The 252,007-nt window shown below is 42.7% G+C and overlaps 2 protein-coding genes across 4 annotated transcripts; one reads left to right on the forward strand and one right to left on the reverse strand.

The window, feature by feature from the left end:
• The first annotated feature begins 6,926 nt into the window (after positions 1–6,926).
• On the forward strand, positions 6,927–160,925 carry CLCC1 (chloride channel CLIC like 1). The gene is made up of 10 exons (XM_063428068.1): positions 6,927–7,049; positions 17,077–17,091; positions 23,536–23,646; positions 51,956–52,177; positions 53,826–53,966; positions 90,000–90,090; positions 125,556–125,638; positions 148,226–148,372; positions 149,502–149,648; positions 160,716–160,925. The coding sequence occupies exons 1-10, from the start codon at positions 6,930–6,932 to the stop codon at positions 160,923–160,925; spliced, it is 1,287 nt and encodes a 428-aa protein (XP_063284138.1). The 5' UTR covers positions 6,927–6,929.
• Positions 160,926–165,807: 4,882 nt separating this feature from the next.
• GPSM2 (G protein signaling modulator 2) lies at positions 165,808–233,447 on the reverse strand. 3 transcript variants are annotated; one of them, XM_063426120.1, is made up of 16 exons: positions 233,256–233,447; positions 223,112–223,174; positions 211,466–211,775; positions 205,233–205,454; positions 204,033–204,168; positions 203,510–203,652; positions 201,677–201,800; positions 200,256–200,371; positions 192,645–192,800; positions 191,141–191,249; positions 179,304–179,433; positions 177,122–177,192; positions 173,500–173,682; positions 170,126–170,288; positions 168,236–168,453; positions 165,808–166,221 (listed from the first exon to the last, which is right to left on the reverse strand). In XM_063426120.1, the coding sequence occupies exons 3-16, from the start codon at positions 211,525–211,527 to the stop codon at positions 166,054–166,056; spliced, it is 2,001 nt and encodes a 666-aa protein (XP_063282190.1). In that variant the 5' UTR covers positions 211,528–211,775; positions 223,112–223,174; positions 233,256–233,447; the 3' UTR covers positions 165,808–166,053. The 3 variants fall into 3 exon arrangements, with proteins under 3 accessions (XP_063282190.1, XP_063282192.1, XP_063282191.1); XM_063426122.1 differs by lacking the exon at positions 211,466–211,775 and having other exon boundaries at positions 233,256–233,446; XM_063426121.1 differs by lacking the exons at positions 211,466–211,775; positions 223,112–223,174; positions 233,256–233,447 and adding an exon at positions 206,672–206,757.
• Positions 233,448–252,007: the final 18,560 nt, after the last annotated feature.

Consider the following 252,007-nt stretch of genomic DNA (forward strand, 5'->3'; position numbering starts at 1 on the left):
GAATAGGGGACTCTGGGAGACTAGAGACACTGGGAGACTAGAGACACTGGGAGACATGGGGACACTGAGAGACTACGGGCCACTGGGAGACATGGGGCCACTGTGTCCCTAGTGTCTCAGGGTCCCCATGTTCCCCAGTGTCCCTATCTCTCCCAGTATCCCAATGTCTCAGCATCCCCAAGTCTCTCACTGTCCCCATGTCTCGCAATGCTGTCTAGACTCTCTGTGCAGAGCTGCTCCCTGCGGATCAGTAAGTAGAGAGAGGCAGGCAGGGAGATGCTGTAACTTCTCATCCCTGCCTCTCTCCAAACAAACAGCGACCCTACTGGCCAGGGATGGTATTGCAGAATAATCTCTGTTTATACTGAGACAGACTTTTGTATTGCCGGTATTACTGCAATATCGGCACCGGCTAGGCAGCTTCAAATACCTAAGAAATACTTCTGAGAAATACCTGGCAACCATAAGAAATACATGAGAAATACTTGCCAACCCTAAGAATAGTGCGTGTAAAAATAAAAAAAATACTTTTTTTTTTTTTTTAATTAATGGGTCTATTCCATGGGCCTGGGCCTGGAGCTGCAGCTCCATCAGTCCCTATGTTAATATGGCCCTGAGTAAAATAAGTAACTTTTGCTAGCCTAGAATGATGCAAATCTCTCCATTATGGCTTTGTCAGGATCGGGACAGGGATCCAACACGCAGAATACAAACAGGAGCTAGGTACGTATACCGGACCTTAGAATGGCCGGACTAACGTAAGGAGAAAGCAAGGAATGGTCAGAGACAAGCCGAGGTCGAGGGAACGAGAGAACAGGTAAGCGAGAGACGAGCCGAGGTCAAAGGACACGAGAGGTAAGCAGGAACGAAAATACAAGCCAAGTCAGAACCAAAAAGACAAACAGTAATAAGAGCACTGAGTGACCAGACAAGCTAGAACCACGACAGGGCAATGAACCATTACACACATCCCTATTTTATACCTTGGCTCTTTAATTGATGACTCCGCCCCTGCCGAGCCCTGATTCGTTGTTCGGAACTAGATTGACAGGTCGGGACGTGATTGCCGTCATGACGTCGGCTCCTGAGTGCGCGTCATAAAAGGAGGCGGGGTTATCGTGGCCGGCGTGTAAACGGCTATGAGAGCTGTGAGGATTGGGTGAGTCAGCCCCCCTGAGAGGACGGCCGTCTGAAAGTCTAACCTCCTCCGAGGTAGAGACTTCAGGTACCCTGACAGTACCCCCCCTCTCAGAAACGCCCACTGGGCGGAAGGAACCGGGGCGAGACGGAAAACGAGCATGAAATGCCTTGAGGAGACGAGGGGCATGCACATCTTCCCGGACCACCCAAGACCTTTCCTCAGGACCATAACCTTTCCAGTCAACAAGATATTGCACCCTCCCCCGAGAAACCCGAGAATCGAGAATGGACTTGACTTCATACTCCTCCTGACCCTCTACCTGGACAGAACAAGGGGAGGACAGAGCGGAGGAAAACCTGTTACAAACCAAAGGTTTCAATAAGGAAACATGAAAGGAGTTCGGGATGCGCAGGGCAGGCGGAAGAGCCAGACGATACGCAACCGGGTTTATACGAGACAGAACCCTGTAAGGACCTATGTAACGAGGAGCAAATTTCATGGAAGGAACCTTCAAGCGGATGTTTCTGGTACTCAGCCATACCCTATCACCCGGGGAAAAAAACGGAGCCACCCGTCTGCGTTTGTCAGCGTGTCGCTTGGACACCGTGGAATTATGAAGAAGAATTCGTCGAGTCTGATCCCACAACTTCCTCAGATTGGCAACATGAACATCAACCAACGGTATCCCTTGGGAAGGGGAAACCGACGGAAGAACTGAAGGGTAGAAAGCCATAATTCATGAAAAAGGGGCTAGAACGAGTAGAATCGCAAACGAGATTGTTGTGCGCAAACTCCGCCCAAGAAATCAGACCGACCCAATCGTCAGAAACAAAACAACGCAAAAATTGTTCAACCTTTTGGTTGGTGCGTTCGGCAGCTCCGTTGGACTGGGGATGATAGGCAGAAGAAAAATTCAATTTGATGCCAAATTGAGAACAGAAGGACCTCCAAAACCGGGAAACAAATTGGGACCCTCTATCAGAAACAATTTCAGAAGGAATACCATGTAAACGAAAAATCTCCCTTGCGAAAATCTCAGCCAATTCGGGAGAAGAGGGCAATTTAGGCAGGGGTACAAAATGAGCCATTTTAGTAAACCTGTCAATCACCGTGAGGATAACAGTATGTTTTTTTAGAAGCAGGCAAATCGACAATGAAGTCCATAGCCAAACAAGACGATGGTTTCTCGGGAATTTCTAGGGGGTGCAAAAGCCCACATGGAAGCATATGAGGTTGTTTAGTCCTCATACAGACATCACATGCCACGACGAAGTCTTTAACATCCTTACGTAACGAAGGCCACCAGAAATCTTTAGAAATCAGAGAACATGACTTGCGTATGCCAGGGTGTCCGGCAAATTTACTGTTATGAAAACACTGCATCAGTTCCAGTTGGAGTTCAGGAGGAACGAAGTATCGATCCCCAGGAACAAGTCTGGGGGCCAGATGCTGTACTTTCTTGATCTCAGCAAGCAACGGGGAGTGAATCTTGATGCTCTTGTTGGCAACAATATTACACTTGGGAACTACAGAAGAAAAAAAACATATCAGACATAGTAGAAGGTTCATGTTGGCGGGACAATGCATCAGCCTTAGAGTTCTTAGAACCAGGTCTATAAGTGAGCACGTAGTTGAAATGAGTAAGGAACAAAGACCAACGAGCCTGCCTGGCGGACAAGCGCTTGGCTTCCCCTATATAGGACAAATTCTTGTGATCCGTCAAAATAGTAACCGGGTGTAAAGTCCCTTCCAACAAATGTCTCCACTCCTTTAAAGCCATAATAGTTCCCTGTCACCAATATCATATCTGCTTTCAGGCCCAGACAATTTCTCAGAAAAAAAAACACATGGGTGCAGCGGTTTATTCAAACCTAGCCTTTGGGACAAGATAGCGCCTATACCTGTCTCTGAGGCGTCTACCTCGAGTAAAAAAGGCAAAGAGGTGTCAGGATGAACTAATATCGGTGCTGAGGCAAACTGTTCCTTGAGTGTTCTGAAAGCAACAAGCGCCTCAGGAGACCAGGTCTTGGTATCAGCACCCTGTCTAGTCATATTGGTAATAGGAGCAATAATAGAAGAGTACCCCTTAATGAAGCGCCTATAATAATTGGAGAATCCGATAAACCTCTGAATGGCCTTGAGTCCCCTGGGTAATGGCCAATCTAAAATTGATTGGAGTTTAACCGGGTCCATCCTAAACCCGTCTCCAGAAATAACGTAACCAAGAAAGTTTATCTGAGATTGGTCAAAGCTACACTTCTCCAATTTGCAGTACAAACCATGTTGTAGAAGCTTGCGTAATACCCTTCTGACTTGTTTGTGGTGAGTCTCAGGCTCTCTAGAGTGTATTAGTATATCATCCAAATAAACTATAACACATTCATGTTGAAATTCCCTAAGAACCTCACTAATTAGGTCCTGGAATACAGCAGGAGCATTGCAAAGCCCGAAGGGCATTACCGTATACTCATAGTGGCCATACCGGGTATTGAAAGCCGTTTTCCATTTGTCTCCCTGCTGAATTCTCACCAAGTTATAAGCTCCCCTCAGATCTAACTTGGTAAAAATATTGGAGCCTTTCAGACGATCAAATAGCTCAGTAATCAAGGGAATAGGATAAGCATTTCTGATCGTTATCTTATTCAAGCCCCGATAATCAATGCAAGGCCGTAGAGTGCCGTCTTTCTTATCTACAAAAAAGAAACCGGCCCCGGCTGGAGAAGAGGATCTCCTAATAAATCCCTTGTCTAGGTTCTCCCGTATGTACTCCTCTAAGACTAAGTTCTCCTTAGTGGATAGAGGATATACTGTACCCCTCGGAGGCATAGTACCAGGCAGGAGTCTAATCTTACAGTCAAAGGACCTGTGTGGGGGTAAAGTATCAGCTCTCTTTTTATCAAAGACTGCCTTTAAATCCAGGTACTGAGATGGTATCCATAAATCTGTGGACTGGTTAGAGTTACTTGGTGCGTCAACTACTCAAACCGGTGAGACTTTCTGTAAACAACCTCTCTGGCAACCCTGACCCCAGGAGACTATCTCACCTTGTTCCCAATCAATAATAGGGTTATGCTTCTTAAGCCAGGGGTACCCCAAGACTATTGGAACTGAAGGAGATGAGATAAGCATGAGGGATATTCCCTCCTCGTGTAAAATACCAATGGTTAACTTAACTGGTATAGTCTCACGAAAAATAACAGGGTCTGATAATGGTCTACCATCTATGGCCTCAACGGCCAAGGGTGTATCCCTTAGCTGAGATGGGATAGAGTGGTTTGTGACAAAGGCTTGGTCAATAAAGCTTTCAGCTGCTCCGGAATCTATCAATGCCATAGCATTAAGTACTCCCTTTTCCCAAGCTAAAGAAACAGGTAACAGAAGACTATGATCCTTGTAATCATATATAGAGGACAAGATAGAAACACCCAAGGCCTGTCCTCTTGAGAAACTTAGGTGCGAGCGTTTCCCGGACAGTTAGGGCAATTTAGGCGTAGGTGACCTCTTACTCCACAATACATACACAGACCCTCCCTTCTCCTGTATTGTCTTTCACTTTCTGAGAGACGAGTGTTACCTATTTGCATAGGTTCTGGGAGAGCTAGAGTTGTAGATTCAGAATTCTGAAATGCGGGAGCTAGTCTTAAGGAAGGTCTATGAGTTCTATCTCGAGTGTTCTGCCTCTGTCTCATGCGTTCATCTATTCGAGAAATAAATGAAATTAATTCTTCCAAATTTTCAGGAAGATCTCTTGTGGCAACCTCATCTAGGATCTCATCTGATAATCCGATCAGAAATACGTCCATATAGGCCTGTTCATTCCACTTGACCTCTGCTGCCAAGGATCTGAACTCTAACGCATAATCCACAAGGGTTTGGCTATGCTGTCTAAGACATAATAGTAGTCTAGCTGCATTGGCCTTTCTTCCTGGAGGGTCAAAAGTCCTCCTAAAAGTAGCGACAAATGCATTATAATTATAGACTAACGGATTATCATTTTCCCACAGAGGGTTAGCCCATCTAAGAGCTTTGTCAATGAGTAACGAGATTATGAATCCAACCTTCGCCCTGTCTGTAGGGTAGGCGCGGGGTTGTAATTCAAAATGAATCCCTATCTGGTTTAGGAAACCTCGACAGGTATCCGGAGAACCGCCATATCGTAAAGGGGAAGTAACACGGGAAGAGGCTCCCACTGTGGCTACCTCTAGACCTGTATTAACAAGAGAGATGGATGGTGTACGCATCTCCTCTGATTGATTACTAGGATGGGATAGCAATGCTTGCAGCGCCAGAGCCATCTGGTCCATTCTATGGTCCATGGCCTCAAATCTCGAGTCAGGAGAACCAATTTGAGCGTTTGTACCTGCAGGATCCATTGGCCCTGTCGTAATGTCAGGATCGGGACAGGGATCCAACACGCAGAATACAAACAGGAGCTAGGTACGTATACCGGTCCTTAGAATGGCCGGACTAACGTAAGGAGAAAGCAAAGAATGGTCAGAGACAAGCCGAGGTCGAGGGAACGAGAGAACAGGTAAGCGAGAGACGAGCCGAGGTCAAAGGACACGAGAGGTAAGCAGGAACGAAAATACAAGCCAAGTCAGAACCAAAAAGACAAACAGTAATAAGAGCACTGAGTGACCAGACAAGCTAGAACCACGACAGGGCAATGAACCATTACACACATCCCTATTTTATACCTTGGCTCTTTAATTGATGACTCCGCCCCTGCCGAGCCCTGATTCGTTGTTCGGAACTAGATTGACAGGTCGGGACGTGATTGCCGTCATGACGTCGGCTCCTGAGCGCGCGTCATAAAAGGAGGCGGGGTTATCGTGGCCGGCGTGTAAACGGCTATGAGAGCTGTGAGGATTGGGTGAGTCAGCCCCCCTGAGAGGACGGCCGTCTGAAAGTCTAACCTCCTCCGAGGTAGAGACTTCAGGTACCCTGACAGGCTTCAAGTAAGTGTGAAATTTACAAGTTGAGTAAAAAGAAATAGGTTTGTCTTGGAAACTTGTCTCTCTTTGAAGTGTATACCTGGGGGAAAAACATTTAGGAACCACTGCTCTAGAAGAGTAGTTACCAAAATTTTGACTGTGGTCTAAAGCTGATGTCTTGTAGCTTAATAGATTGAAATAAAACTGAGTTGCATAAATTATAGAAGCAATGTTATGCATTTGTCCGGCACCAAAGAAAGATGGATCAATAATTTTACAGATTAAAGGCAGTCTGAGAGTTGAACCTGGGATATCCAGCACACTAGCAAGCAGATTACAAAGAGAAAGTGTGGAAATGAATTAGAGAAATTTAAACAAAATAACTGTAGTGAGATAATGATTTTAAAGTCTGTCTAGAATAGAAACCAATACCACACGTGCCAATAGTCCTGATTTTTAAAGGGTCAGTGCTGCATTTTATGGTATTGCCCAGGCAAAATGGGTCCTGGAGACCGGTACTCCACATTTGCAAATCTGTTCGCAGTTCAGTGTGTGTGGCAAATTTTATGATAAAGGAGTGGACAGGGCACTAGGAACTTGCACAGAGCACTTTAGCTGAGCCTGTGTTGTAGGTGGAGACACCTCTTTTATAGCCAGATCCACCACCATGCACGGTCTGCCGCCTTGCCTGCTCACCTCTGGTACATGCCACCATGTCAAATGGACGCTCGAGAAAGTGAAAATTTCCTCTTTTACATTCTTGAATTCATGCATCATTTCCCTTTTAATTAATCCAAATATTTCCAATTTAAGGGAAACTAAGGGCACACAGTGTTTTGCTGTTAGTCTGAAAAATGGAAGTGGTCCTACTAGTCTTCATGGTCCTGATCGCACTTTGCCGGACTTTCCAAGATGATGATGAGTGGATTGATCCAACAGACATGCTTAACTATGATGCCGCCTCAGGAAAAATGGTGAATCAGGTATTGAATTCAGGATTCTAATTTTTATTTTGAATTTATAATTTCAGGATTGCCGGTGTGGAACTGAATGCCCATTCAACACCGCTTGCCAGTTATGAACATGCAAAATTTGCCTATTGGGCAATTCCACCACAGCTGAGCTGGTACAGTTACACAAATCCACTGGTCTAGGCTTATTTATGCTTGGCCAATTGCATTTTGAGGCAAAGGAACTCAAGATACTTAGTATGGTAATAATTCTGTAGACTTTTACTATGACTAAAACTTTGCAGTCCTAAACTGCTAGCCCGGCCTTATAAGTTACTCACCATTACATACCCACCAAGGGTGAATTACTACTCTCCTAGGCTACCTTTTCACTAGTTGCGAGTGGAACTTTTGAGCCCTGATTTTATTATGCTATTACCTTTAAACTCCTGTTTACTCTCTGACATTACTGTATGTTGTCCTCAAAAAGAAGCAACAGGAGGGTGACTTAAAAAAATTAGCTTTTTGCATGTTTGTCCGATTGTGAGTCTGTGTATCTATCTATGTCTGTGCATGTGTGTCTGCATGTGTATCTCTGTGTCCACATGTGTGTCTGTATGTGTATATGTGTGTCTGTATATGTGTGTGTGTGTGTCAGTTTTTGCATCTGTATGAGTGTCATTCTGTATATCTGAATGTTGTTTTTTTGTTGTTGCTATGTATCTTCATGTGAACATTGGTGTCTGTATGTTTATCTGCATGTCTGCATATGTGTCTGTATGTAAACATGTGTATCTGTGTCTGCAGTGTCCGTATGTCTGCATGTGTGCCTGTATGTCTGTTTTTCTGAATGTGTCTGTGTATCCTTCTGTCTGTGTATCCGTATGTATATCTGTGTCTGTTTATCTTTTTGTCTGTATGTTTATATATGTGTGTGTCTATGTGCGTATCTTTGTGTTTGCATGTGTGTCTGTATGTTTATCTATGTTCCTGTGTGTGTATTTGTGTGTGTCTGAGTATCTGTGTCTGTGTATCTGCATGTGTCTGTATGTGTGTCTGTGTATTTTCATGTATGTGTGTCTGTGTATGTGTATCTGCATGTGTCTGTGTCTCTATCTGTCTATGTGTGTATCTGTAAGTATGTATGTGTGTCTGTGTATCTATTTGTTTGTATATGTGTATCTGTGCATCTGTTTGTTTATTTGTATGTGTGCATGTGTGTATCTATATGTGAGTCTGCATGTGTGCCATTTTGTGATCCTCTGTGTGTGTCAGTTTTTCCATCTGTATGAGTGTCATGCTATGTCGTGGTATATCTGAATGTTGTTTTTCTTGTTACTTGTTTTTTTTTGGGAGGGGGTGGGGTGGAGAGTTACATGCCAGGGAGAGGGGTGAGGCAGGGTTCTGATCGGCCATGCAACATGCTTGCCCAGGGTCCCATCAATGTTAAAGACTGCCCTGAATAGAAAGTGCACAAGAGGCACGTGAATTCCATATTAAACATGTAAAATGACACAAGTGCAACCATGCAGTGCCACATTCTTCCCTAGAAAGCATTTCATTTACCACCAGCAAACCAAACAAACTGCAGTACATGGCAATCCAGCAGACATTTCATTTTATAAAGAGCAGTAATACATATAAAACTTTAAATAAAATGTGCGAAACATAGCACATATCTCCAAACGAATCTGTTGAGTCTGTAAAACACTCTAGAGCGGATATGCAGTCCCATAATCAAACGTTATAATGCCATCAATAAATGGGTGGTGGGAGTAATAATTAACAATGTATGTGTTCTGGCAACAACTGGATACTAAGAAAATATATGTGATAAAATAGGGTAAAAAGTATAATCATTTTATTAAAATTTAATTAATCCCTTCACTTCAAAGCACTTTGTAAAATTATTAGCATAACATCTAAAGGGAAACTATAGTGCCAAGTGCCAGGAAAACAAACTCGTACATGCACGGCAATGGCCGTGCTCCTATTAGGATTTTCCCATAGGAAAGTATTATTCAGTGCTTTTCTATGGGAATTCCAGGTGACTTTGGAAGACCTCATGCATAGCATGACGATGTCCAGCGTTGTTTAGGCTACCAAAATTTGCCTATCCACCGGGAAGTCCCTCTAGTTGCTGTCTGGTAGGGGACAGGCACTAGAGGAGGAATTAACCCTAGCCGTTTTTTACATGCTCAGGGTTAAGGGTTATGGGAGTTTGCACCCAGACCACTTCAATGAGCTTAAGTGGTCTGGGTGCCTATGGGATGCATAGAGAGCACAAAATATATGTTCAAATATAAACGTTATAGATAGACTGCTGTTTAGAAAGCCTAAAGAATAAAATTGTGTACATTTACACAATTTGTATTTTTCGTTTTTTGTTCATCCTTTATAGAAATAAGAACTGACATTTTTAAAACTGTATACAGTGGCATAAATCAGTGTATAATTGCAGGTCAGGTAGGATGGTTTAGACCGCTTAGACACCTAGTTGCATATTCATAGGAGGTCTTGGCCAAAAAGTGTGCACTCTATATCCACCAACCTCTTCACTCCAGGGACTGCATGTCATTGCTTCATCTCTGCCAGGTGGGCCATATAGCAACAGTAAAGGAAGTATGGTAAGCCCAAACATTATATTTATGAGTGAACAAAAAAATGGATATTGTGTCTTTAAACATACCAGATACAATTTTGGTCCATGATTATTATTATTATTGCCATTTATATAGCGCCAACAGATTCCGTAGCACTTTACAATATTATGAGAGGGGGGTTTAACTATAAATAGGACAATTACAAGAAAACTTACAGGAACAATAGGTTGAAGAGGACCCTGCTCAAACGAGCTTACAGTCTATAGGAGGTGGGGTATAAAACAAATTAGGACAGGAAATAGCAATCAAATAAGGTGGGAGTGAAGCAGAGCTGGAGGAGAGTGTAAAGTGCTGCCCTTTAGGAGAAATCAAGAGACAGGTATATGAGGTTACTCTGGGAGGCCTTAAGCTTTCCTAAAGAGATGGGTTTTAAGGCACTTCTTAAACGATTGAAGACTAGGTGTGAGTCTGATGGTGCCAGGCAGGCTATTTCATAGGAAGGGAGCCACCCGTGAGAAGTCCTGCAAGCGTGAGTTGGCCATATGGGTGTGAGCAGCGGACAGGAAAAGGTCACGGACAGAGCAGAGAGACTGAGAAGGGGCATACCTATGGATCTGTGAAGCGATATAAGAGGGGCTAGAATTGGTCAATGCTTTGTAGGTATGGGTTAGCACTTTGAATTGACTCCTTTAGGATACAGAAAGCCAATGTAAGTACTGACAGAGGGGTGAGGTGTGAGAGGACCGACTAGAGAGGAAAATAAGTCTCATTACAGACTGTAGCGGGACGATGCGACTTTTGGGAAGACCAATTAGGAGAGGGTTACAATAATCCATGCGGGAAATTACTAGAGTATGGACAAGCTCCTTGGTAGCATCTTTTGTGAGAAAGGGGCGGATGTGGGCTATGTTTTTAAGTTGGAATCTACAGGATTTGGCAACAAACTGGATGTGAGGCTCAAAGCTTAGGCCAGAGTCAAGTATTACGCCAAGACATTGTGCTTGCAAGGATGGACTTACAGGTGATACTCAAAAAATTAGAATATCGTGCAAAAGTTCATTTATTTCAGTAATACAACGTAAAAGGGGAAACTAATATGAGATAGACGCATAACATGCAAAGCAAGATAGTTCAGGCCGTGATTTGTCATAAGTGCGATGATTATGGCTTACAGCTCATGAAAACCCCAAATCCACAATCTCCGTAAATTAGAATATTACATGCAATCAATAAAACAAGGAGTGTACATAGAACAATATCGGACCTCTGAAAAGTATAAGCATGCATATGGACTCAGTACTTGGTTTGGGCCCCTTTTGCAGCAATTACTTGGTGTTATGGAAGACCAGGATGCTTCAATAGTGGTCTTCAGCTCTTCTGCATTGTTCGGTCTCATGTCTCTCATCCAGGGCTGGCCTTAGGTGTTCAGGTGCCTTGTGCGAGCTAATCTTGTGACATTTATGGATAAGGTTTGAGATTAAAATGATATCAGCAGCCTCATTCTACATAGCTTTGCTCACAATATTAACTTGGTACAATATCTCATACCAAACACACAATGACACAATACATTTGAACTCCACAATCTGCTGAGATAGTGTGTTAGCCTCATGACAAATGTTTGGTTCAGTGTGGGTTTCATCAGACAAAACAATCAGTGCTTTTTGTATTTCACCGAGATTATGTCTTAGCGGTTTAAGACAATTTATATGGCATTCCCACCGCGTGGTGCACAAAGGCTTTGAAGTGAGGCCAGAAACATGGTCAGACAACATTTTCCATCTCTTTACGGATCCTGAGAATAGAACATAAAGGCGCTGAATGATCCCAAATAGTTGCATCGATTCCTTGCAAGAGCGTACTGCATCTCCAATGACAAGATTAAGACAATGACAGCCACACGGTACAAATACTGCTCTTGGGTTTATGTTTAAAATTTTGGACTGAACTCCGTTGTTTTTTCCTGCCATATTGGCTCCATTGTCATAACCTTGCCCACGAGAATTATCAATGTCCAAATTTTTTCCTGAAAGAAATTCAAGGAGGAAATCACTTAATCCTTTTCCAGTTGTATCCTCTACTTTATTGAGACCAAGGAAATGTTCCTTTACTTGAAAATTTCCAGAAATGTCTTCCAAAAATCGAATTGTAAAAGACATCTGCTCCTTATGGCTAATATCTGGAGTGCAATCAAGGATAATTGAGAAATATTTTGCATTTCTTTTGATACCACCCTGCGTAAGTGTTCTGCCATCACACTGTCATATTTTCCTAATAGTTCCACGAGACCTAATAAATTTCCATTATTGGTTGTAAAAAATCGATCTGAAGAGCCTCTGAAGACCAGATTACGCTCTGCTAAAAACTGGACAATATTTAACAGCCTCTCCATCACAGATCTCCAGTGTTGCCTTTCATGGCTCATGAGATTTTGATAGTTTTGGTCAATCGCGTGTTTTGATTTCCATTTCAGTTGTGTTTCAGTCCACATCTGCTGGGTTGTAAAATGACCACTGGAGGTTTCATGCGATTTCAAAATATTTGACATATATGTCCAGTCATCTGATCCTCCGGGGGCAAGCGATGTTTTGGGATTCTTATCAAATAATTTACAAGAGAAACAGAATACTTTATTGGCAGATGAGGAGTATACCAACCATTGCCGTGTTTGTTCTTCACCACTGTCTAATTTTCTTTTGTAGAAAGCTAAAGAAAAGTGCTGATTATAAGCATATTTTTTAAAATCAACATCTTGTACCTCTACAGGATCTAAAATACTATCAATATTCTTAGAAATCAATTTTGGCCACAAAGCGGGATCTGTGAAGCTTGAGTTTTCACATGTGCTTATTGTTTCATCAAAAGCCACCGAGCCAGAAGGTGTATTAGAATCCTCTTCCAAAGATGTTTTAGATGTTGAAGGCTTAAGATGCACATCACTTTGGCTACTGCAGCTTTCTTCATCTTTTTCTTCTGTGGTTTGTAAACCACTAGGTGTTGGTGTTCCAAAATATTTTTTTATTACTCCAGCACTCTTCTGGTCCTCCAAATCCATAAGGGCCCTTTGTTTTCGATTCTGAGCACCTGACAGTTTTTTGGGACCCATAATGCTGCTACACGATACAATAAAAAAATATATATATTTAAAAGAGAGGTCCTTTTAAGTATAGATACAAAATAAATGCAAGATTTGCAGCAGCAGTGTACAGATAATATGAATTTCCTAAATGTAGTACGCCAACATTTGCGCCTAATAAAGCATAGATAAACAAAATACCAAATAACATAGCGCTGCACTAGATACCACCTAGCGATCAACTGAATAATACATAAAACCCTGTACTGCAGGTATAGATCAACTGAATAACCAGTAACACAACCAGTATAGCAGATGTAGATCAAATGCATTATTCATACAAATCCTTTAGTTCAGGTATAGATCAAATAGACAACCATGTAACAAAGCATTGCAGGTATTCATCAAATGAAAAAGACATCCAAACCTTGTATTTCCAGGTATAGATTAAATAACACATGGAAACATAACATTACATCTGTAGAACAACTGAACAACATAAAAATCACATGCTAACACAGTAGTGAAGGTATAGATCAACTATAGATCAGCTTCAATGTCACTGTTGGGGGTCTTTGCGAATTTGGCAAATTCCCAGACAGTGACAGTGACACTTTAATAGTATAATCCACAAAGTCAGTTTATGTATTGTAGAAACAAGAGCAATGTTGTCAGTAAACTATATTTAACCATTTTACAACACTAAGCATGTATAGCCTCTCCCTCATTTCTTCAACCCACGTCTTTGTTTGGCCCCCTCTAGACAATTTCAGGCACACAATATGCTGCCTTCACCCCCTTCACCAAAACCCTTGACCACCCCTTCAATAAAACCCTTGCCCCCTTCATCAGACCCTAGCCCCCCTTCATCAGATACTGCCTCTATTCATCAGACCCTGCCTCCTTCATCAATCCCCAGGCTGCACCCCTTCATCAACCCTTTGCACCCCTAATCAGACCCTGCCCCCCTTAATCAGACCCCTGCCCCCTTAATCATACCCTGTCACCCATACCCAGTCTCCTGCCCCGCTTAATCATACCCTGTCACCCTTACCCAGTCCCCTGCTACCCTTAATTAGACCCTGCCCCCTTAATCATACCCAGTGTCCCCCATAGCCAGTCCCCTGCCCCCCTTAATCATACCCTGTCACCCCTATCCAGTCCCCTGACCTTCTTAATCATACCCAGTGTCACCCTTACCCAGTCCCCTGCCCCCCTTAATTAGACCCTGCCCCCTTAATCATACCCAGTGTCACCCATAGCCAGTCCCCTGTCCCCCTTAATCATATCCTGTCACCCATACCCAGTCCCCTGTCGCCCTTAATCATACCCAGTGTCACCCATAGCCAGTACCCTGTCCCCCTTAATCATACCCTGTCACCTTTACACAGTCCCCTGCCCCCTTAATCTTACCCAGTATCACCCATAGCCAGTCCCCTGCCCCCCTTAATCATACCCTGTCACCTTTACCCAGTCCCCTCCTCCCTTAATCAAACCCTGTCACCTTTACCCAGTCCCCTGCCCCCCTTAATCATACCCAGTGTCTGTCACCCATAGCCAGTCCCCTGCCCCCCTTAATCATACCCTGTCACCCTTACCAAGTCCCCTGCCCCCCTTAATTAGACCCTGCCCCCATTTAATTAAATTAAAGATATTTGGTTTAAAAAAAACAAAAAAACAACAACAATAAGAACAGGTACTCACTCTTTGAAGGCTGCTGCTCCCTCCCTGTCTGCAGAGCACCGGCCGCCGCCCTCACACATTGAGCGGATCCTTCCGCGGCTCTCTGTGAAGGCGCAGCACTTGGACGCTGTGCCTGCGCCCCTAAGCTCCTCCTCCACGCTCCGGACCTGACCTGGCAGCTGCATACAGGATTGCTGCAGCGGCTCAGCTCACCTCACACAATCTCGGGCCGACCTGCTGTGAGTGACCGACTGCGAGCTGTGTCAGCCTCCTGGTGCCCCTGTTGCCATGGTGCCCCACACACCTCAAAGGCCAGCCCTGCTCTCATCTTTCTCTTGGCAATGCCCCATAGATTTTCTATGGGGTTCAGGTTAGGCGAGTTTGCTGGCCAATCAAGCACAGTAACCCAACGGTCATTGAACCAGGCCAATGATGCTTTTGGTGCTTTTGGCAGTGTGGGCAGGTGCCAAGTCCTCCTGGAAAATAAAGTCAGCATCCCCATAAAGCTTGTCTGCGGAAGGAAGCATGAAGTGCTCCAAAATCTCCTGGTAGATGGCTGTGTTGACCCTGGACTTAATGAAGCACAGTGGGCCAACAGCAGCAGATGACATGGCTCCCCAAATCAACACAGACTGTGGAAACTTCACACTGGACTTCAAGCATCTTGCAGTGTGTGCCTCTCCATTCTTCCTCCAGACTCTGGGTCCTTGGTTTCCAAATGAGATGCAAAAGTTGCTCTCATCAGAAAAGAGGACTTTGGACCACTGAGCAACAGACCAGGTCTGTTTTTCTTTAGCCCAGGTAAGACGCTTCTGACATTGTTTGTTGTTCAGGAGCGGCTTGACAAGAGGAATACGACATCTGAAGCCCATGTCCAGGATCCGTCTGTGTGTGGTGGCTCTTGTCCACTCCTTGTGAAAGTCCCCAACACTTTTAAATGGCCTTTTCCTGACAATCTTCTCCAGGCTGCGGTCATCCCTGCTGCTTGTGTACCTTTTTCTTCCACACTTTTCCCTTCCACATAACTTTCTATTAATGTGCTTTGATACAGCACTTTGGGAGCATCCAGCTTCCTTTGCAATTACCTTTTGAGGCTTTCCCTCCTTATGGAGGGTGTCAATGATGGTTTTCTGCACAACTGTCAGGTCAGCAGTCTTCCCCATGATTGTGATTCCTACTGAACCAGACTGAGAGACCATTTAAAGGCTCAGAAACCCTTTGCAGGTGTTATGGCTTACTTAACTGATTAGAGTGGGATAATGTGAGCCTAGAATATTATAGCTTTTCACAATATTCTAATTTACTGAGATTGTGGATTTGGGGTTTTCATGAGCTGTAAGCCATAATCATCGCACTTGTGACAAATTACAGCTTGAACTATCTTGCTTTGCATGTAATGCGTCTATCTCATATATTAGTTTCCCCTTTTACATTGCATTACTGAAATAAATGAACTTTTGCACGATATTCTAATTTTTCGAGTATTACCTGTATGTGGATACCACTGACTTGAAGGTAGAGCGAGAGAGGAGGATCAGTATCAGGAGGAGGAAAGACAAGGAATTCAGTTTTAGAGAGATTGAGTTTCAGAAAGCAGGAGGACATCCAGTCAGAGATGCAAGAAAGGCAAGCAGTTACACGTTGCAGGATGGCAGGGGAGAGGTCTGGGGAGGAGAGGTATATTTTGGGTGTCATCAGCGTACAGGTGGTAGTGGAATCCAAAAGAGGCAGTAAGTTTGCCAAGAGAGGTAGTATAAAGAGAAAATAGGAGGGGACCAAGGTCAGAGCCTTGGGGAACTCCAACCAAGACAGGATGAGAGGAGGAGGTATCCTTGGGAGAGATAAGTGGAAAACCATGAGAGGACAGGGTCACAGAGACCGAGCGATTGAAGAGTTTGAAGGAGGAGAGCATGATCAACGGTGTCAAAGGCAGCAGAGAGGTCAAGAAGAATTAATATGGAGTAGTGGCCTTTGGATTTATCTGTGATTAGGTCATTAGTAACTTTGATAAGAGCAGTCTCAGCAGAGTGGAGAGGGCGGAAGCCAGACTGAAGAGGGTCAAGAAGAGCATTTGAATTGAGGAAGCGAGACACACTGGAAAAGACATGTCTTTCCAGCAGCTTTGAGAGAAAAGAGAGCAGGGATATGGGACGATAGTTAGAAGGGGAGGATGGGTCAAGAGATGTTTTTTTCAGGATAGGTACTACAGTGGCATGTTTAACCCCTTAAGGACCAAACTTCTGGAATAAAAGGGAATCATGACATGTCACACATGTCATGTGTCCTTAAGGGGTTAAGGTCAGCAGGGACAATGCCAGAAGAGAGAAAGCATTTGAAGATGTGTGTTAAGGAAGGCACAAGACAAGGGGAGAGAGATTTGATGAGGTGAGACAGGACAGGATCGAGCGAGCAAGTGGTGGGGCGAGACGAAAGAAGAAGTGCAGCCACTTCTTGTTCAGTAGCTGGGGAGAAAGTCTGAAGGGTAGGAAAGGCATGATCTACTTGTGGTTGAGAAAGAGAATGGCATGGAGGGGAGAATTATTTCCTTAGTTGTTCAATCTTGTTGGTAAAGTAGCATGCAAAGCTATCGTCTGTAAGGTTAGTTTGGGGGGTGCCACAGCAGGGCAAAGAAGAGAATTAAAGGTGTCAAAGAGATGCCTGGGATTGCGTGAGCATGAACTAATGAGAGAGGAAAAATATGATTGTTTGGCGAGGGCGAGGGCAAGGGCTGCGCTGTATGAACACCATATGAATCTATAATGAAAATAGTCTGCCTGGGTCCGGGACTTCCTCCAAGAGCGTTCAGCACAACAGGAGCAACTCTGCAGATAGCGTGTTGATTTAGTATGCCAAGGTTGGGGACTTGTCCTCCTCGAGGTGTATGTTTGGAGCAGAGCTGCAGCGTTCAAGGCTGAGGTGAGGGTAGTGTTATATGTGGAGATGGCCAGTGAGGGAGAGGGAAGGGACAGATAGGAGTTGTGAATCAATTTCAGCTGACAGCTGCTGGAGGTCAAAAGAATTAATGTTCCTCCTGAGTTGAGGGGGATTAGGCTGAGGTTGTTGGGTAAGGGGGTACTCGAGAACAAGCGATAAGAGGTGGTGATCAAAGAGAGGAAATGGAGTGTTGCGGATATTAGATACTGTACATGCATAAGAGAAAATAAGGTTGAGGGTATTGCCAGCTACATGGGTGGGAGAATTAGCCCACTGCAATAGCCCGAGGGACGAACTAATTGAAAGTAGTTTAGAGACTGCTGAGGTCAAAGGTGGGTTAATGGGAATATTAAAGTCTCCAAGAATTAGGGATGGAATATTAGAAGAGAGGAAGTAGGTTAGCCCGGCAGTAAAGTGGTCAAGGAAGAGGAGAGGGGAACCAGGAAGATGATAGATAATAGCTATGTTAGCAGAGAAGGGTTTGAAAAGGCGAATTGAATGAATTTCAAATGATGGGAAAGAGAGGGAAGGGGGGGGGGCAGAGTTTCAAAGGAGCAGTGGGGTGAAAGGAGAAAACCTAAACCACCACCTTTACTCTCCGCTTGTCTTGGATTGTGGGTAAAGTGAAGACCACCAAAGGATAGTGAGGCATGGGTAGCAGTATCAGAGGAAGTGCAAGTAGGTTTAGGGAGTGTGAGACATATAGGTCATGGATGGAAGTTGATTTAAAGGGTGCTGCACACAGAGAGTGCATTCCTGAGAGCAGCTTTAAAGAAGGAATTATAGCGAGAGTTACATGGAATGGGTATTAGGTTGTTGTGGTTTCAGGTGTTAGTACCAGGTGGCTTAGTAGCGGAGGGACCAGGGTTTGGAGGGACATCACCAGCTGCTAGGAGCAGTAGGATGGAATGGAAGAGAAGGTGGGAGTAAGATTTCAATGTTGGGGACGAGAGTTTGTGTTTAGGGGATTTAGGAGGGGTGTGTGAAGAAAGACTGGATAAATATGAGTAAAGTGCATGTGATGAATACTGAGATGAGGGAAGCAGAGAGGAAGCAATGAAGATGGTGTCAGCAGGAACAGGTAAGTAAAAGGATAGAGAGATTTTAATAATGAGGGAAGTGAGAGAGAAAGTGAAAAATAGAAGTGAGAACATTAGTAGGAGAATAGGTGCTGTGTTTTTAAGAGCTGTGAGAATTGTAGGTATGGTTCGGAGGGTTAAAAAGGTATTGTGTGAGTTTAGCTATTTTAGGTGTGGAGGGCTTGGTGGACATAATTGGTTTGTCAGGAAAGCTAGGTAATTTGAACTATCTAGATATGTAATGAGTGCCATGGGGAGGGTGGGAAATGATCATCCAAAAATGCTACCTCTGCTTAGGGCAAGTCCTCCAGGGTTTGGTGCTGTGAGTCCTCATTGTAGCTGTTTCAATATTGTATGGGGCCCAGGCTCTGCTTAGGGCAAGTACTTTATTACACCTTGGTTAAAGGGACATTATAGTCACCAAAACAACAAAGAAATTAAGCAGTTTTGCTGTGTAGATCGTGCCCCTGCTGTCTTACTGCTCAATTCTCTGCCATTTAGGAGTTAAATCACTTTGTTTATGAAGCTCAAGGCACACCTCCCTGCACATGACATGCAGAGATAATGTAAAGAAACATGTAATGTTTACACTTCCTTTATTGCAAATTCTGTTTTAGTTCCTGCTTAGTTAATAGATTGCTAGACCCTACAGGAGTCCTGTCCTGCATGTAATTAAAGCTTAATTTTACAGATCAGGAGATAAACAAATTGAAAGTGAGTAACATCTGTTTGAAAATGAAACCAATTCGTTTTTATACAGGCTGTGTCAGTCACAGCCAGGGAGGTGTGGCTAGGGCTGCACACACAGAAATAAGTGATTTAACTCCTGAATGGCAGTGAATTGAGCAGTGATAATTCAGAGGCATAAGCTATACACAAAAACTGCTTAATTAAGCTAAGTTGTTTTGGTGACTACAGTGTCCCTTTTAGTGTAGAGATCATGTCAGGAATTTTATTCATGTATTACTGGCCCTTTAAGGCAGCATGGAAGTACACACCTCTTTGGCTATTTAAACTCCAATCTCCAACACCTCGGTGCACAATTAATGTGTTAATCTGACTGATTGCATCAACTTGCTTGCTGATCATTTGGATCACTCCTAGAGAGACCGTGTGTTCCATCACCGGATCCCTTCTGAATCTCCTCTACATACAACTATAACTTTGATTTCCTGGTTAACTAATTCGGACTGGCCTTAACTCTGCTTTTGGAATTTCCTTTAATGCTGCTTGATCTCCTATTAAACCGAACCCAGACTGGATAAAGGACATTGCTTCTGGACTAACCCTGTATACATCACCTCAACTTCTATTTTCAAGGACTGTCAGTATATCTCTCTGCTTTGCTGCCACATCAGCTTGCCGTGCTGAAACTGCCTCAAAATAAAAAGTGAGTGGTTCTTATTTTTTATGTTTGGCATTTGTTAAAGAAAAAACATGACAGATCATGCCTCTAAAGTTTCACTGCCATTTAGAAGTTAAACCACTTTTGTTTCTGTTTATGCAGCCATTTTTGGGGGGTGGTTGAGGGGACCTCTTGTTATCACAGCCTTGAGCAATAACAGAGCAATAACAGAATTAGACAGAGTTCTGATCAAAAGGCTGAAGAAACCAACCGATACACCATTCAAATCCCTTAGCATGATGGTAGCAGTTACTAGAACTGCGGTACTGAAGGACGGCAGCCCAACATGGATTCACGCTGGCAGAACAAAGTACACCCCAGCAGAGGGGCACTGTGGCCCATCAACAGAAACAACCACATAGATCAGAGAAACAAGGTATTTCCTGGAGGGTGTTTCCTGCAGTATTTGTTTGTTCTTTCATGTTATTTATAAATGGCAATAATAAATAAATAAATAAATAACATGAAAGAACAAACAAATACTGCAGGAAACACCCTCCAGGAAATACCTTGTTTCTCTGATCTATGTGGTTGTTTCTGTTGATGGGCCACAGTGCCCCTCTGCTGGGGTGTACTTTGTTCTGCCAGCGTGAATCCATGTTGGGCTGCCGTCCTTCAGTACCGCAGTTCTAGTAACTGCTACCATCATGCTAAGGGATTTGAATGGTGTATCGGTTGGTTTCTTCAGCCTTTTGATCAGAACTCTGTCTAATGGCTTGAATGGGTGGGTTGGTTCTTCACCTGGAAGTGGAAGAGACAGTGACACATCACTTTAAAAGCCATTCAATCTATTTACCATATTAGCAACATAACCCTGTGGTCCTTTGCTTGCCCATGGGGTTGGAAGAGGCCTACCCATCAGTATCTCAAAAAGTGATAGACCAGTAGTTTTATTAGGGGTCATTCGTATTTCAGCTAATAAAGCAGGAAGGTGGTCCGGCCATTTGTGCCCTTTCTCAGTTTGCATTTTATGGTTCTTTGGGTTCTATCTAGAAGATTGAGGGTGGTAGGGGATGAGGAATTTTCAGTCAATGCATAAGATTTTACTAATGTGTTGTGTTAGCTGCGAGGTAATGGGGATTCCCCTGTCGCTGTTTATCTGAATCGGGCATCCAAACCTAGGTATGATGTCCTTGCATAGGGCCTGAACAACAACTTTGCAGTTTTCTTTTTAAAAAGAAAGGCCTCAAGCCATTTGCTAAATTGATCAACAATAACCAGTAAGTATTGATACCCGCAAAATATTAAAAAGTTTCACCTTGAAAAAGTGCAATAGTGCAGCCTAAATGACAGAACCACCTCCAATAGTTACAGACAAATGTGAAATAAACCAAAACATTGTCTTTGGGGCAGATAAAGTGCACTGTGCAAATTCACAATTATGTGCAGAAAATGTGAAAAAAAACCATTACCTTTTAAAAGGCTTTAAGATTCTGTTCAGGGCACTCTCAAAATTTGTATATAGTGGATCATATAACGAGAAAAACATGGAGATAGCAATATCATAGTGTATTATTTAAAATTACAAAAAAAGTGTCCCTGTGATAACCCTTTTTTGTGGAATTCCCTTGCATTTCCCTTTCTTTATTCTGTACCATTCATATATGCCTTAATAAAATAAAGATTGACCAAAAAAAAAAAAAAAAGTGTCAACCTACCAAATGTCCAAAAGCAATTGTGCTATATACACATTGCCCACCAAGGGGCCACTTCTCTGGCATAGATATACTGTCCCCAGGATCTTGTGCAGCTAAAGTCCCAAAAGCGGGTGAAACGCGCCGAACGAAACCAAACAGACGAACGCACTTCAGTGACTCTGGTGAATTAAATTTCTGGTAAATTCAAAACATTGATACTTAACTAGAGGATTTAATGCCCTTAAATCTTGTGTAAATCTATACTCTGATTTGCCATTTTTCGGGACTGGATTAATGGGCGAGTTCTATGGGGAATGGGTGGGGGAGATTATACTCTTACTCATCAGCTCCCAAATGACCGGGGCCATACCCCAGTCCTTTTCTTATTTTCTTTTCTTTTTTTTTAAATTCTTTATTTTTTGTGATGCAATTATTTAACACATACTCTTGCAATGCCACCACATCAGTAACAAGGACAGTAACAGGTACATGGTATATATAATTACTGCACACTTTTTTGTTTTTTTTTTACGTTAGGTAGCAGAGTCACAGGCTTATCCAACATGTCTAAATTATGTGGAAATGTGTAGTGAGTTGTCATCGTTTACTACCCAGATATATTGATGATCATGCAAAAATAAGTTATATAACAGGCTTTTAAGTCAGGAGTATGAAAGAGTGATGTCAACGAGGGGTTAATATGTTAAAACATGCTCATATCAGTAGCCTAGAACATTATGCTATACTGCACAATTTAAACTGCAAGACAACGTGATATGTGGGTCTACTAAAGTAGAGAAAGCTTGAGCAAACATGATTTTGCCCATTCTTTTTCTTGTGATAGAGGATACGGTTTAATGTAAACCAGACGTGCCTCAGGTTTAAGTATGGCCCGATAGTGTGTGCAGTCATTGTAACCTGGATCTGTAGAGGAGGTGCCCAGAGTGAGGGAGAAGTGTATCAAGGGGAGGAGGAATGGGTGATGCAATGAGGAAAAAAGAGGAATAGGGTCCAACAAGGGGAAGTCCATGGTCCCCTCCATTCAGTGCACCAAGTCACTTCCAATTTTGCATGCTAAACCATAAGGATACAATTTGAAATGTAACTAATTCTAATTTTTTCCCAAAGCTATTAATTCCGTGGTAACTTTTTTTTCTTGCTTGTTTGTTTAATCCTTTGGTTTGGATTGTTCAATGGCAAAAGTAAGGTTGCATTCAAGTATTATGTGATTCCGTAAAAAGCTAGTTTGAAACTCACCAGTAGTTAAAACAGCTACGTGATAAACAGAATCTCGGTTGATTTGGCACAACGCTTCAAAAGTCTAAATTTGTTCAAACTTCAAGTTTACACTTAAAACTTAGATATGTTTTTTTCCCAGGGCTCTACAGAGCAGACTTCTGTAAAAAGTGTCTATTTGAGAAATGTCCAGACTGCCTGCCAATCCCAAGTGAAGGAATTTGTGGAAAGATTGGAAAATCTGAAAGTTCAGGTAAGCCTTGACTGGTATGTAGTCAAAGAATTTACATGTTTTTTTATTATCTTTTACATTACAGAAATTATTAAAACAAAGAACCTTTATTGTACTATGTGGACAATCCTTCGGTCCCTTTCAATGGTGTGATTCCAATAAACTGCTAGTTCATGTTTTCGCTCATCCATTGATGCATCATCTTTGTGTTCTTGCTTGTGTTTACTAGCCTTGTATACAATTAATTCTGCTGATGTTTATTTTAAACTGTTATGTAGGAAAACCTGCCAAAGATGCAATATTACACAACATGTTCATTCTATTAAGGACCCTAATTTGGATAAGTTAGCTAGACTTTATACAATCAATTCTCCTCCTATTTATTATAAACCAGGAATAGCAAAATTGCTGGTAGGTACTTAAATCGAGGAGAGGATGGCAAATCAGCCCTGTATAAGTGTTTATGCAAGCACACCCCATGTCTGATACTCTTTATATGCGTTTATGTACCATAAGATGACACAAGAAAAATTCAATTTTGAGGATAAAGGATCGTACTACTTGATGACTAGCTTGTCGACAACTTGAGTATGAGAAATGTTTCCTAACAAAATGTGTCCTATAGATGGAGGAATACAAAAAGAAAGCTCAAGAAGAAGGTTCTCAGTGCTGTAGTAACCCTATTTTCAGACGATTCCTGCTAAAGATTTTGGGTGAGGTTCGGCGGTTGGGTTTGGTAAGTTCATAATGCATGTTTTCATTATTGCTTAAGGCAGGTAGTGTTAGTTAAACAGTGAATTTTGAGTGAAGCACCTATTGTGCTAAAACTTGCAGTTTATCTATCAACTCACCACACATTATTGTCTACTTACAGGTACACTCCAGTGCCCAAATACCAAATAAATAAAAAACTATGTTTAGTAGATATACCTCACATGAAAACGTGAATGCATTTTATTATGCATTTTAAATTGGGGTACATATAAAACCTGTTTGCAAAAGCTTCTGATCTCTTGTCTGCCGCGTTTGCAAGCCATCCCCTTCTTCCCCAGCCCAGACGTTTTCTGGTTCTCCAATCACTGATTTCCCAATGCTTTGGGCTATTATCTGCCTCTTTTGAGGAGCTCCATTGTAACCGGCACTTTTTGTAAAATGGAAAAAATGAGGAATACTCTCTTCACACATAAAACTTTTCAGCAAACCAAAATGCTTTAGAAACCAGGAGTGTCTTATTAAACATGTAAAATATTCTATGTTTAGGATATATCTACTTACTATGGGAAATCACAATTAAATTGGCACTGTCCTCAGAGAGTGCAATTTACCATCATTGACATCTTCTCTAGTATTTTTCTGTTTCATACGGTCTTGTTGGATCTTCCATAGACATTAATGTTTTACTCTTGCACATACCCAAAAATAAAAAAAAACTTAAAAAATTCAAAACAGGAACAGCACACACCTGTACAAAAATCTACAGTATGGTGCCACATGAACTAAGGAGACGACCAATCCCTTGAAATATGCCAAATGTAGAAAAAGAAAATGTCTAACAATCGGATCTTACTGGAGTGAAATGGCAACTTTTCAACTAGCAAAAGAGACTTTTTTTTTTTTTAGAAATGTTCTTGTGTGAGCTGAAACATTGCCATTTCACTTCAAGAAAGTCTGTATGTTAGACGCCTTACATGTTCCTGGACAAAAGTACAACACTGACTAACGCTCCTGGTATATGATGCACCAGGAGCTGAAGATTGCATATGTCTGCAGCTCTGGGGAATAGCATCAGGTTGTGGCTTGGTTAATGAAACAATTACCATTTGAAGGGTAATGAAAAGCTAAGAGTGATGAGGGCGGTTTAGCCCATCACTCTCAACCTATCATTGCCATTTAACGTTTTCACTCTACAATCGGTATATACTATTTCCTGGCTAATCCTGGTAGCATCGCTTATGGATAACTCTGCCCTCAGGACCAGAACAGGACAGGAAATATAATTGAAGGGTCCCTCCTCCCTTCACACCAGTCTTCCTATTTTTAAATGTTTTTATTTTTTGTCTACCTTCCTATATGCACAACGGGTCTTTGTAAGTGCATATCTATCCCCCAGCCATGAGTATCTGCTTATTATCCTTTTTTTTTTTTATATTTAGTAGATAATCTATTTTTTTTAAAAAAATGTTTGTCAATCTTTGTTTTATTGAAATGATGGCGTAATACAGTCATAGAAGAAAATGGTACCAAGTTATAATAGTATGTTGAGCACGAATAATACACAGTGCAAGACTCAAGTAAACCTGGGTGATAGATACATTTTAAGATATTACGTGAGTACTCGCTAAACTGACATCAAAACTAGCATTGGCATGGGTGAATTTAGATAGTACTAGCATAAGTAGGTATAAACCCATATACCATACATTAGTAACGGGTGAGAGTTATATCCTCTATAAGAGGCCCAGTATGCCAATAGTGAGTAGGTAAAGAGCAACAGAGCCATAGCAATACAAACAGGAGGGTAAGGTCACTCAGTAGAACATAAGTAAAACAGGAAGCTTAAACCATAAAACTTGGAACTTAAAGTGGGTAGTGGTGCTCGGATAAAAACACTGCTCTGTATGCTTAAGCAAAGGGCCCTATGATGGGGGGGTTCAGCCTATGCCCACTATTCCGAGCAGCCTGCACAGTGGTAATAAAATATAATGGGTCCCCCCGGAGCTACCCCACCAGCCCCAGTCTTTAACACAGTCCAGCATTCCTCACTGACCCAATCCCTTCCAGTGGTATGGACGTGGTCTTGGGATCTCACATGTGGCTGTCTTCGTTGCTAAATAGATATCACCCGAGGATGTGAGCTGTGCCTTGGGAGAATTCTCCTTGTGGACTGATGCCTAGGTGAGTGCTGGCAGATCCTAGAGCAGCTACTGTGGGGTTGTGGTTCTTTTTGCCACCTCATCCACCATTTCGCTCGTAGCACAGCGGCGTTGCGGATTAAAGTTTGTCTCGTGGTGGGCTCTGGATGTAGGGTCATTGCCTTGTGCCTTAGCACCCGTTTGATTGCGTGAGCCCTGAGCTGGGTCCATAGTTGTGTGAAGGCTCACTCAATACGTTCCTCAAGGTGAGCCCAGAGCTTGGTGGCTGTGACAGCGGCCATCTTAACTTGTAGGCCACGAGTATTCAGCCCTGCAGAAACCTGCTGCTTGAATGGTCCAAGACACCGGTTCCATGGTCTGCTACGCCTCAATATACATTGGATTGGCCTGCCGAGAGCCCAAATGGTGGACGAATAACTATAGCAGGCAGGTGAAGAGCTCTCATGAAGTGCGTTCAGCCACCTTGAAGCTCAAGAGCCACCCCATGCTTATTATACTTCTGAGTCCCTTTATTCGTGTTTTTTCTACCGAATGCAATGTGTTCTTACCTGTATTCTGTGCTCACTCCATATTTGACCTCATAGTACTTTCGGCTCTTCTTGTGGGTTTTTATAAGCCGTTCGTTCATTTTGGCATGAATGTGGCGGCGTCCTGCTTATGTGAATGCACATGCGTTTGGTTATTTATATTCATGTATTTCAATTCATCTTTCTAGTCATTTCACTAGCTGATAAGTGCTCCATTTGTTTCTTTTCATGCCTGTTCGGGGCAATTTGGTTCTGTTCTACCTCAATTCATTAAGAATAGGAAGCATTTATCCTGTGGCTGCCTAGATAAGATTTAATATTAATCCAGGTTTGCATCCAATATTTCTTATATTTCCTTCCTCTCCTTTCCGGTGGATATATTTTAAACTAAAATTTGAATTATCTTTATTTTACAATGGTATTTCCTTCTACTTCTAGACACTCAATATCCAGAAACCCAAGGTGAGTCAATATACTATAAGTATTCTGGAGATCAAAAGAGTGCACTTGGGTCCAAATATAAAGCAATAAAGAAAATAGTCTAGTATCCCCTGGGTGAGGATATCACAACAAGGGTGGTCAGTACAAGTGGCACCCTATCACTCTGGGCATGAACCCTGGAAACATTAATATTAAAAGAAAAGTGAGGAAATCCTTATCAAGGAAATTCATCTAGGGTACTGATGTATGAGAGGCTGACGTAAATAGGTGCAATAGTTAAAACATAACGAGAAAAGTATCTATCATGTAAATCAAGGCACAGAATTTCATTAAAGTGGATAAACTAATAGGCTTTATTATAATTGCCAAAAATGTATTAGCCACAAATTATCCTAACTATATAAATAAGAAGTGCAAGCTGATATAGCAGAGGCAGATAGAAACCCTCTCAATTCCAAAAAAGTGGATACAAAAAGGTCTAAAGAGATGACTCTCTAAATAGATACATTGTGGCAAATAATATGCCTTAACTTTCACAGACATCATCATGTTTCACAGATATCATACTTGGCCTTTTATTCTTGTCAAAGCCCAAGCAGAAGCCGGGACTGATGTTCCATGAAATATAAGGAGAAGAATAATCTGTGTGCGGGCTGTAACCAAATTACACCAGAAGGCAAGAATCTTTGTATCAAATGCCTTGCTCAGGTTGCAGGTTGCTCAAGAAAATACAAAATAAAAATCCTATCGAGGATCTTGAGACCTGGACTTCCCAAGCAATTGCAGAAGGCCTCAAGCAAAAAGCATGAGGCAGACCAAGCACTCTAAAATACGTCACGTTCACGTTCAGAGTCAAGAATATAGGACAGAATTCCTCCCCTAAAAAGAGGAGGACGAAACATATAATTGAAATATAGAATCCAAGATGGTGGAAAAGCTGATTCTCCTTATTAGAGATACCTTAAAAATTCAGGAGGAAAAATCTGAATTTCTAGAATCAGACAGATATTTTGAGGGCCTGAAACCTACAAGGTATACATTTCATGTCCATAATTCTATTAAGAATATAATACTGGAAGAATGGAAAAACAAACAAAAAAAAAACAGAAAAGAAGATTACCTTAAAAAATAAGGCTTCTAGAAAGTATCCAGTCTCTTCTGAAGATTCTATGTGCTGTAATTCAGTACCAAAAATAGATGCAGCCGTTATCCGTATGGCTAAACGTACTACTCTCTGTGACAAACCCCCCTTCCCACGTGAGTTTGCCACGAGCCCCTGGAGGAGCCTGCTTGCCAACCTCCTGCCCACCGACTATGGGCCCTGTAATATGCCCTGTAAAAGTCTCCATTTGTGTATTTGGACTATATGGTTCAGGGAACCGAACAGCCGCATGAACCGGAAATCACCGGGCAGCTTGTTAAGCCTAATTGCTACTTTGTAGCAATTTCCCCCGCAGTGTTCTAAGTGTTCGTCTGGGTGACCACATTTCCTATGGACGACCACGAGGTGGCGGCCATCTTGTTCGCACGAACATAGGCAATGGTGTTTGGGAATTGAGTTTATGGAACTGAAAATGAACACAGAAACTCCCGAACACCGCTGGACTTCCAGCATCGCCTGCGTTCGGTTCTACACCACTTAGAAGGCCACTGTTTGGTGAAAACATTCCCACTAGAAATGTCCCGAACAGTTCGCTGGCGAATAGTTCCTGGCGAACATAGCTTGTTCGCCACGGCGGGCGAACATATGCGATGTTCGGTCCGCCCCCTATTCGTCATCATTGAGTAAACTTTGACCCTGTACCTCACAGTCAGCAGACACATTCCAGCCAATCAGCAACAGACCCTCCCACCTCCTGGACAGCATCCATTTTAGATTCATTCGGAAGCTACATTCTTAGTGAGAGTAGGGACAGTGTAGCTGCTGCTGATTTAATAGGGAAATCGATAGTTAGGCTAGTGTATTCAGTGTCCACTACAGTCCTGAAGGACTCATCTGATCTCTGCTGTAAGGACAGCACCCCAAAAAGCCCTTTTTAGGGCTAGAACATCAGTCTGCTTTTTTTTTTTCCTGTGTAATCTAATTGCAGTTGCCTGCCTGCCAGCGTGTGTGTCAGACTCACAGCGTATACTGTGCCCACTTGCCCAGTGCCACCACTCATATCTGGTGTCACAATAGCTTGCATTTAAAAAAAAACAAATTTTTTTTGACTGTGAAATAATAGCAGTCAGTTTCCTTCACACGTGTGCGTTTCAGGGCCTGCCAGGGCACAGTGTCACACCAGTGCAACTCATATCTGGTGTAACAGTAGTGTACATTAAATAAAAAACTAGAAATTTGACTGTGAAATAATAGCAGTCAGTTTCCTTCACGCGTGTGCGTTTCAGGTCCTGCCAGGGCACAGTGTCACACAAGTGCAGCTCATATCTGGTGTAACAGTAGTGTACATTAAAAAACAACAACATTTTTTTGACTGTGAAATAATAGCAGTCAGTTTCCTTCACGCGTGTGCGTTTCAGGGCCTGCCAGGGCACAGTGTCACACCAGTGCAACTTATATCTGGTGTAACAGTAGTGTACATTTGAAAAAAACTAGAAATTTGACTGTGAAATAATAGCAGTCAGTTTCCTTTACACGTGTGCGTTTCAGGGCCTGCCAGGGCACAGTGTCACACCAGTGAAACTCATATCTGGTGTAACAGTAGTGTACATAAAAAAAAAAACTAGAAATTTGACTGTAAAATAATAGCAGTCAGTTTCCTTCACACGTGTGCGTTTCAGGGCCTGCCAGGGCACAGTGTCTCACCAGTGCAACTCATATCTGGTGTAACAGTAGTGTACATTAAATAAAAAAACTAGAAATTTGACTGTGAAATAAAAGCAGTCAGTTTCCTTCACACGTGTGCGTTTCAGGGCCTGCCAGGGCACAGTGTCACACCAGTGCAACTCATATCTGGTGTAACAGTAGTGTACATTTAAAAAAAACTAGAAATTTGACTGTGAAATAATAGCAGTCAGTTTACTTCACGCGTGTGCGTTTCAGGGCCTGCCAGGGCACAGTGTCACACCAGTGCAACTCAAATCTGGTGTAACAGTAGTGTACATTTAAAAAAATTTTTTTTTGACTGTAATAGATTGAATAGCAGTTAGTTGTCTGCAAGCGTGTGTATCAGGCCTACAGCGTCTACTCTGCCAACTTCTGACAGTGCACAGTGCCACTCATATCTGTTGTCACAGTAGCTTGCACGCATAGTACCACTAATCGAAAAAAAAAATGACAGGCAGAGGCAGGCCACCCCGCAGGGGCCGTCGTGGTCGTGGTGCTGTGATTTCCTTTGGCCCTAGAATAATGCCCAGTGTTCAGAGGCCACGTACCCTGAACTCGAAAAGTTCTGAGGACATAGTTGACTGTCTAACACAGGACACCCAGTCTGCTACAGCTTCCGCTCGGAACCTTGACGCACCATCCTCCTCCAGCTTAGCTTAGGGCACCTCTCAAGTTGCCACTCGCCCGCCTGCCGCCACCACTAACACTAGCACCACAGCCGCTTCACTTGGTATGTCAGAGGAGTTATTTACACATCAGTTGGTAGAAATGAGTGATGCGCAACCATTATTGCTAGAGGATGTAGATAACAGGGATATGTCTCAGTCAGGCAGCATTACACACATGGACGTACGGTGTGATGATGATGATGTTGTACCCGCTGCTGCTTCCTTTGCTGAGTTGTCAGATACAAGTGAAGCGGTTGATGATGATGACGATGCGTCCGTGGATGTCACGTGGGTGCCCGCTAGAAGAGAAGAAGAACAGGGGGAAAGTTTAGATGGGGAGACAGAGAGGAGGAGGAGACGAGTTGGAAGCAGGGGGAGGTCGTCGAAAGGAGCTAGTGGCACAGTCAGATGGCATGCATCGGCACCCGGGGTCAGCCAGACAGCACGCCAATCAACGCATGCTGTTGCCACCACCAGAATGCCGTCATTGCAGAGCTCAGCAGTGTGGCATTTTTTTTGTGTGTCTGCCTCTGACAACAGCGATGCCATTTGCAACCTGTGCCAAAAGAAACTGAGTCGTGGGAAGTCCAACACCCACCTAGGTACAACTGCTTTGAGAAGGCACATGATCGCACATCACAAACGCCTATGGGATCAACACATGAGTACAAGCAGCACACAAACTCAAAGCCGCCATCCTCCTCCTGGTCCAGCATCTTCAGCCACGCCCATGGGTGTAGGAACCCAAAAAATTCTGGGGGGATAGCATTTTTACTCGCCAGGTATATTCTTATTCCGTAAACTAGGAGTTGTTTATCCCATTGTACAGCGCTATGGAATTTGCAGTCGCTATATAAATGATTAAATAATAACATTAAAGGGTCACTACAGGGAAGGGGTTTTACTTACCCGGATACAGCGCCGGGATCCTCCTGATTAGAACCACCCCTACCCTTCCCATGAATATTAGAACCACCCCTACCCCTTCCCTGCACAAAAGAACCCCACCTACCCCTTCCACGCATATTAACCCCCTTACCCCTTCCATGCATATTAGTACCCCCCTAACCCCTTCCATGCATATTAGTACCCCCTAACCCCTTCCATGCATATTAGAACCCACCCTACCCCTTCCATTCATATTAGTACTCCCCTAAACCCTTCCAATTATTTTTCTACCTACCCCTCTCCCCCTATCCTTATTAGTAGCCCCCCTAACCCTTTCCAATTATTTTTCTGCCATGTTAACTAACGCCAGTGCTGGAGTGCCGCCGTGTTTACATTAAAAAGCCTGCAGGGACAGGCTATAGACACCAGAACCACTACATTAAGCTGCAGTGGTTCTGGGGACTATAGTGTTTCATTAATGTGAGGTAAATTAGAGATTAGTGCCACGGATAATATGCTAGATTGCCTACTTACAACCAGATGAGGATGATTATGGGCTCTAGCTGCAGTCTGGATCCACTGGTCTGGTGTAGAACAGGCTCTCTGGAGGCTGTTTGTAACTGTGCTCACAAAAATCAATGTTCTGGGAGAATGGGAAGCAGCTCCATTTTTTGGGGGCCCACAGCTCAAGGTCTGGGTCCCAGGGTCCACCTTCATGTTCCACCAATGAGTTTGTTCACAGGGGGTGGAGTGTGATGGGGATGTCCTGATATGTGTGTAAGGAATGCATTGTGTGAATCTGTGTTTGTATGTGTAAGGACTGCAAGATGTTTATGTGTATGTACAGGATGCAGTGTGTGCGTCTGTAAGGGGTGCATTGAGTGTGTGTAAGGAATGCATTGTGTGTTTCTGTGTGTGTAAGGGTTGCATGATTGTGTGATTGTGTGTGTGTGTGTGTGTGTGTGTGATGGATGTCAATCTCTCTCCCTCCCTTGTCACTCTCTTTCTCCCCCTCCCTCCCTCCCTTGTCACTCTCTTTCTCCCCCTCCCTCCCTCCCTTGTCACTCTCTTTCTCCCCCTCCCTCCCTCCCTTGTCACTTTCTTTCTCCCCCTCCCTCCCTTGTCACTTTCTTTCTCCCCCTCCCTCCCTCCCTTGTCACTTTCTTTCTCCCCCTCCCTCCCTTGTCACTCTTTCTCCCCTCCCTCCCTTGTCACTCTTTCTCCCCCTCCCTCCCTCCCTTGTCACTTTCTTTCTCCCCCTCCCTTGTCACTTTCTTTCTCCCCCTCCCTCCCTTGTCACTTTCTTTCTCCCCCTCCCTCCCTCCCTTGTCACTTTCTTTCTCCCCCTCCCTCCCTTGTCACTTTCTTTCTCCCCCTCCCTCCCTTGTCACTCTCTTTCTCCCCCTCCGTCCCCCCCTTGTCACTCTCTTTCTCCCCTCCCTCCCTTTTCACTCTCTTTCTCCCCCTCCCTCCCTTGTCACTCTTTCTCCCTCCCTTGTCACTCTTTCTCCCTCCCTTGTCACTCTTTCTCCCTCCCCACTCTCTTTCTCCCCCTCCCTTGTCACTTTCTTTCTCCCCCTCCCTCCCTTGTCACTCTTTTTTCTCCCCCTCCCTCCCTCGTCACTCTTTTTTCTCCCCCTCCCTCCCTCGTCACTCTCTTTTTTTCTCCCCCTCCCTCCCTCGTCACTCTTTCTCCCCCTCCCTCCCTCCCTCCCTCCCTCCCTTGTCACTCTCTTTCTTTCTCCCCCTCCCTCTCTTGTCACTCTTTTTTTCTCCCCCACCCTCCCTTGTCACTCTCTTTTTTTTCTCCCCCTCCCTCCCTCCCTAGTCACTTTCTATCTCCCCCTCCCTCCCTTGTCACTCTCTTTCTCCCCCTCCCTTGTCACTCTTTCTCCCCCTCCCTTGTCACTCTTTCTCCCCCTCCCTTGTCACTCTTTCTCCCCCTCCCTTGTCACTCTTTCTCCCCCTCCCTTGTCACTCTTTCTCCCCCTCCCTCCCTCCCCTGTCACTCTTTCTCCCCCTCCCTCCCTCCCTCCCCTGTCACTCTTTCTCCCCCTCCCTCCCCTGTCACTTTCTCCCCCTCCCTCCCTTGTCACTTTCTTTCTCCCCCTCCCTTGTCACTCTCTTTCTCCCTCCCTTGTCACTCTCTTTCTCCCTCCCTTGTCACTCTCTTTCTCCCTCCCTTGTCACTCTCTTTCTCCCTCCCTTGTCACTCTTTCTCCCCCTCCCTCCCTCCCTCCCCACTCTCTTTCTCCCCCTCCCTCGTCACTCTCTTTCTCCCCCTCCCCCTCCCTTGTCACTCTTTCTCCCCCTGCCTCCCTCCCCACTCTCTTTCTCCCCCTCCCTCCCCACTTTCTTTCTCCCCCTCTCTCCCTCCCTTGTCACTCTTTTTTCTCCCCCTCCCTCCCTTGTCACTCTTTTTTCTCCCCCTCCCTCCCTTGTCACTCTTTTTTTTCTCCCCTCCCTCCCTTGTCACTCTCTTTTTTTTCTCCCCCTCCCTCCCTTGTCACTCTCTTTTTTTCTCCCCCCCTTGTCACTCTCTTTTTTTTCTCCCCCTCCCTCCCTTGTCACTCCCTTCTTTCTCCCCCTCCCTCCCTCGTCACTCTCTTTCTCCCCCTCCCTTGTCACTCTTTCTCCCCCTCCCTCCCTCCCCTGTCACTCTTTCTCCCCCTCCCTCCCCGTCACTCTTTCTCCCCCTCCCTCCCTTGTCACTTTCTTTCTCCCCTTCCCTCCCTTGTCACTCTCTTTCTCCCTCCCTTGTCACTCTCTTTCTCCCTCCCTTGTCACTCTCTTTCTCCCTCCCTTGTCACTCTTTCTCCCCCTCCCTCCCTCCCCACTCTCTTTCTCCCCCTCCCTCCCTCGTCACTCTCTTTCTCCCCCTCCCTTGTCACTCTTTCTCCCTCGCCTCCCTCCCCACTCTCTTTCTCCCCCTCCCTCCCTCGCCTCCCTCCCCACTCTCTTTCTCCCCCTCCCTCCCTCCCTCCCTCCCTCCCTCCCCACTCTCTTTCTCCCCCTCCCTCCATCCCTCCCTTGTCACTCTTTTTTCTCCCCCTCCCTCCCTTGTCACTCTCTTTTTTCTCCCCCTCCCTCCCTCCCTTGTCACTCTTTCTCCCCCTCCCTCCCTTGTCACTCTCTTTTTTTCTCCCCCTCCCTCCCTTGTCACTCTTTTTTTTTCTCCCCCCCTTGTCACTCTCTTTTTTTCTCCCCCTCCCTCCCTTGTCACTCCCTTTTTTTCTCCCCCTCCCTCCCTTGTCACTCTTCCCCCCCCCTTGTCACTCTTTTTTTTCTCCCCCACCCTCCCTTGTCACTCTTTTTTTTCTCCCCCACCCTCCCTTGTCACTCTCTTTTTTTTCTCCCCCCCTCCCTCCCTTGTCACTCTCTTTTTTCTCTCCCCTCCCTCCCTCCCTACTCTCTTCCTCCCCCCTCCCCTACCTCTGTGGCTGAGCCCTGTATGGTCCGCGGGTACAGGGAGCTTTTGTTTCCTGTACCCGGCCGGACTAAAAGGAAGTGCACACTCAGTGTTCACTTCCTGTTAGTCCGGCCGGGTACAGGAGACAGATGCTCCCTGTACCCGCGGACCATACAGGGCTCGGCCACGCTACAGTGAGGGAGTGACAGGAGGGAGTGCTGAGCGCTTACCTCCTGTCAGCCGCTCTCCTCATGCTGCGCCCGGGCGGTGCGCCCTCATGGACGCACCAGCCCGGGCAAAGCTGCAGCCGCCTGAGGCTCTCTACAGAGCGCTCGGGCGGCTGCAGCATGAAGGGGGCCGGCGGAGCTGGGGGAGATTTCCCCATAACCTGTCCCCCCACATGATTTGCGATGCGTCCCCCCTCATCCCCCCCGGTTCCTACGCCCATGGCCACGTCAACCACTGCTGAGTGTGTGTAAGGAATGCATTGTGTGTTTCTGTGTGTGTAAGGGTTGCATGATTGTGTGATTGTGTGTGTGTGTGTGTGATGGATGTCAATCTCTCTCCCTCCCTTGTCACTCTCTTTCTCCCCCTCCATCCCTCCCTTGTCACTCTCTTTCTCCCCCTCCATCCCTCCCTTGTCACTTTCTTTCTCCCCCTCCCTCCCTCCCTCCCTTGTCACTCTTTCTCCCTCTCCCTCCCTCCCTTGTCACTCTTTCTCCCCCTCCCTACCTCCCTTGTCACTCTCTTTCTCCCTCTCCCTCCCTCCCTTGTCACTCTCTTTCTCCCTCTCCCTCCCTCCCTTGTCACTCTTTCTCCCTCTCCCTCCCTCCCTTGTCACTCTTTCTCCCTCTCCCTCCCTCCCTTGTCACTCTTTCTCCCTCTCCCTCCCTCCCTTGTCACTCTTTCTCCCCCTCCCTACCTCCCTTGTCACTCTTTCTCCCCCTCCCTCCCTTGTCACTTTCTTTCTCCCCCTCCCTCCCTTGTCACTCTCTCTCCCCTCCGTCCCCCCTTGTCACTCTCTTTCTCCCCCTCCCTCCCTCCCTTGTCACTCTCTCTCTCTCTCCCTCCCTCCCCACTCTCTTTCTCCCCCTCCCTCCCTCCCTTGTCACTCTTTCTCCCCCTCCCTCCCTTGTCACTTTCTTTCTCCCCCTCCCTCCCTCCCTTGTCACTTTCTTTCTCCCCCTCCCTCCCTTGTCACTTTCTTTCTCCCCCTCCCTCCCTCCCTCCCTTGTCACTTTCTTTCTCCCCCTCCCTCCCTTGTCACTCTCTTTCTCCCTCTCCCTCCCTCCCTTGTCACTCTTTCTCCCCCTCCCTCCCTCCCTTGTCACTCTTTCTCCCCCTCCCTCCCTTGTCACTCTTTCCCCCCCTCCCTTGTCACTCTTTCCCCCCCTCCCTTGTCACTCTTTCTCCCTCCCTTGTCACTCTTTCTCACACCCTTGTCACTCTTTCTCCCCCTCCCTTGTCACTCTTTCTCCCCCTCCCTTGTCACTCTTTCTCCCCCTCCCTTGTCACTCTTTCTCCCCCTCCCTTGTCACTCTTTCTCCCCCTCCCTTGTCACTCTTTCTCCCCCTCCCTTGTCACTCTTTCTCCCCCTCCCTTGTCACTCTTTCTCCCCCTCCCTTGTCACTCTTTCTCCCCCTCCCTTGTCACTCTTTCTCCCCCTCCCTTGTCACTCTTTCTCCCCCTCCCTTGTCACTCTTTCTCCCCCTCCCTACCTCCCTTGTCACTCTTTCTCCCCTTCCCTCCCTTGTCACTTTCTTTCTCCCCCTCCCTCCCTTGTCACTCTCTCTCCCCCTCCGTCCCCCCCTTGTCACTCTCTTTCTCCCCCTCCCTCCCTTGTCACTCTCTTTCTCCCCCTCCCTCCCTTGTCACTCTCTCCCTCCCTCCCCACTCTCTTTCTCCCCCTCCCTCCCTTGTCACTCTTTCTCCCTCCCCCTCCCTCCCTTGTCACTCTTTCTCCCCCTCCCTCCCTCCCTTGTCACTTTCTTTCTCCCCCTCCCTCCCTCCCTTGTCACTTTCTTTCTCCCCCTCCCTCCCTCCCTTGTCACTTTCTTTCTCCCCCTCCCTCCCTCCCTTGTCACTTTCTTTCTCCCCCTCCCTCCCTCCCTTGTCACTTTCTTTCTCCCCCTCCCTCCCTTCTCACTTTCTTTCTCCCCCTCCCTCCCTTCTCACTTTCTTTCTCCCCCTCCCTCCCTTCTCACTCTCTTTCTCCCCCTCCCTCCCTTCTCACTCTCTTTCTCCCCCTCCCTTGTCACTCTCTTTCTCCCCCTCCCTTGTCACTCTCTTTCTCCCCCTCCCGTGTCACTCTTTCTCCCCCTGCCTCCCTCCCTTGTCACTCTCTTTCTCTCCCTCCCTTGTCACTCATTCTCCCCCTCCCTCCCTCCCTTGTCACTATTTCTCCCCCTCCCTCCCTTTTCACTCTTTCTCCCCCTCCCTCCCTCCCTTGTCACTCTCTTTCTCCCCTCCCTCCCTCCCTTGTCACTTTCTTTCTCCCCCTCCCTCCCTTGTCACTTTCTTTCTCCCCCTCCCTCCCTTGTCACTCTCTTTTTTCTCCCCCTCCCTCCCTCCCTCCCTCCCTCGTCACTTTCTTTTTTTCTTCCCCCTCCCTCCCTTGTCACTCTCTTTTTTTTTCTTCCCCGTCACTCTCTTTTCCTCCCTCCCTTGTCACTCTTTTTTTCTCCCCCTCCCTCCCTTGTCACTTTCTTTCTCCCCCTCCGTCCCCCTTGTCACTCTTTCTCCCCCTCCGTCCCCCTTGTCACTCTTTCTCCCCCTCCCTCCCTTGTCACTCTCTTTCTCCCCCTCCCTCCCTTGTCACTCTCTTTCTCCCTCCCTTGTCACTCTCTTTCTCCCTCCCTTGTCACTCTCTTTCTCCCTCCCTTGTCACTCTCTTTCTCCCCCTCCCTTCCTCCCCAATCTCTTTCTCCCCCTCCCTCCCTTGTCACTCTCTTTCTCCCCCTCCCTCCCTTGTCACTCTCTTTCTCCCCCTCCCTTGTCACTCTCTTTCTCCCCCTCCCTTGTCACTCTTTCTCCCTCTCCCTCCCTCCCTTGTCACTATTTCTCCCTCTCCCTCCCTCCCTTGTCACTCTCTTTTTTTTTCTCCCCCTCCCTCCCTTGTCACTCTCTTTTTTTTTCTCCCCCTCCCTCCCTTGTCACTCTCTTTTTTTTTTCTCCCCCTCCCTCCCTCCCTTGTCACTCTTTCTCCCCCTCCCTCCCTTGTCATTCTTTCTCCCCCTCCCTCCCTTGTCACTCTCTTTTTTTCCCCCCCTTGTCACTCTCTTTTTTTCTCCCCCTCCCTCCCTTGTCACTCTCTTTTTTTCTCCCCCTCCCTCCCTCCCTTGTCACTCTTTCTCCCCCTCCCTCCCTTGTCATTCTTTCTCCCCCTCCCTCCCTTGTCACTCTCTTTTTTTTTTCCCCTTGTCACTCTCTTTTTTTCTCCCCCCTCCCTCCCTTGTCACTCTCTTTTTTTCTCCCCCCTCCCTCCCTTGTCACTCTCTTTTTTTCTCCCCCCCCTCCCTCCCTCCCTCCCCTCTTCCTCCCCCCTCCCCTACCTCTGTTGTAGCGTGGCCGAGCCCTGAATGGTCCGCGGGTACAGGGAGCTTTTGTTTCCTGTACCCGGCCGGACTAAAAGGAAGTGCACACTCAGTGTTCACTTCCTGTTAGTCCGGCCGGGTACAGGAGACAGATGCTCCCTGTACCCGCGGACCATACAGGGCTCGGCCACGCTACAGTGAGGGAGTGACAGGAGGGAGCGCTGAGCGCTTACCTCCTGTCAGCCCCTCTCCTCATGCTGCACCCGGGCGGTGCGCCCTCATGGACGCACCAGCCCGGGCAAAGCTGCAGCCGCCTGAGACTCTGTACAGAGCGCTCGGGCGGCTGCAGCATGAAGGGGGCCGGCGGAGCTGGGGGGGATTTCCCCATAACCTGTCCCCCTGCATGATTTGCTGGGGGGGATGCGTCCCCCCTCATCCCCCCGGTTCCTACGCCCATGACCACATCAACCACTGCTGTCCTCCTTGCCCCCTCTCAACCATCCGCCACTCCGTCTCTCGCCTTGAGCAGTTCCTGCTCATCTGCCCACAGTCAGGTGTCTGTCAAGGACATGTTTGAGCGTAAGAAGCCAATGTTACAAAGTCACCCCCTTGCCCGGCATCTGACAGCTGGCTTGTCTGTACTCTTAGCCCGCCAGCTTTTACCATACAAGCTGGTGGAGTCTGAGGCGTTCAAAAAATTTGTAGCTATTGGGACACCGCAGTGGAAGGTACCCGGCCGAAATTTCTTTGCACAAAAGGCAATCCCCAACCTGTACTCGATTGTGCAAAAGGAAGTAATGGCATGTCTGGCACACAGTGTTGGGGCAAGGGTCCATCTGACCACTGATTCCTGGTCTGCAAAGCATGGTCAGGGCAGGTATATCACCTACACTGCGCATTGGGTAAACCTGCTGACGGCTACCAAGCATGGAATGCGTGACTCTGCAGAGGAGTTGGTGACACCGCCACGACTTGCAGGCAGGCCTGCTGCCACCTCCTCTACTCCTCCTACTCCATCCTCTTCCATAACCTCCTCGACTGAGTCCTCTTCTGCTGCTGCGTCTTGCTCCACATGAACGGCACACCCCCAGCTCCCCAGGTACTATTCCACATCCCGGATACGGCAGTGTCACGCCGTCTTGGGGTTGACTTGCCTGAAAGCAGAGAGTCACACCGGACCAGCACTCCTGTGCGCCCTGAACGCACAGGTGGATCAGTGGCTGACTCCGCACCAACTGGAGATGGGCAAAGTGGTTTTTGACAACGGAAGAAATTTGTTGTCGGCATTGAATTTGGGCAAGTTGACACATGTGCCGTGCATGGCACATGTGTGTAATCTGATCGTACAACGCTTTGTGCATAAGTACCCAGGCTTACAGGACGTCCTGAAGCAGGCCAGGAAGGTGTGTGGCCATTTCAGGCATTCCTACACGGCCATGGCGCACTTTTCAGATATCCAGCGGCGAACCAACATGCCAGTGAGGCGCTTGATTTGCGACAGCCCGACACGTTGGATTTCAACACTCCTAATGTTTGACCGCCTGCTCCAACAAGAAAAAGCCATTAACGACTATTTGTATGACCGGGGTGCTGGGACAGCCTCTGCGGAGCTGGGAATTTTTTTGCCACGTTACTGGACGCTCATGTGCAATGCCTGTAGGCTCATGCGTCCTTTTGAGGAGGTGACAAACCTAGTCAGTCGCACCGAAGGCACCATCAGCGACATCATACCATTTGTTTTCTTCCTGGAGTGTGCCCTGCGAAGAGTGCTGGATCAGGCCGTAGATGAGCGTGAAGAGGAAGAAGAAGAGTTGTGGTCACCATCACCACCAGAAACAGCCTTATCAGCATCGCTTGCTGGACCTGCGGCAACGCTGGAAGAGGATTGTGAGGAAGAGGAGTCAGAGGAGGAATGTGGCTTTGAGGAGGAGGAGGAAGACCAACCACAACAGGCATCCCAGGGTGCTCGTTGTCACCTATCTGGTACCCGTGGTGTTGTATGTGGCTGGGGGGGAAGAACATACCTTCAGTGAGATCACTGAGGACGAGGAACGGGACATGAGTAGCTCGGCATCCAACCTTGTGCAAATGGGGTCTTTCATGCTGTCATGCCTGTTGAGGGACCCTCGTATAAAAAGGCTGAAGGAGAACGACCTGTACTGGGTGTCCACGCTACTAGACCCCCGGTATAAGCAGAAAGTGCCTGAAATGTTACCGAATTACCGCAAGTCGGAAAGGATGCAGCAGTTCCAAAATAAATTAAAAAGTATGCTTTACACAGCATATAAGGGTGATGTCACAGCACAAGGGGAATCTAACAGGGGAAGAGGTGAAAGTAATCCTCCTCCTCCCACGACCACGCCGGCAAGGACAGGACGCTTTACAGACGTGTTGTTGATGGAGGACATGCAGAGCTTTTTAAGTCCTACGCATCGCCACAGCCCTTCGGGGTCCACCCTCAGAGAACGACTCGACCGAAAGGTAGCAGACTACCTCGCCTTAACTGCAGATATCAACACTCTGAGGAGCGATGAACCCCTTGACTACTGGGTGTGCAGGCTTGACCTGTGGCCTGAGCTATCCCAATTTGCGATAGAACTTCTGGCCTGCCCCGCTTCAAGTGTCCTGTCAGAAAGGACCTTCAGTGCAGCAGGAGGTATTGTCACTGAGAAGAGAAGTCGCCTAGGTCAAAAAAGTCTAGATTACCTCACCTTTATTAAGATGAATGAGGGATGGATCCCGAAGGGACTGACAGTGGGCGATACATTCGACTAAAAAAGACCTGATGAGGGGGACGTAACAGGGTGTCGCGGCTGCCGGCCCGCCGCGTGGCACGGCTGTGCCCGACCGGCACAGCCTCGCCGACAGCACAAGCTTACCTGCTTACCGGCACAGCCTCGCCGACAGTCGCTTCCTCGCATCCTCCGGCCGTTGCGCCTGGATCCAAAATGGCGCTGACCGCGTGGTCGCGCCTAAACATAGCTCCGCCCCCGAAGTTTATACTGACGTGCGCACGCACGTTTTTGGGTCAGAGGTCGCCCTCTGGTTTTCTGTTCCTGGTTTCCTGAGAGTGCTTTATCATTGTGAATCTGATTTCCTGGTATCCTGAGCTTGGCTTTTCCCTGGTTATTCTGAATTCTGGTTTCCCTGACTTGGCTTGTGTAAACAGTATTGTGTATTTTCTGGCTTCCTTGACCTTGGCTTTCCCTTTGACCATTCTCTGTCTCTAGCGTATTAGTCTGGCCATTCTAAGGTCCGGTTTACGCTCTGTCCTTTTATTTTCCTTTTCTTGCCTATGTATATGTTTACATAGTTTCTGCGTGCTGGACCACACTAGTAGTCGTGACATTGGGATTAAACTGATAAGAATAGTACTACTTAACACACCACTCCTATCTGGTGGCACATTAGATTGCACGCGCAGTGCCCCAAATTTGAAGTAGGAGGACCGACCAAGCATCTTTTTCCATCTCCCGCTTCCTAAAATCGATGCCATATACACGTCCCCTGATAGGGGACGTAACAGGGATTAAACTGATAGGAATAGTACTACTTAACACACCTTATAATAACGCAGAGAGAGGCAACGCAGAGAGAGGAGTCTGAAGAAGAGGAGTCAGAGGAGGAAGGTGGCTTTGAGGAGGTGGAAGACCAAACACAGCAGGCGTCCCACGGGGCTTGTTGTCACCTTTCGGGACTCTTGGTGTTGTATGTGGCTGGGTGGAGGAAGAGACCTTCAATGACATCAGTGAGGAGAAGGAACGGGACATGGCTAGCTTGGTATCCAACCTTGTGCAAATGGGGAGTTTGCGGTTGTGCAAATGGACTGTTTGCGGTTGTTTGCGGTGTGTTAAACGGGGAGTTTGGTCTGTCACTGTGAAGCGGGCGTAACCCTTACACTACTTGATCGATACAACATCATACCTGATGTTTTAAAGCACGTTATTCCAAAAATTTAGGAATGTTAGGTGATTTATTCCCTTTATGGATTAAAACCAGAATCTGCATCAACTATGTAATTTTCCATGGGAGTTTTGCCATGGATCCCCCTCCGGCATGCCACAGTCCAGGTGTTAGTCCCCTTGAAACAACTTTTCCATCACTATTGTGGCCAGAAAGAGTCCCTGTGGGTTTTAAAATTCGCCTGCCTATTGAAGTCTATGGCGGTTCGCCCGTTCACGAACATTTGCGGAAATTCGCGTAAGCCGTTCGCGAACGGAAAATTTTATGTTCGCGACATCTCTAGTTCCCACGAACAAGGTGAACAAGCTCCAGGGTAAGACTATTGACTATATTCGGTAGTTTGTTAGTTTTTAAACTACCGAACTAAACTGACCACTAGCCATTAATTCATGGAACTGTTTTGGGCATAGTACCATGTGCACGATCGGTCAAAATGATGACTCCCAGGGAAATTACGAACCCCTGAACCGATCTGGGTGATTTTTGGATATGTTGGTCACCCAAATCGGTGCTATCAGGGGATGTAACGTTTGTGGGATTTTCATGTGTTTTAAATGTTGTTTGGGGGTTTTGTAATATTGTATGCTTTTCTGTGTCTGGAGATAGTTGAGTTAGTTCAGTTCCTGACTCAATTATTTCTCAGGCACAGAGGAGGAGTTTGTAACTTGTAACTAGTCCCATCTCAGGTCCAGGAGAGGGATTATCCTCTTTGTGTGGGAGTGTCAGGGGCGTGCTTAACTGTGTCTGAAATTGTATAAAAGGATTAAAACATTCCAGCTTGTACTCCCAAAACTATGTGTCGTCCGGTTACTGAAAGGGGAAAGGGCTAATTACTATTCCAGTGTGGAAGATTCAACGGGGAAAGTCCTTGTAAGGACTAGAGCTCCCAGGACTGAGTGTCGTCCAGTGCCTGGGAGTATATAGAGTGAGTTCCCCATTCAGTTGCAAGACGAAGTGGTTCCAGGACCCCAGTCAAGCCATGGCGACTGTGGGCAGAAGTGCTGCAGTTTGTCCCCTGTTCTAGCTAGGAAGTGGTCCTTGGCGGAGGTACGCAGCCATACACCCCTGAGGAAGTCCAGAAGAGGACGAAACACGTTGGAGTTGTCTTTTTTGTTCATATGAACTTTTATTTTACCTTTGTTGTTTTCGCTGTGATTTTATTGGCTGATACACGTGGATGCCACCTTGGTGTGGAGACATGCTGTCTTTGCTTTGAGACATTGTAAGTGCAATATATATAATAAATTGTTATATTTTTATACAATCTGCACTATCCACCTTTTATTTGAGTGGGCAAGAAGATTTACTATATATCCAGAATTGCATCGCTGGAGGTTCTTCATACTACATTAGTTCCCTAATACCAAGGGAGATACGCCTGAATTCACCTAAATCTTGTGAGTTTTCTACCACCCCCACCCTATATATGTGTTAATTGTATTACACTATTTTTCTTTTCTTTTTTTTTTATTCTTTATTTTTGTTGTGCATGAAAGAACAATCGCATATCAACAATGCCACAGCAGCATTTACAATCAAGTTTAAAAACACATGTTTGTCGACTGCTATACAGCATTCAGGTTAAACGCACAACATTTTTAAGTTAACAATACACGCTAAGTACAAGCTGAGTAACTCCACCTGTCATAGTGAATTAAATTGTCGAGTAGTAACAGTAGTTTATAATTAATATTAAGTATCATCGCTTCAATGTCTAGACGTTTAGATTACTGTGATTCTGCTTAACTGCTTAAGTGAGGGGCATGCATTTTGTATAGTAACAGCAGGTCTCGTTAGTCATAACATGCAAAACATATATTGGTTCCAACATTATTAATAACAATTACATGCTATTCAGATAATACAAACAAAGATGGGAAAACTGGTGTAACTGTGAGTTATGCTATTTATAATGCATATGCTAAACGGACTGACTCTCCCTGAGTAACTATGCAGTGATGCTGGTCTGGTTTTCTGAGACAATTCTAACATAGCATTGCAGTCCTGTAAATTAATAATAGCAGTCCTTCATGGGGCAACGCAGGTGATGCATATATCATTTGAACGAGAGGTGGGGAACAAGAGAAATCGAAAACAAGCAGAGTAAGCATGTAGGGCTTTTTGCACTGGTCGCTGTTCCCAATTTTGGCGGGTCACAGCAAGACAGGGTACCAGGGAGGTCAGAAACACAGGGCTATCCGGAGTGCAGTTAACTGTGCCACGAGAGTCCACCTTTTGTAAGCCAAGCTGGGAGTGGACCGGTGTTGATCAGGCAGTCCTCTTTAGCCAATTCCCACTCTGTTAGGGGGCCACTGGGTTTTCAGAGAAAGCGTCCACAGGGGTGGGTAGGGGTGCTGTGGGAGCTGCAATGGGAGTCTTGCCGGATATGGGTCGGGCACACAGGTCACCCAGGTCTGGGTCGGATCGATGACCGACATCGTGAGGCTGCATGCTCGGGCCCCCTGTCTTGAGGCTAAGTCTCTGTGAGGTACTTGACAGCCGGAGCTCCTGTTGCGACGTCACTGCCTCTGTTGGGCAGGTATCTTGGGGGCTGCGGCCTTGCCTGGAGTGGAGCGTCTCTTCCCTCCATGCACGGCTCGATACTGGCGCTCCGTCCGCCGGTGCAGTGGTACTTTCCCCACGTTCACATGGGGACGACTCGGCTTGCCTTTTTTTGTACTGGTGTGCTGTGCCGGGTGTGCGTGCAGCTTTTCGTACAAGTTGTGCCAGAATCGGGCAAACGCAGCTTCCACACGCTGCATTATGTCGCTGTGAGTCGCCCTTGCAGGTACACTGTTTAGTTCACCTAATGTAGATGCCGACGCCATTTTGGTTGCACCGTGTGCTCGGCTGCCCGTGTGCTGCGGTGTGCCAAGCTGTGGTGTCAGCCCGCGACTGCCCCTCATGTTGCTTGGTGCGGACCGAGATGACGCCCATCGGTCCGGGGGGGGGGTAGGAGATGTCAGCCTCGAGGAACCAGTGTCCAGGTCAGTCAGCCTGGGGAGCGTCCGCCTCCCCGATGCTCAATCTCCGGCAGGCCTCAGGGCTTGTTGTTGGGTCCCCGGGGGGTTACAGACTTGTTTTTTGTGCCAGGTGAGTCCCCTGGGTGTCCCCTTCATGATGGCTTCCTTCCAGTGGGCGATTGTGTTGTTTTTGTCGGGGTTTTACCCCTAGAAACAGTAGATTAGAGCGGGAGCTGAGGTTCAGCACAACCGCTCAGTCTGGATGCCAGGCTCCGCCCCCCATTACATTATTTTCATATCTCTCCCTATAGATATGTATCTAAGGTAGAGCATATCAACACTATACAGTTTGTATTTTTCATTATTATCACTTTGTGGTGAATTACACAGTCCTGCCCTTTGTTTTTTTTTCCTTTTTACTACAGGGAGCTCAGCTTCATGCTCCCTATAGACTCCGTAGTCTATCTTAGTTAGCCAATGGAGAAAAGAATGGATGTGGATCTAATCATAGCCTATTTAGTTTTAGGATGAGCTCTTCACCCTTCTTTTGCTTTAACAACTTTATCCAGATCTCTCAAGGTCTGGATAGACAATATTGAAGATGATATTTCCAGTGGGATAAGAAGGGAACTTAAAGGAACACTATCGGGGCAGGAACACAAACATGTATTCCTGCGTTCAAACCACAACCTAGCCCAACCTACCCTCCATAAATATAGCAAAATCTTACCTTTATTTCAGTCTTCTGCTAATCTGCCTTATTGTCTGACATCATCAGAAGTGGTTTTCTGTGGTTCACATAGGACATTGGATTGGCTGAGACTGTCAAGGACGCAGATCAGGGGCAGAGTCAGCACAAGTCAAACACATCCCTGACTAATCAGCATCTCCTCATAGAAATGTATTGAATCAATGCATCTCTATAAGAAAAGTTGAATCTCCATGCAGAGGGTGGAGACACCGAATGTCAGTGCTGCACACTGTGCACCTCTAGTAGTTATCTAAAAAGAGGCCACTGGAGGTATCCCTATGCTGTAAAGTTAACAATGCCTTTTTCTCTGAAAAGACCGTATTTACTGCAAAAAGCCTGAAGGACCTGATTATACTAACCAGAACAAATACAATAAGCGGTAGTTGTTCTGGTGACTATAGTGTCTCTTTAAAGATTTCAGACTTGCTGCAGATTTTCTTTCCAAAGCTTCCCTAGATATCACAAAAATGATATCAAGAAGCATGGGCACCTTGGCTCCATGCATTGGGAAGGAGCGGATTATACTACTAAGTCCTACAGACCTAGGAGGGAATATAATAGATATTCCAGTTGGGGGAGCTACCAATCCACATCCTCCTTTACAGCTAAATCTTCTAGAGGAAGAGGATTGCGCGCATCATCTAAGAATTTATGAAGGTACGCAGGTCCAATAAGGGGTCATTGGAGGAAGACCCCAAAGACTACAATTTGTTTCTTTTACCCCACCTGGAGCAGAAATATTACAGACACTTTGGCTTTAAAGATCATAAATGAAGGTTACAAGCTTGAATTTACAATATGTCCGACCTCAAACATATTCAAGGCATCAAAGATATCAAATCCTACAAAACAAGAAGCAATGCTTCAGATTCTCTCAAAGCTCTTAGACCAAAGGGTTATATAAGAAGTTCCTTCAAGAGTATTCCTGGCTCCAAAATCTAAGAACAAATGGAGATAATAATAGACCGGAAGGACATAAATCTAGAGCTAAAGAATTTATCTTTCAAAATAGAATCAATATCTTCCATTATCCCTTCGATAAAACAAGAAGATTGGATCACCTCGATAGATTTCAGGGATGTCTATTATCGAATTCCAGTTCATCCACACCAATTCACATTCCTGATATTAATCATCTTTGGCAAACATTACCAGTTCAGAAGTCTTCTCTTCGGTCTAAGTTTAGCTCCCAAAACTTTTTCAAAAGTTCTGATTGCCTACTTAAGGACCCGAGGTGTGAGAATTTATCACTATCTAGACAACATACTTATAATAGCAGCCCCCTTCAACATGGCGGTTCTACACACAAATTTTGCACTTCAATGTCTCCAAGACCACGGATGGATTGTAAATATGGAAAAGAGTTCACTGTACCCATCTCACCAGATCATTTATCTGGAAGCAGTGATAGACACCATAAAAGCCTTGGTCCAAATTTCGCCAAACAGAAGTTCTCATATTCAAGAGAAGATTCTGAAGAACATATCAACATCAGCAAGAGATTATATGAGTCTCATAGGATCTCTCACTTCCACCATAGGTCTGGTGAGACAGGCTTAGTGGAATTTGAAACCTATTCAAATGAACTCCCTCTTCAAGAAACGTCAGAAAAATTGTTACCAAGAAATTTTGATTCTTCGTCATGTAAAGAACCATCTAAAGTGGTGGTTATCTCTTCACAATCTCCAGAAAGGGTTTCCTTTAGAAGAACCAAATTGGCACATTATTACAACAGATGCCAGCCTCAATGGTTTGGGAGCCCATTTCAACTTCACCAGGGCTCAAAGGACCTCGTCTCAATGGGAGAGGAAACTACATTCCAACATAGGAGAATTAATAACTTCACAAAGTACTTAAGATTTTGTATCCATCACTACATCAAAAATGGTCAGTTGCATCCTATGTCAATCATCAGGGGAACACCAAAAGCAAAAATCTTCTTTCAGCTATGAATTCCTTAATGGTACTTGCTCAGACACACCTGTTGGTTCTAAAGGCCTGTACCTTCCAGGTGTAAGCAACACCATAGCAGACTATCTGAGCAGGGAAACCATTCAACCAAAAGAATTGAGTCTACACCCAGAGGTATTAAGGATAATTACAACAAGGTGGGGCATACCCCAAATCGACCTCATGGCGAACTGGAAGAATGCTCAAGTGCAGGATTTTATTCTCTAAGGAAAAAGATAATTGCCATAATCACTATATGGAAAAGATGACCCTGGTTCAAGATGGGCATATCCCATCCTTGGAAACTACCTCTCAGAACAAACCTACTAATCCAAGGCCCGGTACTTCATCCAGATCCATCTCAATGGAATCTGGGAGCATGGATTTTGAACGGGCAACTTTACGAAGGCAGAATCTAACTCTCAGAATCTGAGAAACCTTTAAAAACAAGGGCTTGTTCAAAATCGTTTGACCTTAGTAATCTATCTCACATTCAAATTCTGAAATTTTTACAGTCCGGTCTAGCTAAAGGACTGAGTTTAAGTACTCTTAAAGACCAATTGTCTGCTTTATCTGCTCTCTACGATACATTTTTTTCTACACACCCTTTTGCTTCAAGATTTTTGAAAGCAACTATTAAAATGAATCATCCCTCAAGAAATACCTCTTCACCTTGGGATCTTACTTTAGTTCTATAATTTTTGACAGATCTCTCAGATTTCTACTGAACATCTTACATACAAAACAGCATTTCTGGTTTCAATTACAACTGCTAAACGCATTACCAAACTTCAAGCTTTTTAATGCCAAGACTCCCATACTTTGATTTCTCACGACAGAGCAGTTCTCAAGCCTGTTCAAACCTTCCTTCCTTCCTAAAGTGGTTTCTAATTTCCATATAGGTCAAGAAGTAGTTTTACCTTCTTTAAATCCTGATCCTCAAACACCTGAAGAATTAAAACTACATGAATTGGATATTCGGGAGTAATTGATTCAATACTTGTAAACTACAATTTTTTTTTAGCAAGACAGAAAAACTATTTGTCCTACCAACAGGCTGCAAGAAAGGAGAATCAGCCTCTTTTTTAACTCTTAGATGTTGGATTACTCCGTTATAGCAGATGCATACCAGAAGAAAAACAAATCTCCACCATCCAAGATCAGAGCTCACTCTACAACAAGCATGTCAAACTCGCGGCCCACAATGAATATTGTTGTGGCTCGGCGAGTCTCGAGTTTGCCATACTTACTAAAGCAGGGTAAGCACCTGCTCTCCCTACATTTCAGGTGCCTACTCTGCTAAAATTACGCATCCGGGAGGAGACAAACCTGGCGGCAGCGAGGGAGCTCAGTCTTCCTGCTCCTAACTGCTCCCTCGCGCACGCCCTCTGTACTGTTGCCAGGTACCGGAATATGATGTCATTCTGGCACTCAGCATCACCAAACTGCACACGTAAGGAGCAGGAAGACTGAGCTCCTGAGAGAAGATGAGGGAGAGGCCCCACACCAGCTCCCAAAGGTAGGGAGCAATAAATAAAATGATGTGAGTGTGTGCAAGAATGTGTGTGTGTCAGTGTGTCTGTCAGTGTGTGTGTGTGTGTGTGTGTGTGGGTCTGTCTGTGTGGGTCTGTCTGTCTGTGTGGGTCTGTCTGTCTGTGTGGGTCTCTGTCTGTCTGTGTGGGTCTGTCTGTCTTTGTGGGTTTGTCTGTCAGTTTGTGTGGGTCTGTCAGAGCGTGTGTGTGTGTCTGTCAGGGAGTGCTTGTCTCTCAGTCTGTGTTGGTCAGTGTTGCGACAGCCACGGCTGGACACTGGAGGACCTGGTGGTGCACGGAGGCACACAACGCCATGTCACATTCCGACGTGACGTCAATGTGCTCCACCTTCACATGCTTTCAAGAAGTAATGGTAGGATCCACTTGGCACAGAATGCAGACGGTGCCATACCAGAGGCTGGACTCCGGCGTCGCATACTGGCAGCGGCAATGTTAGTGGAGTCTGCTTGTTTGCTAATATTTTTTTTTTCTTTAACAAGTGCTGGGGTTTAGTAGAGGGGGGTGCTGAAATTTAGTATTGGGGGAGGTGAATTAATACGGGGGGGGGGGATTTAGTACTGAGAGGGGACTGGGGTTTAGTAGAGGGGGATGCTGTTTTTTTTTATACTGTACTTTTCAAAACAAACTTATGTTTCTATGAAAATTTAAGGTTTTGTTTTTTTTGCTGCACACATAAACTTAAACCTTGTTTATGTGGCCTGTGCTAGTCTTTGAGTTTGACATAAGTAAAGAATAGTTGGCCGAAAAACAGTCCAAAAGGACAGACCAGGGGTCGACCCTAATGAAATTAATAGCAAAAGATTAAAAGAGGAGGATCTGTCCTACAGAGTATAAATTAATATACATAGATTTTGAGAAAGAGCAGTTAAAAATATATACTTTATTAAACAAAAAAAGATGAAACTTACATATAAGGTAAAAATCACCTAAAAAGGTGAGTACTTTACACAATGATTGCCGATGCGACAATATGTCAAGGGTGTATCTGAGACTCTATGATGTAACTATTTGTTTGTTACACGAGATTCAGATAATCATTTGCAACGGTGGATCAAAGGTGCATAAAAGAAATGCAACAATATGATCAAAACATCAGATTAACCCCTTAAGGACCAAACTTCTGGAATAAAAGGGAATCATGACATGTCACACACGTCATGTGTCCTTAAGGGGTTCAACGATTTGCCTCAACATAATCCACCACATAGTAAAACTCTGAGACTAAAATACTGATAGTTAAGAGACTTGATAGTCACTTTATCCTATTGTCAGTACTAAAACTTAAAGTAAGAGCTGGCAGGGCTTCCTAATTGTTATAGGATTAATAGTAGATAGAAGATCATTCAGCTGCAAGCTCGCTCAAACAAATAATGATGTACATGAAATCTATGCAGCGATAAAGTGAGATCCTGCGATCACAGCAGTGTATCTTAAGGTGATCAGCCACAGGATTAATCTTTAGGAATCACCTGAGGATTGCCAGAAAAATCAGTGTATACCACACAACTACTATCTAAACTCAAACTCAAAATACGAACAAGCCGATCTGGCTGTTAATGTTAGGGTTAATGATACGTGGAAATACACGAAAAATAGGCTACCCGTTAGCTCATCTAATTACGTTTAATGCCGGCAACTAAACATTACAATACCCATAACCCATAAGTATAATCAATAGCAATAACGCTATTGGAGCTAGAGACAAAGAAAAAAATAGGTAGAATGGTGCCTTCGTGGGCACCTGGTAAAGATAATCCAGGCAAAACGCACGTTGGGTTTGACACTTAACCGATTTTTTCGGTCATTCCTGTTCCTCAGGCATCATCCCTCTCCGTCCCTTTTCTGATTATCATATTCTCCGCTGGCGTTATCATACTGCCCGTTTGGGACCTTTAGAATTCAGACGGCTGACAACCACCTCAGCTGAACTGGAACTCTGATACCGATGAGGTACTTTACTCATCACGATTTAAACTTGCAGGACTCTTATACTACAAATATACTTTACATACAGTTACTTTATCTAGACCTTTCCTGTATATTTCTTTACTATACCAGGTGCCCACGAAGGCACCATTCTACCTATTTTTTTCTCCACCACTTGGGCAAATTGGGCAGAGGTGCCTTCTGATGATATCTGCAAGGCAGCCACTTGGTCTTCCCCAGTAACATTTATTAAGCACTACAATCTGGACATGGCCTCCTCTGCTACTACTTTTGGAAGAGGTGTTTATCTTCTGTTTACAGTTCATGATAAATTATTATTTTATTTTGTGTGTGTTGAAATCTCCATTATTTTTATTTCTCACCCTTCTTTACTTTAGCTTGCTTATTACCCATAAGTGATACTGTCATGATTAGCCAGGAATAAGGAAAATGTAAACCATACTTACTGTCATTTTCTTTTCTTGGCTATTACGTCAGCATCATTTTCCCTCCCTATTCTTAATTTTATAATTGACTGGTGTGTGGGGAGCATGTACCCTTTATACACTTGGTCTCATTTGAATTCTATTTCCTGTGCTGTTCTGGTCCTAAGGGGCGGAGCTACCCATAAGTGATGCTGCCATGATGAATAGCCAGGAAAAGAATAGCCATGATAAATAGCCAGAAAAAGAAAATTACGGTAAGTATGGTTTATATTTTCTTACTCTTTGCATTATTATTTACCTTGTTTAACTTACTTATTTTTATCTCAGCCAGATGAGTCCAACTCAGAGGTCCATTATGATGCAGAAGTGCGCTTAACAAGGCATATGTTCGCAGAGATTGAGAAGTTCCTTAATGACACTGACTGGAGCGTTGGGGCTTTGGATGAAGCATTGAGTAGGACCCTGGTTAAATTCAAGCCTCACAATGAGGAAGAATGGAGGTGGGAATTTGAGGATTACGTTGGTGTGGACGCATTCACTCTTTTCATGGTATGCTTCTTTCTGCAGAATTTTTGATTTACAAAGACATACTGTCTTGAAAATGATTATCATGAAAAAAAAATAGAAGGTGGATGCAACTAGTGCTTTCCTGTACATTTTATGTCACCTGTATCAACATGTTGAAGAGAGAAACACTAATAATAAACACCTTTAAAAAAGGGAGGAATTATAGTACCTTGCTACCTTACCCAAGTAAAGGCTAATGCAAAACTTAGTGGATCGAATAAAGTAGCAAAGGTTGGTGAAAGTACTTATCTCTGCAAAGCTTCTCTGACATCTACAGAGAAATTCTGTATCCGTGTTTTTCTCCATCAGTCAGTGATGTACACGGACATTTGCCATGCGAATATCACTGCACAGGTTAACTAATTCATGCCAACAATGCTAATTTTAAATAAAAAGAAATCTATGCCACATTTATTTTTAAAACAATTAGCGCAACCAATATGTAACTTTTAGTTTGCCATTTGGTTGTGCTAAAACTTGAAAGTGACACTTCCTCTTTACAAATCATAACTACAGTTTTGGTGAGGCTTACTGATAGTCTTACAAGGTTATTCACTCACGTCCCAATGGCCCCATATCGAATGGGCAAAAAACATCTAACTGTGTATGGAGCCATTCGGACTGCAAAATCCATACATTATTCACAGTATTTAACAATGACCAGATTTTGCAAAACAGGCTCCTAACAAGCCTAAATCAGGTTTGGATTTCAGCGGGTCCGTACACTGCAGGACAGCCAACATCCAGACCGCTTGGAATATTCTCATGGCAAGACTCTAGAGAAGAGAAACTTGCCTGTCTGGTGCTTACAAGCCAACCAATCAGAGCTTTCTAATAAGAGTTTAAAACGTGGGAAAGCATTTATAAAGGCTTTTCTAGCCTTGAAGCTCATACTGTGCAGAGTTCTCACTTTGTGCAGGACAACATGGGTCTATTTTTCTGTCACAACGGGTTAAAAAAAAAAATTCCCATAAGGTTTTTGCGAATCAGGATTTGATTTTAGCCTTTTCTGGGGCTGAAGGAAAGATAATTTAGAAGAAAGAAGACCTCCCTCTAAAAGTATATTTTTTATTTTATTTTACAGGTATTGACTTTATTAGTCCCTTCACAATTTAGTTTATTTTAATGGATGGGTAGGGACTTGGGGTGCATATCACTGTCTGCCCCTCTCCCCATGTATTTGTTAGAAGACCCTACCCACTGTGCATGCGTGGGGCTGGGGGAGGACACAATGTCTCCCTCCATTGAAAATTTGGCTTTGTCCAAATGTGAATTACCCCGTTGATAGAATACCCGGTTTAGTAATGAGAGGTTAGCTTACAACAATCCCCTCATTTAAAACATTAATACATTCTGTAATGATAGATATATTGTGTAAAGGTATTGTTTGAAAGACTGGAGCAATTCATTCCAATAGTTTTGTCTTTGCACACAAGCTTACTGACTGAAGATAAATTAAAATAATGAGACAAATGGTGAATTTAAGGCTATGAGGTTAACTTGTACCTTTTAGAGAGAACAGGAGAAACTCTTTGGCTATACATTAGATAAAGGACAGAGTGTTGGGTAGTGTTCTTCTTGCCTCAGCAAACTATAGACATTACACTGATAACATATTCTTCTTCTGCAGATTCTTCTGTGTTTGCTGTGTGTAGTTTTAATGATAGCCACGGAGATTTGGACACACATAGGATGGTATACACAGATCAAGCGAATCATTATTCTAAGCATTATAATCAGCTTTGGATGGAACTGGCTGTACTTACATAAGGTTAGTCCAAAATGGAAATATTCCCATCAGTGCAGTGCATACTTATCAAGGTGGCAATAAACTAGATAAAGTGACTGTAACTGTGACTAGATAAAGGGGTACTAGGGCTAATGCATGGTCGCATTTTTAACATATTACTCTGGTCAAAATCCATAATAAAAAGACCTATCTAAAATAAATCTATACAAATAAAATTCTTTAAAGGATCACTATAGGGTCAGGAACACAAACATGTATTCCTGACCCTATAGTGAAAACCCACCATTTAGGTGTTTCCCCCCCCCCCCCCCCCACCCCCTCCTCTCCTTAGCCCCCTCAGAATGGGTTAAAACTCACCTTATTTTCAGCTCTCTGCTGGCATTGGCCCCGCCCCCTTGGTGATATCATCAAAATTGCTGATTTTTAGCCAATCCAATGCTTTCCCATCTAAGGAGTGGCCACTTGGAGGTGTCCCTAGGGGCAATGTAAACACTGCCTTTTCTCTGAAAATGCCTGAAGGGAGCTATTATACTCACCAGAACAACTACATTAAGCTGTAGTTGTTCTGGTGACAATAGTGTCCCTTTACGGCATGTTCACTACCTCTATTCATAGTTTATGGTGCATGGAGCTTCCTGTTTCTATCTCTTTTTATTTCGTTCATTATATCTGTAGCAATTTGCAAGAATAAGTGCAGCTATTGTTACTCCCAACAATGGAGGTAGGTAGTTCATCTCCAAGTTCTTGCACGCTATGTGCGCAAATACTCCCTCCATACAATCTATTGAAATGGTTCTCATAGTGCATTATGAGAACCTGTACACCAAAACAACTTTAACTTAATGCAGTAGTTTTGGCGTATAGATCATACCTCTGATGTCTCACTGCTCAATGCTTTGCCATTTAGGAGTTAAATCGCTTTGTTTATACAGCTCTAGTCAAACCTTCCCTGACTGTCATGCACACAACCTCCTTTTATACATTGTAAAAAAGAGCCCATTTTTATTTATTTATTTATATATACCGTATATACTCGAGTATAAGCCGACCCGAATATAAGCCGAGGCCCCTAATTTTACCCCAAAAAACTGGGAAAACTTATTGACTCGAGTATAAGACTAGGGTGAGAAATGCAGCAGCTACTGGTAAATTTCTAAATAAAATTAGATCCTAAAAAAAATATATTAATTGAATATTTATTTACAGTGTGTGTATAATGAATGCAGTGTGTGTATAATGAATGCAGTGTGTGTGTGTATGAATGCAGTGTGTGTGTGTATGAGTGCAGTGTGTGTGTGTATGAGTGCATTGTGTGTGTATGAGTGCATTGTGTGTGTATGAGTGCATTGTGTGTGTATGAGTGCATTGTGTGTATGAGTGCAGTGTGTGTGTGTGTGTGTGTGTGTGTTGCAGAGCCTTGGTGGGGGGTTGGCAATGCTTTTTTAATTTTTTTTATTATTTTAATTTTTTTTCATTATTATTTTTTTATTTAATTTAATTATTATTATTTTAGTATTATTATTTATTATTTTTTATTTAATTTAATTATTATTTTAGTATTATTATTTATTTAATTATTATTATTTTTTTTTATTATTATTATTTTTTTTTTTTCGTCCCCCCTCCCTGCTTGATACATAGCAGGGAGGGGGGCTCCTTCCCTGGTGGTCCAGCATTGGCAGTTCAGTGGGGGGGAGAGGGGGGGGCTGGCAGAGCTGTACTTACCTCTCCTGCAGCTCCTGTCAGCTCTTTCCTCCTCCGCGCCGTCCGTGCAGCTCCCTCTGTCAGCAACCAGTGTAAGTCTCGCGAGAGCCGCGGCTCTCGCGAGACTTACACTGGGAGCTGACCGAGGTGCTGAACGGACGGCGCGGAGGAGGAGAGAGCTGACAGGAGCTGCAGGAGAGGTAAGTACAGCTCTGCCAGCCCCCCTCTCCCCCAGTCTGTATTATGGCAATGCAAATTGCCATAATACAGACTATTGACTCGAGTATAAGCCGAGTTGGGGTTTTTTAGCACAAAAAATGTGCTAAAAAACTCGGCTTATACTCGAGTATATACGGTAGTTTATATATAATTTTTGGTTTACAAATCCTTTAATTCCTCACTTACCGACCGATTTGTTCTATGACCAGGTGTGTATTATTTTTCTAATAATTCAACGGCCTGGAGTCAATTATTCCGCTTTTCCTGGCTAATCATGGCAGCATCACTTATGGGTAGCTCCTCCCTTAGCAGTCTCAGGACAGGAATTAATTAGATTAATTAATTAGACCTATGGTATAAAGAGTCCCTCCTCCCCTTACACCACAGTCTTTTTTCCTGTCCTTAGCAAGTTCTACAGGACTTTTTACTTTTTATTTTATGGCCACCTTCCTGCGTTTGTCGTGGGTTCGTTCCAAATGAAGTTCATTATTGGATAAGTTAATAATTTTATTTTCCGATCTGTCCACACTTTTGGTTCTCTGGTAGGCCCTTTTCAAAGTTCTATTTGGGTAGCCCAGTGATTTGAATCTTATTCTGAGCTCTCTTGCCTCCTTCTCAAAGTCCTCCTGGTTCGAGCAGTTTCTCTTGGCTCTTAGATATTGGCCATATGGTATATTGGCCTTAAGATGATGTGGGTGATAACTCTGCCAGTGCAGCAGGCTATTTGTTGCCGTGGATTTTCTAAATAACGAGGTACTCACATCTCTATTCTCATGTATATTGATGTTCAAGTCCAGGAAGACTTGAGTGAGTTGAAGGTTGATTTCATTATTGGATAAGTTAATAATTTTATTTTTCTCCATAGTGATATCTATTGGTAACTGGATTTGTGCATCTTGTATCCCCATTTTTTCCTGTCCCTTAGTCTTTCCCTTTCATTCCAACCCCTTCGAATAATATGTTTAATTGGGCTAAAGATGTGAATCTATTTGGACGTAAACTGGCTCTTTATGCCTACCATGAGAAGAGAAACCTTAAGACCCTTAAAGAATTAGGCCTATCTCCAGAAGATGGGGACATTTTCCAACTCCTGACAGATTTAACCTCTGAACAGGAACTTGGTGACTCCCTTACTGATTTGAAACCACTCTCTTGGTTTACCCCTAATCTCAAAGAATTCCCATGTATTGACCTATTTGTTCAGATCTGTACCAATGAGTTAGAGAACCAAACTATCCACCAACCACCCATATCCAATTTGAATTATGAGGAAAGACTGGCTTTACAGGAGTTAAAACAACAAGATAATATCATTATAAAACCCTCTGATAAAGGGGGCAATATTGTCCTCATGCAAAGTGAACAATATTTGGAGAGAGATGTGCATGGTACATCTATCTGATACATCTGCTTATCAAACACTCAAAGAAGATCCGACTAAAACCTTTTTCAAGGAATTACAACAGCTTGCACAGACAGCTTTAACAGACAAAATAAATCACCCAAAATGAATTTAAATACATTGTCTTACAATCGAATATAACTATAGCAACCTTTTACTGTCTCCCCAAGGTGCACAAGGATATGCATAAACCCCCGGGGAGACCGATCATATCAGGAAACCATAGCCTGACTGAACGAGCAAGCAAATTCCTTGATAAAGTATTGAAACCACTGGTACAGAAACTTAGCTCTTATATACGGGATACCAAACAGACCCTTCTGGTCCTAGAGAATCTAACGGTACCCCCATATACGTCCATAGCCAGTCTTGACGTGGTGGCGTTCTATAATAACATCCCACATGAGAAGGGTCTAGCTGGAGTAGCCTATTTTTTGAATAAATCTGGGACTTTCAGTGAACAGGAACAAACCTTCATTTTGACTCTACTTCGCACAATTATTTCACCTTTAATGGGAAATACTACCTACAGACAAGGGGCACAGCCATGGGTTCATCTTGTGCACCCAGCTATGCAAATTTGTTTTTGGGATGGTGGGAGGAAACTATAGTGTTCAATGTGTCGAACCTCAATTTTTCTTCATCTATATACAAATGGTATCGTTATATAGATGATATTTTGATCTTCTGGTCAGGCTCCTTCTCACTTTTTGAAAAACTGGTAGAAAAACTCAACCATAATGAAATCAACCTTCAACTCACTCATGTTATCAATGAGAAACATCTGGTCTTCCTGGACTTGAACATCAATATACATGAGAATGGAGATGTGAGTACCTCGTTATTTAGAAAATCCACGGCAACAAATAGCCTGCTGCACTGGCAGAGTTATAACCCACATCATCTTAAGGCCAATATACCATATGGCCAATATCTAAGAGCCAAGAGAAACTGCTCGAACCAGGAGGACTTTGAGAAGGAGGCAAGAGAGCTCAGAATAAGATTCAAATCACTGGGCTACCCAAATAGAACTTTGAAAAGGGCCTACCAGAGAACCAAAAGTGTGGACAGATCAGAAAGTCTACACAGACCACCTAGGGAACCCTGCACAACTCCCAGTGTGACTAGATTTATCGGCACATATGATAAACACTGGAACACGGCACAACAGATACTCAACAGAAATTGGCCGGTATTACAATATGAAACCAGCCTGAGGAACACCATCACCAAACAAACCTCTATGACATATAGACGAGCGAGTAATCTTGGGGACATCCTAACGCATAGTCACTTCAAGCCTATTTCCAATACACCATCTACATCCACTTGGCTCCAGACAACCAACGGTCTTTACAAATGTGGCCCCTGTAAAGCCTGTAATTTCATTCTACCCACTAAATCAGTCCTGAACAAAAGAACATCTAAAGAGATAGCCATTAATGCCTTTGTCAACTGCAGTTCCACCAATGTTATTTATATTATAACTTGTGATTGTGGATTACAGTATATTGGAAAAACGTATCAGCAACTACGTAGACGAATTTTACAGCACGTTAATTCCATCACTAATGTACACATTGAAACTACAATTTCGAAGCATGTAAGAATTAATCATGCTTCCAAACCTGAAGTTTTAAAATTTCAGGTGCTACAAAAACTTGTACTTAATCACCGGAAAAGAGATATTAATATAGCCCTTCTAAAGGCAGAATCTCGTTGGATCTACCTGTTTCAGACCCTCTACCCTAAAGGACTCAATGAAGAATTTAATTTCACCCCATTCATTCATTCCTAATGCAAATACACTTGTTTCTCTATCTAGGAGAGTCTAACTGTGAATGTTAATTTGATTTTAGGGTGAATGAAGAATAAAATAAATCATCTGTTACAATACCATAACAACAATGTGATTATCCGTTCCCCCCCCCCCCTTTTTTTCCCAGGGTGCTCTTTACATCTGTAGCACTTATGTTTCTATAATCACCATCTAAAAAATGGGGGCCCCAGATGTAGGGTTAATAACAAAATTAATATTTTTATTATCTTTTTGAACATTTCCCTTTATGACATTTTTGTCTGTTAACAAACAAACAAGATACATTCCAATTTCTGTAGAATTAATGAGTTCAGGAATGGTTTTTGTGTTACACATGTACACAATATTTATAACTATCCTTTTTGACCTTTTTTCATTATTTCCAAGACCTGACAACGTTAGTTTATAATTAGTTACTGAACATTATGTTTCTAATTTAGGCTACACTGTTATTTGCTTTTGGAGACGTTTCCTTTTTGATTCAAAATTACAATGAATCTCCTTCAGTGTCTTTGAAATCCAATACTAACTGTAACATTATGTCTGATAAGATCTCACCATTACATTTATTTCGTCTATTTGCCTAAATGGTTTACAACAATCAAGCATTTTACTTTATGTGCCGATTGATACCCGGCCACAAAGGGTTAACTTTGCCTTCTCTTTGTCCCTCCCCTCTCAGTAACGGTGGTTGGTAACATCAACCAATTGAAACTGAGAGCGGGATATTTAAACGATCATCGTTCACTTACCCGGTTCCCCTGGACGAGCCATGTATCGGCGAAACGCGCGTCGGGACGTTCATTTATTTATTTAATAGCTAGTTATGGAGTTTGAGACAAGGGACCGATAGAAAGACTTTGCTACATTATTCTCCAGATTACTTTTCTAGCTTAGTTAATGTGATTGATTTTTAGCCGCTCCGTTTTCCAGCCGCAGGGACGCTCAGCGAGTAGTATCGTTCAGTTACATTAGGCACTTGGAGTTTAGACAGCGTTTACACTTTTCCTCTCCAATGTTATTTACTGAGCTTATTTAAGTTAACTCAACGATCTTTAGTAGACAACTGTTTGAGGTCCTTTAGCCGCTGGGACGCTATCTGCAACTATTAAGGGGGTTTGTTTAGTTTTTTTACTTAACTATCTCCGGGGTGGTGTAAAGATTTGGGTTTTGAGGATTCCCCTTCTGGGATTATAGACATAACGTTTATTTATTATATTTTTTGTATGGATGTGTTTCCACTACTCAATACCGTTTTTGATTTGGCTTTTTACTCCTCTACCAAAACCACTCATGTTGCTATCAGACTAAGGTAATTTAGCCTCTCTATAACAATTTAGACGGTCTGCTAATTGCAGCTCCTATTCTATTATTTACACTTTTGATACTTTTTAATGTTTTTTCATTAAAGGTTATATTTTAATTCACTATTACTATACGTGTGTATTTGTGGGTTGCTTATACTATACTAGGTCCATGTTAGAGAGTTGAGAATGGTATACCCCTTCTGGTAATTCTCCTCCTTATCTTTGGACTATTAGTATTTTTCGTTTCTTTCTTTGTTACTTGAACTAAAAATCCATGCCTAAAGTACAATGTGAGAGAAAAATAACACAAAAAAAAACGACTATCCAAAAGTTTGACAAAGGCTGGTGGTAGAATTAGTGCATGGAAACGGTTAAAATACCACCATTTGAAATACCCTAGGGTGTCTACTTTTCAAAAATATATGGTTTGATGGGGGTAAATGATATTGTCCGGCTTCAAAAATGTCCCAAATGGGACATGGGTGCATGATGACTGATTGTGAAAATTCCAAGTTGGAAAACTGGAATGCCCACCCTCCAAATAAGGTCTTTTAGCCCCCAGAGAACCCGACACACCTATACATGGGTGGTATCGCTGTACTCAGGAGATGTTGCTGAACACATATTGGCAGTAACACCTAATAGGAGCTGAAATTCCATGCCTAAAGTAGAAGGTGTGTGAAAAATACCAAACAAATTACTAACCAAACGTTTGACAGAGACTGGTGGTTGAATTAGTGCATGGAAAGTGTTAAAATACCACCATTTGGGGTGGAGGGGGGGGATCCCAAAATATCGGAGACTACATGCAGGGAGGCCTCCCACGCATGGCGCCCAAGATGGTGGACCAACAAGCAGAGATCTCGTCGTCCGAGTTAGAACCCTCTCTGGACGCATTAGATGAGATCCCCCTAGCCGGTGGCCTGCATATTGAATCCTCAGATGAGGAGAACAATACCCCAGCCACAAAGGGAGATATTAAAACATTACCCCGTGACATCCGCAAGATGTTCCAGGCGGACCTAGCGATACTACGAGAAGATAAGCACTCGCTTACTGGGAGAATTAAGGCCACAGAGGAGACATCCACCCACCTCAAAGCTGAGCAGGCCTCACTTGCCACAGAACAGAAAAGGCTAACAGACTCCCAAGCCACCATGACACACAAAATGGCTGAATATGAAGACCGCAGTTGCAGCAAAAATATCAAGATCAGAGGCATCCCTACCACGGTGGAGAGGACAGAACTGCCACAATACATGAGACGCCTGCTTCAGCATATACTTACCCAGAACGGGCAGAAATCAGGGCACAATCGAGGACAAAATAGCTTGAGAACTTACCAGGGAGCATCACCCACGTCGGGGGTGCTCTCCTGAATCCAGCGATTCCTCTTTAACCCCAGTCGGGGCCAGAAAAGCGGGTCACTAAGTGCTGCCTGAGGGAGTTAGAGTCGTGAAGAGACGGCTGCTCTATCCGACACTGGACCCCCTAGGGGACACAGCTGGTCTCCAATCCCCCCCCCCCTTTTGAACCAGTGGGGGTTATCCAGGACATGCAGACCGAAACTGCTGATGGGTTTCCTGGCCGCATCGCCTGCAGAGTCACCGACAACCCGAGGCAAACGTAAGATGGCCACTCAGCAAGGGCCAGAGGCAATGGTAACAAGCACTCAACCATACACTCACCCCCTGGAAACTTTTGATTCGCTATGCATTAACCTCTGGTCCATACTTCGCCACTGTGGAATGTCTCACAGCCGAGCAGCTAAAACGATCGCCTCGTGGATCCACCCTACGAACCGCCGGCGCCATTACAGGTACCCACTCCAGGCCTCCACTGTGACCACGCGGCCTGGCCGGCGCCAAAAAAACGCCATGGAGGGAAGCGACATACTATCCAAGCGCACACGCTCACCCCAATACACGCTGGAGATGGGCCAACGAACACCCCCCACAGCCACACCACTCACTTAGACGCAGAATTCCGGACCAGAGAGGCACAGGTCTACGCCCCGAAGGTATGGCAGACCGCCGCGATGCTAAACAGAGGGGAGCTTGCCGCACGAATACAGGAGCTGGATCCCAGCCCAGAGGCTCCACCGGCAAGATTTATATCAAGGGGAAACAAGACATTCCTGTAAGAGGCATAGGCTAATGCACCCATCACATCGCTTCGTAGCCGACAGGCCCTGCTCTGAACTGTAGGAACGGGACTCTGGCTGCTGATATGCAGGCCCAATAAACCAGGGCACCATACTCATGAATTCCCTACGGAGCTGCTGTTTTCTATATTGCATAACCTGGACTAACAGTGGACACTGCTGCGGTTTAGAATTTAGTTGCCATAATTTGTATGTACTTCACACACGCTATGCTTCAGTGCATGACACCAGTACACCTCACATAGGCGGGCCCACACGAAACAAAGGCTAACAGGCAGCTCACACGGTTACCTAGGTAGATGATTTTTGGGCTCAGCAGCAGTTCATATATTATATTTTATTTGTTTTACAACATATTTGACTCTTTATATTCACATGTTTAACCCCTTAACGCCGTTACGACGTACCATGCCGTCACGCATTAAATGGGCTTTAAAGCCGTTGCGACGGCATGGTACGCCGTAACGGCTTAAGCCCCCAAGAAGAGAGGTGTACTTACCTCAGCCGCGATCCTCTTCTGGGGGGCTGCCTGAGAGCCCAGGCAGCCCCCTTCCGGCAAATGAGGCCCCCGGGGGCCATGTGATCGCTCTCAAAGAGCGATCACATGGCCCCCTATAGCTGGCTATGGATCTGCCAGCAGGGGGACTGTTTGAAATATCAGACAGTCCCCCTGCTGGTAGGAGGTGTAAAAAAAATAAATAAACATGTTTACAAATAAATTTAATATATTTTTATATATATATAATATGTATATATATTATATATATATAATATATATACATATTATATATATGTAACGTCATACAAAGTGTATTTTAATATTAATATAAGTACATATATAATATTAAAATACACTTAGAATGACGTTACATATATATATAATATGTATATATATATAATGTACATTCTATATATATCTATCTATACATAAAATACAAATAACCGCAAATATATATAGATAAATACATATAATTACATAAAATATTACATTAGTATACACGTAGAATTTAAATACCTATAAATGCAAATATATTAAAATTCTACGTGTATATTTAAATAATCTTTTAACGTAATTATGTGATTTGATTAATTAAAATTTGATTGACATGCCTGACAACACAGGGAGAAAGTGCAGAGAATTTAATTCGCAAGCACTATATTTGACCCTGTAACTCTCCAAGACACCATAAAACCTGTACAACGCTATGCCATTATGGGGGTAATGCTCATTCCTGGGCTACCACACCGTCTCAAAGGTAACATTACTAATCTGGAAAATTTCAATTTGAAAATGGAATGTTCTATATTTGACCCTGTAACTTTCCAAAACAACATAAAACCTGTTAATGGGGGGTACTGTTGTACTCGTGAGACATCGCTGATTACAAATATGTGCATTTTTTTTGCAGTAAAAACTAACAGTGTTATGACATTCACAGTTAAAATGTCAGACGGAAATGCAAATTTAAAAAAAAAATCTTATTTTCTCACATTTTTTTTAATTTTATTCATAATAAATTATGTTCCATATATGAATAGTTAATGATAGATTAAAGCCCTGTTTCTCCTGAACAAAATTATATATAATAAGTGTGGGTGCATATAATTTGAAAGAGGGGAACTACGGGTGAACAGACATATAGCGCAAAGTCCAGTTTTTGTTTACGTTTTGTTTTGATCAGAACGTGCACTATTGACTCCGTCCTGAAGGGGTTAAGCTCAGTGTTGATATCACGTGTTCCCTGTGGTTTCACGCCTAGTTAAAACTAGAGTCAGCACAACTATTTTAATGTCTAGTTGGTACAGCAAGGATAGGCGAAGCAAAACAAGGCCTAGACATGACCAAATAGCGAGTAAACAGCATGGGTCGCAGAGATAACCAACTTGTACACGCTAAGATCCACAGGCTGTATATGCAACCTTGTCTTTCCAAATAACTACAAAATGTACACTGTTCTTCGTGCCACATAACTACTATGCAATGTTTAATGAAGCGAAGGTACCTGCTGTTGTGGCAGTGCATTCCTGCTTGTCTAAGTTATGTACGAATAAAATAAAGAAAAAAAAAATTAAAATAAATAATGGGGTCATTAAAAAATAAACCTGTATTGGTAGAGAGGTTCAAGGACTTACTGATATTCCCAGATTTATCATTTCACACAAGAACATGGCGGAGTGGTTTTAGCCAGGAGTTGTCCACTTTAAGAGCAAAAGAAGTGAAATACATATGGGGATTTCCCAAATGCCTTAGGATCTTTTGGCAAGAGAAGACGGAAAAAGTATTTGGACTCTCTGAGAAAGTGGATGGAAGAAAAACAAATGTTTGGAGCAGCGTAACAATAGAAGATAGAAGATGTTGTGAAGGAGGGTGGACGGAAGAGGACAGTTTTTTTTGTTTTTTTTTCCCAAACAAGAAATAACTGTTGGTAAATAGGAAATATTTTTAAGATGACCATCAGAATTATAAGGAGAACATTATAGTGGTAATTAAGAACTAGAATGAGATCCTATTGGATTAGCCCCTCCAAAATATGGAATTAAATTATTATTTTTTTAAATGGTTGATGTTTATAGTAAAAATATCATATAGGGAAAATAATTTAACATTAAATGAGAAAGCATTATTAGGTTCACTAGTATTATAAACAGAGAATGTAAAAGATAAAGAATAAGGAAGGAGAAAGAGTGCACAAAAGAAACAAGAGGGGTAATGTTTATTTTAAACACGAAGCAAGAGTGTGTTCACTTTCATATAGTAAATCACGATTATAAAGATAATAATAGTATAAACATACAAAAGAGCTGAGAGGTTTAAGAACCTTTAATTTTTTAGGTGAGGAAGGAACTAAAGTTAGTAGGTCAAATATAAATGGTGCAGAATGTTTAAGTAAAATTTAAAAAGTGTTAATACACACGTTCACATAAGTGAAGCAATTTGGGGGAAGTATAATAGGTAATAAAAAAAAACATGTAAGAAACAATTAATTTTCACTGATATACAGTTGCAAGAAAAAGTATGTGAACCCTTTGGAATGAAATGGATTTCTGCACACATTGGTCATAAAATGTGATCTGATTATCATCTAAGTCACAACAATAGACAATCACAGTCTGCTTAAACTAATAACACACAAATAATTAAATGTTGCCATGTTTTTATTGAACACACCATGTAAACATTCACAGTGCAGGTGGAAAAAGTATGTGAACCCTTGGATTTAATAACGGGTTGAACCTCCTTTGGCAGCAATAACTTCAACCAAACGTTTCCTGTAGTTGCAGATCAGACGTGCACAACGGTCAGGAGTAATTCTTGACCATTCCTCTTTACAGAACTGTTTCAGTTCAGCAATATTCTTGGGATGTCTGGTGTGAATCGCTTTCTTGAGGTCATGCCACAGCATCTCAATTGGGTTGAGGTCAGGACTCTGACTGGGCCACTTCAGAAGGCATATTTTCTTCTGTTTAAGCCATTCTGTTGTTGATTTACTTCTATGCTTTGGGTCATTGTCCTGATGCAACACCCATCTTCTGTTGAGCTTCATCTGGTAGACAGATGACCTTAAGTTCTCCTGCAAAATGTCTTGATAAACTTGGGAATTCATTTTTTCTTCGATGATAGCAATCCGTCCAGGCCCTGATGCAGCAAAGCAGCCCCAAACCATGATGCCCCCACCACCATACTTCACAGTTGGGATGAGGTTTTGATGTTGGTGTGCTGTGCCTCTTTTTCGCCACACATAGTGTTGTGTGTTTCTTCCAAACAACTCAACTTTGGTTTCATCTGTCCACAGAATATTTTGCCAGTACTGCTGTGGAACAGCCAGGTGCTCTTGTGCAAACTGTAAACGTGCAGCAATGTTTTGTTTGGACAGCAGTGGCTTCCTCTGTGGTATCCTCCCATGAAATCCATTCTTGTTTAGTGTTTTAAGTATTGTAGATTCGCTAACAGGGATGTTAGCATTTGCCAGTGACTTTTGTAAGTCTTTAGCTCACACTCTAGGATTCTTCTTCACCTCATTGAGCAGTCTGCGCTGTGCTCTTGCAGTCATCTTTGCAGGACGGCCACTCCAAGGGAGAGTAGCAGCAGTGCTGAACTTTCTCCATTTATAGACAATTTGTCTTACCGTGGACTGATGAACAGCAAGGCTTTTGGAGATACTTTTATAACCCTTTCCAGCTTTATGCAAGTCAACAATTCTTAATCGTAGGTCTTCTGAGAGCTCTTTTGTGCGATTGCATCATTCACATCAGGCAATGCTTCTTGTGAAAAGCAAACCCAGAACTGGTGTGTGTTTTTTATAGGGCAAGGCAGCTGTAACCAACACCTCCAATCTCATCTCATTGATTGGACTCCAGTTGGCTGACATCTCACTCCAATTAGCTCTTAGAGATGGCATTAGTCTAGGGGTTCACATACTTTTTCCACCTGCACTGTGAATGTTTACATGGTGTGTTCAATAAAAACATGGCAACATTTAATTCTTTGTGCGTTATTAGTTTAAGCAGACTGTGAGTGTCTATTGTTGTGACTTAGATGATGATCAGATCACATTTTATGACCAATTTGTGCAGAAATCCATATCATTCCAAAGGGTTCACATACTTTTTCTTGCAACTGTATTTACAAGAATTGGCAACATAAGATAATAATGTAAGATAATATACACTCAGATTTATAGATGGTGTTACGCACTTGAAAGATGATATACATAAGTAAGATATAACTCAGCCATTTAAAGTTATTCAAGGATATATTTTTTTTCCCCACGTTTTTCTCTCTTCCATCCCTTTTTTTTTTTTCCTTCTCCTCCTCTTTATTTTTTTTGGGGGGAAGAAGGGAAGGGGATGGTAAAACAAATGGATCATGGCCATCTTGACGGCTATATTGCCCCACCAAGTGTCAATATTTTGACATAAATACCGAGATATGGTCGCCAATGCTACCATATTACAAAGACAGAACTGGTTCCTGGGGGGCGAGGTGAGAGGCAACCTCCCAGGAGTCAGGTCATGTCGGGCCAGACTGGGATTTCTTCCCATAAGGCCATTTTTGGTCCATGTGATGTGGTGTATGTGTGTTTTATGTAAAGCATTGCAATTTTCTTGAGGACAGTTGCATAATCACCCTATGAATTATAATGGTGAAAATGATTTTGGTTAATGTCCAAGGTTTAAACTCTCCTAACAAAAAATCTTTAATTTATAATTATATGTTATCAAATAAAGTGGAAGTGGGTTTCTTCCAAGAAACACACTGGATGGATATAGACCATCATGGTTGGGGTGGTTCAAGATTTCCTATAGTGATTCATGCTTCACTAAGTTATAAAAAAAAAAAAAAGAGGGGTAGCAATAGCTTTTTCTCATACATTAAAAGTGGAAATTACGCATCAAGTTAAAGATCCGGAGGGTAGATATGTTATGGTTTGGTGTAAATTAAATGAGATACCCTATACGCTGATAAATATATATCTCCCTAATGACTTTCCAGTGCCAACCCTAAAAAAAATCTTAGACTCAGTGGAATCCAATAAAACAGGAATATGTTTAATAGCTGGGGATTTTAATAGTGTGTTGGATCCAAAACTAGATAAAAAGTTTGCCTCAACACTATCACATCATAAAAGAATAGACAAATTAGCGAAATCTATTAAGAGAAATATGATTAATTATGATTATTTTGATTTATGGAGAACGCTTAACCCTGATTCACTGGAGCACACGTTCTTTTCGAGAGTGCATTTGTCTTACTCTCGAATCGACATGGTTTGGGGAAGTGCAATGGCCCTAACAAATATTAATTACTTTAAGATCCTTGATAACACCTGGTCAGATCATAGCATTAATATGTGGGAGATGAAAAACCAATGGACAAGGACCAATCGTGAAACTTGGCGTATTGATGATAATCTTTTAAAGTATAAAATCAATTTAGAACTATTTGATAAACAAATTTGTGATTTTTTTCTTGTCAATGACCCGAACGATACCTCATACATAAATAATTGGTGTACCTTCAAATCTACCATGAGAGGCAATATAATTAGTATACAAGCACGATATAAAGCAGAAAATAACAAAGCCTTCCTGGCGTTGCCAGCAGAATTAAATAAAGCCTCAATTAAGAACAAGCAGTCCCCTTCTGGGGAACACGCAGATGCCCTGAAAATTGCTCAAAATAAAATTAACAATTTTCTCCTAGAAAAAAAACGCAAAGATTTTGAATAAACTTAAGTCTAACTTTTATTATAAGGGGAACCGAGCGGATAGGATAATGACAAAAAGTTAAGAGATAAAATTGGATTCAGTAAGATAGTGAAGATAGCAGATGATGAAGGTGAATACTTGGACCCCAAAAAGATAGGAGAGAGATTCAACAAGTATTATGAGGCTCTGTATAACCTTCCTCCCTCGTTCGCAATAGAGGAGGATTATTTGTATAAAGTTGTCACACTGTCACGGTAGTTTACCCCAACACGCAAGATTTAGTCCAACAATTGACAATATAAAGCAGATACGTCTTACCAGACCTTAGAATGGCCGGACTCGATGTAGAACAGAGAAGTGAAAGAGTCAGGAACGAGCCGAGGTCAAGGGAACAAAGAGACAGCGAAAACAAGAACTAGCCAAGGTCTGGTACACAGGAATCAGTTAGCCGGCAAACAAGACAAAACAGGGATAAAGAGAAAAACTGAGTCAAATACAAAGCCAAGGTCAAGTACGAAAAATCACAACTGAACAATACAAGCGCTAAAGGGAACTGAAACCACGATAGGGCAGGGAGTTAAGGGAGAGGTAAGTATATATACCCTAGTACAGAGGTAGGCAACCTACGGCACTAGTGCCATGCACGGCACTCGAGGTGTCTTTGCACGGCACTCTAGGCTGCTAGAGACAAACAGGCTCTGGCCTATCAGGAGTCCCAGTAAAACTTCAGATATCTGCTAATCCGAAAAGGTGGTGAAGGACAATCCTCAATTTATGCATTGCAGCACGTAGAGGAAGTGATCTCAGATCTCTTCCTCCCAGCACTTGTGAATAGGAATCCACACTGTAGTAGAGCAGCTCGCAGTTGCTGTTGCAGCTCCTGTCCTTGACATGTACCTGGCCGGTCTGGTCCCCACTGGAACCCAGGGAAGCCACCCAGACTGCTAGATATACACAGGAATGCAGCATCCTGCATTCCTGTGTAATCCCTCATACAAATAGTACGGACAGCCCACACACAAACATACACATAATCTGCACAAACGCAACACCACTAACAATCCACATACATGCACACAACCCCACATGCAGTCTCTCACATGCAATACCTCAAACAGCCCCCACACGTACTACCAAACACCAAATGTGGCATATCCATTCACACAATTCCACAAGCAGCCCCCATACACAACTCACATTCATATGTATCATACACAATACCATAAACTACTCATGAACATATCCAATATAATAGCTAATATACGCAGGGCCGTCTTTAACGTGGGTCAAACTGGGCAGCTGCACCGTGAGCCCCACTGGCCTCAACTATTTCTAACCCCCGGCCGGTAATCCGCACACTAAGGAGGCCCACCGGGTGGCCCGTGCACAAAGGGCCACCCGATGGGCTTCTGTCAGCAGGGTCCCGGTGGCGCACTGAGGCGCTTTAACAGCGCGAGCGGGCCCCTTGCTTTTTGGCAACAGGCTGGGAGGAAGTGACGGCCGTGCATCACTTCCTCCCACAAAGAGAGGAGCATGCGGGAAAGAAGAGTAGGCAGAGTGGAGGGGGGGCTGGCTGAGAGAGCCAGACCCCAACTCCCAACACCTTCAGCCACCAGCAGGAAAGGTAGGAAACTGGAGGGTGGGTTTAAAAGTGTAATTTTTGTGTGTGTCAGTATATCTGTATGTGTGTATGTCTGTGTCAGTATGTCTGTCAGTGTGTGTGTTGGTATGTCTGTGTGTCAGTATGTGTGTGTCGGTATATCTGTGTGTGTCAGTATGTCAGTGTGTGTGTGTGTCAGCATGTCTGTGTCAGTATGTCTGTCTGTGTGTCAGTGTTATCTGTGTCAGTATATCTGTGTATGTGTCAGTATGTTTGTGTGTCAGTATATCTGTGTGTGTGTGTCAGCATGTCTGTGTGTGTGTGTTAGTATGTCTGTGTGTGTGTGTCAGTAAATCTGTGTCAGTATGTCTGTGTGTGTGTATGTCAGTATGTCTGTATGTGTGTTTCAGTGTGTATATATCTCTGTGTGCGTGTATATGTGCATACATCTCAGCATTCACACACGAACACTACACACAAATACACCCCTACATTAAAATGTCAACACTAATTACAAACACATGTCTGTGTTACACACCAAAATTATATGTAAATACACCCCTGCATTCAAAAACCAACACTACACAAATACATGCTTGCAGTCACGCCAACACCACATACAAACATATTCCATACAAAAACCTGTTTACATTCAAACACACAAAAACCGCTTAGTGCTAAGACCTGGAAACATGGGTAAATGGTAGAGCCCCAGCTGTCAATGCATTACTGGAGTTGCACGACAGATGTGGATCTACCTTTTAATCACTCGTGCAACAGGGAGGCCCAAAAAAATTCTTGCACCTCTCTACTTTAGATCCGCCACTGCGTTGAGGTGGAGGACGTGATTGCACGCCTGGGGATGGGGGACAGTTTCCAGGGGGCCCCAAACAAATGCTTTGCCCAGGGTCCAATCAATATTGAAGACGGCCCTGCATATACGCACAAATACGATACAAAGCAATTACAGTAAAAATAACACAAGCAGGATACGGCAGCATACAGACCTCATTTTAAAAGTAAATAGGACCGGCACGCTACGGGACATTACAATCCTATATCGGCACAGTGCTGCTAAAAGGTTGCCTACCCCTGCCCTAGTATTTAATTTGATTGGCCCCTGTCATATCCACGCCCCCAAAACGTGAGTGTATGGGGAATGTGGGATGACAGGGGCCAATGGGAGACCGTTTTACATTTCGGCTCCCACTGTCCCTTTAAGAGCGGGCCCGAGACGTGCGGCGCGCTATTAGAGCTAGGCGGAACACGTGACTGCATCTCGCAGTCACTGCCCGCCTTCATCTGAACAGTGAACGAGCCGCGCGTGGCGGGAATAGAGGACCTCGGCCGGCCCCCGGATAAGGTAAGTACCGCTACAGTACACCCCTGAAGATACGCCCAGCGGGTGGGGAGGACCAGGCCTGGCAGGAAAACGAGAATGGAAGGAGCGTATAAGGCGAGGAGCGTGAACAGCGTCAGCGGAAATCCAACTGCGTTCCTCAGGCCCATATCCCTTCCAATGCACCAGGTACTGGAGGCGACCCCTGAGAAAACGAGAGTCAAGCACAGCAGCCACCTCGAATTCCTCATGACCCTCCACAGAAACAGGAGGAGGAGGAGGAGGAGGAACATGTCAGGTAAAACGGTTACACAGGAGAGGCTTCAACAAGGAGGTGTGAAAGACGTTAGGATTACGTAGGTTCCTAGGAAGATCTAAGGCATATGAAACAGGATTAATTTTACGCAAGACACAAAAAGGACCAATAAAACGGGGGGGCCAACTTCATAGAAGGCACACGAAGGCGGATATTGCGAGTGGAAAGCCACACTCTGTCACCCACAACATAGGATGGAGCCGCCCTGCGATGCTTGTCAGCTTGGACCTTTTGGCGAGCAGCAGAGTCCACCAAAGAACGCTGAACCTGCTCCCAGGTAGAACGTAAACCAGTCAGATGTTCATCCAGAACAGGCATGCCCTGTAAGGAGAATGCAGCCGGAAGAACAACAGGATGCTGGCCATAAACAACGTAGAAAGGGCTATTACCAGAAGATTCATGAGCAGCGTTATAACGAGCAAATTCAGCCCAAGGAAGCAGATCAGCCCAATTGTTCTGATGGTGGGATACGAAACAACGAAGATACTGCTCTAGGGATTGGTTCGCACGTTCAGCAGCTCCATTAGATTGAGGGTGGTAAGCAGAGGAAAACGAAAGAGAAATGCCCATTTCCGAACAAAAGGCTTTCCAGAACCTGGAAATAAACTGGCTACCCCTATCGGATACAATTGATTCTGGAATACCGTGTAACCGAAACACCTCCCTGGTGAAGATAGAAGCAAGTTCCTTGGATGAGGGCAATTTGACGAGACACAAAATGAACCATCTTAGAAAATCGATCCACTATCATCAGGTTGATTGTTTTACTATTCGAAGGAGGCAATTCAACAATAAAATCCATGGACAGATTGGACCAAGGCCTCTCGGGTATGGGCAACGGGTGCAACTGTCACGTTCTGCTCTGTTCTGTAGATATGTCTGGCAATGGCTTCTGGTATCCAGTACTCTTGTTACAATTCTTGTTTGTTTTTTCTTGGTTTTTGGTTTTCTATGCTATGTCTGTTTTTTTATGCTGGGATTTCTGGGTTCATTACTATAGTCCGTCCCTGGATTTCCCAGTCTCTTGGATTCATTTAAATGTTTGTTCTATGTTGCCACACCCGTTTGTTTTCCATCATTCCCTCTGTTTCAGAGTTCCTGCAGGCAGCTCCTCAAGGCTTCTGCCCTTTCTTGCAGGTAAGTGCTATATATGCCTTTGGTTGTTTTAGCATACATTAGGCAGTGTAGGACCTGCCAGATATGGGGTATATTGGCGTTGTTGGCAGGCTTATGCAATGTATGATCATATAGTGTGACTAAATCCCCATGATTTTCATATGTAGTACTTAGTTATTTCTCCTCTTGTTTTGCCTATGTAATCTTGTCTTGTTTTAGTTTGTATACCCAGTCCATGTACAGTCCTGTCCAGTCATGCCCATGTTATGTTCATGTTTTCCTCATGTCTTGTGTATAGGTTCTGGGTTTAGCTTACTATCCTTCTCTGGTTCAGGGTTCTCCTAGTTCTGCCTTGTTTTCATGTTTGGTGCCTATCTCTAGTCTTGCCTTGTTTCTAGTACTGGATACAATCCTGCTGCAGAGCCTCCCTATTCAGCTCCTGGGAGGTCTGCTTAATTTCCAAGCTCCTAGTTCCTGGTATCCGCTGAAGCTGATTCAGGGTCTTGGTATGTGGCTGCACAAATGCTGGTGCTCAACACCAGGGGGCGTGCAGTTACCCTGCACCAGACCCTGCTAATCCACCTCCACACTGTGACTCCTACTCTGAACATCAGGCATACTGGGTCCCGGTCCTGCACCGCCGCCCGGACACTGTCTGGGTCCCGGGCACCGGACCGCCACCCTGACAGCAACAACCCACAAGGAACTCTATGAGAAGACTTCATACTGGCACAAGTAATACATGCCTGTACGTAATCGGTGACGTCCTTGCGTAAGGAAGCCCACCAAAAATATCTAGAAACTGCTGTTAAGGTTTTAGTAATACCAGGATGTCCAGCAGTTTTGGTGTCATGATATAGTGACATAATGTCTTGTCTTTCAGGAACATCAACAAACAGTTTATCAGCAGGTCTCTCTCTAGGTGCCATGTTTTGTTTAGCCTGTATAACTTGCAAGAGTGAGGAAGAAATATACAGAACCGTAGTAGCTATTATTCTGTCCGGGGGAATGACAGGGGTATCATCAAACTCTTGTTTGTCGGTAGTTTTGAATTGTCTGGACAGAGCGTCGGCTTTAGTATTACGATCACCTGGTCTCTAGGTGATGATATAATTGAAATGAGATAAAAACAGTGACCACCTGGCCTGCCTAGAAGACAATCTTTTGGCCTTACTAAGGTAGGAAAGGTTTTTGTGATCCGTAAGAATTAGGATGGGATCCTTAGTACCCTCCAAAAGATGTCTCCACTCCTTAAGTGCTAAAACAATAGCAAGGAGTTCTCGATTGCCTATGTCATAATTCTTTTCGGCCTTGGACATCTGCTTGGAAAAGAAACCACAAGGATGTAATGGCTATTCAGGTGATTCTCTTTGAGATAAGACAGCACCCACCTCAATATTTGAAGCATCAACTTCAAGAATAAAAGGCAAAGAAGGGACAGGATGCTGTAAAATAGGAGCAGAGGCGAACGCAGTCTTAAGAAATTCAAAAGCCTCAAGCGCCTCTGGGGACCAGGTACGAGTATTACCATCCTTTTTAGTCATACGGGTTATAGGTGCTACAATAGAAGAAAAACCTTTAACAAAACGTCTATAATAGTTATAAAAACCAAGAAAATTCTGAATGGCTTTCAGACCCTGAGGTAGAGGCTATTCTATGATAGCAGAAAGCTTCTGGGGATCCATACGAAAACCCTTAGCAGAAATTAGATACCCCAAAAACTGGACTTCGGATTGATCAAATAAACATTTTATAGTTTACAATAGAGACCATTAACAAGAAGGGTTTTCAAAACCCTTCAAGCCCCTTTCAAAACTGCTGGGGCGTTACAAAGACCAAAGGGCATCGCAGTGTACTCGTAATGACCACTCCTAGTATTGAATGCAGTTTTCCATTCATGGACCAATCTTATACGTATGAGATTGTATGCACCTCTAAGGTCCAGTTTAGTAAACACAGTAGCTTGTTTAAGCCTGTCAAATAATTCCATGATTAAAGGGATAGGGTAAGCATTTTTTATGGTGATTTTATTTAGACCCCTATAATCGATACAAGGTCTTAAATCATCACCCTCCTTCTTCAACACAAAGAAGAACCCAGCCCCTGCCGAAACCCCTTTTGTAAAGATTCTCTGATATATTCTTCCATGACAAGGTTTTCTTGAGGAGACAAAGGATACACCCTCCCTTTGGGAGGTATAGCGCCAGGTAACAAATCAATAGCACAATCGTAGGGTCTGTGAGGCGGTCAATTTTCAGCCTCCCTTTTATCGAAGACAGACGTAAGAGACATGTACTGAGGAGGTATAACAGTAGACAAAGGAGAAGTAGTAGGGACATTAATAGAATTTAAAGGGGTGATTTTAACGATGCAAGACTCTTGACAGGCATCATTCCAAGATACTATTTGTCCTGACTCCCAGTCAAAAATGGGATTGTGAGAACGTAACCATGGGTACCCTAACATGATGTGAGAGGAAGGAGAGGTGATGATCTGAAACCAAATGGTTTCTGAATGTAACAACCCTGTATACATATACAACGGTTCAGTTTCATGTGTGATAACTGGGGAGCATAATGGTCTACCATCTATGGCCTCAACGGCCAAGGGTGTCTTCTTCTCTCTAATGGGTATGTTGTTTTTTTTAACAAAGCCAGAATCTATGAAGTTTTCGGCTGCACCGGAATCAACCAGGGCTAGTATGTTCCCTGCTATGCTATTCTTTTCAAAATGCAGAGAAACAGGGAGAAGTAATCGATTAAGAGGCAATTGTGGGGACTCAAGGCCACACCCAAGGCCAGATGTCACACCCAAGGCCAGTCCCCTATACGGTCTTAGGTGCGATAGTTTTCCGGAAGCACGGGACATTCTTGTCGCATATGGCCCTTCCTACCACAGTACAGGCAAAGTCCCTTCTTTCTCCTATACAATTTTTCAGCATCAGAGAGCTTAGCAACCCCTAATTGCATGGGTTCTTCCTCTGATACCTTGCAACTCTCAGGAGTATTAAACTCCTATTCTTGGTATAGAGTCTGTCATGAATCCTATTGTCTATATCAATGAGATAGTCGATGAGATCTTCTAATGGTATAGGAAGATCCCTGGCCGCTACCTCATCCAATATAGTTTCAGATAGACCTTCCATGAATGCAGTAGTTAGCCCATTGTTGGTCCAATCTACCTGTGAAGCAAGGGTACGGAACTGAATAGCATAATCGGCAACAGACCTAGATCCCTGTTTAATTCTTATTAATGCCCTGGCGGCATTCTTCGACCTTTTAGTTGTGTCAAAGGTTCTACGAAAAGCCGTAAGGAAGCTATTGAAATCATGCACCATAGGTCCATTAGCTTCCCAAATAGGATTTGCCCACTCAAGTGCTTTATCTGTAAGTTGGTGCATAAGGAAACCAACTTTAGACCTATCAGTGGGAAATGAACGTGGATACATTTCAAAGTGGAATTCCACTTGATTAATGAATCCCCTGCACGTCTTAGCATCCCCTCCATACCTGGGTGGTATGTGCAGAAGCATTAGGCATGGTAGATGTAGCTGGAACAAGGGGTGCAGAAGGAGCTGGTACGGTTACCGGAGTAGTTCTAGATAAGAGTGTCTGGATGGCCTGAGCCATCTGATCCATAAGATGATCCTGCTCTACAAATCTAGCCTCATGAGAAGCCATTTGCTGACCTAAATCTGCGGGGTCCATGGCCCTATCGTAATGTCACGGTAGTTTACCCCAACACGCAAGATTTAGTCCAACAATTGACAATATAAAGCAGATTCGTCTTACCGGACCTTAGAATGGCCGGACTCGACGTAGAACAGAGTAGTGACAGAGTCAGGAACAAGCCGAGGTCAAGGGAACAAAGAGACAGCGAAAACAAGAACTAGCCAAGATCTGGTACACAGGAATCAGTAAGCTGGCAAACAAGACAAAACAGGTATGAAGAGAAAAATGGAGTCAAATACAAAGCCAAGGTCAAGTACGAAAAATCACAACTGAACAATACAAGCGCTAAAGGGAACTGAAACAGAAACCACGATAGGGCAGGGAGTTAAGGGAGAGGTAAGTATATATACCCTAGTATTTAATTTGATTGGCCCCTGTCATATCCACGCCCCCAAAACGTGAGTGTATGGGGAATGTGGGATGACAGGGGCCAATGGGAGACCGTTTTACATTTCGGCTCCCACTGTCCCTTTAAGAGCGTGCCCGAGACGTGCGGCGCGCTCTTAGAGCTAGGTGAAACACGTGACCGCATCTCGCGGTCAGTGCCTGCCTTCGTCTGAACAGTGAACGAGCCGTGCGCGGCGGGAATGGAGAACCTCAGCCAGCCCCCGGATAAGGTAAGTACCGCTAGACACACCCAGTATTTCGTTAGAACAAAGAAATTATTTAAATACTCCCATTACAGTTCAAGAAGTGGAGGAGGTAATAGGCAATTTAAAATCTGATAAGACCCCAGGCCCAGATGGCTTCTCAAATCTATTTTATAAATCTTTCAAAAACTGTATAGTCTTGCACTTAACTAATATGTTTAATGAAATATGTCAGTAGGTAAATTCCCTACCGAAATGTTGAGAGCAAATATCCTCCCAATCCTTAAGCCAAATAAAGACCCCTTAAAGGTGGAGAATTACAGACCCATTTCGTTAATCAACACAGATGTTAAGATTTTTTCATCAGTTCTGGCTCACAGATTAAAGGGAATCATGGTTAAAATCATAAAAAATGATCAAATTGGGTTTGTATCGGGAGGGATTCGGTAGATAACTCCAGAAGGCTGTTAGATTTAATAGACGCTGCTCGAAGAAGTAAAACCCCTTATTTCTATTGGCAGTTGATGCTGAGAAGGCTTTCGACAGGGTCGGTTGGGGTTTTCTAAGAAAAACCTTGGAAAAATTCGGTATATGGGGATGGATGCTTAATGCAATTCTCACGTTATATGCGGGTCCAATGGCAAGAACAGTCGCTCCGAACATATGTGCAGAATGATTTACATTAACTAACGGAACGCGGCTGTCCTCTGTCGCCTATTCTGTACATTATGACAATGGAGATCCTCGCTATTAATATTAGAAATAATTCCCGAATAAAAGGTTTTAGGTATAAAGACAAAGAATTTAAACTTAACTTATATGCTGATGATTTAATTATGACCCTAACTGACCCTGTCGAATCTTTGGTTGCCCTAACGGAAGAAGTGAACAAATACAGTTCAATATCAAATTATAAAATCAACGTAACTAAATCAACCTTCTTAGCTATCAACATCTCAAGGGCATGTAGACTCCATATAAAGGAATGTTATAACTTTAATTGGGATTAAAAATCAATTGGCATACTTGGGAATAATACTTACTGATGATTTAACTGATACGATGCCAAAAAACTTTTAAAAAACATTTAGATTAACCCACGAGTCTTTAAGGAAATGGAGACAGGTCGAATTATTTTGGTGGGGAAGAATTAACTTGATCAATTCGTATTTACTCCCTAAATGCAGGGCCGGATTAACATAGGGGCTGATGGAGCTGCAGCTCCATGCCCAGGCCCATGGAATAGGCCCATTGAAAAAAAAAAAAAAAAATTTTTTTTTTTTTTTTTTTTTTTTTTTTTTTTTACACACACACACTACTCTTATGTTTGCCACCTGACTGGTATTTTACTGGCACAGCCGGTATTTGAGACTGCCTGGCCGTGCCGGTATTGCAGTAATACTGGCAATACAAATGCAGGTATTTTTCTCAGAATAAGTGGAGATTACTCTGCAATACCAGCACCGGCCAGTAGGGGTCACTGTGTTTGGAGAGAGGCAGGGATAGGAAGTTACAGCATATCCCCATAGACATATAATATCTAGACGCCGCATTGACCTCGGGGGGCCATGAAATGCGGGCGCCATTTTGGGCCGGTCACCAGGTGTGGCATTATATGTCTATATATTAGGACTTCTGTCCCTAATTTTTTATTAATTTACTTTGCCTTAGTGACAAATCTCACTTTAGTAAATAGTGATGTGATTGTTTGTTCTCCTATTCTCTTTATGCTATCTCCATGCGGACTTCAAAGTGCAAAAGACAGAGCTCACAATAATACAGAGTTGTAAATATCTACATTTTATTTTGCACAGTTCCAAAATCCATATTGGTTAAAAATAGGTGAAAAGTAAATACATTACAAATCAGGCAAAGATCCAGTCCCACTTTAAAACATGTATATTAAGATGATAGATTGTGGGGTTTGTTCACTAAACTTATAATTTTAGCAAACCTAAATCCAAATGCAACGCATAGTTTCAGTCTGGAAATTCAAATAATTTCAATGTATTGAGTAAACTTAGTCGATAACATAAATAACCACAGAGGTCTTAAAGCAGCAAATGTCAGTTAATTTTATCTAATATCCCAGGATTAAACATCATGCTACTGGATCTATACACCCTCCAGGTGGATTTTAAGACTAACCATGTTTACTTTGAGGACCTTGCTCTGCAGATAGTAGACATATATATTCTATATATGTCTATGCTGCAGATCACACTGTGACCGATCCAAGATGGCGTCCCCACGGCTCATCAGCGCCAATAGGAAGTAGCAGTCAATGCGGCGTCTAGTATTTTATGTCTATGCATATCCCTGCCTCTCTGTACTACTCACTGATCCGTGGGGACCGGCAACACAGCACAGAGTCCAGACAGCAGCTCTACAGCTCAGATAAGTGAGGGATGGGGGGGAAAGGCAGCAGGGACACATGGGGACACTGAGACACTAGGGGACACATGTGGACACTGAGACACTAGGGGACACTGAGACACTAGGGAACATATGGGGACACTGAGGCACTAGGAGACACATGGGGACACAGACACTGGGAGACCTGGGAACACTGAGACACTTGGGGACATTGAGACACATGGGGATGCTGAGACACATGGGGACGCTGTTTCTCCCAGTGTCCCCCATCCAGTGTCGCTAGTGTCTCAGTGTCCCCGTGTCTCTGTGTGCCTAGTGTCACCATGTCTATGTCCACAACTGTCCCCATGTCTCCCAGTGTCCCCAAGTGTCTGTCTCCCAGCCAGTGTCCCCTAGTCTCCCAGTGTCCCCTAGTCTCCCAGTGTCCCATAGTCTCCCAGTGTCCCATAGTCTCCCAGTGTCTGTGTTCCCATGTATCTGTGTCCCTAGTGTCTTAGTGTCCCCAAATGTTTCAATGTCCCCATGTCTCCCAGTGTCTGTGTCCCTAGTGTCTGTGTCCCCATTTCTTCCAGTTTCCCTAAATGTCTGTGTCCCCATGTCTACCAGTGTCCCCGGGTCTCTCAGTGTCCCCATGTCTCTCAGTGTCCTAGTGACATGGGGAGACACTGGGAGAAATGGGGACACTGAGACACTGGGAGACTAGGGGACTGGGCGACATGGGGACACTGACACTGTGATACATAGGGACACTGAGAGACTGGGTGACTTGCGAGACTGAGACACTGGGAGCAATCCATCTATACAGCAGATTAAAACTGTGAGTAGTTTGTTGGTGATTTTACAGAATTTTCTCTGATGTCACTCCTTGTGATTATACAAAGGATTAAGGCTGATATTTTGTTCCAAGAAAGGTGGCAACCTTAACTACTCTTCACATACTCTTGCTTAAAGTAGCACTATAGGGTCAGGAACACAATCATGTATTTCTGACCCTATTATGTTAAAACCACCACCCTGCCCCCTTCTTGCCTCCCTAAGTATAGTAAAATATAACTTGTATTCAAGTCTGAGCTGCTGGCTCTGCCTCTGAACTGACTGTCTCCTGACATCATCAGAAGTGGTGGTCTGAGCAAATTACAATACTTCCCCATAGGATTGTCTGAGACTGTCAACTAGGCAGATCAGGGGCAGAGCCAGCACAAGTCATAGCCCTGGCCAATCAGCATCTCCACATAAAGATAAATTGAATCAATGCATCTCTATGAGGAAAGTTCAGTGTCTGCATGCCGAGGGTGGAGACACTGAATGGCAGTGCTGCACACTAGGCAGTACTGCCCCAGGAAGCACCTCTAGCAGCCATCTAAGGAGTGACCAGTGGAGTTATTTTCTCTGAAAAGACAGTGTTTACTGCAAAAGGCCTGCATGGAATGATTCTACTAACCAGAACAAATACAATAAGCTGTAGTTGTTCTGGTGACTATAGTGTCCCTTTAAGTTTGGAAGTTTAAGAGGGATGTATGGGAACAAAACTTGTGTGGACTGGCTGACAATAAAATTAGTTTAGGTAATGCAGACGTTGGTCTCTCTAACACTGTGGCATGTCCCCATTCATCTACACTCACTACATACACCTTTTATCTGTCTCCGACTATATACCAGGAACTTCTGCCTGCTAGTAAGAAGGTAAGGAGACAAGTGGACCAGCGAGTGCTAGGGGACAGTCCTTAGAAAGCATTGAGTGAGCGCATCATTAGGCGCATTTATGTCAAGCTCAGGGTGTTGCCTGCATAGTATACCCTTAGTTGGACAGCCTGCATGATTGGTGGGCAACCTGACATGCATTCATGCCAGGCTGTCCTTCAAATTCTTTGGACAGACATGCCCCCTTTTTGGGCATGTTCTCCCCTTTTGGCAGGTCTGGTCACGTGATTCGCACCAGTGGCCACCCTTTTACCCTGCCCATTGACTGCCTGCTTCACTGGACACTGCTGTTAAGGGTTATGGATTTAATTGAAAGATGAAAGATAGAAATTAGAGAGAGATTAGCATAGAGTATGTGTTTTCTTATAGCTGCATCCTATGAATTACCCTCCAGCACCATCTCCATCAGATACATGGCGCTTGGGAGGTATGATTGTTTTAATGTTTTTGGTCGATAAGATTCCGTAATTAGGCCCATCATAATTGTCAGCACCAGGCCCAGTGTGCTCTTAATCCGGCCCTGCCTAAATGGTCATACCTCTTTCACATGATTCCTTTAAGAATGCCCCAACCATGGTTAGCTATGATACAACGAGATATAAATAATTTCATATGGAAAGAAAAAAGGCCAAGAATGAATAAAAAACTTCTGATGCAGAAGAGTAGGAATGGAGGCAAAAATTTTCCAAATGTGAACCTTACCTATTTAACTAATAGGATGTTCCATATATATAAGACGCAACTTACAAGTTCTGAGGAAGAGGGCTGGTATCAATTAGAAATGGAGATGTCCGAAATGGATAAATTACATCAACTGATATTGATGACTAATCGAGATGAGAGAATTAAGAAAGTCTGTTCTTTAACCCCTTAAGGACCAAACTTCTGGAATAAAAGGGAATCATGACATGTCACACATGTCATGTGTCCTTAAGAGGTTAAATAATTGTTTGAAATCAATCTTGTTGGAATGGGAAAGGTTGAGGATTAGCAGCGGAATCAGGGCCGTCTTTAATATTGATTGGACCCTGGGCAAAGCATTTGCTTGGGCCCCCTGGTACCCTCTCCCCAGGTGTGCAATCCCGTCCACCCCAACGCAGTGGCAGTCCTAATGTAGAGAGGTGCACAAATTTTTTTGAGCCTCCCTATCGCACGGGTGATTAAAAGGTAGTTCCCCATCTGTCGTGCAACTCCAGCAATGCATTGACAGCTGGGGCTCTACCATTTACCCATGTTTGAAGGTTTGTATTTAGCACTAAGCTGTTTTTATGTGTTTGAATGTAAACAGGTTTTTGTATGGAATGTATGTGGTGTTGGCGTACTTGCATGCATGTATTTTTATGTGTAGTGTTGGTTTTTGAATGCAGGGGTGTGTTTACATATAATTTTGGTGTGTGTTTGTACGTAGTGTTGGAGTTTGAATGCAGGGGTGTATTTGTATGTAGTGTTTGTATATGTGCATACATCTCCACATTCACACACTCACACACATAGATATTTATACACACACACACACTGAAAAACATTCAGACACACCGATATACACACTGGCACACATGTAGATATACAGACACATATACACACATGCAGATACACAGACACACACACACAGATACACCGAAACACACAAAGACAGCATACAGATACACACTGATACACATACAGACACACAGATATACAGACACATATAGACAGACAAACACATACACTGACAGACATGCTGACACACACACAGACACATACTGAGACATACTGACATACATTCACAGACACACACACAGACCTACTGACAGACACACAGACATACACACAGACAGACATAGTGGCACACACACACAGACATACTAATACCCAGGCAGACATACTGGCACACTGACACACACACAGACAGACCTACTGACAGACACACACACACAGACCTACTGACAGGCACACAGACAAACTGACACACATACACATACCTACTGACACACACACAGACCTATTGACAGACACAAACACAGACCTAGTGACAGACACAAACACAGACCTAGTGACAGACACACACACAGACCTAGTGACAGACACACACACAGACCTAGTGACAGACACACACACAGACCTAGTGACAGACAGAAACACAGACCTAGTGACAGACAGAAACACAGACCTAGTGACAGACAGAAACACACACCTAGTGACAGACAAAAACACACACCTAGTAACAGACAAAAACACACACCTAGTGACAGACAAGACACACACACACACACACCTATTGACAGACACAAACACAGACCTAGTGACAGACACAAACACAGACCTGGTGACAGACAGACTGACACACACACACACAGTCCTACTGACAGACATAAACACACACATACTGATGGGCAAACTGTAAATACACATGGGCAAACTGTAAAGCCCCCCTCCAGTTTCCTACCTTCCCTGGGGTTCAGTGTGCTGCCTTGGGTGGTTGGGAGTTGGGGACTGGCTCTCTTTGCTCAGTCCCCCTCCTCGCTGCCTCCTGGCTCAGCCTCCCTCCCGCGCGGGTCATCATCTCTGAGGGAGGAAGTGACTCCCGGACGTCACTTCCTCCCAGGCTGCCGTAAAGCAGGAGGCCCGGTCGTGCTGTTAAACGGCCACAGCATCCGACCGGGCCCGTGCTAAAAAGTGCTCACCGGGTGGCCCTAAGTGTATTGGCCACCCGGTGAGCACCCTTAGAGTATGGGCCCCGGTGCAGCCGCAATACAAGCACCGCGGGCCCATGTGTAGGGAGGGAATTTTTTTTATGCAGGCTATGGGCGGCGGGGCCACGGGGCAGCTGCTTTGGGCCCCCCAGGAGTAACTGGGCCCGGGGCAGCTGCCCCGTTTGCCCCGCGTTAAAGACGGCCCTGAGCGGAATAGGCAATAAAATACTGGGAAATTGTAATATTGGTGTTATACAAGTACGGGTGAAGGATATAAATACGAATGAGTGGACAAGGAAAGGTATAAATTGTATTAATCAAATTATACTAGGAGATAAGATCAAGTCGTTTGAGAGGCTGATACAAGAATTCTCGCTACCTAGGAAAGAGTGGTATAATTACTTAAAGGACCACTCTAGGCACCCAGACCACTTCAGCTTAATGAAGTGGTCTGGGTGCCAGGTCCTTCTAGGGTTAACCCATTTTTTCATAAACATAGCAGTTTCAGAGAAACTGCTATGTTTATGAATGGGTTAAGCCTTCCCCCTATGTCCTCTAGTGGCTGTCTCATTGACAGCCACTAGAGGCGCTTGCGTGCTTCTCACTGTGATTTTCACAGTGAGAGCACGCCAGCGTCCATAGGAAAGCATTATGAATGCTTTCCTATGTGACCGGCTGAATGCGCGCGCAGCTCTTGCCGCGCGTGCGCATTCAGCCGACGGGGAGGAGAAGAGGAGGATCGGAGGAGGAGAGCAGGAGGAGATCTCTCCGCCCAGCGCTGGAAAAAGGTAAGTTTTTACCCCTTTCCCCTTTCCAGAGCCGGGCGGGAGGGGGTCCCTGAGGGTGGGGGCACCCTCAGGGCACTCTAGTGCCAGGAAAACGAGTATGCTTTCCTGGCACTAGAGTGGTCCTTTAAGGATCAGAGGTTTCACCAAACAATTTTTTTTGGCCAGACCTATAGCGGGTTTAGAAAAATGGACTTAAATAATGAGAAAGTATCTCACATAGCCTCAAAAGCAAGAAGCGCTCTTCTTCAGATTGAAGCACCAATAACGAATGTAAACATGCAGAAGTGGGGTAAAGAGCTAATATACAGATTTTTAAGACTGAATGGGATCAGGTGTTAATACAAACTAGTAAAGCTATCCACTGTCTGAGTATTTTGGAGGTACTATTTAAATTGATGAATCGCTGGTATTTAGTTCCCACCAGATTGACTAAAATGTATACCTCCAACTCTCCAATGTTTTGGAGATGCAGAGAGTCGGAAGGGACTTTTGGCCATATCTGGTGGGAATGTGGTAACGTGAAAAGGTTGTGGTACATGGCCTTTGAGGCACTGGAATAGATAACAGAGAGAAATATTCCTAGAGGTCCATAATGGCCATAATGGCTTGTTCCATCTAAATCTACAATCACTTCATTTTAAAGATAGATTAATATATGTCCACTTTGTGGCGGCAGTAAAAATAATAATAGCTAGGAGTTGGAAGAGCATTGAGAATTTTACACAGGCCCAACTGTACTCACAAGTTCAGTGTCAATTAACTATGGAGGCCTTACGATATCAGTCAAACAAACTTAGAGATATCAGTAATTTCTGGAGAAAAAGAATGGAGAGTTTAGACACATACACCCCTGGATGGAAAGTTTAGATTATTTCTATTGGTTTAATAAACTAAGAAGTAATATTATAGAGGGTCCACTGTAATCCCCTAAAGAAGAATATGCAAGGCAAGGTGAGTTATGTCTTGTGTAGTAGTAAAGGTATATGATGCCAAGTTAGTTAATTTTAAAATGTTTCAGGTGTAAGTAAGATACAGGGTTGTCTACACAGAATAGTGCATATTGCACCTGGATTTAGGAGGGTGGTGATTTGTTAAGTAAAATTTCAGCTTGCTTGGCAGATGATGTTATTATGTTACATAGGATAAGTCTTTGTGATAACATTTCTGTTTAAAAGTGAAATGAGTTGGAATATTTATTATTGAGAATTTTGTAGTACAGTATCTATATATGTTATGTATTAGGAAGAAATGGTGACTTTCACTGTAGACAGAAATTATTTTTTAAAAATAAAGAAACAGAGAGATGGGGTGTAGGGGAAAAGCCAACACCTCAAACTCTGATGAAGGTTACTAAGAGGTATATAGGGGGCATTACCCCAGGAATAAATGTAGAACAAGAAAAAAGAATGAGCTAGAGAACCACCATACATACAAGTACGAGGTGGAAGGCTGCTCATTCAATGGTATATACCCCTTCAGTAAATGTACTTTCATAGAGAGGGGGAGGGGAGAGAAAATAATAAATAGTAAATAAAAACAGAACCAAAAACCATAAATAAAAAATGAACAAAGACAGGGGGGAGAGAGGACGTGGGTATGTGTACCTTTAATAGAACAAAAAATACATAAATAGTAAAAAAAATTAATTAATTAATTAATTAAAGTTGACCCTATACCTGGCCAGGGTGGAAAAAAGTATCCCTTGCAAAAAAGTACAGACTGGCTAGAACCAACACCGTTGAAAAGTACTGGAGACCAAAATCGGTCACAAGAAGTTATAAATAGCCAATGAAGTGTTGGTCTTAGCAAGTAGATAAAAAATAAAAAATACTACCAGAAATCAGGTCTTGGCAAATAAGTCCTGCCAGAGATCTGGTATAAGGGCTGGGGGGTATATTGAATAGAAATAGGCATATAAAGTGAGCCTTAGTAGTAGTGGTGTCCCTGGAGAGAACAGAGAGTTTACTAGTGCAGGCTATCAGGTAGATGTATGCAGAGTGGACAGAAGATCCAGCTGGTAAATATCAACATGGGGGAGTATACATGAAAAGTGAAATTAGTTACCAAAAAGAACCTCCAAACAAAGTCCTGTCTGCAAACTAGGTAGCCCTGTATTTAACTGACTGTCTCCCATATACACAGGGTGACCAAATTAACTACCTGCTGCTTCAAGGCAGCCTCAAGGCTATCCCTAACTCTTAACCCCCACACTGCCCAATAGGACCCTCAGCGGAGTTACATCAAACACAAAAATAAAAATAAATAAATAGAAAAAAGGAGGGTAAAGAAAAATACATCAAAGAGAATGCATCGGCATTCTGTAATGCTCTAAGGGCAGGGGGTATATTGAATAGAGATAGGAATATAAAGTGAGCCTTAGTAGTAGTGGTGTCCCTGGAGAGAACAGACAGTTTACTAGTCTGAAATTAGAAATTATTAAACTAGAAATTATTTTTTATATGTGTTGAATTATAATAAAATAAATTATTACAAAAAAGAAAAGAAAAGCTCACTGACACAAACAAGCTCACTACAGACAAACGCTCACTACAGACAAGCTTACTGCCACACACAAGTTCACTGACAAACATTCACTCAAGCACACTACAGACAAGCTCTCACACAACCACTCTGACCCACACAAACTCACTAATGACAAACACAGAAGTGATATCCCACACAAGCTCTCTTACCCACACAAGCTTACTACAGACCAGCACACCAACACACACAAGCTCCCTGCCCCATACACAAGCTCGCAACAGACAAGCTTACTGACACACACAAGCACACTACAAGCTCACTGATATAAACAAGCACACTACATGCTCACTGACGCAAACAAGCTCACTGACAAACACAAGCACACTACTAGCTCACTGACACACACAAGCACACTACTAGCTCACTGACAAACACAAGCACACTACTAGCTCACTGACACACACAGGCACACTACAAGCTATCTGATGCAGACAAGCTTACTACAAGCTCACTGGTACACACAAGCACACTATAAGCTCACTGACACAAGCTCACAACAGACAAGCTTACTGACACATACACACAAGCTTATTACAGGCAAGCTCACTGATACACACAAGCACACTAGAAGCTCACTGATTTACACAAGCACACTACATGCTCACTGATGCAAACAAGCACACTACTAGCTCACTGACACACACAAGCACACTACTAGCTCACTAATGCAAACAAGCACACTGCTAGCTCACTGATGCACACAAACACACTACAAGCTAACTGATACACACAAGCTTACTACAAGCTCACTGACAAATACACAAGCACACAACAAGATCACTGATACACAAGCACACTACAAGCTCACTGATACACACAAGCACACACACTACAAGCTCACTGACAAACACAACCACACTACAGACAATTTCTCTCTCTCTCTCTCTCTCTCTCTCTCTCTCTCTGTCTCGGCTGCCACCTCTCTGTGTACCAGCCTCTAGCAGCTACCTAGGTAATTGTCTGCCCAGCACCCAAACAAAAACTCAAAGGAGGAAAAAATAAATGTGTCAAGTACTGCACTGCTGGGCCCAAGTCCACTGGCTTACCGGGAAATTCCCCGGTATCCAAGTAAGCCAGTCCGGCCCTGGTCCATGTATTTGCTAAACTACATATTCCATAAAGTTCTGCTGAGCATATAGAAACATAGAATGTAATGACCGATAAGAGCCATTATGCCCATCTAGTCTGCCCAATTTTCTAAATACTTTCATTTGTCTCTTATATGTAGGATAGCCTTATGCCTATCCCACGCATGCTTAAACTTCCTCACCGTGTTAACCTCTACCACTTCAGCTGGAAAGCTATTTCATGCATCCACTACACTCCCAGTAAAGTAATACTTCCTGAAATTATGTTTTGGTAGTTTTTCTTTACTGTGTTGATTCCCTTTATGTATTTAAATGTTTGTATCATATCCCCCCTGTCTCGTCTTTCCTCCATGCTATACATGTTAAGTTCCTTTAACCTTTCCTTGTAATTTTTATCCTGCAATCCATGAACCAGTTTAGTACCCCTTTTCTGAACTCTCTCTAAAGTATCAATATCCTTCTGGAGATACGATCTCCAGCATTACGCACAATACTCCAAGTGAGGTTTCACCAGTGTTCTGTACAATGGCATGAGCACTTCCCTCTTTCTACTGCTAATACTATCCCTATTACTATCTCCCTATACAACTAAGCATTCTGCTAGCATTTCCTGCTTCGAATATACTCCATTGAATACAACCCTCTGTTACCCATTCAACAATATTGGAATCCAAGCTTAAAGATTGCAGTTTATTGATAAGCCTTCTATGTGCAACAGTGTCAAAAGCCTTACTGAGATCTAGGTAAGCAATGTCTACTGCAACACCCTGATCTATTATTTTAGTTACCCAATCAAAAAAATCAATAAGATTAGTTTGGCATGATCTCCCTTAAGTATATGGGTTTTGTCTCTGATCTTGAAATCCATGGGATTTTAGATATTCAACCCTGACTGTAACTATGTGGGTGTTACAATAGTTTAGCACTCACCTGCAGTCCCACCTGCACTGTGAAAGAATTGACCATGCTTGGGAGATACTTCATCAAGCAAGACAACCCTCCCCTATAACACTAGGTGTACTGCCAACACATCGGCATCTGAACAGAGTGACTTCAGTCTTCCTTTCAGCTCTGACTCTTGAGTATGCACAACACATGTGCTGGAGAGAGTCTGTATGAGAGTTGACAGTTGGCTTATTAATCTATGTCAACTCTGTGCTTTTGGTTGATAGATTATTTTCTTCCTGTCTATAAATTTGCTTGTAGTTGTGCAAGAACAATATTTGTACTGTAATGAAGTATAAACGTAAAACAAAAGAACAGGGGGCTTTATACCCATAGTAAAGAGGAGGGACTCTGTAATATAATTATTGTCACTACTTTAACTTGATGTTTTGTGACTAAGCTTATAATATGCACAACTCTTAGGTCGCGTTTGCTGAATGGCAGGCTAAAATAGCAAAGATGAAAACGCATGACAGTTGTGGAGAGAAGACCAGCTGTACTAAAGGCCCGTTTGGTAAGATCCAGTTATAGCACACTGAACTCGTTGTGTCAGACTGCCTGTTGATAAATGTTACATAGAGGAATCATTAACATAAATACAAAGTGTTCCAATGACAATGACAATGACCTGCTTAAATGTTTATTGCATATCCTTTGGCCAGGAAGCAGTAGTAACATTGATCTATAAGGGTTGATGAAAATCCTACTGACTTGTTTAAAACCCCTTAAGGACACATGACATGTGTGACATGTCATGATTCCCTTTTATTCCAGAAGTTTGGTCCTTAAGGGGTTAAAGCCATAGTCTCAGAACAAATGTAATAAATCCTAGTAAATCAATATCCTAATCTGATCAATATGATTTTATGGCAAGACAGGAGGCTTCATATTTGCGTTAACCTACTTTACTGAACCTCCCAGCAACAAAGAAATAGTTAAACATATAGAGAAAAAAATCAACCAATCAGGACACATATTAGAACATAACAGTCTGTCAGGCTCCTCCCAAATCCTCTTTCTTTGCTGCTTGCCTCCCAGGTGAGTCTATTCCAATTATAGCTCTCTAATATACATTATTGACCTGTAGTGATGTCGCGAACATGACATTTTCCGTTCGCGAACTTCCGCAAATGTTCGCGAACGGGCGAACCGCCATAGACTTCAATAGGCAGGCGAATTTTAAAACCCACAAGGACTCTTTCTGGCCACAATAGTGATGGAAAAGTTGTTTCAAGGGGACTAACACCTAAAAAAAGGGGGAGGACCTATTGTCCTCCCCACCGGCCCCCACCCCTGAGCGGTGGGTGGGGGCCCTAAACAAGAATAAGGGGGGGGGACCTAATGTCCTCCCCCTGGCCCCCACCCCTGAGCGGTGGGTGGGGGCCCTAAATACAAAATGGGGGGGGACCTAATGTCCTCCCCCCTGGCCCCCACCCCTGAGAGGTGGGTGGGGGCCCTAAACAAAAGTAAGGGTGGGAGGACCTAATGTCCTCCCCCCGGCCCCCACCCCTGAGCGGTGGGTGGGGGCCCTAAACACAAATTGGGGGGGGACCTAATGTCCTTCCCCCTGGCCCCCACCCCTGAGCGGTGGGTGGGGGCCCTAAACAAAAATAAGGGGGAGGGGACCTAATGTCCTCCCCCCGGGCCCTGACCCCTGAGCGGCGGGTGGGGGCCCTAAATACATATTTAACCCCCCTCCCCCAGGTGACTAGGGGTCCCCAAACCCCTAGTCACCCCATCCCCCCAAAAAATAAACTCCTACCTACCCCCCTCACCCTAAAAATAATGAGGGGGGACCATTTAACTAAGTACCTTTAAAAATAAAAATACACTTACCATTCAATGTTTTCTTTCTTCTAAAATCTTCTTTTTTCAGCCCCAAAAAAGGGCAAATAAAAATCCATAATAACAGACGCAATAAAAAAAATGTAAAAAAAAAAACGAGCGCAAGAAAAAAATCCATCTTCACCCGGCGAGGGCTCAGCGCAGACTGAGCTCTGCAGAGCGGGGGAAGGCTTATAAAGCCTTGCCCCACCCTGCAATTAGGCTCAGAGCACTCGGATTGGTGGGTTAAAGCCATCCAATCAGAATGCTCTGACAGGTAAATGAAGAGACTGACAGGTAAGTCTCTACATTTACCTGTCACAGCACTCTGATTGGTTGGTTTGAAATCCACCAATCAGAGTGCTCTGTGTCATTTTACACAGCGTGGGAAAGTTCTTTGGAATTTTCCCACGCTGTGTAATTTGACTCATAACACTCTGATTGGTGGATTAAGTAACCAATCAGAGAGTTATGAGTCAAATTACACAGCGTGGGAAAATTCCAAGAACTTTCCCACGCTGTGTAGAATGACACAGAGCACTCTGATTGGTGGATTTCAAACCAACCAATCAGAGTGCTGTAACAGGTAAATGTAGAGACTTACCTGTCAGTTTCTTCATTTACCTGTCAGAGCATTCTGATTGGATGGCTTAAACCCACCAATCAGAGTGCTCTGAGCCTAATTGCAGGGCGGGGCAAGGCTTTATAAGCCTTTCCCCGCCCTGCAGAGCTCAGTCTGCGCGGAGCCCTCGCCGGGTGAAGATGGATTTTTTTTTTATTGCGTTGGTTATTATGGATTTTTATTTGGCCTTTTTTGGGGCTGAAAAAAGAAGATTTTAGAAGAAAGAAAACATCGAATGGTAAGTGTATTTTTATTTTTAAAGGTACTTAGTTAAATGGTCCTCCCTCATTATTTTTAGGGTGAGGGGGGTAGGTAGGAGTTTATTTTTTGGGGGTTTGGGGACCCCAAGTCACCTGGGGGGAAGGGGGTTAAATTTTCATTTAGGGCCCCCACCCACCGCTCAGGGGTGGGGGCCAGGGGGAGGACATTAGGTGTCCCCCCCTTATTTTTGTTTAGTGCCCCCACCCACCGCTCAGGGGTGGGGGCCAGGGGGGAGGATAATAGGTCCCCCCCTTATTCTTGTTTAGGCCCCCACCCACCGCTCAGGGGTGGGGGCCAGGGGGGAGGACATTAGGTCCCCCCCTTATTCTTGTTTAGGGCCCCCACCCACCGCTCAGGGGTGGGGGCCAGGGGGAGGACAATAGGTCCCCCCATTTCTATTTAGGGCCCCCACCCGCCGCTCAAGGGTGGGGGCCAGGGGGGGAGGACATTAGGTCCCCCCCCATTTGTATTTAGGGCCCCCACCCGCCGCTCAGGGGTGGGGGCCAAGGGGGGAGGACAATAGGTCCCTCCCCCTTATTTTTGTTTAGTGTCCCCACCCACCGGTCAGGGGTGGGGGCCAGGGGGGAGGACAAAAGGTCCCCCCCTTATTCTTGTTTAGGCCCCCACCCACCGCTCAGGGGTGGGGGCCAGGGGGGAGGACATTAGGTCCCCCCTTATTCTTGTTTAGGGCCTCCACTTACCGCTCAGGGGTGGGGGCCAGGGGGGAGGACATTAGGTGTTGTCCCCCCCCCTTATTCTTGTTAAGGGCCCCCACCCACCGCTCAGGGGTGGGGGCCAGGGGGGAGGACATTAGGTCCCCCCCCCCCCAATTTTTATTTAGGGCCCCCACCGCCGCTCAGGGGTGGGGGCCGGTGGGGAGGACAATAGGTCCTCCCCCCTTTTTTTACTTTAGGGCCCCCACCCGCTCAGGGAGGGGGGACCCTTTTTTATTTTTTTTTTATTTATTTTTTTAACAGTGAGCAGCCACAGGCTGCTCACTGTTTAATAGACATGCCCCTACTCGCGGTATTGCGAGTAGGGGCACAATTTACTAATACTAAGTAATTTTTACTTAGTATTAGTAAATTTGGCTGAAAGACCAATTTAGGTCTTTCAGCCTTTTGGTAGATAACTCCATAATACCGTGGGAATTAGGGAGTTATCTACCAAGCGGCTGCAACAAAAGTCCCGAAAAGTCCAGAAATGCGGGAGGTATAATGTATAATAAACACAGGTTACTGGCTATGGGGGGGATAAATGTATAATAAACACAGGTTACTGGCTATGGGGGGATAATGTATAATAAACACAGGTTACTGGCTATGGGGGGATAATGTATAATAAACACAGGTTACTGGCTATGGGGGGATAATGTATAATAAACACAGGTTACTGGCTATGGGGGATAATGTATAATAAACACAGGTTACTGGCTATGGAGGATAAATGGGAAGGCGGAGCCTGGAGTTGTGGGAGGGGTTGCAACCGGCCTATTTAAACCCACTACTTACCTCCATACCTTGCTGACAGCGCTTGGTCACTTCCGGTTGCCCCACCCACCACTCCACAAAGGAAATCTATTAACTGGTTGGCCCTCTTTATTTACATGCCAACCCGTACGTCGGTTTCAAAGGACGTAAGCGCCCTTGGAAGGGTGACAGTGCTTCTGCTGGCAAAGGCAAAGCCCCAGCAAAGACAGCTAGATTGTCTCATGCCAAACCCACTTTGACTACAGAATCTGACTTCTTAAAGGGTTCAACCTCTGGCTATCACCTACGAGTGATGGACGAATACAATGCATATCCAGATGAGGATCTCCCAGGTGACCCTTCCTCTTCTGAATTTGTTACGGAGACTTTTCTCCTACCCCAAAACCAGTCCTTTCAGGACACTGATCCTATGTCCAATACTAATTTTGATAATACTAAGGACAATATCCTACTGGATACCAATGGTTGTCCTCTGTCAAAGATCCCCGCAAAGGAATTGAAATTGGCTTAAAAGCCACCCAAGATAAGCTGATGGATATAGCAGGCCCGCTTAGCCAGATTTTTATAATTGCTGACGAGACGCTAGCAGGTGTCAATTTTGACGCACACATGGTGCGTGAATGGGCACAAAGTGCATTATGCCTGTTGGGCAAAGCCAATGTAGCTATTTCGTTATTTAAAATTGATGCCAAACTGGCAGAACTGGGCACCAAAGAACTTGGTCCAGAGGCTAACGGACTGTTATTTGGGGCAGGTTCATACGGGACCTGAATAAACACGTATCCGTGTTTACCTCCTTCAATAAGGCACAATGGAACCTTCGCAGGGTGTTCAAAGCCCAGCGTTTTTCCGGGAGAGCTGGTCGCTACAGGGGCCGAACAACTGGCAGAGCTGCCTTCACAGGCTACAGGCCTCGACCATCAGACTCATGGAAATCAGTTCTTTCCCTCTAGAGGATCCATCACAGGACGTCTGCTTCCCTCCGGGGCCGCACTGCTACAGGTAATCGACTTTCCTTATTCTCAAGTTCCTATTGCAGGCCGGTTAACCCTTTTTTTTTTAACAGTGGTCTCTATTAACTCAGGATCCATGGATCCTTCAAACTGTATCTGGTTTCCATATATATTTTGCAAATGACCCTCTACAGAGGTCTCCCCCCTCCACCTCTGCACATGTCTCAAGAAGACAATGCGACCTTGAAGGCCGTGCTAAACGACCTTGTCACCAAGGGCGCTATAGAACGTTCTCTGACCTCTCACAGATTCATAAGCAACATGTTTCGGGTCCGGAAACAATCAGGAGACTTTCGACCACTTATCAACCTGAAAGACCTAAACAATTTTATTGTTTACCAACATTTCAAAATGGAGGGTATCCACCTCCTTCAAGACCTACTCTGCGAGGGAGACTGGTTCTCCCGTTTGGACTTGAAAGATGTGTACCTCACGGTTCCTATAACACCGGCCCATCGCTGTTTCCTACAGTTCAGGTGGCATCAAGACTTATGGCAGTTCACATGCCTCCCCTTCGGACTCTGTTCCGCACCAAGCTGATGAAACCGGTCATGACCGCGACTTAATCGGACTACTCTCCGCCTCTATACAGGTGATCTTCCCAGCTCCTTTACATTACCGAGTAATGCAACGTCTGAAGACTCGCTCTTTATGTCACTCTGCATCTTACGTTCAACAGATCTCACTGACAGACGAAGTCCAAATCAAACTGAACTGGTGGCTACCCCATATTGATGCATGAAACAGGAGAGCCATCTTTGGCTCGCAACCAGATTCCATCCTAGAGTCAGATGCCAGCCTTCTGGGCTGCGATGTGTCATGCGCACATCTCTCTACTGGAGGTCATTGGTCCCCATCAGAATGGGCATTGCACATCAATTGCCTCGAGTTGATTGCCGGTTCCTTTGCGATTCGCAGTTTTGCAAAGGACTCTTACAATTGTTCCCTAGTGCTGAGGATGGACACCATCTCAGCTGTTCAATACGTGAATCACTTAGGGGGATCCTGTTCCAAAATGCTCTCAGACCTTACAAAAGAATTATTCCAATTTTGTCTGGACAGGAACATCTCCCTTCGAGCGCAGTATCTACCTGGTTCCGACAACTTAGTCGCAGATTGGTTCTCTCAACACTGGAGAGATTCCAGCGACTTGCAACTGGGCCCACACGTTTTTTACCGTCTCCATCTTCTTCGGGGTCCATTCAACCTCGACCTATTTGCGTCTCGCCTGAATCGTCAGACGGACGATTTTTTCAGTTGGTTGCCGGATCCGACCTCTCTGGCAGTAGACGCTTTCCTTCAATCTTGGCCAATGTCCGTAGCTTATGCCTTCCCTCTGTTCTCCATGATCCTTTGCACTCTCCATCATCTCAGGACTCTGGGGACCACAATAACACTGCTGACTCCATTGTGGCATACCCAACCATGGTTCCCCAATCTCTTGGAGATGTTGGTGGATTATCCACTACTGCTACCTGCCACGCACGATCTTCTCAAGGATCCTGCAGGCAACCTTCACCCTGTCGTGTTGCAGGGTCATCTCCAGTTAGTGACCTGGACTGTTTCAGGGGATTCTGGAATGTTGCAGGACTTTCGGAGACTGCTAGAAAACTCTTATGGGACTCATGGGCCCCCGGGACTAGACGCTCTTACCTCTCGGCCTGGCGAGTTTGGCATCGCTGGTGTTTGGAAAGGGGTATTGATCCCATTTCAGCTTCTTTGATTAACGTTATGAATTTTCTGTCCTCTCTTTTTGATCAAGGTAAATCCTACAGATCCATTAATGTATTTCATTCAGCAATTTCGGCAGCTCATGGCCCAATTGACAATACAGCAATAGGTAAACACCCCTCCATCTGTAGACTGTTACGTGGCATTTGACTTGCTCGACCTCCTGTCCCAAAATATTCGCATTTTTGGGATGTTGCTCTTGTTTTGTCCTTCCTGGAGGCTTTGCCACCCAACGAAGCACTCTCTCTTCGACAACTGTCAGCCAAGTTAGCTCTTCTTCTCTGCTTAGTTTCTTTTAGAAGAGTGTCTGATATTCAAGCGTTTGACTTTCACGCTATTGATTTCATTCCCCAAGGTGTACGTTTCAACATTTCTCGCCGCACTAAAACTAATTCCTTAATGATTACTTACCCTTACTTTTCTGACAACCCGTCTCTCTGTATTGCTCGTTGTGTCCAACACTGTCTCCTCTAGATCACCTCTACGTACCCTACGGGCCCCCTGTTTATCTCATATGTGCGACCACACAAGCCAGTGTCTTGTCCCACGATTGCCCGCTGGATTAAATGGCTTCTCGCTTTGGCGGGCATAGATTCATCTTTTGGAGCTCATTCTGTCAGAGGTGCTGCCGCCTCTTCCGCCTTTATGGCTGGGGGATCCCTTGCAGACATCCTATCATCAGCTGATCTAGAGAGTCTACCTTCCGTACCTTTTATTTTCGACAATCGTCCCATGCTTCTTTTTCTTTGGTTTCCTCGCTTTAAAACAGCAAATATGAAGCCTCCTGTCTTGCCATAAAATTCGGGATTATTCTAGCTTTAGTGACTGAATAATCTAAATTTTATTAAAGACAGGAGGCAAATATTTTCCCACCCTATTGGTATCCTATCCCCGGTCAAATATACTCTTATTTTTTTCTAGGTTTCTCGTAAGACTTTATATTAATCTGCCTGTTTTCTGTTTGCTCTGGTTAGGTGCTTATTAATCTACCTAGTTCTGGCTATTTTAGATTTTATAATCGTTTTATACTCGTGATATCCAGGGGGTATAGCTGTGTATATATCTTGCAAACACCAATTCCAAGTGACTATACTTTCACAATGTTTTCTGTCTTTTTAGTGTGAAGTTTCTCTGCATGAGCCACGAAGACTATGTTCCATTGGTCTCTAGTATCGGTTTCTGTTCCGGTTTACATGGTTGATTGATCACTCAAGTTTACACGGTTGACTACACTTATGATCGGCTGCATCAAGAAAGAGGATTTGGGAGGAGCCTGACAGACTGTTGTGTTCTAAGATGTGTCCTAATTGGTTGATTTTTTTCTCTATATGTTTAACTATTTCTTTGCTGCTGGGAGGTTCAGTAAAGTAGGTTAAAGCAAATATTCGCCTCCTGTCTTTAATACAATTTAGATTATTCAGTCACTGAAGTTAGAATAATCCCGAATTTTCAACTAATCATAATATCGTAAGCACTTGAAGACCTGCCAGTTTTTTTAGTACGGAGGTGGTTGTCTCGGACATTGCACCAGGAGCCAATTTCAGGAGGGACACTGAATGTTAAAAACTGGTGGGTGTGTGTGTGTGTGTGTATAGTCTATATATTGAGTTACTCCAAATTGAAGCAAACTAAAATGTGAATTGCAAATTTAAGGCAAAGCTTATATTTGAAGAAATTCTTCAACTATTTTGACCTTAATTTTGCAATTCTGTTTTCAATTTACTATAAATCAGAGTTTAGTAAAACCCTGTGAGTGTTTTTGTTTCTGCAAAACTCATTGACCCCTTAAGGACGGAGGCAATTGTACAATTTCTGATCTAAACAAAACCTGGGATTTGACTATATATCTGTTCAACCAAAATTCACCTCTTTCATATGAAGTGCACCAACACTTATTCTAGATCCTTATTCAGGAGAAACAAGGCTTTCATTTCACATCAAGTTTTGTATTCAGCGATGTCTCACGGGTAAAACAGTACCCCTGTGTACAGGTTTTATGAGATTTTTGAAAGTTACAAGGTCAAATATAGCACATTACATTTTTCAGTTTATACACATTGAGATTTGCCAGACTGGTTAAGTTGCCTTTAATACCGTGTTGTAGCCCAGGAATTAGAATTACCCCCATGATAGCATACCATTTGCAAAAGTAGACAACCCAAGGTATTACAAATGGGGTATATCCAGTCTTTTTTAGCAGCCACTTAGTCACAAACATCCATACAATTACATTACTTTTGACAATAACACAACAGAACAAAAGCAATTTTTAACTGTGACCAGCGTCTACCTCCAAGGCAGTTGAACGACCTGTGATTACAGGAGCCAGCACAACCACCCTCAATGTCATAAGGCCAGTGGCATGTAAGAGGAGAATGTGACTGACTGCCAAGCCATACTAAGCCCTGGTCCCTGCCTTCATCTTTTATTATATACATGGAGGACCACAAAAAAAAGGAAAAAGGAAATCAAGTCCAGGTCATAATCTGAGTGTGAATTGAGGCGAGTGCAGGCCTGAGAAAGGCAACATACATACCCCCACTATCTTCCACCCATACGTTACACTCCAAAGTTCCATTTAGTATTCTAAAGATTAAAAAAAGTGTACTATATGTATATGCTAACCGCCATATTGTGTTTTTGGCTGAGTGGTATTAAAGGTAATAAAGAAGGTCTGCGTGTAATGTGGCTGTCTGCCTGATGGACTTTAGGGGGGAAATCTACCATCATCTATAAGTTGGAAATATTGATCAACTCAGGAACCATCGAAGGACTGAGTATTAATAAGGGCTCAGCCAGATTAGTAAAGCAGTACTATGAGCTTGTCATAGGGAGTCCTCCACGATCATAAAGTTTGACATATCAATAGTATGAAATTAGTATTAACAATAAGAACAGACTATAATCAAGACAAAACCTGTCAGTTGTTCCAGGTAAAAGTAGTGCTGTAGTTGTGGCAAGAACCTTAAGGTAACAGTCAGCCTTGGAGTAGATTTGCCAAGGTGAAGGAGATAATGTGTGGCAGGATGAGGCATGAGGATGCATATTGAGAAAAATACGTCCCCTTTCCTTTTGGGGTTTGAGGTAGTCCACGTTCTAAGGGTGTAAACAAACATGTCAAACTCAAAGGCTAGCACGGGCCACATAAACCAGGTTTAAGTTTGTGTCCGCAAAAAATCCAAAACCTTAAATTTTCATAGAAACGTAGGTTTGTTTTGAAAAGTACAGTATAAAAAAAAAAGCATCCTAAAGCATCCTCCCTATACTAAATCCCAGTCCCCCTCTCCCCCCCTGTACTAAATCCCAGTCCTTCCCTCTATACTAAATCACAGTCCCCTTCTCTATACTAAATCCCAGCACCCCCTCTACTAAACCCCAGTACCCCCCTCTATAGTAAATACCAGCATCCCCCTCTAACAAAAACAAAATCAATATTAGCCAACAAGTAGACTCCACTAACTTTTTTTTTTTTTTTTTTTTTTTTTTAAATTCTTTATTTTATTTGTGCAAGTGAAGAACAATCAAGTTTGCACTGCCACGACAGCTGGTGCAAGCACTTAGGTACATATAGCATTACTACATTTACATGGCATTGAAAAATAAACAGTGCACTTTTTAGTTTTTTTGGGTAGACAGGATAAGTATCAAGATGGGTGCAAAATATTGAAAAAGCTTAATTCAGGCTAGCCTGGTGTGTGTCTGCTTTGGTTGACAATTACTGCGGTGTATTTAGTACGTGGGTGAGACATGTTAGTGCTGCTGTATATTACCGCTGTGTAATAAAAGCTTGGGCATACAGGTGAGAGACAAGACTGGTGGGAGAGTCGTAGGGTATAGCAGGCGTGTGAAGTGTTAATTAAGTAAATTAGGCTGACAGGTGGACAGTCAGCAAGACTTATAAGGCAGTATATTGGGCCCCCTAGGCTTTGCTCTCTCCATCAAAGCTACATTGTGTAAGGTATTTCAGAATTCCTAGCTACAGCATCATTGGGATTGAAAGGCAATATGAAGGGTCTTAGAAAAAGGAAACTATAACATCCAGAAGGAAACAGTCAATACTTGCGCCTTATAAAAGGCGGGAGCCCCTATGTCGGGTATGAACTTAGTTTGCGTCCCCTATACATATAGTTAAACCTAAAAATATACACATGTAATACAAGTAAGTAAAATAAGAGTCCACATAGAGCGGCGAAGAGGCCAAGGTGTGATTAGCCGGTAGGGTTTAGTCGTCCCCTACGGAAGCATTCAGGTGGTGGTTACAGTCAGTGCAGCGTGGCTGGGTCCACCTGGGACAAAGGTCTTGGAGGTAGCTGGATTCCACTTGTGTGGCTTGAAAGTTGTGCGGTGCTGCTTCATTGAGTCCGCCGGAAGGCCCAGGGCGGGTAGATGGGCTTCTGCCTCTTTCAAATCAGCTATTAGGTGTGTGGTATCTCCCTGGAGCACTTGAAGTTTCTGGGGTGAGCGCCACCGGTATTTGATGTCACGTTCCCGGAGTAGGGCGGTGAAAGGCCTAAGGGTGGATCTCCAGGCCATAGTCCCTCTAGATAAGTCAGTGTAAAAAGAGAGGGTCATGTCCTCGAAGACGAGCGGTGTGGTGTTTCTAATGGCGGCCATTACCGCTTCTTTGTCCTGTCGCTTTTGGAATTTAACAATTAAGTCCCTGGTTGCTGCTGATGGTGCTGTTAGTGGTTTAGGGATTCTAAATGCGCCGTCAAGGCCTACACCCTTGGCCTGCTTCGGGGGGAGTATTTTACTCACCAGGCGCCTTATGAGGTGGGGAAGTTCAGAGTCTGGGATTGATTCAGCGACCCCTCTGACCTTGATGTTCTGGGCGCGTCGCAAATCCTCCATTGTTGCCATGGCCTGTGCCATCTTCATGTGCTGCTGTTGCAGTGATTTCATCTCCAGCTGGAGTGAGGACAGTTGTCTTGTGTGCGCATGGGAGTCTTGCTCCACGGTGGCCACGCGGTCTGTAAGACCCTTAATGTCTCTTCGCATGCCTGCCACATCTTCCTGGATGTTCCGGCGAAGCTCCGCCAGCAGCTCCTTCATTTCAGCTTTTGTGACCGGGGCTGTGTCTGGCTGTGCGTGAGGCTTAGTATTAGGCTTCTCCGGTGCCACTGCGGGTGGGCAGAGCTCCTCTGGCTCGGAGAGCAGTTCGTCCGAGTCCCCAAAGCCGTCCATATAGGCGGCCATGTCAGGCTCTGGTGCGCCATGCGCTCGCCGCCAAAGGTCTCCGATACTGGTGCCCGGCCGGGGTAAGTCTTGCTTGGGTTTTTTATTCTTCCTGCCCATTGCTGCATCGTGTATGGGCAACTTGCCTGCTTTGGGGGGTGATATATTCAAAATTATAGTTGTTTTAGGCCGGTTTCGCCGGGACGGGTAACTTCCTTTTTAAAAGATTATTTGCTTGAATGATGGATGGTGTCACAATTCCTGGTAATGATGTTGTAGTATTTAGCAATAACTCTCTGGTAGTCCAGACAAGCTCTCCTGGAAAGTCCCTCACCACTCCAGGCACAGGATCTTGATATGCTGCTTCTAACACTGCTCAGGGCAGCTCCGCACAGCTCACTCTGCACTGTGACTCTTTTTTTTTTTTTTTTTTTTTTAACTTTTATTGTTTAATTTTGCACTTTACAACGTGTGAACAGAATGAGTCAAAACATCTCATATCAGGTTGAGCGTTACAATATGCTGGAGTGTAACAACATATTCATACAGCTGAGTGGTTATAGAATGACCAACTTCTAAAATACAACATTGACAGCATTGATAACAATAAGCATGAATTCAGTGAGGTGTAAATAGCGTTGCAAAAGGGGTTGGCTTCTGCCAGGGAGGTTAATCATCGAACTATCACAATGAAACCAATGTGGGCTATGCATCGTGGAGTGGAGATAGTGCAGAATCTTTGATGTATTTGTCCCAAGGCGCCCAGGTGTAAGTAAACACATCTTACGTGCCCGCTAGGGAGTGTGAGAGTTCGACCATCTGCCTGATGGAGTCTACCTTGGTAATCCATTCCCTAATGGATGGGGGTTTGGTTTGCTTCCATTTGAGAGGAATTAGACCATTCGCTGCTGTGAGCAGGTGATTGAGCAGATGGCGTGTTGATTTTGGTAGAGGGTTGGGATATAACATGAATAGGAGGACCTCGGGAGATTGTGGAACTGCATAACTTGTTATAAGTGTTATTATGGTGTTTATTTTGCTCCAGTATGTTTGAATTATGGTGCAAAACCACCAGATATGGCCCGGAGTCCCTATGTCAGTTTTGCATCTCCAACAGAGGTTGGATGAATTCGGAAAGAAATTGCGTATTCTGGTTGGGGTAAAATGCCACCTAGAAATGCGCTTATAGTTACTCTCTTGGGCGATAGTATTACTAGAGGACTTAAAGGTGTTTCTAAATATTGTTTCCCATTCGTCCGATGTTAATGTGATCTTTAAGTCTTTTTCCCAGGACTTTGTGAATTCTGGGAGGTGGGCATGGAGGTCCATCTGTAGGATTTTATAGAACACGGTGATGTGTTTCTTTTTCATTGTCCTCAAGAGGGATCTGTGTTCAAATGTAGACAATGGTCTATTACCTTGTGAGAGGGTTGGGTGCACTTGTATGAAATGCGAGAGTTGTGCGTAATTGTAGCATTGCATTGGTGTGTGCGTGGGTGTGTGGATTAAATTCGAGATTGGGACTATTCCCTGTCTATTGATTACCTCTTTCAGGCGTAGTTGCTCTTGTTGGTTCCCAAAGTCTCGGTAAGCATTTTGTGAAAGGCCCGGTCTGAAGTATGGGTTTCTTGTTATTGGGTATAATGGGGATGGGTGGGGGGCAATATGTTCGAGTTTCTTGATAGTGTTCCAGTATCTTATTGTAGGGATTACTGTCGGATGGTCGGTATGGTTCTGTCGGATCAATTCCAGGCCTGATTCATGCCAAGGTATTGTGCTGATGTGAACTTGTAGGCTTGTCGCTTCTATTTGTACCCACTGTTTCTGGTTATATGCATTAGTCCAATCATAAATTCTGGATAGGACTACTGCCCTGTGGTATGTCTCTATGTCTGGTGCCCCCAGGCCGCCATGTGATTTGTGTCTCGTCAATTGTGCGTATTGGGTTCTCGGATGTTTTCCAGCCCATAAGAAATTGGAGAGGTTGTGCTTTACCATCTTAAAGAAAGAGGATGGTATTTTTATGGGCAGTGTTTGCAGTACGTAAAGGAATTTCGGCAGGATGGCCATTTTTAGTATGTGTACTCTGCAGAGCCAGCCGAAATGGGGTTTGTTCCAATTTTTTAAGTCCCTGTCTATGTTGGCCATTAGTGGGGGGAAGTTGAGTTCATATGTTTTGTTCAGCGAGTTCGTTAGTTGTATTCCCAGGTACCTTACTGAGGTCTGCGGCCAGTGGAAGGGGTATGTCTGTTTAAGTCTGGACCCTAGCTCTTCTGGAATGTTTAAGGGAAGGATCTCACTTTTGCTACTATTCATTTTGTAGTTGGACAGAGACAGAGGACACCCTTGCCTCGTACCATTAGAGATGAGAACCGTGTCCGTGAATTGGCCATTAACCCTTATTTTTGCCCCAGGCTTGGAATAAATGGCGGAGAGCCACGCTAGCCAATTGGGACCGAAGCCCATGGCCTGCATTGTAGCTTTTAACAGGGACCAGTCCACCCTCTCAAACGCCTTTTCGGCGTCGATCGTGAGGATAAGGCTCGGGTCATCTTTCATCTTTGCATGGTATATGAGATTCAATACTTTGGTGGTATTATTTTTGGCTTCTCGCCCTGGCACGAACCCGGCCTGGTCAGGGTGGACTAGTCCCTGCAAGTAGGGTTTAAGACGGACCGCCAGTATCTTTGTGAAAATTTTTAGGTCAATATTTATTAATGAGATGGGCCTGTAGCTGCCACATTCCGTGAGATCCTTGCCTGGTTTGGCAATAAGTGTAATGTGCGCTTCTAGTGTTTCTCGCGGTAGGGTGTATCCTTGGTTTAAGGAGTTGAAAGCCTTTAGGAATGGTTTGTTCAGGGTAGCAGAGAATGTTTTGAAATATTTGGCCGTAAAGCCATCTGGCCCGGGGCTTTTTCCCAGCGGTAACTGTCGTGTAATTAGGGAGAATTCCTCGGGTGTGAGTGGAGAATCTAGTATTTGTCTGGCATTGGGTGGCATTGTCTGGGCTAGTCTCTTAGTGAGAAAGTTTCGGATGTCTTCTGGGTCTGGCGGTTGAGGCCTTAGATTATATAAGTTTGTATAGTAGGAGTGGAATTCTTGCATTATGTCTGGCAATAAATGAGTTACTGTCAGATTTTTTAATGTGGGTTATGTACGTTTGTTGCCTTTCTTTTTGTATCGCCCTGGCTAGCATGCGGCCGCATTTTCCGCTCTGAGTGTAATATTTATGTTTAGAGTAAAAGAGCGACCTTTGAATTTTCGCGTTCAGTAGCGTTTGGAGGGAAGAGCGCTTGTCTATAAGTTCTTTGTAGGTATCTAGGTGCATGTGGTGTTTGTGAGCGTTTTCCAGGCGTCTAATGTCTGCCGTGAGAGATGTAATTTGAGCCTCCCTCGCTTTCTTGTGCCTGGAAGCTAGAGCAATTATATGTCCTCTTATTACAGCTTTGTGGGCCTCCCATATAACTGTGGGCGATACTGTGGGTGTACAGTTTTCCTCAAAATAATTAGTAAGTGTCTCTCGTAATAGGGCTACATGTGCCGGGTCGTTGAGTAGCGTGTCATTAAGTTTCCACTGTGATCTTGATGGGATCAGGTTAGGTATCTGAATTGTCATGGAGAGGGGGCCATGATCGGACCAAGTAATGGGGCCATACTCGCAGGATTGTTTGAGGTGTAGGTGTCTATGTTGTAGAAAGAGCATGTCCAGTCTTGAGTATGTGTGTTTAACCACTGAGAAAAAGGAGTAGTCCCGGGAGGTGGGGTGTGTTACACGCCAGCAGTCAAAAAGGTGATGCTCGTCCAGGAGCTTAACAATTCTGGACCTAGAGGTCGCATTGTACTTGGTGTATTTGGAGGTCGTGTCTATGTCAGAGTCTATTGAGATGTTAAAATCCCCCCTTAATAAAAGAATCCCTTCCGTAACTTTGTCCACTGCAGTAAGATATTTGCGGGTGTATTTGCATTGTTTGCTGTTGGGGAGGTATAGGTTGGCGAGGGTCACTACGGAGTTCCCTATCTTCCCTTTGACTATCAAGAGCCTACCATCTGAGACTGATTGGTGTGATAGGTATGTGAAAGGTATATGTGCACCTATTAGAATGGCCACCCCTTTTGATTTGGAACATTCATAGTTGCTAAAGTATCCTATTGGGTAATGTTTATTGCGTAGGGTTGGGGCCGAGTCGGCTTTGAAATGCGTTTCTTGTAGAAACGCTATATCCGTTCTTAGAGTGTGAAGTTCCCGGAGAGCTAGGGATCTTTTGAATGGGGAGTTAAGCCCTCTCGTATTTAGGGTCGTTATGCGAATAGTTGCCATGATGGGTTATCGAGAAAAAAGAAAATCTCACTGCTTCAAAGAGTGTGGAGTAATGGGATTGTGGTAGTAGTGGATGCCCTGAAAACAGTATGTGAGAAAAATTTACTCTAAGAAAAATAGTGTTAAGTGCAATTACCAACGTAACAATGAAAAACCGGATTAAATCCAACTATATACAAAGACTTTGGATAGACTCTGGAGCTAGCGATTGAGAGTGCGTTAGTCTTATGGGTGGATAAGCCCTTTTAGCCGGTGGCTTTCCCCGGGTGTGTTGGGTGATCACGGGGATACAAATAAGGCACCGCTTGGGCTTGTATTGCAGCTACAGAGTATCTCGCAGTCTGTCTGTGGTGGGGGGGGTAAGTCTAAGTTGTTGCATGTGGTTTAGGGGTGATGGCGGGTAATCCACCTGTCAAATTATGAATAGAGATGTGTTTCGGGTGATAAGTTTCTGTAATGAATTGGGACCGTTTTACTTGCTGTGATCGGGTCTCGGGGCCCGGAGGGTAATTTAGAGTATCATTTGTATGTAAGGTTGTGTGTGGTTTCACTTTAAATTAGCACTCTCTCACGCTTTCTCTTGGTCGTAGTTTCCCATGACCCCCACCCCCGCCCCCCCCCACAACCCCCAAATGCAAGTTATAATACAGTGATAGAAAGGTGGGGATGATAAAAGAGCATGCGAGAGAGGAGAGGACCTGGGGTCGCCCCCGGAGGTCCCTCCGGCACCCCGCCGCCCTTGGGAAACAATGCAGGTGGGGGAAGCGATACAGAGGGGGGAGCGGCAGGCAGGCCAGGGGGGGGGGGACAGGAGAAGGAGCACAGGGGCACATCGGGTCGACAACGTGTTAAATATATAAACACAACCAAAAACCTCTTGGTAAATTGTCAGCATATGCTCCCCGCTCAGGTAGGTGCAAGGGTGAAAGTCGTCCCACATACATGTTGTGTGTTACCAACCACAGCCTGGTGGTGAAAGTCTCTGGGTTGGTTTCGTTAGGCTACTTTGACGTTTCCCAGTCTCGGTACTTGGCGTTGTGGGTGAGCTACCCCGTCTTAGTCCCCGGCTTCCCCTGTGGCAGAGGGAGACGGATCTCCCTAGTGGTTGGGTCTTCTTGTGAGTCTCTGGAGAAACTTTTGCACGGGAGTCATGTTTTTCGAAGGAGAGGCTTAAGAGGCCTTGTATAATGTGAAACCAATGTCTAAGTCCCTTTGCGTATTGTCCTGAACGGGCACAAACAGTATGTTAATCTGTAAATAAAGAGGAGGTTTCGCAGTATTGGCAATTTATGTGGTTTTCATATCTTCTCTGTTGTATTCCTGTCTCGGGTGTCAGATTCGGTGCGGTTCTGCCTGTTGCCTCTGTGAGTTTCGGAGGTGAGGTTGGTTGTCATTGCGACGCCTCTTTGGCGGTGTTTGCCATCTTGATCTCTGAGGACGGGGGAAGTTATGAGGCGCTTGGATCGGACCGTACCAGTCAGGAATCTGTACGTCTGGTATGTTTAAAGTAGATGTAAATATGGCGATATCCTCTGCTGTGGTTACAGTAGCGGTGGTCCCGTTGTGTGTGGCTGTTAATGAAAGGGGGAATCCCCATCTATACTTGATGTTTCTAGCACGCAATAAATCCGTCAGGGGTCTAAGAATCCGTCTTGCTTGTAGCGTCATCCATGAGAGGTCCGGGTATATTAGTATTTGGGCCCCTAGAAATAGTAGTGGTTGGGACGTTTTTCTTAGTTCCCGGAGTATTTCTTCTTTCACCCCATAATAATGTAAACGGCAAATTATGTCTCTTGGGGCATCTGAGGCTGGGCCCCTTGGTCTTAGTGCTCTATGAGCTCTGTCAAACAGAATATGCTCCGCTGGATCCTTGTGGAGTAAGTAATTGAATAGCTCTTGGAGTATTTTAGTGAGGTTTTCCCCTTCTACTTCTGGCATGCCTTTTAGCCTCAGGTTGTTACGTCGTCCCCTATTGTCAATATCGTCAATGGCTCATTGACATCATAGCCATCTGTGTATTTTGTGCTTCTAGGGCCTGTTGAACCTGTTTAACTTGTGTGAGTGTGTGATCTTGATTATCTTCTAGCGATTCAATCCGTTCCTCTACCCCTTTAACATCTGCCGCCATATTGTCTATTTTATTTTGCAATGAGGATTCCATTTTCTGGATTAAAGCATTTATATCTTGTTTCGTTGGCAAATTGCTTAGTATAGCTCTCAGATCTGTATCTATGTTGGTGGAAGCGCTGTCTGAGATGGCTGGGCTTGGTGGGGGTGAGGTTGGAGGGTGCTCGCATAAAACTTCCGCCGCCATTTTGGGGCCTACCTCATCGGCGTTTTTCGCCGGATTATCTTTGAAAAATTTGGTAAGAGCGCCCGTTTTTGCAGCGGACTGCTTGTGGGAGGCTTGAGCTGGGGTAGTACCTTTTTTGGGGTGTCCCATTTTGCTTTGTGCGCCCGATGTTTGTGGATTACCCGCGATCCCTTACGGAGCTCAGCTAATGCACGTCCAGCTCGGCTCGCGGTCGGCTCCGCCCCCCCAGACTCCACTAACTTTGCTGCTGCCAGTATGCGACTCAGGAGTCCAGCCTCTGGTAAACCCCCAATGGCACCGTCCGCATCCTGTGCCCGCTACTCCTTGAAAACCTGTGACGGTGGAGCATGTTGACTTCACGTTGGAATGTGACATGGCGTTGCGTGCTTCCATGCACCTCCAGGTCATCCACTGTCCAGCCACGGCCATCGCAACACTGACCAGCACACACTGAGACACACACTCACTGACAGACACACACACACTCACTCACTCTCTGACACACACACTTTCTGACAGACACACACACTGACAGACATACACTCACTGACACACGCACACTTACTCACTGACAGACAGACACACACTGACAAACATACACTTACTGACAGACACTTACTGACAGACACGCACGCACACTCATTTACACATTCTTGCACACACTCACATCATTTTATTTATTGCTCCCTACCTTTGTGAGCTGGTAGGGTACACGCGCACAGTGTAGTGATGCCGGGTGCCGGAATGATGTCATATTCCGGCACCCAGCATCACGACAGAGGGCGCGCGCGAGGGAGCAGTGAGGAGCAGGAAGACTGAGCTTCCTCGCTGCCACCAAATTCATCTCCTCCCGGCCGGGTAATTTTAGCAGAGTAGGCACCTGCAATGTGGGAAGAGCAGGTGCCTACTCTGCTTTAGTAAGCATGGCAAACTCTTGGCTCGCTGGGCCGCAAAAATATTAATTGCGGACCGCGCAAATTTGACATGCTTGGTTTAAAAAGCTTGCTGGATATGAAAGTCACGTTGTTGTGGAACAAGGACTACGACTTGCAATAAACTATTGTGGTGTGCTTACACAAGAGCGCTTTTACAAAAAAAGTTCTACATTTGCAGGGTAGGAGGGAGAAGTGAGATTTGTCGTGGCGTATGGTTAGAAAAAAGATGAAAATTCTTAAAACATTATTGCATTAGTAATGTCTTCCGCTATCTGTCCTCATGTGATCCATGTTTGTTAGCGGCTGTGGCGGACACCCCGATGGGAAGAGGGGTTTCGCCACCAGAGATGTTCTTTTCCCCCAATCTGAGTAGAGCTGCAATGATCCTAAAAGCGATGATCCTAAAACGTAGTGAAATAGCTGTTATCGCTGTTCCCTACAAACACAAGACGAGGCAATGTGTGAGGGTAAAACTGGAACTGGTTTAATGGGAGCCACAGCTGGCCTTTTATGCAAGTCCCAATGCAATGGGTTTCTGGTGACACATTCCAGGGGCATTCCTCACTGGACCTAAGAGGGGACAGCAACATAAGCACACACATAATTACATTACCTCTCAGGTCCAGGACAAGCATAATAGTAAAACCTCAAAATATAGTTTTAACAATAAGATATCCCTACAAGTATTTTATCCCCGGATAGCCTGGGTCTGAGCGCCCAACATATGTCGAAATCACCCAGATCCCACGAATATAGCCGAAATGCCACCGGGGTATAGTTTAGATCGACTGCACACGAGGCGCCTGCCCAAAATAGTTCCACAAAATCGGGTTGTGCGGTCGGTCTATTTCGCTAATACCAAACTCACAGTTTTATATACAAATCAGAGTTCGTGAATACATTTCCAGAGTATCTGTAGTTCGAATAATGTTTTTAATGAATGCCGCTTCGTTCGTATAAATAGTGCCGAACAAATTTGCGTATGGAAGTCTTAGCGGTGTTCGCACCATCGGGTGTCCAGTTTAAGTTCCATACACTCGATGACCAAACACTGCTGTCTGTGTTCGTGTTCCAAGATGGCCGCCACCACGTGTTCACACATACGAACGCCGACCACCCAGCCGACCGTTTAGAATGTTGAGGTGCTTGTGGTTACAGAGGTGTTAGCAAGGTTAATGGGGTCAACAAGTGCCACACTCTGCACATGGGTGGTTGTTCGTTCGGTGGATTAGTCGGTATTTAACGGGGCAAAGTTGAAATATGTAGGGGATGTATTTCACCGGACAAACAGGCGAAGGGAACAAAGAGCTGTAAAATCCAGGGACAGGGAGGTCTGTTACAGTAGCATTAGTGAGAAGGTTGGGTCAAGAAATCCTCCATTCGACCCACATTGGTTGAACACGGAATTACAGAAACATTGTACCAGAGGGGGAAAAAAAAAAAGTTACACCAATCACGGCCTGCCATATTGGTACTTGCAAGGGTGCATGCAATCACATCTGCGCCCCTTCTGCCTTCTTGCCTTACCTGCTGAAGTTCTGAATATCTGGTTTACCTTGGCAGGATATTATGTGATGGCCATATTACACCCTCCACAGTCATTTTGAAAGTCCCAGACCAATGATATAATGTAGGCAAAGATCAGAATGTAAACAATAAATAGGGACTTTTATACATAATTGCACATATTAAATACATACAATACACTCAATACATAATAAAAACAATGGAAAAAAAGAGATTTCTTCAAATATAATTATAAACTTCTGAATTTATACTTAACACATCTGGAGACAGAGTTCCATTTCAAAGAAACATTAATTTCTGTTTTTTTTATTGCGGTATATTTCAAATGGTCACCCCCTCCCTCCCCTCCCTCCTCCTAAAAACACGGCTTATCCATCACTAAAATTAAGTGATCTAAAATTCCCAATGTAGACTTGGGTAAAATGGGCAGAAACAGAATGCTTTAAAACCTTATTTTTAATATTTCTAATGTGCTAATTCTCGTTTTAAGTGGTCGTGTGGTTTTCCTTATTTATAGCAAACCACACCACATAAAAATCTCTTAATTCTGTTCCAAAAAAAGTATTTTTCTTGCACTTTTTCTTTCAAAATACAGCTCCTAGTACAAAATTGTTGAAGATTACTTGCTCCTCTGTATACCACTTTAAGTTTTTCACCTATAAACTTCCTTAGATCCTCATTTTGTTTAAAAATATGCCAATATATATTAAAAATTTTTTTCGAAATATGACTTTGAGAATTCAAATCACACACAAAAGTAACTTGTTCACATTACGATTTTTGAGCTTTTTCTTTATACATAATTCCTCTCGTTTTTTTTTTACATACTTCCCTAATTTGTTTCTCTACCTATTCTTTTTTTTTATTTATTTTTTTTCATAAAAGTTTTTTTAAAAGAAGGGACTGTTCTACAAACGTATCTTCATCCTTACAATTTAACCTAACAAATTTCTCAGGCAGTCTGAGGTAAAGATCAATGATGGCGCTGAGAGAGACTCAAGTGAGAAAAATCGGTATGTGGTTCAGTACTATGTACCCAGAGCAAAGATCAGTGAAGTTGTGGTGCGTTAGAGAAGTCACTATGTTGTGCCAGAGCTATGTGCAGACAGAACATCATGTTACATAATTTATTCGTGGTTGCCACATTTCTTTAAATTTAGGATATTTATTCAGAGAATAGGTGGTTAGTTCCTGTCTTTTTGATATCCTCAACCTTATGTTTTCATTCCATAATGGAGGGTACTCGAGGGTATCTTCAATGTAAAGGCTGCTAATAGTAGTATTGGGAGGCAGGATTTTCGTACCCTGGCCAGGGGAATGTCTCTGTGTAGGAAAAGTATTTCTGCTGGGTCATTTGAGTTATGGTATCCACTAAGTGCGTATAATGGGGATAATATTTCCCCCAAAACTTTTGATCAGATATGAATAATTTTGCTGCTATCTGCCCCACATCTCCAAAAGATACCTGGGACGAAGAGTTCTAGCCGTGTAATTTGTCTGGAGAGTGGTACCATCTTTAAACCTACCTCTAAGTGTCTGGAACTTGTAGCAAGCTACTATGTAACTTGAATAATTTTTTTTTGCCATTGGTGTATGGAAAGGGTTAAGTTGAGATCCTGTTGCCACAATCTAATGTACGAGGGAAGTGATTGTACCAAGAGTGTGTAAAATAATGTGTAAGCTTTAGAGAGCATCCATTTAGGACATATCTGAGATACATAGAGTTGTTCTGAACCCCCCTCCCCCCTCCTGGGTCTGTAAATAATGCACAAGTTAATAATGTGTGAATCTGTCCGCAATTATATGAGCCCAACTCTGCATGTACATATCTAGTGTGAGGTGAGCATCTGTGGTAAGTATGTCAAGCAACTGAACATTTTGTTTGTCAGGCTAACCAGCAGGTAAGGTCTGTTACGGTAGTATAGCAGGGTTGTGAGTCACTAAGAGTAATGGGGAACAGAGGGGGGATAATTCTGCTCTAGTTCTATGTTTGTACCAGAGAATCATTGGATGAGTGTATGGTTGGGTGGTGGGAAGGGTAAAGTAGTTGTCTGGATGCCAAGGTAGCGTCTCGATTGGCATAGGAAGCTCGTTTCAAGCTTTTTCCATGGTTTATTCACATGTCTTTGAGAATCTTTGATTCTCATTAAACATAGAAACATAGAATGTGACGGCAGATAAGAACCATTCGGCATATCTAGTCTGCCCAGTTTTCTAAATACTTTCATTAGTCCCTGGCCTTATCTTATAGTTAGGATAGCCTTATGCCTATCCCACGCATGCTTAAACTCCTTTACTGTGTTAACCTCTACCACTTCAGCTGGAAGGCTATTCCATGCATCCACTACCCTCTCAGTAAAGTAATGCTTCCTGATATTATTTTTAAACCTTTTTCCCTCTAATTTAAGACTATGTCCTCTTGTAAATGCATTGGCTATATAGTAATTTTTAGCATTCGGGAACCCCAATCCATCTCTGTTTCGTGCCCTTGCCATGTCTGCCTGGTTGAGATGTGGTTTCCAACCTATCCAGACAAAGCTCACACAGGCAGCGTTGAGATTGCGGAAGAAGGAATCTGGTATGTGGATTGGTAATGCTTTCAGCAAATAAAGAACTCTGGGTAAAATATTTATTTTTAGGACGTTGAGTCATCCTGTCCATGAAATGGTTGGTTTATTTCATTTCAACAAATCAGTTTTTATATCTTGTAATGAGGGAGGGAAATTAGCAGTCAACAGGTCAGACGTGGAGGGAGTCAATTTAATCTCTAAAGGAAAATTCATGCTTAATCACAGTGCTCTTGGGGTCAGTGAGCCCGATTGCAAGGTATTCTGATTTGTCATAGTTGATGGAGAAGAGAGAAAAAGTGCTGTAAAGCTTTTTTTTCTTTTTTGACAAGTTCAGTGGATGTGTGAGGGAGAAGGATAAATAATCAGCAAAGGCTGTAACTATATAATCGTCCATCCCTACATTGAATCCGGTAATTACAGTGTTAGATCAGAGTTAAGGTTAAACATTGTTTTAGAAGGGCTCTAATGTAATGGCAAATAGTGATGTACCGAACTGTCCGCTGGCGAACAGTTCCCGGTGAACTTAGCGTGTTCACGTTCGCCGCGGCGGGCGGACACATGCGCAGTTCGATCCGCCCCCTATTCGTCACCATTGGGCAAACTTTGACCCTGTGCCTCTCGGTCAGCAGACACATTCCAGCCAATCAGCAGCACTCCCTCCCTTCCACACCCTCCAACCTCCCTCCCAGCATCCATTTTCGATTCTTTCTGAAGCTGCATGCTTAGTGAGAGGAGGGAAAGTTTAGCTGCTGCTGATTAGATAGGGAAATTGATAGCTAGGCTAGGGTATTCAGTGTCCACTACAATCCTAATGGACTCATCTGATCTCTGCTGTAAGGACAGCACCCCAAAAAGCCCTTTTTAGGGCTATAACATCAGGCTGCTTTTTTTTTTCCTGTGTAATGTAATTGCAGGTGCCTGCCTGCCAGCTTCTGTGTGAGGTTCACATTGGATACTGTGCCTACTTGCCCAGTGCCACCACTCATATCTGTTTTTACAATAGGTTAAGCTTTACATTTAAAAGAAATAATTTTTTTTCACTGTAATAGAAGAGCAGTTGCCTGCCTGCCTGCCAGCTTCTGTGTCAGGTTGGATGCCTTGCCCATTTGCACAGTCAGTGCCACCACTCATATCTGTTTTTACAATAGGTTAAGCTTTAGATTTAAAAGAAATATTTTTTTTTCACTGTAATAGAAGAGCAGTTAGTTGTCTGCAAGCGTCTGGGTGTCAGGCCTACTTCAGCGTGTGCTCTGCAGACCTGTGCCAGCGTGCTTTGACAGTTGCCAATCATATCTGGTGTCTCTTTAGCGTGCTTTTACAAAGAAAAAAGGTTTCCAGTGTAAGCTAATAGCAGCCAGTCAGTGTCCTTCAAGCGGCTCTGTCAGGCCTTCCTTCAGCGTGTGCCCTGCACAACCCTGCCAGCGTACTTTGACAGTTGCCACTCATATCTGGTATCTCTATAGCGTGCTTTTACAAAGAAAAAAAGTTTCCAGTGTAAGCTAATAGCAGCCAGTCAGTGTCCTTCACGCGGCTCTGTCAGGCCTTCCTTCAGCGTGTGCTCTGCAGACCTGTGCCAGCGTGCTTTGACAGTTGCCAATCATATCTGGTGTCTCTATAGCGTGCTTTTACAAAGAAAAAAGGTTTCTAGTGTAAGCTAATAGCAGCCAGTCAGTGTCCTTCAAGCGGCTCTGTCAGTCCTTCCTTCAGCGTGTGCTCTCCAGAACTGTTCCAGTGCACATTGCCAATCATATCTGGTGTCTCTATAGCGTGCTTTTAAAACCAAAATTTTTTTTTCACTGTTATAGATTGAATAGCAGTTACTTGTCTTCAAGCGGGTGTGTCAGGCCTACAGTGTGTGCTCTGCAGAACTGTTCAAGTGCACATTGCCAATCATATCTGGTGTCTCTATAGCGTGCTTTTACAAAGAAAAAAGGTTTCTAGTGTAAGCTAATAGCAGCCAGTCAGTGTCCTTCAAGCGGCTCTGTCAGTCCTTCCTTCAGCGTGTGCTCTCCAGAACTGTTCCAGTGCACATTGCCAATCATATCTGGTGTCTCTATAGCGTGCTTTTAAAACCAAAAATTTTTTTTCACTGTTATAGATTGAATAGCAGTTACTTGTCTTCAAGCGGGTGTGTCAGGCCTACAGTGTGTGCTCTGCAGAACTGTTCAAGTGCACATTGCCAATCATATCTGGTGTCTCTATAGCGTGCTTTTACAAAGAAAATTTGTTTTTCACTGTTATAGATTGAATAGCAGTTACTTGTCTTCAAGCGGGTGTGTCAGGCCTACAGTGTGTGCTCTGCAGAACTGTTACAGTTCACATTGCCAATCATATCTGGTCTCACAGTAGCTTGCACGCATAGTACCACTAATCCAAAAAAAAATGACAGGCAGAGGCAGGCCACCCCGCAGGGGCCCTAGAATAATGCCCAGTTTTCAGAAGCCACGTACCCTGAACTTGAAAAGTTCTGAGGACATAGTTGACTGGCTAACACAGGACACCCAATCTTGTACAGCCTCCGCTCGGAACCTTGACGCACCATCCTCCTCCAGCTTAGCTTCAGGCACCTCTCAAGATACCACTCACCCGCCTGCCGCCACCACCAAAACTAGCACCACAGCCGCTTTACTTAGTATGTCAGAGGAGTTATTCACACACCCGTTTGAAGAAATGAGTGATGCTCAACCATTATTGCTAGAGGATGTAGATAACAGGGATATGTCTCAGGCAGGCAGCATTAAACACATGGAGGTACGGTGTGATGCTGATGATGTTGTACCCGCTGCTGCTTCCTTTTCTGAGTTGTCAGATACAAGCGAAGCGGTTGATGATGACGATGCGTCCATGGATGTCACGTGGGTGCCCGCTCAGCAAGAAGAAGAACAGGGCGAAAGTTCAGATGGGGAGACAGAGAGGAGGAGGAGACGAGTTGGAGGCAGGGGGGGGTCGTCGCAAGGAGCTAGTGGCACAGTCAGACAGCATGCATTGGCACCCGGGGTCAGCCCGACAGCACGCCAATCAACGCATGCTGTGTCCTCCACCAGAATGCCGTCATTGCAGAGCTCAGCAGTGTGGCATTTTTTTTGTGTGTCTGCCTCGGACAACAGCGATGCCATTTGCAACCTGTGCCAAAGGAAACTGAGTCGTGGGAGGTCCAACACCCACCTAGGTACAACTGCTTTGCGTAGGCACATGATCTCACATCACAAACGCCTATGGGATCAACACATGAGTACAAGCAGCACGCCTACTCTAAGTCGCCATCCTCCTCCTGGTCTAGCATCTTCAGCCACGTCAACCACTGCTGTCCTCCTTGCCCCCTCTCAACCATCCGCCACTCCGTCTCCCGCCTTGAGCAGTTCCCGCTCATCTGCCCACAGTCATGTGTCTGTCAAGGACATGTTTGAGCGTAAGAAGCCAATGTCACCAAGTCACCCCCTTGCCCAGCGTCTGACAGCTGGCTTGTCCGAACTATTAGCCCGCCAGCTTTTACCATACAATCTGGTTGAGTCTGAGGCGTTCAAAAAATTTGTAGCTATTGGGACACCGCAGTGGAAGGTACCCGGCCGGAATTTCTTTTCACAAAAGGCAATCCCCAACTTGTACTCGATTGTGCAAAAGGAAGTCATGGCATATCTGGCACACAGTGTTGGGGCAAGGGTCCATCTGACCACTGATACCTGGTCTGCAAAGCATGGTCAGGGCAGGTATATCACCTACACTGCGCATTGGGTAAACCTGCTGACGGCTGACAAGCAAGGAATGCGTGGCATTGCAGAGGAGTTGGTGACACCGCCACGAATTGCAGGCAGTCCTGCTGCCACCTCCTCTACTCCTCCTACTCCATCCTCTTCCATAACCTCCTCGGCTGAGTCCTCTTGTGCTGCTGCGTCTTGCTCCACATCAACGGCACCCCCCCAGCTCCCCAGGTACTATTCCACATCCCGGATACGGCAGTGTCACGCCGTCTTGGGTTTGACTTGCTTGAAAGCAGAGAGTCACACCGGACAAGCACTCCTGTCCGCCCTGAACGCACAGGTGGAAAAGTGGCTGACTCCGCAGCAACTGGATATCGGCAAAGTGGTGTGTGACAACGGAAAAAATTTGATAGCGGCATTGAAGTTGGGCAAGTTGACACATGTGCCGTGCATGGCACATGTGTGTAATCTGATCGTACAACGCTTTGTGCATAAGTACACAGGCTTACAGGACGTCCTGAAGCAGGCCAGGAAGGTGTGGCCATTTCAGGCGTTCCTACACGGCCATGGCTCACTTTGCCGATATCCAGCGGCGAAACAACATGCCAGTGAGGCGCTTGATTTGCGACAGCCCTACACGTTGGAATTCAACACTCCTAATGTTCGACCGCCTGCTCCAACAAGAAAAAGCTGTTAATGAATATTTGTATGACCGGGGTGCTAGGACAGCCTCTGGGGAGCTGGGAATTTTTTTGCCACGTAACTGGACGCTCATGCGCTATTCCTGTAGGCTCATGCGTCCTTTTGAGGAGGTGACAAACCTAGTCAGTCGCAACGAAGGCACCATCAGCGACATCATACCATTTGTTTTCTTCCTGGAGCGTGCCCTGCGAAGAGTGCTGGATCAGGCTGTAGATGAGCGTGAAGAGGAAGAGGAAGAGTTGTGGTCACCATCACCACCAGAAACAGCCTTATCAGCATCGCTTGCTGGACCTGCGGCAACGCTGGAAGAGGATTGTGAGGAAGAGGAGTCAGAGGAGGATTGTAGCTTTGAGGAGGAGGAGGAGGAGCAAGACCAAACACAACAGGCATCCCAGGGTGCTCGTTGTCACCTATCTGGTACCCGTGGTGTTGTACGTGGCTGGGGGGAAGAACATACCTTCAATGACATCAGTGAGGAGGAGGAACGGGAAATGAGTAGCTCGGCATCCAACCTTGTGCAAATGGGGTCTTTCATGCTGTCCTGCCTGTTGAGGGACCCTCGTATAAAAAGGCTGAAGGAGAACGACCTGTACTGGGTGTCCACGCTACTAGACCCCCGGTATAAGCAGAAAGTGGCGGAAATGTTACCGAATTACAAGTCGGAAAGGATGCAGCATTTGCTAAATAAATTAAAAAGTATGCTTTACACAGCGTATAAGGGTGATGTCACAGCACAACGGGAATCTAACAGGGGGAGAGGTGGAAGTCATCCTCCTCCTCCTCCTCCCACGACCACGCCGGCAAGGACAGGACGCTTTAAAGACGTGTTGTTGATGGAGGACATGCGGACCTTTTTAAGTCCTATGCATCGCCACAGCCCTTCGGGATCCACCCTCAGAGAGCGACTCGACCGACAGGTAGCAGACTACCTCGCCTTAACTGCAGATATCGACACTCTGACTACTGGGTGTGCAGGCTTGACCTGTGGCCTGAGCTATCCCAATTTGCGATAGAACTTCTGGCCTGCCCCGCTTCAAGTGTCCTGTCAGGTATTGTCACTGAGAAGAGAAGTCGCCTAGGTCAAAAAAGTCTAGATTACCTCACCTTTATTAAGATGAATGAGGGATGGATCCCGAAGGGACTGACACTGGGCGATACATTCGATTAAAAAAGGCCTGATGAGATGAGCTGCCTTGGGCTAAAAATGGTCCACACGCTGCTGTATTTTAGCTCTGAATGACGTTTGACTTGCGTGACTTATCCGCCACCAACTAGGGTTCAAGCCGCCATGTTTTAGGGCACTTTCTGCCTGTGAAACAAACATCAATTTTTCTGGCCGCTGCTACAGCAGCGGCTGCAACAATACCAAATTTTTCAGGCATGTGTACATGCCTAATTTTTAGGCCCACTGGTGCAGCACTGTGGCTTCAAAAACCAAACCAAAAAAAAATCCTCCAAGATGGCACCAATATACCAGTGGTCTAAGCATCTTCCCACCTTGGCCTAAAAAGGGGAGGTGATTCAACAATTAAAAATCTTTGCCATTTACACGTCCACTGATAGGAGACGCGGAAGGTATTAAACTGATATGAACAATACTAAACTCACCACTCCTATCTGGTGGCACATTAGCTTGCCCGCGCAGTGCCCCAAATTTCAAGTAAGAGGACCGACCAAGCATCTTCTTCCATCTCCCTGTTACATAAATCAATGCCATATCCATAGAAATTGTAGAGAATATCCAGGATAGTTTTACAGGGCCAAATCATGTCGCCTGTTGAAAGAGGTGACCTTGCTCGGGTACCAGGTGTGCGGTTCCTAAAATGGCTGCCATATACATGTCCTCTGATAGGAGACGCGGAAGGTATTAAACTGATATGAACATTTACTAAACTCACCACTCCTATCTGGTGGCACATTAGCTTGCCCGCGCAGTGCCCCAAATTTCAAGTAAGAGGACCGACCAAGCATCTTCTTCCATCTCCCTGTTACATAAATCAATGCCATATCCATAGAAATTGTAGAGAATATCCAGGATAGTTTTACAGGGCCAAATCATGTCACCTGTTGAAAGAGGTGACCTTGCTCGGGTCCCAGGTGTGCGGTTCCTAAAATGGCTGCCATATACACGTCCACTGATAGGAGACGCGGAAGGTATTAAACTGATATGAACATTTACTAAACTCACCACTCCGAGTGCTGTTATTTATTTAATTTTTTTGTGGTGAGGCTTTACAGGATAGAGTGCTTCTCCACGAGACATGTTAACTCACGGGCAGCTGGCTCATCAAGGAACCAGAGCAGCTTGAACGAGGTGACCTTGCTCGGGTCCCAGGTGCGCGGTTCCTAAAATGGCTGCCATATACACGTCCACTGATAGGAGACGCGGAAGGTATTAAACTGATATGAACAATACTCCACTCCTATCAGTAGGTCCGTCCCATTGTGATTTATGCCCCCCACCCACCGCGCAGGGATGGGGGCCGGGGGGGAGGAAAGTAGGCCCCCCCATTGTGATTTATGGCCCCCACCCACCGCGCAGGGGTGGGGGCCGAGGGGGGGAGGACAGTAGGTCCCCCCATTGTTATTTATGGCCCCCACCCACCGCGCAGGGGTTGGGGAGGACAGTAGCTCCCCCCAGTGTGTATCATGGGCTTTGAGGACAGGTGTCAATCCATACCTGCCAAGTGACCCTATGTAGGGGTAACAGTCCCTATTCTGCTCTGTGTCAGTGTGTATCATGGTCTCTGTGGATGGGGAACAGTCTCTATTCTGCTCTGTGTCAGTGTGTATCATGGTCTCTGTGGACGGGGAACAGTCTCTATTCTGCTCTGTGTCAGTGTGCATCATGGTCTGTGTGGACGGGGAACAGTCTCTATTCTGCTCTGTGTTAGTGTGTATCATGGACTCTGTGGACGGGGAACAGTCTCTATTCTGCTCTGTGTCAGTGTGTATCATGGACTCTGTGGACAGGGAACAGTCTCTATTCTGCTCTGTGTCAGTGTGTATCATGGTCTCTGTGGACGGGGAACAGTCTCTATTCTGCTCTGTGTCAGTGTTTATCATGGACTCTGTGGACAGGGAACAGTCTCTATTCTGCTCTGTGTCAGTGTGTATCAGGGGCTTTGAGGACAGGTGTCAATCCATACCTGCCAAGTGACCCTATGTAGGGGGAACAGTCCCTATTCTGCTCTGTGTCAGTGTGTATCATGGTCTCTGTGGACGGGGAACAGTCTCTATTCTGCTCTGTGTCAGTGTGTATCATGGTCTCTGTGGACGGGGAACAGTCTCTATTCTGCTCTGTGTCAGTGTGTATCATGGACTCTGTGGACAGGGAACAGTCTCTATTCTGCTCTGTGTCAGTGTGTATCAGGGGCTTTGAGGACAGGTGTCAATCCATACCTGCCAAGTGACCCTATGTAGGGGGAACAGTCCCTATTCTGCTCTGTGTCAGTGTGTATCATGGTCTCTGTGGACGGGGAACAGTCTCTATTCTGCTCTGTCAGTGTGTATCATGATCTCTGTGGACGGTGAACAGTCTCTATTCTGCTCTGTGTCAGTGTGTATCATGGTCTCTGTGGACAGGGAACAGTCTCTATTCTGCTCTGTGTCAGTGTGTATGAGGGGCTTTGAGGACAGGTGTCAATCCATACCTGCCAAGTGACCCTATGTAGGGGGGACAGTCTCTATTCTGCTCTGTGTCAGTGTGTATCATGGTCTCTGTGGACGGTGAACAGTCTCTATTCTGCTCTGTGTCAGTGTGTATCATGGTCTCTGTGGACAGGGAACAGTCTCTATTCTGCTCTGTGTCAGTGTGTATCAGGGGCTTTGAGGACAGGTGTCAATCCATACCTGCCAAGTGACCCTATGTAGGGGGGACAGTCTCTATTCTGCTCTGTGTCAGTGTGTATCATGGTCTCTGTGGACAGGGAACAGTCTCTATTCTGCTCTGTGTCAGTGTGTATCAGGGGTTTTGAGGACAGGTGTCAATCCATATCTGCCAAGTGACCCTATGTAGGGGGAACAGTCCCTATTCTGCTATGTGTCAGTGTGTATCAGGGGTTTTGAGGACAGGTGTCAATCCATATCTGCCAAGTGACCCTATGTAGGAGGAACAGTCCCTATTCTGCTCTGTGTCAGTGTGTATCAGGGGTTTTGAGGACAGGTGTCAATCCATATCTGCCAAGTGACCCTATGTAGGGGGAACAGTCTCTATTCTGCTCTGTGTCAGTGTGTATCAGGGATCATTAGGATAGGTGTCAATCCATATCTGCCAAGTGACCCTATGTAGGGGGAACGGTCCCTATTCTGCTCTGTGTCAGTGTGTATCAGGGATTTGACTATCTTTATTCAGATTAAAAAATTACAATTCCAGGAAAAATTTAACAAACATTTACAAGAACATGTTATGCACATCATAGAAACAACGTAAACCTCTTTAAAGCCACAAACTTAAGACAAAAAATACGTACACACAATGTGTAAGGGTTTGAAAGAATATTCTGAATCCTTACATGTTTACTTTATCGTTTGTTTGATTTTTGTGAACCATATATAAACTACAAGCAGCGTGAAAACTATAAAAACTCAAGTGGCCATGCTGATCAAATTAAATAGTATGCTTTACACGGCGTATAAGGGTGATGTCACAGCACAACGGGAATGTAACAGGGGAAGAGGTGAAAGTCATCCTCCCCCTCCCACGACCCCGCCATATCTGCCAAGTGACCCTATGTAGGGGTAACAGTCTCTATTCTGCTCTGTGTCAGTGTGTATCATGGTCTCTGAGGACGGGGAACAGTCTCTATTCTGCTCTGTGTCAGTGTGTATCAGGGGCTTTGAGGACAGGTGTCAATGTTAGGTGATTTCTGTGTCAGTGTGTATCATGATTTCTGTGTCAGTGTGTATCATGGTCTCTGAGGACGGGGAACAGTCTCTATTCTGCTCTGTGTCAGTGTGTATCAGGGGCTTTGAGGACAGGTGTCAATGTTAGGTGATTTCTGCCCTTTATGGATTAAAAGCAGACTCTGCATCAACTGTGTAATTTTCCATGGGAGTTTTGCCATGGATCCCCCTCCGGCATGCCACAGTCCAGGTGTTAGTCCCCTTGAAACAACTTTTCCATCACTTTTGTGGCCAGAAAGAGTCCCTGTTGGTTTTAAAATTCGCCTGCCCATTGAAGTCAATGGCGGTTTGCGCGGTTCGCCGGTTCGCGAACATTTGCGGAAGTTCGCGTTCGCCGTTCGCGAACCGAAAATTTCGGGTTCGCGACAACACTAATGGCAAATTACAAGGGTGAAAGCAGGCAGCCTTGACACATCCCACACTTAAATATAGTGGCTCCAAGAGTAGGTCATTTATGTGAATTCGAGTGATGGGACAGGAGTACAGTACTCCAATCCATCTCCTCCAGATTGGACTAAAGCCAAACCATTGCAGAGCTCTCTCCAGGAAGGGCCAGTCCACCCGACCAAATGTAATTTCGGCGTCAGTTGATAAAATCAATGCTGGGGATCTTGAGTGATTTGCCTTAAATAAGAAGTTGACCTCTCTGGTGGTGTTTTCCTTGTTTCTCTGCTGGAAATAAAGCCCACTTGATCGGAATGGACCAGTCCCCCCCAGGAGAGGTCCCCAATCTCTGTGCCAGTACCAAAGTGAAGATTTTTAAATCACTGTTTAGCAAGGTACACAGATGATAATTCTCGCATGATTCTGGATGCTTGCCAGGTTTAGCTATTAAAGTTATGTAATCTTCCAATGTTTTTGAGGTGGCTGAGCCACTACCAATAAGATAAATTAAAAAAATAAAAAAGAATGACAATAGAAAGTGAAATGTAATAATGAGCTCTGAACCAGTCAGGACCAAGGTTTTTGTTCAGTGGTGATTGTTTAATAGCTAGCAGAAGTTTGTGCAGTTCTTTAGGTCTGTCTAAGGTGACTGTCGGGTGACCAGTCAGGGTCACTGTTTGAGGGTATGTTATGCAGACGAGAATATCATTTTTGAAATTCTTTGGCAAGGTTGGTAGAGTTGTGTACTAGTTGTCCAGTATCAGAACAAATTTTAGAGATAAATGTTTGCTGTTAATGTTGCTTAAGTCCTTTGGTAAGAGATATGTCGCATTTGTTACTGTGTTGATAATATTTGTTTGGTAAGAAGATGATTTTGTGATTAAACATTGATTTTTAATTCAGTCAGGGTGTTGGTGGAGAGAACATTTTTATCTTGTTCTAAGGTTGGTAACTTAGTGATAAGTATATGTATTTCCTTAGTCTTTTGTTTCTTGACTGCAGAGCCTATGTTGATGAGTTCCCTGCGAACCACGCACTTGTGTGCGTTCCACAGGGTCATCGGGGGCATGGTATCATTAACTTCAAAATACATGGCAATAGTGTCCCTAAGTTTTGTCTGTGACTCCGGGGATACAAGCAGCGATTCGTTCAGTTTCCAGAACCGGTTAAATGGTTGAGGTCATTTGGTAACAGTGGGAGCGTGATCATTGCATGGTCAGACAAGGTAATAGGGAAGATGGATGTCTCCTTCAATACGTGTAAGTGTCAGTGGCAAAGTAAAAGAAGGTCTATGCTGGAATACAATATTACTTTTTTTTTTGTGTATTTTGAAATTTATATCTCAAAATACACTCAGAATTACATTTTATATATAATAAGTGTGGGTGCACTTAATATGAAAGAGGTAAATTATTATTATTTTTTTTTACATTCTTTATTTTTGAAGTGCATTGACGGTAATACAAGTGAACAATGCCAGTTTACAATCTTTTACAGTAGAAGGAGATAGAAACTTAGCAGGGTAATCTGTTGTTGTACCCGGTCGAACTAGATTTCTTCAGGGCACTCCCGGCCCAAGATCTGCTGGAAGAGGATCCTGAGTGTCACTGTCAGGGGGGCTGTGTCGGGTTCTGGCAGGCCCCGGATCCATACATTTTGGCGGCGACTTTGGTTCTCCAAAACCTCAACCTGTCGCCGGAGGAAGAGAAGTTCCCCTGTCGGGTAGTTGCAAGTTCCGCTGCCTGGTGCTGCGAGCGGCTTGCCTGAGCCTCCGCTTCAAGCGCCTCCACTCTCACCTCACCTCACAACTCTCACCTCCACGGCCGTCAGGTCAGCATGCAGGGCTGAGATCTCCTCCCTGACGGCCGCCCAAAACTCCTGCAGGAGGCCTCCTGTGTCGGCTTTGGTAAGCATGTGCTCGGAGATCATGGCCAGTTCCTGTCTGATTTGTGCCAGGGTGTCATCCTGAGCGATATCCAGAAGTGAGCCTCCTGCGCTTTCCTGGCTCAGGGACTCGGGTGCAATTTTGTCAGGCGGCGGGGAGCTGCCGTGTGTGCCCAGGGTGGACACAAAATCATACAACGTGCCAGTTTGGCGACGTGGGGAGCCACCCTGGGCATGGGGCTTCTTGTTTCTGACCATTTTGAGTGATAAAGTCACTCAATTATGGCTATTAATGGCCAGGTGGTGAGGAGCTCAGTCTCTACACGTCCTGTTGCATGCTCAGTCCGGCCACCCCCCCCCCCGAAAAAAGGTAAATTATGATTGAACGGAAAGATAACTCAAATTCTAGGTTTCGTTTTGGACAGAACTTGTACAATTGCCTCCGTCTAGACTTGTATAGACAAGATTTAAAAAAAAAAATCATAGTTATGTAAAGGACCTTTATAAACAAACTGGACATTTTAAAAACTTAATATTACAAACTTGGAATGGATGTTTTTTTTTTCTTTTTTCTAACCATATTCCTGAACATTTGTTAATTTTGCTGATGTTTGAAATCACTGCAGATTGGATAAAGTCCTCCATCACCTTTAAAAATGATCCTTGTGAAGAATACTACAAAACTCTTTTGATGGACCCAACAACTAAAGTAAGTTTTGCGATTACCAGGTAATGGAGGGTGAAGAATCTGCTAAACAATTAAACTTTAATATGCATTCGGTTTACTCAACCCACAAAAATAGTGTTTTAAATGAACACTCATTTTGACCAGACATACTGGTCGCACCCTGCCCCCCATAGATGAGGGAAAAAAATATAAAATAAATAATATATCTAAAACTGTATCTATATCTTCTGTTCCAGTTCCAAGGCCTAGTTCTCCCTGCAGCCCAATCCTCCTCTGCTGGTGTCAGTCCTCGCAAGGGGGATAGATGTCAGGGAAGGCTAACTGAGAGGAGGACATGTGCGGCAAAGAGGGCTTCTGCCATTGGCTCTCTGGCGCCAGCATGCTACGTGTGTGAACAGAGAGTGAAATATATATACACACTACTTGGAAAAAGAATAGTACCTACTAATTAACAATTAAGTGGTACAAAAAAGGACTAGGTGTAACCCAGGTGTCCCTCACAAACACCCAATATACATATAGTAACACAAAAAAAGTAGGAAAACACCCAAAAAATACAATAAAAATTGAATACAACCTGGGAGGACGAAGCAGGGTAATATTAAGTGTTAATATAAATCTGTAATGATAATAAACACTACATAGCGTAATACAGTAAAAGTTAAACAAGTGGTGTGCTCTATAAGAATTGCACTCACAAACACAGGTGTAAAAAGGCTTCTCACCCCACCACGGGTTCAAACGATAGGAAAGGCCGGTCAAATTCAACCCTCTTTAATTCCTTGATATAAAAAGGAGAAATGTACTGTATTTTATCCCAAAAGAACCAAAGAGCAATGCTAAACACCCAAAAGTGTACCTCACATACACCCAAATAATAGTAACAAAGGGGAAAATCTGTACTGCACCAACAAGTGACCGTACAGATTAAAGGGGTAGCAGAGCAAATATCATAAAAATACGACCTGTGTATAAAATGACACAACAATTTCCAGGTTATCTAGAATGTATAAAAAAATCACACAATGGTGAAGTATGTACAATAATGAGTGGTTCAGACCCGAAGGTAGAGAACTTACAAGATTATACTGGAGATCAGCGCCTGTCTCCCTTCCAAAGGGTATGTATACAAAATGGCGTTTCCTTCAGGATGGGTATACGATGTGGTATAGCAGCATATGCAGAGACCTCCAATCCTCAAAGGCAAAAAGATATATAGAGCAGTATTGTAGTAAAAAAGAGAATTTATTAGTACAAAATGCACTTACATCAATAAAAGGTAAAAGCAGCTTGTCTCCACTAAACAAGTGGTACCCAGGAGAAAACGAAATCCCTCTGTGGTAAAATGAACAATAAAAAGCAAAGCCAAAAACATATAAAAAGTCTCTAGCTGGTATCCAACGCGTTTCGTCTTCTAGACTTCTTCAGGGATATGCAGTAGCGTTCCTATAGTCCTTTCTTTATATAGGGCTTCAAGGTCTTTCGTTTTGCCGCGAACCGGAGAACATACTTCCGGGTTTCGTGTTTGCCGGTTGTTGATTGGCCGGACGTGATGACGTGTTCCGGCCGTCTGTGTAAGGAAGAGCTATTTCCGCGTTCCACTGTGGAACGCTTGCCGTCCTATCATTTAGGACTGAAAACGCTTCCGCGTTCCACCGTGGAACGCACGGCAATTCCGGCAACCAAAAGGTTGCAGCGAAAAGCCGAGCGCCCAGGGCGGAACTACGGAACACTGATGGAAACAGATAAAGACTGTATGGGCTCAAGCCCAACAAACAGGGGGGGGAACAAAAAATGAGGGGGACAAAGAATAAATAAAAACAGAAAAAATAAAAATAATAGTAATAAAAATGGTAATAATAAAAATGGAAACAAGAACAAGAAAAAAACCATCAGTAAACCATACATAATAAATAAAAATACAAATATAAATATATAGGTTTCACAAATACACCCAAAACTAACACAATAAAATACAAAGAAAATACAGAATAATAGTCATACTAGATGCATAAAACCAAAATATACCCTAAAAAACTAAAAATGTCTCAAAAGAATCACTATATTATATAGACTACAAAAGCCCCCCTAAATCAATATCCTGGTTGAGGCCCATATTTAGGGTATTTAACGTGTAGATCCAGAAGGCTTCTTTCCTAGCTAGGTCATTAGTTTTACTTCCTCCTCTCCAATTTGTTGTGACCTGATCTATTCCAATGGCGACGAAGGTCGACCATTGAAACAAACTACAGGAGTTGCAATGATTAGGGACACTATGTTCCACCTTATGTGTCCTAATATTGTTAAAGTGTTCTCGAAGGCGAGTGTGCAAAGTTCTGATGGTCCTACCCACATACTGGGCACCACATCCACATTGTAAAAGATAAATTACGTATGTGGATGTGCAGTGTACAAATTTCTTTATATTATATGTTTGGTTAGTGTAAGATCCTGTAAAGGATATAGTCCTTCTTTTTTGGTGGGTGCATGTGGAACATGCCCCACATTTATGAAAGCCTGGCGTCTTTTGTGACTGAAGAAAATTCAACTTTGGACTTTTCAACAAATTTGGTAAAAGACTAGGTGCTAATTTATTTTTTAAATTGTCTGCTTTTCTGTATATGACTACAGGTTTTTCTGGTATCTTATCTCCTAAGATGTCGTCTTTTTTCAAGATGGCCCAATGTTTTTTGAGAACTTTTTCAATTTTTTTAGCCTGAGAGCTATACTTCGTAATGAAGGCAAACTCCCTATGGCCGTCAGTAGTTTGATTTTTACATCCTATGGTTTTATTCTTATTTTTATCTTTATCCATTAAAAATTCTGCACGTTCTCTATTTTTTTTTTTTATAATATCTTTTACTATTTGATCTGCATTATAACCTTTTTCAACATATCTGTTTTGTATTATTTTTGATTGTTCTTCAAACATCTGCACATTAGAACAATTTCTCCTCATTCTAGTTATTTGGCCCTTTGGGACATTATTGAGCCATATTGGATGGTGTAAACTGGTCTTTTTTATAGCGGTATTACAATCGGTCTTCTTAAAGAAAGTTTTAGTATGGAGAATCTCATTTTCTATGTATAGAGTTAGGTCCAAGAAATCTATGGTAGTAGTACTAATATTAAAAGTAAAGTTTAGGTTGTATTGATTTGAATTGATAGTATCAATAAAATTCTTCAAACCTTGTTCCTCTCCTTCCCAGATAATGAGCACGTCATCAATGTAGCGTCGCCATAGGACGAGGCTACCCCCCGGATGTGGTCCCAATTGGATGCATGAATCCTCCCAATGGGATACATATAAGTTCGCAAAACTGGGGGCAAACCTCGTCCCCATGGCGACGCCACACTGCTGTAAATAAAAATTTGAATCAAACCAAAAAAAGTTCTTGGTTAAAACAAAATGAATGCAGGACACCAAAAAATCAACTTGCTTAGAACTTAAAGTATGTTGTTGGATTAGAACGTCCCTGATAACCTCCAAACCCTTAATATGGGGGATATTGGAGTACAGGGAGGTAACATCCACCGTGGCTAGTATATAGGAAGATTTCCAGGTAAAAGATTGTAAAGTTTGGAGAATATGAGTGGTGTCTTTTATAAAGGAGGGACATAAAGAAACAAAAGGCTTAAGGAAAAAATCCACATATTCGGAAAGGTTACAAGATAATGAGTTGATCCCACTAATGATTGGCCGACCTGGAGGGGTCGTCAAACACTTGTGGATCTTAGGAAGGAAATAAAAAATCGCTATCTTACATGTTGGATTAAAGATATACTGAAATTCTTTGGGAGAAATAATCCCTTGGTCTAGACCTATTTGGAGTAAAGCTCTAAGATCCTCCAAAAAGGACTTGGTGGGGTTTTGTACAAGTTTTTTATAGGTGGATTCATCCTCTAGAATTCTGTAGGCTTCCTGCATATAGTATGTTCTGCTCATGATGACCGTCCCCCCCCCCTTTATCGGCCTCTTTTATGACTAAATTATGATTCTTTTTAAGGTGATTGAGAGCCTGTCTTTCTCTATTAGTTAAATTGTGTTTAGAGTCGCTATGTTTCCAATGGATTTTATCGAGGTCATTCTGAACTAAATCATTAAATACCTCCAAATACTTTCCTTTTTCATGCGATGGATAGAAATTGGACCTTCTTTTCAAAGATGAAAAAACATTGGGACAGTCCTCTAAGGGACATTCGGATATATCTGTGGTATCTATATGTGTAAGCGGAAAATTCTCATTTGTTTTAGTCAAATTGCGTTTTTCAAAAAAACGTTTTATTGTTAGCTTCTTTAGAAATTTTTGGTTGTCCAAAAAGAGGTCAAAAGGTTTTATCCCAGTAGTCGGAGCGAATTTTAAGCCTTTTTCTAATAATGTTAATTCCTGAGTGGTTAAATCTACGCCTGATATATTAAAGATTCCCGATGGATTTTTATTTAGGGTGAGTGTATGGTTACTGAGAGAAGTGAGTCGTCTAGATCCTCTAGTTCCATATGAGGGCGTTTCTTTTTTGGGGAGCTTAGTAATTGGAATCTGTTTTTTGTACTTGGAATGCTTCCTTTCTTTTGGTTTTGCCCCTTGTCTAAAAAAACTGGGGAGAGGTTTTTTGGAAGACTATGAACTTCACAATTTTTATCTGAGTTGCTCATTTTGTGTTTATTTCTATTTTTGTTATCTTCTCTAAAAGTGTTCCCCTTAGTATCTGAACTTTGATGTTTATAAGGTTCAGAGGTTAGTTGTGGAGCATTTTTTTGTACAAAAACCTTTTGTTCTCCTTTTTCTCTCCTATTTTTGGACCAATTTCTAATTTTTTCTTCTTTATAATCAATTTGATCTCTTCTAAATTTGCTTGCTTTAGTATTAGAGATTCTATCATCCACTGTTTTTATTTTATCTTTTAAGATTTTGTAATTGTCATCCACAACTCTAACATCTTTATGTGAAACTATCTCTTTTTCCAAAAGTTGAATTTCATTTTCTATGTTTTTTAATGATCTCTTTTGGAATTCAATCAAACTTTGGATATATCTTCTTGAACAATCATCACTGGCCTTAAACCATTCATCTGTTAATGTTTTGTCTTCCATGCCATACGCAGGAGTTTTTAAAATTCTAAGGCCTCTAGGGATGATATTAGATGCTAAATATTGTTCTAAGGATGTAATCTCCCACCATTTTTTTGTTTCTTTTTCTAATAGAGATTCTAGTTTTTCAAAATTTTTTGAAAGGGAGTTATCTGTTTGAACAATTTGTTGATGAAATAATAGATTGATTCTTTTGTTACGTTCTTGTCGCATTTCATGATAGACATTATTAGATGCCATATGGGAATACAGTAACAAGTGAGGAACAATAAACCAAGATATAAAAAAGAGAAATGTACTGTATTTTATCCCAAAAGAACCAAAGAGCAATGCTAAACACCCAAAAGTGTACCTCACATACACCCAAATAATAGTAACAAAGGGGAAAATCTGTACTGCACCAACAAGTGACCGTACAGATTAAAGGGGTAGCAGAGCAAATATCATAAAAATACGACCTGTGTATAAAATGACACAACAATTTCCAGGTTATCTAGAATGTATAAAAAAATCACACAATGGTGAAGTATGTACAATAATGAGTGGTTCAGACCCGAAGGTAGAGAACTTACAAGATTATACTGGAGATCAGCGCCTGTCTCCCTTCCAAAGGGTATGTATACAAAACGGCGTTTCCTTCAGGATGGGTATGCGATGTGGTATAGCAGCATATGCAGAGACCTCCAATCCTCAAAGGCAAAAAGATATATAGAGCAGTATTGTAGTAAAAAAGAGAATTTATTAGTACAAAATGCACTTACATCAATAAAAGGTAAAAGCAGCTTGTCTCCACTAAACAAGTGGTACCCAGGAGAAAACGAAATCCCTCTGTGGTAAAATGAACAATAAAAAGCAAAGCCAAAAACATATAAAAAGTCTCTAGCTGGTATCCAACGCGTTTCGTCTTCTAGACTTCTTCAGGGATATGCAGTAGCGTTCCTATAGTCCTTTCTTTATATAGGGCTTCAAGGTCTTTCGTTTTGCCGCGAACCGGAGAACATACTTCCGGGTTTCGTGTTTGCCGGTTGTTGATTGGCCGGACGTGATGACGTGTTCCGGCCGTCTGTGTAAGGAAGAGCTATTTCCGCGTTCCACTGTGGAACGCTTGCCGTCCTATCATTTAGGACTGAAAACGCTTCCGCGTTCCACCGTGGAACGCACGGCAATTCCGGCAACCAAAAGGTTGCAGCGAAAAGCCGAACGCCCAGGGCGGAACTACGGAACACTGATGGAAACAGATAAAGACTGTATGGGCTCAAGCCCAACAAACAGGGGGGGAACAAAAAATGAGGGGGACAAAGAATAAATAAAAACAGAAAAAATAAAAATAATAATAATAAAAATGGTAATAATAAAAATGGAAACAAGAACAAGAAAAAAACCATCAGTAAACCATACATAATAAATAAAAATACAAATATAAATATATAGGTTTCACAAATACACCCAAAACTAACACAATAAAATACAAAGAAAATACAGAATAATAGTCATACTAGATGCATAAAACCAAAATATACCCTAAAAAACTAAAAATGTCTCAAAAGAATCACTATATTATATAGACTACAAAAGCCCCCCTAAATCAATATCCTGGTTGAGGCCCATATTTAGGGTATTTAACGTGTAGATCCAGAAGGCTTCTTTCCTAGCTAGGTCATTAGTTTTACTTCCTCCTCTCCAATTTGTTGTGACCTGATCTATTCCAATGGCGACGAAGGTCGACCATTGAAACAAACTACAGGAGTTGCAATGATTAGGGACACTATGTTCCACCTTATGTGTCCTAATATTGTTAAAGTGTTCTCGAAGGCGAGTGTGCAAAGTTCTGATGGTCCTACCCACATACTGGGCACCACATCCACATTGTAAAAGATAAATTACGTATGTGGATGTGCAGTGTACAAATTTCTTTATATTATATGTTTGGTTAGTGTAAGATCCTGTAAAGGATATAGTCCTTCTTTTTTGGTGGGTGCATGTGGAACATGCCCCACATTTATGAAAGCCTGGCGTCTTTTGTGACTGAAGAAAATTCAATTTTGGACTTTTCAACAAATTTGGTAAAAGACTAGGTGCTAATTTATTTTTTAAATTGTCTGCTTTTCTGTATATGACTACAGGTTTTTCTGGTATCTTATCTCCTAAGATGTCGTCTTTTTTCAAGATGGCCCAATGTTTTTTGAGAACTTTTTCAATTTTTTTAGCCTGAGAGCTATACTTCGTAATGAAGGCAAACTCCCTATGGCCGTCAGTAGTTTGATTTTTACATCCTATGGTTTTATTCTTATTTTTATCTTTATCCATTAAAAATTCTGCACGTTCTCTATTTTTTATTTTTATAATATTTTTTTCTATTTGATCTGCATTTTAACCTTTTTCAACATATCTGTTTTGTATTATTTTTGATTGTTCTTCAAACATCTGCACATTAGAACAATTTCTCCTCATTCTAGTTATTTGGCCCTTTGGGACATTATTGAGCCATATTGGATGGTGTAAACTGGTCTTTTTTATAGCGGTATTACAATCGGTCTTCTTAAAGAAAGTTTTAGTATGGAGAATCTCATTTTCTATGTATAGAGTTAGGTCCAAGAAATCTATGGTAGTAGTACTAATATTAAAAGTAAAGTTTAGGTTGTATTGATTTGAATTGATAGTATCAATAAAATTCTTCAAACCTTGTTCCTCTCCTTCCCAGATAATGAGCACGTCATCAATGTAGCGTCGCCATAGGACGAGGCTACCCCCCGGATGTGGTCCCAATTGGATGCATGAATCCTCCCAATGGGATACATATAAGTTCGCAAAACTGGGGGCAAACCTCGTCCCCATGGCGACGCCACACTGCTGTAAATAAAAATTTGAATCAAACCAAAAAAAGTTCTTGGTTAACCCCTTAAGTACCAAACTTCTGGAATAAAAGGGAATCATGACATGTCACACATGTCATGTGTCCTTAAGGGGTTAAAACAAAATGAATGCAGGACACCAAAAAATCAACTTGCTTAGAACTTAAAGTATGTTGTTGGATTAGAACGTCCCTGATAACCTCCAAACCCTTAATATGGGGGATATTGGAGTACAGGGAGGTAACATCCACCGTGGCTAGTATATAGGAAGATTTCCAGGTAAAAGATTGTAAAGTTTGGAGAATATGAGTGGTGTCTTTTATAAAGGAGGGACATAAAGAAACAAAAGGCTTAAGGAAAAAATCCACATATTCGGAAAGGTTACAAGATAATGAGTTGATCCCACTAATGATTGGCCGACCTGGAGGGGTCGTCAAACACTTGTGGATCTTAGGAAGGAAATAAAAAATCGCTATCTTACATGTTGGATTAAAGATATACTGAAATTCTTTGGGAGAAATAATCCCTTGGTCTAGACCTATTTGGAGTAAAGCTCTAAGATCCTCCAAAAAGGACTTGGTGGGGTTTTGTACAAGTTTTTTATAGGTGGATTCATCCTCTAGAATTCTGTAGGCTTCCTGCATATAGTATGTTCTGCTCATGATGACCGTCCCCCCCCCTTTATCGGCCTCTTTTATGACTAAATTATGATTCTTTTTAAGGTGATTGAGAGCCTGTCTTTCTCTATTAGTTAAATTGTGTTTAGAGTCGCTATGTTTCCAATGGATTTTATCGAGGTCATTCTGAACTAAATCATTAAATACCTCCAAATACTTTCCTTTTTCATGCGATGGATAGAAATTGGACCTTCTTTTCAAAGATGAAAAAACATTGGGACAGTCCTCTAAGGGACATTCGGATATATCTGTGGTATCTATATGTGTAAGCGGAAAATTCTCATTTGTTTTAGTCAAATTGCGTTTTTCAAAAAAACGTTTTATTGTTAGCTTCTTTAGAAATTTTTGGTTGTCCAAAAAGAGGTCAAAAGGTTTTATCCCAGTAGTCGGAGCGAATTTTAAGCCTTTTTCTAATAATGTTAATTCCTGAGTGGTTAAATCTACGCCTGATATATTAAAGATTCCCGATGGATTTTTATTTAGGGTGAGTGTATGGTTACTGAGAGAAGTGAGTCGTCTAGATCCTCTAGTTCCATATGAGGGCGTTTCTTTTTTGGGGAGCTTAGTAATTGGAATCTGTTTTTTGTACTTGGAATGCTTTCTTTCTTTTGGTTTTGCCCCTTGTCTAAAAAAACTGGGGAGAGGTTTTTTGGAAGACTATGAACTTCACAATTTTTATCTGAGTTGCTCATTTTGTGTTTATTTCTATTTTTGTTATCTTCTCTAAAAGTGTTCCCCTTAGTATCTGAACTTTGATGTTTATAAGGTTCAGAGGTTAGTTGTGGAGCATTTTTTTGTACAAAAACCTTTTGTTCTCCTTTTTCTCTCCTATTTTTGGACCACATCGCATACCCATCCTGAAGGAAACGCCGTTTTGTATACATACCCTTTGGAAGGGAGACAGGCGCTGATCTCCAGTATAATCTTGTAAGTTCTCTACCTTCGGGTCTGAACCACTCATTATTGTACATACTTCACCATTGTGTGATTTTTTTATACATTCTAGATAACCTGGAAATTGTTGTGTCATTTTATACACAGGTCGTATTTTTATGATATTTGCTCTGCTACCCCTTTAATCTGTACGGTCACTTGTTGGTGCAGTACAGATTTTCCCCTTTGTTACTATTATTTGGGTGTATGTGAGGTACACTTTTGGGTGTTTAGCATTGCTCTTTGGTTCTTTTGGGATAAAATACAGTACATTTCTCTTTTTTATATCTTGGTTTATTGTTCCTCACTTGTTACTGTATTCCCATATGGCATCTAATAATGTCTATCATGAAATGCGACAAGAACGTAACAAAAGAATCAATCTATTATTTCATCAACAAATTGTTCAAACAGATAACTCCCTTTCAAAAAATTTTGAAAAACTAGAATCTCTATTAGAAAAAGAAACAAAAAAATGGTGGGAGATTACATCCTTAGAACAATATTTAGCATCTAATATCATCCCTAGAGGCCTTAGAATTTTAAAAACTCCTGCGTATGGCATGGAAGACAAAACATTAACAGATGAATGGTTTAAGGCCAGTGATGATTGTTCAAGAAGATATATCCAAAGTTTGATTGAATTCCAAAAGAGATCATTAAAAAACATAGAAAATGAAATTCAACTTTTGGAAAAAGAGATAGTTTCACATAAAGATGTTAGAGTTGTGGATGACAATTACAAAATCTTAAAAGATAAAATAAAAACAGTGGATGATAGAATCTCTAATACTAAAGCAAGCAAATTTAGAAGAGATCAAATTGATTATAAAGAAGGAAAAATTAGAAATTGGTCCAAAAATAGGAGAGAAAAAGGAGAACAAAAGGTTTTTGTACAAAAAAATGCTCCACAACTAACCTCTGAACCTTATAAACATCAAAGTTCAGATACTAAGGGGAACACTTTTAGAGAAGATAACAAAAATAGAAATAAACACAAAATGAGCAACTCAGATAAAAATTGTGAAGTTCATAGTCTTCCAAAAAACCTCTCCCCAGTTTTTTTAGACAAGGGGCAAAACCAAAAGAAAGGAAGCATTCCAAGTACAAAAAACAGATTCCAATTACTAAGCTCCCCAAAAAAGAAACGCCCTCATATGGAACTAGAGGATCTAGACGACTCACTTCTCTCAGTAACCATACACTCACCCTAAATAAAAATCCATCGGGAATCTTTAATATATCAGGCGTAGATTTAACCACTCAGGAATTAACATTATTAGAAAAAGGCTTAAAATTCGCTCCGACTACTGGGATAAAACCTTTTGACCTCTTTTTGGACAACCAAAAATTTCTAAAGAAGCTAACAATAAAACGTTTTTTTGAAAAACGCAATTTGACTAAAACAAATGAGAATTTTCCGCTTACACATATAGATACCACAGATATATCCGAATGTCCCTTAGAGGACTGTCCCAATGTTTTTTCATCTTTGAAAAGAAGGTCCAATTTCTATCCATCGCATGAAAAAGGAAAGTATTTGGAGGTATTTAATGATTTAGTTCAGAATGACCTCGATAAAATCCATTGGAAACATAGCGACTCTAAACACAATTTAACTAATAGAGAAAGACAGGCTCTCAATCACCTTAAAAAGAATCATAATTTAGTCATAAAAGAGGCCGATAAAGGGGGGGGACGGTCATCATGAGCAGAACATACTATATGCAGGAAGCCTACAGAATTCTAGAGGATGAATCCACCTATAAAAAACTTGTACAAAACCCCACCAAGTCCTTTTTGGAGGATCTTAGAGCTTTACTCCAAATAGGTCTAGACCAAGGGATTATTTCTCCCAAAGAATTTCAGTATATCTTTAATCCAACATGTAAGATAGCGATTTTTTATTTCCTTCCTAAGATCCACAAGTGTTTGACGACCCCTCCAGGTCGGCCAATCATTAGTGGGATCAACTCATTATCTTGTAACCTTTCCGAATATGTGGATTTTTTCCTTAAGCCTTTTGTTTCTTTATGTCCCTCCTTTATAAAAGACACCACTCATATTCTCCAAACTTTACAATCTTTTACCTGGAAATCTTCCTATATACTAGCCACGGTGGATGTTACCTCCCTGTACTCCAATATCCCCCATATTAAGGGTTTGGAGGTTATCAGGGACGTTCTAATCCAACAACATACTTTAAGTTCTAAGCAAGTTGATTTTTTGGTGTCCTGCATTCATTTTGTTTTAACCAAGAACTTTTTTTGGTTTGATTCGAATTTTTATTTACAGCAGTGTGGCGTCGCCATGGGGACGAGGTTTGCCCCCAGTTTTGCGAACTTATATGTATCCCATTGGGAGGATTCATGCATCCAATTGGGACCACATCCGGGGGGTAGCCTCGTCCTATGGCGACGCTACATTGATGACGTGCTCATTATCTGGGAAGGAGAGGAACAAGGTTTGAAGAATTTTATTGATACTATCAATTCAAATCAATACAACCTAAACTTTACTTTTAATATTAGTACTACTACCATAGATTTCTTGGACCTAACTCTATACATAGAAAATGAGATTCTCCATACTAAAACTTTCTTTAAGAAGACCGATTGTAATACCGCTATAAAAAAGACCAGTTTACACCATCCAATATGGCTCAATAATGTCCCAAAGGGCCAAATAACTAGAATGAGGAGAAATTGTTCTAATGTGCAGATGTTTGAAGAACAATCAAAAATAATACAAAACAGATATGTTGAAAAAGGTTATAATGCAGATCAAATAGAAAAAGATATTATAAAAATAAAAAATAGAGAACGTGCAGAATTTTTAATGGATAAAGATAAAAATAAGAATAAAACCATAGGATGTAAAAATCAAACTACTGACGGCCATAGGGAGTTTGCCTTCATTACGAAGTATAGCTCTCAGGCTAAAAAAATTGAAAAAGTTCTCAAAAAACATTGGGCCATCTTGAAAAAAGACGACATCTTAGGAGATAAGATACCAGAAAAACCTGTAGTCATATACAGAAAAGCAGACAATTTAAAAAATAAATTAGCACCTAGTCTTTTACCAAATTTGTTGAAAAGTCCAAAATTGAATTTTCTTCAGTCACAAAAGACGCCAGGCTTTCATAAATGTGGGGCATGTTCCACATGCACCCACCAAAAAAGAAGGACTATATCCTTTACAGGATCTTACACTAACCAAACATATAATATAAAGAAATTTGTACACTGCACATCCACATACGTAATTTATCTTTTACAATGTGGATGTGGTGCCCAGTATGTGGGTAGGACCATCAGAACTTTGCACACTCGCCTTCGAGAACACTTTAACAATATTAGGACACATAAGGTGGAACATAGTGTCCCTAATCATTGCAACTCCTGTAGTTTGTTTCAATGGTCGACCTTCGTCGCCATTGGAATAGATCAGGTCACAACAAATTGGAGAGGAGGAAGTAAAACTAATGACCTAGCTAGGAAAGAAGCCTTCTGGATCTACACGTTAAATACCCTAAATATGGGCCTCAACCAGGATATTGATTTAGGGGGGCTTTTGTAGTCTATATAATATAGTGATTCTTTTGAGACATTTTTAGTTTTTTAGGGTATATTTTGGTTTTATGCATCTAGTATGACTATTATTCTGTATTTTCTTTGTATTTTATTGTGTTAGTTTTGGGTGTATTTGTGAAACCTATATATTTATATTTGTATTTTTATTTATTATGTATGGTTTACTGATGGTTTTTTTCTTGTTCTTGTTTCCATTTTTATTATTACCATTTTTATTATTATTATTTTTATTTTTTCTGTTTTTATTTATTCTTTGTCCCCCTCATTTTTTGTTCCCCCCCCTGTTTGTTGGGCTTGAGCCCATACAGTCTTTATCTGTTTCCATCAGTGTTCCGTAGTTCCGCCCTGGGCGTTCGGCTTTTCGCTGCAACCTTTTGGTTGCCGGAATTGCCGTGCGTTCCACGGTGGAACGCGGAAGCGTTTTCAGTCCTAAATGATAGGACGGCAAGCGTTCCACAGTGGAACGCGGAAATAGCTCTTCCTTACACAGACGGCCGGAACACGTCATCACATCCGGCCAATCAACAACCGGCAAACACGAAACCCGGAAGTATGTTCTCCGGTTCGCGGCAAAACGAAAGACCTTGAAGCCCTATATAAAGAAAGGACTATAGGAACGCTACTGCATATCCCTGAAGAAGTCTAGAAGACGAAACGCGTTGGATACCAGCTAGAGACTTTTTATATGTTTTTGGCTTTGCTTTTTATTGTTCATTTTACCACAGAGGGATTTCGTTTTCTCCTGGGTACCACTTGTTTAGTGGAGACAAGCTGCTTTTACCTTTTATTGATGTAAGTGCATTTTGTACTAATAAATTCTCTTTTTTACTACAATACTGCTCTATATATCTTTTTGCCTTTGAGGATTGGAGGTCTCTGCATATGCTGCTATACCACATCGCATACCCATCCTGAAGGAAACGCCGTTTTGTATACATACCCTTTGGAAGGGAGACAGGCGCTGATCTCCAGTATAATCTTGTAAGTTCTCTACCTTCGGGTCTGAACCACTCATTATTGTACATACTTCACCATTGTGTGATTTTTTTATACATTCTAGATAACCTGGAAATTGTTGTGTCATTTTATACACAGGTCGTATTTTTATGATATTTGCTCTGCTACCCCTTTAATCTGTACGGTCACTTGTTGGTGCAGTACAGATTTTCCCCTTTGTTACTCTTTAATTCCTTGAATGGACGAGGAAAAGAGAGCCATACATGGTTCCCACTTTTTTCGTGTTACTATATGCTACGTGTGTGGCCTCAGAGGCCAAATATGCACAGAACTGCTTGGATAAGAGTTCCCCAATGATGTAGCCGGAGGTGGAGTTACCCCTCTTGGAGCAGAGGGTTAAACTCTTTATGTGTAGCGTTTCATAGCGAAATGCTGCACATACAGGCTCCATGCACCATGACCTTAAAATCACTGAAGTGGTAATGGTGCTTGGCATAACACTTTAATAAGGGTGATAGGGTTATACACTGTTAAATATCAGGAATTCAATGTGCATTTTAAGTTAAGCTAAACTGGGGAAAATGCTCCAAGTCACATGTTTTCAGTTTTGATATATTTTACTAGAATTTGAAATTAAGTTTTAATTTCTAATAATTCACACTTTAATTAACAACTCTGTTTGGGATTGGAGGTCAAAACGGGAAAAAGAAACAAAATCTAACATTCCATTTCTGCTTCTTTCTGTTTCTGGTTTATTCACAAGTGAGAATTCAAAGTGAATTTAAATTTAAGGCCAGAGTAGCCAAACTGAAAGCATTAGTGACGTAACGAATGTTTCAAGCTTGGCTATTTTGAACTTAAATTATTTCTCCAATAGTTTTTCCCTCCCATATATGTGTTTTTTGGATTGAGATCAGCAGCATTGACATAACATTGTTGGAAAACAAAATTGCAGTTTCTTACATCTTGACATCAGTTGTAGTGAGACATTTAATTAATGATACATTGCACAAACAGGTCATGTCATTGCACATTCTGATAGCTTTCATTGTAACATATTCACATTGCTAAGATAGTCAGTGCATCCATGTCGCTGCTTTCTGGTTTTTGTTTAACAGGGTTACGGAAAATAAGAAGGGGGGGGGAGTAAAGGCCCACTTACAATCTTTTGAATTAGATTTGAATAAACATGTATTGGGAAAAGGGTGTTTGCTTCAGTTAAAATTCAGTTATTCGTGTAATCTCACCCTCCCGCCACACCCAGAAGGCTGAGCCCTCCTGACTCATCCTCAGGCTCTCCAACTACAATGCGGCCTATGTTCTTGTCAGCCAGCTGTGCCATACTAGCGCATATATGGCAGCGTTACCCCTAATGCAAAAGGCCATTTGTTCGTATGAACATATGTCATCCATTCGGCTGGTGATCTCTGCCATAGAGAGCACCAACCCTACTTTCACTACAGTCTACAAATTTAGTACTATGAGTACCACATCTGGTATGATGTGGAGTATGTAATGCTCAGGTCGTAGAGGGACAGTGAGGGCTGTTATGCTATGGACAGTCGTCTGGATTTGTTTCCAGAAGTGCGTTAAAGCTGTGCATTCCCAAAACATATGTTACATTGTCCCTTCTGCAGCTTTGCATCTCCGGCATTGTGGAGAGTTGGTATTATAAATACGTGACAACCTATGAGGCACCAAATACCATATCATGGTAATTTTGCAGTAAGCCTCCCACAAAGAGAGACTGCTAGAGGCTTGCTTGGTGTGCGCCATAAGAGTCTGCCACTGGGGTAACGTGACCTCAATCCCCATGTCCCGCTCCCATTGTGGCATATGTGACAATTTGTCTAGAGCCCTTTCAAATAATAACGCGTTGTAGCAGAGGAAGAGAGGCTTAAGTGTCTTGCTAGCCAGCATCTTTTTTAAGTTTAGTGTTGGTGGATGTGTTGGGTTAGGCGTGTTTATCTTGCTCATTTGCAAAATATTTTTAAATCTCAGATAGAGAAATAGGTCTCATGTCGGCAAGGAGAAATCAGCCTGTACATTGAGGAATGTTTTAAGCTAATCATTAGTAAAGAGGCTAATTACAGTGCCAATGCCTCTGTTGACCCAAGACTCTAAATGAAGATAGCGCTGGCAGAGCAGCCAGGGGAGCTGACCTGAGTAGGGAGTAGGGATCCAGCATTCTCTGTGACCAGATCCTCCAAGCATTAAGCAGTGTTTTAGAACATGCTAATGAGGGTTTGCCTGTGAGAGGTAATGGCGACTTTGCTTGCACATATCTTGTGTCCCATATTACTCAGGGGTAAACAAGTATTCTTGAGAGGCTGCCACAATGGTTCATTTGACATAGTAGGTTTATTGAGAAGGCGCACACCCTGCGTCAATAAAAACGGGCTGATATCTGGCACTCCCAAGCCCCCCTTGGAATAGGAGAGGCTTAGGGTGCGACTCGCTATTCGTGGGGGTTTCCTCCTCCAAATGTGTGCATTTGTCGCAGACTGAAATTGTTTAATCATTTTGTTCGGTAGTGTAATAGATATCGTGCAAAAAAAGTATAGAATGTACGGAAGTATCATCATCTTTATTGAACTAATGCAGCCTATCCACGACACCTTCATGTCGGTACATTGTGTCATGTGAGATCTAATCTTGTGTAGCACAGGGATGTGGTTTTCTTGTGTAATTTGGTCCAGGGATTTGTTCAGTTTGATCACTAAATATGAAAGCGATTTCTTGCGCCAGTCAAAGGGGTATTTTTGTGTTAGTTAGGACACCCATGGCGCATGCCATTATGTATCTGAAAGTGTGAGGAGAGGACACCTGTGTTAAATACTATAGCTGCCAGTTGTTGGTACAAGGCCAGAATGCTCTTCAGGAACTGCTGTTGGAAACCCATTGTGGATAGCGTTTGTGTCATGTATGTCCAGTTTAAACAGTCAAACGCCTTTTCAGCATCTAACGCCATTAGTATCCCTGGATGAGAGGTTTGGTTAGCCCATTTGACTAGATTAATAAAGTGCTTAGTATTATCGCCTACTTCCCTCCCTGGGACAAACCCGGCTTATTCGTCTGAAATTAATGTGGTAAATAGAGTTTTTATGCGATTGGCTTGGAGTTTGGCATATAGCTTAACATCGGTGTTAAGCAGAGAATTTGGTCTCAGGTTTGTACAAATTGTCGGGGGTGTCTTTAGTTTGGGCAACGTCACGACACACACACCTCCAACATTTCCAGAGGAATCTGGCCGTGGATTTGAAATGGTAGTGTTTAGTGAGGTGTGGTGTTAATACAGTGTCCAGTTTGATGTAATAGTATTTAGAGAGCTCATCAGGGCCTGGCGCTTTGTGTCTGGGCAGGTATCTAATTGCTTGTGTGACCTCTTCTTCCATGGAGCCTCAAGATAGCTTCTCTGTTCCGGGGAGATACACTGGAGCCTGATCTGGGTTAAAAAGCTTTGAATGTCTCCCATGGTGGGTTGATGTGTGATGTGTGTTAGAATCTCTGTCCTGTTGGTAAAGATTTGCATAATATTTCGCTAGTTCTTCAACTATATCTTGTGGATTGTATAACTTATCCCCCTTGGTCGAGGAGATGTACGGAATCTTAGTCTGGAGATATTTTTTTTAATTTCCTGGCTAGCAGCCTGCCTGCTTTATTGCCATAAAGCGGGCATAGTAGACCTAATGTGTTTCTCAGTGGTGTGCAGGGCTAAAGAGTGTAAGTCTGCCTTTAACTTTTCCAATTGTGTGTGTTTGCCTGGTCGGGTTAGCTTTGTGTCTGGTTTCCAGAGATGAGATTTGTTGGAGGAGCCGTGACTGGGTCTCGTTTTGTCGCTTTTTCTTCAAGGACCCTATTTGTATTAACACACCGCGCATGACCACTTTATGTGCCTTCCATTGCGTTGGCAGGGAAGTGGGGCAATTAGCGTGTGTCTCGTAGTAGATGGTTAGTTGGGCTTTGAGATGAATGAGATTGTCTGAGTAGTTTAGCAGTGACTTGTTTATACGTCGGGCTGGGTATGGGATTTGTAGAGTCACAGTTATTGGCACATGTTCTAACCATGTGATCGGTACGATGGATATATCGGACACATTAACACAAGTGTTTTTGTCTACCAGGCATAGGTCAATTCTCGAGTATGTCATGTGTGCCTGTAGTTAAAGGTAAAATTCCTCATCGTGTCGTGTGTAATACAGGTCGTGTACATGCAGCAAATTTGCCAGGTGTGTGCTAAGTGATACGGCCGACTGTTTTGGCAGTTTGTGGTTCGTTCTCAGAATGTCCAGTCTTGGGTCTAAAATATAGTTAAAGTCGCCACACAGTATAGTATGGCCTTTTTTGTCAAGTTTCTTAAAGGCTGCACCCAAATACGACCTTTGTGTGTCGTTAGGGGCATACAGGGATGCTATCGTGACCTGTAGACCATTTAGTGCACCAACCAAGATAATGAGTCTGCCTTCCTTGTCTATATGTTGGGCTTCCGGTATAAACAACCAATCTTTATGGAAATATATGGAGAACCCTTTAGATTTAGTTCGGAATAGGGCGTAAAAAGCTTGGGCGTAGTGTTTGATATTGCGGGGGGTTGCTGCGGATGCAGAAGTGAGTTTCTTGCAAGCATATTATAGCCGCCTGAGACTGCTGGATCTCTTGTGACGCAAGTCTCCTTTTGTGCGGGCTATTCGGGACCTTAACGTTAAAGGGACACTATAGTCACGTGAACAACTTCAGCTTAATGAGAATTAATGTTTTCTGAGAAAATACAGTGTTTACATTCAAAGCTAGGAACACCTCCAGTTGCAGTGACTCAGACTGCCACCAGAGGGACTTCCGACTGCATGGAGGCATGAAACGCCTCCATCCACTCAGATCTGCTGTCAGCAGACAGAGGGCAGCACTATGCACGAGCACCCTGTCTGCAGGCTGTCAGACTGTCAGTACCGCGGGATTGTGGGAAACCAGCAAACAGAGTCGGCTGGAGCTGACAGGATGAAGACCGGAGACCGAGCAGGAGGGGAGGATTCAAACTATAAGTAAACTTATTTAGTGAGTGTGGGTGACTGAGTGTGAGTGGGTGAATGACTGAGTGTGGGTAGGTGAGTGTGGGTAGGTGAGTGTGGGTAGGTGAGTGTGGGTGGGTGAGTGTGGGTGGGTGAGTGTGGGTGAGTGAGTGTGGGTGAGTGAGTGTGGGTGAGTGAGTGTGGGTGGGTGACTGAGTGGGTGACTGAGTGGGTGACTGAGTGAGAGTGTGGGTGACTGAGTGTGGGTTGGTGAGTGAGTGATTGTGGGCGGGTGGTGGGTGACTGAGTGTGGGTGAGTCATTCTGAGTGGGTTTGGGGTCTGAGTGTGGGTTGGTGAGTGAGTGATTGTGTGGGTTGGTGGGTGAGTGATTGTGAGTGTGGGCGGATGGCTGAGTGCGGGTGAGCAGATGGCTGAGTGTGGGTGGGCGGGTACTGAGTGTGGGTGAGTGAGTGATTGTGAGTGTGGGCGGGTGACAGTGATTCTGAGTGTGGGTGGGCGGATGGCTGAGTGTGGGTTGGTGGGTGAGTGAGTGATTGTGTGGGTGGGCGGATGGCTGAGTGTGGGTGGGCAGATGAGTGAGTGATTGCGAGTGAGTGATTGTGAGTTGGTGGGTGAGTGATTGTGAGTGTGGGTGGATGGCTGAGTGTGGGTGAGTGATTCTAAGTGTTGGCTGGTGAGTGAGTGATTGTGAGTGTGGGCGGATGGCTGAGTGTGGGTGGGCGGGTGACTGAGTGTGGGTGGGCGGTTGACTGAGTGTGGGTGGGCGGGTGACTGAGTGTGGGTGGGCGGGTGACTGAGTGTGGGTTGGTGAGTGAGTGATTGTGAGTTGGTGGGTGAGTGATTGTGAGTGTGGGTGGATGGCTGAGTGTGGGTGAGCAGATGGCTGAGTGTGGGTGGGCGGGTACTGAGTGTGGGTGAGTGATTGTTAGTGTGGGCGGGTGACAGTGATTCTGAGTGTGGGTGGGCGGATGGCTGAGTGTGGGTTGGTGGGTGAGTGAGTGATTGTGTGGGTGGGCGGATGGCTGAGTGTGGGTGGGCGGGTGACTGAGTGTGGGTTGTGGGTGAGTGAGTGATTGTGAGTGTGGGCGGATGGCTGAGTGTGGGTGGGCGGGTGACTAAGTGTGGGTTGGTGGGTGAGTGATTGTGAGTGTGGGTGGATGGCTGAGTGTGGGTGGGCGGATGGCTGAGTGTGGGTGGGCGGATGGCTGAGTGTTGGTGGGCGGGTGACTGAGTGTGGGTTGGTGGGTGAGTGATTGTGGGCGGGTGGCTGAGTGTGGGTGAGTGAGTGATTCTGAGTGTGGGTGGGCGGATGGCTGAGTGTGGGTTGGCGAGTGAGTGATTGTGAGTGTGGGCGGATGGCTGAGTGTGGGTTGGCAAGTCACTGAGTGTGGGTTGGCGGGTGAGTGAGTGATTGTGAGTGTGGGCAGGTGACTGAGTGATTTTGAGTGTGGGTTAGTGGCTGAGTGTGGGTTAGTGAGTGAGTGATTTTGAGTGTGGGCGGATGGCTGAGTGTGGGTGGGCGGGTGACTGAGTGTGGGTCACTAAGTGTGGGTGACTGAGAGTGAGTGACTGACTGAGTGTGAGTGTGGGTGGGTGACTGAGGCTGAGTGAGTGTGGGTGAGTGAGTGATTCTGAGTGTGGGTTAGTGGCTGAGTGTGGGTGGGCGGGTGGCTGAGTGTGGGTGGCTAAGTTTGGGTAAGTGGGAGGGAGAGAGTTAAATAGATAGAGATAGATAAATAGAAATAAATAGATAGAAAGAGATATGAATGGATAGATGGAAAGAGATAGAAAGAAGTATAAATAGAGTGTGTATGTGTGTTTAACAATATTTATTTAAAGTGTTTGTGTGCAAACACTATATATATATAGAAATATCTCTATATATAGTGTTTGCATACAAAGTTTGGACTAGGAGCGTTGCCGTAGGAGGGAGGCGGGCACACACAGCGAGGGGGGAAAAAAAGTATATACATGTTGCCGCAGCGAGTAGGGGCTAAAAATTTAGTTGAGGTGCTAATCCGTGCATTATGTGCAAGCTCGCAGTGTACTCAACTGAGGGAGTGGACCGAACTGTAAGGGCCAAGAGTTGTCGACTCCTTGAACTTATCATAGAACTTGTAGCTTTCTAACGCCCTGGGGGCCTGCCAAACCAGGGGGTGGACAGAAGTTAGGTCGGGTTGTACGGTGCTTATTAAGCCTTATGCATGATATAATATATCACATCAGGCTGCTAAACATAAATCTGTGCGTGATTCCAAGTGAGTTGTTCTATCACCCAGGTCTGATATTTCCTTCTTAAGCTCACTTGTCATTTGCTTCAAGCTTTTTTGAATTGTAGCTTGCAGATCTTGGAGCATGCCATGCATCCTTTTTTCTTTGACAGGGGTGTCAAAATACTGGTCAGATTGGGTGTCACTGTCTGGTGGACCTTCTGAGTTGGGAGACGGCACCATAGGCTCACCGCCATCTTGAGTAGTGACGGATCGGGTTCGTAATTTTCATTTTGTTTTGACGTGCGGTGTCAGTAGCGGGCCTGATTGCTGGTCAGTATCGTCATTTTTGTCACTTTAGAGTCTGACTGGAACCGGAGCTCCTACTCCATGCATCCGGTCGTCTCGGCAGTTAGCTCCACCCCTCTCTCCAATCATTTTTGATAGATAATGGAATAATGCTATTGGTATTATTCTATATGTCCTCCTCTAAAAAACACTCAAACAGTGTTTTTTTAAAATAAAGTTTAACTCACCTTAACCCCTTAAGGACACATGACATGTCTGACATGTCATGATTCCCTTTTATTCCAGAAGTTTGGTCCTTAAGGGGTTAACCCAGCAGTGGACAAAGTTCCCGGGGCTGCTTTGCGCACACCCATCAGAAGTCACGGGAGCCACACCGAGGCCCAATCAAAGGCTTCTTTTAGAGAAGCATTTGATTGGACCATTTTCTGAGTGTTCAGTGCATGCCGAAAACAGACTAATTTATGCACAGAATTTTCATTAGGCAGCCCAGAACGGGCTTCAAAAAGCAAAAGTGGTCATGGTGGTTGGAGTTACCCATTAAATGTTTAATTTACTTTGAATTGCAACTTTATTGAATAACCCTGAAAGTCTTCATCTCTGTATTTCATGCACAGCAGCTTTGCTGTGTTTCTTTTTAATTGTGCCCTTTGATTGCTCTTTAATTTAACTTGTGAAATTATTTAGCATTTTTAATATACATACTGTCATCCTGTAACACTACTTATATGTCAGCTCTAGTTCCTTGTATGTGTCAGATAAGGCTTCCTGCTTCCACAAATGGGTTGAAGAGCTTATGCCCTCCTGTAACTGCCACTGCTTGAAGCTGATCATAATTTTTTGGACGAGATCATGTTCATGTGCATATTGTAATATATACATTTGCTGTTACTTTCTACCTCATCCATGTTGAGCAGTATGACATAATTTATACTGATATTGACTTGATTTCATCTCTTTCAGGCACTAGCAATAACATTTACAAACTTTGTAACTGAACCCTTAAAGCACTTCGTGAAAGGAATTGGGGAGTTCATTAGTTCTTTGCTTTCAGAAATCCCAAGCCATTTGCAAATTCCAGTCTTTATTTGCCTGACAATTGCTCTATTGGTAAGTTTTAATAAGTATATTATATGGATATGTGTGTACACATATATTATATGGCCAAAAGTATGTTGATATAGATGTCCACGCTTATATAGGGCTCTGTGCAGGACCCACATCAAACTTGTCCAACCATGTCTTTATGGACCTTGCTTTCTGCACAGGGACACAGCTATGCTGGAACAAGAAGGTGCCTTCTACATGCTGTTACCACAAAGGCCGGATTTAATATTGTTAGGTACATTTTCCATTTTTTTTCTCTCCAAATAAATATATATTAGATCACTTGGAAAACGTGTTCAACAATATTAAATCGAGGCCATAGTTGGAGCACACAGTTGTCTAAAATGTGTTTCTATACCAAACAGCCTCAGACCATTATGGCTCCTCCACTAAACTTTACAGTAGGCACTATGCGATCTGGTAGGAGGCATCCTCCTGGCATGTTCCACAACCAGATTCTTCCACCAGATTGCCAGAAAGCAAGGTGTGACACATCACTCCAGAGATGACCTTTCCTCTGCTCTACTCCAGATGATGCTTAGCATTGCGCCTCTTGCTGTGAGGCTTGCGTACATCTGCTCAGCCATGGAAAACCATTTCACGAAGCTCCCAATGCACAGCTCTTGTGCTGATGTTGCTTCCAGAGGCAGTTTGGGACTCTGTAGTGAGTGATGTAACTGATAATAAGGAACTTATTAGTATTAAGAGTGTCCTTCATTTATAAAGTGCTGGTTTCAGGGGAGACCTAAGTTGCATCCTCCTGGCTGGAAGACTGATAAGAGGGAGCTCTTCCTTATTTTTAAACTCTTGCTTAAAGTGATCGACAATGCTTCTCTATGAGAATTATTCTATTGGTACAGTGCAGCAGGACTCCACTGCTTTCACACGATTTAAGGTTAAACCACAATAACCTACCAGTCTTTCTAAGAGCCATTCCCCATACTCATTCTCAGATCTTTGTTCTTAAGTTCAGTCATGTTAACTGAGTAAACCTTTTGTTTCACTATTGTTTACTGTTGTAAAATAGGCTGTACTTTTAAAATTTAGTAATATGTACTTTAACACTATTGGTTCTGTATAAAATACTTTAATTATGTAACCATCTGTATTGAATTATTATTATACTTTACAGGCTTTTTGTTACGGGATCGGCTCTTCAGTAGGACAAAATAACATGGTACGTTATCTATCTGGTCCTGACCAAGGAAGAAGGCATGCTGTGGAGCACCAGTTGCCCAATCCTCCACCAACAGCCCAAGAGCAATTGCCTCCAGACTCTGTGAGTTTTAAGGATCAATATTTCCTTTTCCCTTTCCTAATTTAAAAAAATATTTATATATTACTTTTTATGTATTATATAGAAAGTCTTTGTAGTAGTTTTCTTGCACCTAAAAATTAGACGATGTTTTAGTCAGTGGGACATTTCTTAAGGCAGCTCCACCAACCTATGTGACCCAATAGTTGTTAGGTTGCATTCTACATTATGGCGGTCAGCCTATCCTTGTTCTAGGGAATTTGCAGTCCTACATAGCATGGAGCTACAGACACTGAGCTGAAGGTGACATCATTAGATCTTCGGTCTGCAGTTGCTTTTCTCCCATCTCTCCATCTCCCCACACTTCCCTCATTCGTCTGGAGACATGTTGCTGCGAAGTTTGATAGCATGCTCATTTTCTTGAAGGCCGCCGCGGCGGCTCAGGCATATTGGGCCTTTAATGCAAGCTAAAGGGTGGTGCGGCAGGACAGCTTATAGGGAGCCTCTATGATCACTGGTAGGGTCTGCTTCTCCTGCAGCTTCATCCAGAAGGTGTAAAAGAGGGTTTCCAGGCATTGGAGAATAGTGGATGTCTCTCTTACAAGATTAAAGGTACCCAAGGCGTCCGCCATCCTAAAGGTGCCTCTGGCAAAATTGTCGACATCTGCAGTGCCATTATAGCTCTTGGTTGCACCTGTGTTGGTGTAGTCGATGATTGCAGCACTACCAGAGGGCCCAAACAGGTCTGGGGAGCCTATATGGTTGGGACCGGGATCAGCCCCACCGGTCCAAAGAGGGGGGTTGCAGTGTGCCATCGTCAGTTGTAGTGGAGTCCTGCCTGGGCCTTGCTGGGAGATCATCCGTCTCTCCCTTCCACAGCACTTGCTAGGCCCAAAGAATGGCAGTAAAAAACATAGGCCACACAGCAGCAAATGATTGTGGGAGTCGTTTCCAGGCCTGTTGATTCGAGGGTGTAAGATTATGCTGTTAGCTCCAGTTTGAGGGCTAGAAAAGCTGGTTGGTGAAGTTTAGGCAGAGTTTTGGCTGGAGCTCTTGTAAAATGTGGCCTATCGCCATGACAGTCAGGCCCCCTGACTGAGGAAAAAAGTCATTTTCAGTTTCGGTTTTCGGCCAAGGGCATCCTGAATTTTCGTTTTCGATCCAGAATTTTCATTTCGGGGCCTTCCTAAAATAAATCCAATTCATGAGCAGTTTCTTCAGGAACCAAAAATTCTGGAACCAATTGATAGTGTAGATGGTGCTATTTCAACATTGCCCCTAGACTCAGTGAGTTTTGGAAACAAATATTTTCTTTTCCCTTTCCTAATTTAAAATAATAAATAAATAATAAAAGTGATGCAAAGTTTTCGTCAGGAGAACACCAACTATCTCCACCAACCTATGTGACCCAATAGGTGTACATGGTTAGTGTAGATAGTTGTGTTGGTGCAAGCAGATTTCCTATATATGTCAGGAATTCAAATTAGTATAAAACCATTTAATCTGGATAATATAAAATGGAGTAAAAATAATGAAGAAAAAAAAAAGTCACACATTAGTGAATGTACCTGTGCATGTATAAAATACACTTTATTGGATACACCTGCTGATTAAAAGATCTAGTAGATATAGCGCTACAGAATCTGCTGGCGCTATATAAATTGCGATAATAATAATAGTCCATCATGCGGCAAAAACATCAAGCAGTTTGTTTGCTATTTAAAACCAAAAATCTAAATGTACTGTGATCTGAAAGAATTTTTTTTTTATTTTTTTTTTAAATCTGTTTATTGAGGAGTATGCATATTCATCAATAGTAACAAAGTAAGACACGCAGGTCTAGGTATGTAAGTAAGATAATATAAACAGAGCAAAAGTATGTTATAACTAAGCTGTCAGTAACATATTGTGCGCGATAGGGATTACACTTATCAACAGGGTAACTAGACCCATCCGTCCGCTAGTCTAGTGTCAGCAGGGTATCATAGATAAACGTGGGTAACCTTATATACCAAATTACACCAATTGTTATAGTCGTGGCTTGTAACCAATGCACATAGAAGGAGTATGTCTGGAGTTACATTCGCCATTACATACATATCCCAATATATGAAGTTGTTGTAGAAAACGCCCATGTATATTTCCCATCTCATAGGTGAGGTATTTGTTATGAGGCGGGTTAGCATTAATTATACCTGCGCATAATTCTAATTATAGTGAATGTTGCAACATGCTACGTGGTGGATACCCCCAACACCAGGTCAACGTGGGAGTCGGAGCTAGCAACCAACCTGAGCCCCGCACCCGACACATCGATTTTCCCCTCGACCGTGACTCTTGGCTGAGCTCGTATGGCGTCCATGTGTCCCTGTACCCGAGGGAAGGCATTTGGGGCATTCCTGTGTATCATGAGAGAAGTGTCCAGGTGCTGTGTGATGAGGGTGCTGCTCCTGCACAAGGAGATCTGAAAGAATTCAGCTGTGGAATGGTTTTTAGTGCAAAAGCAGATGATTTGACTGTCTCAAACTGCTCATTTCCTTGGATTTTATCACACAACAGGGTGGTAAAATGTTTTATATTTTTGGAGAAAAAAAAATCCAATAAGCTACATAAAAAATAAATACATTATTTTAACGTTTCCCGGGTGAACCCAGAGGTCCAAACTTTGAAGCTGTCATTTTTGTTTGATTTCTGTATTATAGCACAAAGGACATAGTCAAACGCAAGTGTCGAGCCTCTAAGGCCGCGTTAATGGGGAAACCCATGCAAATTTTCCTTTCTCCCACCATCCTACTATAGAGGAGGTTGTGGCGACTGGTCTGTTAACCACTGCGTTCCCACAATATTCCATTCGCCTGGGGCCACCCATTTAAATTACTTGCTTTTCAGAATGGCAGCTTACATGTTCTGCTACCCACTGGGGACCCACAGAAGTTTTTTCAGTCCTTGGGACTGAAAATGCTGGACGACCCTTTTACCCTAATGCTGAGAGAATGGTATGAGATGGGTGAACCCTAAAGGTTCTGGGTTCATCTACTGTATGTCCTCTTTTGGAAACGTTCTCCTGGACTTTTTTTTACCACTGTTGGGAACTTCCACTACCCTTTTGTCTCCTCTGGAAGCCAAGTTGGCACCTATCTACCCCCCATTTTTGCTTGTTTGCTCCCTGTTCCCAGTCAAGAGAATGCTCTGAATTGTTAGAGTGCTCTGAGAGTGCCCACTGTGTGTATCCGCCAGCCTTCGCAGTGATGCCCATGGGGTTGTAAGAGGTGAGTGATGAGACTGGCAATCTAATTTGATAGACCCGAATAATTTTCTCTTTGGAGCTACCAAAAGCTCGAAACCCCTGGTGCGCATCCTGCAAGATATTACAGAAAATAAAAATATCTATGCTGTTGTGCCCATTGGGGACATTTTGTGGTACCTATACACCGGCCTTAAAGGGAGTCTCTAGTGCCAGGAAAACAAACCTGGTTTCCTGGCACTATAGAATCCTGCAGTGCCTCCCTCCCTTCTCATAAACTGCAATAATTACCACTGTAGGGTTAAGTGACATGGGGCATTCCACCAGACCACTTCAATGAGCTGAAGTGATTTGGGTGCCTACAGTGTCTCTTTAAAAAAAAGTATTCTCATTAACCATGTCTAATGTGACTGTGGGGAGAGGTAGATAGAGTGTTTTGGGCTCTTATCCTCCCTGTCCCATCCTTGGGAGTGGAGGGGATTAATGGAGGAGAGGGTGATAGCTGCGGGTTGGGACCATGCCGGTCTTCACATAATGTTCAGATTGCCCATCCTGTGTGTTGCCCTGAATCTGACTTGGTTTTGGTGTCCCGGGGACACGCTCAGTGTGGTGCTTCCAGTTGGGAATGAAAGGGGGGTATTGGGGTGGAGGCTCTCCTGGTTGATCTTTAATTTGTCAGGACATGTTTACCTTTCTAGAGATACATCATACAGTCAAAGGAAACTAATAATAAAAAATATTAAATGTTTATAGTCATAAACAGAGCAGAAGCATGTTCTGCTTTGTTCATTTCCCTATTTGCTTCCCTGAGGAGGGGGGGGGGAAGGAGTGGCAATAGGCCTTCTCTTGGGATAGGGATTGCCCTCTCCTTTTTGCTTTAGGTTGGGTTGAGGGCAGCCTCTCTAACCCAGGTTACACGTTGGGATACAAATCCTATGATAGCCCTTATGGCTGCATCCATGGCCGGGCTGGGACTAAAATTCGTCCCGGGCACTTAAAGACAGAGAGCCCACAAGTAGGGGCGGGGCCAGAAAGGGGGCATGTTTTGTCATCACCATTGACAAGCACGCCCCCCTTTTACCCACCAAAATGAGTATGTTAGTGTGATGCCCCTCCAGAGCATCTAGTGGTCTTGGGTGAAGTAAATGTCCTGTTTTTGGGCGGGCTTTGTGCAATGTAATCATGCGCTGCCTTTGCTTGTGACTTGTCTCTGGTCTTCTCAATACTGGGATACCAGAGAAAAAAGTGGAACAGGGCTGTCAAAGTGTGTTGTGCATGTGTGGAGATGCTCCCTGTGGTGTTGTACGTGTTTGAAGGTTGCTTTTGAGATTTCATGTGTATAGAGCAGACTATTTGTGTTGTTCTGTGTGTGTAAAGGGGTCTGTTTGTGGCATACTATGTGTGGCTAGTGTTTAGTGTGTATATGTGAGTTTCGGAGATGCAGTGTGTGTAGTGTGCATATAGGGATATAAAGTGTGTGAAGTGTTTTTGTGTTGGTGCAGAGCTGTAGTGTGTATATATAGTGTATGTGTTTGTGCGTTAGAGAAGGGATTATAGTGTGCATATATATGGGTAGAAAGTGTGTATTGGTGCAGGTGCTGTAGTGTGTGAGTGTAGTGTATTAGTGCAGGGGCTGTAGTGTGTATATAAGGATATGTAGTGTGTTTGTGTGTAGGTGCAGGGGCTGTAGCTGTAGCGTGTACATATGGATATGAAGTGTGTGACGTGTTTGTGTGGTAATGCATGGGCTGTAGTGTGTGTGTGTGTATATATATATATATATATATATATATGTATAAAGTGTGTTAGTGCATGGTCTGTAGTGTGTGTATATGGGTTTATAGAGTGTTTTTTGTGTTAATGCTGGGGCTGTGGTGTGTGTATATGGGTTTAGAGTGTGTATAGTGTGCAAGTATGAGAGGATGTGTGGATATAGTTAGTATACAGTAATTTAATAATAAAAAAATAAAAAAAATAATTTTCTCCCCCTTATTACCTTGCAGGGGGAAAGGGGGTATGCTGCAAGGTAATTCCTAGTTGTCCAGCCGGCATGTTATTTAGTTTGTACACCGCTGGGCGCCAGTTTTATAGAGCGTTGCCGCGGGTTACCATGGCAATGCGCTGATGATACCGGCGCTTGCGATAAGACAGACTGCTTGCCCTGCATGCACGGAGAGTTTTTTGCTCCCTGTGGACTCTTCCTTCCACCGGCCCGTGAGGGGACAGAACTCCCTCTTCGGGCCAATGCTGCCCTGCTGGCCTCGGCCCATGGCCATCGTGGCCCACCGGACATTTGCTCAGTTTGCCTAATGACCAGTCCGGGCCTGGTTGCATCACCGCTGATTTGACTCATGGAATCTGGGGGGAATGTCGGTCTGGCTCCTTGGAGGGGAGGTTGTCCAGGGTTATTACAGATCATGACTACAAAGATTGTATCAATGTATGTAAAGGGTCTCAATTCTTCTCAAGAAAGCAGATTGAGGTTTAGAGAATTAAAAAGGCTAAATGCAGATATTGCCTTTCTTCAAGAAATGCTCTCTGTAAACACAATGGTGTTGCTATCCTGTCCCATAAGCATGATCAATTTCAGGTTTTAAACACCCGTAGAGATGAAGAGGGAAGATTTATGTTGGTCACGGGGACAATGTGTTCCCACACGCTACATTTACTTAACCTGTATGCACCCAATGTTCCAGATGTGGGTTTCTGGGATAAGATAGGAAAAATTATTGGCAAACTGATGACTGATCTGGTGCTAATAGGGAGCAAATGTAATGCAGTCTAGTACCTGGCAGTGGAAAGGAGTTCTAAGCAAGGGGAATTATGATCCCAGGGTCACAGTATCCAAGACAAGTTGTTTTACAAGTTTATGTGTAAATTATTTTTTAATTCTTTATTTTGGGGGCATAGAGTTCATACAGCAGTGTCATCATATTACGCAATAACATAATGGAAAATGCACTAATAACTGCTGAAAGGGGCCCATTTTTTGAATAATAAAAGTGTAGGAGAACAGTCAACACATATGTAAAAACATTTTCCGATGAGTAGTATGATAAGGCTGTCATTATATTTGTCACAATTGCCTCTTAGAGAATCAGATTTATTTGCTAGCGAGAAAACGGTTTAGAATGCTCTCTAACCCAGAGCAGAGCATGGGGGGCTGGAGAGAGGTGTCTTAATGGATAGGGGTTATATACTGGCGGTGTCTGCAATTGACGGTGGTGTCTGTGACTCTGAAGGATGACATCCCTTGGTGAGTCTACCCGGGCTCTGGTTACTTTTGAGATACAAAAACCCCTTCCACCACTGCTTATTTGGGGGGTAAGTATAGTGCTTAGCAGCCGCCTGGTGTAATGCGATAGTTCCTCAGGGTTGACAGATTCCGGGATGCCCCTAATATTTACATTTTGGCTTCCATGCCGGTCTTCCATGGCATCCAATAGAGTTGTGCATAGAGTTTGGGTCCGTTTGAGGTCTGCTGTCATGGACTCTATTGTGAGGCATTTCGAGGTAAGGTCATGTGTATCTGCTTCCACTAACTTTACACGCCCCTCCACTGTGTGTATTTCTTCCCGCACTGTGGCGATGTCCACCGCAAATATCTGGTGTATGTTGTGGAGTAGTGCCTTGATGTCGCTTTTGGTAGAGGGCAGCTCATTATCCTCATCAGAGGAGCTGTGGTGTAGTCTCCCATTGCCTGGGATCTCATCCAGCACTTCCATGGCCTATTCCTCAGAGGAGGCAGAAAGCGAGTCATCACTTTCTTTTGGTGCGACTGTGGTTAAGACCCTGGTAAGCCAGAGCAGGAGATCTCCAATATCCCAGGGGTTTACGCCATTCTAACTGGTCCTTGGTGTCTGGACTTCTTCTCCATGAGTTGGGTGTTTACTTCGCCTCTTAATATGTGGCGGTGAAGTGTGTTAAGATGCTTTTTCAGGCTTGGCTCACTCTGGTCCTTCCTAGTTTGATCCATTCAGATCAAGTGTTTCTCTCTTCCCTTCAACAGGCCTAACTCCAGTGTTCATACAGGACATCTTTTGGAAAACATAACAGTACTAGTTCGAATCGCCTCCTGTTTCGAATTATATTAGCCCTCTTGTTAGAGCCTCTTCTGCACCTTATTAGGGAGAATGGATCTAGTCAGGTTATATTAATTGGCCAGGAAAGTTATAAAGTAGCTGCATACACAGATGACCTCTTACTTTCCATTGTTAGTCCAACTCAGTCACTCCCTCACCTGTTTCGTCTACTGGATCACTTTGGGGAACTGTCGGGCTACAAAATAAATTACTCTAAATAGAAAGCTGTGTCTTTTCATGTGTCTTGCGTCAGAATGGTGCAGTTATGAGCCAAATTTGGATTGTCATTTGGTTCTTCCTTTAGTTATCTGGATAGAAGGAATGGCTCCTTGGTAGGATCCATTGCGTGAAGAGGATTATGCTGCCTAGATTTCCATTATTTTTTTTCCAGCTCTGCCTGTTGATGTGACAAAGGGTGAATTGGCCAGGTTATAGCGAGCTATTGATGTATACATTTGGCAAAATAAACATCAGTCTTGCCAGAAATGTATTATATAGACCTAACAATAAGGGAGGCCTAGACCTTCCAAAAGTAATCGTATTTTGCTGCATAAAACAAAGATAAAGCACCTTACAGCATATACAAATCACCTTGCTGGTATCAGCTAAAAGGCAAATTTATCTGATGAGACAGGAAGGGGTGCTGCCCCTACATACTTATAAAGTCTTAATAAGACTTTTTACTATGTATTTTAAGCTGTTGGATACTAAGCTACTGCTGCTGTAAGCGCGGTGCTTTATCTTTGTGTTTTGTATATGAATTTTGTATCACTCAGCTATGTTACATTGCTGCCAGCCTCCCTACGTTGTCTTATTAAGACTTTATAAGTATGTAGGGGCAGCACCCCTTCCTGTCTCATCAGATAAATTTGCCTTTTAGCTGATACCAGCAAGGTGATTTGTATGTGTTATAGCCCTATTCAGGGTAAAGTATGTAGGGGTTTATAAAACACCCCTTCATGTCTCATTAGAGACGTTTAAACTTTGTCTGATACCAGCAAAGCTTATTGAATGTGTAGAAGCCCTATAAAGGGTTAAATGTTAAAGGGTTTATAAAATACCCCTTCCTGTCTCACTGGAGATTCTTGGCTGAAATCAGCATATCTAATGGCTAGTGTAGGAACTCACCTATTGAGGCTTGCCTTGACGTGGCTGGTATTTTGCTGCATAATTGTCCCAAATAATATTGTGGCATCCTCCTGGGGAGATCGGTCGATCTAGAGATGGAATTAATGAGTACTGATTTACCATAGTTTTATATGTGGCTTGAACATTTTTCACAGGCTTTGACACATGCATCAGGTCCACATATTTTAAACTCACTATACATTTAAGATAGAATGAGAATCTCAATCACCAACCTTGGGTGAATGAGAATACTAATTCTTGTTATCCCTTTGAGAGTTAGAACTGTGCTAGAGATTAATATTGGTGGGTCGAAAAGTAAATGAAACATGAGAAAAAGAAAAGGTAAAAATTCATTTTTTTCTCTACTTCTCCCTCCCTCTACCTCTTCTGTTTCTTCTCTTACCCTCTATCTCATCTCTATGTGCACTCTAAGCTCTCGTCTTAACAAACTTAGAAACTTGCCCTCTACATTGATGGGCGGACAGGCAACTCTTGTTCACACACACACACACACACGAGGTAACTAACAGATACTTCGCATACCCAAAGCTGTAGGCTGCATATACCGTACGCCTTCTACCTGTTTGAAGTATCAATCAAGTAACAGTACCATTGTATGCGTATATTCTACATGCCCACTGGAGCCGTGAATTGGTGGGGGCCTAGTCTCAGCCTCACTTACACTTTGTGGCACATTCCACTAACAAACTGCACTATGAACTGATGTATTGTTTTATATATTACTATATAAACTGTACACTTCGATATTACTCTTGGGACCTGCGTGTCCACTTTATACGTTACAACTCCATGCATATCTCACAGCATTATTGATCTGTTCAATAAAACTCTTTGAATACCAAAATAATAAAATAATGCAATAAAAAAAATCAAATGAAATGAGAACTTAGAAAATGTGTTAATCATTTAAGTAAATGAACTAAACCGAAAGAACAAAATAAATAATCACTGAAAAGGAAGGTAAATATATTAAAGGGACACTATAGTCACCAGAGCAACTACAGCTTAATGTAGTTCTGGTGAGTATAATCATTATATGCAAACATTTGTATGCAAACACTGCCAGAGAAAAGGCAGTGTTTACATTGCCCCTAGAGACACCTCCACGTGGCCAAGGGAAAGCATTGAATTGGCTAAAAATCTGCAATTTTGATGTCACCAAGGAGCCGGCGCTGAAAATAAGGTAAATTTTAATTCCTTTTAACGGGGAGCAAGCCCCCTAAATTGTGAATTTTGCACTATAGGGTCGGGAATACATGGTTGTGTTCCTGACCCTATAGTGTTCCTTTAAAATTTAAAGTTTCAATTATGAAAAGTCCCCAACATCTGAAAAGTAAGGCCTGCCAATATATTGCTCCTTCCAAATCGATCAGATCTACTAAGTCAAACATTACGGTTGACACCAATGCATTGGTAAACTGTAGTACCACTCGTATCATCTATCTCATTTCATGCAGCTGTGGCATACAGTATATCGGCAAGACGTTCCAGCAATTTCGACGCAGGATCCTTCAACATGTTGGATCAATAACCAACACCAACGCCAGTTGCCAGACAATGTCCACCAAGGTAGAATGGATAACCTTAAGTTTCAGGCAATTGAGAAACTCTTGCCTAATCCCAGGAAAGGCAACTTTAATAGACAATTATTACAAAAGGAATCACAATGGATTTATGCTTTCAAAACACATACATCATTAAGTAATTATATTCCATATTGGCATGTTTAATATATTAAATTTCTTGATTTTTATAAAATAGTATTTTCATTCAACAACATCTAATTGCTTCACACTTATGCAGCGCCTATTCTGCTCTATTTACTTTTCTTTTTTTGCAGCCTACAGTTTGAGTATCAGATTTACATACCAGCACTACCCAATTCCTTTATTATATTGATAGGAGCCAAGTCCAATTACCATATCCATCATTTCAGATGTTGGGGACTTTTAATAATTATATTTGCCTTCCTTTTCAGTGATTATTTTGTTCTTTTGGTTTAGCTCATTACTTTGAAAATTTGCTAATCATTTAAGATGTAATTTCATTTGATTTTTATTACATTAATATTTTTATGCATTCTGTTTATGTACATTGAATTTAGGTATTCATTGTTTTCCCCCACTTCTCCATAGTAACCAGTACCCAACAGGGATTCTGTTCCCCTTTGAAAAGCCGCTTACCTGCAAACCGCGCGTCGCAACAGTATCCTATTCACAGAGACAACTAAGGCTGAGATTTTTTTAGTGGCCTATTTATTTAAATTTACTGCTTGTGCATTCTACTTGGATATGTAGGTTTCTCTATCTATAATTACTGACCGTATTATTTTATTCACATCCCCTCACTTATTTTATGTTCATATATTTAGGTTTGTTTAGTTGTGTGTGTTTATTTACCAATTACTATTAAAAGTTATGTTTTATGATCTATTAATCTAGGACAGTGTATCTTTGCTCTTGTCTAATATTTTAAAATCAGGGTTAACCATATCTCTGTCCTGTAATTTACCTTTACATTTATTAGCTTCCAACATTTTCCTTAAATAAAATACTGTCAAGAAGAGGCTAACCTGCAAATTGTTTTGTAAGAATTTTTTTTATTTCTTTTAAACAGAGCAGAAATGATGTTTCTCAACCTAAAGAAAAGGATTCTGTAGAGGAACCTAAAGGAAATGAAGATATTCAGCCAAATGTGGCATTAAATGTTTCAGCATGTACCCCTGAGACTGAACAAACCATCAGAGACAGAGACAGCCCAAACGTGGAGACTCTTACATGCAATGTAAGTGAACAGGTAGATCAAAATGAAGGATTCTCCACTTAAATGAGAAATGTTTAATTTCTTATATACTTTTCACTAATGAAAATATTGTATTTGTATTTAGCTGTGCAAATAAATATATATGAACACAGAGCTTGAGAAATTCTATCGGATATCATTGTATTCCTACAGTCCTTTGCTGCAACTTTAAGAAAAAGCCGTTTATATTTAAAGCTCAAACTTTAGAATGTGTGTGTGTGTGTTCTTTCAAACTGAATTACAAAATATGTACCCGACTATACTGTATTAAGTAGGACAAAAAGAATCCTTTAACTTTTAAACCATTGTGACTTTGAACCAGGTCTAGTAATACTTGGTATCCATTAATAATACAGGAGAGTGAATATACTGTAATCAGGTATTACAGGTAAGTAATAGAACATCCTAACTCTTAAAAATAGGATTTATACTCCAATGAAAACTGTAAATTTTAATCTTTAACTATAAAAAAAGAAAACATTTGTTTTTTTAGTTTGGCTAGCAATCTGACTATCGCGTGTAAATCACCACTTACACAGTTTGTTTTCCTGGTTAAGTGCTGATTTAATGTAACCCCTAAAAGAAAAAAAGAAAAATACTGTTGTGGAAGTAGTAAATTTTAGCTACGAAGAAACTTAGTTGCCCTTTGCATGCAAAACTCCATCCAGAATGTAGAAATAAAGTCACAGGTTTCAATGTAGTATAAAGGAGCAATTCCAAAGAATAATCTATTACTTATTTTCCACCTATGAATTAAAATTAACATACAGTAAAGCAGACTTATTGCTCAGTGGTTCAAAAGCAGTCAACACCTTTCATACAACAAAGACCTTTAACTAGAATAGATAGGCTGCTGTTAAATCGCTGAGCCCTGAATCAGTTTTACTGTATGTTGGTGTGATTATTTTAATCCATATTTGGAATATGAGTTTTATGGAACGTGAAGTAATGGATTATTCCTTGGAATAGATACTTTATATTCTTATTAGGAAACATGTGGATTGACCGTGCTTTTGTGGCAATGAGGTGGTGACTTTCAATTCAGGAGTTAAAATGGTTACTCCAACCACCATGACTTCTGCTTTGAGAAGTGGTCATAGTTGTAGTCTGTATGTGCACATCAAGTGATATTTGCATATTTTTCTACCTGGGGTGGGGTTCCATGCGTCTAGTTTTTTTTATTTTACAATATCGCAAAACTAAATAATTCACTTAGAAATGAATGGAGCTCTACTATGAGGTTTAATATGATATGCCTCACATAGTTGGTAAAAAAAAAAAAAAAAAAAGAGCAAAAATAATCAGCCAATACATTAAACAATTAGTGGTGTAAGAAATCATGTTTTAAAAAAACAAAACAAAAAACACAATTTATAAGAACACTAATAACATATAAAAACACAAACACTGAAAAGTACCTTGGTTTTCCCACCTCATTTTTAGTATACTACTAAAAAAAAAAAATTATATATAATTGCTTTTTAAATAGCCCTTTAGGAGACAGAGCACATTTGCCTTCCTTGCACACTTTAGCAATACCAAAGACAATATCTTCTTGGATTTTTAGGCTAGACCTGAATGCATTACAGAGAAGATCTCTTCAAAGACAAAACGTGATAGGAAGAAAAAAAAAATAACAGTCTGTAGTGTTTCTCATACAACGTCTTTAAGTTAGCAGGTTAAACACACTGTTCATTGGATGCAGTTAACTCTAAAGTGAATGAAAAAGTGATAGTAAACCGTGTTATTGAATCCATTTGAGTTCATCTCTGTACAATGTTAAAGTGAATCAATTCAGTAAATATGACATGGCAGGTCTTTGTATATTGTAAATTTCAATTTATACTTGTTAGGCAAATTGCTATCAAATCTAAAGATAAATGCTCAACACAGATTGCAACAGCTATTCCACCAATGCATACAGTTCCATAATGCACCCACTCAGATCCTTTGCATTCTGGAACTCAGTGAAGTGCATTGTTGGTCAACATGTGCATCATGTTAAAATATTAAAAGAGAAAAACTTAAGCAAGTATAGTTCTGCACGTTTCAGTGCAGACAACAGATCCATTAAAACCTAAACTCTATAATGTTAGCTCTACATACAGCATACATATATTTTATACTGCTTACTGTGGTGGCTGTTGTGCAAGGAGTCTAAATGGTTTGACAAAACTGTAGGGCACGCCACACCCATAGACATTGCACCATAACCACTACTATAAAGCTGCTCGTGTCCCTACACGCCCCATAAGTAGGAATTTAAACCATATCTGCCCATAACAAGTACTGATATAATCCAAAAAGATTACAAACTAAAATAAATAAAATCCAGATTTTTTACAGACTTTTGGCCGCACCATTACCATAAGTCAATAGCCATGCATACAATGAGGAAGCACTGTTACATGTGGTTTTCTAGAATTTTTCACTCTTAATATCCTGATATTGGTTACAGGATAATTTGGCAGTGGTTTAGTGATAAAGTATATATTATAGGGATACTAGTCAGCAGAGCCACTACAACTTAATGCAGTGGTTCTGGTGTCTATAGCATGTCCCTGAAGTCTTAGCACTGTAATCACTGCCTTTTCAGATGAAAGGCAGTGTTTAAATTTCTGCCTAGTAACACCTCTAGTGGCAGTTACTCACTCTCTGCATGGAGACACTGGGAGCTCCCCATAAAGATTGCATTGATTCAATGTATCTCTATTAGGAGTTGCTGATTGCTCATGTGCAGCAAAACGCCACACTGCACCAACAGATTTATGAGCTCAGTAATGGAGGTGGGGCCATCTGCAGCAAGACCTGTGCAGCGGTAGGGAAACGGAGTAAAATCACATTTTAACTCCACAGCATGGAGGGCCAGTAAACTAAAACTCTATTCCAGAGCTAAAGTGCTAGGAATGCATGTTTGTATCCCTGAAACTATAGTGTTCCTTTATGCTGAAAGGGAGAGGTTGATTTTGTAAAAATAAATAAAAATATGTGGATGTGGTAAAACCTGTCATGTGACAGTTATGATTCAGATTTTTAACCCCACTTCTGCTAATCTCCGAGAAATTGGCAAAAGCAGCAGTTAAAGGACCACTATAGTGCCAGGAAAACACTAGTTTTCCTGGCACTATAGTGCCCTGAGGGTGCCCCCACCCTCAGGGCCCCCCTCCCGCCGGGCTCTAGGGGGTGGAAAGGGTTAAATTTACCTCTCTTTCTCCAGCACCCGGCAGGGAGCTCTCCTCCTCTCGGCTTAATGGGCATGCGCGGCAGGAGCCACTCGCGCAATCAGCCAGTCCATAGGAAAGCATTCTCAATGCTTTCCTATGGACGCTGGCGTTTTCTCACTGAAAATCACAGTGAGAAGCACGGAGACCTCTAGCGGCTGTCAATGATTCAGCCACTAGAGGCTGGATTAAACCTATTATAAACATAGCAGTTTCTCTGAAACTCATATGTTTATAGAAAAAAGGGTTAAACCTAGCTGGACCTGGCACCCAGACCACTTCATTAACCCCTTAAGGACCAAACTTCTGGAATAAAAGGGAATCATGACATGTCACACATGTCATGTGTCCTTAAGGGGTTAAGCTGAAGTGGTCTTGGTGCCTATAGTGGTCCTTTAACCAAGTAAGTAACTTGGTGGTGTTTAACACACTATTTTATAATTAGTGGCTAATACTTTTCAGTCTTTGTAAATTGTGTGCAACTGGACAGTTTGAGCAGGTCAGGAGAACAAGATAGATCTGCAAACAAGAGGGGGCTTCTTTTGGAGCCAAGTCCATATAATTTTCTTATTCAATGCAGTGCTTTCTCACCACTCAAGTACTGAAAGGGATCATAGTAAAAGCACACTTACTTTGCTAGTTTTGTAGAAAATTATGCTATAATACACTTCTGTTGCCTGTACAACAGATTTCTATTTACAATGTTTTATCAACAACAAGTTGATTTTGCTTTCATTTTCAAGTAGGTTTTGAAGGTAGGGAGGAGGTTTAAAGTCTGATCCACTTCCCTTAAAGGGACATGCATTAATTGACTATTTTTTGAACCAGCAAACACTTTTAAACAAAAATAGAAACTAAAATAATGCAAGAAAAATGTTTTCAAGTATAAACTACTGGGCTAGGAGAGTTTATTCAATCTCTGCCCTTTTCCTTTTATCTAGCCATCTCAGACTAGTCGACTAATGACAAATAGGGTATCATTGTGCAGCAGCAGGAGAAAGAAACCCAACAATGGAGCCTGCACTGTATGAATCACACTGATCAGGCTCGCTTTCTTCTCCTCCTGTTAGATGTTGCAAGGTTAAGAGATAGTCTAACTGCACATGTGCAAGTCTGTCAGGCATGCTCAATGCACTTTTCCAGCATTCCTAGAGAAAGGACACTGATTGGTTGGTTAGTATTGATCAGCATCCCTCTGGAGTGGGTGTGAAAAACATAAGAAGCAGGTAATGAGGAGGGATTACATTGGCTCAGTAACCCACAACAAAAGCAAAATTAAAAGCTTTTGAATGAGACAGTTGTCTCAAACTGATGAATGTCTCTTTAAAGCAAAGATTTAAAACGCACAAGTAAAGGGGGTAGAGGAATTTCACATAAATGCATTGATTTTCTGTTGTATTGTGTACACAAGGTCAATAGATGCACAAAACCTTTTTAGTACTTGTTAAACTATTATGAAGCAGATAGGGTTTGTAAATCATGAGATGGTCATCCCAGTAAGTGCCTCTTAATCATTACTTTACAAAAAACAAGTAGGTAAAAGTTACAGTACTATGAAATAAACCTGCACATCTTGTCCTTCTAAATGCATCAAAGCCTTTTTGTGCTGTAAAGTTTATAACCATGGCAGATAGTCCATATTAAACACTTGCTGAATTGTCCTTGCCAAGATGAATCCTTGGGGGTTTTCTTTGTTGCTCTATACTATCCCATCAATGAGAGTAGGAGGCTATTGGACATGTGAATACATCCTGGAATTGTGATACCATGAGGAAACTGTACCATATATTACTGGCCATCTTGAATCCAGATCGTGTCATTCTTCTAACGTCTAGTAATATCCGTAGAAGAGTTCCTTTTCAGAGAAGGCTTTAATACCCATTTTGTCCCAAGAAACGTGAGTGGAGAGGTCACATTAAAATAGGTTTGCCTTAACTTGAATTTGGTCTCTTTAGATGTGAAGAAAGAGTAACCCTCTGTTCGTCCATACGTTTAGCTTGTGAACGCAAAATAAGGCTGAAAAAGTCCTCATCTGGGACAGTGGGTCCCTTTTTAGGAGGAGGTGGAGGTGCACAGCGTTGATCATCTAAGCGGGAGCCCTGTAAATATAAATCACAGTGAAACACATGGAAAATGCAAATTTTTCACTAACAATGTATAAATCACATGAGTGCAACTTAATGTGAAGTAGACACTATAAGAACCAAAACAACTTTAGCTAAATGGAGTGGTTTTGGTGTATAGATCATGCCTCTGCAGTCTCACTGCTCAATTCCATGCCATTTAGGAGTTAAAGGGAAACTCCAGTGCCAGGAAAACGATCAGTTTTCCTGGCACTGGAGGGTCCCTCTCCCTCCCACCCACCAATCCCCAGTCACTGAAGGGGTGAAAGGGGTGAAAACCCCTTGCGCATTAGCGCTCCCCATAGGAAAGCATTGAAAATAATTTCAATGCTTTCCTATGGGGATTTGAACGACGCTGGAGGTCCTCACACAGCGTGAGGACGTCCAGCGACGCTCTAGCATGAAGCAGGAAGTTCCCTCTAGTGGCTGTCTAGTAGACAGCCACTAGAGGTGGAGTTAACCCTGCAAAGTAATTATTGCAGTTTATAAAAAAACTGCAATAATTACACTTGCAGGGTTAGGAGTAGTGGGAGTTGGCACCCAGACCACTCCAATGAGCAGAAGGGGTCTGGGTGCCTGGAGTGTCCCTTTAAATCAGTTTGTTTAGTCACACATTTTCTGTAAAAATAAAAAATAAAGGGGTGGAGCTTGGACCGCGAGCTGGCAGGACCTAGCTCCCGCCGCAAACGCTAAAAGCAAGGTGATTCCCACACAGGGGACACCCCAACCTACCCTTGGGCACTTTAGCCGACATTCGGAGGCTCCGAGAACCAAGACGACGGGTTGAGGCCTACATTGGACGGAGTGGAGGAGAGACGGCCGCTTTCCTCCCCCTGAATCAGACACAGCTCAACGGGAAATACATACACACACACACACACAAACAAACTTCGAAAGTAAACACAGTTTAGTGTCAAATCTGATCGAAAACATTTATTTTTTATGTTGGCTGTGTGAGTCACAGCCAGCGTTGCATGAACAGACACATTATTTAGATCCTTAATGGCAGAAATGTGAGCAGTGAGACTTCAGGAGCATATTCTATATTTCTAGGTACAGTGTCTGTGTGCTTTAGAATTACAAGGACATTTTAATTAATTAAGTATACTTTAACTTTAAAAGAAAAACAAATTACGGTATGTAACATGTTTACCATTTAGAACAATATACAACTACAAGGGAGCAGGGTATTTTGATTACACAACTGCTCCAAGTTACAGGTTTTATGTACTGAACCTAAGTTTTTTTCCTCTGTCACAAAATAGCTCACTATGCATGTGCAACACGTACACAAAGTGAGAATGTGTATGTATTAAAACCAACAAACTTTAAAGGGACACTAGTCACCAGAACAACTACAGCTAATTGAAGATTATACTCACCAGAACAAATATTGCAAAAAGTCTGTATTTGTAAACAGTCATTTCAGAGAAAAGGCAGTGTTTACATTCCAGCCTAGGGATACCTCCACTGGTCACTCCTCAGAGAGCTACTAGAGGTGCTTCCTGGGGCAGTGCTGCACAGTGTGCAGCCCTGACATTCAATGTTTCCACCCTCTGCATGGAGACACTGAACTTTCCTCAGAGATGCACTGATTCAATGCATCTCTATTAGGAGATGCAGATTGGCTAGGGCTCTGTTTGGTTTGTACTGGCTCTGCCCCTGATCTGCCTCTTTGACAGGCACAGCCAATTCAATGCTTTCCTATGGGAAAGCATTGTGATTGTCTCAGACCACCATTTCTAATGATGTCAGCCAAGCAAGCAGATTAGGGGCAGAATCAACAGCAGCAGACTGGAATAAAAGTAATATTTTGCTATATTTAGGGCAACAAGATGTTTGTTTACACATTAGAGGGTCAGGAAAAAGGTTTGTGTTCCTGACCCTATAGTGTTCCTTTAAACTTCCCTTGGTCTCCAAAATGTGATAAGCATTGGCTTACACCACCTCTGTCCCTTTAATGTTAAAGGCAACATTAACCATTCCCCACCTGACATTTCACCAGCATATCAAAGAAGTCTTCATCTGGCTCCCGGTTTTCACTGGACATTAGGTGTCCCAGTACAGACTGGTTATGTTGCTGGTTAATCCGCAGACCAGGTAAGTTACTGAAGCTCGCTCTCTGGTCATCAAGCCGGCGACTTTGTGAACTTGCCAGCAGATCAAGAAACTCATCTGTGTGAGGAGACACAGCTGATGCTGACAGCGCTAAAAGGCAACAGTATAATACAAGATGTTAATATATACAAAACACTGCTTCAATTGAATTTAATTTGTTGTACTTTTTATTGTAAATCAGAATTGTTTGAAATGATTCAGTCTGTATATTTGTGGTGCTGACAGTTTTAAAAAGATAACATTTTTATTAATGCATTAGTGTTGAATATATGAATATATAATATGCTTATGAACGGTGTAATACAGTGTAGATCAAGCTTGATAAAAACCTTAATTAAAACCTGCCTTTAAATTGCCCTAATTAGGCTCCTTGTAAAGAGTCAAGAGGATAAACTAAGCTTGCGCAATGCGAACACACAGACAATCAAAAATAAAATGGTAAACACACACACAGTGCGGGTGGCTATTTGTCAAGGCCAGTAGTTAAATATGTACTGCATTCAATGTAAGGATTACATTGGTTCAGTAACCCACAACAAGACAATGCCAGAGCAAAGACATTAAATAGAAGAAACTCAATCTTTTTGTTAAATGCTGTTTTGTTGCTATTTCTGACAAACAGCCCAGGTCCCAGCAGGGAACATGCACATTACAGAAAGTTCTAAGTGCACTAATAACATACTTATAATAATAATAATAATAATAATAATAATAATAATAATAGATGCCAAATAACTCTTGTTATAGGGCAGGATTGCAAAGACAGTCTTATTATTGGCCATCTGGAAATTAACTCTTCATTCCATAGGTAGTTCTTGGATATACCTTCCCCAGATAAATCTATTTTTAAGTAAAACACAAAATATTTAACTATAGGCATTACGACTTAAACAATCTTAGCATACAGTCAAATCTAGAACCAATTAATTTAGACTTAAGCATACTTTTTGTCATCACCATATCCATTATTCTAATACTTCTAAAAAAGAAACCAGAATGTGTTGTAAGAGTCCCTTTTCATTATTGGACTGAGTTTGTTTACGCTATATAATTTTGGATCACGATCATATCCATAAACTTGTAAACATTAACAAGACACCAACTCAATTTACCAAACTGTAGAGAGAAAAAAAAAATACTAAATAGATTTCTATGGAGAGTAAAACAGCATGAATATGAAGCCAAAACCCATGAAATGCATTAAAGGGATACGATAGTCACCCAGACTACTTCAGCTCAATGAAGTGGTCTGGGTGCCAGGTCCCTCAGGTTTTAACCCTTCAGATGCAAACATAGCAGTTTCAGAGAAACTGCTATGTTTACATTTGGGGTTAAGCCAGCCTCTAGTGGCTGTCTTCCGGACATATTATGCTTCCATCGCGCAGAGCGTCCATAGGAAAGCATTGAGGGAGCTGACATTGGCGGGGGAGGAGAGGTCACCAGCGCTGGCCGCGCTGGAATAAGGTAAGTGGCTGAAGGGTTTTTAACCCCTTCTGCGTCACGGGAGGGGGACCCCTCAGGGCACTATATTTTCAGGAGAACTGCTTTGTTTTCCTGACACTATAGTGATCCTTTAAGTTTTTGTTGCTGCACATTAAGTTCATTTAATGCATTATCCAATATGAATCAAAAGTTGTTTCCTATAATAGAACATACAAAGCTGTGTTCTTAGTAAATGGAAATAATCTCTTAGAACAACATATGGGGGTGAAAATAGCTTGTTTGGCAGACATTAGGTTTTCAGTCTTTATGCACAACCTACATTTTCTCATGGTTTTAGGAGGGGTGGAAGATGTGCCTTTGGGAACATTCAAGAGGTTCTTTTCTTGCAAGCTGCACCTCTGGTCATCCATCCGGTTGCTCTGAAATCGACTTAGTAGATCAAAGAAACCTTCATCACCAATGTTGTCTGGGACTACAGTTTTCTAAAGACAAAAAAATAGACAAATTAAAGGGATTTAAATCTAGGTTTTTCTAATTAGAACATTGCTACTTCATTACCCTGGTCTTATAAAGGAATGTTCTAAGACACATTGGAAAGCTAGAAACATAGAATGTGATGGCAAATAAGAACCATTCGGCCCATCTAGTCTGCCCTATTTTCTAAATACTTTCATTAGTCCCTGGCCTTTTCTTATATCTAGGATAGCCTTATGCCTATCCCCCCATGCTTAAATGCCTTCGCTGTGTTAACCTCTACCACTTCAGCTGGAAGACTATTCAATGCATCCACTACCCTCTCAGTAAAGTAATACTTCCTAATATTTTTAAACCTTTGCACCTCTAATTTAAGGCTATGTCCTCTTGTTGTGGTAGTTTTTCTTATTTTAAATATAGTCTCCTTTACGGTGTACAATACTCCAAGTGAGGTCTCACCAGTGTTCTGCACAATGGCATGGGCACTTCTCTCTTTCTACTGCTAATATCTCTCCCTATACAACCATGCATTCTGCTAGCATTTCCTGCTGCTCTATTACATTGTCCGCCTACCTTTAAGTCATCAGAAATAATTACCCCTAAATCAATTTCCTCAGAAATATCGCAAAGCACTACGGAATCTGTTGGCGCTATATAAATGGCAATAATAATAATAATAATAATAATAATAATATTGAGGTTAGGACTCTCAAATATTCTGTACTCTGCCCTTGGGCGTTTACGTCCAAGATGCATTATCTTGCACTTATCCACATTAAATGTCAGTTGCCACAACTCTGACCATTTTTCTAGTTTACATAAATCATTTGCCATTTGGCTTATCCCTCTGGCAACATCAACCCTGTTACATATCTTTGTATCATCAGCAAAATTACTAAATGCCAAGTTTTTGTTTACTACTTTGGCCACATCTGCGGAGTACCACAGTGGTTTCTTGAATCTTTTGCTTTTACTGACAAGCCTAATGCAATTTTCTGTTGCCTTCAGCAGTGCAACTTTTAAATAATTCCATTTCTCTTGGACTTCATTTAAATTGCTCCAGTCTGATAAGGACTCCTCTACACATATTCTAATTTTAGAAAAGTGTTTCTCTAAAGTCTAAAACGTTTGTTTGTGTTCTTATATTAAACCACAATGACTGATGATCACTGGATCCCAAACTTTCACCAACAGTAATATTGGATACCAAATCTCCATTTGTTAACACTAAATCTAGTTTGGCTCCTCAACGACTTGGTTTAGAGACAATCCCAGTAAGGAGTTTAGAATATGTGTGCTCCTGGCACAAGAAGTAGAAGGAAAAATAAAAATGTATGCTTTATCAACCCCAGTTCTTTGTACATATACATCTACAGTAATAACATCTGTCATGCTGACCCCACATGGTGTTATGTTGCTTAGAAAGTTCTGGATATCCATCTGAGTTTCTCTCACACATTTAAAAGGAACAGTTTAAGCACCATAACCACTACAGCTTGAGGGTGCAGGTGCCCCTCCTACATGGCAAGTAATCAAATCATTTTTGGAGTTCAGACATCATTCCTCACCTCCACTATTCACTCCGGAGAGCCGAATGTTCCTAAGCAGGAACTTCCAAGCCCTACAGTGCAGAGTTGAGGTCGGCTGAGAGGGTAAGAGGGTTACTTCTATTATATACACACCCATCGGGAGTACCATTTACTTAAGGTGAATGAGGAATCCACAGAATATATTAGGTTTAACTGAATAGCTACCCAGTTACTGCTTTTGCACTGATCTTTCGCTTAACACCAAAATGAAAAAGTATGTAAAAACATGAGAAATTATTGAATTTATGTATACATTGGTCTGAAATCTAATTTGATGTTCATCCAAGTACTGTAATCAACAAATACAATCTGTTTTACTTAACACAATGGTATTGTTCTTGTACATTATGAATATATCAAATAAAGTACAGGTTATAAAAAGTATGTGAAACCCTAGGATAATGACTTAAACAAAAGCAACTAATGAAACTTTATTTAAAAAAAAAAAAAAAAAAAAAAATACAAAAACCAGTAGAGTGTCATCCGAAGACGTCCATAAATCATTGGAACTGGTTAATAGGAGTCTACTATACGGAAGAAAAAAAATATTGAAAAATTGTGCGGGTCTGAAGTTTGCCAAAGACCACCTTGACACTCCACAATGCAACGGGGAAAATGTTTTGTAGACTGATGAAACGGAGGTTGAGTTGTTTGGAAAGAAAATGCACACCACGTATGTCGTAAAAAGGGCACCACATACCAATATGTTAACATCATCCCAACAGTTCCAGTAGAGGAAGCATCATGATTTGTGGCCTGGGCCACTTGCCACAATCATGGGAAAAGTTTAATTCCCTAGTTTATCAACACATCATATAGAATCATATATCAGGGTGGCTGTGCACCAGCTGAAGCTTGGTAGAAGTTGGACAATGATCCTAAACATCAAAGTAAATCCACTACAGAATGGCTTCAAAAAAGAAAATCTGATTTTTGGAGTGGCCCAAATAAGAACCCAAACCTTAACCCTATAATTAGGGTTTAGCTGTTCACGATACATCCTAAAAATGTAGCGGAGCTGAAGCAGTAAGGAACAAAATTCCTCCTGAACGTTGTGCAGGTTGAATCCACAGCTACCAGAAACAATTTGTTGACATTATTGCTGCCAAACGAGTATCAACTATAGCTATTAAATCCAAGTGTTCACTTCCTTTTTTTTACCCCACAGCACTGCAAATATTTAATAGACGTGTTCAACAACATCATGAAAGATAATTGTAAAAACAATGCCTGCAAGGGGGGAGGAGGAGCAGGCTTTATGTGAGAGCAGAAACAGCCAGAATGATTTAGGAGGTATACAAAAGAGATGTGCGTTGCAGCAAGTGTAACACCCATTGAAAACATGATTGATGGTCTCAGCTGGAGTTAATGTAATGCAAATAAAATAAGAACTTTTTTTTATAGAATTAAGGGAAGAAACACTTAATTGTATAACATGAGTCAAGCTAAAAGGTTTGCAATGGCAAAACTATCTGTTACAGGTTCACTTTAAAGACATTCATAACTCTAGTACCATAGGTATATTCAATTAGTTTTTTTTTTTTTTTTTGCAATCCCCTGTGCACATCTCTAGCATTCAAAAAATAAAGTACCCATGCATTCACTACTTAGTCTGCGGAGTAAGGTATACCCGTTGAGAGTTGGCCATCTTTCTGTTAGAGTCATTGGAGTTACTGGTGTCCTGTAGCACTTTACTGGATGTGCTGTTCTTAAACTTCTTCCCTTTCAGTCTGTTTACAAACATAAGCTTAGAGGATGGCTTTGAGAGCAGGACTTTCTGTTTAGCAAGGATCTCACTGTTCCAGTTTTGTACCTAAAACAAAGAAATACATATAGGGTCTGCTTAAGTGACTCAACACTAACTCTTAGGTGACAATTCTGTTATCTAAAACATAGAATTACAAATAAGATCCCTAAATCACGAATCATTCCTTCCCATACTCTATTCACTGAACATTGGTTTTATCTTTTTGCTTTTATTATGCTATAAAAAGGAAAGAACCAAAATTAGGTCAGAAATACAGGTTTTTGTTCATGACCCTATCTAGTGTTCCTTTGATTTTCACTTTAATAAATAACTTTGCTAGCATTATAACCCATTTTGTTGGTTTTGGTGCTTAAAGTGTCACTTTAAGCCTCAATAAAAGAATGTTGCATATTTCGCTGGAACCAAGTAGAATATATTTTGTAGACATCAGAACCTGCTTATATTTAATTGACGGTGGTGACTTTCCTTGGCATATATGTTAAACACTATATAGTTAAGGCAGAGCTGTGCAACTGCGTGGTGGAGCTCAAAGAGTACAATATAAGGAATACAGCCTCTAGACAACTACTGAGAATGTCAACATCGAGAAAACAGGTGAAGGGACAAAGACTGATAAGTAATACCAGAGAAAGGATGAAATAAGGAAGGGTAAATAAGTGGAATTGGTAAGTTAAAGAGACACTAAGCATCAGAACTATAACATTTAGGATATTATAGGCACTGTGAATCCGTCTGCAGTGTACGGAATGCACACACTTTACATTATTAGTTTCAATGCCGCTCTAGAAGTAGCATTTGAGTAATTGCCAGGCATGCACCATAGCTCAACTAACATTTCTCTGTGAGAAGCATTACATTAGACAAAAAGAAGATGCCATTATGATGGGAAAGTAGGAAAATCAGGTTGGAGATCATGGTGCTGGATTCAATGTACCTTTTTAATATAAAATTATGTTTAAATGGCAACAAAATGGGAGAATGGGGCTATAAAATCATAAAGACAAGAAATTGTGATAAAATTAATTTTTTTTTAATAGAGTTTCCCTTTAAGTTGGGAGAGGTCTGAGATATAAAGGCAATAATTAATAAGGAAAAGAGAACTTATATTAAATCAAGAGATAGAATAAGATAAGTAGGGGTATGGAATAGGGAGATTTTGTACATTACTTACCCCAGTAAATGCTTAAAGGGACACTATAGTCACCAAATCGATTTTAGCTTAATGCAGCAGTTTTGGTGTATAGATCATACTGTCGCACTGCTTAATTCTCTGCCATGTAAGAGTTAAAGGAGCACTATAGTGCCAGGAAAACAAACTCGTTTTCCTGGCACTATAGCGTTATTAGGTACTTTTATTTCTGTCCATGCAGCCCTAGCCACACTTCCACACTGGCTTTGACTGGCACAGCTTGCATGAAAACAAAATGGTTTCATTTTCAAACCGGTGTTAACCTGCTTTACACATTTATCTCCTGCTCGGTAAAATGAGCTTTAATTACATCCAGCAGGATCTAGAATGCTGTTAACAGAGCAAGATATACGAAATTCTAAATTAAACAATAAGCAATAAAGGAAGTTTAAATATTAGATCTCTCAACAGGAAATGTTTAGTAAAGTTGTGCAAGTCACATGTAGGGAAGTGTGACTAGGGCTGTATAAAGAATGCAATTTAAATCTCACCAAAACTGCTTCATTAAATTAAAACTGATTTAGTGCCTATAGTCTCCCTTTAACTGAAATATCTGGGCTCTACATGCTATCCATTTCTGAGAAAAACACAGAAAAAACAAAAACAAAACACACACATGATAACATATCACAACAGATGTTCATGCCACTGACATATTTAAGTGGATTTGCAAACTCAGATGTCAGTGAAAATGTATCTTGAGTGCATACCATAATTTGGTTCATTCACTAAGCCGGTGATTTAGTGGGAGTATTCTGTGGGGGAAGAGGGGGTTAAGGAAGGGTTCATTAAAGTGATCTAGGTGCAGTGTCCCTTTTGCACTTAGTGCTGCATGTAAAACATTGCAGTTCAAGAGAAAGTGCAGTTTTTACAGTAAAGCACTAACTCTGCCTCCAGTCACTGTCTCCCAGACTGCCACTTAAGGCGCTTCCTGCATCATAACGACGCTCTTCATGAGGACATTCAGGATCAGATTTTTCCCATAAGAAAGCATTGATTCAACCATAGGCGTGCGCACGGGGTGTGCCGGGTGTGCCTGGGCACACCCTAATCCCCGCGGCACGCGCTATGTATTGAGACCGGCAGGGGAGATCTCAGGATCCCCCCTGCCGGCTCATGCAGAGCCGGCGCTATCCGAGCGCCGGCTCTGCTCTCAGCCTCAGGCAGTGAGGGAGGCAGGAGAGGACCGGCGGAGCTATTGCCAGCAGCTCCGCCGGGTTCCTCTCGCGAGAGGAACCCTGCGGGGCTAGAGTTCACTCTCCACTGGACCACCAGGGATGGCAGCAGCAGCAGGATCCCCCCTCCCAGGCATAAGGTAAGAAGGGAGGGGGGATAACTGATCTGCCACCACCTCCACTGGACCACCAGGGACAAGGAACAAGAATCCCCCCTCCCCACATAAAGTAAGAAGGGAGGGGGGATATTTAGTAATGTACCCCCACCTCCACCCCCCACACATATACACAGCACCCACAGACATACACAGCACCCACAGACATACACAGCACCCACACACATACACAGCACCCACACACATACACAGCACCCACACACATACACAGCACCCACACACATACACAGCACCCACACACATACACAGCACCCACACACATACACAGCACCCACACAGCACACTAACAGTACCCTTACAAACACAAACAGGACCAAAGAGAGTGAGTTGGGATTCGTCTGAGTGTGTCTCTGTGGTGTGAATGGGTGATGAATGTGAGTTCACACACAGTACATTTATAGCACCCTCACAAGTGCACACACACACACAAACAGCACCCTGACACACAGTACATTCACAGCACCCTCACAAGCACGCACACACAAACACCCTCACCCACATAGTACACTACCAGCACCCTCACACACACACATCACACTAACAGCACCCACACACAGCTTTGTGTCTGTGTGTGTATATATGTGTATATATATATACATATACATATACATATATATATACATATACACGCCGCGTAATGCAATAGGCTGCGCACGCCTATGGATTCAACGCTTTCCGATGGGGCAGTCTAACATGCATGAGCATAAGCAAGCGCTTGTCGCAGGACGTCAGGAGAGGCAGGGGTAGCGATACAGCTTTGTATTGCTTGCACTATAATATCCTTTTAATTAAGGATTTAATTAAGGAAAGGCATTGAAAGAAAATGCTTCAGCCTTTTACCAAGTAGTAAATGTGAAACTTTTGCAAGAATAGAGCAATTTTAAATATTTCAGCATAATAGAAACAGCAAACCACAATTTCAAAAATAAAAAAAAAACAGGCACCTTCTCTGGAGTTAACTTCACAAGTTCCAGATTCTCCATGCTGTGCCGTCTGCTTAACTTCGGCCGTGCACCTTTATAAAAGAAATAAACACACACCATTAGTTACAGTTTAAAGTAGGGGAGGTTTAAATTTTAAAAAAGTCTGGACTGAAACATTTACAAGAAGACCACTGAAAGCTCTCCTTCATTAATTGTCATAAGGCTGGACGTGCAACTTGGCAAGAAATTTTGAGAATATATATATACACACACACACACACACACACACACACACACATATACATATACACAGTGACAGTAGTCACCATCACTGGGAGCAGAGCAACCATTTATATAGGTCCCTGGGTTATGCTTACGTCTAAGTTACTCTGTGTCCATTATAGGTGTGGGGTATTGGTGTATTTACCACGAGGCTGACAAGGCATTTGCCTTGGGTGGCACTTTCAAGGGGGCGGCAAAAAAAGCCAACCCCCAAACGCTCTGGCAAATGCCTTACCAGCCTCTTGTCTTGGGGAGCCCAGGAGCTGGCCAGCTGGCCACCTCAGGGCCCCTAGAGCCTGCCATTACCTGATGGGAGGCAGGCGGCGAGGGAGCGTTCTCCCCTGAGCTTCCCCTGCTCAGCTCACTCGCGCGCGTGAAATGCAGTGATGCCGGAGCATGACGTCACTCACTGCCTAAATTGACCGCACGCCTGTCCCTCGGGCAGTTAAAGGATCCCCACTAGACCCCAGGGAAATGGAGAATCCACTCCAGCACAGGTATGGAGGTTGGGTGGATTTAAAAAAAAAAAAAAAAAATGATGTTAGTGAGTGTGTTAGTGTGTGTGTGAGTGAACTTCTGTCAGTGAGTATGTGTGTTTGTCAGTTTGTCTGACACGGAGTAAGGGTCAGTCGGTGAGTATATACATTTTAGTGAAAGTGTGGGTTGGTTAAACAGCGTTTGTGACAATGACTGTCAGTGTATGCATCAGTGAAGGCAAATGTCTGTCATGTCATGCAAAGAGCGTGTTGGTTTTTAAAAGGAATTGAAAATTAGAAAGGGGGTAGGGGGAGAGGGTTGCCTGAATTTTGTCATGCCTAGGGCAGCACAAAACCAGAATACACCACTGGTGTAGGGTGTGTATAGTTAATGTTGTGTGTGCTCTCCTGCCCTGCTGATGCATGCTGCCAACTAGGGGGATTTAGCTATGCATATTGCTAAATCTGCAGACAGGAGAGATATTTTTTTTAATTATGGTCTTCCCCACACCTTTATAAATATGTTATTATAAGTTCTTGTATGTTTTCTGGTATGATACTTGCCTGGAAGGATAGCTGCAGTCTGGTCGGGAGGAAAAGCTCCAGGGAGACCCAAGTCAAGCTTCGGCAACTGGGGTTTAAGTGTTCCAGGCTCCCTACCCAACGGCTACACACACTAAATCAATCATTCCATATAAATTTGTGTATTTCTTTATATATTTCTAACATAATTATTTGTTTTTATTAATTCTATGTTGGAGGGTCTACCAAGAAATCTGTCAAACACGCTTATTCTAGTAATGTGATCGCAATCACATGGCACAGATGGGCGGGATTGTGCTGCAGGAACAGGGTCCACACTGGACCGGAAGGAAAGAATCCACTCCAGCTCTCCAAAAGACAAGGAGGCTGGGTGGACTAAAGTTGAAAAAAAAAAAAAACATTTGTGTATGAGAAAATGTGCGTGAGTGTGCCAGTATCCATGTGTCAGTCAGGGAATGAGTGTGTGCTTGCCAGTGATTGTGTGTGTCTGCCAGTAAATGTGTCAGTGTGTGCGTCTGTCAGAATGTGTCAAACCAGTGAAGATGTGCGAGTGTGTATGTGTGTATGTGTATCTGAGAGTGAATGACTGTCAGTAAAGATGGGTGTCAATGTGTTTTTCAGTGAAAGAGTATGTGGGTTAAACACTGTGTGTTCCAATGACAGTATCGGTCAGTGAGTATATGTCAGTGCAAGTATCAGTGAGGGCATGTGTCGGTCAATCAAAGTGCGTGTTGCAAGAGGTGCGGCCTTGACAGGAAGGGGTGGGGCAAATTTAGATTGGGGGATGTCAGAGTTTAGTCATGCCTAGCGCAGCACATATTCAAAATACACCACTGCTATATACGGCTTTCTATAATAAATTTACATGGCAAAAGAAGAATTACTTTAAAAGTTACATTTACCATTCACACTGGTGTCTGGGTCCTGGATTTCGGAAAGCACTGAGGTATTGGTGCTGTAGCTAAGTCCCAGCACCATCTGTAGGTCAGAGAGGTTCAGCTGCGCTGTGAGTTCACCATTTCGATCTCCCAACTGTCAAATGAAGATTTATCCACCAAAGTTTAGTGTCAATTATTTCATATACAGCTATGTTCCATATTTACACACAAAGTCAGGCAGAGCAGACAAAGGCAATGGGATATATTTCAGGGATACTACAAAGAATGTTCATACTTTTAAACATCTGTTATATAAAAAAAAAAAAAAAAAAAAAAAAAAAGGCACACTACAGGACCAGAAATCAAATGTGTACTCCTGACCCAATTGTGTTAAAAACACCAATAGGTGGCTGGTCACTCACGAATAAAGTAAAATCTTACCTTTATTCCAGTGCCACGCTAATTTGCCAGCACTGGCTCCATCCAGATGTGCCACCTTGGCGGAGATCTTTAGGATTGACGATCTCAGCCAATTCAATGCTTTCCTACTAGCCAAATACCACTAGTAGAAAAGTAAAGCGTCTCCATGAAGAGCGTGGAGACTCTAAATAAAGGTTCTGCACGTTGTGCAGCACTGACCAGGAAGAACCTCTGGTGGCAGTCTGAGTGACAGCCACTGGAAGTGTCTCTACACAGTAAACCCTATTGGGATTCAGATAAGTATCTACAAAGGAATAAGTAAACCGCACATAGTGAAGTGTATCATAATAAAATAAATGCTGTGCTTTTAAAATTACACTCACATGACCTCCCTCTTTGCCCCGAAATATTCCTACTGTTCCGAACGCCACTCCAAAAAAGCCAACAATATTTAGTCTACCAAATCCTCATCGCGGCCCTCATGGTGATAAGCAGACAGTGGAAAGCAGACCACCCCCCCACATTGGATCACTGCATTGCCACAACTGAACTCATCAAATCCTACGAACTTATGGCCAGACAAACCCGCCCACACGCCAAATATTGGTACGAGGCGTGGGAACAGTGGGACGCACAGAGCTCCAACAACAGAATGGTGTCCCCACCCTAGACGACAGGAAGGCTTAGGCCCATGCTACATAACCTACCAACCGGTACGACCACTACCCCAGTTAGAACTCCAAGATACTCCCCCCCTGTAACCTCTCCAAATGGCAGCCATCTCTACCATATTGGCAGCACAGAACCCAACAGAACCCACCATAAAACCACAACTGGAACAAAAAAAAAAAAACAAAACAAAGCAAAAAAAAAAAAAAAAAGGCAAAAGCCCGTTCTAGTGGCCCCGACTGCCCCACAGGTCACAAACCCCATGGGTCCCGCCGGGCCACTTTACCCCCACTCTAAGCCACATGGTACACTTCCCAAACATACATCCCCGGGGATCCCATGGAAGTCTGAGCAATGCCCAAGGTACTGTCTTCCTACTCTGTATTGGGCGCTGCAAGCTACATATGCCTCACTACCCCTAGTAGGTCCTACTGGAGCAAGTGATGCACCCTGGCTACCCCTCTTTTCCCTGATGCTATGAGGGATCACTATCTGCAACTGCTGCGATTCCTTCATTTTAATGTGTCCCCTTAGAAACGACTGTTTCCACTGTTTGACAGGCTCTATAAAATTCGGCCCTTTATCGGGGACAAAATTTTCAGAAAATGTGTGACAGGAGTTGGATAAAGATATTTCAATTGACAAGTCCCTTATAAAATGTAAAGGTCAACTGCTATTTAAGCAATATATTCCATCTAAACGGTTCCGATATAGCGTTAAATTTGATAAATTATGCAAATCCTGTACTGGTTACACATGGGCATTTCGCATTTACCAGGGGAAGGATAGCCATCTTGACCCACCAGGATGCCCTGATTCTGTGGGTACAAGTGGCAAGATTGTTTGGGATCTAATGCTTCCCTTGTTAAAAATAGGCTATGGGTTGACAATTATTATATCAGTATACAGTTATTTAAAAAATTATATTGCTTTGAAACCCTAGCCTGTGGTACAGTGAGGAAGAATCGCAGGGGTTTCCCCCAAACCCTGGCAAGAGACAGAAGCAGTAGAGGTTCCTCTTCAGCTCTTTGCCAGGATGAGCTGCTTGCCCTTCGCTTCAGAGATAGGAAGGATGCATACATGCAGTCTACAATGCACAACGAAAGTACAGTGCCAGTGTCTGAGAGGTAGCACTGAGCATCTGGAAAAGCCAAAGTGCATTGTAGACTACAGCAAGTGGGGGGGGGGGGGGGGGGCATACTCTCTGAAAAGCCACATAGGCCCAAAAAATCACTTTGACAAACTTACAAGCTGAAAGGGCATCTAATATTTTTGTCCCCGTGACTTCCCCCCCCCCAAAACAGAAAATCTAGTACATGCAGTGGAGTACACACAACCCATGGGGCCCCAGTGAGAAAACTGATCCGTGGCCCCCCCCCAGCGCACTTACTCTGTGCGGGCTGGGGCCGCAACACATGGCGGCGGGCACCTGGTCGCAGGGTTGCGACCGCGGTATGTACGCCAGTGCATGCCGATACACATACACTTTAAGGACCACTACAGACACCCAGATTACATCAGCTCAATGAAGTGGTCTGGGTGCCAGGTCCGTCTAGTTTTAACCCTGCAGCTGAAAACAGCAGTTTCAGAGAAACTGCTAGGTTTCACTGAGGGTTAATCCAGCCTCTAGTGGTTGTCTCATTGACGGCTGCTAAAGGAGTTTCCGCGATTCTCACTGTGAAAATCACAGTGAGAAGACGCTGAACGTCCATAGGAAAGCATTGAGTAATGCTTTCCTATGGGAGGTTTGATTGCGCGCGCGGCTCTTGCCACGCATGCGCATACGGAGCTGAGAGGCGGATCAGGGCGGAGAGATCCCCAGCGCCAAGGGAGTCCGGCACTGGAGAAAGGTAAGTGCTTAAGACACACACACACTCTCACGAACAGACGCATACACACTAGCTAACAGACACACACATTTACTGACAGACATACATACAGGTCACAAATGACCTGCAATACTGCAGGAGTTATCTGTCTTATTAAATGTCCCTGCCCGAAGCATTATGTGGGGAGAACAAAGAGACAACTTAAAACAAGAATCGCTGAACATATCAGGAATATCAAAAGAGGACTATTCACACACAATCTATCAAGACACTTTAAGGAAGTACATGGGGGTGACCCGACTGGCTTAGAATTTATAGCTATAGAAAAAGTCGACATACACTGGAGAGGAGGGGATCTTGAAATGAATTTGGATCAAGCAGAAGCAAAGTGGATTTTTTCCTTGAATACTTTAGTACCCGAAGGCCTTAATGTGGACTTTGAGCTCAATGCTTTTTTAAGATACCTTATATACTCGAGTGTAAGTCGAGTTTTTCCGCACATTTTTTGTGCTGAAAAACCCCAACTCGACTTATACTCGAGTCAATGTCTGTATTATGGCAATTTACATTGCCATAATACAGACAAGGGGCTGTGTGCGTTTACTTACCTCTCCTGCAGTTCCTGTCAGCTCCCTTCTCCTCCGCGCCGGTCCGGTCAGCACCTCTGTCAGCTCCCAGTGTAAGTCTCGCGAAAGCAGCGGGGTCATAGTGCAGCCGCGAGACTTACACTGGGAGCTGCAGGAGAGGCAAGAGCTTCCTGCAAGCCCCCCTCCACTGAACTGCCAATGCCACTGGCAGTGAGAGCCCCCCCTCCCTGCCATGTATCAAGCAGGGAGGGGGGACGAAAAAATAAAATAAAAAATAAAATAAAAAAAAAACAAAAAAATTAAATAATTAAAAAAAAATTAATAAAAATGCCCACCCCCCACCAAGGCTCTGCAACGTGCACACACACACTGCATTCATTATATACACACACTGTAAATAAATATTCAATTAATATAATTGTTTTAGGATCTAATTTTATTTAGAAATTTACCAGTAGCTGCTGCAGTTCTCATATACTCTAGTCAATAAGTTTTCCCAGTTTTTTGGGGTAAAATTAGGGGCCTCGGCTTATATTTGGGTCGGCTTATACTCTAGTATATACAGTAGTTAAATTCCTCTTCTACTTTTATTTTATCCTTATTTTTATCGTTCTATTGCACCTTATTGTCCTAACCTAATTTCTCTTCTTTGGGATGTTTCTATATTATATATTTTTAAAGATTCTATTCAATTTTATCAGCTTTATTCTTCACTAATGCAGTATATCTGCCAGATTAGATGTAGTAGCTATTATCACTATTGTTACGATTATTTTTTGGTCTGTCTATATTTCTTTTATATCAGTGTCTATCTGATGTTCGATATACTGGTTACATTACAATATACATAATTTATCGTCCTCTCAGATGTACTAATAACAGTTGTCAAAGATTATTTTATGTCATAATCTGCATTATATATTTAATCTATTCTGTATATAAGTGCCCTTCACCACTTGTGCCTGGAGGGGACTACTGGCTAGCCTCCTGCCTTCCGACTATGGCCCCTGTGCTGATAGCTGTATTTTCCCCTGCAGAAAGGTTTATTTGTGTATTTCTGCATATTTCTGACTTTCAGTATGTGAGTAGTGCTACCCCAGATAGCTATGCCATGGAGCCTATTCGTGTAACGAAAGACTATGGAAAAGACTTTGGCTCCATGGCGATTGAATTGTATGTATGTGATCTGAGCGCCATTCAATAATAATGTGCACTCAGATCTAAGCTATCTTGCCTCTGTCCTGGGAGATAATTTGATTACTTCCCAATTATCTCCAGGGTAGAGAGGAGGGATTGTGATGTCACTGTGGGAGTGTTTTGTTTGTATTGTCTGTGATTGGTTGTACTGTGTCCCACCCTGTGGGATGCCCCCTTGCATAAAAGCCAATGTGTGGTCATTAAAATCAGATCATCTTGAACCTTTCTTGAAGCCTTGGCTCATGTTTGGGGGAAAGGATACCTACACTCTGGGAATTGCTATAATCACTTACTCCCCAGAGTAAGCTCTCGCAATAGCTTGATTTGTTCCTGCTACGCTCTCTGGAGTTAGGATAGGTTTACCCACTGGGAGCTGGATCCTGGTCGTGGATCCAGGGTGGGTGGAGACGGCGAGACCCCGGCGCAGCTGTATCGCAGGAAGTGGGGTCTGCAGTGCTGATGGTGTCGGTTGGAGTGCTTGAAGTCCTCAGCGAGCACTAGGCGCATCGATTGGCGGAGGTACCAGCGTTCTGTCACATTTGGTGGCAGCTCTGGGATGGCGTCCTAGTATGAGGACTAGCAGCTCGGAGACACCGGTAACGTGTGGAGTTACGGATTAATAATTGAGGGCAACGCTAGCACTTGTGCAATGCCCCTGTCTATAGAGGAACTCGAGAGAATGGAGCGACCATGCAGCATCCCCATGTGAATAGGAGTTTCTCTGGAGATTGCAGAAACACTTGGCCCAGCAGGATGGGCCTGTATCAGAGGAGTGCATACTGGACTGGAGAGAGGCCACTCGTAAGGAGTTGTGGGACGAGGCCCTGGACGAGGTACAGCGGCGGCGGGGTGAGAGTCTCCCCAGTGAAGAGCAGCGGTTGCAGAAGCAAGTGGCCCTGCGGATGCCCTTCCTGGGAGAGCAGCCCCTGGAGGAATGGGTGAAGGAACTAGAGCACCGGGTATGGCAGGAGCTATGGCTGGAGGATGCCTACCAGGCACTCTGGTGGTATATGGCACAGCATATACCCTGGACAGCCGAGCATGAGAAGCCAGAGGGAGAGGAGCTTGATGGTCCTGGCTTGTTATGAGAGTCCTTTGCAGAGCCTGACTTCGGGAGCCCTGCGCAGACCAGACTTCAGGACATTTTCTACGAGAGGGAGGCTAGGCATGACTGGGATGACCTCCATGAGGTAGAGCAAGACCTGGCTCACCTAGAAACCCTGGAATGGAAACTGGAGCAGGACTACCGAGATCTCTTCCACTATATTGAGAAGGCTCAGCAGGACAGCAAGGCGACAGATCCAGATCCAGACCCCTTCAGCTGGGAAGATATCGTAGATGTGTACTGGGAGGAACCCCAGACGGCAGGTGGAGATGGGACCAAGGTCTCTCCACCGGCCTTACAGGGATGCTGGGCGGCAAGCCCAGATCCCCAGCGGCAGTGCATCTCACAGGGAGAGGAGACAACCGGTTCCTCTCTGCAGCGGCGGCCTGAGATCCGGGAGGAGGTGATGGTAGATCCCTCCACCGTACAGCAACCAATGTCCTGGGGAGGGGAGGCAACCGCCTCCCTCTCCTCCACCAGCCAGAGGTACCTGAGGTAGTGGACCTCATAGACTTGTCCTGGGGACACACACAGATGGCAGGTGGAGATGGGACCGAGGTCTCTCCACCGGCCCTACAGGGATGCTGGGTACCCGGCCCAGATCCCCAGCGGCAGTGCATCTCACAGGGAGAGGAGACAACCGGTTTAAACTACGTCGGCAAGACGGAAACGGCTCTTTGCGAAAGAATAAGAGGGCACAGGCCAAGCATTAGATTGGCCTATAGGGACAATAAGTCAGACAAACCCGTGGCACGACACTTCCTGGAGAAAGGCCATCCCTTGGCCTCATTGAAATGTGTGGCGATAGACCATCTCCCAATCTCGAGAAGAGGTGGCAATAGACGGGAGCAGTTACTACAGAAGGAGACATGGTGGATTCAAAAATTGGGAACACTGGCTCCTGACGGACTTAATGAGAAATTAACATACACCTCTTTCCTCTAATGAGGTATATGGTAGAGAGGATCCTAATAGAATATAGCGCATTATGGTTATAAGAATATGTAAATATGTCCAGTATTGTGTTGTCAGGCCTATATTTTATTTCATTTTTTTCAGATTTTTTTTATGAAGCTTTTTATGAAGCTGTATCAAATATACATCATTATGGTAAGCTTTTGACCATGGTTCTGGATATTATGTAGGAGGAGTTAAGGATCCTCTGTCTGCGATGTCTTATATGCTGCTCTAGTTTTTTTTAGATATAGAGGATGATTCATTCTCATTGCTCAGGACTTATTGATATTTAGGTCTCTATTGGTAGGTTTGGCACATATGTTAATTTTTTAATACATACATGGGAGACTTTAGCTGTTCACATGGGATCACTTATGTGGACTATTTTGTAGCATTAGTATCACTTTAACGTTATGCACTAGCACTTTTTTGTCTATAGCATTTTTATATGATTTTTTTGTATGCACTTACATGAGTTTTTTGATAATTGGGCTATATAGCCTTAGATATTTGAACAATATGAGCACTATATTGGTGTTAAATCCCAGTGGAAAATACACTTATTGAGAAATACTAGAGAGGGGAGGTTGCAGATTGTATTCTGCATCTTATTAGGCTATATTATTATATACACTTTGAGCACTTTATTTTGGGGATATTATGGATAGTGTTCACTGAGGTTAATTGAGAGATGTGTCAGACAGTATGAGATATATATATATATATATATACACACACACACACACACACACACACACACACACACACACACCATACTGTCTGACACATCTCTCAATTAACCTCAGTGAACACTATCCATAATATCCCCAAAGAATGATATTGTCAGTGAAAGTGCCATTTTTTGCATTTTTCACACACAAACAAATATTAACGTTAACTTTAGCCAGTGTTTGTGACTAAGTGGCTACTAAAAAAGACTGGACATACCCCATTTGCAATACCTTGGGGTGTCTACTTTTGCAAATGGTATGCCATCATGGGGGTAATTCTCATTCCTGGGCTACCATACAGTCTCAAAGGCAACGTAATCAATCTGGCGAATTTCAATGTGAAAAAACTGAAAAGTGCAACATGCTATATTTGACACTGTAACTTTCCAAAACACCATAAAACCTGTACATAGGGGGTACTGTTTTACACGTGAGAGATCGCTGAATACAAATATGTGTATTTTATTGCAGTATAAGCAAACAGTATTATGACATGCACAGTTAGAATGTCACATAGAAATAAGAAAAATTTTAAAAAAAAATCTTATTTTCTCTAATTGTTTTATATTTTATTCATATTAAGTTATGTTCCATGCCTAAATATTTGATGTTAAATGAAAGCCCTGTTTCCCCTGAATAAAATTATATATAATAAGTGTGGGTGAATTTAATATGAAAGAGGTAAATTATTGTTGAACAGACATTTAGTAAAATTATGTTGTTTGTTTACTTTTTTTTTTGGATCACAACTTGTACATTTGGCAGCGGTCTTAAGGGGTTAAGAGACCCCTCTCTACACATCAAAACAGAATGCACCTGTCATGGTTGATTATATATTTCCTACCTGTTTTACGTAAAATTTTGTATAAATTGTGTATCAATATTGTTTTTGGATTTTATTGTACCCTATTGTATCAATGCAATGTTTTGTGGACCCAGGACATACTTGAGAACAAGAGAAATCTCAATGTATCTTTCCTGGTAAAATATTTTATAAATAATAATAAAAAAAAATAATAGATATCCTTGTATATTAACCCCTTCAGGACCGGCCTGTTTTGCTCATGTTGTACGTTAAGGACCAGGGCTCTTTTAACACTTTTGAGGTATTTTTGTTTAGCTGTAATTTTTCTCTCTCATATTTACAGTTCCCATGACAAAAAGGACTTTCTTTACATACCACCATTTGTATCATGTCATATAATTACTTTAAAAAAAATTAAATAAGGTGAAAAATTGAAGAAAAAACATGTTTTTTTTTTTACTTTTGCTTGAAAAATCTTTTCCTTGCCTACAAACGCAAATGAAAAAAAACTGCTAAATAGATTAAAAATCTTGCCCTGAGTTTAAAAACACCCAGTGTTTACGTGCTTTTTTTGCAAGTTATAGGGCTATAAGTACAAACAGGAAATTGCGGTTTTAAAATATATATTTTTAAAATGTATCAATAGTGACATTGTAACACTTCTCTATCATAAATCTCTAAATCACATCACATATGTACATATTTATATATGTATAAAGTAGACATCCAGGGTAGTCAATATGGGGTATGTAAAGTCTTTTTTAGTAGCCACTTAGTCACAAACACTGGCCAAAGTTAACATTCATATTTGTTTGTGTGTGAAAAAAGTAAAAAAACTAGATTGAACGCTAATTTTGGCCAGTGTTTATGACTAAGTGGCTACTAAAAAAGACAGGACATACCCCATTTGCAATACCTTGGGTTGTATTCTTTTGCAAATGGTATGCCATCATGGGGGTAATTCTCATTCCTGGGCTACCATACGCTCTCAAAGGCAACATAACCAACCTGGCAATTTGCTGAACACAAATATTAGTGTTTCAAAACAGTAAAACGTATCATCAGTGAAAGTGCGGTTTGTGCGTGAAAAATGCAAAAAAAAGTCACTTTCACTGACAATATCATCGCTGTGATAGGTTTTACTGTTTTGAATCACTAATATTTGTGTTCTGTGGAATGTTTAATTATGGGGGTTTTGACTGCTCAGATCGAGAGCCTCTAGGTTGCAGTCTGCTACATTTTTTTTGTGGGGGGGGGGGGGGGGTGACTTCCATTTAGTGCCAGAATCTCCTTACAGCACCCGCAGGATTGAGTAAGGGGCATCTCTATTTTAGTGCTACCATCTCTTTTGTATATAGGGTCTGTTTTTTGAGATCCAAAACACCCACTAGTTGGGGTTTCTGCAGCACTAGCCTTAATGAAGTCATTTGTATCTGAGGGTTTCGCTACTTTGCTCACTTAGCTAGTTTTTGATCTGGTATATCCTCAGTATACACCCCTACCAGGGCATACAATTTACAAGTCCAGTCCTACATTTATTTTGAGCGTCTCCCTTTTTTGCAATTGTTGCAATTCTTATGCAAGCGCTTTAGTTGTTACACTGGCTACATCTTGTTACCCTGTTTAGCAGATATTCTGCAACTTTGTGTGTATGCGCTAGGGGTCACAGGTTTCACCTTATTAGAAGGGTTCTTTACCCTCTAGATGGGATGAGCCACAACCTGTTTTGTTAGGCATATACTGTTTATGGCTCCATAGGTCCGTTTTTGCAATTTGAGCTTTTTTACAGCTCCCCTCTAGGATTCACTTTTATGTGTTTAATTAGTAGTTAGCTTTATTGTATAAACAAACTCCTATTTTTTTATTTTCATTATATCGTATTTAGACCAATCTCTACAGATATCCAAGCTATGTTCTAGGGTCTACTTGTTAGAACCTTAGTACATTCTCTTTTAAGTGTATTTTTATATTAATATATGTATATATTATTATAAAAATACACTTAGTATGACATTTTATATGAAATTCTGTTGAGCGATCACATGGCCGCGGGGTCCTGATTTGCCGTGGGGAGACTGCCTGGGCTGTCAGGCAGTCTACCCACACCGGTAGAAACGCTGATCGCCGCCAGGGGAACGACGGCAACCGGGTGAGTAAAGATTTCTGTTATGACGGTTCAGGACCATCATCGGTCCTCAAGGGGATTTTTCCGATTAACGGTCCTGAACCGTCAGTGGTCGCAAAGGGGTTAAATATAATTTGTTATTAACATAATGGCACATTCTAGATTAACCAAAAAAAAAACGCAAGTCCCCTAAACAACTTCAGCTTGCTGAAAAGCTTTATGTATGAAGAGTGTGCCATCTTTTTTCATTTTTTTAAAAAAGTGTAGATTTCAATGAAAATGTACACTTTTCTAAATTAAGCTGGTTACACCCCCTGGCTTTCAAGCAGACAACAGATCATTTTACTTCCTGGCTTGGTTAGCTCAGTTGAGTTAAATTCAAGAGGCAGCAATTACTCAGAGCACCACCCTTGCGAGGACTTTTCATTGAGCTGCATTGGGAAGTCTGTTATTGGACAGTTACAGAAGTCTGGGTGGGGTTAGATAGGGAGGGTTTGCAAAGCAGCAAACAGAACTGCATGTTTTGCAAGCCGATTTAGATAGATTATTATTATAAATTGTATTATTATTTATAAAGCACCAACAAGTTCCGTAGCGCTGTAGAATGAGTGGACTAACAGACAAGTATTTGTACACAGACAAGTTGGACACACAGGAACAGAGGGATTGAGGGCCCTGCTCAATGAGCTTGCATGCTAAAGTGAGTGGGGTAATGTGACACAGAAGGTAAGGGTAGGGTAGAAAAGTAGGTTGCTAGGATAGTTTTCATTGAGGGCTTAGTGTTTTGTTTTATTGACGTTTCAGGAGAGGAATCAGGGTTCAGGGAGGGAAAGCTGTTCACAGTTTAATTGATATGCTTTCCTAAAGTAAGTTTTCAAAGATTTTTTTAAGGAGTAGAGATTAGGTGAAGGGCATTCCATAGGAACGATGCAGCCCTAGAGAAGTATTTAAGGTGAGGTAGGAGTACGATATACCCTCAATGAAAAAATGCATGCATATTTTCATTTGGCGTATATCTACTAAACAGTGATATTTACTTATTTTGTATTTTGCCAGTCGAGTGTCCCTTTAAAGCAAGCAGCTGCACATATTGCATGTGCAAATAATAATTGCAGGTAAATGTATAATTCAATCTTTACATCTGCTGGCAGTTTACCTTGCATTGTATACAGAACTATTATTTTTGTTGTTTAACTGACATGACCTGGCATTCAACACATTTTGAGATAGTGGGGTCCATTTTAAACATCTACTACATGTTTATGATAACTGTATGGTAAGATCCCAGTAAAAAATAAAAACTGCATTTTTATCGTTTTCCTGGAATTAAATCAGGTCCATTTTTATTAGAGTACTTTGATACAAACTGCTTCACAATTGAAAATATGTCAATATACTGTAATGGGTGAAGAATGGAACTGAAACATGTTTCTTACCTCTCTTGAAATATCCAGATGCTTCTCTGCAAAATGAACAGCCTGGTCATGGTTTCCCAAGGCAGTGTATGCATTTCCTAGGCTCCAGCAGGCCCGGCCTTCACCCACTCTGAAACCAAGTAATACCTCAATTACCACAGTGTGTTGGATAGAAAAGGGATGGCCATTGTCATGAGAACATTTTAATGTAAGATTTAACGAAATAGCAATCGCACTGCTACTTGCCATATTAACAAAGATTACAGGGTTATTCACTAAAATTTCGAGTTGTCCCATACCGAATGAGTCAAAACCGTCCAGGTGCGTACAAGGATACTTGGACTGAAAAATCCAGACATTATTTAGGCTATTTAACAATGTAACATAGGCATGAATTTGACTCAACCCAAGACAGAAAAAAATTAAACTCCACATTAAAATTAATCCATCTTCACTCATTGAGGGCTTCACACAGACTGAGCTCTGAAATCTATTGTGCAGCAAATCGTACGTATAGTTTGCTTGCATGAAGTCAAGTGAAACATAGTTTGTGAACGTGATCCGCACTTGTGCTTTTTGAATTTACAAAGTATAGGACTCTGATGCAAAATCACCAATTTTAATCCGAACACTTCTGGGCGGTGGCTGTAGATTTGCTCAGATGCGGTTGGAATTTGGTCATTTTCACAGGATTTTTAGTGAATGGTTCTGTTGGTCTGTTATTTCTATGCTGGCGCATTGGCACTTGAATAAAAGGCGAGTAAAATACATGTTTAAGGGGAATAAGGGGGGAGGCAGCCACCTAGATAGTTTAACACTATAGGGTCAAGAGTACACATGTTAATTTTGGAAAAATGTATTGTATATTAAAAGTGAAAACAGGATTTCACAACAAACAGATTATAACTGTTATAGCTACAGAAATGTAACAAACATAAAAATACAGAAAATAAAAATTATGAAGTGGTCAGAAGAAAATCACACCAGAAACCGGCAAAAAGAGAAATACCATAAGTTTCTTAGAGAAACAAGACAAATCTAATAAAACAAGAGTCAATGCCTCAACTCATCAAGATTCTAGCTTGTCATAGATCTCATTGTGCTGCTATGCAATAAATGAGAAGAAAATATATTATATTGTAACAAGAAGGTAGTCAGACCATTGCAAATTCAACAAATCAATGGACATATAGATCACAAGCACAATTTGTTGCATTTACAAATTCACACTGGCAATTTGGGCAGTTTAGCATTCCAGCTGTTGAGATTATACTTTTACAGTAATGACAATTTCAGAACAATGATTTGCCATCACTGACCTAATCTTTATTAATACAAAAACGCCAGCCAACGCCTCCAAAAAAATTAAGAACCAAGTTAGTTAGAATGACACATACGATAGTTTTAAAAAGTGCAGCAATTCTGGACTTTTCATTGTTTTCCAAGGTGATCAGCTCTAGTTTATATTGTGTAGTACACAATGAGACAGTAAAGGGATGGACACATTGTGCAATTGGAGTCTCACCTGTCACTGAGTTCCTGAGCAATGACAAGATGCTTCAGATGATAATCAATAGCTTTTTCATAATCTTGAAGAAGAGTGTATGTGTTTCCCAGGCTGTAACAGCTCTGTGCTTCCACAGCCCTGTCCTTCAGCTGCCGTGCCAACTGCAGAGTCCGCCTGCAAGAACGCAATGCAGATCCATTAGCTCACCTTCGTTCAAAAGGGCTGCATTTTAATGTATGTGCAGTGATTTATAAAGCAAATACACCAACGTGTTGAGTCCAGCACTATATTAAGACCAGAAAGCTCTAACACAAAATGCTTATTCAACCCAAATGATGCAACATTTGCAGATTAAACCTTTTAAGTGATTAAACGATAAGCAACAGATTGCAGGTTAGCTTGCATATAGTCGGTTAAGAGGAGGAAAGAACTTTGATATTGAGGTAAACAGACAAGAAGAAAACTCCTAATAATCCAGGAGACATATCCTTTCTGAGAACAAGGTTTCATGTGGAGGAACCTGGCTGCATATTTAAAGAGATACTATAGGCATCAAAACAACGTTAGCGTAATGCAGCAGTTTTGGAGTATAGATCATGTCCCTGCAGTCTCACTGCTCAATTCCTGTCATTTGGGAGTTAAATCACATTTGTTTCCATTTATCAAGCACTAGCCCTTGGATGTGACTCACATAGCCTGCATGAAAAAAATGGTTCTCTCTTCAATTGAGTGCTAGCTTACTTTATAAGATTGTATCTCCTGCTTTGTAAATTAAACTTTAATCATACCCAGGAGGCTATTTACAGAGCAGGATACAAGGAATTCTAGAACAGATATTCTATATGTCTGGGTTTCAGGAAGTGCTTTGGAAAACTATGCAAGTCACATGCAAGGAGTGGTGACTAGGGCTGTATAAAACAGATTTAACTACTAAATGGCAGAGAATGAAACAGTAAGACAATGAGGGCATAATCTATACACACAAACTGCTTCATTAAGTTAAAGTTATTTTGGTGCCCATATAGTGTCCCATTGGCGAATATAATAAAGGAATACTATAGAGCCAGAAACACAAACATGTATTCCTAACCCTATAGTGTTAAAAACACTATCTAGCCCCCCTGGCCCACTTAAATATAGTAAAATCCTACATTTATTCCAGTCTGCTGTGCTGGCTCTGTCCCTGATCTGCCTTTTTGGATGACATCGTCAGAATTGATGATCTCAGCCAATCACAATGCTTTCCCATAGGACTGGCTGAGATGGTCAATTCTGATGATCTCTGCCAAGGAGGCTGGCCAGGTCGAAGGGAGCCAAACTCCATTCTGGCCAGTCGGCATCTGCTTGTAGAGATGCATTGAGGCAATGCATCTCTGTGAGGATAGTTCAGTGTCTCCAAGCAGTGGTTGGAGAAACTGAATGTCAGTACTGCCCTAGGAAGCACCTCCAGTAGGAGGAGTGGACACTGGAGGAGTCCCTAGGCAGCAATGTAAACACTGCCTTTTCTCTGAAAAATCTGTATTTATTGCCAAAGGCCTACTGGGACTGACTATAAGCTGTAGTTGTTCAGGTTCTATAGTGTCCCTTTAAGTAACAAAGTCTGCAATTTACACCTTAACAAAATGATGTGGTTTAGTGTTAAGTACTTTATTTATCATGAGTGTATAACACAACTTTCCAACAGTGTTAAAAGTGTGCTTATAGTGTTTGAAGAGGTGCTTCACAAGTGTTAACTCAAAGTTAGCCGCTAACACACTTGTGACCCAAAAACAAAAACAAAACATGCAAATAAGGTAATGAGTGAAAAAACAAACCTCAAAGTTGAGAAGTGGAGAGCTATACAACAATTTAGTTTACTTACCCCTATTTCCAATTGGAGAATGCTCTGATTACATGAAATACAAACACAAATATACACAGTAATATTGCAATATTTCTTAAAGGTGTGCTAAATAGTGCAATATCATGGTTGTGCGTTGATCCACTCATATTGTTTTGAGCCTAAATGAGATTGGCTCGAATTGTTTGGGATTTGGGGCCTTAAAGGCAGCACCATGCCTTTCTCCTTAAGTATGATGTAGCAGATTCCCAAAAGAAAATAGAATATTGAGTGCAATATGTTAGGTTTTATTAAAGTATTTGGTTCAAAGACTTGCTTACCTTGTAAAGAGTCTCTATGTTACCTGGCTCTAGGAGGATATAGCTCTGTGTTAACAATGGTGACACTGCCCTTCTTTAATCAGCGTGGTAATACAGGCAAACAATTATTTACTGGATTAATAAATATTTTTGCTTGTATTACCATGCTGATTCCAGGGCAATGTCACCCTTATTTAAAAATAAATAATTATAATTTTTATTTTCACATTTTTAAACAAACATATTCCAGAAATACATACTGCATTTTCAAATAACACACAGTGGTTCGTTTTGGTCTTATCCATACTTACTTGAATTATCGGTCTCAAGAATGTTCACCTTGTGACCTAAACATTCGGGATCTTTCCCTTTCCATTCTACCTTCAATTTCTTGTGTTACTTGTACTTTGCGATTACAGTGAATTAGAAAAAAAGAAGATACCTAAATTCCTGGTCTCAAGAGTGATCACCTTGTAACCCAACATTAAAAACATTATGTTAAACATCCATGACGTAGAAAAGTTATTATCAAGCGCTTTGAGGTGTGGTGGAGGAAGTCGAGAGAAAGGAGGGAGGCAAGAAGGGTACCTTTCTCTCCTTGTCTCTCTCGACCACAAAAAAAAATAAAAAAAAATTAAAAAGTGGGAAGTAGAATCATATCCAGTTGCCAAATTCTGATAGGTGTTTTGATCGAAAAGATGCCCAGGGATTCCACATTTTTTCAAGTTATTTAATTTCTTGAAAGCATATTTTTCCATTATTCATTAATAATTTATTTGTGTGGTTATTTCCCCCCATCCTGGTTCCATAACAGCCATCATGATATGTATCATTAAACACTTCTCTGATTTTACAGTTGTAGGTAGCTCAAAGTGGAAAAGAAAAGTTTGAACATCCAATTCTACCTGTATATTTAGAGCTTTAATTATTCTAATGAATGTTTGAGGTCTTTGAGTTGCTTACAATTCCACCATGTATGCAGAAATGTTCCTATTTCTAGATTACACCTCCAGCAGAATTTATTATTGCTAGAATTAAATTTATGTAAAATTTGCAGAACTCTATACCATCTATGGAGAATTTTTTATTTGGGTCTCATATTTGTGCAGATTACTGATTTTCTAAGCATTCTAATTGAACTGTGCCATATTTCCAGTGAATATTCCTCGTTTATATCTTCTTCCCATTTTGTCATCCCCTTCACCTTACTTTTGCCTTTTAGATTGTATAAAAGTTTTATTTATTCTAGAAACTAATTTGTTATTGTCCTCTATATGTATTAGATTGTCTTGGTTTTGATCTTTAATAAGTTTTGATCTCAGGAAATTTACTAGTCGAAGATATGTATAAAGTTCGCCAGCTGGTAAATTATATTTATTCTGCAGCTTATTGAATGGAGATATTTTCCCCATTTCCAAGAGATCTCCCATGTATTTAATTCCTAATTCTTTTCACTTATTCATTTTTAGATCTTCAATAAGAATTTTAAAAACTTCTTTTGAACTCATGTATGTAAAGGAATTTTTGTTGTTACAATTTTTTGCTTTAAGTTTCTTATAAAATTTATGAATATCCAAAAAATTTTTATTATTAAACTAATTTGTTTTAAACTTTGGTTTTATCCAGTATATTAATGATCGATCTAAGTTCCAACAGCTTGATGATTCGATTATGTACCAGAGTGGAGGGGTATTCTTGTTTATATTCCACACCAAGTAATGTGCGAACATATTAGTGTCCGCCATTTCCATAATATTCGGGAATGATAGACCCCCTTCATTCTGTTTCCTCCCCATATTTTTTACAGATATCCTTGATTTTTTGTTGCCACATGCGAACTGTGAAATTAGCTTATGGAATTTAAGAAGTTCTTTTTTAGGGACTCTAAGCGGAATCGATCTCAGTAAATATTCTAACTTTGGAACGAGATATGATCGAATTATATTAATTATCCCCACCCACGATACATTAAGATTACTCAATTTTTGAATGGTTATTTTTAAATCTGACCAAAACGAATTATTTACATCAATTAGCCGATTTAAATTGAAGGTTATATTAATACCCAAGTATTTGATCTCTTTCATGTTCCAAATGAATTTATATTTAGATTTTAGATCCTTTACTTGTTTGCTTTCAAGATAAACTGTTATAATCAGAGTTTTATTTACATTAAGTTTATAATTCAAATAGATTCCATATTCCTTTATTATTTCTAATACTGCTTTTATTGATTGGTCCGGATTCCTAAAAGTTAAAATTACATCATCCACATATAGCAAGACTTTATTTTCTTTATCTGCAGCTGTTATACCTTCTATGATTTGAGACTTACGGATATATTCTGCTAACGGTTCTATGGAAAGAATATATAACAATGGAGATAACGGCACCCCTAAGGTGTGCCATTTTTTTTACTTCAAACCAATCTGAATTTACACCATTGCCCAAAGGGACTCTCCAGGCAGCAGTTTTTACTCACCTGGTTCCAGCGCAAGGGAGCCTCGTGAAGCCGCGCCCCCTATTTCGTCAAAATGACGAAATAGGCGGGCGCGAGCAGGGAGCAATCAGACGCTTCTATTTGGAAGTGTCATTGCTCCCTTGTGCGCATGCGCGGCTTCGCCACACATGCGCACATACTTCAGAGGGAGGCATTCATGCCGCCCTCTGAAGGCCTGAGCGCACTGCCGCGCATGCACACGGTGTGCGCAGCCGTGAGCTGAGCTGACTGACAGCTCAGCTCGCAGTCTTTGCCCGCCCCCCTCCTCTGCTGACAGGCTGGAGAGAGAAGGCGCGCACACAGTGCCTTCTCTCTCCTGCACACGTCAGACGTATTTTAATACGTCTGACGTGTACAGGGCCTTTTTAGGACCCTGCATGATAGGAAGTCCCTCTGGTGGTCATCTGAGTGACGGCCACTGGAGGTATTCCTATCAATCAATGTAAACACTGTATTTTCTCTACATTACATTATATTGCCTGCAGGGAGCTACAGATCATACCTGAACAACTACATTAAGCTGTAGTTGTTCAGGTGACTATAGTGTCCCTTTAAGCCAATGCCATTTAGGCTCAAAACAATGTGAGTGGATCACCTCACAACCATAATATTGCACTATTATTGTTTATATATGTGTGTTCATTTTTAATTTAATGAGAGCATACTCCAAATGAAAATAGGGGCAAGTCCACTAAATTGTTGTATATATTTTCACTCATTAATACCATTGAGCACACTTAATTACAAGCTGTTTATTCTTCAGCATATTTCTACAATCTCAATGATAGAGTCTAACCCATGGTTCGTCAACCTGGTCCCTACCGCCCACTAGTGGGCGTTTCAGGATTCCAGGTGGGCGGTAGGGATTTCCAGGTTGATCGGGCGGGCGCGAGCGAGCCGGCGGTACCCGTGCGACTGGGTACCGCTGTGACCATTTGCGGCTCCGGCCCGCCCGGTAAACCGCCGGGGCCGCCTTCCAAAGTGTCCATCGGGTGGCCCATGCTGTCAGGGCCACCCGATGGATGCGGATTGTAAGGGGGGCCGGTCAGCACTGGGCGCTTTAACAGCGCGACCGGGCCCCCTGTGATGACATCAGAGCTGGGAGGAAGTGATTCCCCGGTCACTCCTCCCAGCTAAAACTGAGAGCCGCGCGGGAGGAACACCAGGGAGTCAGAGTGGGAACTCTGACTCCCATCCACCTGAGCCACCACTGGACCCCAGGGAAAGTCACCCTCCTGCACCTTAAAGGTAGGAAACAGGAGGGTGACTTAAATATAATGTGTGTGTCTGTCTGTATGTGTCTTTGTATGTATGTCTTGTGTGTGTGTGTGTGTATGTGTCTGTCTGTATGTGTGTCTTGTCTTTGTATGTATGTGTCATTGTATGTGTGTCTTGTGTGTGTGTCTATGTATGTCTGCATGTGTGTGTGCATGTCTGTGTGTGTGTTTGTATGTGTGCCTGTCTGTTTGTATGTATGTGTCTTGTGTGTATGTGTGCCTGTCTGTGTCTTTGTGTGTGTATGTATGTGCGCCTGTCTGTGTCTGTATGTATGTCTTGTATGTCTGTGTGTGTGTCGTATGTGTGTCTTGTGTGTGTGTGTGTATGTGTCTGTATGTATATATATATATGTGTGTGTGTGTGTGTGTGTGTGTGTCTGTATGTATGTATGTCTTGTCTTTGTATGTATGTGTCATTGTATGTGTGTCTGCATGTCTGTGTGTCTATGTATGTCTTATGTGTGTGTCTGCATGTGTGTGTGCATGTCTGTGTGTATGTGTGCCTGTCTGTTATAGTGGACTATAGTAAGTGGGCTACCTAGCTCAGCCTTCCTACTGGGCATTGCTATAAGGACGGTTAAAAAATAAAAAAAAAGGGGAAAAAAAGGTGGGGAGGGGAATTGAGGAGGGAGAGGAGATGAGCTGACGCACAAATGAGAAATCATATTATGCGCAAACAGAGAAGTCGTCTGAATATCACTGAAAGAGACCTTCGTTTGTTCCTTACAAAAATCGAACCAGATATAAAATATTTAGTGTCGCAGCATCAACCTCAAGGATCTCATTAATCACTAGTAAAGGTAATTTCAATTTACTTTATTGTTTTCTCATTAAACGTTATAAAGTTAAAAACCTTATAAACCTGCATTAAGTAGAAATAAAAAGATAAATGTACGTACATTTATTTTTTTTAAAAAACACCCTCCTTTCTTAAAAATATTCCACATTTGCGCAAAAACTGGTGGGCGCTAAGGAAATTTTTTCAACCAAAAAGATGCATTAGTGGGCGGTAGGTAGAAAAAGGTTGACTACCACTGGTCTAACCACTGACTAGTTATTTGACATGTAGTGGTTTAATATATATATATATATATATATATATATATATATATATATATATATATATATATATATATATATATATATATATATATATATATATATATATATCACAACAACAACAAAACACAAACACAAAAACATTATTTTTGAAAAGTCCAAGCTTAAAATATTATATGGATAAGAAATGGCGAACTACACAAGTCAAATCAAAGCCATGTATGAACTAGTGAACATTTTCATCCCAGTGTTTTATAGTAAGTAGAGTGTATTATATTTACTGCACTGTATATAATGCAATAAAAACATTTACAGTTATGAAATGCATTCATCAGCTACAAACTGACACTGGCCAGTAAAACCTCAAAACAAACTGGTTATGGTTTACTGAATCAACAACTACACTATTGATGCTAAAAAAAAAATTTATTCATTAGCAAGCCCACTCTGCAGATTAAGCAAAAAATGGTTGTCTAGGAACAAATAGCCATTTTGAAATTAAAAATCGGTCTATAAAGTAATAACCTAATCTCACCAGTTACAAAAACATTTTATATATCATTCAATCCAATTCAGATTGACTTTATTAGTGATAGTGAATTCCAATGCTTCCAAGAGTCGGAGTGAAGGGAAAAAAATAAAATGATTTCTTACTTATAATATTCTGCTGCCATTTCAAATTCGCCAAGAAAGATAAACGCATTTCCCAAGTTGCTATAAGCCCTTCTTTCTGCCGATCTGTCACCAAACTCTCTGGCAATTAGAAGGCGCTGTAATAATTAAAAATAAATGAATTCTTTAATGTAATACCCTATAAATCACCATTGTCGCAACGAGACTAGATACACTAGACTCTAACACCATAATGTGTTTACCTCCCATGTCTGCAACGTTAATATTGGTTTGGTCATATTTTTCTCTATTTTCTTTTCTCTTATATTTACCACTTTAAAATAAGTGCACTGTATTTCTCATACCATGTTACTTTATGTTATTGAATGAATGGTTGGCTGCAGCTATTGTGGCGCAGCACGCCAGACTGTACTTCCATGCAAAAACAAAAATAAAGAATAAAAAAAAAAAAAAAAAAAAAAAATCAATTCTATTTGTGAGCCAATAATGCTACCTTTATGTATGTATGAAACTTGCACATAATGTATATGTACATTTGATGCAAGTATACTTGATACTCTTTATTTGTATTTAAGTTATATAGTATAGGTATAACATAATAAAATTACCAACAAGCCTAATATTTTAGCGTAATAACACCTAGCAAACGCATTTCTTTTTCATATGGCGAGGGTTTTTTATTCTCTTTACACTTGTTTATATGATCATACAAAATTGATAAAAGGAATGGAGCACTTTAGTTACAAAGAAAAATTAAAACATTTTAAAAATTTTAATCTCGTTCGTTTGGAAAAATGGCGCCTCAGAGGGGATATGATAACATTATACAAATATATTCGGGGCCAGTACAAACCATTACCTGGAAATCTATTCATAAACAGGGCTATACATAGGACACAATGTCATCTATTTAGGCTAGAAGAAAGGAGATTTCATCTAAGGTAAAGGAAAGGTTTTTTACAGTAAGAACTATAAGGATATGGAATTCTATGCTTGAAGAGGTGGTTTTATCAGAGTCCATACAGATGTTTAAACAGCAATTGGATAAATACTTACAAAAACATAACATACAGGGATAAAATTTCTATTTAGTGGGGTAATAGAAGGAATTTTTTCCTCGTTTGTTGCAAAATTGGAAGCTCTTCCGTCTGTGTTTTTTGCCTTCTTTAGGATCAACAGTGAAAACATATCTGAAGAAGGCTGAACTTGAGAGACACAAGTCTCTTTTCAGCTATGTAAATATATATGCTAAATATGTGAAATGAGATTAAAGAGTAAGAACTGCTGGTTAAAACCTAGTTGAAACAATCTTAAAATTATGCATATTTTATTTTGTAATCTTTTCATTCTGAATGGCTTGAATGTTCCAGCACGAGAGCTTGTGATATGATGAATCCAACATGTTAAATGCATTAGACATTTTTTTCAAATGATGAACATACCTGCTCATGAGACATGACAGCCTTTCTGAAGTTTCCTAGTAAATAGTGCGTGTTTCCAAGGTTTCCATAAGCACGCCCTTGAGCTGCTCGGTCGCCCAGATCGGTTACAATTAATAAGTTTGCCCTGTGAAAAAATAAAAAGTAAAAATAAAAACAAAAAAATGCGGTACTGGCACCCCCATTGGGGCATACACTCTAAAAGATACCCCTAATTATATACAAAGATAAAGAATAATACCACACTCACAAATAATAGATGCTTAACGATAAATTTATTCTCCACGAAAATAAAAAAAAGATCACAAAAGGAAAAAAAAATTAGCAAAAAAGAAAAGATTAAATGAAAAAGTAGGGGGAAAAAAATGTAAAAATATATGCTGAGTCTCTATGTTTTTACATACAAAACAAGCCTGCAGACATACTAAACACACCAGAACCACTACATTAAGTTGTAGTTCTGGGGACTAAAGACTAGACCAAGACTAGAGTCCCTTTAAGAAATCACACTATGATTTATGTTTTGAACCATTGTGGGCAATCCTAAACTTTAACCCAAGCTGATACTAGGTGCATGCCTGTATTGTAGCAAGTATCAATGTGATTTAAATTTATGTCCAACCTGACACATTAATCATTGTTCTGTAGCCTAGTATTCTCAATAAAAATGTTAGGGGGAAAAAAAGTTTAAAAAATAAATGTGTGTCATAGTGCTGTTAAAAAAAAACAAAAAAAAAAAAAACACCAATATCTGTAGCTAATTAAATGGATACAAATTCCGGTTTGATTTTATTGATTTTTGTAAACTCAATGGGATGCTTTAAGCACCAAAATACCTTTTGCTTAATGAAGCAGTTCTAATGCAGAGATCATGTCCCTGCAGTCTCACTGCTCAATTCTATGCCATCTGTTTGTACAATAATAGCCATACATCCACTGGTTGTGACATGGCCTCTATTAAGAAAACTGTTTAATTTTCAAATCAGATCCTACAGCACAGTGTGTTTGCTTTAGATTTTCTAATCTCTTTTTTTTAATTCAACTTTAATAATGCTCAAGAGGCTGTTGCAGGCTCTAGCAGACAGGATATAAGGAATTCCAGTGTAAACACATATGCAATAAGAAAAGCTAAAAAAAATGTAACTCTTTTCAAGGCCGTGTAGGGAGGCTGAGACAAATAACCGGAAGTTGTGACTAAGGGCGGGGCGGGACCGCCATGCTGACCAGTCGCATGCACGAGAGGCTCCTGAGGAATCTGGCCTCTTAGGCTCCAATTTGCAGCTCTGGTACTTGAAACGAGCCCAAGAGACTTCCACACGGCGGTGGAAGAGACAGCAGCCCCGAGATCTGGAGTTTTGGATCCCCCAAGTGAAGCAAGGAGCTTCGGAGGCTGCGGCCTACTCTGGAGGAGAGCAGGGTGGACGACCGTTGCCCTGTCTCCATTCCCAGCTACCAGCTAACTGAGACGCTTGCCAGTCCCGTTCCCCTCCGCCATCCAGTGGGGTTATCCCGGTCCCCACCGGAGAGCTGGAGAAGTGGAGAGAATAGGTGGCACTGCCTTGAAAGATGGCAGAGGCTCCGAGCTCATCACCAACAATTTCAGCTTTATAGAGCTCCTGGGAGGAGCAATCACACAATCCACCTCAACGTGCGACCGCAAGTGAATATGAATAAGAATAATCTAAAAACCATGTGGATTCTCAATAAAACAGTCTGTGAGTAATACTGAACTGATTAATAGGGGGAAAAAAATGCATAAGAAAGAGCACCCTCAATTTACCTCATTTATTTTATGAGAACAGTGATAATTATATACTCCGTAAGGGTTAAACTTACTCATAATAATCTACAGCTTTCTGTAAAGCAGTTTTCACCTCTTCTGGGAACTCCCCTGGATCCTGAGTCCCAGTGCAGGCCAGACTCTTTCCCTTTGAATGGTACACATTCCCAAGGTTGTAGAGAGCTCTAGCCTCACCAACCTAAAATACAGTGAAGATAAATTACATTGTAGTTTTATAATAACATCCTGTAATTTTGTTTCAAATTGTGTACACCACCAATTGCTACTGCCTGCATGGTACAATTAAATACCCACCTCTCAAGTGTTGAGTACAATCTGGTAATATCAATATATTAAATATTACTGTAATTGGGGAGTTAATATTTTGAAAAGCACATAACTTGGGATGCCATTTACAGCAGCAGATTTTCTTATGCAAGATAATGTTTCTGGTAAAGTGATGTCTAAGTTCTTCAAGAATAAAGGATGAGTGTTTTGCCATTTACTGTTAGTACAGTTTTATTTACCACATCTTGAAATACATTCTTTTGAGGCACCCAATATATTTTGACCACTTACCTTATCATATAGTTCCAGTGAAATTTCCAAATGACGTTCACAACAAACAATTGCTTCGTCAAAATTACCCAAAACCTTTAGAGTATTACCAAGATTGCCACTAGCTTTAGCTTCTCCTAGCCTATCTCCAATAGTCCTGCAAAACAAAAATGTAAAATTTGTGAGAATAAACTAATTGAACATCTAGAAAACTACTGCAGACAACGCAGGTTTTCTAGATCCTATTCTGAACACAGCTGGATCAAATGATTTCTCAGATCTGGCAGATCCATTTATACTCGAATATAACAGTTACAAGTATTTTGCATCCAATAACTCAATATTTTGACGTCTCAGTAGATTATTTACATTTTAATTAATCTTTTGCTTCCCAAGTTGTAATGAGTTGAACAATCCAAGACAATGTTGAATAATAATAAAATCGTGGTTCAGTCAGAATTTAACTACTAAGAATTTTTTTTTTTTAAACACTTTTTTTTAGGATTTCCTGACTGTAGACTAGGGCAGAGACAGGTTTAAAAAAAAAAAAAAAAAAAAGATCCTGCAGTAAAATTTCCTAAACACCACTCTTATTGAGAAGCCACCCGCAACAACAAGCTCCTGTGAGGGCTTTTCTTAAGCCTGACAGTATAATGTAAATGTATGCAATTTAAATAATGCAAACCAGGTACAGGGACACACTAACTTCAAAAATCGTATATGGTTCTGCAAGAGACCAACTCTCACAGTGTAAAAAAAATTATTCCAGAACTCCAATCAAGCTCTAATGCCATTAGTCCTTAAGGAGTTAAGAGTCCCTAACCCCCTAAGGACTAAGAGTGTCCCATGCAGTCAAAGCAATCTGTTCAAGGTTCCAATTAAAAATAGGCAGTCTCACAGTTAAAAGCAGATTGTAGTGCTACTAATCTAAACAAGCAAGGCCACCCTTGGTGGTTTAAAGTCTAACAAACTTATGTTATGTTTGCTGTGATTAGAAATTGGTCCTTAAGCTGTTAAATACATTTTCTTTTTTTAAATTAAGAAAACACCTTATATCTTGTTGTCTATTTCTTATGATGATTAAAAACAGATGTTCCATTATGGTGTCTTATTTTGGACAACGTTTTGGTTAGAACACAATGTCTAATTTTCTACATGTCTAAGAATGCATCCCACCAATCAGTAGAATGGCACAATTTTTCTGCTACGGCCCAAAGTTACCTTGCTAAAGTCAGGTCATGATGGTGGTACTCCAAAGCTTTATTGTACTCATGGAGGTAGAAATACGCATTGCCTAGCTGGCTGTATATAGCGCTAAGGGTTTTCAGATCTTCTGTTCCGACCTGAACAGCTGCTTCAAAGAAAGATACTCCGGCACGACAGTCTCCAGCTTTGCACAGACGCTCACCTTCTAATGCCAGCTCCAGACACGATGCTTCCATTCTTAAAACAGAGGATTTAACTTTTATTAGACTGCTCTTAAATTTGCAGATTTACAGTTTGAAGTTATAATTACAGAATGATTTGCTACAGGTAACAACCTATGTGCAATGCAGTAAAAGAATTGACCGCTTACTGGATTAAAACACCATAGTGCCACATTTGTCGAGCAATCTAAATGATTAATGAGGTCTCAATTATGAAACAGCATGGATCTCACTTGCAAAGTTCTCAATGCATGAATAATAAACAACAGCATCAACATTCCAAAACACGGAGCAGAGAGTCAGAAGAGGTCACATAACATTTTGAAATTCACATTTCAAACATTTATTAAACAGAAATTTGTATTTAATAATGTTCCTACCAGTGATGATACGCCACACTGAAGTAATGTGATAACAAAAACAAGCTTATTTGACACATCAAGTCTGGCCAGTACTTGTCTACAGAAATAATGAAGTTAATGAGTTTCTGTTGCTACGCCTGATTGCTGAACAAACCAAACAAGCCATTCATTGCACAGGTTAGGCACTTCCTAAAGATACACAAAATTTAGGTGAAGTCATTACTTTACCCATGTGCCTTTGTGTGACCGGGTAACTTTGAGAACGCCTTCCTTCCTGTGACTGCACTTTAACCATTACAAATACTGAAGACGGAGCAAAATCCCAGTGACCGGCTACTAAATAAAAATATATAATATATAATATATAATATATATATATATATATATATATATATATATATATATACACACACACATACACACACACACACACACACACACACACACACACACATATATACACACACACACACGGTATCAAGCAATAGTCATAACATTTAAAGGTGTTCACCTATTCTACAATTACAATGAAGAAAAAGGAAAATTATTAACATATGAGGAGAGACAATGCACCGTGTATATAAAGGAGGTTGGTAGCATGCAAAGATCTCAACATTTAAACACAAAAACATTATATTTAAAAGTTAGTGAATAGATACCATGTGTAAAATTCACATAGACAGGACCTATAGGACACCAATAAAAAGGGTTTCATAATCTATGCACCAGTAGTAACAGATGTTAGAAAACCAACATTGATCAAAAATATGAACTTAGACACTTATGCCGAACTCCAGGTAACACAAATACCGGTACATCAGGCTGAAATAGTCTATCACACAAAACATAAAAATAACCGCATAATCTCTACCTTGGAGCTTTTCCACAACCTAAGCAAAATGACATGATGGACCGTCTCATCACGGAACGCTAAATAAGGCCAGGAATGTGTAAACGTCCCAATAAACAATCCATTCCACTTAGTTGAGATATAAAAGATTGGTCCTAGTTATGAAGAGAAATTAAAAACAAAAAAATACAAAAAACTTGTACTTTCCCTTGTATTCCCGGATAATGTAGAAGGGAAAGGTGGAAAGCATTGGAAAATATGCTTTGCCATCAGGAACTAGGTTAAGATTAAAACCACAACATGAGTAATCTCAGCTAATCTTCTCCTAGGCTGTCTGCCCTGGCCACCACATGTTAACTGACACAGTTAATTAGTATCACAGGATCATATAAATGTTCTATTTTCTTATTAGTCACATTATACGGATATAAATCTAGTCACAATGCTAGCTTTATTTATTTCATCAATTGCATTGGTTCCGTGATCTGAACAAAAATGCTTGAATTGTTCTGTGTGTTCAAGCAAAGCCCCCCCCCCCCCCCCCCCCCAATGTTTTTTTTTTTTTAATTAAATATATATATGTAGCAACAATTGACTGACATGTTTAAAGTGAGGTTGAACTGGTCAACACTTATCTGTCAAAACCGCCTCATTCATTTACATAAAAAAAAAAAAAAAAAAAAAAGGGAAGAAGAGATGTTACTTGAATGATATAGTGTTATTCCTCTCCCCATTAAAGGGACACTACAGTGTTAGAAATACAAACATGTATTTCTAATGATATAGTGCCATGTGAATGCCCCCACCAGTTTCTACAAAATAAAGCTATTTTACTTGCCAATGTTGTCCCATAGTAAAGCATTGGGGGGCTAGTGAGCATGCACGTCCAAAAAGAGACACTGCTAGATTCTGATAGAAAGAGTTTCACTCATCTATTTGGAAGGATGTGCCTCCAGCAGCTGTCAGAGTGCCAACCACAACTAGAGGCTTTTAAACATTGTCTCGGCTTTCACTTGCAGGGTTAAAACAGGGACATGGAAACAAGACCACTTCATCAATGCTTCTTTATGGGCATCTGACTGGACAAAATTAGTTAGTCTTGATGACTTCACCTGAGAAGAATTGGGCTACACTGAGGAAATTTTCCCTGAACTGGAAGAAATGTAGGTTTATGCCCTTTTTTTTTTTTAATTTAAAAAAAAAAAAAAAGTTAACAAATCAATATTTAAACATTACATTTTTTTTTTTTTTTTTTTTTTTTTTTAACAATCAGATTCTTCCATTAAACAGTTAATTTAAATAGATGTTAGTACTCAATATTACCAACTAAGTGGTGGTCAATCCCCAAGTGTTTACTAGGCTGGAAGGTCAAGTGCCTTTGGCATTTTCCTGGTGGATGGATTTGGCATTACAGAGGTTGGTTATATGCTTACTAGGAGACCTCTGTGAAATAAGCATATTTAAGGGGGTCAAACAAACAAACCATGGATTTATGATCTAAGCCATGGAGGCGGGGCTAGAGTGTTCTATTAAAGGAACACAAACCTGTATTTTTAATGCTATAGTGATCTACCTGCAGATTTTCACTTACCATCACCCCAGCACCAAGTCTTCCTCTGCAATGAATTAAATGCTTTTCTATGAGCTGTAGACTCATGTGACAGTTTTACTTTGTCAGTGTTGCATTAGCGCCTCCAGTGGTTGTGTGATAGGCTTTACACTGCAAATTCTACAACGTTCTACAATGTTTTATGCTGGAGAGTTAAAAATGGCAGGCCCACCGCACTCAGAACACTGTATTGAGATTAAGTGGTCTTGGTGACTTTAGTGGTCGTTTTATCCTTCATAAGATTTACCCAAATAGAACTACATGCTTAATATATGAAAATTAAAAAAAATACATGAAATTAGATAATATAAATCTACCATGTCTTCTTAACCACCGGTTTCTCAGTCTAGCAAAGGTTAGATACAAAGATAAAATTAATACAATACGTTTATTTGGTTGTATTCTATACAAGTGCCATTTACTATTCTTTAGAAACAAGAGTCCTCATCAAATATTAAGAAGACTTTTGAAATGTGCAATAGCCTTTTTAAATATTAAAGTAGGTGTTTCTAATTAAACTTTATTTTAGAATGACTTTATGCTTGAAAGTCACATACAGACAGACAATTGGGAAACTACGTGGTTTCCTACTAAATAGAAAAAAACTCCCTACACACCATCAGTAAAACTCCTGTAATATATAAAAAGGACAAACGGATATAAAGGACAGCTCCATCAGCTAACAGCTAGTTTAAGCTAGGAGGTGAATTTAAAATTTTTTTTTAGAAAAAAAAGTTAAGCCAACCCATTCTGTCCACTCCACCCCAAACTGCAGCAATTTTCTTTTTGCTTAATAATACATCTGCAAACTGTATCGTCGCATATCGCTGTATTTGCCTGGAAAGCTGCACATAAGGGCTTTCAAGAAGTTGTACAATCTCCTATGCCCATGATGTCCTGCTGTGCAGAGTTTTATGGAATATGCTCAGTACTGCTTTACAAAATAGGAACATTAGGAATGCAGACTCTATTTGAAACTGGGAGTGATCTAAATCTTGTATTGCAGGTGAACAAAGTGGAACGCACACCAAATCGTTCTATCCCTATCTGCTAGGCAGACTTTCACATCGGGGTCCTTCCCTCCAACTACTCCTGTGAGTGTTTTTAATGCTTATAATAAAAATATATGGGTACAATAAGTATATATCATTGTTAAACAAAAATCTGCACACCAGTCAAGCCATATTGCTTTTCCTACAGAAAGCACAAATTTGCAGTGATGTTACTACCGCAAAAGGATTCTGGGTGGGCATATGCAAATTAGTTTAACAAAGAATCACATTTTTGCCTCATTCCATTTTAAACATGCATTCCTTTGAGTCGGTATTTGCTGTATACAACCGCTTTGAAACTCAGTTAACCCCTTAAGGACACATGACATGTGTGACGTGTCATGATTCCCTTTTATTCCAGAAGTTTGGTCCTTAAGGGGTTAAAGATACAATATACACACACACACACACACACACACACACACACACACACACACACACACACTGGGACCTCTGTTTACTAATTTAATGCGTTCTCCGGGACGTTTTCTTATTGCGAAACATTTGTAAGCCGAAACACTGTTTCCCATAGGAATGCACTGAAAACCAATTCATCCATTCTGGAGGTCAGAAAAAAGTCAAAGTTAGCTGGCATGGAAACCAACCCACAATGCAGAACACACAATAAAAGGCATGCAAACAACGAAGCTCAGCTCCCTTCCTTTCTACAGCTTGAGAAATGCACCAAAAAGTCCCAAAACAACTGCAAACTATTTCATGCATGGCTCCCAAACTCGATGCAAGAGCCACTCCAACACCTCCACAGTCGACGCCACATGCTACCAACAGGCTCCAGCATGCAGGGGGCAGTGCTATAAACCTCCCAGGTGCAATGCATCCTGGGGAAACTTGCTTTGTATTACGAAAAAAACGAGGCATTATTTCAATGGATTTTAATTTGTAAACCGAAAATTATGTTAACCGAGGCGTTTGTATATTTTTTTTATTTTATTATTTCACCCCTTTTCACTGCATTAGAATTTTACCAAAATTTTAATGCAATCAAAAGACAGTTCCTATTTAAAGACTCTTCTCTACAACAGACTCCTCACGTATGAAATCCCCCAAAGAGACTATTAATTACTGCCAAGTCTCACAGTCTGTACATTGACCTTATGTAAAATCAACAGAATTCCTGGAGAGTCAAAATGTATGGAGATTAATCATTGCATGTAATTATATATGGCTTATTTTTGGTTACGCCACAACACGTATGACACAGTTAGAGGTTAATCATATGATAATCCTTCACACCAATCCTTTTTTTTTATTTTAATTATTTTTCTGTGCTCTAATGTGCTGATCCACTGTGTATAATTTCAGAATCAAATATATTCTTGTTCGGAAGAATATATATATTCCCCCCCCCTCCCCCTGTAGTATATACAGCAGTAAAGTATGTATTATGAAAGGTTAGGTCATACCAACATCAATATAAAGATTGAGAGTATCATCCCTGATAATTAAATATAAAGTCATGGGGTTTATTTACTAAACCATATGTTGAGGTGAATTGACACTGGTCAATTTAGTATAAAACAAATTTGGGGGCATGTGTAAAAATTGTTATTGCCATTTTAATACAACTCAATGGTAAGTGAACACACACACACAGTGTCACGATTCAGAAGTAAAAAAATACAATCATGTTCAATAACAGACAGTTAGCCACAACTACTATTAAAAAGAAGAGCTTTTAGTTTAATGTACCAAGTGATCATATACAAATACACACATATAAACAATATTTTACATACAATTAAAAGGCAATGCACAAGGTTTTTAAAGAATGTTACAATTTAACGATAATATACTATTTTCTAGGTGTTCTAGAAATCAGGGTTTAATGAAGAAAATATTAAAATTAATTTCCAACACAAAGCATCTATACCTTGGCAGTCCAGGATTTAAACATCTCTCTGCTTTATTAACCCCCTAAGGACCAAACTTCTGGAATAAAAGGGAATCGTGACATGTCACACATGTCATGTGTCCTTAAGGGGTTAAAGACATCTGTATTTCAAACATTTTTATAAATATCAATTTACTTTAAATCTTTGCCATATTTAAACCTTGTAATGTCTTCTGGGAGAAATGTAACAGGCATATTTAGATTGTAACAAGTCTTTCAATATAAAAGGTAAATATTCTTACCTGTAACGCACATGAAGACTAGGGTCGTCACGCATGCTTATTAAAATTTCAGCCCCCTCCATCAAGATTCATTCTTAGAACCATTAAAAGCCTCTTAGAAATGTAATTAGACGTTTATCATCACACCTGAGCTCTTAGAAAAATGAATACGTCCAAGGCAAAAAAAATTACAAAAAGGGATGTCAGTTTTTTTTCTAAAGATGGTATTGTGATTCCAAAAAACAATAGATCTTCATTTACTTAGACGTGAAATGTTCCAGAAACAGGTTCTTGGTGCTTAAAAGCTTTCCGGGTCCATTGAGTTGCCATTCTGTAGAGGGAACATAAGATGCTTTGCTTGAGGTATCACTTTTGTTTTTCCATCAGCAGACGAAAGCAGTCCTCAGAGTAGAAAAAGCAAAGTGATCCATGCTGACTGAGCAGTCTATGACTTAGAGAGACATGTGTCCTACTGTAGCTATGGTAACTAAGGCAATAAGCATTACAGGAAAGATGGAATGGTTGGAATGGTTTGTTGTGTACGTAAAAATTTTTTGCAAGCCAAGTTTTTAAGAAGTTTCAGATTGAATCAAAGCTGTTGAAAATCATCTTATCCTTGGATTATATCATTAACAATGTCACAGCATGTTTAAGCAAAAGGTCAGGATCATGCAAGCGTTCCAAACCAAGCAGATTACTGGCACATAACCCAAGCAGCAATTTAAAACCAGGATGTACTGTTGTAGTGATTTATTTAATTTATTTCAGAAACCATTATTAATGTGAGATGTCACTATAGAATTAAAAGTGAAAAAGATTAAAAGCTGTGACACCTGTATGCATCAGAAACCTATTTTCCCTCACTTCTATTGCTTTAACTGACTGTGCAGGACATATTTACCCTTCTCAAAAATGTTTGAATTGAACTATAAATGAACTGCGAGATGGAATGAGATGTGTTCAAGTGACACTTTAAACAAACCCTATAAGACATTTTTCCAAATGCTCTAAATAACTTATGCCCATTAGATTGATCATAGACTTCTATATATATTATATTGTGCCAGCAGCTTTGCTGGTATATGTGTAGATTAGCTGGGAGAAAAATCTATTTTTAATTAGGTTTTTATCCTGCTTGTCAATGCCTTGGCATGCCAAGGCATTGACTGACAAGGGAGAGCAGAAAAGACCAGCTGGAGGGGCCACCTCCAGCTTGGAGTGTCTTTTACACATCATGATCTCTTAAAGGTTTACTCCAACCAAAACAATAGGGTTTTCATAAAACACTGTTTTGATCAGAGCAAACCATAGTGAGGTGTAAATAAAATAAAATAGGGGCGTGGCCTGGGCTCCGACGAACATGGCCGCCTAAGTGCTGAACTCCGCTCCACAACAGCACGAGGAACGGCGAAATCCACTACTCACCCGCACGCACCGGCACCAATGGGTCGCACAAAGAGAGGGGATCTACCCCAGACCCCCAGACCTTCCTCTTCGGGGTCGCAAACGGGGCCGATGGACGACTATCTCAATGCGCCGGGCGGACCGGCTCCAAGCTCCCCGGCATCCAAAATGGCGCCGACCTCTCCAGCATCCACATGCTCCACTGCCGACACCACTACACTGGCAGATATCGGAGCAGAACTCAAACGCATGGCAATGATGATGGTCACAAAAGATGACCTCACTCACCTATCAACTAACCTACATGAGGCTTAAAGCTGAAGTGACCAGCCTGAAGGCTGAAATTAAAGCACATGAGAACCGCATACAGCAAGTGGAACAGAGGACACAGGCCGCTGAAAGCCACTCCGCAGCAACAGACACAGCCCTCAAATGCCAAGGTACAATCATACTGGCCATGAGGCGACAGTTGGAGGACCAGGACAACCGCAGCTGCCGCAACAATATCAGGGTAAGGGGGATACCTGAATCCCCAGAGGGGGAAAACAGAGGAGATGCTCACTTCCCTATTCCACATCATCCTAAGGGAGGACACACCAGCACTTATTAAATATGACAGGGCACATAGGGCGCTTCGACCCCGGCCCACGGAAGGGACACCCAGGGATATAATATGCTGCCTACATTCCTTCGCCCTCAAAGACCTGATTATGAAGAAAGCTAGAACCAGGGCCCACTGTAACTACAGGGGAGCGGAGATATCCCTCTACAATGACCTCTCACCTATGACCCTAGAAGCCAGAAGAGCCCTGAGACCGGTCACCACCATCTTACGGGAGAGGAATATGCAATATAGATGGGGCTACCCATTTAGCATCACGGTCCGCCACAATAACGAATGGGTCTCCGCAAGGTGGCCAGAAGAAATTCCCCAATTCCTACAACGCCTGAATTTACCGCCAACACCTGTCCCGAACTGGGTATTCATGCCGCTGGATCCCAGACCACAACCGCAGCAAGGCGAAGAAGATGGAACTCCCCGGACGAAGCTCCGTGATACCAACCAGATCTGGCCAACCCGGAAGAATAACCTCCCACCTGACAAGCCTACACCGCGCCCGTGGACCCCACACTCCCGAGGCATTACAGACAGACGGCTCCCACGTCGAAGAAGCGACCCTGGCGCAAACCTGCACCCCAGGAATCAGGTACTCTGACAATGGGTAGCTACAACACTGGCATGAGACTGAGGGAGGGGACTCCCCCCGGGTGCGGGTAGGCATCAGATTTCACTTTTGGGCAGACCGAACCAAGGGATATCTCATCTGCACATGGGTCCCCCACAATACAAAAGGGTAAATGAAAAATAATGTTAAAAAAAAAAAAAAAAGGGAGGGGGAAGAGGGAGGGGAAAAATGGGGGGGGGGGGAATGAAGGGTGAAAAAAAAATGGGGGGAAAAATAGGATACGGCTATGCTATAACCCTATGCAATTAATGAGTGACGACAAAGTGGGGGAGAAGGACCTTTGGGGTGGGGGGGCGAAGGACGGGAACATAGAGATTGGGACCTATAGATTTCTTGCAGTATTGACTCTCGAGAAGACAAGAAACTTGTTTTGTACAGAATGTATGGCTGATTTTGTGGCCCACAGCTGCTCATTACTGTGTAAATATTGAGATAGCCTATCCTGACTGGCAAGACTATGCAATATTACTATGTATTTTGTGTCAGGTCCACCCTTACAGCAAAGGGCTTGAGATATACATGCAGCATACGCCAGAGGAGGCCTTTGTAAAACTTACAAGCACAAGTGCCTCCTTTCGACAGCAAACTGATGACTGGGGGACACTAAACGGACAACCGACCCACCCCCTGGAGGCCCTGAGCTCCCCCCCCCCCCCCATGACACACTATCGAAAACCATACTAACGCTCTGATTGCTCTATCACCCCCTGTACGTCCCAGACATTACTGCTAGAGATTACAGCGCAAGCCTGGAGGGGAGACGGGACGCACGGGAAACGACTGGTGTGGGAGATGGAGGAGGGTGACTGAACGTAAAGAGAAGATACCCTGGAGAAGCAGGAAGCTGGAGCGTAGAAATGAGAAGGCACGTGGGAGGGAGTGGAGAGGGATGGGATGACAGATATGGATGGCAGGGAGAAAAGAGTGGGAGAAGAGGGTGAGGGATAGGGGGGAGGGACATGGCAAGGGGACAAAAAAAATAAATAAAAAAAATTTAAAAATAAAAAAATACTAAAACTTACCTCTGTTCCATGACAGAGTCCAAGTTCTCCCTGGAGCCATATCCTACTTGGTTGACGTCACCACCCTTCCCCCGGGGGAGGTCAGGAAAATTTAACATTATCCAGCCCGGAAAAGTGGCAATTTTAAGGGTCTCTCAATTAAGTGGCTTGGGTGCAGTGCCCTGTCGTTTTCGTACTGCAATGTACAACCATGTTGCTTTGTAAGTTCGGCAAAGTTTTCATGACAGGACTAAACACCTTCAGAGGCTGATTTCCTGACAGCCACTAGATGGTGCTTCTACTACGACAGAGTCAGACTGTTCTGTGATGTCCTCACACATCGCATGAGGACATCGAACGTCCTCTTGGCTCATCATTGGATTCAATGATTTGCTGTAAGAAGCGTTTGATTGGACAAGCGATGTGCTTTCCATGCATGTTGTTCTTGTCACAGAAGGTGCAGGGAGGGAGTAAACTTTTTTTTTTTTTTTAATGGGGGGTGAGGGGGCTGAATATAAATAGGGTGTACAACACTACAGGGTTAGTAATACATATTTGTATCCCTAACACTCTAATTTGCTTTTAAGTCATACCAAGCAGGTTTGCTAAACCTAAATCCACTAATTTGAGCTATTTGACATTCATATGTTTGTTATTAGTCAGCTGCTGCCATCTGTGTTTTAGCCTACAGAATATTGCTTCTCTTAAGCTCCTATTTCAACATCTGATTAAAACAGAGATACAGCAGTTCTTTACACCAATTAGTTTGAAATAAAAAAATAGAAAAAGACCTGCAACATTAAATTAGCTAATAATGGTCTATTATGAAATTCAATTTGAAAATACAGAAATTAAATCAAGCATACAAAATATGAATAAACATTCCCCTATGCTGTGGCAATATGCTTCACAAAATAAATAAAAATAGATAAGATAGACAGGAGTTACTGGAAAACTAATTGGTTCTGTAGGCATCCAACAGCAAATTGTGTGCACCAACCATACATGTAAAAACAGATACTAGAACTACCCTGCATAGAATGTGGATAATTAGGTTTGGTTGTTGAATGGCCCCCAAAATCATTTGATTCCTTCAAGACGGATAATTTTATTTATTTAAGAAATACAAGAGAAAATAGTCCACATACTAAATTGCCGGCTGAAAAATATACTTAGGGGGTGTGGATGAAGTTACCTTATAATGGACACGGGAAATAACTCTACAGAAAAGTTAGTAAATACAATGTATAGTTGTTCAGAGAAGACAAATTATGGTATGTTTAAACAAGATCTGTGCAATTTGTTTAGTTCTAAATCGAATTTCAATGGTCACTTCTGAAGCCACCAAATTCTATACCAAACAAAAACAAACCAATTAAGACAATTTGAAACAATTTTGGATCCATTAAAGGACCACTTCAGCTTAATGAAGTGGTCTGGGTGCCAGGTCCAGTTAAGATTAACCCTTTTTTCTATAAACATAGCAGTTTCAGAGAAACTGCTATGTTTATAATAGGGTTAATCCAGCCTCTAGTGGCTGAATCATTGACAGCCGCTAGAGGGCTTCCGCGCTTCTCACTGTGATTCTCACAGTGAGAAGACGCCAGCGTCCATAGGAAAGCATTGAGAATGCTTTCCTATGGACTTGCTGAATGCGCGCTCGGCTCCTGCCGCGCATGCAGCCGAGGAGGAGGAGAGTCCCCCGCCTGGCGCTGGAGAAAGAGGTAAGTTTAACCCCCTCCATCCCCTAGAGCCCGGCGGGAAGGGGACCCTGAGGGTGGGGGCACCCTCAGGGCACTATAGTGCCAGGAAAATGAGTATGTTTTCCTGGCACTATAGTGATCCTTTAATTTTCATAAGGAAAGCAAATTAGGTACTTATCGACTAAGCAACAGAAACTGCAAAATTAAGAAAAACGGCTCTCCAATTTGATACAGTTATGTTGGATTGCCAGGTCTAAGAATATTAATTTAGGGAGCGGTTTAACAGGTATCTCCCTTATGTGATAAATAAACAGCTGAAAAAAAAAAATACAAATAAAAAATTTATTTTGATGATTCAGCTTTGTTTAATAGGTAGCTCCCTGATTCGGTACACATATATACACATATAGTTTTGCTTCTGATTTTTTTTTCTCCAAAATTTCTTTTAATTCCACACTGAGAATTTCTGAATTTTAAACAAACTGAAATTTGAAAATTAACAAAAAGGAAACAATACAAATTTGTTGCCCATGGACATCTCTAATTTTGACATTACAAGCAAGTAATGGTAGGTATGATAGGTAGAACAGTGCAATGTTCTTGCTTCTTCTTGCAAACACTAAGGCAAGTAATTGTTCTGCAAACTGCTTCAGTTAAAAGGAATGCAACAGGGGGGCGGAGCCTAGCTTCCAGGCTGAACAGACGTGCAGACACCAAGCTCCCGACCAAAACTGCCATATGGGTGAAATAAAACCCAAATATCGAGATCTGGAGGAAAACCAGCAAAAAGGGGACACCCGGGGGAACACTGATACCCGACTCAAGCTTGAAACTAACCGGGAACCCTGAAATCCTGCAGAGGCCTACCTGGGACCGAAACGGGGAGAGGCGGCCGCTCTCCTCGCTAGAGAACAGGCCTACAGACTGCTATCACCTCGCAACTCATACCCCCCCCCCCCCACCCCTTTGGACCGGCGGGGGACATCCCGGTCCAAACAGGACACCTGGAACATAAGCTACGAATCTAGAGCCAAGAGGCCAGAACGGGAAAGACTGGTGAGCCACGCGACACCTCAAAATGGCCGCCGCGACACAAACCCAGTGCGACCCTGCAAGCCAGACAGACCAGAGCTGGACGGAGGCCTTTGAAGCCCGCTTTGATGCTATTTGCCAAGCCTTTTGGGACCGCATTGCCAAGCGTGAATCCCTGCCTAAACCTCCCGAGACGGAACTCACCGGCCAAGCAGCAGCGGACTCCTGTCCATCTTCTGGGCTGGGAGCCCAACCGGAGAAACCTCCAGGCCGCAGTCCAACCACCCGCGGGGAAGACCACAAATCGGAAACCCCAGGGACCCACGATCCAACCTCACGTCGAAGGCGGATCCACGGACGAAGGGCGATAGCTCCCTTAACAGCCCGGAGCTGTAGGGATGGAGACCCATTCTGCTGCACACAGCGTCTGCAACACGAGCCCGGCAACCCACACTCCCGCATACCGGAGAGAGGCATCGTTATAGCCGACCGGGAACCAGATTTTCCACGATGGCAGGCACAGGGCATTGGCTGAGGACGGCTAATTACATACTCAACGGCCCATCTACTGAAGCCCAACACCGGTCTGGACTCTGACAAACCTAATGTGGACACTGTTAATCTATGTAAAGTATGGCTTACACACACTCACCCACACTATAGACGGCGAGGATAACTCCCCACCATAACTTTTTGCTTTATTATTATTGTTTAAGCTGACACCCAAACCAGCGTGCTCCTAAAGCCTGAGAACACTACCTTAGAATATTTCACAAAAATAGAAATGCCACTGATGTTTATGATAAAAAAAAAAAAAATGTGCTGATATTTCCTCATGCTGACCAATTGTTACCATATGTCTGATTATATACTTGTCAATGCTGTTGGGGCATGACAAGCCTGCTTGTTCTATTTTCATGCACTCCAAAAATAAAGAATTAAAAAAAAAAAAAAAAAAAAAAAAAAAAAGGAATGCAACAGACCCTTGATCAAGGAACAAACAGCAAATAAGCCACTTATATGAATATATAAGATGGGGAAAGGGGAACCGATCTTGAATTTGTGCAAGTGATTAAAACCAATTAATGTAATTTTGACACTCAATAGCCATGTCACAGTTGAATATATGTCCATCTATATTTCAATTCACTACAGAAGGCAGGCACCATGTAATTACGTCTATTTGACAATATCCCTGAGTGTAAAAGGGAGTTTTCTTTTTGTCTCTAATCTATTTTTCTTTTTTATATGTATAGATTTAGCCTTTAGAAAAGCATACAGCAGACTAGGAGTGTTTCACTCTGCCAACAAGTAGAAGCAGAAAAAACGGTTTCTAAAGGATTCTCTACCATAAGTAATTTGTCGGTTTCTTTTTCAAAATAAAATAATTCATGTCTTTTCAAAACAAGGATTTGCTTCCTTAGATTTATAAATAGTTTTTAAATATATAAAGTTTCAGGAAACCAACAAAAATGAAAAACCAATATAAAACCACATACCCACAGATTCCTTTGGTTAAAATATTGGCAACAATGTTTCCTTCATGCTATTGCATGCTTTGCACAAAACTAATTTATTCTTACCTCCTGCATTTACCCCTTCCCTTTTTTTTTTTTTTTTTTTTTTTTTAAATTTACAACAAAACAACAACACTTAGAAACTTTTGAAGCCTAACATCATTCTGAGCACTCAGACACCATTAATGCCAAGTGATTACTCAGTTTTCTATTTTTTTTTTTAAAGCTAGGGCTCCATAGCAATCACAGCAGTCACAATCAGTGTGACAAAATCTCATTAAGAGTACTGACTTGCTCACACGCAAACAGACCGAGTTATGTCAAAAGATGAGGCTAACAGTTTTCAAACTTAAAATGTATAAAACAAAGCATTAGAATGCAACATGGCAATACTACAAAATCAATATCATTTGTTACAGCTTTTAAATGAAGTTCTAAACTGGATTCTAAAATAAATGTGTAGGTTGTTGGTATTCTCCAACGTACTCCGTTTTTGTAGAATCTTTTCATGAGATGTTAAAGCAAATTATTAATCTTCGCATTTTTGTATCCCAAAAGAGCAGAACACACACACACACAATCATGTTCCACAGAAATTAACTTAACTGTTGACTAGTTGTATTTCATATTTCCTAGGAGGATTTTTTTTTTTTTTTTTTTTTTTTTTTTAATAGGTTATGTTTGTAACAAGCTTTTCCTTTCTGAGCCCAAAGGAACCCTTTGTATTTTACTTCTGGGTGATTTTCTTTAAATTTGGGTAAGTGCTAGGGCCTTTCATGGTATTATTTTGTTTGTTTTTGAAGGGGTATTCATAAAAAATAAAAAAACAAAAACAAACCAACCAGAAGGAGCAATACTTCCCAGCATATTGACACAAACCAAAGGAGGCATACAATTTAATAAAAAGCAAAACATAATTGCAAAGCAACTACAAGCCACAGAAGTGCATCTGCAGTGCTACTATGTAATAAGTAGCAAATAGAAGCAAATAAGCACAGAAAAACAAATAACTAAATAGCAAGGCCAAGGTGAATCTGTCACATTTATGAGAATATTTTTCAATTCAAGTTACTTCTGTTGACAGTATACTTATATAGAACTGTTGATGTAAATTCTTATAGTTTCAAACTCATGGCACACTTGCCATGTGTGCAGTCATGCATGGGCAAGACATTTAATGCCAAACCATTTACAGTCGGCAAATCACCAAAGTTGAAAGGATTTTTGGGAACAGAAGCAATCATTGAAAAAGTAGAAGATTTTCATCATGCACTAAAATGTTTTTTTTTGTAAACCTAAGTTGTTTTGATAACTCTGCTTCCTAATCAACAAAAACAAGTATATAAATGTATACTGCGACAGACTATAAAACAATAAAAACAAAGGTGACAGATACCTTTAAGCTTAAATTTGTGATGCATGTTGAAAAGAGGAATAGACAGTATAGTTTGGGCTTTTTAGCACACTTTATTTTCACACAGTTGTTAGGCAGTATTTTGTATAAAAATTAGATCCTGACAAATTGTGAATGCATAAATACAAGGCCAATAATATACACATAATCTGACAAACGGAAACACAATAGTCACCTAAATTACTTTAGCTAAATAAAGCGGTTTTAGTGTATAGATCATTCCCCTGCAATTTCACTGCTCAATTCACTGTCATTTAGGAGTTAAATCACTTTGTTTCTGTTTATGCAGCCCTAGCCACACCTCCCCTGGCTATGATTGACAGCGCCTGCATGAAAAAACAAAACTGGTTTCACTTTCAAACAGATGTAATTTACCTTAAATAATTGTATCGCAATCTTTAAATTGAACTTTAATCACATACAGGAGACTCTTGCAGGGTCTAGCAAGCTATAAACATAGCAGGGGCTAAGAAAATCTTAATTAAACAGAACTTGCAATAACGAAAGCCTAAATAGGGCTCTCTTTACAGGAAGTGTTTATGGAAGGCTGTGCAAGTCACATGCAGGGAGGTGTGACTAGGGTTCGTAAACCAAGGGATTTAACTCCTAAGTGGCAGACGATTGAGCACTGAGGCTGCAGGGGCATGTTCAATACACCAAAACTGCTTCATTAAGTTAAGTTGTTCAGGTGACTATAGTGTCCCTTTAAATAACAAAATGTATTATAGTTCAGCTCTAGACTACTACGGAGAGGATCTGTTATTTAGAACTAAGCAGTTGGACAGCACTAGCCTAGTATGTGAGAGCCCAATAGCATTCATGTTAAACTCACTCATTTACACCATGGCTGCAACTTTGTATATTATATCCTATTGATTGTACTTCCAATCATTTAAAGTAGAACCATCATTTCCCTGGATTTTCAATATTCAATTGCCCTACCCCCTATAAATAACATAGGTTTGTGAAATCTGAAAAATAAAATGAAATGGTTACTCAAATCATAACCACTGCAGTCTGCCATAGTCGTTTGTTTGCCAGGAGTACCCTGGCCCCATTACCTGGGTACCCAATGGGCTCCTGGTGAGGCACTTCCAGCTTCTACAGAGCTACTGAGAGTGTCAGCTGACCGCTTTCAGACAATCACTGACATTTGCCTATCTGGAAATAGTTCTGGGCTGGCTGATCACACCCAAACAAACGATGCTGCCAAAAATGAAGTTACACCTCCGGCAGCAAAGGGGTTAAACTCCGTGTGCAGCACTTTCTTATCACTGAAGTATGAATGCTTAGTGCTGTTAAAAGTAGCAATCCACACAGCTATTTTTAGCTCTTTACTTCCAGTCAATAACCACTTTTTCTTCCTTGCATGCAATCTTGAAGAGTTTACTCCAGCTACCATATCAACTTGAGTGATTAGAAGTGGTCATGGGGACAGAAGGCTGCAGGTTCAGGGTTTCTGCTTAAAACCGTGCACATTTAGAGTTATTTTCACTTGTGTGCTGGGGCCTTGGTGCACCCCCAGCACAAGGGACTTATCCTTGCACTAAGAACGAAAAGGTTACAGACTACAAGGGATTGTAGCATTTTAGCAAAAATATATGGAAATTGGAATATTATTTATGTGTTCAGAAACCAAAAAAAAAAAAAAAAACCCTACAAAAGAGACAGTGGTGCTTTGCTAAATACAAGGACTGGAATCTCAATGGATGGTCACATCATGAAACCAATTGGGGGACACACTATATATGCACAAACATTACATCATACACAGTATTTTGTCTCAGAGTTTTCATGAATTTCCATACATAGCTTCCATTCCTTGGGAATAGCTACACATGGCAAATAAAACATGTATTGGTGTGCTCACACTAGAGTGGTTTGCAATGGCTGCGGGAAAAAGGTAGCTACTTAAACATTGCATGATTTGTTATATGGAGGATTCCACAAAATCCTTTAGAACCCCCTGTGTTGCACTCTCACACATGTTAAAGTATGCACCTGGAACCAAAGATCGACACCAGGAAACTGATGGCAGTGCTTGAGAGTTTCAGCTCCATAGCTGCCACAAACCAAGTGGGCATGTCACTAATGTGGGGTCCTTGCAAAATATTCAAAGGCCTCTAAAAGTGAGAGAGCTTCTTCAGCACAAATTACAGGTGATTTTGAATGTCTGTTTTTCCCCCAATAGTGTAAATATCCAGAGAAGTGACAGTTCCCCTTTAAAACAAATATTTGCCTAATCATGAGGTAAAAGAAAGGCAATAGACTCTGGAATGACCCTTCAATATTCAAAACACACACAATTGTTTTTATTCCAGACGCTCAAACAAAATTCCAAGTTAGTACCTGAAAGGTCAAGGTGAGAATGGTCTCTCAGAAGCAGTAGCAAATATTTCTTCAAAATACAAGCTAAAAAACAGAAAGCAAAATAAATGATTACAATTACAATAACAAAAGCAGTTTATAATTAAATTAGAAACACGGATTGGATTACTAGCCGTTTTCGGGTCATTAAAAGGAACACTATAGTATCAGGAATACCAACATGTATTCCTAATACTAAAGTGCTTGGAGTACATGCAGAGCATGGAGATGTTGAACATAGGAATCACCTCTAGAGGTTATCTGAGTGACTGCATCTGAAAAGGCAAAGTTTTTATTGCTGAGCCTGCAGGGACATGCTATAGACACCAGAACCACTACAGTAAAGAGAAACTATAGGCACCAAAACAACTTTAGCTTAAAAGGACCACTATAGGCACCGAGACCACTTCAGTTCAATGAAGTGGTCTGGGTGCCAGGTCCCTCTAGTTTTAACCATGCAGCTGAAGGGAGGGTTAATCCAGCCTCTAGTGGCTGTCACACTGACAGCCGCTAGATGCGCTTCCGCGATTCTCACTGTGAAAATCAGTGAGAAGACGCTGGACATCCATAGGAAAGCATTGAGTAATGCTTTCCTATTGGCGGTTTGAATGCACGCGCGCGCATTCAGAGCTGACGTCGGCAGGGGTTGGAAAGTTACCCAGCGCAGAGGGAGCCCGGCGCTAGAGAAAGGTAAGTGGCTGAAAGAGTTTTAACCCCTTTAGCCCAGCGGGAGGGGGGCACCTAATGACCCTATTGTGCCAGGAAAACTAGTTTGTTTTCCTGGCACTATAGTGGTCCTATAATGAAGCAGTTTTGGAGTAGAGATCATGCTCCTGCAGTCTCACTGCTCAATTCACTACCATCTAACAATTCAGTTAGTGTTTATGCAGCTCTAGTCACACCTCCATTGGCTGTGACTCATGCACAGTGGGCATAATTTTTTTTATTTAACATTTTTACTCACCGTAAATTCTTTTTGTTCACTTAATATGGTGGCAGTACGTATGGGGTTGTGCTTCCCAATTGGGACAAGCATCTGCAAGATAGGAATTAAGAAAAGTCCCTACCCCTTTACCCTATAAAGGGGCTTCCCCCAGCAAACCCACCTCAGTTGTAGCAAGAACACCCACGCCCTATACTGCAAGCAAAATTTGTGATTCAGAAGGAGGGAGTTTTGTACCGCCACCATATTAAGCAAAAAATAATTTACGGTGAGTAAAGATTTCATTTTTTTTTCTGACATGGTGGCAGTACGTATTGGATTACAGCAAAATCCCCAATCGGGTATGTCTCAACAGCTTGTAGTACATTATACCCCAACGCAATTTTAGAGAGAGAAAAAAAAATAAAAAAAAAATAAAAAGAGTAACTCTAGCCTGAAATGCCGGACAAAGATGCTAAAAGATTACCAAGAAGCAGCCTTGTCGATTTCTTCGGGTGAAGCAAGAGCTTTCTCTGCCCATGACGTGGCCATTGCTTTAGTGGAATGTGCTGTGAGAGAAGCTGGCGTAGCAAAACTATTGAAGCGCAAGCCATTTTGATAGACCAAACAACGAGAAATAGAATTACGAAAGGCTTCAATCTCGTTAAACTTTCATTAGAAGACGAAAAACGGGTGATCTGGTTTACTGTATTCGGCTGATCTTGATAGGTAGACCTGTAATGCCCTTTTTAACCTCTAGTATATCGCATCTTCCAGCAGGTAGGTGGCCTAGTTGTATAAAGATGAGCTGATAAACGGCTCTAAAGGATAACTTTGGAAGAATTGAATGTGTATGATGAAACACTACTTTACCCTGACAGAATATACTAAATTCTACTGAAGATGATAAAGCCCAAAGCTCGCCTACTCTCTTGGCAGAGGTAATGGCCACTAAGAATTCTGTTGCAGCTTTAGAATATGAAAAAGGAACCACCTCCAAAGTCCAAGGGGACCTGAAGGATTGAAGAAAGAACCCAGGAGGAAAACAACTTCCTAGGTGGCCTAAGAAGCCTATTGCATTGAAGAAACTTCCAACTACCATATACAAAGACCAATCCTTTCCCAGAAAGCTTTAGGAAATGCAATTTGGTCTTGACGTGGAAACGCCCAACTTGTGGAAATCTCATGAAGGAAGTATAAATCTGAACCAACCGACAAATTTACTAGAAGACAATGATGTTCCTTACAGTTAATGTAGAAACTCTACCCAACTCCTTCTGTAACAATTGGACTCAGAAGATGAAGAATCCACCATGCAGTTGCCCTGCCGTCAATCTGACCATCCTGTCTTCTAAAAAAGTGTTTTTGAGATAGGGAGAGCCGAAAACCTGGAAATCAACTCCATCAAGGCCGAAAATCAGCTAGTGTTTGGGCAGTATGGAAAGATTAACAGAACCGCTGCTCCGTCTGTTCATATCTTTTGAAGAAGTCTTGGGATCAGTCCATAGGAGAAAAACGCAAGCACAGAGAAATGTCCTGTATAGGGAGGCAAATCTGTGAATCTACATGTTCTCCTTACTTGCCATAAGGTCTATCCGGGACCGCCAAATCTCCCTTTAGAATGGTGAGCATCATAGGATCTATAGACTCACTCGTGCTGTCGTTGTAGGTGATGACATTGTCTATACCCCATAAGCTGAATCGAGCGAGGACCTCCCAGAGATCCTGAGCCCAGTACACAGTTTGGTACATAGTTGAAACAGACTTTGCCACAGGCACCACCCTGTCTGTTGACGTGAGAGAAACAGTGTTGTGGTCTGACTGCATCCTAATAAGTCTCTCCATTGACCAAATATCTGAATCGGCGAGGTGAGTGAAGAACTGCCTTACGAGCTCTGAAATTAGTCAACTCATTTTTCTTTGGACTGAGAATGCTGGCACATTAGAAAATTTAGAGGAGCGCCCCAGCCTGTGATAGATGCCTTACGTAGAGAGAACTACCTATTCTATAGGCTAAAAGGTCAGACTTGGTGGAAGAAACGTCAGGAGATGAATCAAATAATTTAAATTCAAAACAGGTCTAAAAGGAACGATTCCGCTTTGATATCCAGGAGATTCCTGAGGAACTTCATGGTTCACTAGAACCATATCTCCAACTCCCTTTATCCAACAGGGACACTGTTTCTGTTAATAGAGTACCAGATGTTCGGAAGAATTATAAATGAAAACGAGGAATTATGGATTGTGCAGACTCATAAAGAGTCTCTGTACTAGATAAATTAACCAGTGATTGCAAGTAAGTCACGGAAGAGACATTCAGATATATACTGGTACCCAAACGAATGATAAGTGACTCCATTTAATGGTACTCAATTCATGTACTTCAAAGGGATGAAGGACAGAGTCGACCCTGCTGGGGAATTCAACCTATTTACACTTCGTATAGAAATGCAGGAATCTGCCTCCAACCTCCTTGGCATCAGAAACGTCTACCCATGTCAGACCTAGTTCTACCACCAGGTAAAACTACTAGCCTTGAGGCACAGCTTTTTTCGTTTTTGACATAGCTTATAAGATACCCATTTTCCAAATGGGAGTAAACAGAGTACCGAAATGGATGCAGATCCGCAGTCCAAGCCTATGCCACAAGGACAAAAGAAGATCAACCCCTGATTTTGGCAGTCAATTTCAAAATGTATTATATTTCACTTATGGGATTAGGTCAGAGAAATGCAGATCTTTCTGGTTTCCCAGTGTATCTTGGGGATTGAACTTTTACCCCTTTTGATGGTAAACATAAAACGCCGGGCAATATAGCCTCGTTACACAACGTTTTCCCCATTTTCTGCATATAAGAAAGACAGGGAGTCTGATGAACAGAGAACCCTCATAAAAGTTCAGCAGATTATCCTGTCCTATGACCGATTCATTGCCAATGAAACTTCTTAGTACATCAGGTGGGAACATTAGCTGTAGTCTCAGGCACAGCAGCTGATCAACGATTTGATTCTCAATAAGAATCCCAAGATAGGGCTTGATAATCTTGACACCAGGCTAGGAATGATAGCATAGTCTTTGCTTTAAATTTAACCAAAGTAATTGCAGCACCTTGGTTACAATTATATACCACAGTACGATCAGGAAGGGGAGTAGCACAGATACAACAAGAAAAGCATGTTTATGGAAGAGGCATTCCAAGATGCACAATATAGACCATTAAGCAAAACTTCAATTCTTCTATTCCAATCATTAGCTAATCTTACCTTGAAAACCTCTGAACCGTGTGGGGGGCTGGTGACACGGGGAACCCTTCTGACAAGCGCCCTGCTGCCAGAGGGACCTGCATTCAGGAGTTTCCAGGAAGTTCCGGTTTGCGCATGCGCAACCGGAACTTTGGTGGAACGCAACACCACCCGGGCGTGCGTTCCACCGTTGTGCGCTGGTGCAAGCCTGCCATGTGCTCACTGCGTCCTCGGGCCACGCTTTCTTCCCAACGCCGGTACTTACTCGGAATACAAAGATCCTGGTGTTAAAGCTCCATACGCCGCGGAAGGACCCTGGCCGCTCAGCCTGCAATCCGGACAGCTATCGGGCCGCATCCCCCAGGCATCAACCCGTGTGCCTCACCTCCAACAGATGCCTGATCCGTCCCGTGCTAGGACAAGGAAGAACTGAGGTGGATTTGCCGGGGAAGCCCTTTATAGGGTAAAGGGGGAGGGACTTTTCCTAATTCCTATCTTGCAGATGCTTGTCCCAATTAGGAAGCACAACCCCAGACGTACTGCCACCATATGTCAGAAAACAATTGGTTCATTTTCAGATATTAACTTGCTTTAGAAGTTTTTATCTTCTGCTCTGTAAATCGAACTTTAATCACACACAAGGTCCCTACAGGGTCTAGAAGGCTATTAAACAGATGAGACAAGAAATTATAAATTAAACAGACTGTGCAATAAAGGAAGTTTAAACATTAGATCTCTCTTTACAAGAAGTGTTCAGGAAAGATGCAGGGGGTTGTGACTAGGGCTGTATAAATAAAACGGATTAACTCCTAAATGGCAGAGAATTGAGTAGGAATAGGAAAAAATGTGTGTGTATCCCAGTTGTATCCCTAGTCAAACACTGCTACCTACAGTCATTAGCCCATTTTAAAATGGTATTAATAGAAACGATTCTAAATAATTCCTCTGTACCGATTTCATATAGAACTGAACCTCAACAGCAAGCCAGTAACAAACCTCATGCTGATGAGTTGCATCAAAGGGATACTTTAATTTAAAGCTGTATTCCTGGCACTATAGCTTCATTTGCCTCCACCTCCCTTACACCACCCATCCGGGTAAATAAAGGGTTAAAAACCCTTTACTTGCCTTTTCCCAGCGCCGATGTCCCTCGACGAGTAAGTGCTAATGCACATGCGCGGCAAATTCATTGAATGAATGCTTTCCTATGGGGAAAAATCTGACGCTGGATGTCCTCATGCCGAATGTGAGGATGTCCAGTGTCAGATACCAGACCAAAGGTCTGTTTCGAGTCAGGAAGCCCTCTAGTGGTAGACAGCCACTGTGGGTAGACTTACAGCTGCAATGTAAACATTGCAATTTCTCTTGAGTGCAAAAGGGAAACTTCACCCAGACCACTTCAATGAGCTGAAGTGGTCTGGGTGCCTACAGTGTCCCTTTAAAAAAAATATAAAAGAAATAGCTGTTCATCAAGGGTTCATTGGCTTTGAAATTCTTCCAGCGTTGTATTTCAAAGCTGTTGCATGCAGCACACAAAACGTCAAGAAATCCATGTTTAAAATAAGTGTTGAGGCAAAAACCAAACACCAAGCCTTCTTTGCATAGTATTCTACCAATCTTCCCTAATACTTCCCTTACCTTTTGTGTCACTTTACCCCACTCCCTCTAGCATGTAAGCTCATTAAGCAGGACCCTCAACCCCTCTGTTTCTGTGCGTCCATTTGTCTGGTTACAATTAAGCATCTGTTAGTCCACCCATTATAAAGCGGTACGGAATTTGTTGGCGCAAAATAAATATAATAATAAAAAGGTGATTCTTTGTTGAACATTGGCATATGCCCACCCAGAATCCCTTGCAGTAGTAACATCACTGCAAATGTAAGATTTCAGTGGGAAAGCAAGCCTTATGGCTTGACTGGTGTGTCCAGATATGTATTTAACACTGTATTGACTATACACTGACTTCCAATCCTATTTTTTCCCCCCACCCTAACTTTCTTGGTTTGTAAAACTTATCTGACAAAAAACATTCAATAACTTGAAAAATATAGATTATAGTAAACACACTCAGAAAGGTCAAACATATGCCAAAAAGTAAGAAATAAATTGTCTTTAAAAGGGACACTCCACTGCACAAATAGACAAACATGTAGATATATCCCCAATGAATTTATGCATGATTTCTTTCATGCATGTATTAAGGGACCACTATAGGCACCCAGACCACTTCAGCTAATGAAGTGGTCTGGGTGCCAGGTCCAGCTAGGATTAACCCTTTTTTCTATAAACATAGCAGTTTCAGAGAAACTGCTATGTTTATAAATAGGTTAATCCAGCCTCTAGTGGCTGTTTCATTGACAGCCGCTAGAGGTCTCCGCGCTTCTCACTGATTTTCGCAGTGAGAAGACGCCAGCGCATGCCAAAGAGGAGGCAGAGGAGAGCTCCCCGCCCGGCGCTGGAGAAAGAGGTAAGTTTAACCCCTTCCTCTCCATCCAGCCTGGCGGGAGTGGGACCCTGAGGGTGGGGGCACCCTCAGGACACTATAGTGCCAGGAAAACGAGTATCAGCTCATTAAGAGCCGTGTAAGGGAGGCGTGCAGCTGAATGAGCTGTAATCTCCCTGCTCCCTTGTGCGCCTTCCAGTGATGTCGGGAACCAGAATATGACGTAATTCTGGCCCGCATCACTAAACAGTGCTCTAGGGAGCAGAGCAGGGAAATGACAGAAGCCCCACTGGACCCCAGGGAAAGCTGATCCACTCCACTTAACCCAAAGGTAGGTAAGCTGGGTGGATATAAAATAAAAAAAGTAAGGATTTCTGAGTGTGTGTGTGTGGTTTGGTAGACATAGCCAAATGAAGACATGCATGCATTTAATTATGCATTTTTCACTGGTAGTATGTCTAAAAACACTTGCAAAAGGTGCAGTTCTCTTGCCTGCAGTCTTTGCAAGCCCTCTTCTTCTAACCTAGCCCAGACGTTCTGTTGCTGTCCAGTCACAGACTTTCCAATACAGCTTAATTCAAAGTCTTTGTAAAGCACGTGCTTAAGGCAATTGCCGGCCTCTTGAGTTTAGCTCCAGTGAACTAAACAAACCAGGACGTAACAGGACCTATTGTCTGCTTGAAAGCCAGGGGGTATAACCAGGTTAAAGGACCACTATAGTGCCAGGAAAACACTAGTTTTCCTGGCTCTATAGGGTCCCCCTCACCCTCTGGGCCCCCCTCCCGACGGGCTCTAGGGTGAGGAAGGGGTTAATCCCTTACCTTTTTTCCAGCGCCGGGCTCCCTCGGCGCTGGGGACTCTCCTCCTTTCCCCGTCATCGGCTGAATGCGCATGCGCGGCAAGAGCCAGTCCATAGGAAAGCATTCTCAATGAGCCAGCCACTAGAGGCTGGATTAATCCATATGCAAACATAGCAGTTTCTCTGAAACTGCTATGTTTACAGCAGAAATGGTTAATCCTAGATGGACCTGGCACCCAGACCACTTCATTAAGCTAAAGTGGTCTGGGTGCCTATAGTGGTCCTTTAATTATAAAAAGCCAATTTCACACATAAAACATTTAAACAAGCTGAAGTGCTTTGGGAGTCTTTGTGCTTTAGTAGTATCCCTTTAACGGTTTACCGCTTCAGATAAGACCATTCCTGGGACCTCCTTCTGCCATAACAACTTAAAAGGACACTATAGTCACCAAAACAACTTTAGCTTAATGAGGTAGTTTTGGTGTATAGATCATGCCCATGCAGTCTCACTGTTTACGGAGCCCCAGCCTCGCCTTCTTGCATATTACATCCAGCTGTGCTGAATACTTTCGAGAGAGTGAAATTTAATCTTTACACTGTTTAAATTTAAAATTTCCTATCTCTTGCAATGGTAATAGCTTGCGAAACCTTGCAGGAACCTGCTGTGTGTGATTAAAGTTCAGAGCAGGATATAAACACTTCTAAAGTAAGTTAAAAACATTTTCCGCCCATACAGGCTGTGTGAGTCAAAGTCGGGGGAAGATATGGCAAGGTCTACATAAACAAACATGATTTACTCCTAAATGGCAGAGAAATGAGCATTGAGACTTCAGAGGCACAATCTATATAAAAAGAAACTGGTTCATTAAGCTAAAAGTTGTTTTGGTGACTATAGAGTCCCTTTCATTTTGATGAAGTTGTGCTGGAGCTTTGAGTAATCTTTTCACAATATATTGGTCCTCTAACTTTACTGTGATTAACTTTCAAAGCAGACAAAGTTGTAAATGGGCCACTGCACATACTGCCACCTTGTCCATTCTCATTATAGGAGAATGGAACTGTTCAAAAAGAGTGACTGTTTTCAATGTGGTGTGCCAGGGCACTCCTGGCACCATAAACTCTACAACAAGCTGTAATGGTTGTGGTTACTTTAGGCAGCACACTATTTAGCAATTGTAATGCACATTGATAAACAGGAATGTGTCTGGAAATATTTAAGTCACAATAGTGGGTCTTGCTTCTAAATATTTTTGAAACCTGTTATTTTTTTTTTTTCCCTTTTCAATATCAGACTCTTCCAGGATTATTCTGTAAAGTGTGAATTGTAAGGAATTAAACGTGAATTTCAAAATTTAAGACAAAAATTACTTAACTGGAAATGTTCCAGACCAAAACTGACCCATGAAGCACCTCTAGTGGATGTCTGAGTGATTACCACTAGAGGTGTTCCTAGGCAGGAATGTAAACATTGCCTTTTCGCTGAAAAGCCAGCAGTGTGAAGTTGTTCTGGTTATTATACTGTCCCTTTAAAGTTTGAAATTCACTTTGTATGTTTGGGTATGATCAGGAGAGTCCAGTGTAAACTGAGCATCATTGTCAGACAATGTAGTGTTAAAGTGAGAATGTCCTATAACATTCATAGCAAGTCCATACAACATTTTACATTCTGTCTTATTACACAAGCAGAGTTAGTCACGAAAATCAGAGATCAACATTGTTAGATTTGATATTGTTTTTCAATCAATTTTGGTCTCAAATATGAAATTCTTCATTCACACTTTAACCCCTTAAGGACCAGACTTCTGGAATAAAAGGGAATCATGACATGTCACACATGTCATGTGTCCTTAAGGGGTTAAGGAATAACCATGTGGGATCTAAATTGAGAGTGTTTACAATACCACATGACATTCTTTAACTCAATTAAAAAGCTAAATGCATAATTTCCAAGTTCAAAATTAATTGAATATTATTACTAGTGAAAAAGTAAACTGTCAACAAAGTCTGTATAGACAAACACAGAGAAAGCAATCACACATTAACTCGCTGATCTCTGACACTCCACTAGTCATGGACGATTACTCCACTCATGCTCAGTCAGCCAACTGGTTCAGCATCATGGGATATGCAGTCCCAACAGCTGGAGTTCCAGAAGCCAGTGTTAAAATACAGAAAGTTGTTTGGCTACTCGTGTTTCGGCAGACAACATTCTGCATTCCGGCACTGAGGGGGTTAATCCATCTCCCAGACACCCGGCACTGAGGGGGTTAATCCATCTCCCAGACACCCTGCACTCTGGCACTGAGGGGGTTAAACCACCTCACAGACACCCTGCACTCCGGCACTGAGAGGGGTTAATCCCTCTCCCAGACACCCTGCACTCCGGCACTGAGGGGGTTAATCCCTCTCCCAGACACCCTGCACTCCGGCACTGAGGGGATTAATCCATCTCCCAGACACCCTGCACTCCGGCACTGAGGGGGTTAATCCACCTCACAGACACCCTGCACTCCGGCACTGAGGGGGTTAATCCACCTCCCAGACACCCTGCACTCCGGCACTGAGGGGGTTAATCCACCTCACAGACCTCCCCCCTTCTCTAGTAACAGTGCCGAGTATTAACCCCTACCAGTGGAATAGGAAGCTAGGAGGACATGCCCCGCGTGTAACGGAGGACTCAGGAAAGTTGTAAGATGGCGGAGGCGCTCACAGTCACTTACCCGGGACAGGTCGGTACCGCTTCTCTGAGGTGACGGGATTCTCCTCCACCGTGTAACACTGACCACGCCTTCTTTCACTCCAAACCCACCCACCATGGAACCACGCCCACTCGGCCTGTGTCCCATTTCAAACTCCAACCGCCACCTCGCGCTGGGCTCGGTACACAGATATCAACAAGGGGCGAGGCGCGACATTTGGACGGACCAATGAGCGCGGCGTCTGAAGGGGACAGGAGCTTGTCATTGGTTGGTGAGGGGTGGGTTTGGTAAGCTGAGGGCCAGGATGGTGAGGGGGCGTGGCCGGAGCATGTTCTATTATAGTAAGACAAGTTGTAAGCCCCCCCAGTAGAGGATAAAGGTCTCCTCGGGGAGGGGTGTGGAGCTCTGTGTACACAGGGAACGTGACAAACCGTTTATTCACTAAACAACGAATTGTAGTGAAATGAAAACTGAATGACAATATTGTGGAAAAATATGCCAAGCTATAACTATTCATAAATTACAGACTTCTTTTCCCCAAAATCAACTATTTTGTCAAATGTCTGCCATTTGGATGTCAATTTATTACAACTCGATGTTTAGTGAATAAGCCTCACAGACTGGCTGGTTATGAATGGGGAGTGTTTAAGGAGTAAAGTGTGCAGTTTTATAATGCTGTATCTGAAGTGGGAGAGGAGTGGCCACCTTGTTGGCAGCAGATTTTTTTTGCAGAAGTTATTTTAAAACATTTTTGTTTTGTTTTTACTTTCTGTTACCTTCCAACACTTCTAAAGAGCTAAGAGGGAAGCTTTAATTTTAGGGATGAGCTCAGGGGTCGAGCTGTCATGGGAATATTAGCTGAAGTCTTTTAATCATTTGTGGAACTAAAAAAGTAATTTAGAACAGGAGCATGTGTCATATGTACACAGACTGATTTCTAAACACACATATTGTAGTTTAAAACATTTATGTGATTTTGTTTTGCTGGGAAATGACTGTGAACTTCAAAAAGCTTTGTGGAATTTTTTCCAAAGAAAAATAAAAAAGTTTATCTCACAAAATATATCAGAGATTAACCACCTTAAACCTGTGTATCCGCTTGGTGTGTGTATGGCTACCTGATGTGACGTTCATATAGCAAGTCATTACAGATTCGCTGAAAATCTAATTTTTAATTCACAATGGAAGACAAAGGTAAACTATAACCAATCTCTCCCTCTCAACGTTAAAAGGACACTATAGTCACCAAAACAACATTAGCTAAATTAAGCAGTTTAGGTGTATAGATCATACCTCTGAAGTTTCACTGCTCAATACTTTGCCATTTATGAGTTAAATCACGTTTGTTTCTGTTTATGCAGCCCTAGCATCACCTCCTCTGGCTGTGACACACGGTCCGTGAAAGCAACATTTTTCAATTTTCAATTAGATATAACTTTTAGATATACTTTAAATGTTTTTATCTCCTGTTCTGTAAATTGAACTTTAATTAATTAACATACCTACAGAGTCTAGCAAGCTGTTAATAGAGCAGGATATAATACATTCAAAATTAAACATACTGTGCAGTAAATGAAGTTTTACTATTAGATGACTCTTTACAGGAAGTGTTTAGGAAGGCTGTGTAAGTCACATGCAGAGAGTAGTGACTAGGGCTGTGTAAACAAAGTGATTTTACTTCTTAATGGCAGAGAAATGAGCAGGGATATGATCTATACACCAATACTGCTTCATAAATGTAAAGTTGTTTTGGTGACTATAGTGTCACTTTAACTCAAAAGATTTACTAACTGTCAATATGTTGGGGGGCGAGGGGTTTGATCCTATGAGCTACTTTAATTTAAATACTAACACTACCTTTCTATAGGTTGTGTCCCTACTTGGGAGTAAGTCCTCTCAGATTGTGCAAAATATGTAGATGGTTTGATTTGTTTAAAATGTGCCTACTGCTGCTAATATACTTTTTTGGAGCTTCATCTGTAGCTTTTCAGTTAAAGTAGTCTATTCTGTAACCCTAGCTATATACTGACACATTTCCATGTCTACAAGTTTATTTGTAAAAAAAATTTTTTTTTAGCTGGTTACAGATATGACAATGTAACATCAGGTAAAAAATATTTGAAAAACGCTAACTGGAACACCTTCTGTATCACAGAATAAATGTTTTTTGCATACTACATACATAAAATGTTAGTTCACATGGAGCACTGAATGACAAATAATATTTAAATCTTCATTATAATGGACTTACAAGAAAATCCTCACAAAAGCATTTTATTTACACAATAAGACTTACTTCTAAGTGAATAACCCATTTGCATTTTGACACAATTAAGCAGTGTGAAATAACGATGCTTCAGGCCATGTGCTGTTTAATAGTTCCCTGGGTGTAGTTCCCTGAAGCATCCATGTTTCTGTAAACCATTTTGTTAACCCAAATGAATTGACTTCTCTGGTTTAAAATGGGACAATAGTATCTGGTTGATGATAGAAGAATTTGCTATACAACAATACTTGTACACTTTCAGGATCCCTTTCCATGTTTTAGAAGTGTTTTTTTTTTTTTAAAGTAATGTATATTGTTTATTTTTTAATTTATGTACTTTTTAAGACCATTTCTATCAATGTGATTTAGTTTTATACGAGAGTGTTTTTTATAGTTGAGGGTACCACTGATATACATACTCCTAGGTTAGCACAATAGGAGCTGTGGAGACAGTATGGACAATCGATCAATGAAAGAGCTCAGAGCATGTGGAAAAAATGTCTATGCATTTTAATGATCACAACTGCATATAGGGCAGTGGAACAGAGAATAAACAGACAGCATTCCAGTTGAAATGATGATTACTTTGTACATCATACGTGCAAAATTACAGCTGGGGATGCAAGAAAGTTACTTACCTAGCTGGCAACACACGCACATATTTAATTAGCTTCCAAACACAAATAGCCCAAGCACAGCCATACATAATTAAACCCCTCTTACATACACATAAGTATATACATACATTGGTTTTCTATGCACATTTACACCAAGTTAGCCACTGAAATGCATATATCCATATACTTGGACACACATATAACACTGACTTCTATTTTGTTACTGGAGTCCATACACAAATTCATGAATTACACATACTCCGTTTTTCCTCCTCACCTCGTTTAAATATTATATCATTAGGCCTTTAGGAAGACAAGATTTTCAGGTGTGTAGCTTCTATTTGTCCCTCTCTGGGCACAATTCACTTGACTGTTATAGGAACACATCATAGGGATATGATATCACATGCACCTCATCAATCACTATTTTTATGCCAGAAGTGTAATTAATATGTCACTATAGTCACCCAGACCCTTTCAGCTCAATGAAGTGGTCTGGGTGCCAGGTCCCGCAGGTTTTAACCCTTCAGATGCAAACATAGCAGTATCAGAGAAACTGCTATGTTTACATTTGGGGTTAATCCAGCCTCTAGTGGCTGTCTTCCGGACAGCCACTAGAGGCGCATCTGCGACGCTGGGGGCATATTTCGCCTCCATCACGCAAAGCGTCCATAGGAAAGCATTGAGGAATGCTTTCCTATGGACACTTTGGATGCGCGATCGGCACTTGCAGCGCATGCGCATTCGGCTCCACTGACGGTGGAGGAGAGGTCACCAACGCCGACGGAGCCCGGCGCTGGAATAAGGTAAGTTGCTGAAGTTGTTTTAACCCCTTCAGTGCCACGGGAGGGGGACCCTGAGGGTGGAGGCACCCTCAGGGCACTATAGTGTCAGGAAAACTGCTTTGTTTTCCTGACACTATAGTGATCCTTTAAGTAAAAGTGAATAAAGTAATAATTGTGGGAGAGTTGAAAAAGTAAAAGGATGAGTGTCACCCCTCCAGTGTCTCATGGACAGCACCATGCTCGTGTTGACGCTGTGCATCATTCTGGTGTCTTTTTAAATGCAGATTGCTCCACCTTACACCTTATGTACTCCCTGATGTGCTAATTTTACCACATGACAGATGCTTCATATTTTGCATAATCTTTCTTTACTAACTCCATAGCAGCATGAAAAGTAATGAGAAAACTGAGAACCAATCACAAGCAAGCATTGGTTATAAGAGGCATGTCTCACTGCAGCGATTCCTCTTTCTTTGCTGCTCCATCACAAGATAAGTACAGAGTTTTGGTTATCCTCTCTCTGTCCTTTACTCAACCTTTGTTTTCTCCTTTTCTTATTTGTCTTTAGAATATTGCAGTTTATTACCTTTTATTACACTTTTTCTGCCCATTCTCGGGTGGCTACTATCACCTCCCTTCTGAGGTCTTTACTATCCCTACCTGTTCCACCTCAGGTATCTCCCTTTCTGTTCTCGGGGTCCTTAGGGCTCTCCTGCTGACCCCTTTGCCTGCCTGTTTTCTTTGGGGGACCCTGCCTATTCCCGGGTCCCGGTTTTGTACCCTCTCATTGCAGGCCCCCCTTTCCCCTGCTTTGCGTGGGTCTTTTACCCCGTTCTGCGTTTTTTCCAGCCGAACTAGTGTTCTGCACTAGGCTTTGGTTCAAGCCAGCTGGGTCTATCCCTTACTCTGGTCGGGGTGAGCCCCCATTTATGTGCTGCTGAACAGACCTGTTCATGCAGGATTCCGAACTCCTGGGTCAGCCCCAGTGATTACATACCTTCTCCATCTGCTTGTACCGGCTTACCGTCCGCAATTAGTACAGGTCATCCGGTACCTGTTTCCATATCACCCCCTGGTCCCCAGGCCTCTCCTACCCTCCATGCCACTACACTACTGCCATCATGCTCATACCACCGGGTGAGCTCCGAGTGATTGTAGCAAGTCACCATGGAAGAGACAGACCCCATCAGACTTGCAGGCCATGATGACAGCAGCGGTTGCTGCCTCTATGGAGAAGGCCTTTTCCAAGACGGAACATGACAGTGCCAAGTCCATTCCCAAATGGGCCCATTACATGCCAGATTCGGAGGACTCTGACTCCTCCAGGGAACGGTCACAACCTCCCAAACGCCGTTGGAAAGGCGAAAACACCAATCCCAGGAAATTCAAAGGCAAGGGCCCTGCCAAACGCAAAAAGACCATGACCCGTATGGCCCACAGGCCTGCACAGATGTCCTCAGAGGAGGAGGACGCAGAATCAGCCCAAGCACTTTCGGTGCTAGATGAATGACAGACGGAGGTCTCCGAACCGGAGGAGAGTGACTGGGACCCTGCTCCCAACTCTGACCAGTTCCTTGCAAGGGATGCATACCTGGGTGAGCCCCAGGGTTCCATGGCCATGACCATGGATGCACCACAAGAGGAATCAGAGGTATTCCTGGATGCCTCTGGCCTCCGGATGTTTGACCTCAAGAAAATACGCCATCCCCGCTCTGAGGAATGGATCCCCCTGAACATCTTGCAAAGTTTATGCTCTTTTGGTTTCGGAAACCCCTGGACAAAGAGGTGCGGAAATGCATGAGGTCTGAGTGCCCTCGTCCAATTCTACCAGATTAAGGTGCCTCATACACCCGACTTTGATCAGCTCATGCTGACTTTCATATCCCATGGGGGTTGGGACCCACGCAAAGGGGTGGAGCACGGATTCACGGGGGCTCAGGATAAACTCCTTGACTCTATTGGACCTCTAGAAAGGGTTATGGACCTGGCAGATGATGCCTATGAGCGAGCAGACCGCTTTACCCCAGATATGCTGAGTGGGCACATGACACCCGAGAGTTAGCACAAAGGTGCTTTGCTGCATCTGGAATACTAATGTGTGGTAATCGACAACAAGCTTGTGGAATTGGGGGATAAAAAACTAAATTATTTGGAGAGGCCTTTCTCAAAGACCTCAACAAGAGGGTCAACATATTTACATCCCTCAACAAGGCTCAATCATCAATGTGGAAAGTCTTCCGTGGCTCTAACACGGACACGGCCAATCGCCAGAGATTCCACTACTGCAGGGGATCAGACCAAGGTCGAGGAGGCCTAGGACGCTCCCGACTGAGATTCTCCAACGGTAAGGCACCATTCTACCCTTCCACTAACTACCTTCCAGATCGCAGGTCATATTTCTCTTTTTTTCCAGAACTGGGCAGACCTCTTCACGGACGCATGGATCCTACAAACCGTGCGAGGCTACCGCATAGAATTCAAGACAATCCCGTTCCATCGAGTTCCACTGCACCCGCTCCACGTAACGCAAGCGGACGTTCTCCTGATAGATTCTGAATTACAGGAACTGCGTGCCAAGAGTGGTATCCGAATCGCCCCGGATTTGACCGGATTCTTCAGCAACATTTTCCTGGTCAGGAAGAAGACTGGAGAATTTTGCCCAGTTATCAACCTCAGGGATCTGAACACCCACGTGGTATACAGACACTTCAAAATGGAGGGCATCTACCTCCTCCGGGATCTGCTTCGAGACAACGACTGGTTCACCTGTCCAGATCTCAAGGATGCTTACCTGACTATTCCGGTCCACGAACAGAGTCGCTCCTTCCTTCGTTTCCACTGGCACGGAACAGCTTGCCTTCCGTTCGGCCTCAGCTCGGCTCCTTGGTGCTTCACCAAAATGCTTAAGCCTTCGGGCCCGTTGTTTAAGATGTATCATTTATGTCAACGACATCCTGATCTTCGACGGAGATGCACAAACTCTCTGGACCCACACCAACTATACAGTACACCTGCTAGAATCGCTAGGCTTCGTGATCAATCGTGCCAAATTAGCGCTGGATCTAGGCTTCAAAATAGACTCCAGATCTTGCACCCTTTGTCTTCCGGCCACAAAGGTTACCTCCATCCGCAGGGAGATCCGGAAGGTTCTTCGCATGATGTCCATACCTCCGCGCCTACTGGCACAGATAGTAGGTATTCTGTCCTCGTCGATACAGGATATATTTCCAGGACCCCTACACTACAGGGCCATGCAACGCCTCATGACCAGATTCCTATGTCAAAACCCAACGTACTATCAAGTGGTCCCGATGTCAGACGACGTGCAGGCGGAACTACACTAGTGGCTGAACTGCAAGCAGGCCTGGAACGGACGATCCATATTCGAAAGGCAAAGAGACTTCGTGCTGGAATCAGATGCCAGCTGATCAGGTTGTGGAGCGACGGGCGGCGACACGTCCACAGGAGGAGTATGGACCTCTAAAGAACTATCGATGCACATAAACTGCTTGGAGCTCCTAGCATGGTCATTCACCCTCCACAGTATGGTGAAAGGAAAATCTAATATCTCGGCAGTGCATTACATTTAGCCAGATTGGTTCGTTGGCTGCTTTCTCTGGCTGGAATTGATCAGGCCTTTGGAGCACACTCAGTGCGAGTAGCCACAGCCTCATCTGCCTTCTCAGCAAGTGCCTCACTTTCTACGGGATGCAGATTGGACAAGAGAATCGGGCGTTCTATTTCTAACCTCTGTCAAATCCAGCTTTTGCTCTTTTATCTCAGCGTTGAAACTGCAAAATATGAAGCTTCCTGTCATGTGGTAAAATTGAAGATTTTGTTGGCTTTAGTGTACTAATAATCTAAATTTTAATAATGATAGGAGGCAAGTATTTCCCCCCTAGCCCCCGTCCTTTCTCTGACAATTTCCCTCCCTTTGTTTCTGAATACCTTGCTTATGGTTTTCCCTTTATGTTATGTCCATACTTTGTATTGCCTACTCTAAAGTTTTTTTCTCCTTGGACATTGTCGCTGGCTTTGTACGCAAGTTGTTTGTTTTAGTTAGTTACATTAGCTGGGGGAGGACAGGATTGTACTATATGTATTATACGTAGCATAGACAGTCAGGGTATACGTTTTTATACAACCCTTTCTGGAGACTAAAACTCTTTATATTCTCTTTTTAGTTTAATTGGAACCCACATTTGAACCCAAAGTGTTCCTTCAATGGGATCTTCCTCGTCATTTTAATTGGAATATACAGTTGAACCCAAGACGTCTCTTCGATGGGACCTTCTTTCTCCTGTCCGTGTTTAAAGTTTACCACATTGAGTTCTTCTACTGTTTCGTTGTCTAAAACCCCTTAAGGACCAAACTTCTGGAATAAAAGGGAATCATGACATGTCACACATGTCATGTGTCCTTAACCCCTTAAGGACACATGACATGTGTGACATGTCATAATTCCCTTTTATGCCAGAAGTTTGGTCCTTAAGGGGTTAAGGGGTTAATGGACTTGTGATGTCGCAGTTTTAAAGAGTAATCGCTGCAGTGAGACATGCCTCTTATAACCTATGCTTGCTTGTGATTGGTTCTCAGTTTACTCATTACTTTTCTTTGCTTCTATGGAGTTAGTAAAGAAAGATTTTGCAAAATACTAACCTGCTGTCATTATTAAAATTAAGATCTTCAATTTTTGGTGCCGCACCAATCTGCGTCTATTCAACAATATTGATGATGTATCTTTTGGAATTCTAATTACACAAGCCTATAGCAGCAGCTCTGCGGTTATTTAAGGACCCTGTAGTGGTCTCAGTTACCCAAGAGTACATTTTAGTTGTCTGGTTTTTGACTTGGCTATGTTTTAGCAACTATGAGCTCTGAAATCCCAGACTTTGGCTCTATTATCTCATTTATCCATATTTATGTACTCCTTGAACTCAGTCTGTCCCTGTTTGCATTCTATACTATCCCAGATTAAACCGGGCTACTTTAAGAACCGGTAATGTGTTAATTCCCTAGTGTAAGATTCTCTGTTTCTTAGGTTTGCATGTTGGCTTGTACCTGCTTTGACAGTGGCAAAAGGGAGGTTATGACTAGTCCTCTGGATCAGGTTTTCTCAAGTATAGGACTGTAGTAGTTATAGTGCCTGGAATGTTTGTTTAATTGTTCGATTTGTTCTCCAAAGTAAAAATTTAAGAAAAATTTGAGCCATGTTTGTTAAAATGTGAATTATATCACAGTTTACCACATATAATTTCCAGTAATGCCAGTGTAATGTAATAAAAGATTAATCTGATTGACTTCTAATGAGATTTTAGTTTCATGAATATATCAGATGGCCTATGCAACAAACAACAGCATTAAATGAGAGTTAAATTAGAGTATTGTATCATCGCATAATGAAGTGCATGACTAAAGCTAGTTAACACAAGCCAAAATGGAGGAGGAACCTGGTATCTGTCACCATTTAGTGTGGGTGGACGCTCTGCTTTTTGAGAAGTAGATCTTAAAGCATACACTTTTTTTTAAAGCTAATGCTTAAGATTGTTCGAGGCACAATAAACATTTTCTCTGTAACGCCCGTCATTTTCACGTGTATGTACTTGTCTTTGGCACTGGATGCATCTCCAAACCTTGCATTAGCACCGAGAATAGGACTTGAGTGAACATGAGATTAATGATATCTCTGGCCTCTTTCCATAGATGCGCATAGAAAAAGGAAATGTATAATTTGGATTTATGAGTCCTCTTTTGATCTCTTACATTTTAATGTCTGGAAATAGCGATATGGCGAAACCGACCTCGCCACGTGTCCTTGGAGGGGGCTGATTGCCCGCCTCTTGCCTTTGGACTATGGACCAGACTTTATGGGAATGTGATACCCCAGATAGCCATACCATGGAGCCTATTCATATAATGAAAGACTATGGGAAAGACTTTAGCTCCATGGCAATTGTACTGTGTGAGTAGGATCTGCGCGCTATTCGGTAGTTTTGTGCGTGCAGATCCCAGCTATCTGGGGATAGGTGAAATGTCTGTGTGTTATGTGTAAATGTGACTTTATGTATTTTAAAGTGTTTTATGTTGTTTTGCAACCATGTGGTTAATGGAGTCTGCCTTTAGTCCTGGATAATTGGATTACTTCTCCAATTAACTCCAGGGCAGAAGGGAGGAAACCAGGGTGCATTGTGGGGATGTTTTTCTGCCAGCCAGAAAGGGACAAAAGATACTTTTAGTAACTTTTGAACCCCTGGTCGGATTCATGCCATTTTTTAATATGTTGTTCCCCTGAATGGATTGATTGTGGATATGTATTTTTATGTGAATGTGATGTATGGTTTTAAAGTTATGAAAGTTGTGTAAAAGTATATTTTACACTGTATGCATAATGGGATTATGTGTCACACTAAGGGGAGGGGATGTGTGGGAGGTAACATCTATGTCGTTGGTTCTTTTATGCCTCCCCCTGGGTGTGGCCTGTATGTGTGAGTTGGAAATAAAAGCCAGGCTGGATGAGCCAGTCCAGAGTTCCTGTTTTACCCTCAAAGTGATGTGTCGTCTCATTATTGGGGGGAAGGATTTATTGCATGCTGTTCCAGTTGACTGCTAGGAGTACAAGCCTATTCGTATGGTTCCTATTCAATGGTCTACAGCATTCATATGCTTGGAAGAATTTAAAAGGTTTCTCGGATTCGGTGATTGTGGTGTCTGCCAGAGTGCTTGGAGTCCTCAGGAAGCACTAGGAGCATCCATTAACGGAGGTACTCAGTCGGGGTGCCAGGTGATCCGTTACATTGGTGGCAGCGGTGGGATGGCGTCCTAGTGCGAGGTAAAGCAGCTCGGAGACACAGTTCGTTGGGATTTACAAAGTAAGGGCGACGCTAGTGTTCATACAGCGTCCCTGTTTACATAAAGATTTGGGAAAATGGGGTTCGTAGACCCCTGGGCAACACACACACCTGAGGAAGAGAGTGAATTAGAATGGAGAGATAATGCCCGGAAAGAATTATGGTACGATGTCCTGGAGGAAGTCCAGTATCAACGGCAGCAGCGCCTTCCTGGTGTCGCATACCAGTTGGAGGAACAAATGGCCTGGCGGATGCCACTTCTGGGAGATCAACCTGGAGGGCAGCGGGTAAGACAACTCGAGTACCTCGTGGAAAGGGAACTGAGCCTGGACGCCTCATACCGGGCACTGTGGTGGTGCACTGTCCAGCCAAAGACGTGGAGGGCAGAGGGCATCCAGACAGAGGGGGAGAACTACACAAGCCCTGGCCTGTTGTGGAAAGCCTTAGTGGAGGATGTCGACTTCGGCAGTCCAGCAGAGTCACGGTACTGGGCTATCTTTCATTACCAAGGTGAGATGATACAGGGCCCGAGATCTTTTGGACTGGGAGAAGACCTCCGCCGTTTCGCTGCCATGGAACGAGAGCTGGAGATGGACTCTGTAGAACTATTAAATTCCTGCCAGCTGCAGAGCAGGGACGCAGACCGAGAAAACTGGGTGGCAGACCCAGACCTGCTAGCCTATAGCTGGGAAAACGCGGCAGAGGTACCCCCTGCTTCACTACCAGTTGCAGAAGTAGGGGACCTCATAGACTGGTCCTGGAGAGACCCACAGATGGCAGGTGGAGATGGGACCGAGGTCTCTCTACCGGCCCTACAGGGATGCTGGGCAGTCGGCCCAGATCCCCAGCGGCAGGTTACAGTTCAGAGAGAGGAGCTTGTTACACCCTCTCTCCAGCGGCAGCCTAACCCACCAAGGGGAGACCGTAAGCCCCACACCAGCGCAGATGGGACCGTGGTCTCTGCGCCCAAGTTACAGGGAGCTGAAGGAGCCGTCCTCCCTCCCCAGCGGCAGTGTGATTTGTTGGGAATTGGGAGCCCAGTCTCCATTCCCCAGCGGCAGAGTATCCAGCAGGGAATAGAGAGCCCAGCCCCCTTTCCCCCACAGCAGGACTCTGTGCTGGGAGGAGAGACAGTCGGTCTCCCTCCGCAGAGACGGGAAGTATGCATGGGAGAGGAGATTGTTACCACCTCTCCCCAGCGGCGTGTTCTAATGGGAGAGGAGCTGGTTACCACCTCTCCCCAGCGGCAGCTTAATGTACCAGGGGGAGACTGTAAGCCCCACACCTGTGCAGATGGGACCGTGGTCTCTGCACTTCCAGCACAGGGGGTAGGGACGGTCGGTCCTGCCCCCCCACAACAGGGCTGTTTAGCCAAAGGGGAGACAGTCTGTCTCCAGCAGCAGAGCTGTGTAACTAAAGGGGAGACAGTCGGTCTCCAGCAGCAGAGTTGTGTAACTCAAGGGGAGACAGTCGGTCTCCAGCAGCAGAGTTGTGTAACTCAAGGGGAGACAGTCGGTCTCCAGCAGCAGAGTTGTGTAACTCAAGGGGAGACAGTCGGTCTCCAGCAGCAGAGCGGTGTAACTAAAGGGGAGACAGTCGGTCTCCAGCAGCAGAGCTGTGTAACTAAAGGGGAGACAGTCGGTCTCCAGCAGCAGAGCTGTGTAACTCAAGGGGAGACAGTCGGTCTCCAGCAGCAGAGCGGTGTAACTCAAGGGGAGACAGTCGGTCTCCAGCAACCAGGCTCCAACCAGACTACTCCCGTGGTAGTGCTGGCAACAGGACAGAGTACCGCTGGTCTCTGCCCCCTCAGCAACCTACCAAGGCAGCCTACCAGTCCCCCACACAGCCGTGGTGAGGCACCTGAACCTGGACAAGATTCTCCCTCACCCAGGTGTAGTAACTGTTTATTGTGGGTGAGCTGCTCTGCTGTTTCTGTCTTGTGGGTGGGCTGCTGGACTAACAAGGGCACTGACCGGCAGGAGGTCAAGTACCCTGTTAGTCTGGGGGGTAAAGGGGAGAAGTGTGGCGAAACCGACCTCGCCACGTGTCCTTGGAGGGGGCTGATTGCCCGCCTCTTGCCTTTGGACTATGGACCAGACTTTATGGGAATGTGATACCCCAGATAGCCATACCATGGAGCCTATTCATATAATGAAAGACTATGGGAAAGACTTTAGCTCCATGGCAATTGTACTGTGTGAGTAGGATCTGCGCGCTATTCGGTAGTTTTGTGCGTGCAGATCCCAGCTATCTGGGGATAGGTGAAATGTCTGTGTGTTATGTGTAAATGTGACTTTATGTATTTTAAAGTGTTTTATGTTGTTTTGCAACCATGTGGTTAATGGAGTCTGCCTTTAGTCCTGGGTAATTGGATTACTTCTCCAATTAACTCCAGGGCAGAAGGGAGGAAACCAGGGTGCATTGTGGGGATGTTTTTCTGCCAGCCAGAAAGGAACAAAAGATACTTTTAGTAACTTTTGAACCCCTGGTCGGATTCATACCATTTTTTAATATGTTGTTCCCCTGAATGGATTGATTGTGGATATGCATTTTTATGTGAATGTGATGTATGGTTTTAAAGTTATGAAAGTTGTGTAAAAGTATATTTTACACTGTATGCATAATGGGATTATGTGTCACACTAAGGGGAGGGGATGTGTGGGAGGTAACATCTATGTCATTGGTTCTTTTATGCCTCCCCCTGGGTGTGGCCTGTATGTGTGAGTTGGAAATAAAAGCCAGGCTGGATGAGCCAGTCCAGAGTTCCTGTTTTACCCTCAAAGTGATGTGTCGTCTCATTATTGGGGGGAAGGATTTATTGCATGCTGTTCCAGTTGACTGCTAGGAGTACAAGCCTATTCGTATGGTTCCTATTCAATGGTCTACAGCATTCATATGCTTGGGAGAATTTAAAAGGTTTCTCGGATTCGGTGATTGTGGTGTCTGCCAGAGTGCTTGGAGTCCTCAGGAAGCACTAGGAGCATCCATTAACGGAGGTACTCAGTCGGGGTGCCAGGTGATCCGTTACAAGCGAAATAATTCTTTCAATGATCAATGTCTGTTAAACATTGTAGCGGAGCCTCACAGAGAGGCTAGCTAGCCTCTGTAAAAGGATAACCCCAAAACTATGGGCCCCTTTGATGAAAGATTCACCTCTAGCTCTAAAGGAGTTAGTTGCCAAAGTACAAATAAGCCACATTAAGAGTTAATTAGCATAGCAATGACAGGAGTATGTATGTGCGCATTAACCTATATGGACACTGTGCAACAGTAATTGGCGATTTAAGGGTTAATCATTGATGGCATGTTAAGGGTTAAAACGGGGTGAGAACTGAGTGTGTGAAAGACAATGAGTTAATATTGTGTGGGAAGAGTGCATTTTGCTAAGCAGTATTGCATTTGGTTTAATTCTGTGCTTTATTGGGCGTGGCTTGACCGCAGAGAGAGATGGCTGCTTAGGCAGAGAGCTCTGCACCCTGCACGGTCCGAAACGCCACGCCAGACGCAAAATTCCTGAACTAAAGCCCCAAAACTACTCGCGGTACAAGAGGGAAGGGGTCGGCAATGGCACAACAAAAACCCGGTAAGAAACAGAGGGAAAGCACCCCATCCGTGGCCGACCTCCTCACAACGCCCAGGCCGCAAGCGCCTAAAGATGGCGGCGGCCACGTGAGCGCGGGCTCCCGGGGTACCAGAGACCGGACTGCCCTGCCACAACAGGCAACCACTACTGACATCCTGCACTCGCCTGCCGAGGTGAAGCATTACCTGGCCGGAGAGATCGAAAGATCGGCACGCGAGGTAAAGGCTGAAATACAGACAGTGGGGCAACGCACAGAGGCACTGGAGTGGAGGATGGACCATGTGGTGGCGGCCCACAATGAAGCAGCCTCTGCCACCAACACCCTAATGACAAAAGTAGCTGAACTAGAGGCACAAATAGAAGACGCTTCCAACAGGTCGCGCTAGAAGACTCACTCCCTAGGGGAGTCCGGGATCACCTGGGACTACGGGCTTATTAGGTAGTTGGAAGGAGTGCTAGGATAAGAAACCAACCCCTCCATGTACCTTCTACAGTGGTGATAGCCTAGGAATTGCAGACTATGTAAACACGAAAAAGGGGACAGAAATCTTATTATTTCACTTATGTCATAATTCATGTTTAGCTATTTGTTGTAAATAATGTTGTTGCTTAATAATGTATGACGTGACACACACAGATGACCTGACCCACAGACTTTGCAGGGATCTGAAGCACGGGTAATGGATAACTCTGCTTTATGGATTGGTGTCAGGGTGCTCAGCGACTGATTGCCCCCTCCGTGCATACACACTTTGCCGCGGAGCGGGTGGTCACCCCCCGAGATACCTGGCACAACTAGATAAGACCGGGGCACTTCCCCTATCGTCCCCGACTAGGGTAGTTCCCCTAACTACCACCCCCCTCGACTACCCCTTCCCAACACCCCCTCCTATTTTTCACCCAACCTTCCGCCCCCCTCATCACCCGACCGGCACAAGGCTCGGGGCCCGAGATACCCAAGGGCTTCTACGGGGCCACCTCAACACCTTAGCTCGAAGGGGTGCGCGGCGGGTTGGTTTCCGACCTGAAGTATCAGGGACCGTTAGGACCCAAAAGAGAAATACAATATGGCGACATTGAAAATCACCTCCCTTAATGTCAATGGCCTTAACACACCGACTAAACGACGACTGTTAATGAGGGAACTAAAGAGACAAAAAACAGACATAGCCTTCGTACAGGAAACACACCTCCTGCGCTCAGCCCGGATTCAACTAACAGATCATCTATACACCAGGGCATACTCCTCCAGGGCACTAGTAAAGAAAAATGGGGTAGAAATACTCCTACATATAAAATTTCCCTTTGTCACCCAAACGACACGCACAGACACTATGGGCAGGTACGTTATCCTCACGGGGACGATACATGACACCACATACCATCTGATTAACATCTATGCACCTAACCAGCCAGATCCGGGCTTTTGGGAGCAACTACACAACTTAATCCACACTCGGGCGGCCAGAGGGCGCAGAACACGAGGGGTCAAGACAAACTCCTAACCCAATTCATACAGAAGACGAAATTACTGGACTCCTGGAGGTTGCGTAACCCAGGACTGAAGGACTATACGGTCTTCTCGGCAGCACACTCCACATACTCCCGCAAAGACATGTTCCTGGTCAACCAGACCCGTATCCCATGGGTTCAATCCGCACGTGTCAACCTTATTACATGGTCGGACCATGCTGACGTAGAAATCACTCTTAGACTCCCATGACCCAAACCACCATGGAAATGGAGGCTGAATAGCACACTCATAAAAGACCCAGAGACGGAGAAACTTATCCAAGGCGAAATCTCTGCCTATTTTGACGACAACGACAAACCGGACTTAACACAATCCACGATATGGGCCGCTCACAAAGCGGTACTTAGGGGCACCCTCATTAAACTCTCAACCCGACGAAAAAGCAAAGGGCTGAAACCCTCTTCGTGCTCCAAAAGGCGCTGAGTAGGGCTGAAGCCAGACATAAACATAACCCTACAACACAGGGACTCCAAGACCTTAGAGACCTCCGACATAAAATAAGAGCCACGGCAGTAGAGGAACTAGGGCGAGACCTATTCCGTAAAAAACGCCTCTACTACGAACGCTCCAATAAGATGGACACCCTACTAGCTAGGGCATTAAACCCCAAACCCCACTTCCAAGCTCTATCGGCGATCCGAGACAAACGGGGTCAGATAACCCAAAATCCTACGGAGATCAACCAGATCTTCACGGAGTTCCTCGCACACATCTACAACCACTCCCCAGAACTAGGCAGTAACAACAGGGATTACACACAAGCTGTGGCTGACTACGTAGCAAAGACAAACATGCCAAGATTGAACCCGGAGGTCCTGCAAACCTTGGGGGTACCTATTGGGGAGGAGGAGGTAGACAGGGCGATCACGGCCCTTAAAGGTAACAAAGCCCCGGGACCGGACGGTTTCGACGGTTCCTACTATAAAATATTTAGAGATGCGTTGACACCAAGACTGGCGAAGGTATACACCGAATGGATGGACGGTGGACACCCTAACCCAGATATGCTTACAGCCAACATTGCACTCATACCCAAACCAGGAAGAGACCCAACAGAAGCGGCGAATTACAGACCCATTTCCCTAATTAACTTTGATGTAAAAGTTTTTGCAAAAATACTGGCGACACGGTTAAACCCCCTACTTGGAACTCTGGTCCATCCGGACCAGGTTGGCTTTGTGCCATCACGGCAACTGTATGAAAACACCAGGAGAGGAGCGGATGTCATATGGTGGGCGGTGAGGACCCGGACGCCTTCTTTGATCCTATCTCTGGACGCGGAGAAGGCGTTCGACAGGGTGCAATGGCACTACCTCTTCGCACTACTTGACCGACTACACATGCCAGACACATTCATTAAAGGTATAAAGGCCCTATACACTGAACCACGGGCACAGACCATCGTATTGGGAACGGCCCGACCCCATTTACGCCCGCTAACTGTACTAGACAAGGCTGCCCCCTTTCCCCCCTGCTGTTTGTCCTCTCACTGGAACCACTCCTGCAGAGGATAAGGGAAGACGGGAACATATCAGGTATACAAGCAGGGGGGAGAAGAATACAAAGTCTCCGCATATGCGGGATGATGTTCTGGTCACACTCACCAACCCAAGGGAGTCCCTACCCCGACTGGTGACCCTCCTAGAGGAATACGGACATGTTTCGGGCTGTAAAATCAACTTAGAAAAATCGGTGGCCATGCCAATAGAAATGGACGCGGAGGGGATTAACGACATCAAAAACACCCACTCCCTCAAACTCACAAGAACTGACATTAAATACCTCGGTATCAAACTCACTGCGGATCCGGAGAAATTGTACAGCACCAATTACATGCCCACTATCCAAGCGCTCTGTCGCGATTTAGAAAAATGGCACGAAAAGCCAATATCATGGATTGTCAGGTTGCATGCAATCAAAATGACATTGCTCCCACGCCTACTGTTCCTGTTCCAGGCTCTGCCGATTAAAGTGACCAAACAAGACCTAATGACACTGCAGAAACACATAGATAACTTTATCTGGGCACAGAAGACATAGGATAGCTAGACAGGTACTGTATCGACCGAAAATAAGGGGCGGGTTGGGTCTCCCAAACCTGTATCAATATTACTTGGCGGCTCAATTGGCCCAAATAATAGCATGGCATACACCGGAGGGCTCACACAGGTGGGTGGACCTAGAGACAAAACTAATGAGCACGGATCTACCACAATTTTGAATATGGGTACCCAAACAAGACAGACCATCCCTGCGCACCACTTGCCCGGCGATCCTTAACTCTATACGGATATGGGATTTGACAGCCACCAAATATGCACTAAAACACACACCCTCACCGCTGACTCCGTACCTACGGAATAAAGCATTTGAACCCGGGCTGAGCGCACGCGACTTTAGGGGGATAGAAAACACAGGAATGCAAAGATACGGGCACATGTATGACGGTGACTCCTTCAGAACCTTTGACACCCTAAAAACAATGGCACCCCTAACAACCAAAGATGTCTTCCAATATGTACAACTGCGAGACTTCGCCAAAAACCCTGAGATAAAAAAAGCAGCCCAGACCCCAATTACATTCTATGAACGGCTATGTAACGCAGAAACAATTCAAAAGGGGTTAATTACGGCCATTTACGCGCAGCTCAGCACCCCGGAAAAGGGAGCTAAAGATCCAAGATACATACACCAGTTGGAGGCGGACCTAGGGGGGGCCTTAGAAGGAGAGGACTGGGTAGATATATGGGAAGCGACGGCTAAGACATTGATCTGTGCACTACACCAGGAACAATCCTATAAAATGCTTATGAGCTCCATAAAATGGGGAAAACCTCGACAGACACATGTTGGAAGGGATGCGGTGGCAAAGGCACCTTCGTCCACATGTGGTGGGAATGCCCTGAAGTAACCAAATACTGGAAGAGTATCCAGTCACTACTGACAGATGTACTAACACGACACATTGATTTAGACCCCTGGGCGATCCTATTGTCCCGACCAACAGACGGCCTTCCTAGGAAGGAACAACAACTTCTAAATAAACTCACACTGGCAGCAAGAAGAGCTCTTGCACAGATGTGGCTGAAACCCACGGTTCCCACCGATAACGACGTGATAGTAAAAATCAAAGACACATA

Source organism: Pelobates fuscus, chromosome 7 (assembly GCF_036172605.1).
Source record: "Pelobates fuscus isolate aPelFus1 chromosome 7, aPelFus1.pri, whole genome shotgun sequence".
NCBI classification, from domain to species: domain Eukaryota; kingdom Metazoa; phylum Chordata; class Amphibia; order Anura; family Pelobatidae; genus Pelobates; species Pelobates fuscus.

What these genes read in the sequence shown, in the direction of transcription:
- CLCC1 (XM_063428068.1), top strand. Translation starts at nt 6,930, where the DNA reads ATGGAAGTGGTCCTACTAGTCTTCATGGTCCTGATCGCACTTTGCCGG. An exon ending in AGGTTCGGCGGTTGGGTTTG is followed by an intron (nt 23,647 to 51,955) that starts GTAAGTTCATAA and finishes TTTTTATCTCAG; the next exon opens with CCAGATGAGTCCAACTCAGA. An exon ending in AGCAATTGCCTCCAGACTCT is followed by an intron (nt 149,649 to 160,715) that starts GTGAGTTTTAAG and finishes TCTTTTAAACAG; the next exon opens with AGCAGAAATGATGTTTCTCA.
- GPSM2 (XM_063426120.1), bottom strand. Translation starts at nt 211,527, where the DNA reads ATGGAGGGGGCTGAAATTTTAATAAGCATGCGTGACGACCCTAGTCTT. An exon ending in CATGACCTGACTTTAGCAAG is followed by an intron (nt 204,169 to 205,232) that starts GTAACTTTGGGC and finishes TTTGTTTTGCAG; the next exon opens with GACTATTGGAGATAGGCTAG. An exon ending in CACTGGAACTATATGATAAG is followed by an intron (nt 203,653 to 204,032) that starts GTAAGTGGTCAA and finishes ACTGTATTTTAG; the next exon opens with GTTGGTGAGGCTAGAGCTCT.